Raw genomic sequence first — 222,133 nt, 5'->3', positions numbered from 1 at the left:
ATCATTCTATTATTGTTATAGTGAGACAAAAATAATTATTGTTGTAGTGATAAAAACATGATTGTTTATTTCGCTGCATAAAAGTAAGATAAATTATTTTATCACAAGTTTGGATTGTACTAATAATATGAACTTATTTTCGATAAATTTGTCAACATAAAAATAAATAAACATATTTTTTATTAGTTAAAATAAATATATATATATATATATATATTGATTTTAACTTAGTGGCATGAAAAAAGTTTAATTTATTTGATATTTTCTTTATAAGTACTTTCATTAAGAAATTTTCTAAAAACTTGATATCAGTCAATGACAATTATTGTCATATGACTGATTCTAAATGATAAATTTTATATATTTTGTGCAGGTTTGAAATTTTTTGGCAGAAATAATTTTTTTTATTTGGTAGATGTGCCTATATTTAATTATAGTTTTTTAAAAAATTATCATATTCCTAGGGAATTATTGATTAATTTCATTCAATTGTGAATTTTTAGTTAAATAAGGTGTGTTTTCATTATAAAGAATGTATCAAGCAAAATTGTAACATTAAAATTAACCAATACATGAGATTAAAAATAACTCAATCTTCATTATTAATAAGTTCATTTAAAACATTTTTCAAGTATTTTTTCAACATGATTTTAATATTACTTTAAAGTAATCCTTTGTAAATAAGGTCTAAGAATATTTATTAAGTATGAATTTCTTCTATATTGAATAAATATTTGAACATTAAATATCATATTATAAGTAATATGTTATAGGTATTTAGGGCGCAGAACTGATGTTGGGAACCTTTGGGCTCGTTTTGGGCTACTATAGGAAGTGAAATATTTTTTGGGAGATCCACATGCTACTGAATGATGTGATGAAAAAAAAATATTATATAAATTGTTATATGAGTAGTAAACTTAATTTGAAAATCCCTATGATTTGGATAATTAAAATATTTTTAAACGAAAGCTTATGAAAAAAAAGTGTTTTTGAGTTTTAGTTTTTAGAATTTATAATAGTTTTAAATATTTGTGGACACTCTTCTCCATTTTCCTCCTCTCAAATTTTCATTGTAGTTAGGAAAAATGGGTTTGACTAAATCCCATGAATTGACGAGATGAAATGTTTGGGTCACAAATTATATATAGGATTTTATTTTATTTTTTGAGAATTTGGTATGATAGTTACAATTTGCTTTAACTTATTTATTACTTAAAAAAAATTATTAAATAAAAACTAATTTTAGAGATGAAATAATTAATTACTATTTGATTAAATTAGGGATATTTTATAAATTAAAAAATTATTGATATTTAGATAGTTTTTATAATTAATAAAAATTTATAAAATGATTTTTAAATTGTTATCTAACAATTAATTATCAAAATTTTAACTACTTATTACTTTATATTTTAAATTAATCTCTATTAATTTTTAGCAACTAATTTAGAATCTAAGTTATTAGTTGTTAAAAACTAGGTAATTAATTTAAATACAAATTTAAAAACTATTTTATAATTTTTTATTAATAATAAAAACTATTTTAAATATGAATAATTTTTTAATTTTTAAATTAGTATTTAATTTAATTAATATAGTTAATAATTATTTTTAGTTTCTAAATTTAGTTATTAATACTTATTTAAATGAATACTATGGGTACATGTAGTCTAGAATTATGCTTAGAAAATAATTAAGTGAGCATTGGAAATTATTTGCTCGCCGACACATTGTTTCCTTTGGTATGTTGAAATCTATTTTAATATGGATTCTGCAGTCCAGCAATTAATAGTATTCATTCACCAAAAACGTCTTTTTCTTTTTTCTTAAACACAATTTCTTTATGGACACAGGAAAGATTCTCTGGACCTAACCAAAACAATTGAGTCAGTTTTAAAACCATTGTTGCATGTTTATTTTAAAGCAATATTAGTATCAGTAGCAACAACTTCATAAGGTATTGGAAGAAGATTGTAACTGAAAAGGTTGTCATATGAAACCACTTTTCATCATATTGCTCATCATTCAAGGAAAATAACAAACATTATAACGATAAAGCAGAATTATGAACATTGGTACTTGTATGAAGAATAGAGAATCAGCTTATGATGAGAAAAATACAAGAGAACCAAAGGAAGAATGTGCAGAAAAGCGAGTCCTAATATCCTATACATTAGAATAGTGTAATACAGTTTTGGTAGAAGAAACCTGCGAGTGGACAAGACTGACAAAACAAACAGCCTTTATGAATGAGGGACTACATATAGGGAGGTGCTTGTAGTAAAAAGTAATGACCCCAGAGTATAACCTAAATTTTGTAACCTAAAGCACCACTATATAAGTGATGCTATCTGTGTAAATAAAAGGGTAGAGAACTTTTTATCCTAGTATCTTTTCCCGAGTATTGGTTAATATTGTAGCTATGGTAGTTTACTTTATCATTGGTGCTTTCATTTGTCTTCCTCCATGCCTCCCAAGCTGCAATCCAAGGAACTGGAAGACCTCCTACAGGCCATCCAGGACCGCCTCACATCCATTCAATCTTAATTGAAGTCTAATGAAGCTTGCCAGACCAATCTTGAGGTAAAAAATGATTTCCTCCACTTTTCCCTTACTCTGTTATAGGACCAGGTTGCTACTTTACCTCATATTCAATCATCAACTTTTACTAATTCACATGACCACACAACCATCGTTACCCCACCTCCTCCAACTCTAAGACCACCCAAACTACAACTCACTTTTTTTTTAAGGACCTGAACCTCTAAATTGGTTATTCCAAGCAGAACAATACTTTAACTTTTATCATATTTCCCCAGAAAATAGGTTATCCATGGTTCCTTTTTACATGAAAGGAGAAGCTCTTAGCTGGTTTAAATGGATGCACCAAAATAATCTCATTACTGATAGACCTTCCTTCACCCGTTCCTTGGAATTACCTTTCGGGCGATCTTCCTCATATACCAACCATCAAGTTTCATATCAGGTCTCAACCTTGAGATCAGGAGAGAATTTTCAATTTTGAACCCCTATTCCATCTCACAAGCTATTGGCCTAGCTAAGCTCATTGAAGACAAATTCAAAGATTCCAAACCTAGACCAACCCGACCCCTGCATACACCACTGCTTTTAACCCCACCAACACCTCCACCAGCCGTGCTCAAACCACACCACCTACAACCCATACCCTCCCAATTAAACACCTTACACCAACCCAGATGCAAGAGCGTAGTGCTTTTGGCTTGTGTTATAACTGTGACGAAAAATTTCTTCCAGGCCACAAATGTTCCACCTCACATTTTCTTTTACTTTTAGATGATACAAAACCTGTCTCCGAAATCCTAGACGTCCCTCCTGATCCCACCCACACAACAAACATAGTCCATTTCTATCTATCCCCCCACACATTTACATGAAATTTCCCCCCAAAACACTAAAATTCCAAGGCCTCATCCACAATTTGTCGGTCACTGTTCTCATAAACTCCGACACTTACACCTACCCATTCAGCCCAGTCCACCTTTTAGAGTCATGGTAGGAAACAATGCCTCCATAACATGCCAAAACATTTGTCCTGCTATCCAGATATCTATCCAAACTGCAATTTTCACTATTCCCTTCTATCTCCTCCCTATAGAGGGTGCTGATGTGGTTCTTGGCATTGAATGGCTGCGCAAGTTGGGCCACATTCAAGTAGATTTTTCTATACCCAGTATTTCCTTCACTTACCTCAATACACATATCACCCTCACAACTACAACCTCGCCAACCCCAATTCAAGACACTTACCATCAAGTTTGACATAACATTGCCACTAACACCATTGCTTCCCTGCTTCCCTACATCTATTGTCAGTTGATACCCATTCCCCGCTTTCCATCTCCCTGGAATCTAGCATGCAAACATCCTCCTCCTTGTTGTACCAATTACCCCAATCCATTCAAATGATTTTACATAAACACCAATCAATATTCAAATCACCCCATGGTCTATCCCCACCACGCCCCCATGACCACCATATCCCCCTCTTACCAACACTGACTCGATTAATGTACGCCCATACTGTTACCCTCACTCTCAAAAAAATACCATGCTGCAGGAAGGGTTCATCAAACCCAGTAACAACCCCTTTTCTTCGTCAGTCCTGCTCATTAAAAAGAAAGATGGCACATGGCACTTTTGTGTTGATCACAAAGCCCTCAATGCAGTCACCATACGTGATCGCTTCCCCATACTCACTATTGATGAATTGCTAGATGAACTGGGGTCAACTACAATTTTTACGAAGATAGACTTATACTCAGGGTAGCACCAAGTTAGGCTCAACCCCAATGACACTCACAAGACAACTTTCAGAACCATGGATGGTCATTATGAATTCCTAGTTAAAATCTGTCGTCTCTCCAGGTTGACTTTGCTAGCAATCTTATTTTCAGTCACCCTCCAAGCAGTGACACACTACAAAAAAATCATGAAATAAAAACTAATTTTAGAGACAAAAAATAATTAGTTTCTATAATAACTAAATTAGAGATCATTTTAGAGATTAAAAAAAATGTTGGTTTCTAAATTAGTTTCTATTATTGTTAAATGATTTCTAAATTGGTATCTAATTAGCTAAGTTTTTGCTACCAAATTTAGAATCTAAATAATTGATAGTTAAAACCTTGGTAGCTAATTAAATACCAATTTAGAAACTATTTAACAATAATATAAACTAATTTAAAAAATAATTTTTTTTAATTTCTAAAATATCTCTAATTTAGTCACTATAACAATTAATTATTTTTTTTTCTAAAATTAGTTTTTATTTCATATTTTTTTTTTGACATGAACAAAAAAAAACCTTAATCTTTAAAAAAAACAAAGTTATACATCCTCGAACAATCCTCTCCTTCATAAAATATATGACACTTTTAGACATAATTTTTTTTTGAGAAAATTCTCAATCATATACATAAATGCAAAATCTTGAGCTATCTAAATTTCTTAACCATTTCTTAGCTTCACTCAGATACCCAGATGCAAACCAAAAATTACATGATGCATCAGCACTGTACAAGTATTGGTAGATTTTATGCCCTCTTTCTTCAACTTCCATTTACTTTCTTACAATCAGTTCTGATTTGTCCTTGAGTACCTGTCAAAGGACTGATGTTACCCATGTTGATCATGGACTGAGCAAAAGCTTCAAAGAAGGCAGATTGGTTGTTGGCAAAGTTGTTAACAATGGAGATTGTGGAAGAACCATCAGTGGAAAAGAGTTCTTGATCTGTTTGGAGAAGACCTTGGTTGATGAGAAGATTGGTGAAATATTTGTTGTCAAAAGTATCAGGGGTTGAAGGGTCAAGGTTATTCAGTGTAGCTCCATTTCCATTTTGGGGACAATTTTGTTGCAGAGTGCCCAAATAGGTTGTGTTCAAGGTAGGATCAGGGCTTCCTGTGCCATTGAAGTTCAACAATCTTTGGGAGAAAAATTGGCATTGGGCACGACCAAAAGTGTGTGCACCTGATACAAAACTCCATGAATTAATCATTTTGTAAAATTTGTATGCATGGACAGAAATTATCCAGGTACAAGGGGCCCATGTCAGCAATAATATTTTCGTTAAATTTTACAGAATTCATCAGAAAATCAGTACAAAACTCTTTTTTTATGAATTTTTTATAGAAAATATTGCAGCAAATATGAATATTTTTAGTAACATTAGAAATTAAAAAACTAAACGTGTAATTATGAAAAATATAATTAGTCACGATCATATGTGTTGTAGGATTTGTATTGTAGTAGGGTTTGTATTGTGTGTATTGTTTAGACTAAAAACTGGTTATATGAACCACATAGGGTAGTAGGAGTTTTTTTTTGGTGTGGTTTGTCACTCCTTTCATTTGAGATTTGTTTTGGAGGTCTCTAGAGTCTGAAAAATGTATGTTGGTCAGGTGTTGAGTAGGTTAGCTTTGGTCATTTTGTGTATAAAGGTTTGGACACTCCTGAAGTGTCTGCATAAGGGTTGTGACACCTTTAAAGTATTTATATAAGGGTTGGAACATTTCTGAAATGTTTTATTTTATTTTATTTATATTTTGCTGATAAAAGAAAATATTTCATCTACACTAAGTTACCAGATAATGCAACAAGATCCGTGGTGTCTAGGCCAACATCAGAGAATTTAGATGTGATGTTGGCTAAGCTCTGAAATGGAGATGGAATAGAAGTGTTGGCACCAGCTTGGTTTGCAGTTAAACCATCCTTTCTTCCAAGTAGCACGTTCCATGAAGGTCCTCCAGACTGCAACATTTTACACTCAATTAAATGTCTATAGAAGAAGAAAAACAATGGTTTCTTTTCTATTGCATATGCTTCTCCGAATGTAAGAAGAGAAGTCAAAGAAAGTAGAAAACGTGATAAAATATGTTATATGGAAAAGTTTTCACATTGTTCTTTTAAATTAATTCCTTTCATAGACTTAAAAAATGTTCTCATAGTTTTAGAAAATTTCATCAACAATGATATTGAATTGTATCTCCTTAACTAAAGTTTCAGATCTGAGCACTGTCGATTGAAAAAACTTAATTAAGATAGAAGAACTCATCAAACTATAAAGTTACCAAGGACACAGAAGCTTCAGCTGCAAGTGCAAGGATATCAGCACAAGATACAACAGCAGGACATGAAGCTTCGATGGTGCTCTTTATGCTGTCAACCACATCAAATCCCCGAACCGAATTCTCATTGGGAGCTGCATTTTTCTCACTCTCTGTTATGTTACCATCTACATCCAGCAAAATGGACCCATCACAACCCTAATCCCACAGACAAAACACAACACTTATTAATACTTCACCAATAAACAATATATATATGAATCGTTATACAAAAGACTAATCCAACCATACAACACAACACATTTCAGATACAGTAACACACCTAATCCTATTCAACAACAACCGCAATAAAGACTTTACATCAAAATAAGAATCAAGACATCAATCAAAATAAGAAAAACAATATGAGAAAAACTTATAATTAATCAAAGACTAAAGATTTATTAATCCTATAATGACACCAGAAAAAAAGGTAGAAAGAAAAAGAAATGGAGGATGGAAGCTTACATCGACAAAGCAATCATGAAAGTGGAGACGAATGAGGCTTGCAGCAATGCGTGAATCAGATGTCAAAGCCTGCTGCACAGAATCCCTCACAATAGATGACACATTGGAGCATGTGCTGGAATAGAAGCTTGCACTCAATTGCCCTTCTGAAGGAAACACAAATGTTAGCACTAACAAAATGGTGGCCACAAGGGAATGATAATAAGTATTGTTAGTAGAAAACATGGTTCACAATTTGATGTATATATCTTCTCTCCCTATGATTGATTGGTATATAGGTAATGTGTGTGTGTATATATAGAGAAAGAAAGCGCGTTAATGAGTTTGTTTAAGAGAAAGTTTTGGTTATTACTTGGAAGTCTTAACTAGACACAGTATAAGATTAATGAAAATTTGTGTAGGTAGTGGGGACCTGGGGAAGAAAACTAAAACCTTGATCATTGACCCTTAACCAACATGTAATACCAGGTCATATACTCAGAATATATTGCATGTAATGAAACATGCAAAAGAAGATTTTGTGTGTTTGAATATATGTACAATAAGTTCACAATTAGTAAGAGCGATCAATGGTGATAAAATAAATAATCACTTAGGACGAATCACACCAATACACAATTATATACTATTTAACATACTTAAAAAAGTTATTACAAAAATCTTAGTAGCTAATTAGATATTAATTTAGAAATTATTTATCAATAATAAAACTTAATTTAGAAATCAATAATATTTTTAGTCTCTAAAATAGTATATAATTTAATTAATATAACAACTAATTATTTTTTGTCTTTAAAATTAGTTTCTATTAAATAATTTTCTTGTAGTGTGGTGTGATAAAATAAAAAATAATGCCAAAAATCTTAAATTTATAAAATAGTTTTTAAATTGGTATTTAATTAACTATCAAAGTTTTATCTATCAACTATAGAATAAGTAAAATAATATTTAATTTATAACAACTAATTATTTTTTATTTCTAAATTTTTTTTTTATTTAATAATTTTATAGTATTGTAAATTAAAATTTGATTGGTTATTTCATTTTTATTTCATAATTTATAGTTATCAGAATATGTTTTACCCAAATAATACAACTTTATTTAGACAAACAAATCTAAGCACTTCTAATTAAAAAGAAACAAAATAAAATAGAATGAATCGAATTTTCTTTACAAATTAAAATATAAATTTAAACATTTCAAAATTTATAAAAAACAGAAAATAAAACTTCTTTTAATTTTAAAGTAAAAAAAATATATTTTATCTTCTTCACTTATAAGTATTATATGATTAGTATAAATGAAAAATACTAAACTCTATAAATTTTGTTTAGTCTTAATATCGACAAATTAATTTAAAAAAGACAAATTCTACTTAGTAACTGGTATTTTATACAAGTCAAACTCAAAACTTGATGTATGATACTATTTTTCATTTTGAATACATTAGCAACAAAATCTTTGCAAATGAAATAATCCTTAATTACAGTTTCAACTTATTCTTTAAACAAGTATATTATAGGTACATGCTTAGAAATTAAGTAAGAGAGTAAAAACATGATGAATCATTATTTGTCCACCGACACGGTTTTTTCTTTGTTTGGTCAATTCTATTATCTTATTATTTCAGCAAACAATAGAAATATTCATATTTAGCAGGCCATTCTAGAAACTCTTCTTTTGCTCAATGCAATTTCTTTCTTAAGAGACAAGAAAGATTCTCTCACGACCTGGTGAAAGTACTAACTATAAAACTGCTAAGTTCTTATTTTTTCATATTTTTAATTTATATCACAATTTTATAATATATATATATATATATATATATAAATGAATATAAACCATGTAATATATTTTATAAATAATTTTATGAGGTTAAATATTACAAAAACTTTTAGTAGAATACATCTACCATGAATTTCTATTTAAATTTCTCAGTCACTATCAACATTTCGTAAAATTCACAAATTTATTATTTTAAAATTTTATATTATAAAAAATATCATAGCCTTTTATATAAGTTTACTTATTTAGTTTCTTAATTAGTTTGAATTATTCTTGTCTAACCTAATTGCATTGGACTAGTCGTCCCCAAGTATCACTTTAGTATTATTTTTAGAAAAAAATTATTAAAAAAATTAGATGGGAAAATTAAAAATGATTTTTTTTTTTATATTGAAAATTTAGTTTATAGAGTTTTGAGGAGCCAAGTGGAGAACTATGAAGAACCAAGTTTTTTTATAAAGAAAAAAAGAAGAAACCAAAGCCAATGGCCGTTGTGAGGGCAAAGGGTAGGAAAAAGAAGACAGGGAAGGGGCTGAGTGAATAACAGGAATTGAAAAATAGGTTAAAAAATCATAAAAATATAAAATAACATCTATTATTTTTAATAAAAGCTTATTCAATTATAAAAAAATAATCAATACAAAAGTATATTCCATAATTTCATATTCAATTTAAAATAAATATTAATTTATTACTTTAAATAAAAATAAAACAGTATTTCAAAATTAAGTTTTCTATGGATTATATTCTAATTTGTAATGAAAACTAAATTAAAAAATATAAAATTTATTATAGGATCTGTTATAAAATTAAACATCTATTTTTTGAATGTTCTAATGCATTACATATTTGGAGTTGGGTTCGACAGATTTTTCTTAGTTCTCATTTCTCTAATAAGGATGATCTTCTTTCTTTTATTAAGAGTGATGGTAGTCCTTTGGTTAAATTGATTAAACTTGCTGTGACAACCTTTTCTATATGGATGATATGGCGTATGAGGAATTATGCTAGATTTCAGGATAAGATTGAGGTTTCTAAGGCTATTTCGGTAATTAAAGATTTAACTTGTCTAGTGGGAAATTCCTTCAATAAAGAATGATATGTTGGATTTCAACGTGATTAAGTTTTTTGGTATTAAGACTCGTAGTGGGAAAGTTCTTCATCCTCTTCCAGTTAAATGGGAATTTCCTTCACCAGGCTGGGTTAAAATTAACACTGATGGGGCTGCTAGGGGGTATCCTGGTCTTGCTACTTGTGGAGGTATTTTTCGTGGGAGTATGGAAGAATTTATTGGTGCTTTTTCAGGGTTTCTTGAAGTTCAGACTGCTTTGGTTGCTGAGTTTTATGGAGTTATACATGCTATGGAGGAAGCTCAAAAGATGGGACTTACTAATGTTTGGCTTGAATGTGATTCTGTCTTGGTTTGTGCTGCGTTTGCTGCTAGGACTACTGTTCCGTGGATGCTTCGTAATCGATGGAATACTTGTCTTAATTTCTGTAGGACAATCAGGTTTAGGGTTACTCATATTTTTCGTGAGGGAAATGCATGTGCTGATAAGTTGGCTAATTTAGGGTTCATTCATAGACAATCATTTCATTGGTATAATAGACTTCCATCTAGTCTGTTATTAGAATTCTTTATGAATAGGTATAGTCTACCTATGTATCGTTTTTGTTAACATGTGGGTTTTGGTCTAGTCCCCCCATATTTTTGTATTTTCTTTCTTTTTCCTTTTTTTTTAATAATAATACTTTTTTTCATGTGATGACAGATGATTGTTGTTACTTGAGGTGTCAGCCTAGGTGAGATGTCAAGTTGCATAGTGATGCCTAACATAAAAACTTTCAATAAAAAAAATAAGAACTCATTTTCATTGGACTAAAAATTAGGACAAGTTCTTGAAATCTTAGTCGGCAATTTCTTCCAGCACTTCCATGCTTTATTCATGCACTCTCATAAAGACGATAAATGACAATTTTACCATTTTCATAATTTTTTTATTGACATTATTTTTATCTTTTTTTTGGATTTTAAAATTTCTAACTCTAAAATTAAGAATACGTTTAAAGTATTTAGAATTTATTATACTCAAAAAATATTTTCAAAACTTTAACATTTAAAATATAATTTTATATATCGAATTTTTGAATTCAAAAGATTTATGGATTATATAATTTGAAAATAAATAAATAAATAAATTTTGAATTTTTTTATCTAAAGGTAATTTTGAAATTGAAATATTTGTGGAGATACCTAAAAAGAATATGGAGGTGCCGGAAAAAATTATCGGTTAAAAATTTTCTTTTTACATATTTAAGGATTAATTAAAATAAACTTATAGGTGTGTATTTACAAAAACAGTCAAGTTTTTAAGATCAGTTGAAATAAAATTCAAATTCATTCGTATGGATTTTTAAGTGAGATAAATTTTAGAAATTAATTAAGATAAAGTTAGAGTTTGGATATATGTTTGTAAAAGTGGTAAAATTTAAGGGGGAATTAAATACTATTTACCTGATTAAAATTATATTATAGATTAAATATTATTAATAATTTATATATGAAATTTAAATTTATAAAAAAATATGTTTTTAAGTTTTCTTTTTTAAAAAAGCAGCAGTAAAAAAAGTTTGTCAAAACGTACTCCAATAGAAGTGATTCAAGCATGCTAATTTTTGTTTTTCTCATCAGTACGAGTAAATGGGCCATAAAAAGCCCAAAGAAAAGTATATACAAGTACACCCAAATGTTGAAGGGATATACTATTGGCACCTCCCAATTTTTTCTTTCATATAATTTTGACAAAAAAATGTTTGGTGATAGTGTCGTAAATTTAAAGTAGGTTTTCTTGGATTTAGTTCGTATAAAAATATTTATCAGTTTTTAAATTATGATATTTTTTAAATTGATTCATTAGTTCATAGTTTGTCCAATTCATTCATTACTTTGACAATTTTTCTAGAAAAATGATCATATACATTAACAAAATAAAATCATTGCATATTTTAATAGAAAACAAAAAGAAGCATCTTAGCATTTGCTACGTTAATTAAAAAAGACAAATAATACAGAAAATTCATGTTTTTCACCGTGTTAAAATTTAGTTAAAGAATATAATACATATTAATAATTTATTTTAATTTTTCATTTTTTAATGTCGAAAAGTTAGATCTACAAAATAAACTAACAGTAATAATAAACACGTGTTTTGTTGGTTTAGATTAATAAAATTTTAAACTTAAATTTGAAATATTTTCTTGTTTTTCTTTTAAAGGTAGAATGACCCGACCAATCTGATCTTTGACACGTTGGATTAATTAATAACTAATGGTAAAATTAAATTATATGGATAAATGAATAAGACACCTATGATTATATTTTCGATTTTTCATTTATTGTAAAAAATATTAGATATTAATGCAATATACTAGGATTGGGATTATAAGATAGAAATTGGGCCATAATTTGGTTTCTACGTGCCAGCCAACGAATAATACATTTATAAAAATATTATTTTCATAGCAATAATAATTTAAAATTGTTTTATGTTAAAATATCAAATAATTTTCTAAACAAAATATTTTGGATATTTTGAGAAAAATTATAATAAAAATATGTCAATTTTTTAATACTCGTGAGAGGTCGGAAAATCTCTAAATGACATTTTATAATTGAGTAGGAGTATCTTTTCCTTTTAATTCGACAAATTTAGAAAATTCCCTTAAAGCTTTTAAAGTTATATTTTTTATATTCTAAGAATTTTAATGACTTGAAATGTTTCAAACCTACATGATGTATATTATTATTATTATTATTATTATTATTATTATTATTATTATTATTATTATTATTATTATTATTATTATCTTCTCCAAGTGAGAACTTGGTCACCAAAATTTGCTGCTATATATCACTGCCAAGAATGTTTCAACATTCTTCTAAATTTGCTTACCAAGTCTAAAACCAATATACCAAGATGAAATTATGACCTTGAACTTCATCTTTGAAGCTATCCATGGGAAAAATTCACCCCAGAATGTGTGGAAACTGATATTTACCTAACTGATTTGTGGGTTAAAGTTTTGATATTCACAATGAGTTTGCATGTTATCTTGTAACTGTAATTGCACAGGCCATGTATGTAACTGGAGACTATAAGGTCGTGGTGCAAATCAGCACGTGCAGCAGAGGTGGAAAGGGTGATGATGATATTGCAGACTAAAGCTTGTGTCAAAATCAAGAGGAAGAAGATATGGGGTTTGCAAGTGGGTGATGGTGTCACACCCTTCAGTTATTTTCCTTTTCTAAATTATTAAGATTAATAGTTCATTGACTTTTCTCTCCTCAAATGTTAGGGAAGCTGCCAACAGAAAAGACACATGTCACACCAAAGAAGGTTTTCAAGAAACATTACCCTTTCCTTTTTAATGTTCTGGACACCTGGTCAATAGGGTTGTAGCCATTGAAATAGCATATAAAATCTCCTAAGGGATATTGTTACCCTGCTTGTTAAGTGTGTAGTATTTGGTTTGACATCTCAAGTCTTCTGTTGTGAAAAATTGTGAATCAGTTTAACTTGGTTTGAAACCAAGTCAAACATGTGCTAATTCTCTCAAACCATTAGTCTTCTTTGGGACAGTCTTATTTCTCTACCAACTACTGTTTGAAGGTAGTGCCATCACAGCAGACTTCAATTGAATTGTTCTTTAATCTTGATAATAATAATAAAATTCTCTAGCCAGAGTCTAGGAGTTTTGTCAATTTGCTAGGTAGTACAACTTGGTCCATTGGAACCGTTGGATATAAGTTGACTTGAAATTATAATGTACTATTTTTCAGACATTGCTCTCAAGCTCTTGATAAAGTGCTACCTCACTGTGGCTGCTCAACTTCTTTTTCCCAAAGCTATGGTTGAGAGTTTCTCTAGGTTATCTTAGACCATAGTTCTCATGCTAACTACTATTCTGTGGTATTCAATGAGAATGATAGAAATAAAGGTGTTGTGCCTGACTTTAATGAAGCAAGGGACATGTCTTTTCATTTCAACCAAATTTCTATATACAGTCATGAGAATTAAGGAGCATTGTCTTTAGCCTAGACTGAAGGGTATGCAATGCATATATTATAATCAGTTCATATTCTTTCCTTGATCAGATGACTAGTCCTGACACAGCATCTTGGTGTCTGTTGAGCAGGAGTTAGAATTCGAAAACTGATTTTACACTATTTTGACAACTTGTTCTAGAAATGTGAGAAATAAGATTGAATACAATCCCATACCCTCTCATACTCTAACCATAACTGCTAATTGGAGATATCTCATCAATTCTTTTCACTCTTTGTTCATGGAATGCCATGATGATGATATATTAAAGGATGAGAAATTGGAGTGTTTTCAAGGATTGTTTAGGACCAAGAATATGTTTGTCCACTCTCTTTTAACCCTTTAGATGACAAGCCTGTGGTGATGGTTGTGTTTCTATTTTAGTCATGCCTATCAGTTCTGGCACCCATGATGAACAATGCCCTGAACTCAACCAAATGAAATTCCCTAGCCCAATTGGTCCAAGATACATTGGTCAATGGGTTCTTGAGTCCTCTAATCTGGGAGACATCCAAAGGTGGCAAAAGCACATTATAGAGGTAAATTGTACTTCCTTCAAATTTACTTTATTGCATAGGATCAAGTACTAATAGTTTAAGATAAGTAGGGTCATATAAAATAAGCTAGATTTGTATACTGAGTTTAGCATTTGGCTTTTATATGCAACTACTTTTCTTTAACATGTCTACTCAAAATTTGTTCACAAGCAGAAGCTAATTGAACTTTATCAGATAATGTTGGTTAAGAAAAAGGTTGAGCAAGGTAATCAAAGTAAAAAAAGTTGAGTAAAAAGAAGCTTTACATCATATGCTTTATATTGGTTGACCCAACCATTTTCCTTTTTCCAATCATAAAGTATTCTATCACTGAGATTTATATTACATTAGTGCTAATTACATTATACAAGCTATAAAGTAAACAGTTTTTCTTCCATACTAGCCTCTTCAAGTTGAACACTGTAACAAACACTTACACTCACAACTTGCTACATCAGCTAAGATTATTTCTTGAATTCATTTAGGACAGATTAAACTAAGTGCTTAATTGGTGTGTTGAATTTGCTGTTGGACAAAACACTAAGATGTGGAAATGCTATACACAAAATATTTTCTGCCAAGTACAAGCTTAGAAAGATCATGAGCATTGTTCTGTGAAGTAGAAATGCAACACATTCTAATGCTATTCCTTAGATTTCTTTTCTTTTCATAGGGTTTTTGTTACTTTGAAGCTTTAGAAACTATTTTAAATAGACGCTAGCCATTTAAATGGAAACATGATACTTTTGTCTTGACTTCTGATAGAGACATAAAGGAGGATGCAAGAAGTAACTCTTTGCAGCCATTACTCATAGAAACATAGCCACACTTCTCAATGATTAATTATTGTGCTTTTTTTTTAAATGCTTCATGAATGACTTTTCATGCCTCATATGCCAGATCTAGCTCTTATAGTCCTATAGTCTTTAAATCTTACTCTCTGGCAAAATGAATTTTTTGTCTCTGAAACATTGGTCTTATCCAGCTCTTGCAAGCTTTCACTTCTTTCATAATAGCACATTTCTAAGGAGAGATTATAAATATTTATGTTTACATGTGTGCATTTTTTAGACAGGTTTTTGATGACTTTTTTTTCTCATTGTTAAAAAAAAACCTAGAAACTCAAGTTGGTATGGTAGAAATTAGCTATGCTACCATTTAGTTTATGAATAACCAAGTTTGTCACCTGTGTTTCTTCTCTTTAGAAAATCACATGAGAAATCATACTTCAACTCTTATAAAAATAATATAGACACCGTTGAATTCTCCAAGGTCAAACTTTGAACAAAGACATCTCAATCACTAACTCAATATTAAGTGTTCTTTTTCATTTAAAGGATGTTTCAACCTATACACAAAAAAGTGTTAGTATCATTTTTAACTTACAAAACAAGCAAATCCAAAAAGTATACCATAAAAAAAATACATTCCAAACCTCCTAATACAGCAGTTTCTGTAACTATACTATCTCTTTTGTATGCTGAGTTTTCATAATGTAGTTTTATTGCATTTGGTTTAGAGTATCTTACATGATAAATTGTACAATATCTAATGAGTTTTTGTGTGTATAACATACCATAAAATCTTAAGTTTCAATTTTTTGAAATTGAAAGCTTATACTTATAAAGTATTATTAAAACTGTAAACAGGTGGTCCTAAATATTAATAGTTCCTGTGTTGTCAATGGTCCTTCCAATGCATGTCATTACTTTTAGATGATGTTGACCTAAAAGAGGAGTTTAAGGTGAATCTATGTAGAAGAGAGATTTATTTTTTCTTTTAAATTTTTATTAGTTAACAAATGTCATAAATAATTATGCCACAATACCAAAATTATTCATTCTAAATTCTAAAAGAATGAAAATTAAAGATTATTTTGTAAATATATAAAATAAAAGTTGCTCATTTTCAAGAGCAAAAATAAATTCAAGACATAGTTCAATATATATTATACAATTTAGAGAAAGAATTGAAAAAAATATAAGATACTAAAATGGTGGTTGTCTTTTATTAGGGAACATTGATCAGTCCTTGTAGTGACTAACAGATGCTATGTGGAATGTATTGATTATTACAATTAAACTTGTTAAAATATTAAAATTAAAAAAAAATGATAGAAAGAGATAAGAGGTAGAGAACCAAGCAGAGCAATAGATTGTTGTGATGGTGGAAGAACAGGAAGTGAAAACGTGTGTGAACATGCAAAGACAAATGTCCAATTACTTTTAAAAATAAATAAATAACTTTTTAGCTTACTTTCTTCTTGTAAAAGAGATTTTTAGGGTAGTTTATACAAATTAATCTAGCTTGAAACTATATAGTATGATAATATGAAAAATATCAAAGTTAATTTATAATTATTTGAAAAACTTATAATGCAAACCAAGTGAAAACCATGACATATAGTAATTAGTACTTAGTTTTTTTAAGTTTTTTTTAAGCAAAGAAATATATTAGTGTTTAAAATAATGAAATTAATATTGTCTTTATAATATTAAAAACTTTAAATTTAAACAAAAAAGTTTTGAAAATTATGAAAGTTGTTCCAAAGTCATCGCACTCATGCACGTATCTAATATATGTCATTTTTTCTTTCTTACACGGATATGACATTAATATTGTTTCCAAAACATTAGAAAAGTTAAACATAAACTAAAAGTCTTGAAAACTAGAAAGGTTGTTCTAAGGTCATCATACTCACATACGTGTCTAATATATGTCATTTTTTTTCTTACACGAATATAACATAAATATTGTTTTCAAAACATTAGAAAAGTAAAAAATAAACTAAAAGTCTTGAAAATTATGAAGGTTGTTTCAAGGTCATTACACTCACACACGTGTCTAATATATGTCATTTTCTTTCTTACACGAATATGACATTAATATTGTTTTCAAAACATTAGAAAAGTCAAACATAAACTAGTCTCGAAAATTATGAAAGTAGTTCCAAAGTCATCACACGTGTCTAATATATATCATTTTTTTTCTTACCCGAATATAAAATAAATATTGTTTCCGAAACATTAAAAAAATCAAACATAAATTAAAAGTTTTAAAAATTATAAAGGTTATTCTAAGTTCACCACACTCAAACACATATTTAATATATGTCATTCTTTTTCTTACACGAAATATGACATGCATTAGGTATTAGGGTAGAAGTATTTCTTGAAATTTAACCTCTTAGAAAACATTAGCAATCACTATTAAAATTTAAAATAACAGAGATTAAATAATTCAATACAATCTAGTAACATTTAAAAATATTATAAAAAATCTCTATTGAAAGTGTAAGTAATTAGTGGTAATACTATAACAACTATAATTTTATTAATTTTGTATTACAATTGATTTCTTAAAATTCCAATTTTTTTTAAAATATTGTAAAAATATTTTTTTCAAAATGGTAGTATTTGAATTATTCACTTTTACAATCATATTAATTAATTTTAATATAAAAATTATTCACTTTTATAACAGTTTAATAGTTTTTGTTTGTTGAATATTTTAATTCATCGTTATAATAATTTAATGTAATATATACACATATATTTAAAATTTAAATATTATTTTGAATATAGATTTATAAATTTCATTATATTTATAGTAATAATTTAATTATATTTTCAATATTATATATTCATAACTATTTAGTTAAATAAAATCCAATTAAAAATGAACATTGATAAATGTAAAACATATAATAAAAATTATTATCATTAAATTAATATAAAATACTCTAAACACTTAATACAATCACATATTTTTTCTAATAGGAGTGGTATTTTATACATTTAAGAAGTTGAACTGGAATTATGAACAACTGGTATGAGTGAGTTCTAATTTTTCTATGTGTAGTTGTATATTTTAATAATAAAAAAATAAATATTAATGCTATTAACTCATGTAATTTTTATTATTGTTAAATAGTTTTTAAATTGATATTTAATTAGCCATCAAGGTTTTAATTTCCAATATTTAGTTTCTAAATTTGGTAGAAAAACATTGTTTAATAATTAGATACAAATTTAGAATATTTAACAGTAATAATAATTATATTGATTTTTAAAAATTAATTTTTATTTCATAATTTTTATATTATATTTAAAAAAATTTTGTTATTTCATAATTATTATGAATTGTATATCTTACATCAGACAAGACAAAGAATGATACTATTCTTGTAATAACATTAAATTCTCTGAATAATATTAAATATGTTATATCAAGATGTCATTAATGCACATACTGGCACACTTCAAATTCATCTTACCAATGTTTCCACCACAAAAACAAAAGAATTAATTAATAAGTAATGGATATTTCTAATATGTTTTAACACATTTTAATAATTATTAAAAGTTATTTTCAAGATATGAATATATAAATTACATTTAAAGAACATTAATTTTATTTTTTTAAATTTTTTCATTTTTAATTTATCATCATTTTATTATATTATTTTTAATATCATTATAAACTTTTTCTATAAATAACTTATATCAAAAAAATTATTTTAATCACTATTATAAGAAACATTGTATAACAATATATACTATTATCAGGTTATGGTGGACAGTGACATAAAGGAATTAATTTTCATTTTTTTTATTAAAGACAAACCTGATATTTTTTTTACTATGTATAGTTTAAAAGTTTGAAATGAACTATTAAGTATTAAATTTTTAAAATAATATCAGTTTAATGTTTATACACTAATAATTTAAATAATGCTTATACTATCATTTAATAATTATAGAAAATGATAAATATGTTTTTAAAAAAATATTTCATAAATTTTTTAAACATGGCAATATATTTTACATGGTCGTATAAAAAAATATTATCAATAAGTATATATTATTTTTTTAAAATAAAATGATTTTAAGAAATAAAAGAAAAATATATTTTCATTAAGATCAATTTTATAATTTTTTTGTTAACTTATTAAAAATCATGATGAATTACATATGATAAGAAGAGATGGTTAAAATAGAAAAAAAAATCATAAAAATAAAAGTAATGCTTTTTAAATATAAATCAATATTTTGACATAATAAATATGTAAAACTAATTTGATAAATAAATTATTTTTCAAATCATAGGTAAATAATGTGACATCTATATTTTTACCCATATTTGATAATATATTATGCATGCAATATCTAATTAACATATACTATTTTCTCATATTGCATCTTAAAATATATTCCTCTTGTTAGAAATTTCAATATATAGACAAAATTTAAAAAAAAAACATAAAAAATAAAAGCATCTCATCCTTTGGTTGATTATTGATGAGCTCTATTGCCTACACCTCCATCTGTGTAAATTAACATAATCATCACAGAAAACAAACACAAAACAAAACACATGGTAAACTAACTATTTTTAAAACTTCAAATATAAAACTTTAAATATCAACATAAACCATCAATATTCACACATTTTCACAATTTCATCAAGTTTCTATCACATTCATCATTCACATTACTTCTGTCAAATTTATACTGACTCAGACACTTGACTCTACTTCTGGAAGACTCGTGTATTGAAATTAGCATCAAAGACTTGCATATGTCATATTACTCACTATGAATCCACACATTCAAGCGCATAATTATCTAAATGTCTCATAATCTCACATGACAGGATAAATGCATTTAATTTGATCTGATCAGTTTAGTTCTTTTAGACCTCAGACTCGGTCAAATAAACCTCTTTCGACTCTCACTAACCGAATAACTTCATCTATTTGATTCCATTATACTAGTAGAGTCAGGATTATCTCATTCACAAGACACTTACAAATCAATACACCTTAATAATAATCTCAACACAATATTTTCTTTCCTGAAAATACTGTCTTATCACACTTTCACTCCATTACATACATCATTTAATATCAAACAACCAATTCTCATCAAACATCACATATTAAGTAATTCAACAACTATACCATAGCTTTAATTACAACAATGATACATACTTAATATACTTGTCATCCATGTCATGTAACATACAAGAAAAAAAAAAAAGCCATAAACTGCACACAAAGTCATGGTTCCTGAAAAAAGACGATTAAATAACAATCTACAATGCACTGAAAAACAAAGTGAACAAATTACAAAACCACAAGTCTCCCTTGCATTTACAACAAAACAAAAATAGTTTTTGAATAAGATGGAAAGATGCAAGCTTGATCGATGTTGAACTAAGTTAAACTTTTCAATATATATTAACTCAATCCAATAATATAACTCAAATTATTCCGATATTATGAAATAAATACATGAACAAAAATTTAAAGTGGTATAATGTGATCAAATGACCATAAAATCCACTTAACTGCCACAAGGTTCACTACCCACCAAATAAAACATGATTCTTCCTCAAACTTATATGTAAAGAAAATTCACAACTCTAAGCAAAATTCTTATGCAGCTTTCTTGGGCACAAGATCTGCCTGTAAATGATGTCATAAATGTAAAAGTTCATAAGGAAGCAAAATGTAAACATATTATCACAAGTATTACATAAAGTGGTTCAAGTTCAATCATTTCAGTCAATATATTACTTTACTTTTAAAAAATACAATCCTGTAAGCAAAAATTGGAGTTGGTGACCACATCACCCCACATCCAAATCTTCTAACCTAGAGTTATATTGAAAAGAATAAGAGCTTTAGCAAATGCTTACTAAAAGCTTAAATACTAATAATTTTATAGTTTTTAAAATAATATATAATTTAATCAAAACAGTAACTAATTATTTTTTGTCTCTACAATTATTTTTTATTTAATGATTTTCTTGAAGTGTCAAAATAATTGGATATATTAATGTTTTTTTTATATAATACACAATAAAAAAAAATCATTAAATATAAACTGATTTTAGAAACCAAAATAATTAGTTAATGTTTGACTAAATTAGAGACTATTTTATGAATTAAAAAAATTATTGATATATAAAGTAATTTATATTATTAATAAAAATTTATAAAATATTTTATAAATTAGTCTTTAAAAAGACTAATTTAGAATATAGAATAGTATATAGTTAAAATTTTGGTAATTAATTTAAATATGAATTTATAAATTATTTTAAAAATTACTTTCAATATCAATAAATTTTTAATTTCTAAAATAATATCTAATTTAATTATTATTAATTATTTTTTATCTTTAAATTTGATTATTATTTAATATTTTATTGTAGTTTGCTTTTAAGTTGAATTCATTTATTATTAATTGAGATTAAAGACACCCATCTAATTTAATTTATTTGATGATCAGTTACATATTTTGCAACTTGACTTTATCTGTTACCAATTAAGATAACTGAAGTAACTTAATTAAGCATGTTTTATTTATTTATATATATATATATATATATATATATTACATTATAATCAAAATGTGTTAGTTTTGATAAAAAAAATGTTTTATTGCAACTTAACTGAACTATATATTTATTGTAGTTAACAAATATTGCCAAGTTGAGAAAAAAAAAAAAATTTAAATCTACAGTTAAAAATCTTGTAATCACACTCTATTCATTAAAAAGTTAGGTGAGTTAACTAAATTTATTAAAATAAATATAATAAAAATAAGTTGATTCAACCGACCACTTATTTGCTAAACTTTACAAACGTTGTTGAATTAAATAAAAATGTTTAAAATTCCTAACAAAATTAGCTATAGTTGAAAAAAATTTCAACTTGTTTAAATTAAGTGAACCAATTTCCTTTTGACCCATCCTAAAAAAGTTATTTTTTAGTCCAATCCCAGTCAAAAGTTTATAGAAAAATAAATTATGAATTAAGTGAGTTTGAACCTAATTAAAGGTGAATTAAATGAAATTTTGATTTGATTAAAATATTTAGTTTAGAGTGGAATATAAGTTAAAATTGTGGTGAGTGTAATAATTAAAAATAATGAATTCCTCTTAGAAGATGGAAAAGAGCATGGCTACTACAAAACATATGGGTCCTTATTAAGTAGAGTCCTCATTGTGGGGCCCACAGACCCCCTTCTTAAAAGTATCAACAAAATGCAGTCACAGGCTCCTTCTTACTCTCTCATATTCTCTTATCAATTTTCTTTCTCTCTCTTCCCAATCCTCCCTCCTCCACCCTGGCATCTGCATCCGTACATGTCTCTTTCCTCTTCTCTCTCTTCTTCCACCGGCCACCGTCCCAGCATGTAACCCTCCACACGTGTCCTCCCCTGCCACACGTGCCACCCTTCACCCATACAACACCCTCCTTTCCTTGGTGCAACAAATAAAAAGCAAGTGAGGAACCCAGGGACAAAGAAAGCATATATAGAGAGAGAAAGTGTGTGTAGGGTGGGGGCGTTGTTGAGGTGAGAGTTTCATAGATAAACTCACGTAAAACCATGTCTTTTTTTCTTCTTGGTTGTTGATGCCATGAAGTAGTAGTAGATAGGTGTGTGTGGTGGTGAACCTTTCAACAGTTTTTTCTTCTTCTCTCTCCTTTTGTTTTGTGTTGAATCCTTGTTTTCCCCGAAATCTTGACTAAGATCTCTTCTGGGGTGTGTAGGATTCTGCAAGTGTGTGTTTGAAGAGGTGAATCTGGTGAGACAGCACAGCTCCAACCAATCTTCTTTGCACCTATGAGGATCCGTAAGAGGCAAGTGCCTTTCCCTCTATTGCCGGTCACTCACTCAGATCCCAACCTGATCAACCGGTCACCGCTGGTGGTGCAACTCAAAGATGCCACCACTACCTCACTCCACCCTTCTTGCACTTTTGGTTCGGCTGCTGCACCCTCACCCCTCTTGGATCCCTCCCAGCCGTCTGATCATCAGCCTCTCCCACCGATCGGAAAACCCACCAACGGCTCTGATGAGTCTCCTAAGACACAGAACTTGAGGCAGCAGCGCAGGAAGCAAGGAGACTCTTTGGTTAGTGGAAACACTATTTCACATCGACCCTTTTAATTTTTGGTCGACTTTTGGGGTGGGTTTGTGAATTAGTGCACTTTTGCTTCATCCTTTGACAAGGGGTTGGTGTAATTAAATTAAAATTATCATTTTTTGTGTAGCTGTTTTTAATTTTTATTTTACACTCACAAAGGGGCTTGGCACATTAAGGGTAGCCATTAACCATGAACCAATAACAACCTTTTCTTGTGGATCCCATGTGTGTTTATTTTTTGGTGTGTGTGATTTTGCAGATGGAAGATGAGAGAAGGGAAGAACAAGGAGGGGGACATAAGGGTAATGATACCAGGTAAGAATTATGAATCCAAGCTAGCTAGACATGAATTAAAATAGATAAAGACATGATATTATTTCCTCTTTCTCCTTCATCAAATCTCCTAGTAAAAAAGGTGAAAACATGGAGACCCATAACTCGGTTTTAACCAGCATGGAATTTTTTTTTCTATAATTTTTTTTTATGCACAATAGAAAAAGAAAATACTGTAAGTGGAAATACTGTTGAAAGTGTTTTAAATAAGAGGCTTGTGCAGCCACCATACCCCTCTTATGAAATGCAATCGTTTTTTTTTTCTCCAAATTGGTTAAACTACCGTTTGCCCTTGAGCTGCACAATCGACTTCAACCAAATGCTGGTCCCCAACTGCATCACATCTCTCACTATTTCAACAACATTACATTCTTTTTTTTTTCATATCCTTTCCCTTTTCACAATAAATTTTGTGTGAAGTGTATTATTCATGCCATATTTTGGTCTCACTGGATCTTCTTTTGTTTGTAGGAGAGGAAGAATCTCATGGACTGAGACTGTTTCACCCCCAAGTCCTCCTAAACAAGGTAACAAAAGATGAACAAAGATGCACAAAGAGTTTGATTTGAACAATGCATGCTTTTACCACTCCCTAGTCTTAACTTTGGTTGGAGAGTATATAGATATATATAGTCATGCAACTTTGATTTTTTTTTCTTACACCAGTTCTGCACCCACTTAAAACTTTATTCTCTTTAATACATATCACATGCATTCCTTCATACACCTACATAACATTCTTCATTTATTGTCATTTCTCTTTCCTTATCATTTCATATCACCTTCTATTCTAAGTGTCTAGTGATACATTGGTGTCTATGCATAACCTTCCATTGCTTTATCTCTCATCCTTGACCCTGGAATGTGTCAAAAGATAACTTCTCCGTTTTCATACATGTAGATGGGAGATGGAGCGAGGGAGACAAAGCTTTCCCACCCAAGAAACGAAGAGGGACCTTCGAGAGTGCAACAGAGGATAACAGCGATGAGGAGGAGGAAGATTATGAGGAGGAGAAGAATTCCAAGATGAAGATGAAGAGAATGAAGACAAAGATGAACAGGAAGTGTTCGAGGCGAGGTGAAGGAGGAGAAGAGGAAGAGGAAGAGGAGGAGTACGAAGAAGAGGTAACAAGAGAAACAAAAGCTGAAGTGCACATTGGTAAGAAGAGGGTAAGGGGTGGTGCACTAATGGAAGGTTCAAGGTGCAGTCGTGTGAATGGAAGAGGATGGAGGTGTTGTCAGCAAACCTTGGTGGGTTACTCTCTCTGCGAGCATCACTTGGGGAAGGGAAGGTTGAGAAGCATGACCAGTGTGAGAAACAAGTCCGTTGGCACAACTAGTGGTGCACCAAAGAGCAACATGCCAAAATCTGAGCATTCATCAGAGAAGCAAAACAGTTTCACTGAAGACCCTTTGGAAAAAGATGCTGAACACATTGATGAGAAGAAGCCAGTGATTGTCACAAAGAGGAGGATGAAGCTTGGAATGGTGAAAGCTCGATCCATAAGCAGCTTGCTGGGACAAACAAACACTGAAATTGTTGTCATAGCCGAGGATAGTGATAACAAGTAATTCGGAAACTAAGTGCAGAAACTGCATTATTTCATGTAAAACTTGTGCTTGATAAATACTTTTAATAATGGAGCTTGTTGTCTTATATCTACATGGGTGCAACTTCTTCCTATCAAACTAGCATGGTGCTATTTGATTCCTTATTTTCATGTGTTTTATATGCTATCGTTTACTTCATATAAGCCTAATTTATCTGTGATGCTATTTTTTTTCTGCCTCACTTTTCTGAACGTGAAATTATTATTAAACTATGTTGGACTCCGATGTTGCAGTTGAATGCAATTATATTTTATACACCCACTTGATTAAATTATCCAATGGGGTATATAGTTCTACTGGTGGATCCTTGATCATGGTCAACGGGGTTTCTTTGACCAACCAAACCTCTTGAATCCATCACGTGATGTTCTTAACAAGATTGGTTGAAAATAAAAAATTCATTAACATTTGTGTGATTAATTGAATCGTTCCTTCTCAAGTAGTCCATGCACACTTGGTCTCAACAACTGTGTACACTTTCATTAATATAACACACAATTTACATATATTTATTGATGATAGTTGAACAAAGTAGTTGTAGTTTTTGGCTGTTGGATTTTGCATTAATTTTCAAAATGTTATTCAAAGACAAGTTTTGTAATTGTTTTCTATTTCAATCTTTCTTGCCCCATATGACAATTTTCTCCATAAGAATTAAAAAAATGAAATTTATATATAAACTATTTACAGAATTTTTTTCTTATAATTTATCTAATTTGAATTTATGGAAAAAATAATTTCATTTTTATATATATTTCTTTTCTAGAATTTGTTCAAAAATACATGCAACTCATGCATTTATTCTTAGATATTAGCTGTAATCTATAATTAAATATGGTTAACTTGTACCATTAATAAAGAATCTATAAAAAAAAAAGTAAAGAATTTATAAACTAATTAATAACATATATGATTCATAAAGGGTCTGATCAAGATATTTTATAATTACTTTTGCATTTTTTTTTCATAAGACAATAGAAATTAGAAAATTTTAGATCAAACAATCGAAAACAAAATTCAAAATAGTGCATGATTTTACAATTAATCTAGCAAGGTTTTGTTCATGTAACTTATATTGTAATATTTTGTGTTGGAGAGAAACACTTTATTTCAAGAGTTTCAGTTTTTGATGATGTTGCATCAACTTTTTGTTCTTTTTCTTTCCACAAAATGACATTAATTCGACACAAAATTAATTTTTTACAAGAAGATATTCCTCTTTAACCAACGTGTTTTGAAATTTTTGCAACTGTGTTGTCATATTATAACTTTAGAGAAGCAAAAAATAATTGTTATAGTCAACGATAAAGAAATAGAAAGCCATCGTACGTAACATAATAATATCATTTAAATAATTTCTCTCATGGAACTTTTCAATTCTTTATCATTTTATGCTAAGCCCACACTGTCAAAGAAAAAAAACTAGTTTAATTTTTGTTTAAGTTGGAATAAACTTGATATATAATTTCACTACTTCATTATTAAAATACAATCATCTCAATTTTTTTTTCATCTTTTCCACACATAAGCATATTAAGAATGTGTCATAAAATTATAGTGAACAACTCTTAATAATGTGATTCTTTTGTTCAGCACATTATCTAGTAGTGGAAGTCAATTAGTAAAAAGTATGATGTAGACCCTGTTGAAGCATTGATTAAATAAACTAAAGAAAGTTTAACTCTATATAGTTTTGTTAAGAAAAAACTAGTAGTATGTCACTGTAATTTCTAGAAAATTAAAGAAAAGTTGAGAACGTGATCACTTGAAATGGGTCAAATTCTGAATAATTAAGGTAGACCCCTACAGGGTGCACTTTAGCAGTGGTTCATAGTACATTGTATATAAATTTTTCTTTGTCGTACAAAGACTGTAGAATTTCAGCAAATCTGGCTAGATCAATAAAGCTTTTGTTTGGTCAATGTTTGCACAAGAGGGGAAGAACTATGGAGTTCAATTAATATAACATTCACTCTAAGATTCCTTTTCTATTTTGTACTACAAAATTTAAGACCAATACATATTAGATACCCACATAATGTTCTAATCTTAATTCAACACACTAAACTCAACTAAGCTTTAAATTTAAATTTCATTATTTGATTTTGTTTTTTTTTTCTATTTTTAGATCTTTCGACTAAATATTAAAATATTTCATAGTATGTAAGTGAATACAAACGTCATCTTACAAATTTATATTTTTTAATATGGTATCAAAATCATTTCAAATTTATTCTATCAAGAATTTATTAACCTTATCAAACTACTCAATAAACCACCTATATATGTTTTTTCTCTTGTAAAAGTTCATGCACCTATATATGTTTTTTCTCTTGTAAAAGTTCATGCATTCCTTTGTGAAAACTATGGTGGTTCCATCTCTTTCAAATGGTTGTCTTGGAGTAAGTGGAACCTTTCAAGGATATGGAAGGCCATGAAGTTGATGGGACTTTTATTTTGGTAACAGCTCATGAAAACTTCATTATCATTATTGTTTTTTTTTTTTTTTTTTCTGCAGTTAGTTAGTATGTATAGGTACTCATGTATTTCGTAGTAATAAGAGAAGAACAAAATTCAAAGATCCACCATATATATAGGTATAATATGTCAAGAGATTAGTATAGAGATGTTATATATGTATTCACCCAACCTTTGGTAGGTTTGCTTGGTATGCTTTTCTTTATATAACCTTCTCTCTCTCTTTTTGTTGATTAGTATATAGTCATGCAACTTCTATGATTATACCATAGTAAATATTTGTATGTATATTTTCTTAAAAAAAATGTTACTTTTATAATTCTACAGTAAAAAATATCACTTTGTAATATTTCATGTTTTAGTAAAAGATTATTATTTTTTTCTACTTTTTAGCAGTTATAGTCTTGGAACAATTTAATGTTGGATTGTGAACATAATTCATCTTCTTATTATTTAAAGTTTTGTACTGTTATTGTATACATATATAATTTTTTTTAATAATATTTTTGGAAATATTATGTTAAACAAATAAAATATATGATTGAGTTGTTGAGTTTTATTTTTTATAACAAAAGTAAATTATTTGCTGTAATGTAAAAACATAGTAAGATGACATATGATTAGGTACATCTTTTCATCTTATGTTTTGTGTGGATGGATTGAGCTGTGTTGGGTAATGTGTTTTTGAGGTGGGGTGAAAATATATGCATTGAAACTAATAACGTGTTTAAATAGGAAATTTTGAGAGATTAGTTTATTTTTATACCAAAGTTAAATGCTTTATAAACATTTATTATGTTTATGAAAAAATAAGGTTGCATGGATAAAAAAAAATTAAAATTTTATAAAAATAATTTGATTATGTAAAGTAAAATTTTTTAAATTTAATTAAAAAATAAAAATTTATAATTTTCATATTTTTATATTTATTTGCCTTCTGTTGATATTATTTCTTAAATTCAATTTTGAGTGTGGCAATATGAAAATGTTATTAGGATAATTATACTTGATGTTAATTATTATTTTTATTAAAATTGACATGATATTAAAATAAAATTATTAAATAATAATTAATTTTAAAGATATAAAATAATTAATTTCTATATTATTAAGTTAAATATGATTTTTTAAACTAAAAAAATAATGATATCTAAAATAATTTTTATCATCAATAAAATTTATAAAGTATTTTTAACTTAATTTAAAATTTAAATAATAAGTTACTAAATTTTAGTAATTAATTTTAAACAAATTTATAAACTAGTTTATAAATTTTTATTAATAATAAAAATTACTTATATATTAATAATTTTTTAGTTTATAAAATTATATCTAATTTAATGAATATAGTAATTAATTATTATTTTTTTAAAATTAATTAAAATTTAATATTTTGTTATAATGAGAGTTATTTTTTATTTAAATTATTATAATTAATTTTACTATTCTAATAATTTTTTTTGTTAAGTTTTTTTTATCGACAATAAAAAATAAATTAATATGAACCACTTATGGTTCAACCCTTATACATATTCATAACACAATATTTCCACAAAACCCCTTTCAGCCTATCTAAACCTTAAAGTAAAAAACACCCTAATCAAAGAGATAAACTTTGCATAATCTCACTTAATAGACAATATACAAGTCATAAGATCAATATACCACTCAGTATAAGTAAAACAAGCAGAACCTCATTTAGATGTTATCCAAGACCAAATATTTAATTGAGCCAACGTAAACATTTCTGTTTAGTATTAGCTAAAAATTTATTGTTGGTTGTGATTTGTTTTTAATGAACATTACTTTTTTTATCATCAACATCAATCAATGCTATTATTTATTAATAATTTGTGAACATTTTTTCTAATATTGCGTAGAAAGATTTTCAACAAACATTAACTAGAATTTTTTGTAAAGAACAACTAAGGAATTTTCAGCTGAGATCAATTAAAAAATTGGTAGATAAAATTCTAACCAGCAATTTCATAAAAAAATATCAATATATCAATCTAAATAATTTTACGATATCAATTAAAAACAATATTAGCCAACATCAATAAAAAAATCGTTAATATCAGTAAAAAAATATCAATGTTAATAAGAAGTATCGATTGACTAAAAATGAATTTATATTAATATGTTGGAATTATTAATAATATTTAATATTTAAATATTTTTTTATTTGATAATAGTTAAAACACTTTACTCAACCAAATATGGTAATTGTTTTGATTTATGAGAGTGAGGCTTTAAATGTGAGAGAGATTGTTGGGATGGAGACTACCACCATTCCCATCAACTCCAACCACTTGCTTCGGTAACCTTCATTCTTAAAATATTAAATAGTTTTCTTCAAATATAAATAATTATTAAAAGTCTGTAATTATAAAAATATTAAGATTTGATTTAATACATTTATCACATATTCGTAGTCTAGACAAACTCTTATGAGATAACTTAACCATTAAATAAATAAATAATCTTCGAAGTTCTTTTACTTTACGTGACATGATAATGAAGAATTTTCATATTGAATAAATAGAAAAGAAAGGTAAACTAATATTCTTCTAAAAGCTTAACCTTTCTCATAAAGGCTCGCTTTAATTTAGATTATCACGCAATTAATAAAACATAATTCAGATTAATCCTAATTATGAGTATTTTTAATTGTGCAAGTTGAGTAATGGTTTTTTTTATCGGCAATAAAAAATAAATAAATAAATGTGAATTACTTCCGGGGTGATCCAACTCTTATACAAAATAAAATACCTAAGACATTCCATCTCAACACTCACACCGCCGGACACCTAAAATTACAAAACATCTCTGACTTAACCCAAAAACAAACATCCTAAAAACATACATCTGAGCTAAAAGATAAATCTAGAAACCATCATCATACCAACCAAAGGTTCGAGACACCACTCGGAAAAAGAAAACAAACCAGAGAGAGACTTGAACGTAATCCAAGACCAAGCCTTCACTTGAACCAAGATAACCACTTCTAAATCATCGACAACTTTTCCATTAAAGATTACGTTGTTTCTGTGCTTCCACAACTCACTTACCACTGCAGTCCAAATCACTCACTACAAGAAAATCATGAAATATAAACCAATTTTTAGAGACCAAAATAATTAGTTACAATAGAAACTAAAATAGAGACCATTTTAAAAACTAAAAAAAAAAAATTGGTTTCTAAATTAGTTTATATTATTTTCTATTATTGTTAAATAATTTCTAAATTGGTATCTAATTAGCAACTAAGGTTTTAGATACCAATTATTTAGTTTCTAAATTTAGTCTCTAAAACCTTGGTTGCTAATTAGATACCAATTTAGAAACTATTTAACAATAATAGAAAATAATAGAAACTAATTTAGACACCAATTTTTTTTTAGTTTCTAAAATGGTTTCTAATTTAGTTACTATTGCAACTAATTATTTTGGTTTCTAAAAATTGGTTTCTATTTCATGATTTTCTTGTAATGACTCCCCATATCTCATTTGCTGAAGTAAACGCATTACACACTAGCCAAACAAATCCGCACTAGAAAAATAAATGGCTATTTGATTCCACCTTCACCCTACAAAGACTATATAAAGGACTTTCAACCGCAATTCTATGCTTTTCCAAATTAACCCTAGTAATTAACTTATTTTCCAACACCTCGAGAAAATTGTTACTACATTGTATGATTACTAAAATTCTTAACTCAGCTTAGGTCATCCATCCATACCTCATCAAATTTTAACAAATTTTCTACTAGTACAATCATTTAAGAATTTAAAATGAATTCCACATATTAGTTATCTCACATTTTTTTAATCAATGAAATGGATTACTTTTACAAGAACCCATATTTTGTTACATAAAAAAACCATGTCAATATCCTTGGACGAAAACATAAAAATGGATAAGAAGCCATTCTTAAACTTGAGAAGCATGTAACTTCGTAAGAACTTTCACTGAAGATGTTTTCCAAAAAGTTAATATGTACTTCTAAATTGAAATTCAATGTCTTGTTTTAGTCTTAGTATAAATACTTTTTTTATTAAATAGTACGGTGAAATGCATTGATATAAGAATATATATTTTTTCAAAATTTGTTACTTTTATATTCTTAACAATGTTTTTCTCCAACATATATATTCTGCAAGAGAAGCAATTTTATCAAACACTTGTTTCGTTCATTTACAAGAAACTAATGTATCATAATTAAGAAAAAAAAATTAAGTATGTTTTAATTTTTTTTTGAATCATCCTCATTGTTAATACTTTCTCTTTTCAATTGTTCATTAACAATAACAACTTTTTAATTAAAGATATTTAAATATACAAAATAATTAATAGAAAAACATCATAAATTGATTCTCATAAATAAAGATGTTAGAAGATCTCACATCGAATAAAAACGTTTCATAGTATATAAGTCTCATCTTATGAGTATCATTTATAAAGTTAAATTAGACTTGATGTTCACTTCCTAATATAATATGAGTCACTTAGAATCTTCCAAACCAAGCTTTGTTGAACTATTCAGATTATTCGCTATCGACCCACTCATAACTATATAATTTCATTCACGAAGATCTTTCATTAACTAAAGATATTTTATAGTATATAAGTATTTGCAAACCTCATCTTAACTTTGAATTAGACTAAAAATTCACTACATAATAAAATATACAAATCACTTTTATACGGAATAATTTTTGTAGAAAGATTCAAATTGTGATTTGTCATTTTGCAGGAAATGAAGCACTTTAATAAACCAGCCCCTTTGGCTGATAATGCTCTCCTTTTTTAAATTATATAATATAACATGATGACGAGATCATGGTTTTAAAACAGTCGCCAAATTGTTTGAAGTCTCCACAATTATTATAATTGTAACTGCGTGTATGTATAATATATTAGCCATAACAGCCACAATTTTTGTGCGATTTTCAGTAGTCACAACAAACATTGAAATATTTAAAACAATTGTTCCGGCAATAAGGGATCATCTATCACATTTCAGAAGCAGAAACATGTTTGTTAACTGCTACTGCTACTGGTGTTGGTGAAAATGGTTAAAGGGGTCTTTTCCTTGGTTCATGAAGCTAGGTCATTTGTCAGCAAAGAAAGTGCAAATATGCCTAAAAGTTTTTGGGGGACCCAAACAGCAAAGCAAGTATTGGCAATAGCATCCTTTTCCTTACCCCAGTGAGATAAGATATTCAATGGCATGTGGCCAAGAGGCCCACCAATGCGACACCAATCTATTATATGAATGTTACTTCACACTTCACACCAGAAAGGTCAATGTGTGTTCTACACCAAGCATCGTCTACACATACCACTAATCATATTTTATATTGCTGAATTCAATTTTTTTTTATCAACAAGAAACGATATATACATAAGAATCACTTCAGAATGATTCAATTCATATAAAAAAACCTGAGACGACCTAACAACACAACACCTTTCAGTCGACTACTCAAGACTAACCCTACCAAAAACTACCGCCGCAAACAAACTAAAGTGAAACAAGACAAACAAAAAAAACAAGACACCAATCAGAATAAGAGAAACAAGCAGAATTATCGTACTAAATTCAATCTTGTCAAAAAATCTTTGATTCCAAGAAAGATGGTATTAAAGATGATTAAGCAGATTTCTTGACAGAAATTTATCATCAAAGTCGATAGATAGATATAGATGCTTTCTATCAGTAACATGGTTATGGAAAAGGAATATAATTCTGTGAGAAAGATAAAGAAAAGAAATTGCGTTATTACATTTAAAGGCAAAAGCAAGAGTCCAGCACAAATAGTTACAAACAAACAGTAGAAAATGTACATGAGTGCTCATAGCCAGGCTGGTGCGTATAGCTTAAAGCCACAATGAAAACAATTGGGTATGTGGGATTGAATTCTTGCTCTTTAATTATGGAAATCACAAATGATTTGATAATTGATTCATATTGTGCCACCACTGGACCCGCTGACCCTCAAAAGGTAGTACCATATACAAACAGAATTAGTTGATGAAATCCTTTATGGTTTCAAAGTTAATTGAACAGTATTATGAAGTATTCTCCATCTCCTTGACACATGTTAAGGTTTGGTCTTGAATTTCGTCAAAGATATCTTCAGTGAGTTTTTCATCTTCTGATTGGTGTCTAGAATTCCTGGTATGTATATACTCAATTAATAGTTGCTGATAGGGTAATGAGGTTGGTCTTTAAATTTTAAGTCGTTTTTATCTAATTATGGTAAGGTAAGAAGTCAAAAGTTTCTTCAAAGTGTATGTTTCATTTGTTTTGTAAAAGAGTTGAATCACCCATAAAGTGAATCATATTTATTATATCTTTTCTTGGTGATAAAAAAAAGCTAGTTAAACAGTGAGATGTGGCTGTCCAAGCACTCAGTGCTTCGAATGGGAAAATAGGAAAACTAGAGAAATGGTGCATGGGGGGACTTTGTTGGCTCTTAGTCTTAGCTTGGTCTATCGTGGGACCTATCTCTGATTATAACATTTTTTTATCAGAAAGTGTGCTATAATTGTTTATCTTTTCTATTTTCTAATGCACAACAGAAAGAATATTGATTGTGGTGAATGGTGATAACAATAAGAGGAAATAAGGCTAAGCATGCATGTGAAGCTTTGGATAATCATTAAAAGCTGAGCTGCATTCAAATTATTGGAAGGTTAGATCGCATACTATAATGAGAACAAATCACATAACTGGAGAGGGGACCATAGCATATAGCTTGCTGGACCTTGATGGAGATGCTCCTTATTCAGCTAAATTAAATTACCTTCTTGGCTTCACAGATTCTTACTGAGAATCATGCTCAATTTATATACCTTACATTGTTCTGATTTTTAGCTTGTTTTAAGCACCATTATATTCACTTAATCACCCACGTAGACTTTGCAGTTTTTCAATCATGTGTATCTTCTTGTAGGGTGGATATGAGATTGGTAGACCCTGAAAACTTTGTTGACATATATAAGAATCATACTACATTACTCTTACTATCATACTTGTCAACCTAACTAGATTATGACTTAATTGTATATCACTGATACAATTTGACTATGAACTAAGGTGCCAAACTCTTTGTGTGATGTGTGATATGCGCATTGATGACTCAAAGTGTAGAAGAGGTTTATAATGTGGAGTATATAATTTATGCGCAAACGATATAAAATTATACTTTCAATCAATCACAAACTCTGTTTTGTATGTTAAGTTGGTTATTGTAATAACTAAAATGACAAAGTCCAAATTTAGCAAGAGTACTAAAAGGGTCATTTTAGTAATTAAGATGAAGTTATTTTTGTTGATCCCTTATGCAGAGATTAAACCAAGGTGATGTGATCATTACACCTTCGAAAATGACTTCTTAACCCAGTATGTGTTTGAAAACAAATTCATAAGGCAGTGAACAAGTACAAATTTACTTCCATTGTAGCTAATATAATTTGAAGGTTTTTTCTTTGTATTATAGACAATATAGTTGCAAGTTTAAGTTTTGTTTGAAGGTAGTTATCTATAAGGGGCTCATGTAAGGTCTAACCTAGTTCTTGCACCTCCTTACAAACATCTAAAAGGAAGTGAAGATGCAACATATATACAAGGAGTAGTTGTGAATGTGGAAAGAAGGATATATAGAGTAGAACATTTTGGCTTTTAACATCTTATTATTTCTCTACTTAAAGAAAAACTTTTAAAGCTATCGAGGGAGTCAGGAATTGAGATAAGAGTTGTCTTATGAAGTGATAGAGTAACCTAAGTGCTCTATTTATATACTTTATTTTGTTGATAGAAAACTATGAAGTATACATATGTTTGTTACAAATAAATAATTATAGTGATGAATCACTTATTCTAAAAGATGATTATTAAAATGTTAAGATATTGTAAATTTTAGTGTATTGAATTATTTCTATGATGTAATATTAGATGGTTGAAGATGTCATTTACTAGTAAGAGCATCTAGCAGTTATAGACTTGTTAAAAATGGTTTCTAAAAATGATTTTGGATTCGTCGTTAATGAAGATATCTTTGTAAATTGAATCAATCAACAATGATTGAGAGTGTCGTCATAAAATAGCATTTTAACGAAAAATTATTACAAAATTATTGTTGTAAATTGATTTAATAACCACTACACAAATGAGAGTTGTAAAATTTTTTTTTTTTTAAATAAGGACGACTTTGCATGAACCGTCATTAAAATTCCTCAAAGACTATTCTTCATTATTTTTGTCGTTAAAATTTCTCAAACAATGACAATTCTAAATGAACCGTCATTAAAAGTAGTGTTTTTTTTTTAAATTTTGCTTATTTTCATACAATCTGAACCTACAAACAATATATTTCATCCCAAACATATATATTGACATAATCACTTACAAATCTAGTTGTTATCAATAAATAGTTAATCCTAAATGCACAAGTGCAAAAGATAATTAGTAAATTTAAACAAAGTTTCAAACAACAAAAAGTCCCATAAAAAACTAATTGTACCAAAGTTTATACTAATATGTCATTTTTCCTAAAGTGTTATATATGTTAACAAAACATTTGACATAGGTTGTTCTGACATGTTTCATTGTTATTGAGTCAAGGATTGTGTGTCATTGAAACACTGCAAGATTTAAAATTAAGTTAACACAAATTTATAATTAATAATACAATTTATTATAGTATTTGGTGGGTAATAACATACTACATGATCTCAACCTCTATAAATATCTACCCATCAATAATTCTAAATTATTATTGAATTTTATAAATTGATTATAATATTTATTAGTAATTTAAGGTGAATCCATATTTTTCGATAATTTATCGTTAATAATATTTATTGGTAATTATCCAATTTAATAATATAATAACAAAATATTAATTAAGATAATAATAACAGTAATAATAAAACTAATAATAATACTTAACAATGATAATAATAATAACATTATTATTAATATTAGTGATGTTTTAATATTAATATTTTAATAAAATTATTAATTTTATTTAATAGAGAACAATAAAAATCATGACCGAAATGATTTTCTGATATAGTGATTGTGGATTATACGTGTACTCGTGAAACTCGGTTGAGTCCCTACTGCAGTAAAATGTTAATAATAAAAATACATTAATAATAATAGTAAGTAATAATAATAATAAAAATATAAAAAAAACCATTAAATAAAAACTAAATTTAGAGAATAAAAATAATTAATTAATATATTAACTAAATTAGATACTAATAATTTAAAAACTAAAAATTATTTGTATTTAAAGTAATTTCTATTAATACAAAAAATTATGAAATATTTTTTAAATTGGTATCTAAATCAGTTATCTAAGTTTTTAGTTACTAATATTTTAGATTCTAAATTAATCTTTAAAGGACTAATAAAGATTAATTTAGAATGTAAAGTAATAAGATGATAAAATTTTGATAGCTAATGTTTAAAAACCAATTTAAAAATTATTTTATAAATTTTTATTAATAATAGAAACTAGTTTAAATATAATGATTTTTTTTAGTTTATAGAATGATGTCTAATTTAGTTAAATAGTAAATAATTATTTTTAATTTTTAAAATTAGTTTTTAATTAATGATTTTTTTTATAGTGTAATAAGATGAAATTTTAAACTAACTTACAAATTTTATGTCAAATACATTTTTTTTTTGTGTGTAAGGAGAGCGTGCGAGCTACACTTGGTGATGATTGACGAGCAGTGTTGAATGAATGAGCAGCTATATTAAACCAATGTTATTGTAGTTTTGTATATAGCTATATTAATCAATTTATTTTGGTGATAAAAAGACATATCCTCAAATAATCTCTTTGAATGTCATGTAGTAATCTTTGAACTGAGTGGTGAGTGTTGCCCCAATCAAACACAAATAATAATAAATGTGAACAAGTAGGTAGTGTTGTGCAAAAGGACAATGACAGTGAGTGGTTGTTCTAATCAATAAAAAATTGTATATGTCCATGACTTCTTAATTAACCAAACCACTTGTTACTTAACCAAACTACTTTTTCTATAATACAACCTTTTATTCACACAATTTCTTGTTATTCTTCTGTTCCAACAAATTCCAACCTTTTTCTAACTGGATAATGCAATGCTGCTTCTGGTTTTCCTTGTCATGTAGCATTTTGTTTGTGTCCCATTAAAACGACTCAAGAATTGCTTCATTTCCAGTTCCCACTAGCCATGGCCTTCAATTTCCTAATCTATTTTATGCACTCTTGCCTTCCAATGTGAAATATGTAATGTAATTCTTTTATATCAACATAATAGTTGATTTTTTTTAATAATTCAAAGTTTATATCTTTACTAGTATTTTTTATCCATAACAAACGAATTTTTAATAGATTATATTATAATATTATAACATTTACAGAGTAGTAATGAGTCAATTTAGAAAATTTTAACATCTTAAAAAATTCATTTACCAAGTAAATAAATATGACTATGACACATTTTAATATTTTATTTATTACAAATACTTATAAAGTCTAAGATTTATACTAAAAACAAAAATCAATTGTAATATGAAAATCTTTACTAGTATTTTTTACTCATAACAAACGAATTTTTAATAAATTATATTATCATATTATAACATTCACATCAGTAATTAGTCAACATGAGAAATTTTAACATTTTAATTTATACTGAAAATTTATTTGTCAAATAAAAAAAATCTGAGAATGACACATTTTAATAGTTTAGTTACTAAAAAAAATCAATTTTGCCTTAAAGTATAGAAAAATCACATTTAATCATACTTAATAATTAATGACAAAAACTAATGAGTAAATACTGATATGTAGATTAATTATGTCATAATTTAATATTGATTGATAGTTTTGTATCCAGAGAATTTGTTGTAATATTTTAATGTGTGAAAAAGTTGTATGCATAATTAGATTTACAATCTTTTATTTTTGCAGCAAAGATCTTCAACACTATTTCATATGCAATCTTCTATCAGTGACCAACATATAAAGACAAAACAATTGACTTTGTGCGTTGACATTTTCCTTTTTATGGTAGCAAAGTGGCTGAGAAGATTAATTTCACACATCCATTAATAGCAGTAATTTCACAATTGGTAATTAAGACATCTTAAACCCATTAGAACAATAATCACTTCAATGACTATAAGCAACAACTTAACCCATTTTACTCAGCAGAAAGAGAATTGAGAAAGAGGATGATATATTTATTCATGTAGCATAATTGTTAATTTGTTTTTGGTAAACAATGATTAGGGTGTAAATGAAAGTCTAGTGATTAGCAATCAAGTATTTGTTTTTTTATAGGTAAATAAAAAAATTACTTCCAGTGCATGTGCTAATTAAATATAATTAGTTAATTAAATATCAATTTAAAAATTAATTTAGAAATTATTTTAGATATTAATAATTTGCTAGTCACTAAAATAATATCTAATTTAGTTAATATAGTTATTAAAATTGATTTTTATTTAATATTTTCTAGTAGTTTAAAAATAGTGATAATGATTTTCATGGTTCATATTTAAATTAAACATAAAATTAAAAATTACATGTCATTTGGTTTGAACATAAAATAATACCCAAACTAAAATAATCTTTTATGGGTTGATTGTGGTTTTTAATTCTAATATTAAACTTCTTTTTCATTAATACCTAACATCTTTATCTTTTAAATAAAATTATAATAAAGAAATTAGTAAATTTCACTTAATATATTAAATATAAATATTTCATTTGTTTTTCTCCTTCTAAAATTATGCTTTTACATATTAAAAAAATAATATAAATAATTTAGACAAGTAAGTTTTTACTTGGTAATAACGATTACAACTTAAAACTGGTAAAGTTCTACGTCATTTTCCTGTTAGATGGGAGTTTCCTTCACCAGGTTGAGTTAAAATTAACACTGTTGGGGCTGCTAGGGGATATCCTGATCTTGCTACTTGAGGAGGTATTTTCCGTGAGAGTAAGAAGGAATTTATTTGAGCTTTTTCTGCGTTTCTTGAAGTTCTGATTGCAAAGTTTTATGGGGTTATACATATGCTATGGAGGAAGCTCAAAAGATTGGGCTTACTAATGTCTGACTGGAATGTGATTATGCTTTGGTTTGCTGCATTTACTACTAGGAAAAATGTTCCTTGAATGCTCCGTAATCGATGAAATATTTATCTTAATTACGGTGGGAAAATTAGGTTTAGGGTTACTCATATTTTTTCGTGAAGGGAATGTGTATGCTGCTAAGTTGGCTAATATAGGATTTATTCATAGAATTGATATAATAGACTTTCATCTAGTCTATTCTTAGAATTCTTTATGAATAAGTACAATCTACGTATGTATAGTTTTTGTTAACATATGCATTTTGGTCTAGTCCCCCGTGTTTTTGTATTTTCTTTTTTTTAATAATATTTTTTTCATATAATGACAAATGATGACTTAAAGTGTCAGTTGAGATCTCAAATTACATAATAATGACTAACATGAAAATTTTATTTAAAAACAATTACAACTTAAAAATAAGTTTTTATTATTATCCTCAATCAACAACTCATGATATATATCATGTATTTGTAAGTATCACCTATAAAAAAAAACTTAATAATATATATATTTAGAGTTCATTGTAGTTTTATTGAGAAATCTACAACTAACATTCACTACAAGAAAATCATTAAATAGAAATTAATTTTTAAAATAAAAATAATTAATTGTTATATTAATTAAATTAAATATTATTTTAGAAACTAAAAATATTATTGGTATTTAAATTAATTTTTATTATTAATAAATAATTTTTAAATTAATATTTAATTAGTTATAATTTGTAAAGTTGATACCATTTATTCCAATTTGCTACAAATGTGAGAATGTCCAGAATGAATTTGTTTTTCTTTTTCTTTTGGAATAGCCATGGAAATAGAAGCAGATGAATTGATTCCTAGGAAATTATATTCGTAGGACAATAAGTTAAGGAGTGTAAGTTTGGCATTTTAATTAGGATTTTAAACCACTAAGTTTCTGGCTTTATTCCCCAAAACCACTGTTATGAGTTATGCCCTACTCTCAAAGTTAATTGATTCAGCTTATTCTCTCCACCCACTTTCTTTGTCTATGAATTCTAACATGCCCAATCAACTATACCTTAAGATTCTCTGTCCCTGCCATCCAAATTTGCCTGTCACTTTGGGTGAATTCTTTTCTATACAGAACCTTTTTCTAACCATAAAAATAAATGAAATAAAATGAGATATTTGAAAGGTGTCAACCACTATACATTATACGGAAAATTATACAGAAAAGAAGCAAGATGCATGTTATTACATGTATAAGGAATAGTAAAAGAAAATGATATGTAAGAAGAGGATATATTTCTTATTCTTGTGTCTATTTACATCACTCAATGTATAGTAAATATATACAAGTGTACGAAGACTTTCTCTCTAAATTACAACTTAATCATGAATTCTACAATTATTAAATTAATTACATAATATCGTGTACAATATAACAAAACTTGTTATCTGTGTTCAGTAAAATGCATGTGATTTGCTTTTTCCTTGCACTGTTTATATATGTCCCATTGAGTAAACACAGTCTCAAAATCATCTTGGCCTATGATGTCCCCTCCAATTTCCTGTGCCACCAAACCCATGTTCTCAAACCTCATATATATGGTCCACTCCACTTGGGTCTTGTAGTCCTAATGTAGCTTTTAAAACCCTTTCATTATGAGAAAGGAAATCATTTAGACCCTTCAAAGTTTTCAATACCATAATTTAGAACCACCCATTGCATCTTGTTATGTATCATGTGACATTTCTGCAATATTTCACAGCCTAAAAAGGGTTTAATATTTATCCCGTAGATAAAAACAACAGATAAAATATTATTGGTAAAACAAATTGAACAAATTAAGAAAGAGAAAAAGAAAAAATTAAAATTTTGAGATGTAATGAAATATATAATGAAAAATAGCTACTACAGGAGATATTGTATAGATTGTTCTATGAATATCACATCTGAAAAACTATAAACAACTAGGTTGTAACTCAAAACTTGTCAAGATATATATATAGTAAAACAATACATGTGAACAGTTCTTACGATGGAGATTGAAATCTTGGTTTACTACGACGTTGTAAGGAACTATATAATTCCTTCTATTGGATCCAACTGTCATTGGTGTGGAGCATGAAAACCACCATTGAAGAACAAGTCTCTTCCTCTTCCCTGAGTTAGCACTGAACAACATCTTCTGTGTTGCGATTATAAGGAAGAAGTGCAGCACAAAAGTGTAACAATGGATGCTGCATTTGCATTAGTAAGAAGAGTCCCATGACATGCTGGTAAGGACTCTGGTAAGGACTAAGGAGTGATCCAACCATTATACAAAACAAAAAAAGAAAGTTTTTCTCTGACACTCCAAAACCTTCTACCTACAACTTTGCAAAACACCTCCAAACGTTTAAAAGGCAACTAATGAAACTAAACAACAACCTAAAACATCATTTAACTAGTCTCATACAAATCAAAGGATCAAACACCACTCAGAAATAAGAAGAAATAGAAGAAAGAGTCTTGGAAGTAACCCAAAATTAAATATTTAACTAAACAAAAGTAAACAATTCTACCACATCAACCACACCATCTTTGACATTATTAATGTCTTTTCAAATCTCACTTTTACTATAGCAATCCGAATCGGTCTCCAAACTTCATTCTTGAATGTGGAGGAGGGTGATGTGTGATAATGAGCAACATCATAATCATAGCTCCCACACAGTGAAGAATAAAGTAGCAGATTTCACACCAAACAGAACAGTCCTCATCAGAACACACCAACAGTTAGCTTGAACTCAAAGCAGATGACATTTCCAATGGATGGATAAAGTGAAAAATGATAGGGTTCTTGTGTGTAGATTCCAACTTCTTCTTTTGAGGGTATATAGTATAACATTCACCTTCTCTTTTTCATGTGTATTACTTTCATCCCTTCATTTTATAATTTTCTTTACAACGTTCTCGAGTTATGATTGTAATTGAAAACCTTAACTTGTTGCCACAATAAGTGTTTTCAAACCCAATTAATAATTGAATCCATCAAAATACTAGGTCATGAATGAGAAGTCTAACCGACCGTATAGTGCACCTACAAATTATAATATAAATTAATTTAAATAATATATTTTACAAGGTCATTAATCAGCATTAATTTGTTAATAAGCATAAATGTTTTATATATATATATATAATTTTCTTGAAAAATAATTGAGTTTATATATGAATAATGGGGAAATAGAGGAGAAAGTTTCAAAACTAATATTATGATATGTTATAAATATAAATGTACAAGTAGGAGAATAAGCATTGCATTTTTAAAATTTTGGTAATTAATATTAAATATTAATTTAAAAATTATTTTATAAATTTTTATTAATAATATAAAATTATTTTATATAATTTTTTTTTAATTTATAAAATAATATATAACTTAATTAATATAGTAATTAATTATTTTTTATTTCTAAAATTAGTTGTTATTTAGTGAATTTTTTCTCATTTATATAATATTAACTACAAGAAAATCATTGAATAAAAACTAATTTTAAAAACAAAAAATAATTAGTTGCTATAATGACTAAATTAGAGATATTTTAAAGACTAAAAATATTTTTTATTTTTAAATTACTTTCTATTACTATTAAATAGTTTCTTGTAGTGATTTAACTTGATTATTTTTATACAATGTTAGTTAAACTTTAATTTATTTAAAAATTACAACCCTATTTTCTTTTAAATGTGAAATTCTTTCATATTTGTGTATTTTTTTCCTTTAACTGACAAAATTTCTTAAGCACGAATAGCTTATTAATAACCTTTTGCTTTTAGCATGTACCATGGTTTACAATAACTATATATACAAGCTTGAATTCGTACTATAATTGTAACCTCAAATAATTTATGTCTAATGGTTAAAGTTTAGGAAACCTATGTGATTGTAATATGCTAATTAATGAAAATTGCCTGATAAAGGTTCCTATACATTGAACTTAACACGTATTGTTCTTATGATCGCTTGGTCTAGATTAGTAATATTATTCCTTGTCTCTTTTGAATAAATGGTTACATATCCCAATCAGATACAAGCTTCTGCTTTTATCGATAACATAAAAAATCTGTTTTTTTATTGATGTCCAAACTTTCGCTACACCAAGTCAATTTGCGGCAGCAAGAAACTGTGGAGGTGCAGGAAGAAATAGCCCATCTTTTCACATTTAAGCCGAAATAAGCCCAAACCCATTAAACAAGTTTATGATCCAAACCCAATCAAGTTTGAAAGCCCAATTAATTAACTATTAATGACTTTAGGTCAACCTTACATCAGCTAGGTTAGGGAGATTAGATGTAAACTAGAGTTTAAAGGTTTGTCCACTATTACGTCATTAGGGTGTCCTTAAAAAATAACAACTATAAATGTTTGTCGTTTTGTTGTCCCTAATAATAATCAATCTACCAATAATGAATTAAGGAGTTTGATAGAAAGATGGTTTCCTACTATATACTGTATTAGGTTTAATTTTGTTGTTGAAAATAAAATTATATATAAAAAGTTAAACATAAATATATATATATATAAAATAAATATGGTTCGTAGCAAATTCCATTGCGATAAGGTGCGATAAGGTTCAAATTAATAAGTGTGTTTAAAACGATATTAGGTATAAAAAGAAAAGTTCAAATAGGTTATGATTCCAATAAGAAAACACTATAAATATAACATCAGTCTAAGAGGTATAAGAGGTAAATAGAGTGAATTTTATCTGATAAATATATCAAACTGGTTCTAACTTTATCATCGGAGCGACTTGTAAGTATACACATCCAACCGTGAGAGGAGATCGAGAAAAGAAGTCGAAGTATCTGATTGATCCAGTTCAACTTACAAACCCAACCCAATCCGAAAGCCCAAAGGCCAATCACAAAAGTGAAGAGGAATAGTTTCTATACCTTTTGGAGTAACATAAACTATTTAAGTTCAGGCCTACCTCTGTAGGTATAGGTACGTGTATATGTTATGTATGCATGTATGTAATGTCTTTGTTCTCGTACAACTACATCTTAATTCTTAGATTTAGTTAAATTTGTTGTCCTATTATTTATTTTGATTAAATTTAATTTCTCTCTTAATAAATTGCTTAATAAGTCTTTCAATTTAAAAAAAATACACCAGATGACCTTTTCAAAGTTTAATATATTTTTTTTCTTATTTTAAACGTATCAGTGTGACATTTTAATCTATTGATATTGCCGTTATTAGTTTTATGAATTGGCGTAATATTCTGTTTGTTAAAATAAATTTAACATAATATAATTATTTATTTGACTTAATTAAAATTATTTAATTAGGTTGAGCAAATAAAATACAATTTTTATACAAAAATGAAGTAAAGTTATAGAGGGAGGGAAAAGATTAGTAGTGATTTGTACTTAATCTTTAAAATTTTAACCCTATGTCATCCATGACTCTATAAATAGAGCTCAAAACTTCTTCTTTTGAATTATTATTATACACATGTTTAGTCAGAATGGACAATGTGTTATGAATGAATAACTAGTTTATCCTATAACTTCAAATATTTTTTGTGAGGGCAAACTCTAGGTAGGTTCGGTGTCATATATCTACTTGACTTGGTGCTCTAAGTTAACTCAGGAAAAACATACACTTTATATTTTAATAAATTAATATTTTATTTATCTTAATTTTAAATTTTACTTTAAAATATTATTATAAGCAGTTATTAAATTATTTTTTTCTGTTGACGTGGTCAAAGAAACTTTTCTCGACCATGAAAGGATTAGTACCAATACGCGTAAGCCACTAACAAATCATAATACACCTTTCACTAAACGTTATTAGTCAATCATTTTACTTTTTTTTATGATCGATTAAATGATTCGTCAAAAAAATATTTATTTTTAAGTGGGTAGTTATTAAACTTTCATTATGAATAATACGGAGAAGGAAAAAGTAATAGATTGTTACACGATTAAAGAGTTTATTTGAATTTTCTCTTGGTAAAATAATTGAGAGCTCAAACTTGAAGCTTCATACATTTGAGAGCTGAAAATTGGTGCTCCTTCTTCACCTTGTCTGAAGTTATCAGAAATCCTCCACATCAAGGCCAGTATTGGATTTTTCAGTGATAGAATATGCAGGTCCCTTGGTTAGCCAAACATGAACTAGCAGCAAGCATGTTCATCATCTTATCTCTTACCAAAGTTACCAGCAGCCTTTATTTCAATTTCCCTTCCTTCCAACCACAGGATGAAGCAGATTTATTGCTAAACGGGAACTCAAAAATCTCCTTAGATGCCATTCAAGTGACCCCTGATATTCGTGGTCCTATCACAAACTATTCTGGCAGGGTCTTCTATAAAGAACAACTCAAGTTAAGGGACAGCCAAAGAGGCACGAAAACTTCATTCAATTCAACTTTTGTTTTCAACATTGCTGCTCAAACCTCTCCTGGTGGTGAGGGACTTGCTTTCATATTGACAGACGATACGTCTCTTCAACTTAACAGTGGAGGCCAATGGCTTGGTATTGTCAACTCAACAAGCACAGGGGTCACTAACATAGTTGCAGTGGAGTTCGATACAAGGAAAAGTTTCCTTGAAGATGGTGATGACAACCATGTTGGGGTGGATGTAAAGAACATCTATTCCACCAAACAAGAACCTCTTGGACCACATGGTGTTAATCTCTCTAGTGGCATGGATGTTGTTGCTACTGTTTACTTTGATGCTAATCATAACAAAATGACCATTTTTGTTTCTCCATCAGATTTGATGTCGAGCACACCAGTGCTAGTGGAGGATATTGATCTCTCCGAACATCTTCCAAATGATGTTTTTGTGGGATTTTCAGCTTCCACGGGAGAATATACCCAGCTTAACTCTGTAAGATCATGGTATTTCTCTAGCTGGAGGGATATTGAGAAGAATCCCAAAAAAAATCTGACATGGTTATGGATCTTGATTCCAATAGTTGGGGTTGGAGGAGTATGCGTGCTTGCTAGTGTGTGCTTTTGGAAAAGAAACCATATAAAGGGACAAGGGGTGGAGGAAGATATGAAAATAGAGCTTGAAATTAAAAGCTCTTCCAATGCGCCACACAAATTTCAGCTGAAGGAGCTTTTATCAGCCACAAGGAGTTTCCACTCATCAAACAAGCTTGGGAAAGGAGGATTCGGGATCGTTTATAAAGGCACCTTGAACGGCAAAGATGTTGCTGTGAAGAGGATTTCAAAGAATTCACGTCATGGTAAGCAAGATTTTATAGCAGAAATCACAACCATAGGGAATCTCAATCACAAAAATCTAGTGAAGTTAATAGGATGGTGCTACGAAAAGGGTGAGATCCTCCTTGTGTATGAGCTCATGCACAATAGGAGCTTAGACAGATTCATTTTTCCAACTTCTGGAGGCGATTCAACTCTGAATTGGGAAAAGAGGGTGGCTATTATATGTGGGGTTTCTCGGGCATTAGACTATCTTCACAACGGAAGTGATAAAAGAGTGCTGCATAGAGACATAAAACCAAGCAATGTGATGTTGGATTCAGAATTCAATGCTCGGCTTGGAGACTTTGGCTTGGCTCGCACCATTCATCTTAGTGAAAAATCTCACCACTCAACTAGAGAAATTGCTGGAACACCAGGGTATATGGCGCCAGAAAGCTTACACACCCAAAGGGCTTCAGTTGAAACTGATGTCTATGCATTTGGTATTCTGATGCTGGAAGTTGTGTGTGGGGGCAGAAAGGCTGAACACAAACAGGACCTTAGATGTTGTAACAGCATTGTGGAATGGGTTTGGGAGCTTCATGGCAGAGAAAGCATAACTGATGCTGTGGATTTGAGACTGAATGATGATTTTGATAAGGCTGAAGCCAAGTGTGTGCTTGAGTTAGGGTTAGCATGTTGCCATCCTAATCCACATGAGAGGCCATCAATGAGAACTGTGTTGCTGGTGCTAACAGGGGAAGCATCTCATCCCTTTGTAGCAGTTAAGCAACCTGCATTCACATGGCCAGCCACTGCTTCTGTTCTCAATGAAGGGTTCAATTTCCAAGTAACAGTATCCCAAAGTGAACCGATAACACAACTGAAAAGTGGGAGATGATGAATCATTCTATGTTTTCATGCCTTTTTATGTAAACCAAAAAGATCATTCCAGCAAGAGTTTACAGAGAAATTTATATCATGTTATAAAAGTTGTACAATGTTAAAATTTAGGATATAAGATTTATATCAGTAATGCAATATGCGCAGGATTGCTTAAATTGTTGTGACCTTCTATCCTATCTTTCTTTATTGTGCAGGGGATCTCACACCCATTATTACATGATAATGTTATTATATGATGTAAAGAAAAATAAGTTATAGATCATAAAAAAATAAATTAGTGTTTTAATTTTTTTTTATTGATTATAATAGATCGTTAAGAGAGTTTTTTATAACAATTGATGAGTTAAGGATAAAAAGAATAAAATCACAAGTACATCAATCAAATATAAAAAACTTAAAATAGTAAGAGCAAAACATAAAAACATAATTTTTTTTTTACTTTTGTTCTACCCGAATCTATACATTCAGTTTTAATTACCACAATTTTAGTGAGATTATTTCGTTCTTCTAAAAATTACATTACAATTATAATGTCAAAAAATGCAATTAATCAAGATATAAAGTTTCTTGAAAATTTTATCAAAAATATTTTTTTTTATCAGTAAAAAAGAATAAACTATATATATATATATATAAAGTAACATTTAAATATTATAAGAAGTTGAATAGAACATGAAACTTTTTCAAAACAAACATAAGATCTTCTAATAATAGACTGTCTATACAATAAGAATGATACATCATCATTATAGTGATTCACCCCAACTCTCTAATAATAGATTGTCTATACAATAAGAAGGATACACCCTCATTACAGTGATTTACCCTAATTCTTGATACACAATCATTTTTAACACAATTCTTAACATAAGTATACTAAACCACTTTTTGGTTATCTTGGTTATGTTTTAATCTTTTAATCTTCTTAACTTCCATGTACCATATTGACTTATGAGCAGTAATTGTGGGTGGAGGAAGAAATGTTCAACAATTATATTCTTAATTAATAATACAAGAAAATTATTAAATAAAAACTAATTTTAAAAACACTAAATAATTTTATATTGATCAAATTATATATTATTTTAGACACTAAACAAAATATTGTTGATTAAAGTAGTTTTTATCATTAATAAATATTTTTTTATAAAATTGATATATAATTCGCCACATAGATTTTAGTTGTTATATACTTTATATTTTAACATTAATAGTTAAAATATTGATAATTAATTAAATAATTATTTAGAAATTATTTATTAATATTAAAAAAATTAAATTTCAATATTTTTTATTTTTTAAAATAATATCTAATATAATCAATATAATAATTAATTAGTTTTATTTTTAAAATTATTTTTTATTTAATGATTTTTTAAGTGTAAACTATCAACATATTTTTTCTATGTATTATATATATATATATATAATATGAGAAAACTGGCTTATCATATTTGTCTTTATAACGTTAGAAAACCGTCTATTTTTAGTTTCTTGTTGAGTATGAATACTATTCACCACTAGGCTTCCGAGAAAGAACCTTGTTTTGTTTGTTTGCATGATGCTATTGTTTCCTCCTGTCCAATACATTGACTAGACAAAAAAAAAGTTGCTTCTGGGAAAATAATGAATTGTTTCGTGGGAAATTTCTATTTATGCAGATTTTGACCTTTAAATAATTTTTCTTAGCAAAATTATATTAATATAATATAATATTTTTATAAAGTAAACGGTAACATCATTATGAAAATCTCATACACTTTTTTGGTATAAGAAGATTCATTCCACTCTTTTGAAGTGCTTCAGTGTGGCCTCATTCTTACAACATTCATGTATCTCATTAACATCTTCTCACTTGAAATAGTAATTTTTCCAAACAACTTGTAACTTGTATATAAGACACAGAAAGTTGCAATAAAAAAGTGGGATAAAATAATTTAAGAGAAAACAACTTATAATCAAATTTATGTTTTGCTATACTTGATTAATATTTATATGCAGACTACATTGTAATATATCAACTTTTAAATCATATTCTCAAACAATATATATTGATAATCTATATTATTGATTTTAATTATAACTATACATAATATACTAAAAATGTAGCATACAATCTTTTTATCTATAATAAACTATATGAGATTGAATAACTTTATATTTTAATTATAACAATAAAGATTATTTTTTAGAGGCTTTGATTTTTATTATGCAATGGACACCTCTTGTGTTCACCCTACATGACATTAATAAACAAAAATATTGATTTATTAAAAAATACAACAAAATATAAATTTTTTAATTTTATTAAACAATTATTTCCAATGTCATGTAAGTTTTATTTTGTGAATCATCTATCACTATTGTAGCAAATATTAATGTACTGGTTGTTATGATGGAATGAGTCACAACAGTCGATTTTGGTGATGGCTGACAGTTTGGAAACACATTCAAAGCATTCAAAACATATAATACATAAGAGTAGTTAAGACAGTCGTGGAAATCTCCTAAGAAACAAGGTTTTTTTACGAATTAAAATTGAGTAATGTCATGAAAAATCAGAAACTTCTTTAAAAATCAGTTAATACTTATATTTGATAGATTCGGATTATCACAAAAGATGATCCATGATCAAACATTATAAGTAAACAATTTACAAAGGAGTAAGATACACTTTGAATACCAAACACTTACTTCGTCGGAGTATTTTTTGCAGGAAAACTGTGACAAACGTCAATAAATTGGTGAAAGAGTCTTACTTTTTCTGAATGAGTCTTAAAGTCTAAAGTATTTAAAAAAAAAAAAGTGACCAAACAACCAACCCCAACAAAAATTATTATGATCTTTTTACTATAAAAGTTCATCACTTTATCTGTACAATTAAATTAAAATAAGAATTACAATAAAAAAAATGTAAGAAAACAGCATGGCAGAGTTTAAGGTCCAGAGACAAAATGAAGAAAACGGCGGCAACAAAGAATTTGCAGAGATGATTTTGGTGTCGGCAAACACAAGTTGATGATTGAGTCTTTGAAAATTATCTTTTTGCAATCGAACTTATTATTTTATATATTATTATCATCACTAAGATTGAAGCAAAAGCATAGAAAATGTCATTTATTCTCCAATTATAGTTGATCCTATCACATGAATATTCTATTAAGGCAAACTCTAGGTAGGTTCAGTGGCTCATAACAATTTGACTTGACTTTTATGAACTGAAAGGCTTTGTTTGTAGCATACCATTTGAAAAACCGTTACAGTTTCATCAAGAAATAGGGGATTAACTCTTTCTCCAAAAATTGTTAAATAAAATTAATTTTAAAAATAGAAAAATAGTTACTATATTAACTAAATTATATATTATTTTATAAATTAAAAAATATTGATATCTAAAATAATTTATATTATTAATAAAAATTTATAAACTATTTTTAAATTACTATTTATAATTTTTTATTAATTAAATATTAATATTTTTTAAACTTATAAAATAATATTTAATTTAATCATCTAATAACTAATTATATATTATTTATAAAAATAATTTCTATTTAATAATTTTCTAATACCTCTCTCTCTCTCTCTCCTCAGGTCAAATATCAAAATAATGTATATATTTTTTGGCATTTGGAATCAAGTTCTGTGCATGCATAAATATTTAAAATTATGGTATCACAAGCACTTGTGTAAATTTTGAGAAGTTATACAAAATGTTTATGATACTGTAAAACTATTTTTAACTTTTTCCATTATTTTCCTTAGATGTTAGCAATGTTAACATAAACTAAAAACTCTTTACAATTTCAATGCCTTCTTACTCAATCCATATCCAACTTTTTCTGATGAATATGTTTAAGAAAGAAAAATATACATTTCCTAGTATATAATTCTCTTTCTTTGCTTAAAAAATTATTATTTTTTGTATAAAATAACATAAATATTTTTTTTTATATTATTAATTAGAGGTTGTATAATGTAAGAGATTTTCAATCTATCATTGCTGAGAAAAAATCTACTATTTCGCTCTAAGTGTTATAATATTATTTTAATGGTATAACATCACCATCCATGGTTTTCTTCTTTTTTTTAATCAACAAACCAAAAACAAAGAATTTTCTCCGGAAAAGATAACCTAAAGAGACAATGAGGTTTAGATAATTAAAATAATAAAAATATCCCAAGTAATACATGGTTTATATAACACAAAGGAACTATTCATCAGAAATATTTCAGAACTCAGAATTGGTGACCCTTCTTCACCTTGTCTAAAATTATTGCAAACTGTTCAAAAATCAAGGCACTCTTTGCCGTTTCAAAACAAAAATATGAAACTACCTTGGTTTTTCAAATATCAATATGCAGCAATAGTCTTGGTTACCATTGCCCTTACCAAAGTTAGCTGTTTTCATTTCAATTTCTCTACCTTCCAAGAGGATGAGTCTGATATATGGCTGCACAAGAATTCAAATATATTCTTTGATGCAATCCAAGTAACCCCTGATATTGGTGGTCCTATACATAACTATGCTGGACGTGCTTTCTACACAAAGCCATACCAACTTTGGAACCAAAACCAAATAGCTTCCTTCAACACCACTTTTGTGCTCAGAATCACTCCACGGACTTCCCCTGGTGGTGAAGGTTTAGCCTTCATCTTAACTTCAGATAAGACTCTCCCAGAAAACAGTGATGGAGAATGGCTTGGTATTGTAAATGCTACTTCCAATGGAACTTTACAGGCTGGTATTCTAGCAGTGGAGTTTGACACAAGACACAGTTTCACAGAAGATGGCCCTGACAATCATCTTGGCATCAACATAAACAGCATCAACTCAATCCAAGAGGTTTCGTTAATAGACGCTGGGATCAATCTTTCGTCAGGTAAAGATGTCAAATTTCGCATTCAATACATTAATGACATAATATCGGTTTTTGGTGCCACGAATGGAACTTCTGAAGAATCTATGGAGACCCTCTTGGTAACTCCACCTCTTAATTTATCTTCCTTCCTTCAACAAGAGGTTTACTTTGGTTTCTCTGCCTCAACAAGTAACTACACCCAGCAGAACTGTGTAAGATCGTGGGAATTAAGTGGTGATGATATTAGAGATAATGACAAAAGTCTCTTGTGGGTTTATGTTACTGTTCCAACCGTGATTGTTTTTGTTATCATTGGTGGGTTGGTGATATTTTTCTTGCGCCGGAAAAAGAGTGGCCATGTGGAGGGGCCAGAAGATGCATTTCAAAGGATAGAGGATCAGATTCAATATTCCTCTATGGCTCCAAAGAAGTTTAGGCTAAAGGAAATAACAAAAGCAACTGGTGGATTCAGCCCTCAAAACAAGCTTGGACAAGGAGGGTTTGGAACTGTGTATAAGGGGCTATTGGAAAATAAGGAGGTAGCTGTAAAGAGAGTCTCCAAGAACTCACGCCAGGGGAAGCAAGAGTTTGTGGCAGAGGTGACAACAATTGGAAGCCTTCACCATAGAAATTTGGTGAAACTCACTGGTTGGTGCTATGAGAATAGAGAGTTCCTCCTTGTGTACGAGTTCATGCCTAATGGCAGCCTAGACAAGTACCTCTTTGGTGATTTTTTTTTTGGTAATTGTGGGCTTGAAGGAGGGTATTCTCTGACACTGAATTGGGAAACTAGGCACAGAGTGATACATGGGGTGGCTCAAGCACTTGACTACCTTCACAATGGGTGTGAGAAGAGAGTTCTCCACAGAGACGTCAAGGCCAGCAACATAATGTTGGACTCAGATTACAATGCCAAGTTGGGAGACTTTGGATTGGCTAGAACAATTGAGAAGAGAAATGAAACACATCACTCTACAAAAGAGATTGCAGGCACACCCGGGTACATGGCCCCTGAAACCTTTCTGACTGGAAGAGCAACAGTGGAGACAGATGTGTATGCATTTGGGGTTCTTGTGTTGGAAGTAGTGTGTGGAAAGAGGCCAGGGAATGTGTATGCACAAGATGACTACAAGAACAGCATTGTGTATTGGGTGTGGGATTTGCATGGGAAGGGAAAAGTGGTTCGTGGTGTTGATGGAAGGTTGAAGAAGGAGGAGATTAAGGAGGAGGAGGTGGAGTGTGTTCTTGTTCTTGGCTTGGCTTGTTGCCATCCAAACCCACATCAAAGGCCATCCATGAGAACTGTCCTTCAGGTTCTGAATGGGGAAGCACCACCACCTGAAGTGGCTAAAGAAAGACCAGTTTTTATGTGGCCTGCTATGCCTCCATCCTTCAAAGATGCTAAAGATAGCTCCCTCATCCAGGGAACACTTCTCACTGAGATCATTGGAAGATGATGAAATCGTTTGGGAGACCAAAGCTGGTAACTAATCAAGATTTGTTAAATACCTACACAAGTGATAAATGTGATGTAGCATTCAATTATGTATATAGGTTGAAGGTTGTTTCTACGTGTCATTGGTCTCTACTATTTGCTGCTTAATCTGCACTAATAGTCATTACCAAGCCTATACATATATTAGTCTATGCCGATTTGTAATGTTTTATAGATTGTAAGTTAGGGTAGATGTTTTTTTACTTGTACAGGGTGGTTGAGACACATTTGATATGTTAATTTTTATTTATTTATTTATTAATAAAAGAAAACGTGTAGTTTTTTTTTATTGATTTTAATTTCATTGGATATATTTTTGGAGTATCAAAATAAACATAATGTTTGCCAAATTTCAACTCATCTACTATCTTTTACTCTTTTAAAGTTTGTGTTCTCGAACGAAGTTGTAATCAAGAGAACAATTCAAGTTACTCCTCGGTCGGTCGGTCTGCACCTTGCTCCTTCCTCCTAATTGAACTTACACTCGCTCCTCCGCTCCTCTTTCTTGCTAGTTGCGGGATCAGATTGCACTGTAAAAGGTACTCCAACAACGCTTAAATGAGAATTCGATATTCGAGACTCGGTGTTATTAATATTGTATGATGACGTATCTGATTTTTAGAATTTGTGTCTATTTATATGATTATTATGGACCATTTGTTATTGGGCCAGATTAGGGAGTTAGATCAAGTGTTAGGAGTGTATTACCTAGTGTTTGGTCGTTGATTAGTCTAATTAATCCTTGTTTAGACGTAATGGTTTTGATTGTGTCAGTCGATTTGGATATGATGCAAAGTCAGGCTGTCGATCATGCCGACCCTACCACTAGAGTTTGGTTGCAAATAATTTTTTCTTACTTTAACCTAGACTTTTGTAGTTTACACTCAATATTTATTACATTCAAGTTTATTTGATATTATATATATAACTTTGTTTAGTTTTTTAGTTTCAAAATTTATTTATTTTCTTCACATTTTCTATTTTTTAAAATTATTTTTTCCTCTTTTTCTTTTATGTGTGTTTTTTTTTTCATTCATAAAGAACTAATTCTTGGGATCAATTAACTAATTCTTGGGATCAATTCATAGAATCAAGATCAAACAATCAGGATCAAACAATTTGAATTATATTTTACACCAATCATTTAAGGCTCTGTATCTGTTTTTCTCTCTAATTTTGGATTTGCATTTTATTATTGTAATTTTGTGTTTTTTATTTTAGAAATCAAATTATGAATTGATTGAATCTTGATTTGATAATTAAATACGGATTAGATTAAATGATATTTTGTTTAGATTCATAAGACTAGTTTAATTGGTTAATTGATTGAATTGGTTAATTTTTCAAATTTATATATGAATTGTAATAATTATGATAAGAGAAATTGTTTAGTTATTATGAATTAACCTTTCATCTTGTTGAATTTTTAGATTTTTATTTATGTTTTAAATTCTTTAACTTCCAAATTAATTTGTTAGAAACTAAAAACAACCTAACATGTGTACACTAATAATCGATTTATATTTTGCTCTATATTGTATTTTTTTTTTAAAAAATAGAATATTTGATTTGAATTGATATTTAAAACCATCGAACTAGAAAAGGGAAAAGCAATGTACAAACCATAAAAAAAAAAAAAAAAACATATTTGTCCATTATTATGGTATATTTTTAGGATAAACCAGAGACAAGTTGCTACATTTATAGGATAGTTCGTAACCTCGTTGTTTAAATTTTTAATTAATATATACATTTTAAATAATCTATATATGAAGTTCTTAATTATATTTTACTTCAAATAATGAAAAATATAATTTACACAAGTGTTATGAAATATTGTTTTGATTAGTTTCACAGTATATATATCAAATGGTAATTAATTAATATCAAAGCCTTGGTACAACAGTCACATCTGAGCTTTCATTGAATTAATATCAATTGTCGACCTTGATGGAATGTTTATTGGTAAATGATTTGTTTATTTATTCTTTGAATGCTGAAATTTTGATAACAGTAGTAAAAATAATTTAATCTTTTAATGAATAAAAAATATTTTATTTATTTAATAAAATAAATAGTTAAATAATTTTTTATTTTAAAATAATTAAATAAATTTCTTTTAAATTTTGTTAATAATATTTTAAAAATGTGTATATATATTAAACTGTAATATTTTTCTTTTTTAATTAATTATTCATAAAAATAGTATAATTATAAAAAATATGAATACAGATGTGGAGTGAATGTGTTTTGAGTAGTAAAAGGGAAAAAGAAAGGATTAAAACCAAGGCCCATGAGCCCAGAGACAGCCCAAACTGTAGTTGGGCCTTAATAAAAAAGAGTAAGGGTGAAAAAATCATGAATACGAACCCTATGCATTCCCTCCCCTTTAAATTCCTTCCCTGAATCGTTCTCCACAGTTTTCTCTCTCAATCGAAATCCGAAGGATTGGAACTATGATATGCCGCTCAGGATTCTATTCGGTACTTTAATGTTTGTTGTTGTTTCTTCAATTCAATTTTGATTCTTCTTGTTCTTCTTGAAAACCATGTGATGAATTCGGATTTACAATTTCTCACGACGGTCGTCTGAGATTTCCTGATGCAATGATCCTTTTTTCTGATGGTTTTCCCTTCGTGTTTGAATTTTTCTTTGGTGATAAAGAATTTTTCATTTCGTTTTTTTTTTCTGAAGTGGAGAACGTTTTTGCCTCTCGTTTGAAGGTACGTGAATCATCGATGTTTCTCATTCTTGAAATGACGTTGAAGTTTACATGAAATGTTACACGTTAGCATAAAACGAGTTATTTTGGGCACATTTTTTCAATCCCTCATTTATTGAATCAACGTGTCTTAGCAAAATCAATGTGACATTTCTATTTATACAGATTTTGACCTATAAATAATTTTTCTTAACAAAATTATATTAATATATAATATAATAAAATCTCATACGCTTTTTTTGTATAAGAAGATCTATTCCCTTGTTTTGAAGTGCTTGTGTGCTCGTACATGCTCGCAAGCCAAAATAATTGAAAACTTTATCTTCTATCTCGCCAACTTTTGTTCTTTCCATATCTCATTCCAAAATAAGAGATTCTAAAACATTTCTTACTAAGGGTCAGACTTTGTATATAATTACATAATCAAAACTTCTTTAACTTTTTAATATGCATGAATTAAAGAAATGCATTCAATATATATTGATTAATATACAAGATAATTTCTAAACTTATTCACATAGTATTACAAATTACGATTTCTCATTTCATTTAGGGTTTTAATATGTTTTTATGAAAACTAAAAGTTATAATGTTCGAAATCAACAAATGAACAAAATCCAAATTATCACGAATAAAATATTTAGATTTTAATTCAGATTCTCCAACAAGAATATTAATTTTTTACTTTTAGTTGTAGAACTGTCTCGAATGTGAATGTTTAACAACAATATTTACCAAGTAAAAAATTCAATTTTAGGGATGACAAATTGAATCAGTCCAAATTTGTATAGATTTCAATGTATAGATTGTGAAATCTAGAATATTGTAGAATCCAAAATATAGATTTAACTTTCAGATGAAAACTGTGTCACTGTGATAAATTTGAATATTTTTTTTTAAAATTTAAATATATTTTTTTTATTTAAGGTATGGAGTATCTTTAATCTTCAATTCATAATACTTCACAAAATTTGATAATAATTTTTTAATATCTAATAGTTTTTTTTTTAAAATACATAGATTGTTTAGGTTCAATACTTATCAAATTTTAAATGTACTACTCAAACTTTAAACATTTTGATAACAAAATTTAAATATAATATTATTATATATTATTTATATATATATTATTTTTTAAATTTGAATAGTAATCAAATATATTATTTTTTAAATTTGAATAGTAATCATGAAGTGTATATATTTAATGAAATATTTTATTATTTAATTTATTAGTATGATTGAAATTCAGAATATCTTATTATTAATTCATCTAAATAAGAAAAAAAATAACTTAATAAATAAAAATTAAATTTATTCAAAATTTTATTAAATTTTTTTTTATTAATTTAAAAAATATTTCTTATGTCAACCAAATCCATCCATATTTTTCTATATGAGGTTTTTTTTATATGAGGTGGGTTAACTTGATCCATAAGTATTTTCTGGACTAAATACAAAATAAATCTAGTCCACATTTTCATCATATCCAATTCAAAGTTGCTTTCACCATCATTGCATACTTTCACTAATATAAGATCACGTTAGGGAGAAGATAAGATATTGAGAAAGATATTTAGAATTTGATATCTGATATAGAAAGTATAATTATAATATTCTTCTAAACAAAATATAACCAATGATTATTTTTGACCGGCCAAACAACATCAACACATTTAAGATTATATCTCTTAATATGAAATCAAGTAGCAATATAATTTCCTTCACGGTAAGATGGTAAACGAACAAATAATTTCGTCTACATAATAAAAAGAAAGTACAAATCCAATATATATAACATCAAATGTCTAAACAAATATATAATGAATAAAAGTAATTAGAATTTTAGTATAAATACTCAATTATATATGCAATCTTTTAATCGATAAAAAAATAATGAATAAATAAGAGATATTTTAGGAATATCTCAACCCTTATAAAAAAAAACCTACCTAAGTTTCATACCTTCTAACTTGCTTACAACAACTGAAAAACCTAAAAGCCAATCTGAATACGAAAAACACATTTTAGCCACAATCCATGATCAAGTCTTCATCTGTGCCAAAGTGAAAATTTCCTTGTGACTGAAGCTATCGAAGTGTTTTTTTGGCTCCTTATGCTCCGTCGATGTCACCCCATCCACTCAAAACACTTAGACCACACGAGCCAAGCGACTCCACATGTCATATAATGGTAGTCATACAAATCCCTCATCTAACCAAGTTTGCTTTAGTTGTTATTTTGTCTTCCATAATCCTCCATGTTGTGCATGTGAAGATGATTGTGTAGCTCCCTCGCATTCCCCTAAACCTGTTCTTTAAGTATTTTGTCTGCGGATTTGAACGTGAACGCAACTTATTCTATGCCTTTCCAAATCCAAGAATCCTCCTCATCCATCCTCCTCCTCTATTCTGACGTCTCCCCGGCATGCCCAGTGGATGAATTCTTTGTGGAACAAATAGGATTGGTGCATCCCACAGGATTAAACTCACTTTTGAACTATACAAGCAAATGTTTCATCACGAAGGGAGATCATACAATTATAAAAAAACACTTTCATTTTGAATACATGTTGGAGCCGGGAGCTCAATGACATGCAGCAACCACCTATATACATGATTGAATGACACAGAGATTACACAAGTTTGTGTACAAATATACCTATATATATATATATATATATCAAGATACAACGCATTTATCTTCTATCTACGTATTTACAAAGAAAAGCTAAGATGTGAATCCAAGAGTGGTTCAAAAGCTACAACTAACCAGGATAATCTAGATTAGTTCCTAGCTTTGGTCTCCACGAAGATTTCATCACCTTCCAGTGATTTCAGTGAAAGGAGTGAGTGTTCCCTGGATGAGGGAGCTATCTTCAGCTTCTTTGAAGGATGGAGGCATAGCAGGCCACATAAAAGCTGGTCTTTCCTTAGCCACTTCAGGTGGAGCTGCTTCCCCATTCAGAACCTGAAGGACACTTCTCATGGATGGCCTTTGGTGTGGGTTTGGATGGCAACATGCCAAGCCAAGAACAAGAACACACTCCACCTCTTCCTCCTTAATCTCCTCCTTCTTTAACCTTCCATCAACAGCACCAGCTACTTTTCCCTTCCCATGCAAATCCCACACCCAATACACAATGCTGTTCTTGTAGTCATCTTGTGCATACACATTCCCTGGCCTCTTTCCACACACTACTTCCAACACAAGAACCCCAAATGCATACACATCTGTCTCCACTGTTGCTCTTCCAGTCAGAAAGGTTTCAGGGGCCATGTACCCGGGTGTGCCTGCAATCTCTTTTGTAGAGTGATGTGTTTCATTTCTCTGCTCAATTGTTCTAGCCAATCCAAAGTCTCCCAACTTGGCATTGTAATCTGAGTCCAACATTATGTTGCTGGCCTTGATGTCTCTGTGGAGAACCCTCTTCTCACACCCATTGTGAAGGTAGTCAAGTGCTTGAGCCACCCCATGTATCACTCTGTGCCTAGTTTCCCAATCCAGTGTCAGAGAATACCCTCCTTCAAGCCCACAATTACCAAAAAATATTTCACCAAAGAGGTACTTGTCTAGGCTGCCATTAGGCATGAACTCGTACACAAGGAGGAGCTCTCTATTCTCATAGCACCAACCAGTGAGTTTCACCAAATTTCTATGGTGAAGGCTTCCAATTGTTGTCACTTCTGCCACAAACTCTTGCTTCCCCTGGCGTGAGTTCTTGGAGATTCTCTTTACAGCTACCTCCTTATTTTCCAATAGCCCCTTATACACAGTTCCAAACCCTCCTTGTCCAAGCTTGTTTTGAGGGCTGAATCCAGCAGTTGCTTTTGTTATTTCCTTTAGCCTAAACTTCTTCGGAGCCATAGAGGAATATTGAATCTGATCCTCTATCCTTGGATATGCATCCTCTGGCCCCTCCATATGGCCACTCTTTTTCCGGCGCAAGAAAAATATCACCAACCCACCAATGATAATAAAAACAATCGCTGTTGGAACAGTAACATAAACCCACAAGAGACTTTTGTCATTATCTCTAATATCATCACCACTGAATTCCCACGATCTTACACAATTCAGCTGAGTGTAGTTACTTGTTGAGGCAGAGAAACCAAGGTAAACCTCTTGTTGAAGAAAGGAAGATACATTAAGAGGTGGAGTTACCAAGAGGGTCTCCATAGAATCTTCAGAAGTTCCATTCATGGAACCAAAAACCGATATTATGCCATTGAAGAACTGAATGTGAAATTTGACATCTTGACCTGACGAAAGATTGACCCGAGCGTTTATTAACGAAACCTGTTGGATGGAGTTGATGCTGTTTATGTTGACACCAACATGATTGTCAGGGCCATCTTCTGTGAAACTGTGTCTTGTGTCAAACTCCACTGCTAGAATACCAGCTTGTGAAGTTCCATTGGAAGTAGCATTTACAATACCAAGCCATTCTCCATCACTGTTTTCTGGGAGAGTCGTATCTGAAGTTAGGATGAAGGCCACACCTTCACCACCAGGGGTAGTTTGTGGAGTGATGTTGAGCACAAAAGTGGTGTTGAAGGAAGCTATTTGGTTTTGGTTCTTCTTCTGTTTCCAAAGTTGGTATGGCTTTCTATAGAAAGCACGTCCAGAATAGTTATGTATAGGACCACGAATATCAGGGGTTACTTGGATTGCATCTAAGTATATTTTTGCATTCTTGTGCAGCAATAGATTAGACTCATCCTGTGGTTGGAAGGTAGGGAAATTGAAATGAAAACAGGTAACTTTGGTAAGGGCAATGGTGACCAAGAGTGTTGCTGCATATTGGTATTTGACTAACCAAGGGAGCTGCATATTTCGTTTTGAACTTTGAAATGGCTTGATTTTTGAAGGGTTTGCAATAACTTTAGACAAGATGAAGAAGGGTCAGCAAAAAGGGATTAATTGAAGGCCAATTCTGAGTTCTGAAATGTTTGTGATGCATCATTCCTTAGTTTATATAAACCGTGTATATTTGGGTAGGGTCAACTGATTTATATATATAGTTTTAATTATCTAAACATCACTATCTCTTTTGGTTATCTTTTTCCATGATTGTGCCATTAAACTAATATTATAACAGTTAGAATGCCGGCAAAATAGAAGGCTTTTTAGTGGTGCTAAAGAAAGTTTTATTAGGAAAGGTAAAAGTCTTAATTGGCATAGAATAAAATAATCTTAAGAATACATGTGTAAACAACGTATTAAATTCTATTACAAAAAGTGCAGATTTCACCTCAAAAAAAGAGATACACATAATGAAACACCAGAGAAGTGCTGATGTAAATATTTATGAGTAAGTTATCTTATAGTCAAAGAAATTACAGTGAAAGTATTTTCATTTAACATGCTAACATCTTTGGAAAAGATGAGAAAAAGTTAAAAATAGTTTATACAATACCAAAACTATTTTCATAGCTTCTGAAACATTTGCACTAGTGCTGATATACACGGTTTTGATCTTTGACCTGAAGAGGGAGAAAGAATTTACCCTATTTCTTAATGACTATTCAAAGGCCTATTATCACATGTGATAGGTGTTTCATATGGTTTTCTAAAGATTTTTCAATGGTATGCTACTAACTATTTCAGCTAATGAAAAGTCAAATTGTTATGAACCACTGAACCTACCTACAGTTTGCCTTAAGAGAATATTTCATGTGATACGATCAACTAGTTAGACAATAAAATACCATGATAACTTTTTCTAAGATTTTGCTTCAATCTTACGCATCATAATAATATATAAACTAATAAGTTTGATTGGAAAAGGATAATTTTCAATGATTCAATCATCAACTTGTGTCTGCCAACACCAAAATCACCTTTGCAAGTTTCTTTGTTGCCGTTTTCTGCATTTTGTCTCTGGACCTTAAACTCAGCCATGGTGTTTTCTTATCATTTTTTCTGTCAGTTGTATTGTAATACTTATTGTAATTCAATATTAGCTACAATAGCCATCAATAGTTGACAAAGTAAAAACATGGCATTAGAAATAACTTTTTTTATTAAAATTATAAATGTTACATTTTATTGTTTTTTTTTTAATAAGTCAACATTTTTTTTATTGATGTCGTGTTTGGTGAAACAGTCTCCATTCCGTAATAAAAATCAAAGCCCTAAAAAATATTTTTTATTGTTATAATTAAAATATAAAGTTATGGAAAAATCACTTTGGTATTAATTTATAGTTTATTATAGATAAAATATTGTATACTACATTTTTAGTATATTATGTATGATTAGATTATCAATATATTTTATGAGATTATGATTTAAAAGTTGATATATTAAAGTATATTGGGATATCTATTAAATAGTTTATCGTAGATTACATGTAATCTAATATAATTATTAATCAAGTATAGTCATCCACTACAAGAAAAATTGAAATTACATACAGTCAAAATCCGTATGTAAGACCCAAAATCCGTATATAAAACAGGTTTACATACGGATTTTTATCCGTATGTAATCCGTATGTAATGTAAAAAATTTATTTTAAATTTTTTCATTATTACAAATTATTATTTATCACTATCTATATTTTTTATTAATCCTAGAGGCATTTTGCACTGGCTAGGACTCGAACCCAAGCCCCAAATAATGTTATAATTAATATTAATTTCTTTGATCATATTATCATTTTTATTATACTTATACATATTAATATAATTTATACATATTAATATAATTATTATTAATAATAATAATAATAAAATAAATTATATTTATATTATTAATATTTATTAATGTTATAATTAATATTATTATTAACATTATATTTATATTATTAATATTTATTAATATTATTATTAATATTATTATTAATATTATTATTAATATTATTATTAACATTATTATTAATATTAATATTAACATTATTATTAATATTAATATTATTATTAATATTATTATTAATATTATTATTATTATTATTAATATTATTATTATTAGTATTAATATTCATATTATTATTAATATTTATTAATATTATTATTAATATTATTAATATTAATATTATTAATATTAATATTATTAGTATTAATATTCATATTCATATTATTAATATTATATTCATATTATCAATATTATATTCATATTATTAATATTAATTTTGATATAAATATACATTTAGATATTTATTGTGTGTGTATAGTAGTTTTATTTGACTTGAGTAATATTACTTTTATCCGGATATAGATAGATAGAGAGAAAAAGGAAGAAATTATATAATATTAATATAACTTTAATACTATAAATACATATATATATTGATTAATATATTTCTTTATTTAATCATTAATTTTTTAAAACTCATGGTTAAATTTAAATTTACTTTCATATTATATATATATATATATATATATATATTAATATAAAATTATTTGATATCTTATTTTCAAATATAGGTTATTATAGGTAGTTGTGAAGTTTTTGTTAGATGGCTATATAGGTGCTTGTATCTTACACTTCTTTTCTGATTTGAGATTCTTGTATAAGGATTGAAATATCCTTAAAATGTTTTGTTTAATTTTTTTTATTCTTTGTCGATAAAAAAAATCTTATTTTCAAATATTTACTTACATAGATTAAAATTGATATAATGTATAATTTTTAAAATATTTTAAATTATAAATTATTTAATCACTTTGTCATTATGATTTATATATTAGTAGAAAGGGTTATTTAGTAACAACTTTTTACATAGATTTATGGAATAATTAATATAGTTTAAACTATAATGATATGCTAACTAGTAATCTGTATTAGAGATTTAATTAATAGTTAATGTAAAAGTCATCATTTTATGTTAAAAGATAATATTATTTGTTGACAATATTCTTTACTATAACACACAAGTAAAACCAACTACCTATAATGAACTTAATTAAGTCAATATGATCGTAAAATAATAATTAATATGATAGTTGATTTTAATGTAATAGGTAATATGATGACTATGAGTATGACATATATTAAATTTGATTCATACTAATAGATAATATAATAAATTATGTTTAGATTCAAGTAGATTATAGATAAATTAAATGTGATTCATATGTTAATATTGTTAGTATCATTAATATTGTTAGTATTATTATTATTGTTAGTATTATTAATATTTTTAGTATTATTAATATTGTTAGTATTATTAATATTGTTAGTATTATTAATATTATTAATATTGTTAGAATTATTAATATTATTAATATTGTTAGAATTATTAATATTATTAATATTGTTAGAATTATTAATATTATTAATATTGTTAGAATTATTAATATTATTAATATTGTTAGAATTATTAATATTATTAATATTGTTAGAATTATTAATATTATTAATATTGTTAGAATTATTAATATTATTAATATTGTTAGAATTATTAATATTATTAATATTGTTAGAATTATTAATATTATTAATATTGTTAGTATTATTAATAATAATAAGTATAATAAAAATCATAATAAAACTAAAGAATTTGCTTAGTGTAGTGGTTAAATCTTACTTGGTTGCTTAAGGATTGTTGAAGGAACCTAGCCTCGAATCCCATTCATTGCTAATTTTATTTTATGGTGCTAATATTTGTATATACAGAAAAAATCCGTATGTAAACAGTTTACATACGGATTTTGATTCCCGCTCCATGGCGCCAAAAATTACATACGGAAAAAATCTCGCGTTTTTCTTGTAGTTATCAATAATTTTTTATTATAAGTTGTTTTGTTGACTATGAGAGTTTGTAAGTTTTACTGATCCTTCAATTATGTTATGTTGAATGAGTATAGCTTTTTCTCTTAAATTATTTTATCCCACATTTTTATTACAAGTTACAATTTGTCTGGGAAAAATACTATATATTTTATATTACCAACTAATTAAAAATATGATTTTGTAAATGGTTCCTGATATGGTATGAGAATCTTAAAGACAAGAATATGCAACGAAATAATCAATTTCCTACCTTACATATAATTGTAATATAAATTTCATTAAATTAATATAATAATATATTTCATTATTTTAATAATGACAATAAAATTAATTCTGATATAAATCAGTATCACAATTAATTATTTTTTGTTAAAAAGTGTATTTTTCTGAATCATTAATTTGACTTCTATTGTAAATGATAACTTTAGTCGTCATTTATTTGAGTTAGAAAAATCTAATACAATAATCAAACTAACTAATTTATATTTTTATTAATTTCATCAGTTTAAAAAGTACTTTAAAAATGGAAATAAATATTTGCTGTGTTGAAAACCAACACAAACATAAATTCGATATCATTATACTGGTAACTTCTTCCGGTATACAATTTTACTCTTTATTAATAATAATAAAAATATTTTTATTTAACAAAATAAATTGTTGAATAAAAATTTATATTAATTTTCTTTAATATTATCTGTTAATTGAATAAATTTATTTTTAATAAAAAAATAATTAAAAAACTTTTTTTTTAAATAATTAAATATATTTATTTTTAATTTTTTTTATACTGTTTCGAAAAAATTATATATATATATATATTTTAATTAATTATTTATAAAATTAATAAAATTATAAAAAATATAAATACAGAGTGGAGTGAATGTGTTTTGAGTAGTAAAAGGGAGAAAGAAAGGAGAAAAAATAAGGCCACCGAGCCCAGAAAGCCCAAACTGTAGTTGGGCCTTAATAAAAAAGAGTAAGTGTGAAATCGTCAATTCGAACCCTATGCATTCCTATTTCCCTCCTAACCCTAATCCCTCCCCTTTAAATTGCTTCGGTGGTGAATTGTTCTCTGTACTTTTCTCTTTCAGTCGAAATCCCAAGGATTGGAACTATGATATGCGGCTTAGGTTCTTTAGCGTATGTTGTTGTTTCTTCAAAGGCTTAGGTTTCTGTTCGGTTCTTGCATTTGTTGTTTTTTCTTCAATTCAATTTTGTTTGTTCTTGTTCCTCTTGAAAACCATGTGATGAATTTGGATTTACAATATCTCACGACGGTCGTCTGAGATTTCCTGATGCAATGATCCTCTTTTTCTGATGGTTTTTTTTCATCTTTTTGATTCTTCTTTGGTCAAAAAGAGTTTTCTATTTATTTTTTTCTAATCTGGAGAACGTTTTGCCTCTCTTTTGAAGGTACAGAACCATCTGATTCGTTTATGTATTTTGTTCTTGAAATGAGATTAAAGTTTACCTGTAATGTTGCAACTTAATTTTGTCTTAGAAAACAATTACACTTTTTTTTGTTCTTTATTTTTTATATTTTTGCGTAGTATTCTTCTGTAGAGAAGATTTAATATCCATTGGTTGGAATTGAATTAGTAACGAAGAAATAAGGTATAACTGTGTGTCTGAGAATATTATTATTTACCATGTGCTTTTGTTGGCTTTATTTTTTTATTTTCAAAATCTTCCTAGTATTTCGAATTTGTCTGATAATTGTTTTTATTAAAATTTGCCTTGGTTTTTGGGGTAGAATTTGGATTGTTCTTCGTGGTCTTTAATTCTTTTTTCAAACGTTTTTGGAAAAAATTCTGATACCTTGCTGGAAATCAATTAGATTTTAGATTGTCTAACTCGTAGTTTGTTTTTTCAGGTGCATTTATTTAATATTTTTTAAGATAATGTCTTGTTTATTTTAAATATCTATATTAAAAAGCGAATTTGGTTTTAAAATGATGAAATAGTCATGTTATTTGCTGGAATAATTAACCTTTTTTTTATCGAATTAAATAAACTTTTAAAAAATTGCACATTGAAGATTAACTCGTTAATTCTTGGATTAAAAGTTTATTTTTTTAACTTAAATATTTGTATTAATTATATTTAATAACAATAAATTGAAAATAAATTTATATTTCAGAAATTGACATTTATAATAAAAGTAATTCTTTTCTTAAAAAATAAAAGGAAGCAATACTGGAAAACCTGTCTCCAAATTTGGTTTTCTTATTGGATCAAAGAATACAGAATTCAGTGAATAAATATTCAGAATTAACTAAAATTTGATTCTGGATATGATACAACCAACGGTTTCATCAGTGTCTGAATTTCTCATATGAAATGCCATCCCAGTACTGCGTACAACATTCATATATTTGAATTAGTGTGTGGTGCAAGATATTATTACTTAGTAGAAGTTATTAAGATAAAAAAAAATTATTATTTTGTTTAATTCTATGTACGTGCTTTAGAGAACTCACCAGCTCCTCATGAATCATGACTGCATATGTTGATCCAGTGTGTAGGCATGAATGTCAGAAGCACTAGTACCAGGCCTAACAAAACCCATAAAATCCCACATTTAAACAAATGTGTGACAAATGATAAAACACTTGTAGTAAATTTTTAAGTCAATAACCACAACTGATCACAACAGAACTTGGAAATACCTTTTGTTAATAGTACCATAATGGAATTTAGGCTTTCTTCCTGCCTTCATATCTTCAACATACTACAGCCATGTGAAAACACCATAAGATACATTATTACTGTACAAAACCTAAAGCATAAATAAGTGATTAAGCATTTGAACCATACCAAACTTAAAGTGACCACCATTGATGAAAAGGATAGAGAACTGAAAGGTATTTCATTCAGAGGGAAAAGCTGGCATTCTGATGATTCTGGACCAGGTGAAAAATGGGGGGTTTTCAACCTTGCTAAGAAGATTATATAAGTCTGCCTCAAACATGCCATAATCATGACTAAAAAATTATAGCTACATTTGAAGATCAAGTAAAAAGAGTGGAATAATAAATGAATGTTGATTCTTGGTTACCTGGCCAATTAAAGGAATATCTAGTTGAGCAAAGGGAGAAATCACTTCCACATCCGCATTGGCTTCCTCCCTTGTTTCCCTGATGGCACCTTCCATAGCTGACTCTCCAATTTCCAGATAACCAGCAGGAAGTGTCCTTTTTGACACCAAAATATGAAATCAACATAGTTCGCCAATGATAAGAGAAGTAATCCTCATAACACAAAATTATTACCATTTTTGTTTCTATAAAGATTTCAAAGAAAAGGTACCACCAACATGATATGTTCATGCAGAAAGAGGGTGTGTACTGTAATATTTCACAGTAACCAGCAATATCAATGAGATTCCAGTGCTGATCAAGATGGATTTATAATGAATTTCAAGACTGAACTGAAGGAAGGAGATAAAATAACACAGGGAATTTAGGAGGCCACAATATCTCCTATTCACTCCATAATCACCAAATTCTTCATTACTTCTACTATTCTATCATTTTATATTTTTCTGTTCCATACAACAGAACTTCCTTCTGGTTCACTATAATTCTTCCTCATTTATACGACTTTCTGAGTAGGTTTCCCAAGAATGTAAGTGGAATGAATGAAAATACCGAGTAGAAATAGAAGTGCAATCTTACCATAGGCCATAAGATGGTTCAATCTTCCGCTTGCAAAGGAGGACCTTGTTATCGTGTTCAATGAGGCAACCAACTACCTACTTTGTCATCCAAATGCATGTAATGATCAGAAGAAAAGTAGAGAGCAAAGCCGTCTTAAAAAGTTTACCTTAAAAGTCATAACTCATAAGTACTAACTGTCAAACACTTTCAGTCTAAAGGATCATACTATATCAACTTGAATAGACTGTTAGGTAATCCACAAAACTGTACCACTTTTCATGTAGTTACAACTAAAACAATAGAATCAAACCATCCATCTGAAAATTGCAACGGTATTCTTTAATAACATAAGAAACATTGTGAGATTTGAGGAGAAAACAAGGGTTTCTTTTATATGCCATGAAAGCAAACGTGGTATGATTTTTTAAGCATTTACCATTTTCGGGTTCTGATAGGAAATCTTCCCACAGCTGGTACATATGGCTCTGAATCTTTCTTCTCCTTCAGGTATTCCATGCTTCGTTGGACCACCACACCACTGACAGAACTTAACGTTTTGAACATCTCCCTACATTGTAAAGGAACTTGACAATAAGACCAATAGCTAAAATAAAAGAAACTCTATGGTACCATCAGAAATTTAAGGATTTTGGCACTGTTGAAAAACTTTCTTTTCCTCTCTCCCCATTAGTGTGACTAAAATCATCAAGCTACTGGCCTCAAAAACAATTGTACCAAACCCTTAGATTTCTGTGGGTTAGTAACTCTAATAGGATAGGAAGTGATGGCATTTGCAGAGAGTATAGGGATATGTAACTTCAAGATTTTAACAGAGTTCAAATATCTTTCTGATTGAGTCCATGGAAAATCTGCTGCAGAAAAGGGGCATTCTTATAAAATCACTACCCAATCCATGATGCAACTATATATAATATAAAAGTAGACATACTCATCATCTACCACCACCAACCAGTCAAATCCTTCACACAACACACTCATCAAACTTAATCATAAATGTAAGTGAGATTTGTTAGAGATCTCACAAAAACTATGTGTATAAGTAAACCTTCCCCTTACTAGTCAGCACCAATAAATTTCTGCATAAATTGTATAAACCAGAATGAACTTATGCAAAAATAATAAAAGTTTCAAGAGATAGTTAACCATGCCAAAATTTCAAGATTAAAACACAGATACGAGGTTTGACTTTCCATAGATTTGATATGACTAAAACAATGAAGAGCAATATTCAATGTTTGTTATAAGTCAACAGTTGAAGTAACTCACAGTAGAATGAAGAGATGACGAAGGAGAGTGATCAGAACAAGAATCCATAAGGAGATTGAAACAGAAGAGAAGACCCTTGATTTGTACGAGGTTTTGAAAGACAATGAAACAACAGCAGAGGAAGAAGCCACTTTGTGAATCGAGGAAGGAAGATACTGATTGCACAGAGAAACAAAGAAGAAACTCTATCCTCTACTGTTGTGGCATAACTGTAGGGTGATGGAGTCTCATCTCTCACCGATGACAAACTTGCATTTTGTTTTAGGATTTGACTTGAAATATATTTTGGACGGTGAAGATTTGTGCTGCTCAAATTTCAATAGCAACGAAGCATTTCCGACAGAAAATGATACGTGAGCAACAAATGTGATGGCGAAAGTATTTGAATTAGATTGACTTTTGCTATGTAAGTGAACAGCGAATTAAAAATAAATACAAACTTTGTAAATAATTTAACTGATCTAACATAAATTTGTATAAATAATCTAGCAAAAAATAAATTTTAGAAATAAAAAATTACAATTAAAATACAAATTATTAGAAAATATTATTAGATAACAAATTTATATTTCAAAATAAAATGAATATTTTACAAAATATCAAAAATTAAATTAATTCATTTTAATTTTCTTATTTATCATATTTTAATAAAAATAGAAATATTAATAAAATATTAACAAGAATCAATTGTATTAAAATATAATCAATTATATTTTTAAAATAATTAGTTCTATGCATAAATATAATAAAATATTTAAAAAAGGAATCTCTTATTATATTTAAGTATATAATCCATTCATTTATAATTGATCTTTTATACATATTTATATTTTTTCATGAAAATAAATAAATATGAGCTTGTCTTTTTACTTATTTTGTACTTTATTTATTGATTTGTCTGTTTTCCAACATTTATATACTTACTGTATATCATTTTCAAAAATATTTTAACACACATTAAAATAATTGTATCTAATATAATATATAATCTAATTGTTATAAAAAAATGTCAATATATTCTTTTAATAATAATGCTAAATTTTATTATTAAATATTAATATTTTAAACAAGTAACTAATATATTTATCATTTATAAACTCCTTAAAAAAATTATTACAAATTGAAAAAAGTATTAGCATAGACTAAAACTATTATATATTTTACAAAATTGAAAAACTTTTACAGGAATTAAAATTTCACGTGCACAAACTTATAAAGACGAAAAATAAATTTAAGCCTTATCATTTATTTATTTTAATATTATTATAAATCAAAATTCACCTTTCTAATGGTGTGTCTCATCTTTCATATTGTTTTTTCTCACTTTATTAAAGGGGGAATTTATTCGCTAAATTCAAATTTTCAAAGAAAAATTACTTTTTAAAAATATTTTCAAATTTTATATGCATATTCGAACTTTGCAATGGTCTATATTCAACTTATTCTCTTTTAGCTCTTTCTTGACTAAATTTCAATGCTTTTTTATTTAAAAATGACCAATAGTTAAAATTAATTTTGTACAATAATTTAAATTATTTGTGTAATTTCAAAATATATTCATTTCCTTATTTTAAATTATCATTTGTATATTTCAATAAATTATTCATTAGAACTTGTAATTATACAAAAACATTAATTTATCTTGTAAAATAAGATACAATACTAGTTTGACAATGATGAATAGAACACACATTGAGACAAGTTTATTTTTGTCTCTCTCTTACCCAATTGTTGACTAACTATTTATTCAAATTCAAGTATGATGTAATCAAAATTAAAAATACATGACATGTAAAATACTATCTTTTATGTTTAACCTACTAAATCCCAAGAACTGTAAATGGATTAATTCAAGTGAGAAAAGTCTAATTGAGAATATTTCTCACTTAAACAAAAATATTTTCATACAAAAAAAGATTTATTTCACCAAAGGACACTTTCTAGTCTTGTATCAGTTCTTGTCTATTGCATGAGTAATCAATATTTTCAAATGACTCGACCAATTTGTTGGCTTGTTTTAAGCCACAAGTCACATTTCTCTGCTTTTCTTCTGAAAATGACAGGTTTCTCTCAATAATAAACAACCTGCTTTATTTTGGGGTGGAAGAAAAGGACTATGCTGCCAACTCAACTACAATATAATATCCAACTACATAGTCTATCATATGTAATGTAACTCATTTCAAGTTGATTTTCTAAGAAAACCAAAAACCAACAAAAAAGAATGTTAATTAACTAAGTCAAGTTGACATAATTTCTGCCAACATGTTTCTAGTTTATGAATTTTACTCCTAAATTGTTGACATTTTTTGAAATAGATATTTGCTTAAAAGGGAAAGTTTGCAGCTCCAGAAAGAAGGCAGAGCAAAATTGTCTACATTTTTTGAAAGAAAAACAGAAGACATACATGAATGAAGAATTGAAAATAATCGAATGAAATACTGTATGCATAAATCTGTTGGAGAAAAATATCTCACTTCACTCCTTCAGTAAGCACATAAACAATTGATGAAAAGGAATAGAAGTGGTCTAGTGCTAAATTGGTGATATGAAGCACCATACAATCAATTTTCCCCAAAGATACAAAAGAATTTCTACATGCCAAAAATATAAGGAAATGGGCTTTGTGTACAATAAATTAGCATGAACATCTATTAATTGCTAAGAGTCACAGGCTTGTAGCAAGGGTATCAGTAAACCAGTACCTACTCTAAAACCTAAACAAATATCAAAAGGGTTTAGCTTAGTTGGTTGAACAATGTGTGCAAGTTATTGTAAACTGTTTGATACTGCATTTTGTCTTCTCCCTTTGAATAAAAAAAGAGAAAACAAGTACTTACTCCCTAATACAAGGTCATGTTATCACACAAAGATTGATAGGCAGAACTGCACTGCTTGAACTTTTCCTCTGCTATAACCTATCAACATGCATAATGACTATAATAATTAGTAAGCTCAACTCAACATGCAGACAGAAATTCTTCAAAAGGAAAAGAACAGAAAAGAGATAATTACTCAGCAATTAGAGCTTGGCAATACCTTAGAAGAGCCATGATGACGATCTGGATGCCACTTTAAAGCAGATATCCGGTACCTGTTTTCATAAGGTTGTTTAGAATCACATTGAAGAGAAAGTGCAAAAGAACTCAGAAAACACATTAAAGAGGAAGCAGAAAATAACTCACGCATTTTTCACATCTTCAAGTTTCAGAGGGCCAGAAGCACTCAATCCAAGGGCTAATCTATATGAAACTAAATCTGAATGTGAGCAATCTGACTCTGCTTCAGTTGATTTGCCATATTCATTTTCGCTTTGATGTCTCCACTTCCGAAACTTCGCGTAATTAGAAAAGCCTCCTGACCTCCTCTGAGGATTTTCCTCATTCATAAAGGACCAATAGAAAGATCGATTGCCACCAGAAGCAGAGCGAAAAACAGTTTCAACATCGAAATCATCTTTGCAAAATTCATGATCTCCTGAAAGACATCAAGTTTGTTGAAACATGAATCCAGAACAAGCCCATTAATATCTAGAATCTTCTTTTCACGACAAATTAAAAAACACATCATGGCTTGTTTAAGAAAACTTGTGATGCAAGTTAAACCAAAAAAGCTACATGATCTCTACTAGTTAAGTTCACCCATCCTTCTCAAGCGGGCATACAAATTTTCCACTCAAGATGCAAATATAAGAATTCCCAGAAGAAACCATGAGTGGAAAGAAATAAGTGAAATATATTTCTGAGATATTTTACAAATGTGATTACAGTCTCTATTTATAGACTGTTTTACAACCTAATTAAAGAAAGAAATAATAGGCAATGAAAGCCAGAAATAATGAGTGTTTAAAGCTGTACAAATCAAATCAAATCACTAACAAATCTGTCCTAATAAATATAAAATAGAATCTGCACTTAATTATAACATAATTCTCCTGATTATGCAACACTCCCCCTCAAGTTGGTGAATGTATATCTATCATTCCCAACTTGCAAGTAAGATCTTCGAATTGTTTTGCGGGAAGTCCCTTAGTAAACATATCTGCCAATTGGAGTCTTGAAGGGATGTACTCAGTGGCTATAAGACCATCATCCAACTTTTCTTTAATAAAGTGTCGGTCTATCTCTACGTGCTTTGTTCGATCATGTTGAACCGGATTGTGTGCAATACTGATAGCGGACTTATTATCACATGCCAAACTCATAGGAGCTTCATATTTTATTTTTAGGTCATCAAGTATGATCTTCATCCATAAGAGTTCACACACCCCTTGAGCCATGGCTCTAAATTCTGCCTCTGCACTTGATCTTGCAACTACATTTTGCTTCTTGCTCCTCCATGTCACCAGATTTCCACCCAAGAACATGCAGTAGCCTGTGGTGGATCTCCTATCAACAATCGATCCTGCATAGTCAGCATCAGTATATACTTTCATGGATAAGTTTTCCCCCTTTTTGAATAGCAATCCTTTTCCTGGAGAGGCTTTTAAGTACTGAATAATTTTATCTACTGCTTGCAAGTGTCTTTCTCTTGGATCATGCATAAATTGACTAACCACACTAACTGCATAGGCTATATCTGGCCTAGTGTGTGAAAGATAAATGAGTTTTCCCACAAGTCTTTGATATTGTGTCTTCTCCACTTTTGGGTTTTCCTCATCATTCCCAATCCTATGATTTTGCTCTATTGGCACTCCAGTGGGCTTACAACCCAACTTACCAATCTCTTTGAGAAGATCAAGGATGTATTTCCTTTGAGAAATAAAGATGCCCTGTCTCGAGTAAGCAACCTCTATCCCAAGGAAGTACTTCAGCTTCCCAAGATCCTTCATTTCAAATTGAGCAGCTAGTCTCTCCCTCAAATTTTGTTTTTCAATCTCATCATCACCTGTAATAATCATATCATCTACATAGACCAAAAGTAGAGTGAGTTTACCATTCTGAGAATGTTTTATAAACAGAGTATGGTCACCTTGGCTTTGTCGGTACCCCAAAGATACCATAGCTTGAGTAAACCTTCCAAACCAAGCACGAGGTGATTGTTTAAGACCATATAGGGCCTTCTTAAGTCTGCACGCCTTATTCCCTTCATTAACAATACCATACCCAGGTGGAATCTCCATGTATACTTCTTCCTCCAAGCTTCCATGCAAGAAGGCATTTTTAACATCAAATTGATGCATTGCCCAACCAAAGTGTGCCGCCAGGGAGAGAATAATCCTGACGGTATTCATTTTTGCCACTGGAGCAAAAGTCTCCTCATAATCGATCCCATAGGTTTGAGTGTACCCTTTTGCAACCAACCTTGCTTTATACCGATCCAGTGTGCCATCAGACTTATACTTAACTGTGTATATCCACCTACAACCCACTGCTTTCTTATCTTTTGGTCTCTCTACAATCTCCCAAGTCTCATTCCTTTCTAACGCGCTCATTTCTTCATTCATGGCTCGAATCCAGTTATCATCTTTTAAGGCTTCTTGTACCGATGTAGGGATTTTGATAGAATCAATAGCTGAAAGAAAACTCTGGTGCTGCATAGAAAGTTTTTCTGTAGACACAAATTGGGATATAGGATATTTGGCACAAGATCTTTTTTCTTTTCTCAAGGCAATAGGTAAATCATTTAGGTTAGGTTCAAAAGCAGTATTTAAGGTGTCCTCAAGAGTCTCACTGGTATGAGTTCTTACCTCCGGTTCAGACAATTGAAGTTGCTGTTCGACCAGGACGGGTTCTTGTTGCCTTCGCTGATATTGTTTTCCAAAATATTTGTCTTCATTATTCTTCTCTGGTAATGATGTTGGTGCAGGGTCTTTGTCATCCTTCCTAAGAACGAAATCCTGTAACAAAGGAAAAGGTGGCAACTCAAGGTCCTCAGCTTCTTGAATACTCTCCCCCTGAAGCTGAGAACTAGGAAAGAAAGACTCTGTTTCATGGAAGGTGACATCTTTGGAAATATAAACTTTACGACTTTGAGGATGATAACATTTGTACCCCTTTTTGTAGGGGGCATAACCGATGAAGACACATTTGATGGCACGAGGATCTAACTTACCCCGATTAGGACTATGAACATGGACAAAAGCAGGACAACCAAAGACACGATTCTGAAGACTATTCAACATGGGAATAGAAGGATAGAATGTGGTCATAACCTGAATAGGAGTAACACCCTCTAGAACCCGAGAGGGTAATCTATTAATCAAATAAGTGGCAGTCAGGACTGCTTCCCCCCAGTAAGATCTAGGAACAGATGTTTGGAAAAGTAAAGCTCGAGTAACCTCAAGGAGATGACGATTTTTCCTTTCAGCAACCCCATTTTGTTGAGGAGTGTCCACACAGGTTAATTCATGAACAACTCCATTTTCCTCAAGGAACTTGGAAAGGTTTTGGTTCACATATTCTCTTCCATTATCAGAACGCAATCTCTTAATTGAACTTTCAAATTGTGTTTGAATCATTCTGTAAAACTTTACAAACAAGTGAAAAACTTCAGACTTATCTTTCATGAGAAATAACCAAGTAACCCGAGTACAATCATCAATAAATGAAACAAACCATTTTGTACCCGAGATATTAGGAATAGGTGAAGGTCCCCATACATCTGAATGAATAAGATCAAAAGGTTTAGAACTTTTATTACCATTGGGAGGAAAAGTTGTCCGATGGTGTTTAGCAAACTGACAAACATCACAATGAAATGACTCAGCAGACACTTTTGTAAATAAAACAGGAAATAAGGACTTTAGGGTACTAAATGGAGGATGACCAAGACGTCTGTGTTGAAGCCATATCTGAGAGGATGACCAAGATTCACGACCTTGCTGAAGATTAGAAGTGTGTGCCTGTAGTCTAGCACCCTTTTTACTTTCTTCATGCTGTAAATAATATAACCCGCCCTGCTCTTTAGCAATTCCAATAGTCTTCCCCGTGACAAGATCCTGAAAAACACAATGGGAAGGGAAAAATACCACTGTACAATTTAAATCTTGGGTAATCTTTTGAATAGACAAGAGGTTATTGGATAGTTTGGGAACATGAAGCACATTTTTTAAAGGAAATGAAGGTTGAAGGTGAATGTTACCACGACCATTAATGGGGGTAGTGGAACCATTAGCAATAGTAATATATGGCTTACCGGATAAAGTAGTGTAGGATGAAAAAGAAGAGGAATGAGGTGTCATATGATCAGTAGCACCAGAGTCTATAATCCAGATATTTTCAGTACTAGAAGCATTAAAGGATAAAAAACTAGAACTCTTACCACTCATAGTAAAGGAACAATAGCTAGATGGCTTACTAAGGGAGTCCATGAGAGTTCAAAACCAACTGAGTTTTTCAGATTGGCAAAATTTGATCCTGTTCACACACACAGGAAAAAAAATCTGCCGGAAAAATTTTCCGGTGGCGGTTTCAGGCGGCCAGCGGCGGTTTCCGGCGAGCAGTGGCAGTTCCGGCGAGCGGTGCAGTTTCCGGCGAGCGACGGCAGTGGTGGTCGGTGGTGGTCAATGGTGCAAGGTGGTGGTGGTGGTCAATGGAGAAAGGATAAGGAAAATAGAAAGTTGCAGCAATGAAGGCTGTCCAACAAATAATTGCAGCAATGAAGGCTGTCAAGGAAAATGATTACAGCAATGAAGGCTAAAAAAAAATTTGCGGAAGCAGAGTCTCCTAGATCAGGAGCTCTGATACCAAGTGGAAAGAAATAAGTGAAATATATTTCTGAGATATTTTACAAATGTGATTACAGTCTCTATTTATAGACTGTTTTACAACCTAATTAAAGAAAGAAATAATAGGCAATGAAAGCCAGAAATAATGAGTGTTTAAAGCTGTACAAATCAAATCAAATCACTAACAAATCTGTCCTAATAAATATAAAATAGAATCTGCACTTAATTATAACATAATTCTCCTGATTATGCAACACCATGTAATGAACTCTGACCAATAGAGTCTTGAAATATAAATCCAGAACAAACCCTATAATATCCAGAATCTTCTTTGCACAAAAAATAATAAACATGATGTAGCACATTCGGGAAAGCTTATTAGAACCAAAGCAGCTACATGATCTCAACTAGTTAAGCCCACAAATCCTACTTGAGTAGATAATGAAAGTTTTACAGACAAGATGCATTTAGAAGATTAACCAGAACAAAATAATCTAACAAGCTTAAATGAAGAGAGCCTTGAAATATATGAATCCAGTATCTGAAAATCTTCATTGCACTACAAATAAAAAAAAATACAAAGTGGCATATTTAAGAAAGCTTATGAAACAAGTTAAGACCAAAACAGCTACATAATATCTACTAGTTAATTCCACCCATCCTACACAAGTAGACGTGAGAGTTTTCTAGACAAGATGCAGTTAGAAGATTTCAAGAAAAAATCATTTAACAAACTCTAATCAAGAGAGCCAGTATTGCAAGGTAGGCATACGCTACCATAGCATAACTATGTCAAGTGTCCTTACTTCTGAACCGATGTTGTGATCTTTGATTGCCATTCCTGTGCCTTCCAGAGTGTTTTCTGAACCGTGACGGGCCTTGACAGGGAGAAGGATCATCCTCATCAACATCTTCTTTCCAACTCTAAGACATGGAAGAAAAGAAAGCACAAGCATTAGATGCAACATCTTACAACGAACAAAATCAGGAAAGAACGCATACAAGGGAACCATCTAAAACTAGGGCAAAAAGAGTTCATATTAAAAAGAGCTATACAAATAATGATACTAAGGACTCCTCAACATCACAAACTTTGTCCAAAATTACCAACACTAGAAAACTATATGGATTCCAATATAAAACATAGTGAACAAAAAGTTAATAAATCATATAACTGAAAAGTAAGAAATTAGCCAGTAATAGACAATAAAAGGTTATAGTCCAGATTGGACAAATGATAAAGCAGTTACAGTGGCACAATTAAGTCTGCCATAAATTCTGTTCACAATGGAAATGTTGTCATCTAAAAGTTATAACATAAAACAAAGGATAAAACTTAGAGTTGAAGAGCCCACGTTGAATAGGGATAAGGTCAAATTATAATATATAAGTGGGTGAGGTTGAGTTAAACTAAAGTTCCACTACTTTAATATAGTATCAAAGTCATTTAGAGTCTATCCTAGCAAGTTGTTGGATCTTGTGTCATCTGCTATCGGGTTCTCTCTAATTCCACCTTAGAGAAGTTCTTGGTGTGAGAAGATGTGTTAAAGAGTTCACATTGACTAGATAGGTTGAATTAGACATAAATTCCACTACTTTAAGACTTAGATGCAGTTCTTTAGGTGTTGTTGCTGTTTTCTTTTTCCAATTACAGTTGAAGTTTCACTTCAGAAACCAATTCTGACTTTAACTAGCACAGGTTACAAAGATGACACTCAAATTTTAATCCGAGAACAACACCTAAGACATCTAAGGAACTTTACCTAGGTTGTGTCTTTAAAATAAATGTTTAACAAAAAATTTAGGAAGCCAAGGTGCGGCGATCAAGTTAACTTCTGGCATGATCTTTTCCTGTATTTTATGGTTTCTGAGGATAAAGATACCTCCTTAGATGGAATAGGGGAATGGCAAAATGATAGTTGGTGTTAGAATTTGAAGTGGAGAAGAACTTCTTTTAGTGGGAAAAGGATCAAGAAGAGATGGAAATAATCAATTTCATTAATGGGTATGTTTGGAGGAAACATTCCCCCCAGCACTTAAAGGAAAAAAGAAACCATCTTCTCGTCATGATAAATTATTTTATACATAAGTTAAAATTATATTTTGGAGAAGTCAATAGGAAATAACTTCTACAAATAGCTCATGTGTAGGCTAATGTTAACTTGTGGAGAAATTGATTTCATTTTTTTTCTCTACTAAAATGCTAATGGAGAAATTTCTCTAAACAGACTCTAAGTTGCCCAGCTGATTTATAAGGAGAATAAGGGTGTCTTTAGGTAAACCTCATGTTTTTTCCAATACACCAACCTAGTTACTTCTCTGTTATTACCTTTGAAATGTTGAAAGGAGGTTTAGTGCCCTGCAAAAGCAATCCAAACACACACTAACACCTAGGTTAGGAAGTTAGACTCTACTAACTTTGTTTTCCTGTTAATCTGCCAATCAAAGCATTGTCAAATTGTTTGGTATTTGTGCTCCCTGATGAATATGAGTTAGCTTTTTGGTTCCAATGGAAATGTCTCTTTAAAGGTAGTTAATGGTGAAAAATATAGCTGCCCCTTAATGACTTCTGTTTGAACCTTAACATATACCCAATAAAAATAATTTTTTTTTTCCGTGAATAGTGTTTTGTTGAGAACTTGAAAACCCATCAAAATGTGCTGAGCAACACTAACCTGAAACATGAACTGCGCGTAAGCATTGACATCGCGAAGCAGCGTTTGTTTGGCACGAAGTCTTCCGAATCTTCCCGAGTGATCGTTGCATCTCTGCAAGCAAAAGGGTGTTAGAAAAAAATAATTGTGGAAGAATTCATGCTGAACCAGACAAGGTACAGTTCATGGGACTGACGGATTCCCTAAAGGTGCGAGCTTTGCGTTGCAAGTGATGAGTGGAATGAAAGAGTTTGCTGAAATTGGTCTTGTTCATTTTTCTCAAAATCTTGAAACTAAGAATAAAAAAAATGAAAAGAGAAAACCCCTTCATTCATAATCATATTCAATAAAATTTTATTATAATTATAAAAATAATAATTTTTTTAACTATGTTAATTCATAGTTCGATATTAAAATTAATTTTCATTATTCTTTTTTATGTTTAAATCTTAAACTCTAAACTATTAAAATTGTTACGTGAATATCTCTGTATTCTATAAATATAACATTATTAATTAGGTATTTTTTAATATTATAGATGTATTTTTTAAACCATGTTTTGAAAATAAAAAAGCTCAGATTTTTTTGTTCTTCTTAACATGTTAACATGTGGGTGTGTTGTGTTTCTTCTTAGAACAGTGATGTTGAGCAAAGATGGGTATGTCGCACCCCACACGAGTGCTGCTGCATAGCTGTAAAAATTCCTATAATTTTATCTTTTGTTTATTTCTTTTCTTTTTTCAATGATTTTGCAATATTTTTCCTCCAACCTACAAATATTTGCCCAAAAAGATAAAAATGTGTAGGTGTATGTGTATCTTTACAACAATCAAATTTATCAAAATTTTGAGTTTTCTAACTTCATTTATGATCTTCGCAAAACAACAATACCCGTGTGAGAAATAATTCTGAAAATAAACAAAAACTTACAATTAAGCTAAATTGTGATCAATAATCAACTGAATAATTAATGCATCAATGTTAAGCACAAAAATATGTCAAATATATCCAACAAAATTTAAAGTAAAATGCCTTAAAAATCTCCATCAACCACCCTTTTTTTTGTTTAGAGTATAAGTGATTAGCATCCACTTATGATAATTAATTTTAACAATTAAATATAGCATACAATGAAACGATCATTTCTAAAAGCATTTTCATGTGTAAACACAATATAATTAAAATAATTAATTAATATATTCTAAAAAATATTTTTAAAAGAAGTTTGAAAAATGTTAAAGTTGAGTAAGACAATGGAATGTCTGAAACTACTTCAATGCATTTGAAATTTTTTACAAATTATATTATACTATATGATATTAAATTGAAAGTTTTATTAAAATTTAATCCAAAATACTAAGTTTATATTATATTTATATGGTATTATTCACCTTAAAATACACTATAGAAGACAATTATATTGTTTTAATTCTACTGTCGATTTACCCATAATATTCAAGTTGATATATTTCAAGTAACCTAAACTTATTAAATGTATAAAAGTTTAATAAAGAAGAGAGGAAAATTGAAATGAATAAAATTGATTTTGTTGAAACTTGTAGTGGAATATATACACATAAAAAAAGTGTGAGAGGGTAACCCTAACCCTAACCCTAGATAGTAATGGAATGCACGTCATGGAGAAGGAAGATGGGATGGAACAACCTTTGTGTTTGAATGTGACACATGCTGACTCAATGCTGAGTTGGCATCTTCATAATTCCTCTCCCCACCAAAACAAACTCAATAACCAACCCTTCAAAATAGAGCAAAAAATGAATTTGAGTAGAGATAAAATTAGTTTAATCGAAATAAATTAATTACATTTTAAGTATATAATAAAATTCTATATTTTTAATTGAATGTTTATTAAAAAATATTTTATAAAGTATTCAAAATATATTTTTTTTTGTTGAAATATTTTATCCTTTCATTTGTACGGTTAACAAGATAATTGAATTATGATTTATATTTTTTTCTATCAATTATCTCATTTTTTTTCTTTTGAATGTTTTCCATATTGTCGATCAACTCGTTTTTTTTTTTTAAAAAAAAAGTAAGTTGATTTAGGAAATTAAAAAAAAAAGGTACAACTTGGTTGATGAGTTGAAAACAAAAAAAATGATCACATCGTTCTCTTAATGATAAAATTAAACTACAAAATACTTATACACTGATAAAAAAATTAAATACTTGGAATGAATTTTTTTAATAAAATTTTAATTAAAAATTATCAAATTCATAAAATACTAAAAATTTAACTAAAAAAATAAAATCAAAGTAATCATATTTAATTATATGTTTTTATTTATTTTTCAGCACCATCTTTCTATATTTACACAAATTGATCATAGATTATGTGTCTCTATTTTTCAACACTATAATTTATACTTCTTAATATAATTTATTAGGTTATTAATATAATTCATCATGTTAAATTTCTTCTATAACTTTACAATCTTCTACATATAATTTCTTTGTTTACCCAATTTCAATTTTAAAACATTTCTTTTACTTTAACTCGACAAATTACCAACCTTCCTTCATTTTTTTTTCCATCTCTTCCCCCTTTTTCTTTCATCCAAACTCAATTCAAATTATCCTTTTGTATTATCATTCTACCAAAATATGTAATATGAAAGCAAAGAAAATATTTTATTTTATGTTTTTTTTTTCTATTTACAACACTTAAATTTGAAACTTTGCTTTAGAGAACTGATTTCAATACCACTTACTAGTTTTGATCTCACCGTTTCAAAAAGAAACATTTGCTTTCCTAAAGCATTCAAAATTTTCTCTCAACTTTTTAATTTTAAATGCATATATTTATTTTATTTATTACATTTTAATTAATTAAATAACCTTTTATCATACCTTGTAAACATATGTTAGGTTGTGGTTCAATTGAACTAAAAAGAATCCATATATAAAATTTAAGATCATACCAAAATAATGAATTTTTTAAAAGAGGAGATTAAATGTCTTTATTGAAAATGAAAAGAGAAAAAGTAGAAGAATAAAATTGTATTTTAAATCTTTTTACATAAATCTTTAATAAGACTTGCTTGATCTAGGGTATAATCTATTAGGATTTCAAAATACAATTTTAACTTGTAAAATTTTAAAAGATTTTGTAAGAATGTAAGGACTTTTTAAATTGTGATTTCTATTTTAAAGGATTAATAAAAATATGAAATCACAAATTAAAGTGTATTTTGTGACAGTCAGTGCTAATTTTGTGATAAATAATCTAATATGGATAATATCTAATACAAAGTTACTAGGTCATTATTAAAAATAGTAAACACCTTTTATTTTTAAAATAAAAAATAAAAGAAATAATTGATTTTTTTTTTCTTTATTAGAAGGAATTTATTATCTTCATTACATTTCTAATAGTTATATTTTTTAACGCATTTGCTATAAATGATTTTAGATCATAGCATTATGATTAAAGGAAAATATTTAAAAACCCATTAAACTAAACATTAACATCACATTAAAAGTCAAATTTAAAAATTAAAAAAAAAATCTTATTTTTATTTATTGAACAATCATAAAATTATAATAATAACAACACTGATAACTCAAATATTAGAAGTAATAATTTTCTATTGATGAAGGACTATATTACTTACTTAAATTACACATAAAAAATACAATTAATTTAATTTAAAATATTTGTTAATATCTTAGTTACATTAATTAATATTTTTTATTTTTAGTGTTATACTAAACCTGATATATCGCACAGACTAAAAATAATAAGTTAGAAAATACTAAAAATTTAAATCGAACAAATATTTCCATATAGACTAAAAAGATGGGAAATCATATTTATAATAATTAAAAATATATTTAAAACAATAATACATTATATCTTATATATTTATAAATAAGAGTAAAAAAGAAACTTAATAAATGTTCGTCTAAATTCAAAAACATCTTCCCTTATTAAAAGTATTTTCTAAACATATGATTTAGTTAAAATCATATACCAAACATAAAGAATGTGAAAGAAGTAAAAATAATGATTTTTTTCATAAGGTTTAGTGTCATATTCCTACCGGCATCATCTCTGTTTCTGTTATACCAAGGTATGTATTCTCAGTACAATGTTAAATTCGTCTCTTCCCTTTCCTTAAAAATTCAACTCTCGAAAACACCCAACCTGAATTTTGTACAATTTTTAGTTCATTTTTTGCTAATATTTAAGTCAAATCATTTATAATTCAAACAAAGTAAGTAATTATTCTGTCTATTATTAACTCACTAACAATATCAGGAAAATATATCTAATAGAGTAATCAAACAACCTGAGTTTTGTAGAATTTGATCCTTGATGGCATCGTTTCTGTGTCATACCCCCAACCGACATCGTATCTGTGTCATACCCCAACCGACATCGTCTCTGTCTCTGTCGTACCAAGGTATGTATTCTCACAACAATGTTAAATTTGTGTCTTCCCTTTCCTTAAAAATTCAACTCCCGAAAATACCCAACCTGAATTTTGTACGTAGTTCATTTTTTGGCTAATTTTTAAGTCAAATCATTTATAATTCAAACAAAGTAAGTAATTATTCTGTATATTATTAACTCGCTAACAATATCAGGAAAACATATCTAATAGAGTAATCAAACAACCTGCGTTTTGTAGAATTTGATCCTCGATTGTAGTTCATTTTTGACTAATCTTTAAGTCAAATCATTTATAATTCAAACAAAGTAAGTAATTATTCTGTATATTATTACCTCACTAACAATATCAGGAAAACATATCTAATAAAGTAATCAAACAACCTGAATTTTGTAGAATTTGATCCTCGATTGTAGTTCATTTTTTGCTACTCTTTAAATCAAATCATTTATGATTCAAACAAAATATGTAATTATTCTGTATATTATTACCTCACTAACAATATCATGATATTTCCTGAATATGGAAATTAGGTTGGGTTGAATGATGAAATAGAGCCACCCATACTCTGGGTGTTATGGTCCAAGAGGAGGCAACAGAAAATCACGATGTAGAGACCCTTAAACCAAAAAAATTGAAAAAACCCAAAAACTCATACAAATTGTAGAGACCCTATAAACCCTATAAACCTTAAACCCTAAAGTCCATAAAAGAACCACACAAAAACCTTAAAACCCTATAAATTATAGAAACCCTAAAAATCCTAAAAACCTTGAGTTGTAAAAACCCAAACAACCCTAACAACCATGAAAACACTACCCTATAAACCTTAAACCCTAAAGTCCATAAAAGAACCACACAAAAACCTTAAAACCCTATAAATTATAGAAACCCTAAAAATCCTAAAAACCTTGAGTTATAAAAACCCAAACAACCCTAACAACCATGAAAACACTAAAAAACCTAGAAACCCTATAAACTGTAAAATCCTTATAACCCCTAGAAACAATAAAAACCCTAAAATATGTAAAACCCCCAGTAACTCTAAAAACCATGGAATCCTTAAAAACATTAGAAACCCTAAAACCCCAATAAACCATATGAAACCCTAAAACCCATAGAAACCATAAACCTATAAAGAACTTTAAAATCCTAAGAACCCTAAACAAGTAAAAAGTAGTAGATAACAGGTAACATGTAGCAGGATAAAATGTAAAATGTAGAAATAAGTAATTTCCTTTTAGGGTTTAGGGTCCAGGGTCTAGGATCTAGGGTCTAGGGTATAGAGGGTCTAGGGTCTAGAGGGTTTAGGATCTAGGTGGTCTAAGGTCTAGGGTATAGAGGGTCTAGGTATATAGGGTCTAGGGTATACAGGGTCTAGGGTCTAGAGGGTCTAGGGTCTAGAGGGTATAGGGACTATAGGGTCTAGGGACTAGAGGGTCTAGGGACTAGAGGGTCTAAGGTCTAGAGGGTCTAGGGTCTAGAGGGTCTAGGGTCTAAAGGGTCTAGGGTCTACAGGATCTAGGGACTAGAGGGTCTAGGGTCTTGAGGGTCTAGGGACTAGAGGGTCTAGGGTATAGAGGGTCTAGGGACTAGAGGGTCTAGAGGGTTTAGGGACTAGAGGGTCTAGGGTCTAGAGGGTCTAGGGACTAGAGGGTCTAGGGACTAGAGGGTCTAGGGTCTAGAGGGTATAGGGTCTAGAGGGTCTAGGGACTAGAGGGTCTAGGGTCTAGAGGGTCTAGGGACTAGAGGGTCTAGGGTCTACAGGGTGTAGGGTCTAGAGGGTCTAGGGACTAGAGGGTTTAGGGTCTAGAGGGTCTAGGGTCTAGAGTCTAGGGACTATAGGGTCTAGAGGGTCTAGGGTCTAGAGGGTCTATGGACTAGAGGGTCTAGGGTCTACATGGTCTAGGGTCTAGAGGGTCTAGGGACTAGAGGGTCTAGGGACTAGAGGGTCTAGAGGGTCTAGGGACTAGAGGGTCTAGGGTCTAGGGTCTAGGGACTAGAGGGTCTAGGGTCTAGAGGGTCTAGGGACTAGAGGGTCTAGGGTCTAGAGGGTCTAGGGACTAGTGGGTCTAGGGACTAGAGGGTCTAGAGGGTATAGAGGGTCTAGGGACTAGAGGGTCTAGGGTCTAGAGGGTCTAGGGACTATAGGGTCTAGGGACTAGAGGGTCTAGGGTCTAGAGGGTCTAGGGACTAGAGGGTCTAGGGTCTAGAGGGCCTAGGGACTAGAGGGTCTAGGGACTAGAGGGTCTAGGGTCTATAGGGTCTGGGGACTAGAGGGTCTAGGGTCTATAGGGTATAGGATCTAGGGACTAGAGGGTATAGGGTTTAGGGTTTATGATCTAGAGGGTCTAGGGACTAGAGTGTCTATGGTCTAGAGGGTCTAGGGTCTAGGGATTAGAGGGTCTAGGGTCTAGAGGGTCTAGGGACTAGAGGGTCTAGGGTCTAAAGGGTCTTGGGACTAGAGGGTCTAGGGTCAAGAGGGTCTAGGGTCTAGAGGGTCTGCGGTCAAGAGGGTCTAGGGTCTAGAGGGTCTGGGGACTAGAGGGTCTATGGTCTAGAGGGTTTAGGGTCTAGAGGGTCTAAGGTCTAGAGGGTATAGGGACACAAAATAAGGATAGGATTTATAAGGTATATTATAGAAAAAATAAAAAATAAAGGACGGTTAGTAGTATGATAATGTTTGCACAAAATTCATAAAAAAATTCAATCAATAATTTTTTTTATTAAAATTTGTATGGTTTTAGATACCATATGATTTTTTTTAGTATTTTGAAATCTCAATGGAATAGCATCATATGTCCCTCCGGACAATCTTAATTAAATATTATAAAATTTTCTTAATTTATCTATATAGATATATTAATATATATATATATATATTAAGAAAATTTTATAATATTATTATGATCAATAATTGAATAGAAGGTATTATTTGTTTTTAAATTTATTACGATTTTGTCACTTTTTTTATTCGAAGAGAAAAAAATATACAAATATTTTTGGTCTCGATTCCTTGTGATATTATCAATATATATATATATATATATATATATATATATATATATATATATAAAAAGATGGTTGAGATTCTAACATCCCTACCTTATTCTTTTTAATCAATGAGTACAGTTTCCAGCAGAGCTTATGATAATTTGCAGAGTTGGCACAGAATGAATGACTGCGACCATATATGAGCCTGTCACGTTTAAAGCATACCATTAATGTCTAAATAAAGTTATTAAGGAAAGGGAATTTTTCTTCATTATTTTCAATCATTCATCTGCATCTAAAACATTTTCTAATACTATATTCATTCTTTATATCTGATCTTTTAAAACTTTATTTTTATGTATTCTTGCTACACAAATTCTTATAATATTTATCGTAAAAACTAAGACATTATAGTGCAAAGTAAATTTATGTTGGCGTAACAAAACTTAATCATTGCAAAAAATTCAATAAATGAAGAAAAAATGAAGATTGCTTTTAAAATGAACAGTCAAAGAAATCTCATAAAAGTGAATGGTAGGGAAAAGTAGAAGAAAGGAAGGGAATAGCTCCCAGTTTTTGGGAGAAAATAATTTCAGAAGAATCACTTTACTATTTTCAGACAGATAATGCACAATGTCTTTATTTTTTTTACAATTTTTCATGGTGTAAGTGTAATGAAACTATTAAAATTTTTTAAAAAAAATCTATTTTTTATTTGATTAAAAAGGTAAAATTAGCTTTAAAAAATAAAAACTAATTAAAAAATATCCATTTTCTAATTTAAATTAAATGTTATTTTTCCTTATCTAAATAAACTGTGAATGATTAGATTAGTGGTTAGTTCTGAAAAATCAAAGTCAATAATAATTTGATGTATTTATTGAGAAAAGGTGCCAGCTATTTCCAACAATAAACGTGACGCGCGAGGATGAGATATTCGGAAACGAAACGGACGGTGAAGATCTTCCTAGATCGCATTTGCGGTTCATTTGAGTCGCATTTCATTTGGCACAACTTTCCTTTTTTAAACCACACCACTGCTGATACCTCAGCCACACAAAACCACGTTCCTTAAAAATAGAAAGCGCAACACATAAGTCACGTACACGTAGCTTCCTTCATTTCGGAAATTCTAAGGTACTCATAACAACACATTCTCCACTTTCTTCTATCCTTATTTCACACATTCCATCATCAATTCTTCCAAGGTCACAATTAATCTCGTAACATTCTGCACTCCTTCTACACTCATTACCTTCATACTTTTCATGTGAGACTCTCATCATATTCAAAATGCAGCATTTTTGGATGTGATGATCATGAATTGTTATGTTTTTTGACAAAAAAAATTTCATCATGCGGCACATATAATAACCCCAGATCTTATATTGTAGCTTAGTGAGCGACATGAATTATTGTTGTTTCTGTTTCATTGTTTTATCAGAGTTTTTATAATGTCTTGTGCGTTTTGCAGCAATCAATAAAAGATGGCAGATGGTGAGGATATCCAACCTCTTGTTTGTGATAATGGAACTGGAATGGTCAAGGTAAATATATATGGATCAACTATTGTGTGTTCCTCTTTGAGTTGCACTTTCGTCATTAGAAATTGCAGACCAAAAGTTAGTGCAGCTGTTACTGCATCATGTGAAAAATTGCAGATAGTGCAATTGAAATGTGGTTATAATGATGATAAGAACATTGAAATGGCGATCGCAGACCCTTTTTGAAACTCTGATTACTGGGTTTGGGTTGTTAATGATCTTTCTGTTTTGGTGTTGATTTATATTAAATTTTGCAGGCTGGATTTGCTGGAGATGATGCTCCAAGGGCTGTGTTCCCTAGCATTGTGGGTCGTCCACGTCACACTGGTGTGATGGTTGGAATGGGACAAAAGGATGCTTATGTAGGTGATGAGGCTCAATCCAAGAGAGGTATTTTGACTCTGAAATACCCAATTGAGCATGGCATAGTTAGCAACTGGGATGATATGGAAAAGATCTGGCATCACACTTTCTACAATGAGCTACGTGTGGCCCCAGAAGAGCACCCTGTTCTCCTCACAGAAGCACCACTCAATCCCAAGGCCAATCGAGAGAAAATGACACAGATTATGTTTGAGACCTTCAACACTCCAGCTATGTATGTTGCCATCCAAGCAGTGCTTTCCCTTTATGCTAGTGGCCGTACAACTGGTAAACATTCTTCTGTATCTGTTCTTCCTTTTCTTAGTTTCTGGTAATTGGGGACAAGATGCATGGTATTTGTATGTTTGTTGTCGTCAAACCACTTGTATTTTATTAGAATTACATAATGATTTCAAATGAGTATAGTTTAAATGTTCATAATATATGAATCGTGTGCACTAATAAACTGAGTTTTATTCAGTCAGTTTTTAACAGTTTGTGGGAATAAATAATGTCATACATTCTGTTCATCTCATAATGAAAGCAGATCTCCATAAATGTTTTGTGGAATTAACATGTCATACATTCTGTTCTTGTTTCACTATCAATGCAATTTGTTCTAAATGTCAAATCAGATTGACATCTAAGGGACTTGCAATATATATTTTGTCATCGTAGAGCTAGATATTGAAATAGGCTTTCAGTCATAGATTTGTTCATGTTATGCCACTTGTATCTCTATAGAATTTTCAAGTTGATTTTCTAAAGAACATAGTTCAACTGCCCTTATGAAATTGTATACACCGATCTGATCAATCAAGTTTTATTTTGTGGGAACTGATAATATCATAGGTTTTATGCATTTCATTACTAGTGCAGGTTGACATGAATGCTAGTTGAGAATATGAAATCTGAAGGACTTTGTTGACATTGAAATAGTTTGGAAAAAATGGTTATTAACTTTTGATGCTTTGACACAGGTATTGTTCTGGACTCTGGTGATGGTGTGAGCCACACAGTTCCAATCTATGAAGGGTATTCCCTGCCACATGCAATCCTGCGTTTGGATCTTGCAGGGCGTGATCTGACTGATGCCCTGATGAAAATCTTAACCGAGCGTGGCTACTCTTTCACCACTACTGCTGAGAGAGAAATTGTGAGAGATGTTAAGGAGAAGTTAGCCTATATTGCTCTTGACTATGAGCAAGAGCTAGAAACAGCAAAAACAAGCTCAGCTGTTGAGAAGAGCTATGAGCTACCTGATGGACAGGTGATCACCATCGGTGCTGAAAGGTTCCGTTGCCCTGAAGTTCTCTTCCAGCCATCCATGATTGGTATGGAATCTTCTGGCATTCATGAAACCACATACAACTCCATCATGAAGTGTGATGTTGACATCAGGAAGGACCTCTATGGTAACATTGTGTTGAGTGGTGGTTCAACAATGTTCCCTGGCATTGCTGATAGGATGAGCAAGGAGATCACAGCATTGGCACCAAGCAGCATGAAAATCAAGGTGGTGGCACCACCAGAGAGGAAGTACAGTGTCTGGATTGGAGGTTCCATTTTGGCATCCCTCAGCACCTTCCAACAGGTACACCACTTTTCTTCAATTACATGTTAATGAAATTTCTGTGCCTTTTGTGTAGATGATGCACAAAATTCTATTTGAAATATAGTTTGTAAGGCTTAATATTGTGTATGGTAATGGAACAACTTGTTTTATCTTCCTTGAAAGAAGAAGCTTTTGTGAAAGCCCCTTTTGTTCTTATCATAAGAAATTACTTTGATTCTCTATATTCTTTTCATAATTGTGTTTGGTTCAACTTCTCCACTTTAAGAAAAGAACCAAAAGAAGTTGTGCCAAACACAATCCTAGTACTGATATTGTTCTTTTTTCTGATGGCACTTGTATGTATTCATGATGTCTCTTTCTTTGTTGAGAACAGATGTGGATTGCAAAGACAGAATATGATGAATCAGGCCCCTCGATCGTCCACAGGAAATGCTTCTAAGGATGCAGAGAGAGTCCAGGAAATTTTAATATATATCCGTACTCCAGAATTACCATAAACTGGTTGAGGAAGTTTTATTTTCTATTCTTTACCATTTTTTAACCATGTATTTGTGTTTTCCTTTTTTGATATTTTGGGATAAGAGCATTAAAGCAAAGCATGATAATATATATATAAGATTCGTTTTGTTTTTTTCTTCTTTTCATTGCCAACTTGTTGTAGAAGAGCTGTGTATTGTCATTGATTTGATTTGGTTGAATCAAATGGTCCTAAGTATTTTGATTAGAACAGTAGTATGTACTTGATTTATTGTTCTGTGAACGAAGAAGTCATTGTTGTTCACGGGCCAATCTTTCATCATAATAATTGATATTTTGCCAACTTTGCATGTGATATCATAATAAAAGCTATTGCAGTGTATTTTTCATTATGTTAGTGTTAATTTTTTCCTGCAGTTGAAGAAATTTAAAAATGGATCATATGAGCAGCATGATTTTCCACCATCTCAGTCACACAAAAAAGCTACACAGAAGAATAACAACTTGACACGTATGAGAATTAGAGAAAGAAGATCACCAACCAAAAGGGATAAGAGATTGTGATCTGAGACAACAAAGTCTTAAACAAAAATTGGTATTAGGAAAGATAAAATCGTGAAAAAGAAGTCTAAAATGGTGGATGAGAACCAAGGACTAACACAAAGGAACTTACCAGAAATAGCAAAATCAGAACAAACAACCTCAAAAATTAATAATTACTTACATAAACTTTAGCCTAATCATCTATAAATCCATTGTGACTATGTCTTCTTGGTATTAGTTACATTTTTTTATAAATTTAATTAAGAAACATAGTTAATTGAACCAAGTGTTAAACTTTTGTACTTGAACCACTTAATAAATTTATCAGTGACACATAATCTAATAGCTTTTTTTTCATCATTCCATTGAATTGGACTTGAAATGTGATAATACATGTATTGTTCAAGTCTAATCAGAATCGAACAGAATATGAAATTAAACAATCTGCCATTCAATTGAATGATCTTAAACTTGCAAAAACATAAATAATTCGGCGACTGTGTATTTACATTTTTATTATTTATATAAATAAATAATTATATATATATATATATTAAAAAATTATATAATCATTATTTTTGTTATTTTGAAATAAATAAATAATTTTTTATTGTCCAATTAAAATATAATAACAAAGTTACCAAATAATGTATCATTTTCATATAATGGTATAGATAATTATTAAAATAAAAGATATTGTTAAATTATAAAAAAATTCATAAAAAAATAATTATAAATATAAATATAATTTTTTTAATATGGGTTAAATATGTCTTTTTTTACTATAATGCAAAATTAATTAATTTGTTTCCTTAGTGCAAACTTTAGATCTTGTGAATAATTGTAATAAGGAAACTATATGAATTATCAATGTGTTTTTGCATGTAATAAACAAATTTCAAACGTGAACTTTATTGTAACATTATAACATCCACTACGGATAAGTAGCCTCTATATTAATTGTGAAAAGTCAGTTTTATTCTTTTTAAATTTTAAAAAATGAAGCATAATCTCACATTTTAAATAATCTCAGTTGTACCCCCCATATATCCCTTCGAGTCTTAGCACTTTCATTATATTTTTTTCTTCAGTTGCAATATTTGAGATAACAGTTTCATCATTTAACATGTTTTAATTTACTCCATAAGATAAATCCATACTTATCCGAGGACTTGAGTCTCTTGTAAATAGAAGTTTTTCTTGAGGTAACATCACCAAAATTCTATCAAGAAAACAACTATGGTTGTTTACCAATGGTTCCATGAAGTAGACTCTTGTTACAATCTGAAGCAATTTGTGAACTCTTAATAAAAAATTTCTTCTACCATGTGAAGATATTTTTTTTTAGTTTTGTACTCCACTTTTTGCACCTCCATATTTTTTTTTATTATACAATAAGTGAGCGAAAACACATCCATCACCAATAAAAACACCACAAAACTTACATAAACCACTAACGTTTACCACAAGCAACCACCACGAATTGAAAATAAAGAAGAAGACTCCACACTCTCCACCATATTCAAAAGGGTATTGCTGAAATTAAAAAAAGTATAAAGGTGCAGGAAGAATTTGTCATATTTTAACACCTTAATCTATATGCTTGTCACATAAAAAAAATGGTAAAAATCCTTATAATAATTTTCTTACTACAAGTATCCGGTCTAAAGTTTGAATTAAGAATGAAAAACATATTTAATTTGTAGGTAGTGATTATGCAAGAAATTGCTTAACTCTGATTTGTCAAAAAAAAGTTAACGTAAAAGCAAATGTAACTTACTCTTAATCAAACAATAAAACCATAGTTTGGAAGTGGAGCTGTATGTTAAAACTCAATCCCAAAAGTGCAAAAAGCAATGTCACTTTATAAATTCTTTCAAATCTATTTATCAGATGGGGTTCCAAAGCTGTGGACACAAACAAGTATAATATAGTAGAGAGTTATCAGCATTATTCCAAAATCACATCAAAAAATTGAAAAAAATTGAAACAACCATTTGATGTATTAACTTTCAATGTAAACTTCAATTAATTATAGAAATCTGAATCTAATCCAAACTCGCACTTAAAACTATACTTTAGACTATAGACATTATTCGATCAAACAAGGTATAAGGGCATAAAAACAATCACACTGCGAAGTTAACCACCAACAATCCAGAGAGAAAAAAACATGAGAGAAGCATGGTTTCCCTATTTATCACCAGCAGCAAACATGTTTCCAATAGACAAAGTATAGTTTAAAACGTAGAAGTTAAGTGAGAATAAATGTTCAAGATAAACAACAATTAGATGCTGCAAAAATGTCTAAAGAAGTATTGAATTTCTTTTAGCTTCCTTTTGGACAGTGCAGCAGAAAGGAAGTTTGTGATCATTCCAATCCCCGCAAATTTCTAAAATTTGATGGTCCAACTGTGTCAATAAACCCTTTGATGGACAACTCAGGAACTGTAACCTTCTTGCCACCCAACTCATGGTCAATGAAGACAACAACCACTGTAATATCATCATGGAAGAAACGCCTAATCCCCTTTCCAATCTTCTGAAGGTCTTTATATCTCATTTCCCTTTTCCTTGCTGCCTCATTCAAAGCTGCCATAAGAAGTCTTCTTGCAATCCCCTGGGGGTGTTTAAGAGTGTGTTAGAGAGTGTTGCTAACATTTATCTAAACAGCATACAAAGAAAAAAATTTAATGGCTTTTCATACACAAGGGAAGAGTGGTTGAAGGAAAAAGGGCACATGAGAAAAACATCTTACTGTTCGTGGATTGTTATGAACAATCTCAGCAGCTTCCTGGTTTGTCAAGTGCTCCCAAAGTCCATCCGATGCAAAGATAACGAACTTGTCATTAGGTTTTAAAACTCTTGAACAAACAGATGGTTCTGCGGATAGCACAGGTCGGCGGATAGGTTCCGGCAGATGGAACCGTGGGAATGACGGGTCGAATGAGAACTCTGGCCGCTTCAAATATGCATCTCCTATAGATCTGGATACCTGATCTCAATTGTGGGTGCACAAGAAAACTTAAGTTACAATGAGCAACCACAACCAACACAGTAGGCATCTCATTACACAAGCAAATGCAAGATTAGCAACTGAATCAAAATTTAGTAGCTGCAAAACGCCTGTTTGAGTAAATAGGCTAATTCAGCACTTTGAATAATTGTTTATCATATTATGTAAAATGTGCTTGTGTAGAAGCTGTTTCTATAATCAAATAGAAAATAAGGATAAATAATTTATATATAAGTGGTAAGGTGTTTTAACAACTTAGCCTAGAGGGCTTGTTGAAATAAGCTAAAGGCAGTTTATAGACAGATCATAAATGTTTTCACAAGTTCTACCAAAACACTTGCACAAGTATTTGTCATAAAAGAACTGTAAACAAGTTCTTGCAAAGTATGATTTTGTATAAACGAAGAAAAGGGTATAAAACCAAATATAGAACCATATACTCCTCAATAAGAAAACTAATTCCCATAAAGCCTCAACACTTTAGACACAAGTGAAAAAAATAGTATACATAGAAAGAGAGGCAAAAACATAACATTGGCAGCAGCAACAACATAAACTATTAACAGAAATTCTTTCTAACGAGATAAGAAAACCTGGATGATGCCTTTAATGCGCCAGGTTCCTTGCTTCAAAACTACAATTTGTGAATCTTCTGGATGCAAAGACCTGAGTTCTCGTCTAACCTCCTCTTTGCAAGCATTGTGCTCTATGGTCAACTGTTCAGAGATGATCTTGTTAGATCTACCTATAGAACCAATTACAGCACGAGAGTCTCCGAGATTCGCAATATATAGTGTTCCTTTCCAGATAACACCAACCAGGCAACAGGAACCCATTGCTGCTATCAATGGCTTTATTCCATAACTCCTTCGAACAAGAGTCAGAAACCCATCCTCAGTAGCAGAAACAGCATTCCTGATAATATCTTCAGAGATAGAACCATTTTCTTGAGCAACCCCTGCAATAAGATTCAGCATAAAACTTACACAACTTCCTGAACCAATGCAGTATCAAGCATATTCGCAAAATAAATAAGAATTGGGAAAAAAGTGGAAGGTTAATAAAAATATATGCATCACTGTGAGACTGTAAAAGTATCTACATATTTTAACTAAATGAGCCTGAACCCTATCAATTTATATGTGAAAAGAAAAGGAAGAAATGAGAGAATACAAACTGAGAATATGGAATTTCATAAACCATATCAATACAGAATTAGCATGTAAATCAATAATTTGCATATCATATTACGTCTGCCAAATTTCCAAACGTTTTGAAGAGAAACATCATGTTACCTACTCCTAGCACTCCAAATTACAAAAGATCACACTAATTTCAAACGACACACTATGGCAAGGGTCTACTTGGTCGAGTGAGTGCCTTGATTGTATGAGTAACGTAATATTCATTACAAATTTTCCATCTTCTCCCTTACCAAGTTACTACTCCCACAACAAAGCAAACCATAAATATAAAATTGTATTTACTCAAAGGATAAAACAAAGGCATATGATTGACTGATATAAAAGAGGAAAATTAACACTTACACAAAACCAAGTTAAATTGAGGAAGAACTACAGGATATAAGTAAAAAGGTTCAAACTTTTAAGACAAAAAAAAACTCTATCCACTCTAGGATATGTGCTATATATACACCCAAATTCAATAATGATTTCCTTCTAAAGAATACCACTGAAAACCCAAAAAGAAAAAAAAAGGAACCCCACCTCCTTTTCCTATCTATTCTTCTGAAAGCAATTTGAATTTTGGTAGCCGCAAAAAGCTTACAAACCAACAACTGAACTGGCCAGCCAGAAACACATAAGCCAAACTAAAGGTCCTTCCAAATAACACCAAAAGACCCAAAATCTCAAGCAACCAAAAAGGTCCAAAATATCAACATTGATCAACCCTCCCCCAATCAACGACACATCGCCCCAAAACAAACCCAAAACCTTTTTTTTAAAAATAAAATAAAAAATATCCTCCACGCTAACCCATCCTGCATGAGTGATAATCAACTATCAAACGCTACAAAACTCTCCAATTGAGCATTAAATCACTTGATCTCAACATCACTCATTAAACTAGAATTACATCACCATCCATTAATCTAGTTCCTCAAATTTTAGTCTCCATATTTTTTAATTCAACATAGTTCAAGGTCTTTATTTTCAAGTTGATAAATTTGGAGTTTAGACTTGGAAAAAAAATCAAATTTACTCCTTTAAAGTTTAAAACCTATAAAGAAATTTAAAAGGGTACTAAATCTACGTAATTTATTAGAGTTTAAAAGCTAAATTGATCGATAAGAAGGGTGAACTGAAATTAGAGAACCTAAAACATTTTTTTTGCTCACTGTTACTACTGTAGCTGTTGAATTGAGAAAGGTGGAAAAGGAGACTGACTCATGAGATTATGGAAGAGGTGATCGTTGATGAAGCGCGAGGCTTCGGCTCCGCCGTGTCCGTCGTAGACGCCGACGAAGACGCCGTCGGCGCCTGTCTCCACCTGGCTTTGATCCTCGATGACTTCGTTGGCCTGCACGACGGCGAAGGAGAACTCGCCGCGCGAGTGCTTCTCGAGGTCGCGGTGCCACACGAGCGCGTCGCCGGCAGCGGCGGCGTCGTCGAAGTCATCCTTGCTCATACGCGCATATCGCCTCACCGGTCTCAAGCACGCCGACACTATCCTTGCCAGCCACGAAAACATCCCACATTTCCCTCTCTCACGGATCCCCAGAATAAGAACACGAAGAACCCACAGAGAGAGGGGTGCGGAAATTGAACAATGAGATGTGCCCAGATGGGGCAGAGGGTGATTCTCGAGGTTTTCGGCGATGGGGTGGGGTAAAGATAGGAACTTGGGAAGGAGGAATTGGTGGGCAGCGAAAAAAAGGAAGAGTTAGAAGATTGGGTGTGAATTATGATGTGAAGAGAATCTTTTGAGTATTGTTGGATTAGGAGAGAGGGTGTTGGATAAAGAAAACTTGAAATGGGAGAGGATCTGGTAATTTGAGAGTGAAGAAGAGAAGGAAGAGAAGAAGAGAGTTGTTTTAGTCAGAAATGGTGAAGGAGAACGGTTAAATACATGGTGTTGGCGGGTTGCACATAATGAATGGTGTTTTGTTTGTTTGTGTTGGAGAGAGAGAGAGAGAGAGAAAGGGTTGATTTGAGATAGCAGGATTGTGGGGTAAGTGAAAGTGGGGTAATTGTTATTGATAGAAGGGAGAAAAGAAGGGAACTTTGTCTGAGGAAGAGTGAAGAAGAAGAAAGGGTCTGAAGCAAAAGTTGAATTATGGCTCTGTTTGTGTTTGACTTGGGTTTGAGATGATGAAGATGGAGAAGAAGAAGAAGAAGAAATGGAGAATCAGCTTTCCTTTTGTTGAATTTGTTGTGAAAATTGAAAATGTTTTCTATTTTTATTGTTTCTTTCTTTCTTTTCACATATGAACAGGTTCTATACGGCAGAGAGTAGACACAGGTAGGTAGGTAGAAGGGAAAGAAAATATAATAAATGAAATAGATAATATAATCAAAGAAAAACAAACATAAAAAGGTATAAAATAAGATCTAGAATTTAGAATGTGGACGAATTAGGGGTAAAATTTAAATATGATTTAAATGTCTCAATATTTGGTCAAATAAACCTTGTGAAAGTATATTAGCATGGCCACAATTCATGTGCTTACTTCACTAGGGAAGGATCCAAAGTCTTGTCATATATGCAAACCATTTTACTTATTTATTTTTTCTCTAAAAAAATTCTTTATTATTTGTTTCATACTTAGATTTTAGCATATTAAAAATACTAATTTTGATCTATATATTTTTTAAAATTTCAAAGTTTGGTTGTGAAAATGTTCTCTCTTTTTTTCTTTTGAAATATATCATTTCTAGTCCCCAGACACTACCTAAATTATTTTTCTGTCTATCTATGTAAAGAATTACCTAAATTAATTTTTGTGCACATATTAAGGCGTAATCATTTTGAAAACTCAAAACAGTAAATTCCAAAATTAAGTGAACAATTTTTTTTTACAAAAAACTTAAAAAAGGATCAAGACAATTTCATACTAACTCTATAAAAGTTATTCTTTATCTTCAACGTTCATTTCTTGAAAATCGAATGACTAAGATTATTATTACTCATTACAATCGTTAAATTTTGTGAAAATGATTTAAATAAATCAAGATAAAAAAAATCTCTTGTAAATACCTTACAAACTTAGATCTTATTTTAAAAAATAGATTTCTTTCATTATCCCCTTCCCAGGGGAAGAAATCTATCGCATTTAAAAAGTATGAAAACCACTGAAACTACTCTCGCCATAATTTATCAGTACAAATTATTTAATACTTTATTTATTTAATATTAAAATATTTCAAAAGACGTATCAACTGGGGTTTGACTTTATTCGCGGTAAGAAAATCCTCAAAAAAAAAAAATACTTATACAATTGATATTAATTTCATATTTTTAAGAAACTAAGGTTAGTGAATTACATTTATACTTTTATAAATGAAAAAACTTAAAATTATCATGTCACTATTCAGTTACATAATATGAATTGCTTTTATTTTACTGCAGTGGGAGTATTACTCGTTATTTAATTATTTTTCTTAGATTAAATTATATTTTATTTATTTATTTCTCCTCTTGAAGTTGACAAGAAAAGTATATTTAAGAAATGTGGAGTAATTTGATTAGTTGAATAAATAAATTTGTGGACAGTAACGAGCGTTGAAGAAGTTGAAGTGTGAAGTATATTAGAATTTGTAGTCAACTGAAGAAAAGTTGTTTATGGTTTAAAATTTTGGTGATATTATTTGTTGAAACAGCCCAATTAAAGAACCATAGAGATTTCAAAACCTCACGGCATGTTTGTAAAGACAGAAAGATTTTCCGAATTTTGTATGTTGCTTGTTTCTAGCTATGTTTTTGTTGCTTAGTCAAATGGGTAGGCCGAAAGGGTTTGCCTCATTAAATTTTTTAGTCCAATCATTGCATATTTTGCATAAATTATTTGAGCTCATGGTGTGAGATTGGATCAACATTGGCCACAAGTTTGTGCCATGAAAAGGTTAAGAAAAATAGAATTATAAAAAATACACACATAATTAATGACTATATTAATTAAATTATATACTATTTAATATTTTTTTAAAGTGATAATTAGGGTTATGAGGTTAAAAGAAAAGAAAAAGGGAGTGGTTGTGGGTTATAAATTATGCAACATGTTTGGATGGAAGGGAAAAGTGAGGAAGAGTCATGTGGCATGTGAAGTGAATAAACTCCCTAACTCATAGAATACAGTTGCATTAAAGGTTTATGGTTGGTACCTAGGAGGGAGGAGCCATGGACCATTTCATCTCTCTTTCTTTTTCACTCTCACATGCTTTCTATGCCCTATTTCATAACTCAATCTTTTCTATTTCAACACTCCTACCCCTACCTCTCTAATTCTCTCTATTTCTACCCTCCATAGCCTAAACTTTCTTTACACACTATTCAAACTCAACTTTTTTATCATGTTTTGGGAAACAACACTTTTTTAAAGTATTTTTTTAATTTTCTGACTTTACAAAACTACATTATTATGGATTAAGAGGTGAATTTTCAGTTTAATTCAATTTTGTAAAACTAGTTCATGTATTTATCCACTTATATATTATGAAATATCATGAAATGTACTTATTTATAGTCGATGTGAAATTTTCATCATACTGTGTCACGAGACCTACCGATTTGTACATATATCATGAAATGTACTTTTTTTAGTTGATGTGAAATTTTTAACCTACTCTTTCATGCCAAGATCTACCAATTTATACATTAGACTATATATTTATGGAGGATCCTATAGTTGGGGATTTGATAATTTCAATAAACATTCGTTAGGATAGACTTTAAATGGATTAAATATTTAAGACACACTACTAGACAATCATTAAATAAAAATTAATTTTAGAGACAAATAAATAATTAATAGTTATACTGGTTAAATTATATATTATTTTAGGAAAAAAATAAATTATTGGTATCTAAATTAGTTTCTATTATTGATAAATAGTTTTTAAATTAGTAATAATTATTTTTTTTAAAATTTTGTTTTTATTTGATAATTTTCTTTTACTGTTATTTTTATAGAATATTATTGAATAAATTTAATAGAATTTGATATTTTAAAGAAAATTAATGTTTTTATAATTAAGATTAAGATAATACTATAAATAAAATAAATCATAATAAATACCATATTTACACTTACTTTGCAGTTTACACATGGCATTACACTTGTTAAAGAAAAGATGAAAATCATTAACCAAAAGTTAAAGTATTTAATATAAAATCCAAACTAGTCCTCTTATTTTATAATTAAAACAATGTCAGTATACTATCAGTGTGTCATTCAAAAGCTAATGAAAAATGATATCGAGATATTCTCAATTCACATTCATTAGAGTTTAACCACATATAAAAATATTAATATTAAAAATTATTTTTGAAATATGTTTAATCAAATATTATTTTTAATTGTGAAATAAAATCTTGTACAGTGATTTGAGGAAATGGAGTGTTTGAAGTGAGAAAGTGTTGCTGGTTTCACATTTTGCATTTGAGGATTTTTTTTATGCATCTTTCTTGCACATTGGAATCAAAATTTGGAAGAAGCTTTTATGCATGAGAATCCTTTGATGAAGGGATCACATGGAGATTGGAATCTTAATACAATGAACCCAAAGCTTTATGAGAATAAGCTTTATGGTGGAAAAATTCCCAAAATTCTAGGTTTGGGAGAAATTGCCTTTCTTATTTAAACTACTTATAGTTTATAAAATTTATTAATAATAAAAAATATTTTAAATACTAATAATTTTTAATTTTTATGAAAATATCCAATTTAGTCAATATATAATAATTTATTATTTCTTACTTTGGTTTTTATTTAATAATTTATTTATAATAAAATTAATATATTTTTTTAGTTTTTTTTTCTTCTAAACATCTTCTATGTCATCTAAATACTTAGAAAGAAAAATGAACACGTGATAACATGTTTAATGATAAGAATGCAAAAGCAAGATAAGTTCTCATTGTAATTTATAGATATACAAGTAAAATCTTTATATCATGCAAACAATTTTTTTTTCAAATTAAAACAATTAAAAGTATTAGTTTTAAGGGAAAAAAAACAAATTTATTAATTTCTCAAGTGAGGTTTAAGAAGTTGCAAGTTAACTAACTTTAAATTTCTTATGATTTTAACCAAATAAAAAAAGGGTACCTATAAATTTTAAAAATAAATAACTTTTGTAAATTCAAAATTTACATGATTTGGAAAAACTAAAAAAAAATGACAAACATGGGTCAAAGTTTCAAAACCGTAAAATGGTAACCAAAATTATGGTGACCCGGCCCAATATAAATGTTCGATCTTCAACGTTAGCTAAAGCCTAGAGTTATGTGAAATCACTATAAAAAAAAAATCATATCATATTTAATCTAAATAATAATATATTTTTTCATTGGACTCTAAAGAATACTTATTTTTTGGTATTGGACAATAAAATGTTTTGTTGACACTTTATCAAACACACAAATTTCATAAAAAAAACTTAAAATGTCATTATTTAGTCAAATTATTCAAAAAAAAAAAAAACATGATTAAGATACTATTTGTAATCCTTATAAATTTAATATAAAGTTCATACCAATAAAATTTCAAACCAAAGTATCTTTAGAGTATCTTAAAGTATCTTAAAAATAAATAATTAGATTAATTTATTAAAGTATCTTTATAATTAGAATTTTTTGTCTCTCTCATTTTGTTGGTTTGGGAGATCTGAAATTTGATTCATATTATATAGGTATGTAGAAGGGTTGAACCAGTGGTTCCTGTTATTCAATCCTTATTGTTAATAATAATAAAAAAAAAAATTCAACAAAATCTTATCTCTTGTAATCTAGTAATCCTTTTGTGATTTCTCCACCACAGGAGAGAAATGTAAAAGTATATATATGACTAAAAATGATTGGTTTTCGAAGAAATAATAGCATGAATTTTTTCTTAGGGAAATATACATTGAAAGAAGGTTGTAATGAAGGAATTGACATGTTAACCTTGAAAGAGATTCTAAAGAATATCATTGATCAAACGTTTATGGCGATGATAGTGGCTGTCCATGAAAGCTCTAGAAGCCCCTTCTATGGTTCTACGCCATGTCTGCAAGAACATGCAATGAAAAAGACAAGTTATGGAAAGGTATTAAGACCTCAGACACATCAACTAAATTATGCAACCAAATTCATTCATTCAAACTTTATTGCACTTTTCTTTTCTCATCACCACTTCACTTCTTTATGATTAAGACCCATCAACAATCTTTTTATTCATACACTTTACTTCAAAATCTATCATGCTACTCTTTTTTTCCTACTTAAATTCGTATACTTTAATTGGAAGTTCTTAAAAAAAAACTAAATTCGAATCAATCATCTTTTAAATTTAATCTTAACACTAGGTAGCAATTTTTTATCATAAAATGATTAAATTTACATGATTTTTTAAAATTTAAGGAAATCAAATTTCACGAAAAATACAAAATAAAAAATATACTTCACTTTCAAGGTTTGTGTGTGTATATAAATTTAACACGGATTTTAAAAATAATAAACTCGCATAATTTTTAAAATTTAATAACTAATTAATCAAATTTTAAAATGTAAGGATCAAAATCAAGTTTAACTAAAGTACATAATTAAAAATATATTTAACCGCATACACATTTTAGTTACTATTTGTAGTCAAAATAAATAATTGAAAACTGTTTTTTAATGTCTCGAAAGGAAAGAAAGTGTTGGGAAAAAAATTTCTCAATGCCTTTTAATTTTTTGAATTATTTTTACTTAAAATATATTTTTTAACCAAATAATAATTTTATGTCGAAAGATACAATTCCTTATGTTTTTTTTTTCATTTTTTATCTATTCCTTGTTCCAAAAATAATAAAATTGATGCAAGCAAACCCAATCACAAGAAGAACAACAAAAACTCCCAACCAATGTCACTGAAATTAAGCCAAATAAAACAAACATGCCACATTCTCAATTAATAGTAGCAGTTGCAACAAATCATAAAATATATGTTTAGAAAAAAATGACACAAGAAAAAAAATAGAAAAGATCTTCTATAAATAAGTTTAACTTTTTTACCTAAAATTCTCACCTCTTTGGACAAAACTTTTTAGAATTTTTATTCAAAAAATTAAAATTAGTTTATACAAAAAAATAAAAAATAAAAATCATATAATAAAACTTTAGATAAAATTGATTTACCTTCTCAATGGTTCCCAGCAAAGACTTGTTTCTGAAATTCCTTGTCCTCATGATGTGTGCCCCTCCCATCCCAATCTGCCGGAGCAACGCCGTCTTTCGCGTGGCGGCTGGCGGCGTTAGAAGCGACCTCCGTTCAACGAAGGCGGCGGCGGCGGCAGCCTCTACCCTCTTGGTGATGTTCTTCTTCTTTGGGACGATTTTAGAGTGACCCACTTCAGCAAATTTCCTGAGAAGTTCATCGGAACTTTTCTTTGTGACATGCTGAACCTTTTCAGCAGTGTTCATTGCAATAACGTGTGAAATTAAGTTAGAATTGTAATGACAATGTTGTTTGTTTTACTATGATTGAGTTTTGGGGAGAGGAAATTGGACCGTTGTGGGAAACAAATGATTGTGATTTATGGGAGGGAAGAAAATATAGCCGTTGGGATGTAACATGGTTTATAATGTAAATTGTGTATGCCAACCAAAATATATATTAAAAAATCCCATTCAAAATTTTATCTAAAAAACAGAAGAAGAAAAAACATTTTATCCAAATATTCAGTTTTAATAAATATGTTGAATAAACACTAATTTGTATGTAAAAACAAGTAATTTTCACCCACCAAACATTACTTTAATATTGATTTCAGTTTTAGGCTACGTTTGGATCCAGGGGTGGTACTGTTGTCGACGACGGAAGTCACAACACCACCCCGTTTGGTTCCATGATTTGTTGCGGGTGAGGGTGCAGTGAAAGAGAAAGTTGAGTGAATGTTGTTTCTTCTGAAAGATGAAGAGAAAGTTTCACTGTGCAGTGCAAGTGCCAAATCATCACCACGAATTTCCAATCTTGCCCTTACTTTTTTGCTGGATTCAAGAAGCACAGTGCATCTGCATGCATGCCAAATGAAAAGCAAGAGATTCCTGACTTGATTCAGGAATCTATTGACCATGTGAAAGTTTGAAACCTCATCAATGAAGTGGGTGAGAGGTAGGTGTGTGAGATTCCTGGTTTCTTTATAAACGTTGCTTCCTCCATTTACTATTCAAAATATATTAAAATACTCTCACAACTATCACACCATTCACAATTTCCAATAAACTTTCTTCACACATCCACTTTAACATACCCCAATCCAAACAACCTCAACTTTCTTCACACTTCCACTCTCACTCACCCTCAACTTTTCACTCCCCCACACCCTCTAATCCAAACACACCCTTAAGGTGAAGAAGAGATGATTTGTGTGGAAGCTTTGTGGAGTTCTGTGAGTACAAAGAGAAGATGGAGGTTTAACTGCAAAATACTATATGCTAGAAGTATATGAGAGTAATAGTATAAAATTGAGTGAATACTTTCTAGGGAGGGTATTGTTTATTTATATGTATTTTCTAGGTAAATTGCTGACAAAATATTTAAATATTTTTATTATTATTATGTAGTCGTTTGACTATATAAACTATTTTTATTATTATTATGTAGTCGTTGACTATATAAACTATTTTTATTATTCGATTATAGAAATTAAATATATTATAATGAGTAATAAATGTATTTTTTCTTTATTCTATTAGGTACATAAGTCTTCCATATCAAAATTGTAAAGAGATGTAAGTGGATTCATTTGAATGATGGACGAGTTCAGTTTATCTCGTTTATAAGTCAGCATTTTAATCATGTAATTAAAACACACAATTTAATTTCTTTTTTTTAAGTTGTTTTTAAGACAAGAGAATACATTATGTTAACTATTGTAATTGATTTAGAATTGGATGTTTATGTTCATGGATTAGCCATCCTAGGTAGTGGATATAATTTTGATAATGAGTTATAAATGTTTAACAATTGTTGTTGAGTTGCTAGTTTGATAGAAAAATATTGCAAGTTAACATAAGAATTTGGTGCATGATGTTTTAGAGTTATCCTTTGATTGAGTTGTGAAATTTAAAAAAATGAATTGGATTTTGAGTTTGTGGTATGTTATTGTGGTGAAATTCAATAAAATGTTGAATTGTTGATTGATGGTACTTGTCGGTTAAAATTGAATATTGGACTTAGGTGAAATATTTAACGACAAGGTACTCTTTAAGTTAGAAATCCTAACAACAATTTATTTATTTTTAGTTGTGGAATTTCTCTCAAGAAAAATACTTTCACTCAAGCCAAACTTTTTCACCTTAAATTTGATAATTTATGTAGTCAATAACATATTTATGGATTGTTTGTATTAATTAATAAAACCTATATACAAAAATATCATAACTTCATTAAGTGTTTAAGATTATATATATTAAAACATTAGCTGATGAGACGTTGAATGAAAGTTTATTGTATATATAAAACATCATAAATTATTAATATTAAATACCTTAAATTTATCTTAATTCCATAAATTTAATATTTTCATACTTCAATGAATGATTCAAATGTTAGTTGCTCTAATAAAACTTAGATAATACAAATTTATGAAGGACTTCAATAGATAATTCTTAATGGTATGCATCTTTGGGTTATCAAAATACATTGATGTATTAACAATTATTATATTATATCAACTTGGGGATGTAGCTCAAATGGTAGAGCGCTCGCTTTGCATGCGAGAGGCACGGGGTTCGATCCCCCGCATCTCCACAATGTTAAATTTTTTGAGTTTTATGGATTTTAATTTTTGTGTTGCAATTTTGTTATGATTTTTTCAATTAGTATTTTATGTCTTTTTTGCTGCTTCTGTAATTTTGTTTTCTGAGTTTCAGTGCATTAGGTAATAATTCTATATCATTAATCCATGCATGATGATGATGAATCTTAGTTTAATAATGTTTTAAAGGTTAAGAGTATTAATTAATAAATTAAAAAAATAATAAATGTGATATTCTTTATACATAATCCCAATAAAAAATAGTTATTATTTTATTTAATATTTTAAAGATGCTCATTACTTTATTCAATAAATATTTTTTTGCATTAAATGTTTTAAAATTTAGTTTTAATATATTTAAATTGTTTTGTTCATCAAAGATTTTCTAATTTTAGAATGCACCCGTTTAAAATTTTGAGTCCTCTTTAAATTGCTTTTGTTATCTACAAAGCGTTATTAAATTATTTGAAATTTCAAATGTATTTCAAAACTAAGTAAAGAACGTAAATTTTAAAATTAAAGAAAGACAAAAACATTAATCCATAGAAGCAGTGACCAGACTCTGGAAAAAACAGACATCAACGTGGGGTTGTGTTGGTGTGGTGTTAGGATTTGGAGAAAAAGAAAGTGAAATCGAAAATTATAGTAAAAAAGTTAGGCTCCAAATTGGTGGTTTCTCAGTAGTAGTATTTTTTTCAACTCACAATTGGCGAGTGATGACAAATTGAAGAAGCACTTCCATAAGAGACAAACCATTCCTTCATTCACTCAATTCATTTCAAACAATGTCAATGGCTGCTTCAGCTTCTTTACATGGCTGTATCTCAGCAATCGCCTCGTGCATCCCATGCTCCTCTTCCAAATTCTCTTCTCAATCTTCGTTGACACTGTCTGCACCCCAGAGAGCCTCAACCAGAAGAAGCTTCCGTGTGTGCAGAGCCATGGTTCAGCAAGCCGTTCAGGGTGCCCCTGCAGCGTACGCCAAGGAAATGGAACGCCTTTCCGCCAAAGAATCGCTTCTTCTCGCTGTGAGACTCCTTTGCTTGCGTATATTCCCTATTTGCGTTTCTGGGACCTACCAATTTGCTTTTGGACCTTTGTTTTGCCTTTTTTTTTGTAAAGAAAAGAACTTGTTGCTGTTTTAGATAATGGGTATGGTTCTGTATACCACCCCTTTTTCATGTTTGTGTAGTTTGACTGTTTTTTTTAGGGTACGATGTTTTAAATAGCGGTCGGGGATGCTGTTTGATGCGATTAGTTGAAAATTTGGGTGTGGAGACCCTGAATGTTGTGGCTATAATTGTGGTTGCACATGGTTTTTTATGACATTGGGGGCATGAAATTATCAACATGTATGGATACTGCATAGGTATATATCATGCACTGTGATTGGTTTGAATTGGTGTTAGGGCCTAGGTTTGTGGACAATTTCCATCCTTTTATTTTGATTTCCAAACAAATACTTTTCTTGTTGATATCATTTTCTTATGCTAAAACGGGGGAATTTTGTGGCTGTGCTAACGTGGGATAGTGGAAAATTTTCCTTGGTATCTTTATAAGGGAGGTTGCTGTAAATGTTAAAAAACCAGGATAGATAAGTGCAATCTCAAGAAACTTCAGGGGATTGTGACTGTGAGTTACTCTAGATTCTATTAGTGCGTTGTGTCTGCAGATGAACCTGGTTTCCACGATGATAGACTTGACTTAAATATGAAAGGAGTAATTTGCTTATGTCGTTTTTGCAATCTTTGAATTTGGACTCTAACATTCTTACACTGGAGACATCTTGTCAGTTTAAAGATGCAGGGAGTTTTGAGGCCTTAGTCTCTGGGAAGACTACTGAATGGCAAAAGATTGACGTGAATGAAAGGATAACTGGTCTTGAGCGGCTTAATCCAACCCCTCGCCCCACAACGTAAGTGAATGATATTATCCATGTCTATGCTTCTGTATTAGATGTTAATGCAATTTTATGCTACAGGTCACCCTTCTTGGAGGGGCGTTGGAACTTTGAGTGGTTTGGTTCTGGAAGTCCAGGCTTGTTTGCTGCTAAGTTTATATTTGAGTGAGTTTTCTCTTTGAAGATTTGCTTTTATCTTGTTGATTATGATCTTGGGACTTCATATTTGTCTCTCTTGATTATAAGAATGTAAATTTTTTATATTAGCAATCAAATTTGGATTAATCTCATTGGTGAGTAACAATGCTCTTGTGTGCTTTTGTATCTGTGCAGAAACTTTCCTTCAAGTTTGGCTAATTTGTCAAAAATGGATGTTGTTATTAAGGATGGAAATGCAAAGATTACTGCAAACTTGACATTATTAAACTCGGTACATTTCTGAGTTGCAATTTTTTATGGATGTATAAATCTTAATTTAGCACTCACAAAGTGCTGCTAGCATCGGTTGTAATTTTCTGCATATAATTTAAGCTTTTCACCCTTTCCAATTTTCATGAACCAGTTATCTAGAAAAGCAAGTTTAGGTCTTGACATATGAATGGTTTTATATCACATCCCTAAACACTCACATAACAGCCCTCTCTGGCCTTGAAGTGTGGGCAATGCGTAGGCCTACCTACCTTGTGCTGAAATTTAACTTTTTACAAGAAGAATGTAGAGAGAAAAATATAAAATTCTAGAGCATTTGGATATATACATGTAATGCAGTAACTATCCCTAAAATTAAAGTTGTTAGGTGAAGATACATGAATGATTTTATATTACACTGCTAACACCAGCTTTTGTGGAGATTGCTTCCATCATTCCAATTAAATGGTTTGAAGTAATGTTTTGAGCTGGAATATGTCTGACCATTCAAGGTTTGTCTGTCAGGCATGAACAGCGAATATCTGCATTATATTCTCTGATATGAGTGTTATTCCATTGCCATTGTAGCCATTATTAGTGTCTGCATGATGCTAAACTGTTTAGTTATAACTGTAACCAAGATAGTTTCTCCAATTCTTCTGTCACTATTTTCTCTCTTCCCATAAACAAACAAATTTATCTTTTATACTTTGATGGACAGGCCACTAGTGCATGCCCCACTCTCTAGTATAGGAACAGAAATGAACCGTTTGTTTCTTAATTGATTTTTTTAATAAAATAGAATTACATTAAACTTGTATTAATTTAAATTATTAGAGTGTTTTCGGATTAATGATTGTTTTTGTTGAACGTCAAAGCTACAAAAACTTGCTCTCATGTTTGGTGCCTCAGAATGTGAAATTTTGTGTTGGAAAGTATAAACGAGAGAATCCAACGGATTCCCAAACATTCAATCAAACATGGAAAAGTATTTAATAGTTAGACTTTTTTCCTGTATATTTTCTAGACAAAAATATGTAAAATTACCTCGATTTGACATAATAATGGGTGCACCAATAGAAGAGTATATTGCTTTCTTTATGCTATGTATTCAATAGAACTGTCATTTTCTGTTTACCGTACGCATATTTTAGGTCAGAAGCAAAAATTTAGTTTAGGAATTCATCTATACCACTTCAACTTCAACTTAGTTTTAGTTGGTATTTTTCTTAAAAGCTATGAGAATGCCACACAACATATTATTGTGCAATGTTCACCATTGTCGTATTTAAAATTGTCGATATCATCCCTTTAGTGTATTTTCAATCAACTTTGTGATCAAGTGTAGATTGATAGTAAAATCATCCTCTCAACCAAGTTATCTGTGGAGGGGCCACTTAGAATGAAAGAGGAGTATGTTGAAGGCGGTTTTGTGTCACCAACAATTATTGAAGAGAGAGTACCGGAACAGCTTAAAGGTGCACTTGGGCAGGCAGCTAATGCTTTCCAACAATTTCCAGCCCCTATTCGTGATCCTGTTGCCAATGGGCTGAAAGTTCCTCTAAGTAAGCTACTAATTTTCTATATTCATTCTCATGTCCTTTGACATAAATGTTCTATAGATATGCACTACTTTTGAATTTTTGTTTCATTTCACTTTGCACTCCAATATAATTATGGTTGGAACATGAAATCTGTAGAACCAATATGTTGGGAAATACCTTATCTCTATGAAACTTGAACCTCGTTTATGTTTCTGTCATTTCATTCAGATATTAAAAATTGTGTTATGCCACCCCTACTATCCATTTTTCTGCAGCTATTGCTTGGCATTTTCCAATAATGATAATGCCTTGTGATTAATCTTTTTTTTACTTTTGTCAGTTGTTAAAGATGCCTGTTGCTTATTTCCAGAAGATAAAAAGAATGTACTTATTGTGGCCTGGCTTGAAATGATTAGATATCCGAGAACAATTCTGAAATGTCTTATGTTGGTAGATGTCCACTATAACATTATTTGATTATTTTAATCTCAAAATATATATGCAGAAAGATGGGATGATAGTATGACTGTCATTAATCAAATATATGTTAGAAGGAATTTGGGCTACATCTGGGTGGGCCCATTTAGCGGTTTTTTTTGTTATAAACTGTGATGTAAACCATTTAATAACTATGAAAGGGAAATGATACTCTTAGGGGGAGTAAGAATGTTGTACGATGACTCTGGTGCACATTGCATCAATTGTCCTGTGGTAGAGAATAGCTGAGTCAAGTTATAGTCGAATTGTAACACTTGAGCTGCTACACTTTTTAATAGAAGAGTTGTATTCTGATTATTAACTATTTAGTCTAATGGTAAGCACTTGATCCAACAGGGTAGGACGTAGACCTCTCAAAATATCTAAAATGTGTATCATTCTCACAAGAAATTCTTCCCTTGTTTTTATTCAATAAAGCCTTGACCTTTCTTGCTATTTCTGTCACGATGTGTACACAAATGTATATTCAACTTGCACTATTATTCAGATTTTGATGTGAAAACCCCATTCCGTTTTCTTGTGTACGAAGGTGGCAGCTTTCAAAGGCTCTTCATGATTTCTTATCTCGATGAGGAGATACTTGTAAGTTTGACATACTTATTCTCAGCAGTCAATTTTTTTATAAATTTGATGCATGTGTGGGCCGTTGTAGATAACAATGCTGACAGTGGTAATCTGAAATCTCAAATTTTGATGCATACACTAAGAAGCATAGATTCAAGTACTATTACAACTGACATGAATATGATATGGGTATATGGCCATTTTTTGGAATTAAGAGTTCCAAATATACATTGTTAAAGTTGCAATATATGTGAATAATCTTTCACAACTGAAGTTTTTTTCAATTGGAGTTCTGGATGTATTTTACTTGAATTGCCAAATTGGAGTATGGTGAGGCTTTCTTATAATGTGATTAAGAATAAGAGGCGTTTAAACCTTTGATCATACCATTATGCTATTGTAGTTACACTTTTTTGTTGCATTATATGTTTACTGTCACTAAAATTGTTCTAGATATAGACATTGTCGTAGCATCCTCTTAGTTTTTATAGCTTGATGAAAGTTTCTAAATTATAGAAACAGGAACTAGTGTAAATTGCTTGTTACTTTAGCTGCTCTAGTGTATTTCTGTGCCTATCTCTACTGATTGTGAAAGTGACAGTAGCATGGAAGAAAATAAAAGAAAAAAAGGAGATATGATTCAAATGTTCTTCTTTACTCTTCTCTTTTTGTTTTAACTGGTCGTTGAGTCAATTAAAGGGTAGTCACAGGTTGAATGCATATACTGCCATTTTTACCTATAAATAACTAGATCAAATTGTGGTTAATCTGAATGTTTATGTTGGTTTTGATGGCAGATAATAAGAAACACGGCTGGGATTCCTGAAGTTTTAACGAGGTTGGATGCAGCACCATCTTCCTTGGGAGATTCTAATCCAGAGTATGAAAGCTAGAACTTCTATATATACTTGGGAACTGAATTTTTGTCCCTCCTTACTCATGATGATGAGTCAAATTTCTCTGGAAACTCCTTTTACTTTTTCTACAGAGGGTAGAAATGTGAATATGGGTTGAAGCTGACACAAATTCTTACAAAACCTTGGATTTCATTCTTAGTTTCACAACAAAGTGGCTATTTGATGTATAAATTAAATAATGCTACTCATACAAATGAAATGAAATGAAAAATATCTGCCTTTGATCCAATTCTATAGAAGTTCTGTCATTAGTTTTGTTAATTTTTCAAATTTTCTGGCTGATGCATCCAATTGGGTCAATTCCAATGATTCTAGAAAAGAAAGAAAATAAAACATATGATTTTGGATTGGCATTTATTTTGACATTTCTTCCTGCACCCTTCAAAAAGTCATCTTACCCTCCTTTAAGTTTTCAAAATTCCCAAACAAAATTTTTGCATGCACACTTTTTTTTCCAGATGCTTTTTCGGATTACCAAATTCATATCATCTTAAACATCTAACACCTGCATAACCGTAAGATCATGTTTTTTGGAATTTTTATTTCGTAATACATTCAAGAATAACTATGGAAACAAGAGGGTATTATGAAATATTTCAATAAACATAAAAGGAACTAAAAATCTGCATGCTGCAATGATACTTTTAGTGTCTTATAAAAGAGATATTATGAAACACTTATACATACTTGAAAACACTCTTGTTTCACAAGTAAAATATCTTGTGCAATACATTAAAAAATGTTTCATGCAAAAGGACTTGTACATTGAAGTGAAGTAGCAGAAGTCCATGGTTGTGTTCTATGAGAAAAGAACAAAAAGTCATTGAATGGTGTATGAAAGCTTCAAAGGTGTGAAAGCAAAGACTATATTACTAGGTTTAAGAAATGAAGATTTTGTTAAGAGGGATAAGTTTTTTTTTTGTTTTACCTCACAAACTTCCAAAGAAGACCGTCATCTTTAGGAGAAGGGGCAGGTATGTTGTGAGTAGAAAGTTGAATTCACAAGCTCTACAAATATCATGTAATTTGTTTTATTCTTAATATAATCTTTATCTCCCTTATGTAGTAAAATTATTTAATTTGTATACTAATTAAAAGAATTAGTTAATATAGCTTAATTTTACTATTTTCATTTTAAATATTTTTTTTTATTTTAGTGTAGGATTTATGGTTTAGGGATTTAATATCCATATGTTTCATTACATTATTATTTTATTTTATATATTTCAGTTTCATGCTATAATTAAATATTATGATCATAAAAAAAATATTTAAATGAATTTCTCAACAAACTAAATTTTTTATGAAAGAAAAATAAAATAAAATTCTAGTATATTTTTTTTTACTTTTCATTTATATATAAATTAATTTAAACTTATAAAAGATTTTATTTTATATTTGAACTATTTATAATACTAAAAACTTATCCTAACTTATAAATTTACTAAACTAAATTGATTTTATTTTCTGATAAAAATTTATTTGGACACTAATTTACATCAACAATCTTATGTAAACGCTATTGGTGTTTGAAAAGCATTTGGAGAAGAAAATAGTTGATTATTTAAAAAACAACGACTTTTAAAAGAAAGGTACCATATGTTGTCTGCCATTAATTTCAATTTTGGAACTTAATCTGAAAGTACATTACGATAAACCCTGCAAATATTTAAATAACACAATTGACAATAAATAATTAAATATATTACCTAACCTATTGACTTCGATCACCTCTTTTAGAGGTCAACCTATTATTGATACCATTTTTTCATTTTTTTTCCCAATAAAAGATATCATCGTGCCTTCATGTTGCTGTTAAAATTTTATCAAGAGTTTTTTTTAATCATGATTAGGATGCACTTAATTAACTAGTTATTGTTAAGTCCACGGTTAGACAACTTAAACTAGTCAATCATTAATAAACTTTAAAAAAAAAAGACGTTTTCATAATATTTTTAATATTCTTAATTGTAATATGAAATATCCATCCTTGAATGTGTATTTCATTTGTTAAAAAATGTTAATCAGTGATGAATAATATATATTAATATACTATAGTAAACAAATTAAAAATAAATAAAAATTGTTACATGTTGCTACCAATATCTACAAAAATCTTAACCTAATTAACCAATTTACTTAAGTCACCGTTTTATATTTATAAAAACTGTACTTTTTCTTCTTTCGTAAGAGACATCACTTTCTTTATTTAAAGCTATTATGAGGATTTTTCTGATGAAGATCCTTATTTAGGAGAGCATAGCAATTGTGATGTCCAAAATTTACTTTCAAATTGACTAACATCAACAAGACAAGTTTTTCTATGGCCACCAATGAAATATCTTTAATTCAACATACTTTTTAATATATATAATATATTACCAACTTTAATATTTGTTGTAAGGAAGTAAATTTTTTTCAAAATTAAATTTTAACTATGGACATATTAATGATTCAATTTAGGAGAGAAAATTAGAAGAAAAAAAAAATCAATCTAAACTTACTAGAATTTAGCTTCTATAGACACTCATTTATACAATTTTTTATCCTGTAAAAAATTAACTTAATATTTATATTTTTAAGTTTCTTTTATTGAGTTGTTTAAAAATTTATATGTGTCCAAATAATGAAATGGGATTGATTATAAGCATATAGATATTCTTGACGATTAATATACATGGCAATAATTGACTTCTATAATTTAATAGGGAAATACAGATAGGGAAATTGCATTTATATCTTATTATTATGCGTACATCTGGCCAAATAATACACACATTTACTCTAATTTTAAAATAAATATTTATTTTTGTTATATTTCTAATAAAATAACACTTATTTTTGTTAATATACGTTAACGTATGATAATTAAATCATTTAATTTTTTTTGCGTGTAATAAGTTCTTTAATTTTTATAATTTTAGTTTGTAATTTTTTGACTTAAATATTTGCCAGTATGTTATTTTAAAATTAAATAAGAGTGGTGATTGCCAATTTATTAAAACACAATATTGACAAATGTAATTTATTAAAAGTATAAGGAGATTGAATATTTAATTTAAAATTAGAAATAATATAATTGTCGTATTTTATTGGAAATATAAGAAAAATGAATGTTTATTTCAAAATTAAAGTAAAAAGGAGTATTATTTAAAATTTCTTAAAAAGGTAAACGTAGTTCCCTTTCTTAATTGGAAAACAGGAAAAACTATCATTTACTTATCCCCAGTTATAAAAAAATATTAATGAAATGTAATCATAGGATTTAAAGATAAAGACATAAAATCATTTAAAACCCTTTAATTTGGTTTTGAGACAATGTAATACCTTCATATTTTTATCTTCTCTATGGTGAGAAAATGTAAAAAATAACAAAGTGATGCATTTATTGTTTTAAAATTAAGATACACTTTATTAGCTTGATTCATTATTATAATTTTTTTTATATATTTCTAGAGTTTTTAAATTAATAAAAAATTTGTTTATTATGAATTTTCTAAAAGTTAGTAAAAAAATCTCTTGAAATGGGAAACATTATAGTAAGAAAAATAAAATTCAACCGCCTCCCAATGTGTTATATAATAAATTATGAAGAGGGTTTCTAAAACTAGGTCATTTTAAAATGGTGGATGTGATGTGTTTCAGCCATTTGCACCCCTTTTAAGTTTTAAAACCCTAGTTGCTGTTTCAAAATTCTGATACACTATTCCAACTTGGATGCTTACGAAACTGGAACAGCTTCCTTACACAACCATATATCTACTTTTTTAATTTACAAATCACATTTATATACACAAAAAAATTCACATCATTTTTATATTATTTTTTAGATAATTAAAAATATATATCACACCCAAAAAAAAATGAATTACCACAGAAACTCTATCATTTATTTGAATGATCATATTTGCTTCTCATAATCGACCTCTTTTATCTCTTACACTTGTTATAATATTTTCCCTTCAAACAAGTGGATTGTAATAAAATATATTGCAAGTATTTTTCTCCCTTATATACATGAATAGTGGAAGATAAGGATAGAAAGAAAACCATGCATTTGGACTTTAAATATCATTATTAATTCTAGCAAGGAAAGCAATACTTAATATTTGTTTGCCATGTAATCCAAAAATTTATCCTTTGTTTACTTTTATGAATTTGAATGGAAAAAAGTGAGATGGAGAGAAGTTCAATGAAGATTTAGAAACTCTTCCATTGTAGTATTAAAAATTGTTGTCAATCTCACCTATTGTTTTCTTATCATTATAGGAGATATTTTGAGTATATAAATAAATTAAAATATTATGAATTAATAATAATTTTAATTAAATTATATATTTCACTTTATATATATAAGGATAAGAAAAAGGGGAACATTATCCTTTCTGGCATACGTGCTGGTGGCAATGTTCAAAGCCTGAGTTTTGGTGACAATCGCACTTTAACTCATATTAATATTCTTCTTCTGCTTGAATGTGTTTGACTTTTCTGGTTTCTCCAGAGTGAAACATGACATTTAAGCATGGCAGAAATCAAAATTTGGAGAAGAAGATGGCAATGAAAGTGATGATGAAGCACAAAAAGGATGTATATATGAAGTACCAAATTGAAGAAAAGATGTCTCTCTCTCTCTATATATATATATATGTCTAACAAAATATAAAGATATATGTGTATATACCCTATAGAAGTTGAGGCTCTTCAAAGGCTTGCATCATATGATTAGCATCCAAAGGAAGAAAAGGAAATCCTCCAATTTCAGAAATAAAGCCTTCCAAATCAGTGAAACCCCCCAAGTAGCCACCACAACTTTCATCACTGGAACAAACCCCAACCTCTTCTTTCACTTTCTCCTTTGTCACATCCAACCCCCAACACCCTCCATTACTATTCTTCATTCTCATCACTGTGCCACCAGTGCTGCTGCTGCTCCTTGAGTATTCTTCTGCCTCTGTCTTTTCCCTTGCCTTGTTCTTCTTGCAGCATTTTTCACCACTTGGCTTCCCAGTTAGCTTCTGCACAAGTTCCCTGAAGTTCTCCACATCAGTCTTGATGATCTCTGGTGCAAATATGTGGATTATGCGAATCTTGGGTTTGGTTTTGGACACCATGTGGGAGTCTCTGTGCAGGGCTAGGGAGGGTGTGTGTGAGTTGGCTGTGTTGTGTTTCCTAAGCCTCATGTTTTCCATGGCAAATGTTGAATGAAGTTAGAAGAAGAAGAGGGAAAATTGGAAGTGTTTGTGTGATTGTTAAAAGGGAAGAAGAAAGGGAATGAGATATATATAGGGGACATATAAGGCAAGGATTGATGGAAATATAAAAAGGGAAAAATTGGAAGGGAAGAATATGAAGGTGTCTGTTGGGAGCATGGATTAGATGAATGGTGGTGTGACAAATGCAAAGAGAGAGTCAATAAAGTAATCAGAACTGAATGGTCCCCTGATTTCCCACTTTTCATTATTATACAAGACAAATCATGTTGTTTATGGCTATATATGTCTCTACTTTATTTATTTATTTATGTATCATACCTTCAAGGAGGAAGAATATGAACGTGGACACATTTTCCTTATTCAATTACCTTCCCTCAATTCATCATACCATTCCCCCTAGATGCAACTTGTTCTTCTTTTATTAAGAATTATCTGATAAGTTTACAGCATGCCATACTAAACAATATCTGATAAAACCAGCCACAATTAATTAACACATAAAGTTATTAATAACATGGTGTGACTGATAAATTTGATGAATCATTATTCATCCTTAGCTAGCTAGCTATATTATATATATTATATAGAGTGCATACCCCTCCTTGTTAAATTGTTCTTTCATCTTGGAATCAAGCCAACCACCACCAGTCATTGTGTGGAATCTCTCCTTCAAGCACTTAAATATTTATCAGTTAAAGGGCACATCTCATTATCCATATATTACATGACAAACTCAAGTCCCTTCCATCGTAAAACAGCTCAATGTTGCAAATCAGTAACCCTTTTAAAGGGCACTGTAAAAGATTTATGCAACTGTAGGAGACAATATATTGCGTTTTTCTTTCATATATAAACATCAGTAACCTGCTAAACCAGATATTCTTGCAATTTTTAGCTTATTTAAATCACAGAATCCTAAACTTTCTTTAGGATCTTCTGATATGCATCTGCCATCTATACTCTTTTAAACTTAACAAAAATTTCATATACTAATGGACCTCTTTATGCAAAACGTTTTGAATATTATATATGATACAGATAGGTTTAGCGAGTACATGAATTTGGTTTGAATATTTGGGGTTAGGTATATTGTTACACGAAATCTGTGTGGTTGGAAAATGGAAGGCCACATGTGAATACTTGCATAAATGAACAACAGGTATCAGATATACGTAATCTGAGTTACAGAAGATCAAAATGTACATGCAGCTTTTTACCTATTGCTTCTTTTTGGATCTCTTCCTCACATATACTGCATCTTAACTCTGCTTAGTTTTATTCTATGTTTACATTACGCGTGCCCCTTTTCGCTTTCACTCTCTCTTCGCGTGCAAACTAAAGTATCAAATCATATGTTTCTTTAAAGAATAAAACTTACATACAATTTTAAAGAATTCAGATTTTTTCATTTTGAGATAGAAATATTTTTAAATAATATGTTCAATTCTTAATTAATTTGTTTGTTTATTATTTCTTATATTTAATTCATTCAATTACTTTTTAGGATACCTTAACAATAAGTATTATTAGGTTTATGGTTCAATTGCATCAAAATAAATAAAAAAATCATATAAAATATTAAGCGTTGAATTAAAATTATAAATTTTTAAATGGAAACAATGTTTTATTATGAAATGAGAATAAAAACAATATGAAGTAAATAAAAATATTAAGATTATGTTGAAAATAATAGAAAATAAATAAATTTTAGACTTATATAGTTTTTAATTTGCCTACATAATCTTAAACATTTATAATTTTGGAATGACCAATAAATTGAAAATTCATGTTTTTATTTACACCGAAAAAAATTATTAAATAAAAATATTTTTAGAGATGAAAAGATAATTATTTGTCATATTGACTAAATTATATACTATTTTAGAGATTAAAAAAATTATTGGTATTTAATTTAGTTTCTAAATTGTTGTGTAATTAACTATCAAGATTTTAGTTACTAATTATATTCTAAATCTTGTAATACAATTAGATATCAATTTAGAAACTAATTTAGATACAGATAATTTTTCTAGTATTTAAAATAGTATATAATTTAGTTAATATAACAATTAATTATTTTTTTTCTCCAAAAATTGGTTTCTATTTAATAATTTTCTTTAATGAATAGAAACTAATTTTAAAATAATTTTTTTACTATATTAACTAAATTATATACAATTTTATATATTAAAAAATTATTGATATCTAAATTAATTTCTAATATTAATAAAAATTTATAAACTAATTTTTAGATTGATATCTAATTAGGTATCAAGCTACCAACTTCATAATTTAAACTAACTGATAGTTAATTACATACTAAATTAAAAAAATTATTTTAAATATCATTAATTTTTAGTCTATAAAATAATATCTAATTTAATTAATATGATAATTAATTATTTTTTCTCTTAAACTAATTTTTATTTAATAATTTTTTATTAAGAAAATAAAAGGAAAATATTACATACCATTGTATATATTAGTCCATTCTTTATACAGTTAAGTGGGTGATTTATAATTTTGAAACTATTAGGTTTTAAAATCAGTAATCTCCAAACAATCAATTAAAATATGAATGGATGTATTATAAGTATTTATTTGATATTTTTTTCCTAAACGTGGTGAAGGATATCCACCACAACTGTATCTGTCATTTTGTGTCTCTTATATGTGTCTCAGTCATTCATTGATCATGCATTCATTTCATTCATAAAGATAAAGATCAAAGTTGAAGGTTGCCACTTGTCATAATTTAATGAATTTGAGGGAAGACCCAGATAATTTTGGCGATTCTCTGTGGCTCTGTGATTATTGACCTTTTCGATGTTCATAATCATAATCTCAGAACCTCCAAAGTATACTATGTTTCCACATTTTTTAATTCATTTTAGCCGGAGTTTTGGCCACTTTCTAGTGAACACTCACATCAGATTTCTTGCTAATAAAACAGCTGTATTAATTCATAAAAATATTCTCTTCATTATATATATATATATATATATATATATATATATATATATATATATATATATATATATATATATATATATACTGAAAAAAGTGGTTATACATAGGGAAGCTTAAATACAAAAAGAAACGCCCTAATATATACCTTTTGCTAATCTTTGTGGTTAAGGGTTAAAGAATAATGAGATGTTAAAACTTTTATATAAAATTTGAATTTGAATATCACTATTACATCTTTTTTGTCATGTTTTGAACATTTTCTACATCAAATAAAAAAAATATATGTATATATATTTAAGAGATGAAAATATTGATGAAAAGCATCAAATAACTTGATTTATGAAATATCATTAATAAAATTATATAAGTGTCGAATAGTAAAAAAAAATAAAAAAAATAAATGATGAAAAGCTTACAAGTTTTGTTAATAATTGTTGAAAAGCTGTAGAGATTATACTATAATCAATTTGATGAAATATTATTTTCATTTCTTTATCGTTTCTATACTATTTTATTATTTTTATATGGCGACTTGTAGGGGAAAATTTATGTAGAAGAACTCATAAGTTTTGTTGATTAGGAAATGTTTGTGTGTAAAATGTATAACCTCTTGGACAGCCTTATACAATATAACCAATATTGGTGGGATGATGAGTAAACAAATTTTATAAAAAAAATAATAAATACATTTACAAGTTAGATCACTCCATTTTCTTTCGTCTCTCACCATTACAAAAATATATATTTTGAGATGTGATTATTGATATATTTTTTATTAATAAAAATAAAAATATTTAAAAGATGTTTCAACCTATATACATAGTTCATTACATAAAATAAAAGCAAAATACTTTTCTCCATTCTCACTTACCCACTAAAACCACCCAACACATAAAAACCTCTCCATGTTCTAGAAGGCAACTGCACTTGATTGTTAATTGTTTTGGATTGAAGTAGGTTAATCTAAGTTAGGAGTTGTTATTTCTTTAGAGAAAGACATAATGAAAAAAGCACACCTTCTAGATTCATAATCAATCTTATTCACTTTAATGTAAAGTTTTTATGACCCTAAAAGGATATTGCAAGGAAATAACTTAAGACCATGTAAATTTTGTTAGAATTAGATGTATTATTTTAAAAGTTTTTAACGAAAATAGTCCAAAATCTGAAATAAAATCCCAACTTAATATAAAGAAGAATTGAAAAAAGAGAGAGTTAGGGTTGAAGAATGGGAAACACGAGAAAGTGATGATGATTGGTACGTGGTGGGAAGTGAGAGTGTGGTAGAATGGCAACCGTGTGATCTTAAGATGATTGTGTGATGATGAGAAACAGGAGGGACCACAGCACATCGTATAATTTGTTTGCAGATATGAAATGGTTGGCCACGTGGGCGACGTGTGAGAGTAAGAAGAAGTGCAGCAATGTTATGTGCGTGAGTTGTTATTGATGTTGTTGTTTGACGTGGTTACATGTTCACTGTTCGTGCACCTGCTTCCTATGTCTTAGCTGGATTCTCTCTTTTTTTCTTTTCTAACACCACTCTCCATTCTCACTCTTTCGATATTTTATCTTTTTTTTAACCATCATACCAATTCTATCAAAGTTAAAAGTTTCAAAATAATATTTCAGATAATAATTATAATAATATTTTTTTTAATTTCATTGATTAATAATTAGTTGAATCATAAATTTAACAAATAAAGACTGCATAATTTTTTTAAAGATAAAAATTATGGGTTATGCGATTATCTTTGTAAATACATATATGATTGTGTATTTTATTAAATAATAAAAATATTTTAATTTAATAAAGAATAATTTTTTTGGTAAAAAATAGCATAAAAACCATTATAAAAAAATTGCATATATTCTATACAATGGTCAGATAATTTCTCGCAAAATATCAATCAAAGGGTGGATAAATGTGAAAAAAACAATATATTAAACAGATTTGAATTGATAATTTTGATTTTTATTTACTCTTAAATTTAATATATACACTATAAGAAAATCATGAAATAGAAACGTAGAAACCAAAATAATTAGTTGCAATAGTAACTAAATTAAAGATCATTTTAGAAACTAAAAAGAAATTTGGTTTCTAAATTAGTTTCTATTATTGTTAAATAGTTTCTAAATTGGTATCTAATTAGCAACCAAAGTTTTAGAGACCAAATTTAGAAACTAAATAATTGGTAGTTAAAACCTTAGTTGCTAATTAGATACCAATTTAGAAACTATTTAACAATAATAGAAACTAATTTAGAAACCAATTTTTTTTTTAGTTTTTAAAATGGTCTCTAAAATTTGGTTTCTATTTCATGATTTTCTTGTAGTGATATATATATATATATATATATATATATATATATATATATATATATATATATTAATTTTTTAAAATAAATTATTTTTTTTATTACTTGTGAAAACACATACAAATTCGCGTATGAAGAAGGAAATAAATAAATGTGAAATATTTTAAAAGTATATTAATCCTATTAAGAAAAATTATGATTCATAACCTTTAAAAAACAAAATCAAAATCATAAATCCTTCCAAATAACATCTAACAATCAACTAACATTCAATCAGGTGAATTAACAAACAGAAACACATATATCTTGTGTAATTGTCTATACAATTCTATACCAAAGACATAATTGTTTTGAGTTACAAAACAACCCAACACTCCAAGCCAAATTTAAATTGAACCTAGATTTTGCTTTACTCAATAAGTACTCCATAATTCTCCATTAAAACATCCATACATATACCTTTCATAGACAAAACACATAGAACAAACGAAATACTATCAAAAGATACCAAATGAGAACAACAAAAGCTCATAATTTTATTATATTAAAAATGATAAATTATTTTGAGTTGATTTTTTTTTATCAGCATGAATTATATAACTACAAGAAAATCATCAAATAAAAACCAATTTTTAGAAACTAAAATAATTAGTTGCAATAGTAACTAAATTAGATATCATTTTAAAAACTAAAAAAAATGTTTCTAAATTAGTTTCTTGTTAAATAGTTTATAAATTAGTTTCTATTATTGGTAAATTGTTTCTAAATTGGTATCTAATTAACTATCAAGTACCAATTATTTAGTTTCTAAATTTGGTAGCAAAAACCTTGATTGTTAATTAGATATCAATTTAAAAACCATTTAACAATAATAGAAACTAATTTAGAAACTAAAAATTTATTTAATTCCTAAAATGGTATCTAATTTTGTCACTATATCAACTAATTATTTTTTGTTTCTAAATTTGGTTTCTATTTCATGATTTTATTGTAGTGTATAGTTACTCTTAGAGATTGCATTGTTATTTTAATTTGGCTTTTGAAATTATGAAATTATATTTATTTAACAATATTTTGTATATTATTTATTTATTGATGTAAAAAATTTAGCATGTAAAATAAAATAAAAATACTAAGTTAGAGTGAAAAAAATGATAAAAACAAATAAATGACAGTAGAAATAAATGAGAATAAATTACTACTAATGATTTCTTTCAATCTCATATTAGTTAACTTTATTTTCCTTCACCCAATCTTCACTTTATAGATATATCTCTTGATGCAATTTTCTTCTTAATAACAATTATGTATACCATTTCACTCTCTTTTTCTATTTTTCTACGTGTTCTTCTTCTACCTTATAATAATAAAGATATAAAATAAATGCATTCTCTGTTTTGAAAGTATAAAGCACATTCAATACTTATTATAGGAACAAAAAAATAAGCGGACTTAAAATGATTGTTTGTTTTTAATATTAGGTTATCAATATATATATATATATATATATAAATGGATTATTTCTTTTGGTATACACATCTCATGTTCCTTCTTTTGTGTAATCTATCCACTTTGAAAAGCATGAATACTATCATTATTAATATATATTATTAATATATATTTTTTCTTTTAAAGCATATAGAGGCCACTACTATATATAATATGCATACTGATTTTGTTTACATATTTTATTTTTTTTATTCTTAACTATATTTTAAAATTTCAATTTTCTCAAAACTATTATGGTGTTGCATATACAACAATAAAAATAAATAAATAGTAAATATAAACTATTCATTCACTTAAAATAATTATAAATATCATTATTTCATAGTATAATTGCGTTTTTTTTTTCTTTTTCTTATATGCAAATATATATATATAGTTTCTCCAACATTGTTTTTTATTCAAATTATAATTATACATTAAATATAAAAGCTAATAATAGATATACTATTATTTCAATAAATTTATAAAATAAAAAATAATATAAATATTATATTTTTACTAACTTTATTAAATAATATAATATAGTAATGCATACACTAACAAATGGGCATCGTGACACTCCCCCAATTTACCATTTAAATCTTTCAACTTTTCACTTAGTTTTTTTATGAAAATACCTTTGATGAAGACTAAGTTTTATGTGTTAATTTAAAAAGAAAAAAATTTAATGCAACCAAAATAAGTCATTCTTAATAAGAAAATAAGTTTTATGTGTTAAGTTTTTTATCCTTAATGATTTTGATAAAGTGGATCCAATAAATGAAGAAAAATGTGTGGTGTAGAAAGAAAATCCCTTTTTCAAAACACCAACCTTTCCTAGCTCCTACGTTTGAGAGCCCATAAGCCAATAATGTAGTTAAGCTTCAGACAACTTTTGAGTTTGAATTAGGGTTAAGACTCTTCCATTCATATAACTTTCTAATTTTTATACTTAATTAAATTTTTAATTACACATACTTTTAATTTAATTTTTATAAAAAAAAATTATTCTATAAAATATTTAAAATATTTATTTTTTATTTAAGTCTCATATTGTTTGGTTTTTACTCTCGTTTTTTCTTTTTCAGTTCACTTTATTCACATATTGTTAGCTGACAAACTCTGTTTATATAATATAAATAAAATCTTTGAGTTTAAAATTTGTGGAAGAAAAAATACAATTGATAAATTTTAAAATATAAATTTATAGTTAATTAGATATCAATTTTAAAATTATTTATCAATAATAAAAATTAATTTAATTATTAATAATTTTTTAATTAATATAATAATATGTTATTTTTTGTTTTTAAAATAAATTTATATTTAATAATTTTTTAGTAGCACAATAATAATGATTATCTTAATTAGGCTATTCTAAATCAGGTTTGATTAAGACTTTTTAATAACTTGCCATTTTTTAACGTAATCCAAGTAACACAATAATAATGATTATGTTAATCAGGTTTAATAATTTTTTAGTAGCACAATAATAATGATTATCTTAATTAGGCTATTCTTGTTCCTGCTAGGGAGATGGGACCTAGAGAACTGTTGAAGTCTTCTTCTTCTTCCTTCGGTCGGGCAGGTGGCTGAGTGATGAGCTGGGATCCTTCTCTTCCTTCTGCTTATCTTTCGGCACTCGGGACTCGGTCGTCGGGTGAACACCGGATGGTGGGGGTACCTGCGAAGGCACTCTGACGCTCAAGTCAGTAAAGCGGGTGGTTAGCTCTCAGGTAGGTGAACAGTAATAATGACATACCTTACTCCTTGAAATGCGTGCTATTTATATTATTCTAGTGGGCCTACCTTGTTGGGGCCCGTTTATCGAGGTGGATACCGCTTAGGGTTGCATTACCTAATTCTTGATGATGGATTAGCTTCACTGATCTCGGTCTGAGCGTTAATTGTAATGGGCTTCGGCCATCGGCCAAATTCCCACGGTGCGGGTCAGCCATCGGCCAAATCCCTGTGGTCTTTGACGGTTTCGGCCAAGCCTTCTAAGGTCTCGGCCTCTCAACATAAGTCTTCAAAGGCTTCGGCCTCTCGGCCAAGTCTTCAAAGGTTTCGGCCCCCGGCCGGTTGGCCAAGTCTTCAAAGGTTTCGGCCCCCAGTCGGTCGGCCAAGTCTTCAAAGGTTTTGGCCAGGTTCTCATGGTCTCGGTCAGGCTGACACGGCATCGGGCAGCCGGGTGGGTCCCGATCTCTCCCCGTACCGGTACAATTCTAAATTTTATGTTTTTTTGTCATTTTATGGAATTCAAAATTGTGTTTTATCCCCTTTTAAATAAGACAGGTATTATATTTTAAGATACACAAATCAAAATGATAAAATATGACGTTTACTTAAGCCTCTTATTTTTATTTTAAATTTGATTAAAAAAATTGAGATGTTTCCTAAGATTAATAATAGAATATAGCACATAAAAAGTATTAATTAAAATTAAAAAAATGTTAATTAAAATATTTTATTTATGAATAAAAATTACAATATTTTTATATTAATTAAAATTTTAAATTATAATATCCTAAAACATATTTTTTGTCAATAAACATTTATTTTTATTAAACATATTAAAGAATAACTTTACTAAACACTTGTTTTTTATAGTTAGGTTAACTTACTAACCCATTTTAGTTTCATATTTCATCTAGTTTTTCATTTATTTATTTTTTCAAATATTGTCTAAAATTAAAAATATTTGCCATTAATATACTAATTATTTATTTTTGGTTCAATAGTTTATGTTTGAATTAATTAATTCGTACTTTACATATAGTCTTTAATAAATATATCCGTGTTACTGAGAAATCAAATAACATTTTTAACAATTTAAATAAATTTAACTAAATAATTGTTGTGATAAAGTTAGCAGTTGCATGCAGTGGTCTTTTTTTAAAAAAATTCAATGAAATGTAAAAATGAAGAAAATATATCATTAAACTTAATTGCAAAAACAACTTTTCTCTGTTTCCCCCTTCCTCTGCTCTCTCTCTTTGTTTCTTCTTCATGCTCTCTGTCTCTTGTCCTCTAAACTCATTTTTAAAACTCTTCTTTCAGTCTTTAAATTTAAACTTTATTTTATGCTAAGAACATTCCTTAAATCTGAACATAGTATGATCGCAATTCCTCAGCGATCAATGGTTGTTGGTTGGCATAGCTTATTTGAGAGGTATGAATAAATTATAAACATGACAGACAAAAGGAAAAACAACAAAAGCAAAAAGAAAACTCCACTCTGTTTTCATTACATTATGTATTTATATACTGAAACTGAAACTGAAACCAGCTACAATTAGAGCTTTCGAAGGATTAAGTGAAAGTCATATGAAAAGGGATTTCCACCCACCATGCATGACAGCATAATATATATGTCTACGACCAAGATTACCACTAATCACGAAATGATTCTATAAGACGCATAACCAAGATCAGAGGTAAAACAAAAACCAAAACCTAAACACTCTCAAGTCTCAACTCATTCCACCTTATTGTTGTACCAGTAAACACCATTGTTCTTAGAATCTTCATCAACGTACATGCACTCTCTTGCCTCTCTCCACATTGCCTTATACACAGAAGTCCCATCAAAGTGATAATAGTCTCCCAAAATCGGTTTTATGGCCTTGGTGGCTTCCATTGCATGGTAATGCGGCATTGTGGAGAACAGGTGGTGTGCAATGTGTGTGTCAGTGATGTTATGCAGAACCTTGTTGAGAATCCCGTAATCTCTGTCCACAGTGGCCAATGCCCCTCTGAACCAATCCCACTCGGAGGAGTCGTAGTGTGGAACCGCAGGGTGAGTGTGCTGCAAGAAAGTGATCAACACCAACAACGCATTCACCACCATCAAAGGCACCCCATAAACACAAACCACCCAAAGGAACCCTTTTGCCAAGACAAGCTTGTAGAGGCCATAACACACGGCTAGAACCCCAACATCGGAGACATAAATCTGAAGCCTTTCACGGTCTGAGTAAATGGGACCATAAGGGTCATAGTGGCAGGCGAAACGTTCGTAGTTCCTACCCGAAACGTTGAAGGCCAAGTACAGAGGCCAACCAAGGGTCAGGGTGATAAACAGAGTGAGAACTCTCCCAACAGGGTTGTTGAGGTACTTGGAATACCAACGAATGCTGGCCTTTGTTTTCGGCACAAACACTTCGTCACGTTCAAGAGACCCCGTGTTGGAGTGGTGGCGGCGGTGGCTGTATTTCCACGAAAAATAGGGCACCAGAAGAAACGAATGGAGAACAAGACCAACCGAGTCATCGAGCCACTGGTAATCGCTGAAAGCGTGGTGGCCACACTCGTGCGCTATGACCCAAACGCCGGTGAGGACGGAGCCTTGGATTATCCAGTAGAGGGGCCAGGCGAAGAGGGAGAGGTTGTTGGGAAGGGTAGAGAAGTAGTTCAAGGCCAGGTAGAACAGAGATGAGGCTATGGCGAGGTCGTAGAAGACGTAGGAGAAGGAACGAATGACCGAACGCTGAAAACAGTGCGGCGGAATCGCTTTCTTCACTTGGCTGAGACTGAACGGTGGTTTTGCGTGTGGAACGCGCTTCTTCGAAACCTCATCTTCCCCTGAGTTTCTCTGTTTAGGAGCAGAGCTTCGGCCACCACCTCCCATTTTCACGCCACCTGCAAGAACACACAAGGTTTTGTTGATTGCTGATTGTTAACAAATGACTTGTGATAGTGATATATAAAGGTTAATATTTTTTCATATTATTTAATTATAAATTTATTTTCCATTATATAAATAAAAATTGTATACAACTATCTATTACAAAGTGCATAATTCAACTGAGCCAACTGGCTCATGAGATTGAGATTTACACCTATTTATACAATAAAAAATTCTGATATCTAAGATGTGAGATCTCTAACATTATTATTAACTATCATTGTGAAAGAATATTTTCCAAAGATTTTCGTATGATGGTTCATATAAACAAAACGATAAGAAGTTAAAATTAAAAGGTATCTAAACATTGTCATCTTTACGTAAATATGAGTGCATTTTATAGGAAGAGTTTCATAATCTTTTCTAATCCAAACATTCGCGTGTAAAATTAAAATAGTAATTAATGATGCTTTGAAAACCTCATGCAATATACAACTTAGATTGATCTTGATATAAAAAAAAAGGAAAATGATGATTTAAGAACTCCAAAATTTTACAAAGTTTTCGTTATACCATTTGTGAAATTAAAAAATAGGAGTATATAGTACTCTATATAGTCAAAACATTAATGATATAGTTGAATTGGAAACATAAAGTTTTAGGGTTGTAATGCACGTTTAAGAATGTTTTCACTGTCTAAAGTTTAGGTAGAGTGTGTGAAAAGTGAGAAGAAAAATGATTTTGTGTACACACAAGAATAAGTCATAGGTAACCAAGTCAACGTAAACAAATATGGTTGAGTGGCATGCACACTGAAACACACAACAAAGAAAACAGTAAAATACAGAATCAATGAAAAACGTGAACAAATTGAAGTCGTCAAAAATTAAAACTGCTATTAGAAAATTATTTCCATTTCAACGAAGTTTCACACATAATATCAATGTGTAATTATCTACTTGATTGATTTTGCTCTCGTGGGGTAGGTCCAATAGGATAAGATTCTTTTCTGTATTAAAATAATTTGATGAAATAGTTAAACCCTAAATAATATCATAAAGCATAGTTTATTATAATAACAATCACATTGAAAAAAGAAGAAGAAACAATGATTAGTTAAATCCTTTAGATCTTATAAGCATTCGATGAGAAGAAAAGATGAAAGAAACATAAACAAGGAGAAAAACCTGAATGAGAAGGTGAAAAGTGAAAGGTTTTATCTTTCTCTGCCTTGTGTCTGAAAGAGAGAAAGGGTGGCAGAAGAATATTTGAAAATGCAAGTTACCATTGGAATGAACTATTTATAAACAATTATTTTTCTCTGATGGAAAAAGATTTTTTTGTTCCTGCTATTACTCCCACCCTTTCATTATCCTCCTTTTACTCACTGCAATGTGTGGTCAAAATAATCCATGTCACATACTTTTTAGGATTTTGCCCCAAAATGGTATGATTTTGTTAGTTTATTATCCTAATTCATAGATTTCTTTTAATATTTTGGATAAGTTCTCTCTTATTAAGAAGTTGTGTACAAGACGAAATTAGCTAATATAACAAAATGGCTTTAGTTAGAAAATTGTATAATTGAAGCCACTTAGACTATGTATGACTTTAATTAAAATGTGGATTAAGATTTTATTAGATCCGAGGATTTTAGAGACAAGTCTAAATAATATAAATAGTATGTACAATTTTAATTATTTTTATTTAATATCAAAATCGTGTATAAATTCAGTTGTGGTTTATATGCAGTTAGATATTTGTGTTAATTTAATGGTTGGGTATAAACTTTAAGTGAGGTTATATTTTCTTATAAAGAAAAATAAATAATATATACGTTAGAAAGCCAAAAAAATATAATAAGAATTAAATATATTTTTCAAAATTAAGATGTATTTTTAAAGTAGTTTATGTTCTTGTTAAGATGGAAATATTTGATATTTCTAAAATAAGATGTGATTTTTCTTTGATAATGTCTTTTTTTTATAAATACAAGTATCTCAAGATTTTTATTCTAATTTTCACAAAAGACTGTTGGTGGTTGTGTATGTAAACAAACGGGTGACAAATAGTAGAAACATTGACGTAACATATGGGCCCAGAATATTGGGACATAAAAGAGGGAGTAGCAAATACTAATAGAGTTGGGCCAACCAAATGGTCCAGGCTTTTTAGAAAAAAGTGGTACGGATATAAGATGTACTAGCAAATAGCAATAAATGAGGGTTCAGCCCAATGGACCAAGGCTTTTGAAAAAGAACATGGTGGTGCATTATAGACTGTTTCTTCCTGCACCTCCATATCTTCTTCTGGCACCTCCATACACAACATGAAAATACAATTTTATCCTTCTTCCGCCACCTCCATAAAATAGCTTCCGGATTATATAATCTGGAAACGCATTTGAAAAAAGACTTTCGGATTACATAATCCAGAAGTTAAAAAAAACTTATGGATTATGTAATCCGAAAAGTAATCATGCATATGAAAAAAGACTTCCGGATTATATAATCCGGAAGCTAATTACAAATTTGAAAAATGACTTCCGGATTATGTAATTCGGAATCTTACATAGGGGTATTTTAGGAAATACGAAAATGTATGGAGGTGAGAGAAGAAGGTATGAAGGTGTAGGAAGAAGCAGCCTGCAATATAATACTTTTGCAGCCTTTTTTTTCTTTTTTTTTGTGTTAACACTTGCCTCTCACGTTTTAGGTTAAAGAAAAATGGGTTGATTTTTTATTTTTTATAAAATAAATAAAATAAAAAATAAATGATTAAATCTAAAATATTTTAAGCATTTTAATTAACTTTTTATAAAAATAAAATACTTATTTTTTCAAATTTTTAATATATACTTAAAAAAACAATTTTTATATATATTCTTTCATTTTATCTCGAACTTAAAATCCATTATTTAGTCATCATTTTCATTATTTGAACAAATTATTTTTCTATTACTCGAAGAAATCAAGTGTTAAAAATAGTCACGTTAATTAGTATATAAACGATATGATAAATGCATAACAACAATAAAATTTTCATTAATTTATACTATTTTAATGAAATTTTATTTGTATGAGTGTGGGTCTAAAATCATCTTAATTCTAGGTCATGGCATAATCACCTTGTTATATCTTAATTGTCTTAATTTAGTATGGGAGAGAGATGTACTCAGTTCCTAAATATGTACAATTCCTTTTTGATACAGAGAGATAGTATAATAAAAACTTATAACAGTTTTAAAAAATGCATTTTCAATTGTCCTAAATAATTTGTGCATAGAAAGAATTACAAATTTCACTATTTTGAATCATATGAAAATTCTATTTATAATTTATGATATTTTACATTCTTATTTTCAGCAATATAAAAAGTATTGTGTCCGAATATATATTTATTTAACTTTTTTATTTTCTAGAGAATAATTTATAAATTGTAAATGAAGTGATTAGTGTGGGAATAAAATTATTTTAAAAAAGGAGAGGTGGCTATGAATAGTAACGTGGTAGTTACTTGGTGAAGTTGGTTTCCTACAGAAACGTGGTAGTTACGTGTCGGACGGTTAACTGAATGGAAGTTAAAAGAGTGACACGTGGATGTTACAGGTGTGAGAAAAAGAGAGGATAGTTGAATCTATATAAAGTGTTGGAATTGGAAAGAGAAAAAAGAAGAAAAAAAAGGACTGAAAATGCAGACAGCGAAGAAAGCCGTGGAGAGCGTGAAGGAAACTGCCGCAAACATTGGTGCTTCTGCCAAGTCTGGGTTGGAGAAGACCAAAGCCACAATCCATGAAAAGGTTTATGCATTTCTCTCTTCATGTTCAGTGTTACATATTCAGTCAAACATTGTTTTTTAATGATCATTTATAGTAACTTTGAATTGGATGGAGCAGAGTGAGCGTATAAGTTCACATGATGAAAGGGAAAAAAGCATAGCGACTCAGAAGAAAGAAGAGAAGATAAACCAGGCTGAGATGGAGAAGCGGCAGGCGCGGCAGCACAACGCCGCCGTCAAGCAATCTGCCGTCGCTGGACAGGCCCACAGCCCCCGGATCGACACAACTGGGCCTGAGACTGACAATGCTGCATACACTGCCCAAGTGTCTGAGACTTCGACCTTCACCACAACTGGGCCCGGGTCAGATGACATTCCCCCAAGTACCGATCATGGGCTTGGTCTTGGGCCTGGGTCTGCCATATCAAGTGGTGAATTTGGCCGAATGGGATGTAATCAAACGACAATGACTGGACCTGATAGTGCCCATGTTCTTGATCATGGGCCTAGACCTGATCATGGAGGACTTCCACCGATGGAAACTACTACTGTGGTGGATATATCGGCCCAAACTATTGGGGGAGGAAGTGCTCCTACAAGTGGGCCAAGTGGGCCTACTTTCAGCTGAATAACAATAATTAGTAAAGTTTGAATGTTGATTTCTTTGTTGGTAGTTAAGGTTATGTTATGTTTAGATTATGTAGTTTTGGGTGTTGCAAGTGTTGTATTATGTTATTATTAGAGTCTGTTTATTAATCTTAAATTGTATATTTTGTGTGTCTCTTAATTCATAACCATTTTGGTTATGAGACGAGTGTTGTACGTGGAACATTTGGTTTCTCTAAATTATCATGTCTTGTTGTTTTGATAAATAAAAGTGTATTTGGTTTTTCTAAGTTATCCTATCTGATTGTTTCGATAAATAAGTGTATTTGGTTTCCTAAGTTATCCTATTTGGTTGTTTTGATAAATAAAAGTGTAATCGTCAAGCACTAGTCCTGCTATTTTTTTATTTTTTTTTAATTTCATGGCAAAAAATTAATAAATTATTTATTTCATGACATCCAATTTATGTTATCTTATGACTATATCTTACATATAAATTAATCTTTAGGGCCTCACCGACCTAAAAAGTAAAAAAGACTGAAACAAATTAACAGTTAAGAACTATAATTCTCTTTTTCTTTCCCTTACGAGTTAGTTTATTTAATTACTCTATCCGCTGGTTAGAATTAATACATGTAGGAAAAGTTATATTATCAATTGATTAGAAATTTTCTTTGATATAATTTTATTATAAGAATAATTATTATAGACATACATTATATAAAAAATTAATTCTCAATTAATGCACTGTGCATTATATTTTTATCTTAATCACAATCAAAATCTGACTGGATTTAGAATTAGTCAAGTCAGTGGTCCAACTCAAAGTTGTTAAGAAAAAACCAACCAAAAAATCCAGTCAAATCAATCGAAAAATTGTATAATATTTAAATTTAAGTTGTGCTTGTGAATTTTTCATCTTATTAATTTAAAATTCTATTTAACTTAATTTTTAGAATTTTATATTGAATTTATTGCTTAATAGATTGTGTGAAAAATATATTTCACTATCACATGTGAGCCAATTACAAATAATTAAGTTTTACTGCTTCAATAGTTAATCTGAATTAAAAGATTGTTCCCACCAATTTGAACATGGTCATTGATTACTGACATGCGCTTCACTATGTTTGTGAAGCATGACAATATCAGAAATGTTGGAAACAAGAAAGGAGTGTATACACCTAACACCCCTACTCATTTAATTGTATACCAAATACCCGTAATGAGACACCTATTCATATTTTTGTTTGAGAAGTACTTCCAATTTTAAATAAAATCTCAAATTGACAACCCATCTTTATCAAATTTGTAGTTTGTGTTCAGCTTATGTAATATTTAACCACTTAAAAAGTTAATTTTCTTCAAAACTTCAGATCAATTGCTTGAATAAATTATAATGGTCTACCCAGCTGGATTTCGACCACTTCAAATGCGTTTTTTTGGTTACTGTATAAGTTTCTCGTAAAAACATTTTTTAAAACAGAACAAAACTGTGATTAAGGGAAAAAGAAATGAAATAAAAACATGGCATTTTCTTCCATCAAGCATGCGTTTTAATATTGTGAAATTATCAGGTAAAGAAAAAGAAGAGTACTCATTTTTTGCAACCGCAAAATGATGATTTGAAAATTAACTTAGTACGGCAAAACTATAACAGGAAAAATAATGTGAGTACCACTAAGTAACAATGCACAACAACATCAACTGCAATAATAATAATAATAATAATAATAGACCTGGCTAATACAAGATGGAAAAACAAAATCATACCCCCTGCTTGCGCAATTCGCCAGCTCCATGAGCAAAGTGGCATCGATCTCCAAAGGTGCAAGATCCTTTTGCAAAATTCTCACACAGCTTGGTCTTGAAGTTGCTTCCAGGAGGAGCCGGGGCACCAGGAACACCTGGGTTGGATTTGGGAGGGGCAGACATTGAAACAGTCAAAAGTAAATCTTTTACCATATTACTTGCCTCCTTTATCTGTTCGAAAGTTCCCTCAAGTTCAATGTTTCTAAGGTTTGGATCAGTCTCGTGCTCTCGGATTGAAAGTTTCGCTCCTGTTTGGCGACAGATCTGCTTCGAGTTCACACCACCCTTCCCAATAATAGCTCCAGCCAAAGAAGCTTCTACACTGATCTTGGCAGTAGAAATGGCGCCAAAGCTACCCGCCAAGGGAGGAGGCTCAATTCGACCAGACATACGACCAGCTGCTGGAGGTCCCAAAGGTCGATGATCATCAATTGAGGGAGCAATAGGTTTGCCAAGTTCCCACTCACCATGAGCAAAATGGCACTTGTCACCAAATTTGCACCCTTCAGCAGTATTGAACTTGTTACATATACGTGTTTTAACAGCAGATGGAGCAGAGCCATTAGGGACCGGAGGGGGTGCAGCAACAGCTCTCGGTGGAGGAGCTGCAGGTTTTAAATTCATCATATGGGCAACCGCATTATAACCACCAGGAACATAATGCAAAAAATGGCAGCCCTCACCAAACGGGCAGCCAGCAGTGCTGCAGAAGACAACACAGTACAATCAGATCATCATATCAATACTTGTTACGTAAAATGCAAGCCTCTCTTTTTAGTTCCGGTTTTCTACAGCACAAGAGAAAAAGTAACTCATGGTATAGGAATGTAAAGATCATGGATTATTTAGAAAGACATGTATGCACTATATTCAAATTTTGAAAACCAGCAAAAGTTCAAAACTAAGTTCATGAAAGTGAAACACTTCGTCAAACACAAGAAAGAGATATCAGTGACATGGGGCAGAGATCCTACTTCAAGAGTATCAGCAACCAATGTTGTGAAACTTGTAGCTCGGAAGAGGATCGGAAAGGGAATGAAAACTCGTAACTCGTTTAAGAAGAGTTACTACTATGCAACATAATTAAAAATAGATTCATAATTCATAAAATGGTCATGCATAAAATAAAACAACCAATAAATTCATAAATTTTAAGTTCCTTGCTTTCCCATTACAGAAACACAATGCTTCTACGCAGGATCAATTCTTCCACTTGCCATTCTAATTAGCACCCAATGCAATGAAAATTATCCAGAAATAGATGAACAGTAGTGTACAGCAGCACATATTCGACGGCTGAACAAAAATACTACTTCCAGCAAAAGCTTAGGGAGTGTGCTCTTCCCTTCAAGTTACGATTGAAACCAAAATTTTCACTAGTAATCAAACCAGCTTGTTAGTGTTTGGCCCAACTTTCTTTTTTGCTTTTCTTCTTAAAAGAGAAGCTAAGACACACCACACACATATATAGAAAAGCCCCTAAAGGGAAAAAGTAGCTTAAGAAAAAAAAAAAAAAACAACCAGCGTATAAGAATCAGCTGCAATAACTACCTCTAACTCATCCTAAAATAATCAATGTAAGAAAGTAAAATGAAACTTTTAGCTTAAAATACGCTTTTAAGCTAATCGTGTCAAATGACTTCAACTTTATTTTTAGGCCTCTACTTTTGAGCTTTCAACTTTAAACTAAGTACCTTTTAGACCAAAGAAAAAACCGCAAAACAAAATCATATTTCAGATTGTAGCAAAAGATTACTTATACAGGCAGTTTGAAGACTCTATTTCATACACCCACAACAAAAAAGTAAGCTCCGCAACAGAGCTGTGTTTGCTCAACCCCACCACTATGTACAGCACCCTTCTAATGAGGACCTTGCACACTCCTACTTTGTAATCATTTATTCCCACCCATCTCTTCAGTCAAGTGCTAAAAAACTCAGAAGGGGGGAGGGGGGATAAGGAAAGCAGAACAGAAATTCATCGGAATTACAAAAAAACACAGAACCAAGCACAGTAACAATGTAAGAATGAGCAGTGCTAAGAACCGACAAAATAAACAAACACCACAGAGGTTACACAGATTGGCTTTTCACTGAAAAAAATCAGTTATAGACTGAAAGAAATTGATGATTGGGGTATGGGTTCTTAACAAAATCAGGTTTGGGCCAGTGTTTCTTTTGCAAAGATCACTTAACAAGGTATCCAACACAGAAATTATACAGTAATCCCATTAAAACAAAGTTTAGATGTAGAATTGACTATTGAGGAGGATAACAAAGTTTTAAATGACCACAATTTCAATCACATCGTCAAAATTTTAGGGTTAACGAGTGATCATGAAAACTTAAGATGAAATTCCCCTCCATGAGCACTCTCAATCAAAGGTTCTAAATTGGTTGCAGTTTTGTTCAATCCTTGATGTTGTGGACATATGAAACCACATTGGCCACAATTGTCCACCACCTCAAGGATTGCAACAAGGCTGCAATCATAAAGTGCTCAATAAGTGGAATTTCATCATAATTTCGCACGACCATATGTGCTGGATTACAATCTTGATAACACTAATTTTATTGACATATATATTTACATTATCCAGGATGTATATGTAAAGAAGTCACCAGCCATAAGGCATATCCAGAAAATCCCTAACAAGCAAGAAGGAATAAAAGATTTTAAAAAGAAAAACTATAATGTGAGATTATTGAACAAAGGTTCTATATACTCAGTGTAAGATTGGACAGAATTGACTAGTTAAAGTTTATAGATGTCGAAAATAAAATTAGTCTCTTGAAAAATATAACAAACAACCTTGATGCTAAATTTTAAATGCATCTATACATAATTTAGGCATAAAATACCTGACCCAAGTAACAAAAGTTCTTCATATCAGTCTATTAATAGCTTACCATTCGAAAGGTGTGTTCATAAATGATAGAATGCAATAAAAAAAATTAAAAGCTGTTGTTAAAAATCTGTCCAACATTTATACTAATTAAAACGAGTGGGAAACACAAAAAATGAAAACAATCAATTTATCTTTGGTATAATGTTTGGTTCCCATTGCCAACGGTCGTCCTGCAAATTGTTATCATCTTTATTGTTCTCCATTACAAAACCATTATTCTGTTACAACTTGATTAGACCAAAGAACAGTATGTACCTGTATAAAAGCTTCCAATACCAACCCAGTTAATTCACAGATTAGTTTTATAGCATCATTAAAACAATTAATTCTTACGATACACCGCCATTAAAAATATAAAAAATATGCACTTTCAGATATACGCATTTAGATAGGAAAGATTAGAACCTGAAAAACTTGGTACAGGGCTTCGATTTGCTTCCTACACCACCTGATAAGGACTCCAAGTCTGTTGCAAAACATTAATTACGTTTTCTCAGTTAATGTTCTCTACTGTTACTATTAATCTAGTACACTCCATTTAATTTATTTATTTTTTCTCCAAAAACACATATATCTCACTTACGAGTAATACTTATATCGGAATTACATTAAATTAGGTCAAATTTTGTATAATCAACCACCCCGAGCTAATAATTAACAAACCAATCATAAAAAACATGCAACACCGCGAACATCAAACACTAGACCACTGTTTCGTTCGAACAAAAAAAAAGTGTAATATATGCTTTTACTTTTCGCTTGTCGAATTTTCAAGATTTTCAGCAGTGTTTTAACGAAGCAAGTAACTAAGCTAGAACCGCAAAAACGCAAATACAACTTGAAGCATACGCAAAACGACGAAGCGAAAACTGGACATTACAGAGTGTCGTAAACAGAGAATGCTAGAGAGAGAAAGAGAGACAGAGAGAGAGAGAGGAAGAGAGTGAAAACCTTGCTTGGTCTTCTTAACGGCGCCGTTAAGGCTGACGGCGGGTTCGGGCCTTCCACGCTTGCGAAGGTCCATTGAGACAGATCGAGATCCGGAAAAACCCTAACTAACGGCGGAAAAGAGGTTTTGGAAAAGAGGGTGGCGAGGGAGAGAGAGATAGAGAAGGTGGTGGTGGTGCGAAGAGAATATGAATAAATAAAAAATAAATAATAAGAATTTGTATATTGAAATTGGTGAGTTGTGTAATACTGAGAGGATTTAAAAGGCAAAGGTTTGAAAGTAGTTAAATGTTGGCTTTGGATTCCGCTGAGGTGGGAATCCTAACACACAATCATATGTTTGCTTTTGCCTCTCTCATTTATCGCGTCACATCTATTTTTTTATTTTTATATTTAATGACATATATAATATCAAATTTGCATTTTGCTATTGTGGAAAATAAATTATTACATCATATATTATGGCCGAAATGATAGTTTTAGCAGATAAAATTTGCTTTATTCCATTTTTGGTGCAATAAATTCTATGATCTGTAGTTGAATTACAATGATAGTTGACACTTCATGCATGATATTAGATATTAGATGATAAATTTTCATAATTCCATTTTATGTGCAATAATTTCTTGTAATTACCCTAAACCTTAAATCAACGACTAAATTACACACTATAAAGAAAATTATTAAATAGAATTCAATTTTAGAAACAAAATAATAATTAATTATTCTATTGATTAATTTAGAAACCATTTTATACACTATTTTTTTTAAACTATTTATCAATAATAAAAACTATTTAGAAATCAATAAGTAGAGACTATTTTATAAACTAAAAAAAAATTGATTTGTAAATTAGTTTCTATTATTGATAAGTAGTTTCTAAATTAGCATCTAACTAGTTATCAAGATTTTTGTTATCAAATTTATAATTTAAATAATTGGTAGTTAAAACCTCAGTAACTAATTAGATATCAATTTAAAAATTATTTATCAATAATATAGAGTGGTATGCTTTTAAACTTAATCAATTTCTTCGTGTTATTAATTTTGTTAATGTTTAATATGGTATTGCTTTTGTTTAGGTAAATTTTTTACTTTTTTAAATTGCGTAGATAGAATAATGAAAAAAGTATGTAGTAACTAAATTAATGAATTTATTTTCTATAAAACATTATTAAAATATTTATAATATGAAATTTATCGTCTCTACAGTACATCATCTCTTTTAACAAAAGAGAATATTTTCATTTTTCGATAACATAAAAGTTAATAATAGCTTGTGGTAATAACTTTATTGTTATAAATATATATATATATATATATATATATGTATGTATATATGTATGTATATCGATTTTAAATTTAATATTTTTTACTTTTTATTCTTTATTTACTAGTTTCTTAATTAAGCTTTATTTAAATTTTAGCACTTAAATTTCATTATTTCTTTTTTTAGACACGTTTTTATTAAGATATAAACGGAAATTTTCATAAATAGACTCAAATTTAATTCTTGAAATTTCACTTAATACGAAAAAGGGCTAAACACACAAAATATATGTAATTCTAATAAAGCACAAGCTCGAGAAGAATTAATAAATTCTAACAAAATATAGGATGTAGGTTAAAAAAGATTCGATAAAGTTTAATGATATATTAGATCGAAACGATAAGACACTCACTATGCATGTTGAGTATAGTAATAGTGAAAATAGTTAATGTATTTGAATTTGCATTTTGTTATCTACTTCCACAAAATATTACATTTAAATCATATAAGCGTAAAAGTATGTTTCAAATCTTCCCTTGTTTCTAACGTGTATTCCTCATTCAAAACTTTTAAAATTATGCTTGCACATCCAATCTTTCCTCCTTCTTTGTGACTTTAATGTTTTTCTACAAATATAGTATAGATCCAAAAGAAAAAGTGGTAAATGTATGTGTTTGTATTTATTGATTGACGAAAAAAACGACGACAAAAATACAGTGAGATATGATTTTCATTTTCCCTTAATTATAAGATGAAAGATGAAGAAAGTTACATTAAATATATCAAATTACGTATTTAACATATTTATGTTACATTGCATATCATGGTATGTTATGTTATCTAAGTGCTGATATAAAAAATAAAAAATAAAATGTTATGTTATATAAGTAGTATAATTAATTATATTACATAATATAATAAACATAAAATTAATAATAATAATAAATTACTAAATTATAATAGTAATAATAAAATAGGAATAAATAATAATAATAAAATTAAATAATAATAAAAATATATAATTATATAATAATAATTTTATATTTAATTAAAATTAATTTATAAAAAAAAAATCATTCAAGAAATATATCATGTTATAATTTTTTAAATCTATTATATCAATCAAATTACTCACAAATTTATAAATTTTCTCAAATCCATCCTCACTTTTGACTGTCTTCCTTTTATCCAAAGAATTCACTCACTTTTTTCCTATTAATATCGAGATTCCTACCTATTAATGCAACCATTTGTTGATACAGTTGCAAATATAGTGCTTTCACATACAAGAATTTGCAAGAAAAATGTGATTCCATCAATTTCCTTGATAAATAAACTCTTTTACCAACGTTTGATGCAGTTGAATCAATCAGTGTAATTATTTTCTGGTAAATATAAAGTATATGTTAGTTGACAGTTTTGATAGAAAAAAATTGACACTGGAGAATGAGTTTACAAGTTGGAATTGATGTTGATTGACCTAGAATTATTTTTTAAATAGTATAAGCTGTTTTAGCATTTATTTTATCAAGAAATTAGTTCTTTAAAATGGTATGCATGCCATGTTGATGATAAATCTTGATATTCCATGCAATATATTATATATTTTGATTTTGAGCGGAGAGCTTTTGATGAATTATAGAGTTTTTCTTTTAAAAAAAGTTATTTTGTAAAATAACTAATCACTCCTGAAATACTTCATATTTATTTATTTCTTAATCATAAATACAATATAACAATTCTTACTGATAAATACAATATAACAATGCTAACAGTCAAGAAATTGGGTGTAAAATTGTTGAGAATGGGATCCCTGTTGGAAAAGAGTTGTATCTCTCAAGTGAATTCAATACCGTATGATCATTTAACTTAACTTGAAATTTCAGCATTGTCACTTCCAGTGGTTATACTACTTGCGGTGCCAATTAAATAAATGCCAAATCAAACAAAACCAAAACCAAAAGGGTTGAAGATTTTAATGTGATGACCATGATTCTCATTGTACAACGCAATAAAATTGTTTATAAAGAAATCTTCCAAAAGATACGATTGATAACAATGTTATTTATTAATTTTGCATCTACGTTAAATTTAAGTTGTAAATAACTACGAATTCAACAAATTCGTTTATCACAATTATATTTCGTGCCAATGTTCTGTTCTGCTAGTTTAGATGTGCAACACAAACAAAATGTATTGCATCTCAAAGTTACATAAACTAAAAATCGTATACAATCTCATCAAACCTGCAATCAACAAAGCTATATTTCGAGGGAACAAGAAACTGTGAAACAAACAGTGAAGTTATAAAAAATCAAGATACCAATCACGAATTGATGAAAATAATCAAGCAATGAAAAAATAAGCCAGGTTTCTCTCTTGATTTCAAGAGTATCGTACATTCCACGAGCTTAATATTTCGCGGCTAACGGACTTTTTCATGACACTCGGACAAGGAATCGTTGCATACAATGGAAAAACAAATCAAGATCATAGAAAATTTAAAAATAAAAACAAAGATTGATGAGAAATAAATGTGGTGACCTGTGGGGCCTATTTGATGAGACTTTTTTTGTTACAGCAAAAGGAGTTGCTTAAATTATAAACTGTAAAGCACTAAGGTATCATAAGACTGGTATTAAACTAACTTTGTTGCTATGATATAAAACAATCAGATTGCTCCAGTGCGGACAATGAAATTACATAAACCCTCGACTGGTCTGCTGTTCAAAAAATACTGTTTGCATTGGGGAATGGTTCCAACAAATTCAGGTCGTCATGTGGGTCATCACATAAAAAGCGAAACATTTCGTTTGAAACTGGTTAACTTGGCTTGCATATTGGGATCTTAGAATCACATAACATCGTTCCTTGAACCAAGAAAGAATAAACACCATTCTAAAATATGTATTAGACTCCAAGCATGTAGACTTGTAGATGGTGTAAACCTAATGTTAAATAATTTAAAGTAGTGTTATAAATGAATGGGACTGATGAACTAGCCACTAAAAAACTACTTCGTTCTGCTTCCATAACAAAATATTGTCAGGTAAAGCACTAAACCCCATGCATGCCCCAGCTAAGAACATATGTACGTGTGCATGCAAAACATCTCAGGAAAATCCGTGTGACCATTAGAGGGGAGAAAAAATGAAGGCTTTCTTACCAATGAGTACCGATCTATGGGAGAATGACGCTGTCAAATTTGAGCTGAACTCCCAAGCCAATACATAATTCCGAGTAAGAAATTAAATTATTGACATCATTCTACATCTCTATATTTTTTCATTTGGAAACCTTCAGCATGCTTGCCTCTGAACTGTTTGTCTTGTCTGTATACCCAAAATGGTATGCCTACGAGAGAACCGTGAGAACGTATCGTTCCAATTCAATTGTAAGCCAACGGCAATTCATTAACTCATCAAGACTAACCTGACAGTATTATGCCACTGTCCGCCAAAGGTCATTCAAAACTGCATTTAAGGCTTCATTTGATCCTCTCATCTAATGTCAGTATATTCAGGAAATGAAGTACAAATCATCAAGGTCTGAGATTAAACCAGTAACATAATCATGTGGGATCATTCCAACACCCTCCATTTCCCATGAACTTTCCCCATTCAAGTCAAAAGGGAAACATCTATCCACAGCATTAAGTCCAACTTCATCTGTAGTGAACGATGCAAGATCAAATCTCAGATCCTTAAGTGATGGCACTGACTGGAATATTGAGTCAGCCTGATGGTGAGGCATTTCGCTAGGATCAATTGAAGCTCTTTTGGACTTCGACCTAGAAGGCTTAGCAGAGTCAGATATGGAAGACTTCTGCTTTCCAGATGATTGTATCCTGGATCCAGGTCGAGATCTTGCATCGCTGGTTGGGAACGCAGATGATGCCCATCCAGAGATGTCTTCTTCACAAATTCTTGTTGCCTCCCTGAGGGTAGGAATAAAGGAGAAAACACCATTAGCAGCTTTCCAACAATAACCAAAAAAAAGAATGATCATAGACTAAGGACTTGGGTAAAGAAACTTAATTGACATTACAGCTTGATCAAAACAGTTACACACTACACCAATTGTTTAAAATGATACTTTTGTTGTGTGAAAAGAGCAATGGCCAACAAAACGCAATGACGGATTTATTTGATGCAAACATAGTTACCAAGAGGAAACTACGACTAAAATTCAACCATGCATAGTGTGACAGCAAAAGAGCAAATATTTTACAGGTTAAATCATAAGTTGAACATGTAATAATGAATTCTCAAATTAGAAGTTTAGTTTCAGCGTAACATGAATATAATAAGTAGACCAAGAAGAAAAGGACAACATGAGCAGATCTCACCTCATCAAGCAAAGACTATTCACAAGACTGCTAATTATATAAGAAAACAGATTACTGCACAGTTAAAAGCACAAGCCAACACTCAATTAATTCTTCTAAGGATCAATACAACGGAATTTGCATATAATAAACTTATAGTAACTGACAGGCATAATAATTCCCAATCCCTAACATCAGTCCGGCGGTTGCTACCTAAATCCAGGAAAATTTCTACTTCGCCACTGATTTGTGCCTCACAATGAAGGAGCCAAAAAGAATAATGACAACAATATAAACTTACCACAAGGGATGCAATTAGATATCAAAATTTATGAAAAATAGATTCCTACTGAAATTAGGACATCCTATAAACTACTGAACCAAATGCCTGCAATGAAATGAACTAATTCTCTCTACCAGTACTCAGTTTTGTTTCTTGTTCTTGCCTTTTGGCCCCTTATTTCAAGACTCGATGTTGTTTCCTGTTCTGGGCTCTAGGTCTCTTACATCAGCACCAAAAATAAAAGTACTATTCACTACCATTATCATCACAAGTCAAACCATAAAACTAAAATCCATATTCAGCCATACCTGAAACGATTCTCAGCAATGAACAGACCAACTTTAAAGTCATCTTCTCCTGTTTGCTTACTTAAAGATGCTGCTGGTTCAGTCCCATGTATCGATAAATTTATAACAGAAGGAAACAAAGCTAAGACATCACTCTCCTCTTTTGGGAATTCCAGAGTTATATCCAGCTGATCTGCACTCATTGGCATGCCGTCTCCTTGGTTAGAGAGGATGACTCTGTCATTCACTTGCCCAGATGTGGTATCATCAAGTGCAGCTGCTACTAACTTCTTACTCTGGGCCAAATTTGCAAATGGCATCCTTTCAGAGGATTTCTTCAAGGAATTTTGCGAAGGCTGGCATATGGAAGTAAAATGACTCTGATCGAAATAGAGACCATTACAGGTGGGTGATGGATTTTGCCTGCGGTCAACATGTGATGCCACCTTCCAGGCAGATGAAAGCAATGCAAAAAAATGCTTCTGCAGCAGCAACTCCCTATTTACCTGCTCAGAAGCAACATCTAACAGCATCCGTATGTTATCCTGCCAAAAGAGACTAGATGTGAGAAAAAAATGGTTTTTCGTTTGCAATTATCAATTTTGGGATGATTAATGCATAATAGGAATGGTCAAAAACTTTTTATATCATAAATAGTAAATAAAAGTTGTAATCTACTCCAAATGAAATGAAGCCATGTAGATAAGGTCACCACCACGTGCAAAGAAAAAAATATCGTGGACATGAAATAGATGTGCTAAAACCTAGCATTGCTCGTCTAACCTCTGTAACTTTAAGAAGAGCCTTTCCAGAACCAGGAGTGATGATCTTCTCATTATTTGCATTGTCCATCAACAAGACATTCTTCTGGAATAGTTCTCTAAACCGCTCACAGCAATGGACAGGATGTCGATATCTCCCCCTGTATGACCCACCAGCAGTCATGCTATTAAGAATATCACTAACCAAACTCCAGTTAGGGCCATATTCATGAACAACAGCACATAGTATTGCATCCTCCTGAGCCAGCCAAAAATCAGCTGATGGAATACAATCTTTGGACCAATGATTTCCCTTTCTCATTTTTTCTGGCTTTATCGTCCAGATCCGTTTTACAGGCATCGGAGTGATGGATATTTTTCCTCCCATCTTACCCCTGCCTGCTGTTTTCTGTTCCAAATCAACCAGACTATCACAAGTCTTTGATTCTGAATGTTCATATTGGACAACTAAAGCGTTGGATTCTAAATCGGACGCATAAATGTCATGATGATCCCTCTTGAACTTTTTGGACTTCTTAAGTCTCTTTTCTTCACCGTCAGTTCTTACTTTAGACTTACGTTTTTTCTGCATGGTTGAATTTGGAGACACAAAATCCAGAGCAGTGACATCCTCATCATCTATGTTCATTGGCTCTGCTTGTGACTCTTCTTTCACAGGTTTCAAGCCAGATGTTAAAGATCCTTTCTTTAGAGATTTGAACTTTGCCTTCTTAGGTTTCTTTTTAGGTTTGGGCTTCAAATCCCCTGGTGTTGTCCTGTGGAAAGAAAGGAACAATATAGCATTCTCAGGTATTTTCTTATTTAGGGTTTTACCTTGTTACAATAGAAAAGTTTTCATGTATTTCAAACTCTTACAAGTAAAACTGCAGAAGAAACATTCAAAAGAGACTTTCTAAAGAAAGTATTATGTAAAAATCCCATCCCCCACCAAAACTTAGTTTGTATGTATAACAATATTACAGTTACAAAGTGCAAATAGCTGTTTTCATATGAATGTTAGATACTCTATTTTGAAAGCAAGTGATGGGAAGGAGATTATCAAAGTTCAGAGCTGGCCTACTTTTTAGAATCACAAGCTTCTTCCTCGGCTTCTTTCAGTCTAGCTTCATATTCGAGTTCCTCCATCAACTATAAAATCACAAAAAGGAAGATATTAATACTCATTCCAAATCGTAGAGCAGGAAAAAATAATCAAAGTTCACTCAACACACCTGATGTTGAGCCAAGGCCTCTACTTGCTGCCGGTAGGCCATTGTTGCAAAATCAGCATCCCAGCCTATTACGTAGACAAAAATAGTGTTCAATCTCACAAGTCACAACTATTTCACTCATACAAGCTAAAGACCTTTAAGAAAACATTTGTAACAAACCACCCCTGAATGAGTCAATAAATATACCAAACACTTAAAGCACTGGAAACCAACCATAAATAAAATTTTATAATTCAATGTAGAAGGATAACAACGCACCAGGATAATTATTACACAGTAATATAAGGTTTCAGGTGTAATGAACGCATGGAGGAAAACGAACTACAAGTTACTTATAGCATGTTTTATAGTTTCACTTTCACAGACCTACTAAACTATGCTAGAGTCAGTTATTTGGATACTATCATGGTTAATCACTCTTTCATGAGATCTAATATAATGACATCAACTTTAACATTTATAAACACTAACAATAATTTCAAATGTTATGAAGCAAAGAGAGCAATGTGGAGCATACTTTCATAAACAAGAGGTTCCTCATCTTCATCGATTTCAGCCTCCATCTCTTCCTTGTACTTTTCGATACGATCCAACTCCCATTCTGTGTCCTCAATTCTGACTTCAGATTCCAAGGCTGTTTTATCTATAATTGGATCCCACAGTTCCAGAAAGCGAATGGCATATCGATCAATAGGGCGTAGCTCATTTTCAAATGCTGAGATAGCTTGTCCAGCTGCAGCAGCAGCTGCAGCTATCTGTTTGACATCAGCCAGAACATCAGCATCATCTTCTTTGACAGCAACAGAGTTTGGTGGTCTATCTTCCTTATGATCACTTCCATTTAACAGTAATGCATTCTCTTTATTTAAGTTCGAAACAGAATCACCTAATTCTGCAGTTTCATCATCTTCATTTACATATTCATCCTCTTCAAGTCTCCCAATGGCTTCTTCGGTAAACTCCTGGTTGTCCACAGCTTCTTCCAGTTCAACTTTCTTCAAAGCCATGTAATCTGCCTCATCTTCAACACATTTCAATGCAGCCTCTACATCTGCATTCGTTACAGAAACTTCCCCATTGTTCTGGTTTTTCTCCTTCGGCATATTTTTTATTGAAAGTGTTCTATGACCTGAAAATATTTCCATAGGATCGAGCTTCTTGAAGAACTCAGTATTATAAGCCCCACTTTGTATAACTAAATTATCAAGTGCACGCTTCTGATTTGCTTTCTTCAAAATATTCTCCTCAATGGTGCTGTCACTAATCAATCTATAAATATGAACTTCCCGTGTCTGACCAATTCTGTGGCATCGATCTTGTGCCTGTTGATCCATAGCAGGATTCCAGTCACTATCATAAAAAATAACTGTGTCAGCTCCAACTAGATTGATACCAACACCCCCACTACGGGTTGACAAGATGAAAAGAAAATATTTGGGGTTTGTGTTAAAGCGCTGCATTAAGGTCTGTCTCTCCTCCGGTTGGGTTGATCCATCTAAGCGCATGTATGTATAGCCATACAAATTAATGAATGCCTCTAATATGTCAAGCATCTTTGTCATCTGGGTGAATATCAAAGCTCGGTGACCTTCAGATTTTAATTTTCTCAACAAATTTGCCAGTTCCTGCAGTTTCCCACAGTCAAATTGTATAAGACGCCTATCAGGGAAATACACTTGTCGGCGAACAATTGCAAGTCGGATTGGTGACAGTAGCGGTAACAAAACTTCAGAGCATTGCTGCTTGTAAGATGGCTGCAGAAACACATTTGTCTCACTTGTACTGCACCAACAAACAGGAGAGGGTGCCCGTGCAGCTGGAATTGCAAACATGAAGCTTTCAACCACGTCAGTTATCTTTTGAAATCGTTCAATGGGGGAGAGAACAATGTCAGCTAGCTTTGTTGAGTACATGTACGAAGCAGGGTTTGCTTTCACCTGATGAATATCATATACAGGATGTCTTAAGGTAACAAGATCCCTCAGAGTTGTTGAATACATAGGTCTTTTTTTACATCTCAAGGAGTTCCACCATGCAATAGCTGCTGCACGTTCCTTTGCTTGGTTTAGCCTCTCTTCCCAGATTTTCTTTTGGATGTCTTCAAAAATGTTTGTTCCTTGCAACTTGTTTTGATATTTCAGTGGCCTAATTACTTCTAGCTCATCTATATCAGTACGTTCCATGATTGAGGTTGCAGGGGTCTCAATAGCTTGTACTTCATCACTTTCCCAAGCAGCCATGCTATAGTCAAGATCAGTGAATAAAAGACCCAATCCTCTAAGGTCCACCACTGAAAAGGGGCTAGGCAAAAGCATAGTGCAAACAGAAGAACTTAATTGAATATCAATACCACAAATATCAAAAGAACTGACAATCGGACGACCCTCAAATAGGTCAGGATGATTGCAAACTTTACGAAGTTGCATGATAATACTAATCATCCCAAAAAAATTGGCACTTGCAAGAGTTGCTTGAGTCTCTGAGCTAGCAATGAAATCCTCATACAAATTCCGCTGCCTCTTTGATAATCTACAATATATGACATGTTCATGCTTCATTGGAAGTTGCTTTTCCACATCTCTCTTTAGTCGACGGAGTAAAAAGGGACGAAGGACATTGTGCAGGCGGTCAACAACCTCCTTATTAATTTTTTCTTCTCCCTCTACCATCCCTGATATAGGATTACTAAACCAATCCTTAAACTCTTGATGCGACTGGAAAACATGGGGCATTAAGAAATGCATGAGAGACCACAGTTCCATGAGATCATTTTGTAGTGGCGTACCAGTCAAGAGAATCCTCCGTTTTGAATTGAAATTCAAGAGTGTCTGCCACCTTTGTGATTTCCAGTTTTTAATGAGATGAGCTTCATCTAAGATCAAGTATTTCCACTTTTTGCGCTTGAAAACTTTGGAGTCCTGAATAACTAATCTATAAGTTGTTATGCATACATGAAATGAGTTTGGTTTTAACCATCCTTGCCTTTTAAGTTTTCGCTCCTTCGCACTTCCAAAATAAGTCAAAATTTTAAAGGCAGGACACCATTTCAGAAATTCGGTCTCCCAGTTAAGCATTACACTAGTTGGTACCACAATTAAATGTGGACCCCAAATCCCTTTTTCACAAGCAAGATGTGCAAGCAAAGATATAGTCATAATTGTTTTACCTAGACCCATTTCATCCGCCAAAATTCCATTCAGTCTTTTTTCATACATCGTGACAAGCCAATCCAATCCAATATGTTGATACTCGCGAAGAGAGTACTTGAGTAGAAAAGGGAACTTTGTACGCACATTAGTTGTGGAGAAAGTGTTTCCAGTAGGTTGTGCTGATCTTGCAGCAGCAGCTGCATCAGCAATTATATGCTCGCTTTCTCTCTGATCCAAATTTTCATGAGGTGATTCCCAATGTTCATCTGCCTGGGACTGTATGGTAGCCAGGTGCTCACCAGACTTGATATCTTCATCCATAGGAATGGAAGAATCCTTTTGCCCAGCATCTTCATGAACAGGAGAATCTGAATGGTCTTCGGATAAAGCAGAAGCATAGTCAGATTCATATCCCCCATCTTTGTTGTCACTCAGGTCCTAACAAGGGGTGAAGGGGGAAATAAAAATCAATGTACTAAGGAATCAAGCCATCAATAACAATTAGAGGTGAATTCCGCTTACCCTTTTATACCTTGCAAGCAATTCCTCAACAGGCATGTCACTCTCTTTTTGTAATAATGCAATCTACAAATAACAGTTGTCATGAAGAGTAACATTGGAATATATACATATATATAAACCAAGCAGACTGGATACAACGTATATGGGAGGAAATTCTATATTAGTAGTAGTATTCAGAAATAACATTGTAGAAGGACAGGCGGGTTAGCTTTTAACCTCATCATTGGGATCTATTGCATCAACTCTTTCCAGTTTTTCCTCCTCCGATAAGGTTGTTTCATCATCCTGAACATTTTTTAAATAGGTTAAGACATAAAATTGACAACCAAGAATTGAAAAATGGTAAATAGGCAAAACCTTCAAAAAAGTTGAACTATTGATTAACAGTGCCAAAAATTTCTTTAATATAAAATCCAAACTAACACAGTAATATTCAACAAAAATTGACTTCAAATTAGTATGGAACGATACTAAAATTTGACTACCTTTCATAATGCATTTGGATTTGAAATATATAAAGGAAAGGCTTGGTCTAGCGGCAGATCACATCATATTGAGTCATTTAACTACTAGCTAAACCTCACCTCTCTCCATGAGCAGAGGCTTGATACATGCACATGCTAACAGAAACTATAACACACATAAGGAAAAAAATCCCTCCATAGAGATTTACCCACGCCACAGCACTCAACTGAAAATACCATACTTGATGTCTAACTATGTTATCATGCGGCTGAAAAATACAACAAAGCTAAGCTGGGTATTTGTACAGACACCACACTTGAGAATAAGAAAAATGCATCAGAACAAATAATAGTTAGGATAAGGGCAAAGATAAATCAGCTATCTGCCTTGGGAATAGGACTTGAATCCTATCCCAGAGACCTTGCAGAGGTAGTAAGGTCCACAACAACTAGAAGGCATCTCCAAGATTATCAGTCAACCAATAGAAATTAATTGATAATTTATAAGCACCAAAGGGCCAAGTGTGTGCAACTGTATTAAAATGCGCCCTTTTAATTTATGTCTGTAACACACAATTCACAACTTCATACATTATGCCAATGTCACTATTAAAACAGAGTACATGTCTGAAAGAACAAAGATGCAGCCATCACTTTGCGAACTCTTTGAACATTTTAGACATGCAACATCTGCAACAGAAATAATATAGGGGCCAACAACACACAACTGACACAGTGAAAACAGCAAACATAAAACTACCAACCACGCCTTCATTGATGATCAAAACTAATTGAAACAAACTCAACTGGTCTGAAAATGATAGCAATTCTATCCTCAAATATATTATTACCTTTTCTTCTGTGCCAAGCAAAAAGTCACCATCTTCCTGACAAATATTCAGAGTAGATGTAAGGAACAAGGCCAAAGGAATTAAAAATAGAACATTTGCCCGAAAAAAAAGGTGCAAGGAAAAGGCATAAAGAGTGCTTGTCACCAAAACCATAACAGTTGAACATGTGTTGGAACTTTCCACAGCTCATGTGTCAAGTCACCCCTTATTAATGTCCCAAGAATTTTATGCCATAAGTTCCCCCTGGTTCAATAATATTTTCCTACTAGCTAACTTAATTAGCGAGAATGACAGAATACTTTGATGAGACCCTTACATTGTACCATAATTAGTTACAAAGAACAACCCTGATGAGTTGATGTGGGTGGAAAAAATATATCCAACTGATTAAACCATAGTTATAAATCTTGGATATCTGGCATAGCACCTAACTCTGAAAATGCCCAAGTGCAGTAGCAGGAAGCATGATGATCACAATTCTAAACATTCTAATACAAAATAAAATTATTTCAAACATAAAAACTTAAAAACAAAATTAAAGAAACTCATGATAAATAATAAAACATGGTTTACACACAATCACTATCAGTCTAGGAGCAATAGGAACATAGCAATGAAGTAAAAAAATGAACAATTATGGTTAAATTAATAGAAAAAAGAACATAACAAATTAGATGAAAAATTAAGCATAATGTAAACTGGGTGGGAAGACAGAAGAAGAAAAATCGGAACATAGATAGCCTTATAATTTGTGAAGGACTAGTGGTGAAAACAGAGACAGATAACATTTTTATGGAATATTTTACCCAAATAAGCCCTAAACAATGGTCTTCCAAGGGTAAAATAGGGTTTTTAAGCCTGTATGTTCCAGCATTACAATTGCTTGCAAAAAGGCACTAATTTGGTCACTGTTACAACCGCTATTGAAAACTGCTCCACTATTTCAATCCCACAGCAGTCTTGGACTGCTCAGCTCTACTCTACTATAATTAGAACAACCCTATTTTGTTTAAAACCCAAAGGCCAACCTATGATGATGTTCAATCTCTCCCCACTGCAACTTAACACACAGAATTTTAGATAACTACTGCCAACACCATTTGCTTTATGCACCCGTCTCCCGCATGGATGCTAATTGTCCACCAAAACTACCCAATTCATTACTTAAGAGAACACCAATTCTACAATCTTACACTAATTAAGATGAACCATACAAATTACGGTGAAGATGAACCGCAACTTGTTCATAGGAGTCAGCCATTACCAACGGGGTCACCTGATCAAGCTGATTCTCCAGTGATTTGTATTATTACATGCTATAGCTTTCAACATGTATTAATATATTATATCATTTATTTTCCTTGCAAGCAAAACCACAGATCACTACGACATCTTCACCACTATGGGCGTGGTTGTGATCGTAGCCCTCCCAACCATTTTAAAGTCATTCATATTGCTAATGATGAATCATTACGGGCACAGAGTCTGCTAGCTTCTAAAATCTAGATAAAAACCCAGTACATAGACTTGTTATTTCTAAATGGCTACAGATCCACTAGCTAGAAGGTCCACCAATTTCCAAAGATGACCGAATTGTAGATTCATTGTATGAGAATTTAGCATTTGCAATAAACAATTTTCAGACTTTCTAACAGCAGTGAAAAACTTATCTACATGTTACGTCCAACAGAGCCCAAAGGACTAAAGAGGAGTATCTTATATTTAGATAAACATCTTCACTTTGGAGTCATTTTTCCAAAATTTGTGAGTTGTGGGGGAGAGAGAGAGTGAAGGAAGAAGATAGAGAGCAAGGGAGAGATGATGTGAACATATACCATGTTATCAAACAAGTGCCCACTTACATTGTCTGGTGGATTATTCTAGAACATAATGGCTCCATCAATTATGAAGATGTTGTGCCATATAGGAGTCAGATCTATAGATCCATAAATGATGGGAAATTAATTATAATGGATACATGTTTGGCTTAAAATAAAATTAAGTTAATTATCACCTCTTCATCAGTAAAATCATATGCAAAATCTTCATTGGCTGTCTCACTGGGAACCCCTTTTAGATTTTCAGATTGACCATCCTCACATTGAGATAGATTGTTTGTCGGTGTAGCAACATCACCATTACTTTCATCCTGTTATTAAAAAATTAGCATTACACTAAGTCTTTAACTCACCTCTGATATTCAAAGTGGTAAAACTAAACACATACAACTTACACAACGTCGACCAGAGACCATGCTGGAGTTGTTTGGATCAATTTTGCTAACAGATAAATGATCATCACCATTTTCTGTAATATATTAACCATGATCTATGTCAGAAACAAGTATAACTAGTGCAAAGAAAATGGGGGCTCATACCTGATGCTAATCCTTTCTTACCATCACCAGTTGTTCTAACTATTTTCTCAACATCTTCACTATGCTCTGGACTACTTTCTTTCATCACAGATTCACCTAATAGTGAAATAAACAATGGCATAAATGCTCCAATGGTTCATAAGGTAATCACAATATATGTATAAGGTAAAGCTTACGGTACATGTCGCACTATCCTAGCTACCACCTATAACCATCTTCCCTTTCCTGTTCTATATTTGCTTCCTTAGATGAGAAACTGAGAATAACTCAGAATCCCAGAAAACAAAAAAGGGGATGGTTCATACAACAAATTGGCCTTTCCCCTCTCTCTTTTATTCTAAAGAATTTTAAAAATAAATAAATCTAACCTTTCTCCCCTGCATAACGTTTGAGTAACTCCTCAATTGGAAGATCCATTTCATTATGCAAAGCTTCCAATTCCTCTTGTCTCTCTTCTTTAGTAATAAAAGCCTCATCTTGCTCAATTGTTCGCTCATCGTCCTCCTGCAAACAGTACGATAATTATCATAAGTCCATAAATGGATTTGGTCCAATCTTCACCCATTAAAACACCAGAAGAAATAATCAGGTAAAAAACACAGAGATGTTCAGCTTTCAAATGAAACACATTATTGAGAAAACTTCAGCAATCTACACGGAAAAATTAACAGTGTTGCATCTAGGAAATGCATAAAGTATATTAAAGATATATCTAGTATGCACATGACTAAGTCAACAATGCAACAATTAGAAAGTGAAGAAAGAACACACTGTGTTGCCTTTTTTAAACAAATAAAGTACAAAACATAAAGGGCATTTGTTTCAAGTTAAAATGTTGCATTCCCAAGAATACTGTAACCAGAAAGTTATTCTTGACATATCTAAAAAATACATTTGGTTAACTTTTAATATTCCTAACATACCTTTTAAATTTCAAAATAATTAAAATAAAACAATTAAAATTGGTATAGTGGGGTTAGAAAATAACTTCTCACATTCCCATGGGAATATAACTTTCCCACCTACTTAGCATGGGGAAAAACTGTATGGACATGACAATGTAACTTTCCTAGAAATAAAAGATACCCAAGAATATTTTTTTGATAACCTTCTAATAATCATAGCAATAAATATTCTGACTTACATATTATCGAGAATGCAAAAAAGATTCTGCAAAATAAATTACTCCATAATAATACAGGAATACAACACACTCTACTATAGGTGATTTTACGAAGAAAATGAAACAGTATCTGTGGTAGTGGAACTTCACATATCCACACTATCCCAAAGTTGTTACATTTTTTCAGTAAAACAACTAGATAGCAGATTATTTCTTCGATTAATTTCCCAAAAAAAACCTATCTAATTCTCCTTTTCATGCAACAGAATTCTTGAATTGTTTTTTTCAAAAATAAGGACTTCAGTCAAAAACACAATGAGCAGATTAACAAAACCATATTTTACTTATTCCATACTAATATAAACTTGATATGATAATGAAATAAATATTAAAAAAAGTAAATTGAACCTTTATCTAGGTTTTTGTAAATAAAAGTTGCCTTCACAAACAACATGCCCAAAAAGTCTTGTTTTATGACAGTGTGGCAATAATAAAAAGAACATTATTTGAAAAAGAATTACCGATTCATCATCAGATTGTACATCATATTCATCATCATTGTCAGCGGCATCTGATTGATACTCCACTACAATTGAATTAAGTTAGAAAAAGGTGGTTCCAATTATAACTTCAAAGATATGTCTCTCTACCTACCAACATCAGCTTCCTTAGGTTCATTAATAACATCTCCATGTACATCCTTGTGTTGAATACTCATGTGATGCTCTGCAGAATTATTCTCTCCTGATTTATGAGTATCCACAAGATTTTCTGCCAGCATTGTTGAGTACCTGAAAACAATATATACTTAAAAGATAAGAACAACAAAGTCGAGCGGGCTGCCAGTTTCCATAAAACATAAGTGAAAAAAATTAAAGGGAACCAACCTCTCGGTTTGCCCTAATAAAAACTCAAGCTGTTTGTCAAGAGCCTTTTTCTTCTTCTCATCGAGTTCCATTTGATGTTTGTAAAGAACCTGGTATAATAATAGATGATGAAATGAAGATCATCAAATAGAAATTCCAAAAACTATGCCAGCAAACAAATCAATTGAGAAAAAAAATATTACCAGCTTTTCTATTTTTGTCCAGAATTTCTTAACATCCTTAGAAATATTTAGTGCAACCTTTCTTAGCCGATGTTCTTCTTCCTGTACAAGATGCAGCTTTCATCACAACAAAACAGTGGAGAATAAAAGAAGCATGCAATCACCGAATTATGCTTTCTGTAGCTTATAATAATACAAATACGGCATCAATAACTGATGCAGGATATCAGTGCTTTCATTTATAGAAGAGAGATCGGCACCTTCATCTTCTTTTCACCTCTTGTAGCCTGATCTATCATGCCTTTGCTGGCTCTGAGAGCTACTTTCTTTGCCTGAGCTAATTTCCATTTCCTCTCTGATTCAAAATCCTGCAAAACAAAGAACAGCATGTAAAATCATACAAAATAAAATATAGAACACTGCACATTATAGATTTTGAAGGTGAAACTAGTGGGTGGGTACCTTTGATAACCACACCATTTCTTCTAAGACATGGTCCCAGTGAGTTTTGGGTCGCCGAGGCTCCCTAGGAGCTTCAAGAGCCTAACACAACAAACAGTCAAACTTAGACAGAAATTGGAAAAGAAAAATATTTTCTTTGCAAAATAAGCAATTAAAACAAATCTCGTTGAACAATTTCCCATTTCATCTTTCAGGTTGTTCTAAGATTCATTGTCCACTTTCTTTGCATCTCTACTTTCTCTGAACGAATTAGAGGGTTAACAACTAAAAATATAAATATTCCTTCCAGTATTAAAAACACAGATTTGGTGAGGCTTCCCATTTAGGACTGAAGAAAAGACAGAAAAATAAAATTCTATCTTAAACGCACAAAAATTAAAAGGAGGGAAATAAACAAGTCAACAGCCAAACATTTAGCCCCCGAATTTAACCAAAATTTCAAATAATTTGAGGATTGATGACAACATGAATTTACAATCTTGATTTAAAAAAAAAATCCACTTCTAAAATGCAAATGCATTCACAAAAATATTAATAATGTCATTCTAGTTTGGCTTATTTTAACATTTATCATTCCTGTACTTAATTGCGTGATTTTAGTTGATTAAGCTTGATATTTTTTTGTTTTCTTTTTCTCTTTTTGGAAGATTTTTAATCCTCCCAAGTTGTACACTATCTTTCCTTTTGAGTTAGCAATCTTTTGGAGGTGAAATTAGTTGCATAGTTTAAAGTACATTGAAATCGGATCCTTCTTACAAGGAGACAGGGAAGATTGATGAGGATGTCACACCAACAATTTGAGTTGGTGTAGTAACAAAGAAACACTTCAAACATAATTTGGTAAGTTCCTATCAATCTCAAATTAAAACTTTATCAAATTGCGACATTTACATGTAGAATTCAGGTGGGGAGAATTTATCGTAAAAGAGAGAGCTCAAGAGAATGAAAATGCTTTGTTATTCAAGAGAATGTAGTATGCACAGGTTCTGTATATACCGACCATATATATGATCTCTTAGTAGACTTAGTGGAGACTATTTCCTAGGCTACTATTAATTAAGTGCAACTTCCTAGAAGCTGATCTACATTAAGTGCATGTTATTATGTGAATGTGATACATCATACATGAACATACTGTTTTTAAGTACATTCACTGATATTATTTCCAACAGTATAAAACCAACAGTGCTCCATAATAGTGTGTTGAGTTGAAAAAGAAAGTGTTAAAAAAAAGCAAGAAAGAAGTGTTGAGGTGTATGAGGGGGCATAGAAAAAAATATAAAAAATGAGTATATGCCCAAAACAAATTATGTGCTACCAAGCGAGGGAAAGATAATGCACTTGGCTTACATAATTAAGCCATTCGAGAAGACTGCGAGATTCCAAATAAAATTGAATCAAATCGAAGACATCCGAATTAAAAGAAGGAGTACTAGGAACCTAAGTTAGTTTTAGGACAAACCATTAAAGGCATTACTCAAACGATTTTATTTAAACTTTGTTTCAGATAGATCTCAATATTGCTGATTAATCCATGTATGTAGTTTATACCCAACAAGACAACTGATACACAAATTAGTTTAACCTTTTGTTACAATTTGACATGGAAACTCATGCTCGCTAGTATAAGAGAAAAATAACATATGCAGTCAAGGTTATCAATAGCAGTATATCGTAGAAGACCAAAATTCCACCAATGACACCGCCATTGCAAAGCCTATGGCACTACCATTGTGTTCCTCCCTTCACAAATTGCCTAAGGCAGAGGGGTTGAAAATCACCATGTTGAGCATTATGGGAGCACTATAACAGTTATTTAACAACATCGTCATAACAGAACAACATCCTGAAAAGGCTCATGCTACAATTGATTTCATTGCTCAATTTGCTTGATAAAAAGAGCTGTTTCACATTCACAAGTGACAAAAAAGTTTCAATGTCAAATGAACTTAGTGTTGCCTTACATTTTTTTTCTGGAGAGTTATGAAATAGGAAAGAAATGATTATGGGGCCAACTGAATAGTAAGAAGGACCAACATCAGCATTTCACTTCCAAGGTTTTTCTCATGCAGTGCAGTAACAAACATATGGATTTGCACTCCTCATCTAAATCACGATATCAAATTCCCTTACTAACTTCAACTTCGCCCATCAAACCCAGGTGCAGTGTATATCTGTGACATGCAACCAACTTTTACCCAGCCACAATCAAATTTTCTAAAAGGACTACTCTTTAAGCAAATTCATTTCCAGACTAATTCAACAAGAAAAAAAATCAAAAAACCCCTTTTTTACTTTAATAGTCTCAAACATCAATTAAAAAAAGTGTATTGATTCTAAAACTCTAAGCTGACATAAGTGTGTAAGAGGCCTGTCAAGTACGAGCATGAGAGCTAAGAGGAGCTAATTTTAACCATACAAACATGGATGATTGAGATTTTAAAAGGTCTGCTTCCGAGTATTTAACACAGTTGCTTACCCAGGATTTGAGCTCCGAACACTATGATAGAAATTGGTTCACTTAAAACTAATCTTAACCATGCATGTAATATCAAACAGCCAAGATTAATTCTCTCTTGATACACTCTACATGACCCTAATAGGGATTGTCTTTCCATACCATAGCATGGTTTGTTATCCCTCCATAAAGCCAAGGACAAATCTCCAGCAACTTATGTTAACAAATTAAAGCATAGCTAACGTATTAATCAGCTCCAATTCACTATCACCACAAGCGTTATTTCAGTAGCTTTACTCTATTGAACTTCTAAGTTTCCCGAATCTGAATTTCTTCTTTATTTTCTATACACCAAAAACAAAGCAAACCGTTCAAAGGAACAAAACCTAGCACAGCAAGAAATCGTAACCAGCAACTAAAGTTTCATCGAACACCAAAACTACCACACAAAACCAAGAAAAATAAATAAATAAATAAATAAATAGTTTTGAACATGCATGTGGAAATTTTGCTTTCAAGAGGAACTAGGTAGATTTTCAATTTTCATAATTATTAATAAGTTAATTTTTTTTTAATTTATCAGCAAGTAACTACAGTTTTATTCAACGCCGAAATTAACACACGAAAATAAACCAAAAAAAAAGTGTAAAACGTCTAGAAACGACAACGGAGAAGACGAAAACGCGAACTAACCTTTTGCCTTTTGGCTCTGCTCTCGTGATCAATCTTAGACCTGGGACCTTTGGAGGCCATCGCGGAAACCAAAACGCAAGCAAGAAAAGTATCTATTTCGCAGCGCAACAAAAGCGTTAAATCTCGAGACGATAACCAGAGGCAATGCATGAAGAAACGAGAAACTCATCGAGAATAGCATAGCGGAGAAGAGACTGTACCTTATCGCGCGAGGAATTGAAGAAATCGCTAATGGATGAGAGGAATAGAGGCCGAGGAGAAGAGAGTGACGGTGGAGAAGAAGAATGAGAAGAGGAAAAAAACGATGTGAAGTGTGGGAATGGAAAAACCTAAAGCAGAGAAGAAGAAGGAGGAGGAAGAAGAAGAAGAAGCATAAAAGAAGAAGAAGAAAAAGAAGAGGGAGAAGAAGAAGAAGAAGAAGAAGAAGAAGACGAGAGGAGAAATTAGAAGAAGCCACGCACGCGAGGCGAGGTAGACAGCATAGCTTCTTCACATGACTTGGCCAAAACGCAGCGTTTCCTTCCGCACTATTCATATGCTTTCTCGGCCCGGAACCCCGAGGGCATCCTCTTTTCCACTTTCCTTTTTTCCTTTTTTATTGTTTTACTTTTTTTTTCCAGTTTATATATTAAATTTGGTATATAAACTTGGTTATTAGTTATGAACTATGAAGCTCAAACACTTCTCTTAAATAGTGTGTCATGTCAGTACTTATATTGAACATCGACACTCTCGTATGATATTTGAATGACATGTATCCGTAAGGTGTCCTATTCCAAAAGTATTTGTTGAATTTCTGACAATTCTAGTACGGTTCTAACACAATTTAGAAAATGAAAAATACATTAATTTTTTAAAAATTCTAACTTCTGAAACATACTTATGCACATAAATCTTTATTGTCAATTTATATAATTTGTAATTATATAAAATATAGATTTGTGTCTCCGTGTCCTACATTTTAGATATTATACGTATTTTCATGTCCGTGTCCGTATCATATCAGTGTCTGTGCTACATAGGTTATGAGTCTCGGACAATCTTTTAAATGACTTGTTTGTATTACGTATCACATTTTGAACATCGATATTCGTATGATATATATTGATGAAATGTTTAATTTAAAAACTATTTATTAATAAAATTTCTAATACGATTTTATCACACTTTTTAAAAAACTACATTAATTTTTTTTAAAATCAATTTTTTTTCTATAAATTTTTATTAAAATTACAAAAATAAGAAACAAATTTTTTTAACCACACATAAAAATTATCTTTTTATTAAGAATATTCAAAACATATATACAGATAAATTTGTATTACCAATTTATATAATAAATTATAATTATGTAATATATAAATTTCTATCGTATCTTATATTTTATAGATTATTATGTGTTATATAGTTTATAAATCTAATCAAGAGGAACATGCCATTTGCATAACAACTAAAATATTATATTGAACTACCTGTCACGTCTATTTGCATTTCAATCATAATATCTACTGAGATAAGTTATACTTTAATATTAATTTGTATTTTAATAATTAACTACTTTCAAAATATATTTTTAGCATTTATAAAGTGTTGAAATAATATTGTTATTTTTATTTAATTTTTTAAATAAAACTAAAAAATTGTTTATTGTAATTTCAGAAGAAAAATGAATACACCAATTAAAGGCCTTTAATATTGTAATTGATTATATCTAGATGATTAATAGACACTAAATTGCTTCAATTCTAAACAACTTTCTATTAAAACTTTGAATCAGTTAATCACAAGTTTTCATCACGGCCCTTGCAAGGTTCCTTAGGTCTCATTCCATATAATAATAATAAAATATATATATATATATATCATATAAAAAAATTATCCTTTTCTTTCTTTGTGTATTCTTTTAAATATTACCATACAATGTTATAATTATTCAGTGTTTTTATTTTCTTTATTTTCTAAAACGTATTTTGTTAGTAATTTTATTGCCGTGCTTTGTTTGTTCAAAGTAATAGAAAATTTAAAATACAACAAGGTTTGAATTTAATTTTACAAAAATAAAGAAAAAATTAAAGTTAAAAATTAAAGTAATTTCAGTTTAATGATCTTGATAAATTTATTATTGTTTGTAAAAAAAGGATAAAAAAACAACTTCCACTGAAAAGTAATTAATTACCTATAAATGAGCATGTAGAAACAGTAATAGTTATAGTTTCATTTAAGAATAAATATAAAACAAACCATTTAATTATATTTATGATATGGAAAATAATATTAAGCATGATAACATGTTGAGTCTAATTTTTAAAATATTTATGATTTATAATAATTGAAAATTATGCATTAAAATTAGACATTTAATGATAGAAAAAATTAATTAGGCATGACAATATATAATATCTAAAATAATCAATAGTATAGCTTTAAAACTAAAAAAAAAGTTTAAATTTGATATAATAAATCATTTTTGTAATGTTATTTTTAAAATAAGGCCCTGAATTTCCTGAAAACAGCCTGTTTTATTAAAATGGTAATTGAGTTTGTTTGAGCATGATGTGTAAAAAATATGGAATAAAATAATTAATTACATTTTATTCTTGTAACAATAAATAATTTAATAGGTTCAGTTTATTTTATGTTTACTTTTAACTAATCAAAATTATGGTAGTCTTAACAGGTTTTTAGAGAGGAAATTGACTGTGATGATTAACTTTTCAAAAAAATATAAAAATCTAATATTTTTTAATAACAAAGTTATAATCATATTCAATATTTAGTAGCAAAAGTAAGTTATAAAAAAATTATCATTTAAAACATAATTTAATGTTAGCTAACAAATCAAATAGAACAAAAAATACACAAATATTTATGATTTAATTAATTTTTAAGTTTTTCAATAAATTTGAGTATTTTCAATTATTGAGATTTGAGTATTTTTAATTGATTTCTTATTAAAAAACCGTATCTATTAAATACTCATCAAATTTATATTTTTCAATTGAATTTTTATTGTTTAATTTTTTCATTAATTGAATAACGTGATTGTTGTCTTATCTCGTTATATTATTTACTTATCTACATGTTTCAAGAAATGTGAGATTGTATGAGTAATAAAACTATATTTTGAGTAATACAAGATAACAAGTGACTTTTATTATTTTTATTGAAAATGTATCAAGGAATTGTGGTTGTCACTTATGTCTAAGAATGACATTCTTTTAATCGTTGAAAGTGATAACATGGAAGTCATCGAAAAAACGTGACAATCTTGTTATCCAATATATTTGTAATGAAAACAATAAAAATCATTTGTCTAACATGTTTGCAACGAAAACAATAAAAATTATTTATCATTTTACATTAACGGTAATATTATTACATTGCTTAACACGTGAAGACAAGTAAGTAAGATGATGGGAAAAGATGACAATCATGTCACCCAATTAACAAAAAATTTAAAACGGCATGGATTTAAATAAAAAAAATTAAGTACTTAATTAAATGACATGGACAAAATAAATTAATAACGTTCGATTGAAAATATTCAAAATTTATAATGGACTTGAAATTTAATTAAACCATATTTTGACTATCAAATCTCATTTATATAAGTTTTTTTTCTCAGTGTCATCATTGACTTGTAATGTGAGTGTTTTAACTTATTCTTTCCAAGTTAATCATACAAGTATGATTTAAAAGTTTCTCCAAACTTTATAATAGGAGTATTTTTTAACGTGATTTCGGATAGTCACTTCTGACTTTGCACTCAAAAAAAGGTTGAAAATTGAAGGTGAACACAAAGGTTCTAAGTTGAAACTTATGATTTAACATCTTAAAGATTAACACAATAGTACAACCAACATTTGCAATTTTAGATATTCAATAAAAAAATTCACACAAAACATGTAAATAACATTGATAGTCTAGCAAGTGTATAATATAAACATAAAAGAAAATAATTAAATACATAATGTGATAAGAAAATATATATATCTATAAACTTGTTTTTGGTACACATATAAAAACATAATACATTGTTTACACTAAGTTTACAAGCACACACGCTTAACATGGGAAAAGGGAAAAAAATAATTATAAAGATGATCAATACAAATTACACAACCACATATCAACCCAACTCTGCTAACTTAATTAAGTATTTATAAACTAATTGTTATGTAATTAACTAGACGTAGTCCATTAGACGCTCTAACAAGACATGTGTCATTAGAGAATCCATCATAAGAAAACAATATATATAAGGTATTCTCAACAAACTCCATCTTACCACGAGTCTTCTTCAAGATCACTATTGTTAGACAATTGCTACCGATAATCGAGATTTAACAAATTCAAACATTTTATGAACTTGTTTATATGATTAGGCTTAGCGGACATGTTAGTTGGATTCTCCTTTGTAGCAATCTTTCACACCCCCAGCTTATTATTCTATGCAGAGAAAGTGATATCTAATGTGAATATGTTTGATTCGTTCATGAAGAACTTGATCTTTAATCAAGTAGATTTTATTAAAATTGTCATAACAAATAATAACATTTTCTTGTGAAAAATTCATATAAGAATTAAGACCCTTCAACTAGGTTTCCTCCTTTGTTGCCTCCACAAAACCCATGTATTCTACTTGAATGGTAGATAACATTACCATTGGTTGCAAAATTATTTTCCAACTTACCAATGTGTTGCCAGTTGTAAAAGTATAATTAACTACATACAATCTTGCATCTAGGTCACCAATATAGTTCATATATCTAAGTATCTAACAAAAGTACGCATTATGCCACCCTTGTAGATGAGTAATGAGTGCATCGATTAAAGACTAATATTGAGGCTTGAAGCTAGAATAAGAATACTATATGTATTGTGCCTTTATATTTGTTTCTATATTTTTGTAATTAGATATTTTCATGAACATTAGTTTCTATTATTGGTTTGCATTGAATTTTATTTGATTATGAAACTTGTGAATAGTCAATTAATTTTGGTATTTTATATGGGTTGACATTTGATCACGGGAGAAAGGTCTACAACCCATTGATAATAGGAGACTTGTCTCTCAGGAGATTCAAATATCAATTTAGATATATATTTTATTTCATTTTAGATTAATTTAAATTTTCACACATCCAACTCTTATCTTTAAGCAAAATATGACTAATATCATATATGAAGGTTCGTGGTTTAGGGTAAGATATGATACCTTTTAAAGTAAATGAGTTAGAAACCCTTATCATAATATTAACCATTAACATCTCACTATTTATACAAATTAACTATTATATTTTTTTTTATATCAAAGACAATATGCTCAAGGTCTTGTCCATAAAAAAATTTAAAATAAATTTAGAAGCCTAAATAAAATATTATTAAATATGAAACATAATTCAAAGTATATTTTTTAAAATTATTTACATCCAATCACATCCGAAATAAATTTTATAGAGTTGATCTCTGCGGCATAAATTAACACAGTGCTTTATAATATGAAATTATCCAAAAACTTAAAAACATTTTCTCTAAGTTATAAACTTTATTTCTCTCTATCTACAATGTAATATTCTCACCGTGTAATTTATCTACAATACCATTTCAGTCATTACCAACAATAAAAATAAGGTTAAGTACAAAATCAAGCACAATATAAATATTTATAAAAAAAATTACCATACACATAATTTTTCAATCAAGATATAACTCTCTTGAATAACAATTTTTTCATACTTAAAATACACATCCAAAATTTCATATACAATAATTAAGATTTATATTAACAACAACAATGATTTACACTAACAACAATAATAATTGCACATTAAAAGCAACAATAATAAAATATGGGCACTGGAAAATTAAAATGCAATAAATAACATATAATTTTACTTTTAAAATACAAAACAAATACAACATAACCAAATATATAATATAATTAATTATTTATTTAAAATCAATTATAATTATTTTCTTATTTCAGAATACAACATAAATAATTTACCATGTAAAAAAACCTGCAAATAATAACTAAAACATATAATAATCTAATTTGTTGCATATTCTAGAAATATTTCCTTCTAAAAATACACCATTAACATATTTCTTTTTATATTTTGTACTCCGTTTTTTCTATTATCAAACCATATAATAATCTTACTCAAAATATATCAAATGGTTTCATACATAATTAAAATCAACTCATGCTAAAATCAAATACAATATATATAATTTAGCATATTAAAATAGAAATATATTTACTCCATTTAAGATTTTTCTACACCATAAAATTAAAGCAATAAATAATTTTAAGACATCATTATTAAATAACTATCAACCTCAATAACCAAATATTTATTTTTATCAAAATTGTATTTCTTTTCTTAATTTATCGAACATCATTATATTTTATTCTTCTAAAGATGTATATCATATCTTTCTCAAGACTATAAAACCTCAATCCATTTTTTTCCCTAGGTTAACTTTTCTTATATTTTGTCAAAATGCAATTTCTCCTTCAAAACAATAAAAAAAATATGGATCCTTACAAGAATAAGACTTTTGAAGACCAAGGTGACCCCTTCAAGAAGATGATGTTTGCGTAAAACTAGTTTAGAAGTTTAGGTGGGTGCTATAAGTCTACCTTTATCTAAATTAACAAAATATGATAAAGGAATAATTTAAAAAAAAATCATATGTAATTTAGATATTTCTAATTATTTTTCACAATTATATTAACAATAATATATAAAACAAAATATTAAAACACTTTGTTAATATATATAATTTAAGAAACTATAATATATATTAAATCTAAAACAAAAATGTAGTAAAGAATGTGGCAATAGTGAAAGAAGTTAAATTATTCTCCCGTGTAATTATTCCCTGTAATAACATATTTTGTTATTCTATTCTATCAAATAATAATTCAATAAATAAAAAATAAACAGATATATAAAAATTGATAATATAAATCCAAATGGCTAATTATCCACTACGGACAGTCTCCGTGCAACCTATGAAATGAAATTTACAAATCCCATAAGAAACAACAGTGTAGAAGGAGAATCAGAGCAAAGTATAAAAATTTGATTGCAATCTTCTTCACCGATTTGGTCTATAAGAGAATAAAGAACCCTAAACCACCGGAAAATCAAGTGTAGGGTTCCAACCAAGGATGAAAGCTTCCCTAAAGTTCCGTGAGGAACAGCAGAAGCCCCTCTTTAGGGCGAAGGTGCCCTTAAGCGTTCTGGGCATGCCCTTCCAATCCGGCATCGTCGCCGGCGAACCGAAAGAACTCACACTGAACCTTTCTAGTTTCTTCGAATCAGGTCCTTCGCTTAAAGTGGCGTATCGACCTAACGATTCCAAGAACCCTTTCTCGCTCATAGTGAAAACGGGAACCGGACCCTTCGGTTCCCCTCTCAAGAGCTCCATGCTCATGAGCTGCGAGTTCAACCTTCCCGGCCGAACCGGTTCCCCGCTCTTCATGCTCCATTTCAAACCCCGCTTTGGCGACTTCACTTTCAAGAAGACGCAGACCTCTATCTTCGATGGAAAAGCTTTTTCTGACGCGCAGAACGACGTCGTCGTCGACGAGACCGTTCAAGTCGAAACGCCGTCGTTCGCTGGCGCCAAGATTCCTATGCTGGACACGAATTCCCGCGCCGCTGGCGCCGTCGCGGGGATGTTCTCCGGTGTGGAGGTGTCCGCCCGGACGACGCTCCCCGTGCGGGGTCGCGCCGCCGTGAAGTTCCGCTGGGGGGTTAGGGTTCCGGCGGAGTTCAAGGGCGACAGCGCGTTCCAGCGGATTCCGTTTCTCGTGATGGACAAGATCGGCGTGGAGCACATGATGGAGTGCGGCGAGAAGAAGGGGAGGGCGAAGGCCACGACTGGGGCTCCTGCGAGCGCTGACGTGGCGGAGGCGTGCTTCGCGGTGAAACGGCAGATGGAGGTCCTCCAGGCGGAGAACGGGTTGCTGAGGAACGCCGTGGAGGATCTCCGGCGGGAAATTGTTGGTGTCCGAGGCGGAGGTTCGGAGTTTAGTAAGTGGAAAACCCCTAAAAAGAATGACAAGAAAGCAACATCGGATTATGGCAGTTTTTCGGGGAAATCGACGGAGGTTGAAGCGAGTGAGGAATTGAAGAAGGCGTTGTTGGGAGGTGCTCCTTCTGGTGCTTGAGTTTGAATCTGTTGAATCAAAATATTGTTTCTTTTATGGTGTATTGTCTATACTCTTTTTGGGATGGGTAGAATTGTGTTTTTCTCTTTCGAAATTTATAGTTTCAGTTTTGAAGATGCGAAATTTTCTTCTGTAGTATTATGTATGTTATGAATAGGTTGGTTCGTCAAGGCTTGTTCTTGTGTTCAATTTTGAAGCTATGAATGAAGGACCATGAAGTTAAGCAGATTCACATTATGAATTGGTGTCACTTGTCACTGGCACGCATGATATTTGAATGTTAGATCAGACAATGAACTTGGTTTGGTGTGAATTGGGTGGGTAATTAAGTTTCGACTGTGAAGAGAATTCTTTCAATTTGGTTAATTATTTGCATTATTGTGATTAGAATTCATTCGTGTTAGTGAGTTCAACATTGCAAGATAATTACAGAACAAGAGACATATGTGGGGGCAGTGGTTCTTGAACAGTTGAATAAGTGGAAATGGCACTTTATATTGTGCTTTGCTTTCAGGGAATTGACACTGGGAACTGGGTTTCTGGTGTGTTTTGTTTATAACTTTCAGCTGGTTTTGCTCATTGTCAGATATTCATTGAATAGATAGAGATTCTTCTTGTTGCTTGGTGATTTTGGTTTTAGGTGGAAATTCAATTTTCCCCTTTCAGCATTTGGTTAATGCTCTATGTCAGATATTTGAAGCAATTAAGTTTCTTCATGTTTCTCTGAGATTTTTGGTTTGGGAGGGAATTGAATTTTCAACTTTCAGTAGTTGATACTCAACGAGTCAATGTCACATTCGTTGAAGAGATTGAGTTTTCGTTTTGTTGTTTAGAGCTTTTTGATTTGGGAGGGAATTGGTGTTACAGTCAGATTTGTAATTTGAAAATTGAATTTTGCACAATTATTGCCAGCTATTGCTTCAGGGGATGCAGATTTGTCGGAAGAAATTGGCCAATCATTGACTATAGATTATTACAGAGAAGAGGGAAGTGAATTGGCTGAAATTTGAAAAAACTTAAATCTTTAATCAGAAAGATATTTTATTACAGGATAAAGTATGAACATTGCCAATTTTTATGGTTATATATATTCTTGTGGAGATTGATGCTATCTTAGTTTAGGTTAAAATAAGAGAGGAATAAAAAAGACAGATGGACTATAAAATTTTCTTGGAGTGAGGACTGTAAAAATGTATTATCTTTACATGACATTTGTAAAATACATTATGTGATAAGAGAAAAGAAAATTTTGTAATAATGATGAATAAAACTTTACCATTTTAATACACCTAGGAGTTAATGGTGGAGTTGTCATTCTTCTAATTCGATTCAAAATTCTATGGAACTATCTAATTTAATTCTTAATTCGGCCTAATCAAAACTCATAATATGCAAAACAGAAGTTGGGTCAACATGACTTTGTAACAGAATATATTAATTTTCCCATTATGTATTCTTAAACTAAAGAATAAAAGAAATGTAAAATTTAAATTAAGCTATATTTTATAAACAGACATTTTAAAATACTATAAATAAAATACGATGTTATACAATTATTATTATTAATAATATAAAGTAGTTTAAAAACTTATATTTTTAATAAAATATTAAAATAAAACTAGATTGGGATCACCCGACCACAACTTGATTTTAAAAAAAAGATTACATTAGATATATTAAAATTAAAATTCGTCAAAACCAACTTCAGACAAACCAAACCCAAACATCCACTTAAGCCTTGCCAATCTTAAAGTTGGGTAAACATTATACTTATTTTGTTTTAATTCAGGAAGCAAACAGTTTATTGAAAGATTAAATGGATTAATAATTTACAATTTTAAAGATCATTATACAACTATATTTATAAGATTTTCTATTACAATTACAAAAACTTAACTAAATGTTAATATGTAATTTTAAAATTTATTATATTCTTTGAGTCTTGAAAACGGTTCACACAAACATGCGTTACAGTAAGACATTCCTAAGATTTCAAACAAACAGACATTTGTAAGTGGAAAGTGTTTAATTCAAAATATTTATTTGAATTTTTGATAATTTTATCATGATTTTAACACAATTTTTTTAAAAAAATACATTAATTTTCTAAAAAATTAAACTTATTATATAAATATAAATTTTATTATGATTATAAAAATGAGAAACAAACTTTTTGAACCAGTCATAACACAACAAACATCTTTCTACTAAAAAAACTGAAATATAATTATGTAAATAAATATTATCAATTTATAATTCATAATTAATATATATATATATATATATATATATATTTTGGTGTTCCCGTGTCTTATATTCTAAAAGTTATATTATACGTATTTATGTGTCCGTGTATTCGTATAAGTGTTTGCGTTACATATATTTTATTATTTATTAATTTTAAGGACTAATTTAATCAATCATTACAATTTTAAAAAATAAATTAATTTATTTCCTATTTTATTTTAGTTGAAATGCGAGTAGGAAAGTCCCTAATTATTCTTAATAGATGACATTAAACTTAAGGGAAATACATTAACTATTTTTCAATAGAGGTAGGATAGTTATCTAGCAAGTAGAGTATGGATTATTACACTCAAATTTCTTATTTTTTAATAAATGTATATATAACATAATTTATAAAACTCTCTTAAATGATTTTAATTTTTTAAAATTTTCTAATTTACACAAACTAATTTGAATTTATATATATTTTTAATTTGATGAATCCTTAATAATAGGTCCCGCATTCCAAATAGCGTCGCGAATGGTAACTGTGTGTGGGGCCTACGCGAATGCGCGCTGTTTCGGCATTTCGCTTTCTCATCTTCAACCTCACAACACGTTGCGCAGAACGGCACCGTTTTTGGCTCGACATAATCCATCATACAACCTGAATCGCTTCAGCAAAGGGTCTTCGAAGTCCGAACGAAACGAACGTATGGAGCATCGGATTGACGTCGTTTCGAGACGATTTCCGAGGACACAGATCTCTTCAAACTGCTCAATTTCTTCAGGTACATTCAAATCCTCTTCATAGCCTGTCGGTTGTTCTGTTTTTCGCTTGAACCTGTCGTTTCGATTGTAGTCAAATGTCGTGGACTTTGATGATGGTTACGAGGATTTCGGTTGTTCGTGTTCTGATGCATTCTCACACTGCACTGAATCGTAAGTTGAAGCTGAAGGATTTAATTTCTTGAGATTTGTTCTGTTTCTGTTCCGTGGTTTTTGGTTGGGCATAACATCCATATGTTCATGACTTTAGGCACATGTTCTACTTGAAAACATTTTTCTTTATGATTTTCTTTTTGCTTTGTTCGTTAAATCACGCACCTTCGGAAGCACTAACATTTCATTGGTGCAAGTTATACTGAATTTAGATTTTTTAAACAACATATTGGCTTCGAATTTTTTGAATGAAAAAAAAAAAAAATGTATTGAAAAGGAAGACTTCACTGAAAACCTGTCAAATTTCGTCAATTTTGTTGTTCTCCAGTCATTTCACGGTTCAAGTGACAATAAGCTGGGTTTAGTCTAAGTAATATTCATTCCATCTAATTCGATTTGGTTTATACTGAAGAAACAATAAAAAAAAATTATGGTTTCAGTTTGATAATTTGTATCGAGTTGATTCTATATCCTTATTATTTGGGTTACTCAGGTGAAAATCAAATTTTATGGAAAGAATAGCATTAGAAACCCATGACATTGCATGTAAATTTAACGTATAATAATATCCTTCAGGTTCTGAATCAACTTCATAATCTGAGCATAGTAATTTTAGCGGTTGCTACGAGTTTGAAGCGTGTACTTTTTGTATCTTACAACCAAGATCAGATTTCTAGAGATTCCAATCCATCATATCTGTTTGTACTTCTTCCTGTAGCAATGACGAGGTAGTCGGTCGATTACTAATTTGCGCTCTTGTTCTTTTGTCATGGATGAGAGATAAAACTATTCAGGTAATGTTTTTCTTTGAGAATTCTTAGGTGCTTTTGGAGCAAACGGAATTTGACAGTGCTTTGTTGACATACTTAAGGAGTACATATTCTAAGTTTTTTACCTTAGGAGTAACTAAATTTTCGTCTTTCTTTTACGTACATATGATCCCAGCCTATAGTTTTAAACCTCAGTTAAGAGTTACGAGGAAATTAGGGATCTTGTCGCTGTGGTGTGGGAGGCTTCATTCTTAATGCAGGAAAAGGGCCGATTCTTGTGTTCCGGTGGCCATAGTTATCTTTCATTACTATGTTGGTATTTATAAATAGGATGAAAAGATTAGAAAAGTATTTACCTTTAGAAGGACTTATCTCTTGTATAGAATGATGAAGGATCTTAACTATGGTATATGGAGACGGCTTTTTTTACGACACCGTCCTTCTGTAAATTGATGGAATCCAATGATTCTTTGTGGTTTACGAGTCCGACACCGTCTTTCTTTGGTTATTAGATTTGCTAATTTGAGTCAGTGATAGTGTCCATGTTATCAAGTGATATATATATTCAGATTGCTATTATGTGAATTTGCATTGTCATGTTTCTTTTAATTTGCATCTGATGGGTTAAGGCACACAATCTTTGACTACAGGCCTTAGCTAATCAGATCCTGGATATTATTGGATGCGTTGAGGAATACCCATATTCACCTTAGATGCTTTTTGCTGCAAATGCAATTTGTCTACTGTTTCTTTTACTTATGGTTTCATGCTGTGTTGCAGGAAGAAAGCCAAACGAAATGCATGGCAAATTAATTTAGGATTTTACTAATAGTATTTTACACTTGCATGCAGACTGAAAAATTGATATTGATGTGCCTGACAATTGATAAGTTGGGGGGCTCTCTATTCAAAACCGTCACTGAGTTACAAAACTCGCACATGTGGCAACTTTCAGGGAGGGCAATAAATGAATGACAGAAAAAGCATCAGTAAGAAGTAAACCGTATTGGCCATTTGCTGCTGTTGGATCCTACAAGTGTGCATGCATAAGCTGACCACGCATTCATCTCTCCAAAATTAGAGTTTCACGAGAATTCATCAGAGCTTAAAGATAATGTTTCCTGTGCAACAGATTACATCCAACATGCAGTATTTCCTGTGCTCTTATCCCCTTTCCATTAATTGTCCATGCTGCAAAAACGGCTGTTCTTCATCTGTAAGCAAGGCACAGTGAAAAGTTACACAATATTTGTAATAGTGATATGCATACAACACATTTCTGCTTAATCTTTAAAACATTAGTTTGGTGACCGTGATCACCAATTGTGCAAACAATCCTCACACTGAAAGACAATGTTACAACAGTTTTATTAAATATGCACACAGAACTTGTTTTGTTTGCTTTTTTTCTTTCAAAAGTCCTCTTAATGAGCACAGAAAAAAAAAACAATTTTCTCAATAAGCGTAAGACAAACATTCGCTATAAAATAAGAGGCCCCTAATTACTCACTAGTACATCTCTCCTGTTCTGATCCAAAATGAAGAAAAGCATAAATGTTTTGCCCCAGTTAGATAAAAGTATAATAAAAATGTTGGATTTATTAAGTTACAAAAAGCTTATTTGTCTGACCTGAGCAAAAAGAGAAAAATATATAAGGGGTTTCAAATACAACAGTAAGCAGCATGATTATGTAGACGGCTAATTATTACCACTTTCACCATCAGATGCATCTGCAATCCTTGCAATGGCGTCAACAAGTGCTTGCTCATGCTCCTGTACAACAATTCAAGCAAGTGTGTGAACAATAATCATGGGCATAAACGTTTGATGATAGGAAAATCATGATGATGGATGGTTGACTTACTTTCAGCATTTGCTTTGCCTTCTCAAGCTCCATTGAATCTGGAGCACTTGTAGCAAAAATCCTTTCAACCTGTTATAATAACATCAATGTTTTTTTTTTAAAAAAAAAAACCTTCCCTGTTTATTCTTTTGATTTTAAAAAGGTTGCTAAGGCATATATCACACTACCTCCTTAACTAGAGAATCTGTGTTCAGTAATTCGATGTCATCCAAAACTCTCTTCCCAATACCATTTTGGGGTGGGTGAAACTCTTGTCTGGTATGAAGCCTGGGATGACCTCTCCCTCTTCCTGCACCTAAAGAATCACCACCATGGCCAAAGAATCTCTTAACGCCACGACCGTGCCCACTATGCCCACCTCTATGGAGTATGCCTGGATCTTCACCTTCCCATCTTATATCCTCTGGTGAGATCTGTAATTGATAAGGTATATTTATATGTCTGTAAAATATGACAGATAATTTTGCCCAACTTATATCATCTTGGTTATTGCAACATAATTTCTCAGTGTAGAAATAGTCAAATCATTTGCAATTATTTTACCTTGTACTATTCAGGATCTACATGATTTTGTACAAACAGCTTACACATTCAGAATGCATGAGGGTAGCAAAAATTATCCCTCAAAGAGTTAGGGACACCTTATTTTAATCTTATACCCCCCACACAATATTGTAGTCGTGTGAAACCATGAATCAGTCAACAAACAAATAGGCTCCCACATCAACCAAAAATATTAAAAGATATCCAGACATGGCTTCAACTTGATTATGATCAATTGAAAATTGTAAGTTATAAGTCATAAGCACTGAATATCCCAATGAACATTGCAATTTGCATGCTGGAATTTAACACAAATTAGGGTTCAACTGCTCCTAAACACTTTTAGTCCAAAAAACATGTTAAGAAAGATTACAAACAACACAACCAAAAAAGTTTATAATTATAAAATCCTAAATACCCCGCATATTTTCCCAAATAAAGAATTCAAATATTTTACAATATTTCTGATGGAGTCCTCAGACTACTCCAACAAGATTACAGACAACATAACCACAGAAAGTTTTATAATAAAAATCCTAAATCTTATCTTATGTTACATAATGATTTTTTCATTAATGTTTGAAACCTTTTCAAATAATAATAAAAAATCAATACCCCCATATTTTCTCAAATAAAGTATTCAAATATTTTACAGTATGCTAATCTGATGTTTAGTCAGCATGTTTGCTTGAGGTTTTTTGTTCAAATATAGTGGAAATCTGGTATCTTGTTAGAAAAAATAAAGGATTTCTCCCCTCAATACAGTGCCTACTTACAGAAATCGAGGGTCTTCACCTTGCAACGCTGAAAGGTTCCCATTCTCTCTTAAATGACAAGTCAAATCCCTCACAACCTTTCTATTTATATACAGCTACAGCATTGCTAACGTAAGCCCACCTTAATGGGCCCATTTCCCTACTTTCTAATAAATTCTTCGTATTTCTTTGACTAACTAACCTAACTTACATAACTATTATCTGATCTATCAAATTCATCAATGGTTGAAGTTGTAAAGTTCACCCATCCACAGTCTATGTTCAAACAGTGTTTTCCTGATACGTGAAATAATATTGCAAACAAGTGTAGAATGAGTTTGCACTGAAGAGATAATAAATGTGGCACAAATGAGGAAGGAAAATGGCCCATTTGACTCTAAATTGGATTAAACTTACAGAAGATAAGAGATGGATTCTACAATGCACCCTTCAAGGGCCAGAGTATAGATTCACCAGCTATCATAAAAAATGATTATATACCCTTTCTGTACTTAATTTAAATATCACCCTGTTAGGTTACACATAGATCTATGTGTAACCTAACACACCCCCTTTTAAAAGTTGAGATAAAACATTGAAAGTACATGCAAAATAAGCTATTGGAGTATGATGTTTCAGCCAGGGTACCAACTACCAAGACAAGATAAAAGGAGCTAAAGGCCAAAAAGAAGGACAATGGATTGAATAGCTTTAGTTTTAGGCCATAATAACAGATAAGCTGATAGGAGGATTCAAACTGCTTTTTGTGGAGGATGGATGCTGCAAATTCTGCTATCCCTTAATATGTTCTCAGTGTCCCATTGGTACTAAGACACATAAGACTTGCCTTCTAGATTTTTTTTTAAAGGAAGGTTATGCTACAGGCAAAAAAAATCATTTGCTTACTTATCTAGTCTTGTCATCTTTAAAAATATTTTATTTTTTAGTCATTTCATATTATTAGATGTTAATCTTTCTATTAACATTTTTTGCAAATGCTAAACTCAAAGTAACTATTGAAATTTTAAAACCTAATTAACTATTGCTGTTATATATGCAGCACAGCATACGAAATATATACCTCTTTGAGATCAACCCATTCCCAAGTCTCATGTACTTTATTAATATCATAAACCAAAGCATGCCGACCCTGCGAGAAAGAAAAGTCCAAAAGTTCGATAAAAAATTACTGAAAAAAGTTATTAAAAAAAGCCTATCATGCTGCCATGAACTTTCAGGATTGGGCCCTAATCACTTTTCAGCTTTTTTTATTTCCATCACGATTAAAGGACCAATATTTCATTATATATCCTACAAGAGTTTAGAAACGATAGAGAGACACATTTATCCTAAATGAAATAAATACAAAATGTTTGCATACTGTTCATTCTTTAATTGGTGCATGGGGAAACCAAACCAAAAGGCATCCTACATGTGGGCAAAACAATTCAACTACATAAATCACCCTAAAGGGCCTAAACATAAAATTCAAATGAGAATCAGACCAGTGACCATTCAAATGTGTTCACCAGGTAAAATATAAATGCAATAATCAAGAATTTTTAGAACTAATTTAAGATCTAAACATACATCTGCAGGGTTGTAATCAGTTACAACAGCTTCATAAAAGTGGTTATCTTCAGGCCACCTAGTCCAAACTTTCTTCCCAATCAATGGATCAAAGGCTGCTGCTTCAGCAGGTGCATTGGATGCAAGAGCACTAGCATTGCGATTTGAAAAATGCCTACCTCCAGTAGGTCCAGCAGAAGTATATTGTGCAGACTTCACTGAAGATAAAGCAGGCAAGGACTGACCCTGGTGCCAATATTGGTGGAAAATTAAAACCAAATGGGCAATAATATATCTCTTCTGTAAGAATTTAAGTGCGGTAAAATTATGGATTTTGGCCTCTGGATCCTAAAACACCCGTAACAAATGCAGGCAATGAATATGAACATACAAAAATGTGCTATCAAAGCCCACATCACATCATATATTATAAATAGAAGATGGTACCGAATGGGATGTCTTCTGCTTTTTTCGGGAAACTGAAACAGTTGGACTAGGTAAGATGTCATGAACAGGCTGAGATGTGCTGCGCCTTGCAGGTTGGTAACAACCAGTTTGTCTCCACTCCCTGAATTGAATTTTCAATCACATAACATTATAAAAGTAGCAGAAAATGGCCAAAAAAACTTTTTTCTACACTATTGCCACTACTCAAATAATTTCCAAACCTAATGCGATGAATTATTTCATCAGAGTTAACCCTGGTAAGAAGCTCTCTGTGTTCATCATCCGAAACCCTTAACTCTTTTCTAAGCTCAGTTATCAAACCTTCCTTCTCCTGATGAATACATAAAATAAAATGAGATAAATCTTTAACACAGGAAAATACAAAGATGATACAAAAAATACATGGGGGGAACCAATGCTATATACCCATGTAAGAGCATCAGACTGAGCTTTGAAAGCACGCAAGACAGCAGAGTAAGCTTCCTGTTCAAGTTGATGAATTTGAGCCTCCATGTCACAATGCAATTAAAAGTATGTAACAGAACCTATAGAAGATTTTTCATTGCCAGTAACACTGCTAGATCTCAGAACTCTATTCTGATTTGAGGAACAAAGATCATCAGCAGTACCTGAAATTGTTTAACAAAAAAAGTACTTAATATAAGAAATAACAATGACACGTTTCAAAGATTCAAAGTTCAAGTCTATTGTTAAGGATATTGATTCATGCATTGGAAGAGAAATTTCGTTATAAGTGAATGCTGGTTACACAAATTATTTCTTTAAGGACATTAAAAGTTCAAGTTTATTTTGTTAAGGATCTTGATTCATGCATTGGAAGAGAAATTTCTTTACAAGTGAATGCTGGTTACACAAATTATTTCTTTGTTCTAGAAACAGAGGGCTGGTTACACAAATTATTTCTTTAAGGATATTCAAAGTTCAAGTTTATTTTGTTAAGGATCTTGATTCATCCATTGGAAGGAAAATTTCTTTTTAAGTGAATGCTAGTTACTCAAATTATTTCTTTGTTCTAGAAACAGAGGAGTCTTGACTCTTTAAATGTTCTTTTCCAATTTTATCATTGATCATACACACAATCAATTATCTTTACTTCCCTACCTCTATTAATCTATTTCAATTTTCATTTTCAAGTTTATTCAAAAATTTGAGTAACTCAAATGATTGATTCCGCAGGATTTTCATATTAACAAAGAATAATGTCTAAAAATATAATTCAATTTACAAGCATATGAAAGGCACTGGCAGAAAATGTGACAAGGCTTCTACGCATTCAAATTTTAATGCGCACACACAACACCCACTTTACAATGAAACAATTTTGATATTAAAAGGATAAAATATAATCCAAGTTCAAGGTTCTGAAGAGCATCTTTAGAGATTTCATGCATTAGGGTTGTAGTTTCATTCTATAATTTCTTCTACCCTGCAGAACTCAAATGAAACAGATATTTGGTTCCTTCAAACACCTACAAAACCAACTTTTGCTCCTTATCAACCTTCTTGATCATAACACACTGCATGTCATATATACACACACAAACAAAATAAAAAATCCATCCCAGTGAGAATTTCCCTCTTATAACGTGTAGTAGCAAATTCCAATTTCATGCATTCAAACATAGGTGCTGCAAGCACAAATACCAAACAAATCATTTCTATCTGATTGCTCACTGGATTCAAGTTCAAGTTTTGTCCCCTTACCAACTTAAACAGTCTCCATACCCCACACCACCAAAAACTAACCTCAGTAACCATTTGTCCACAGTAACATGTGCCACCAATCATGCTCAATCTTCACACACGTTTACAAATTACTAAGCACATGCGCAATACCAACAGAAGGGTATCTATTTGCATTATATCATCACAAATCTATATACAAAATTGATATTAACACTGTATAACCAAGCCAGAAAAATTCACACGCCCTAAATTAAAAATATTCTTTTCGCCTCCATTTCATTTGATATTCTGAAAGTTCAAATCCAGCTAAACAAGGGGTTAAACTTAAACCCTAGCTGAACATTGTGCACATCAATGTCACAGTGCCCAATTTCAGGAAAGTTCCTAAAACAAATAATCTTCAACATAATAGCAGCCAATTAAAAAACTATCGACCCCACGTCCAGGAATTTCGAAAATCGCTAAAACAAATTAAAAATCATTTTTTTTCTCACGACAGGTTGAGGTAATAAGAAAAAAGAAAACCCTAGAACGTTGTTTGGACGGAGTGGGAGGAAAGGGGCAATGGAGCTCACCGGGTGTGTCGGAATTTGACAGTACGAGGAGGTTAGAACAATGGGTGAGAGAGCGAAGAAAATGTGCTCGGAAGCGCGTTTCGGTTGGAGAAAGTCAAGGTTTTGGAGAAGAAAATGGGTTTTAGTTTTCAGTTTGGGAGAGAGAAAACGACAGAGTCAGAGGTGTTGGATGTGTTCCTCGTACGAGTTATATAGTAGAGTCGAGTGGACACAAAAAGCAAATGAATAGAAAAATAGATTTCGTTTTGGTTTGGTTCAAAGAAACCATATCAATGACAGGGTATGTATTATATATTATATATTATATATAGGAACAAGAAAAATAAATTATAATTCAGTTAATTAAATTAGGAAAATAGAGTATAATTCATTAAATATTGATTTAATTCACAAAAGTTTTTTATTTGGTGATATTTCAATGTTTCTTGGAATAGTTATTCTATTAACAAAAATATTATTTTAATATGAATCAGATAATTATGGTTTATTAGGAATTAAAGGCATATGCTTAAATGCCATACCAAATTTGTATTGATAATAATCTTAAATTTAAAATATTTTTATTATAACAATTTTTTATTGTAGTACACAGATTTAAGGTATAATAGAATTTTAAAATTAAGACTTGGTATTGCACAGTATCTAAGATTTTAGGAATAGAAAAAATTCAATATAAACTATATTAAATTATAGTAACTAAATTAATTTTTAAACTGTAAAAAATATAAAAAATGTAGATTTTATAAAACTTAGAACAGTTACTTAAAGGTGATAAAGTCTAAAGGAACTCACTTAAAATACAATAAGATTCATTGTAGTTTTTCTTTTGTCTACAGGATTTGTCAAACTCAAGCTACAATATAAGATTAGCAACAAATAAGGTTCCCTGCATTGAGATTTATGGTAGTTAGTTAATAAGACTCATAATAGTAAGTTCCTTGTAAGGAACTAAGGACTTTTCATAAATTACACTCCTATAATTAAACATTAATTTAATATCGATAAATTTAATTACAATTTTGTTCATAATATATAATTTATCTCTTAGTCGTCTTATCTTATATTAATGTTTCATGGATACTCTTATATTTTATATAAGTTTGTTATTTATCTTATTTTCAATAATTGTTTCAATGTAATGTCTTTGTTTTACATTACTTTTTCACATTATCTGGGTTTTTTTTTACAAGATACTTTTAAAACTTTTTTTTTTTCTAATTGGCAGCATACGACAATGATATTCATGATTATAATCTTCACAATCAATTGAAGAACTATGTTAGAATACATCATCTAATACGTTATGAATTTAAAAACCTTCATTCACTTTGAAAAGTTTTTTATAATTTATATTTCCATTTCAGTTACTCTCTCCAAAACCACCATGTATGCAGGAAATTGAATTTGTCACTCACATTTTGTGAATAGATCTTATCTGCATTTATCATAATGTCTTTCTCATTGCATCCATCTTTTTCTCTATGATTATGAATTTATTTGTGTTAGTTAACAAACTATTCAACTGTTTTGTTGATTCAAAGTAATCAAATTTTCAGTTGAGTTGGTTCCTTTTTTAAAAATTGATTTCGGTATTAGTTGTAATTGTCTCTAATTCTAATAAAAAAATTCATTTTCAGTTTGATCAACTTATTAGGTCTTTTGAAATGTTGAGTCATGATTGAGTAAGGAATTAGTCATCTTCTATTAAGAGTATAACGCATGATTTTTTTACTTGCTAATTTTCTCTCTGTGTTACCTCCATATTGATTATTGTATTAGTCGAACTTGTTCGGATCTTCACCCAAACACTTAAGTGTAGTAGCTCCATTAGACAGGTCAGTTTGAGAGATACCTAGCTCGATCTGAGGTGAATAACGGGTCCAGTGGTTTGTCATGAGGTCGGCCCAAATGATTGACAGTCCATATTGAAAAAATAATTAAAAACAAAATCACATGGTGAATAATTGAGGTGGTTAAGCTATTAGGAATAATGTTGCATGGCACCCGAAAAATAAAGGAACACATTAATGAAATATTTTTGTTGTTGAAATTGTTGAAGGAGTGTCTATAAAAGGGTTTAAGACCTTGAGTAAAGAAAAGTTTTTTTGAGAAGTCTAGACTAATATAGATTTTATAGTTTGAATGTTTTCACTGACTTGATCAACAGGTGGAACCCCCTGTATTAAAACGACATCTCAATTCAGCAGCATCAAGCAGAGATAAGACAACGCAGAGTCCACCACGAAGCCCGACCGAAGTCAACAGACAAGAACAATTACGATATCATCCAAACCAATTGGAGACTCATACATCAATTGAGATTCAATTTAGTATGTAATTGTTAAGAACTATTTTTAAAATCATTGGAGACCTATACCACGTAGTGAGATTTGTTGTTGTTGGTGGATACATATAAAAAGAAAACTTTGTGAATTATGACTAGTAAAAAGCAGTGGTACATAAAAAATGAAGATTTGAGAATTATCATTGAAAATGGGGGCAAGTGGTGATTGATTTTGCAAAAAAATTGATATACCTTTTATAACAATACTAATTGGGATCCACTTGGTAAAACACAAATAAGATTGGAGTTTGATAGCAATACAAGAGTGGAATTTGTGGTTGATAAATTATAAGCAAGATTGCGTGAAACAATTTATAAGACAATTCTATACACACTTCAACATTAAATTTAAGTTGTAATGGAACATTTATGCTTCAAATTGGTTTCACAACAATAAAAAAAATGTATAATCTTATATTAGAAAGGTCATAAAAAATGTACAATTTTTCAGTGGTAAAAAAAGAAAAAGACTTATATCATAGTTCATATCAAAATCTAATTTTTAAAGGCTATTAAAATCAAGAAAAAAATCTTAAAGAAAAAACTTTTGTTTCCTCCACGGTGAGTCCTTGTAAGAAAGCTTTTCACCTATTTGTCTTATTTCTTTTCAAACCCATTTGAAGATGCAATGCATCAAAGTCATGTAAGGTTAAGGATCCTCATAATTTCTTATTGCACCTCCATAACTTTTAAAATGACCAATTTATTATTCCAGAACAAGCTTATTTTTTTCTTCCTCTCAAAAAGTGAGGCAGTCATGGAGAACACATTTCCAGTAAAGAGAAAGTATTTTAGTCTTTGTTGTTAATACGAGAGTACATGTAATAATCATGGGGTGCAGGTAGAAAAATCCTCAAGAGAGGTGGGTCAAGGCCCATGAATGTAGCACTAGTGACACATGGACATTGTCTTCATCCTCATATCTAGAAGTTGCACTCCTATAAAAAATATATTCAATTTTAACTTTTTAAAAAATTATATTTTAAACTATACAATTTAAAATTCATATTTTGTATTTCAGATAACCAATGCAAAAAGGAAGTAAGGTTCCCTTCTTTTTAGTGTCATCCTTCCACATCGAAAAGTGAAGTGCCGCAATCCCATTCATAATATTTTATTCACATAGACAAAGCATAGCACCCAAAGTGTATATTAAAATGTATTCAAGAATGTATACAAAACTTAAAATAGTTTTTGAATTGTATAATCTATTTTTTTTTATTATCTAATCTATAACAAACTAACAAAAACGATAATGAATATAAAACAAAAAATCATGGAGGGTACTTTTGACATTTAATCCCAATAAGGGTGCAGATTCAAATCATAGGGGTGCAGAATGTAATGTTCATAACACACAGGCTAAGTGGAAAGTAGTACGTGGGCTTCGGTACTCAGATTTCATAGCCCAAAATCGCATATTCACAGGCAAATTCTTTCTACACCAAATATTTTTGAACCTGCACTCAACATAATTTTAAAATTTTAAAAATATCATTTATTCTGAAAATGAAAATTCAGGATTGAAAATAATATATTTCAGAAAAATAGATCAGGAAGAGATTTTTGTGTTCCGAAAATAAAAATTCAGAAAAAAAATCAAAAGTCCATTTCGAATAAGAAAATTCATAATAAAAAAATAGAGAATTTTCGTCTTTTTCACTGAAATTGGGAATAGCGAGATGGTGCAGAAAGCAATTGCCCAACATCTAATGTTTGGAGTTTTTTTTTTCTCTTTGGAGGAAATTATATTTACCTTATTTCTAGTTTGAAAATAGATATTTGTATATATTTTTTTATTTTTAATAAAACGATATTTATCTTTTTACAGTTTGTAAACAACACTTTCATGTTTTTAATAAATTAACTCACATGTTTTATGTTTTAACAACGTAATTCACCTTTTATTTTGTATTTATAATTTTTTAAACTTTCTATTTTTTTAAAAATATCTATCCTTTTAATATTTAATTTTATTCAATTTTTAGCCAATATACATTTTTTAAAAAAATCTGCAGGGAAAATATTTCTTTCATTTACATTTTGGGTATTAATTAAATTAAAGATATTAATGAAAAAAAATAGAAATTTAAATATGATGGATAAAAAAGAACACATTTTATTAAAAATGGTATCCACACAAATGGTACTGAACTCTTGAAGATTAATCACAATTGATATTAGTATCGTAGTTTGTTAAAACAATGAAAAAGTAATGTGAATGCATCTGATGTGAGATTCTTCCATTTTGATTGTATAAATTATTAATTAAGTAAACTTTAACATTAATTAAACCTAGACAGCACAGGGATCACATGGCTTAACAGTAACAGACAAATACTTCCATTATTACGTGCCTATCTCCCAAATTGTTTCTCATCTTTAATCATCAAATCCTAAAATTGTTCAATTATTAATCCTACAAGTCTAACCTAATCATAAATTTAATTACTTGTTTGCAGAATTGATTAGAAATCAAAATTTGTTTTTTGTTTTGTTTATTAAGAGCAGATGGTATTTGTGATAAGATATAAACAAGGTGTTGAATCAAAGAACGTATCTATGCAATGTATTTCTCACTTTTGAATCACTCACCATGCTCTTGTCTCCTTCTTACATAGTCAAGTGAGACATAAATAAATCATCCATTAGAGTATTTAATTATTAAAAAGGAACCTAATTTAATTTTATAAAATTGGTTTGTACACAATATATTATAAATGGTATGAATGATTTGATAAGTTTAACAAACACTCGTTACAATAGGTTAAAAAATGATTTTGATGTTAAGAATTAAACTTTAAGTCTAACTCAACCTCATAAAACAAACTTATGAGATGATGTTTGCATACACTAATATACTATAAAATGCTATGTGAGACACAAACGACGTTTAGTTCAGGATGAGCTTGTCTTCTGAGACTGTTAACGACGTGTGGAGAACTATCTGGGTAGGGGTGGTGGGAGAAATTTGGATTCACAGGAACAATATCATTTTCAACAAGGTTGTGACTGATGCGTCTGAAGTGTGTGTTTTGATGCAAGTAAATGTTTGGTCTTGGATTTCTACAAAATTGCGTTATGCTTCGTTTTCTTTTTCCGATTGGTGTCTGGACCCTTTGGTATGTATGAGTCTGGTCGCTTGAAGCGATTCTTAGACTTCTAGTTCGGTTAGCGTTTTGGTTTAATTAGTTTGTTAGTCTTAGTTAGTTGTTGGTTTTTGCTTTCTTTGTATATGAGTTGAACCACCCTGAAGTGGTTTACATTTATTTATTTAATTGCTATTCTCGATAAAAAAAAAATCTTTACTCGGTGTAGAATTTTCAACGTTAACAAATAAGATGGTTAAAGAGAAAGATTTGGTGGAATCTGAAAAATGAAAATGATTAAAGATTGATACAGTTTTCCAATAAGAACAATAAATCTTTATCCAGCAATCCTTTTCAACAGGGGACAATGTCAAAAAAAGTAATAAGGTGAATGTCCTCTCTCAGAAGTGAGGGGAGCACATAGCATCAGAGAGAGACCACTGTAGCATGATCTACCTGTCTGCTAATGGGACAGGGTGTGTGCATCTTCATCACTCTAATTTACTAACCTAAGGGGGACCAACATTTTAATATTTTTTTTTATCTGGGTCAATGTTAAGATTCTTGATCTTTACTACTAATGCATCTTCTCCTTTCATTATGATTTTCTTGTTGAATTTTCAACTAAAGATTTTGAAAAATATTCAAATACAGACACTGAAACAGAGGAGGATTGGAGCAGGTGGGTTGGGTAATTTGTTACTAATCTTATCACGTTATCTTTGGATGACACACTATTTCAACTGTTTTTTTTAACTCTTGGAAGAGTTTGTGTAAGTGTTGATTATCAGCCATAGTTTTTTCAGCTAATTTTATTAACTTTTTATTAACAAATGTTACACAATGAAGAATCTTGCTAACCAGTACCTAAAAACACTAGTTAAGGAATTAATACATGAACACTTAACAAAAACTATAGACACAAATTTAAGCATCCTATTTAAAAATATCTTTTAAATTTTTAAAATGATTGATATTCACAAATAAAATTTATTCTAAGAAGTGAACTTTAAATTTAATTCAATTTTACAAAATCACTCTCATAAATCGAATTTTGCACCATATCTCGTGAATTCCATTTGACCAACAAATTTTCGTTAAAATAAATTATTTCAATCTATAAAATTTACACTAATTTATATATTATTATATATTATAAAATCTCTTTATCTTTTATCCACCTAACATTAAAAAAAATGTTACTAAAACCCATAAATAAGTCTTGGAAAAGACCAACATATGCATGCTCTAATCTGAATTCATCTTTTCCCAAAATAAACTTGGACAATGGAGAATTTTCCAAAACAAGGTTATTGTAAAATGTAAAATGAGTTGGGGAAAACTATGGTCTACATGTTTTTTAGTATAGGTTCAATTTGAAGTCAAATTAGGTTAAACATGGATTCATGATTTACCTTTAAACCAAAAGCTCTTCTGTTAATATTCGGAATGTTAAAATGGATTTTTTTTTGAAGTGTTTGAATGGTGCTCCCTCGACAAGAAGGGTCCTTCGTGCACACAGAGGAGGGGCAACCTAGTAAAATGAATGTGTTAACACATTGATTGGTACGGTTATGATCCTTTCTCATTCATACATATTTTGGCCACAACCCACATAAACAAACAATAGCAGACAAGTGAGTGAGGCCAAAAAATGCTTTAACAAGGGATAAGATATATGTTGTTCTCCACTAATCTAGGACGATACTTAGGTCCCAGAAGACATGGCGCCGTATCATTTCTTATACTTTTAAAACTAAAATCCAACACCATGCATTCTCATAATACACACTCTTAGCAACTTCAATTTCAGTCTAAATCACATCTTAAACAGAATTTGATAAAATTTAAGAAAACATTTACTGTCTTAATACAATTTTACATTCGATAATCATGATTCTGAGATTTCAAATAATGCAGATTAATGTTATGCACATCACACATGGTTCTGGTCACAGCTAGCTGCACTCCCTGCCATTGCATGCATTAATTGCAGTTTTTGTGATGCAAACTGTGGCATGAGATTTTTGTTTGCATATTATTTTATCGTTTTGTAACTGTCAATGTATCTTCTATTCATTGGACTCTGTGTATGTGTTCTGGTTTACTCATTTTATGCAGTGAAACTTCCATGATCTCAATCAACAATACTTAATTGGGTTTATTGAGAATCGTATAATTATTGTTGCAATATTATAGGCTTCTGAAATATTATTGCCTAGGTACCCTAGATCAGAAAAATATTTGGTGGTTCAGAATTCTACTGTTCAGGTTCCTCTTCACATAGTACTTTGTTCCTTACTATATGATATAAAATATACTGTGAAAATAATTAAGTCCTGCCACAACATTGGTTACAACTTTTCTTTAATTATTTTCATTATCCATAATTAAAGTTAATTATTTCATTAATCACAAACTTCTATGCATTGTTTTCTTTCTACAAAACTTTTTCATGAACTAAGCCCGTGACTCACTTTTCTTTTTTAAATTTTTCCTTATGTTTGGTTGGATATGGATGCAAGTAGAGTTAATGAAATTAAACAAGTTGATGGTATATTTTTATTTTTTCTACTTTTTTTTTTAATTTGTGTTTCAATATAGTCAACATAGTCTCACATTTTCAGGAGTTGAGGTTAATAATAGTTATATACTTCTTTTTTCTCTAATCCATCGATGTGCCATTTAAAGACAAAATTGTAACGAAACACTGACATCCAAAGTGAACAATACCTTGAATGCAGTGATTGACTCTAATGATCCTATTTATCAAACTTGAGGTTTTATACTTTTTTTTTCTCCTCTCACCCACCGAAACACATTTTAAGAACAAAATCGTGATAAAATAATGACTTCCAAAACAAATAATATCTCAAATACATGATTTACTTATTATCTTTGGGATTTGAAGTCAAAATAATTTTTATTTTATTTCTTATACAGTGTTATTTACTCATTTTTTTTATCTGCTTTATTTATTTTCTTTCAATAAAAAAGATGTCTTGCACTGCACATGCAAAAGTTAGGCCCACTTTGTTTCCATTGAAAATCACCTTTATAGCTATAATGACAAGCCATGACCTAATGTGACCATGGATTCTTCCTCTCTCTTTATGGTGGATTAGGATCCTCCCATGGAGTCCCATCCCACCATAAGTGTTATCATAATCTATTCCTATATATTATAAATTAATTTCTCTTTTCTTTATTAATAAATACTTTATTTAATTACTGACAATTTACCATATTCAATCACAAACTTTATATAAGATAAATTTATTTATTTTTACAATAATAACTTAAAAACACATGTAAACAATCATTTTAAATAATTCTTCACATAATTTTTTTTTTATAAAAGTAGTGAATTAAAATTAATATTTTGTTTTTAATTAAACATCTTCAGTATTTTCTTTTTTCTCCTTCTTATAATTTGCTGATTTTTTTTTTATCCCTTAATCTATCCTTCTACCTACATTCTTTTAAAATATGTAAGCAATGTACCTCATCTTATATATTAGATACTCAAATTGAAAAGGATGAGACTCTCACTTTTCACATTTAACTAAAAAAAATATCTCAATCATCTCAAAGTCTTTCCATTTTATCATTATTTGTGTGTACATACTTAATCTTTTACTATTTTTAACTATTTATGTCTTTCCATTTACCATTTTTATTTTGTTTCTAAACTAAATACCATATTAAAATTAAGATAAGATGCGCAGTTAAATATAATTGCAAATAAGCATATACTAATTTATAATACCTAATTATAAATATAATTACAAAATCTAAAATATAATTTACAAATAAAAATTTTACATAAGTACTTACTAAAGAACCCATAACAATTTATTTACGAGGCCTACTAGTATATTTGAAAATAAAAATATTTATGTCACTCATGATGAGTGAATCTTCTCCCATTTGAATGATAAATACTCTTGTTAATATTATGGTTAAAAAAGAGAAAAGGGAGAATTTAATTCCATTTTTAAGAAATTAATCTGTGATCTTTAACAGCAACTCGTGTATAATCCTGATTATAATATTTATTTATGTAATACATTATTAATTATTTTATATTATATTTAAATATTTAGTTACATATCAGATTCATGGAAATTATAAAATTGTTATCGTAAAATATAATAATTCTTCACATTTCCACACCGAACATTTGGAAGCCTATTTTAAGTCTTCATTTTATGTTGACATTTAAATTTATTGCCCTGAAACTGTTCTTTACGTCATTTTAAATCAAACAATACATTTTTATATCGACGAATAATTTATTCCGAATTTTATTATAAATTAATTTAATTTTTTTGCCAAATTAACTATATTTTTATAATTTAAAATTAATATAAAAAAATAATTTTCACTTTCCAATGTTTTGTAAATTAACATGATTATTTGATAGATAATTATTATTATTTTTTGTATAGAGAGAAATCAAATTAAAGCCAAACTTCACCATTCGTTATAATCTAATACTTTTGAATTAACAGCTGAAAAAGCTCTTTCCCCCAAAAACCACTGTTACACTGATTTTCATATATAATATATATAATGCAGGTCAATGGTTATTTTCGTAAGAATTGTATTTTATCCAAAGTTGTGTTGAAGAAGAAAACCGATTCCTCCTCGTGTATAAATACAATTCCATCTACCTAATTAACTATAATTTATTTCATTTTCAGTGGGAATTTAAATTTCATTTTTGTTCAAGTTTTTTAACATGCAAATTACTGCAGATCACATTGTTTTTGTCAACGAAAATAAGAAGAAAGAGTGAGAACTTTTGCTGCAGTTCATTCTAATTAACAAAGTTTCCATGACTACGAACACAAGCATTGTTCAAATTAACCCCATCTCATAGAATTGTTCAGCAACCCAGTTCACGTGTTTCACTAAACCAACCACACACCCTTCCAGAGAAATTGTTACATGAAAACATAGGACCACCACATACGTATGGTAGTAGCCGGTTTTCATGTAACTGTAATGATTTCTGTAATTGGTCGGGACTGTGACAGTTGTTTTATAACATGTAATGATCTGAGAGAAGTTTGAGAAAAAGAGTAAGAATTTGAAGATATGCTTTATCTCATAGTCTCCTTCTTATGCAAAACGATTTGATGTAAAAAAGTGACTATACCAAATAACCATTTAGTTTAAATGATAGTGCTATCATAAAAGTGCCTTAAATATAATGTCAAAATAAGTTTTTTTACACTAGTACTTTCTGATTTTCTGATGAACAAGCCAAAGGCAAAATAAAACTTCCATGACTATGAACATATATATCAAGCATTCCACGAATCCCCATCTTCCATTAATCTCTTTTTCTCACTCCCTTCACCCTTTTTCCATCTTATGAAAAGTTACAATTAAGAAAGGCAAATAGACCATAACATTGAATCTTGCCCTCTAGCTAATCAACAAGTTATCTGAACTTTTACATGCTAACCAACATGTTCCACCAAATTTCACATGCCTCTAGCCAACATTTCATGGAACATTCTATCAGACTCTTGCTTCTCCAACCGAAACTTCTCATGGCAATCCGCAATGAACAATTCCGCCAGCATATCAATTTCATTAGTCTCACTCTCACAGCTCTTTTTGTAACTGTTATCATCTTCACAAATCTTCTCTTCCAGCCACCTCAAGTAGCCGGCGAGCTGCGAGCTGCCGTGGCAATCCTCGAACAAGTGGTCGGCATCAGCAGGGTTGGACAAACCCTGAAAGACCCTTGAGGGGACTGTGATGACTTGAGAGGATTTGGAGGAGCACCAGTTGTAGTGAAGCCTGAAGGAGCCGGAGATGATCTTCTTGGTCATCTTGTGCTTTCTGTGGTGGAGGAAGTGAATGTTGTTGGAGTGGTTTCCCTTGAGCGTTTGGAGGATTGCAGCTTTGAGCTTAGAGAGTGCACGAATGATGCGGCACATGTGGGAGACTATGAGGGTGTGGATGAGACTCTTGAGCTTCATGGAGCTCAAGGCTGAAGAAGATGGTGATGGAGTGTGTGGTGATGGTTTAATGGCAGAGAAAACTTGAACTGGGTGCGAGCTTTTGAAATGGGAAGAAGATGGAGTAGACATGTTTGTTTGTATGTTGTGTTCTGTGTGAGAGAGATTTGGGTGATGATGGTGTGGTGTGGTGAGGTCAGAATTCAGAACACAATACTCTATTTATTCCATGTCAGAGTTAACCTCATACTCCAAATCTAATTTGCTTCCAATTTTGCCCTTCAATTTTTCCAACCTACAACAATAGTTTATTCTTTTTTTTAGTATTTTTGTAAAATATTTTTAGTTTTTTAAAATTCTTAATACTATTTTTAAATTTAAAATCTCTAAATTAATTCGTTTAATTGTAATGTTAATTAATTAGTTAATAATATTGATTGAAACCACATGTACGATCCCAAAAATAAGACACCATATGGGACCTTGGTTCAAGTAAATTGAATTTGCATTATTTATGATTAGGTTCAAATTTCATAGATAAAATGATCTATTATAAGCTGTGAATTAGGTTACTCTATGTAAATTAATTATATGTAAAATTGGTATAATATAATATCTACAACATGATGTAGCCACTAGGAAGAGGTTTTGTAATGGTTGAAGATCGATTTTGATGTATATAGAATTTATGTATACATGTTTTTGACGATTTTTAGGTATTTTTGGGTTATGCATATATATAATTATTTATGTTAATAGTATTGAAAAATCTTAAATTTTTTTATTGATAAAAAAATATAATACTTATAACATTTTTATTTTTTTATTTTGATCGGCTTTTATAACGTAGTTATAAAAAATTAAATAAAATAAACTAATGAATATAGTAAATGGTGCTAAAAAATAGAGATACACAAATGGAAAATAACTAAATAATTTTGTTAACAAGTATTGTATTTCTATCTTTATATTTGATGTATTTTTTTCTCTATATATATCTTTTAGTGCGTCACGTCATCTATATCTTTGTATCTCTCACATTACCTATTATTTTTCTATTTTTTTCTTACCTATTGCATCTTTTTAAAATAGTGTAATTGAATAATTTCAGATTTTTTACAAGTCAAGAGATTATTATTAATGAAGTAAACGGGTGTAGATTTTATATACGATAAAAGAAGCATCATGCACATTGACCAAGAAAATTGTACACCTATGATTTTCGTGGAAAATTCAAACCATTTTCGTGGATACATGCTCCCGAGTTTAAAATATTTTGGATTTTTTGACGTCTTCACATACACCACACTAATTATAATTAAGGAAATATTTAAATGAGTTTTTTAATGAATTCTTCCACAAAAAATTAAAATTAAAATGAATTTGTAAATTGTATATAAGTTAATTTTAATTTATATAAAAGTTTATTAGCTTTTTTAGAATTTGTGATTTAAAATTTTGGTTACAAGGGTGTGGGAGGAAAACGAAGGCTCTTAATTATTTTTTCTCTTCCATTTGATATTTGGAAAAAAATTGAAAATGAAAGAAAATGATTTATAGTTTTTGAAACGGGACAAAGTTATTCTAAGATTTATTTAATCCTTATTTTTTATTTGTAAAAATATATAATTAACAAGGTACTGCTCATACTTCTCCACGCATATTAAACAAAATACAAATGGAGCAAAGGAACTTCTCTTTCCGTCAATTCTATTAAAATTCTTCCATCTCCTTCTTTGCTTTGAATTCAACACACTGTTGTTGACTTCAGTAACTTTTTTTTAATATATTATTTTAAATTTTGTTAGCATGTTATATTAGAGTTAGGTGTTCGCATAAAATAATTCATATTTAAATATATACAATTACGTACATATACTCCACATTTATATTTTTCATATATTTTAAAAAAATATTTATGACCACAAAAGTTATTAAATATTTTGAAATCACGTCTTCATAAAAACTAATAATTTTTTTTAATATAACATATTTCTAACTTCTGAAAATATAAAGAACTACTAAATCTTTAAGAAGATATGTATTGTGTGAGCAAGTTTCACTCTATACTAATATATGACTCACATTAAAGTTAATTAGTCAATAATAGTCTTACTCGTCTATTAATGGTAATTCGTTGTATTCAAGATATTTCATTATATCTACTTCATAATGATAATTAATCTTTTTTAGCTTATCATTATGTAATATCTTAGTTTACACATTTTTGATAATCATTAAAATGAAAAATCTTCTTTTAATAATAAATTAAAATACTAAGCATGTAAACCATATTATCCTCATCATCATTATTATGTATAACTTTTCAATCAAATCACACGTATTTCTATTCAATCAAATCACATAAACGATATACAGATATTGTCCCATATTTATAAAACATTCACGAACATATGACTATTGAGATGTGGAAAATCCAATGGTAGTGAGCCTAAGTTATATGAGGTTGTGGCATGAGCTTAATCAAATAAATGAACTAAGATTGAGGACGAGACTTGATAAAAATCATGTTATTATGGTTAATAATATGATGTGTGATCAAATTAATCAATTTACTTACGGATTATTTGGTAGGGGTTAAAACTCACACTTTACATTTATTTGTTTAAAAATAATTGAAAATATCCAAACATAAACCAATTCATAAATATATATATATATATATATATATTTATTATTTTTTATATTTTTGTTATCAAACTTACAACCACCCACCTAAAGACAAAATTGGCATAATAGTGACATTTATATTGTTGAAAAATAAATAATTAACTTATTATACATTTAACTCTCTTTTTTGCTTGAGAATATTTTTTTATTTATTAAAATATTAGCTTATTTTCAATTTATTTGTTATTTTAAAAAATTAAATTGAAGGGAAAGAGTGAAAACAGTTATTTGTCTTCCTCTTGAATCATGCCAACATAACTCTATATGAAGGAAACAATGAAAACAAAAAGAAACAAATTTTAATTAAAAATAGGACAGTTTTTCTTAATCAAACAATCAATTTAGCTCTTCTTTCTTACTACCAGAAGATATAGTTGACATAATAATTAAAATAATTGATATTTAAGATGAATAATGAAATTGATAGTTAGTGTTTAATTTATTTAAACTTTAAAAATAGTAGTGAGTAGTAGAGACTAGAGAGCCTACACATTATTACTTATGAAAACAAGAAATAACATAGTAATCAATCCATTTGAATGTTTCCTTCTTATAAAAAGGTATCTTATTCATTCACCTATGATTTTTTTTTTCAGTCAAATAAACGTTAAATGCTCAACTAGCCATAAAATATATATATGAATTGAAAATATTTATTTTTTATTATTGATCTTTTATCTTACGAAACCGTTGTGTCATTCAATATAATTATTTTATATTAGTTTAAAATTTAAAAAGCATTCCTCTACGTTTACTTTTTATAATTACATTCACTTATCATATTTATAATTATTTTCTTTTTTTATCTTCACTGAAATGGACCAGCTGGTAAGTATTTATTTCTAAAGAATATATCCACCACATAAATTATATATATATATATATATATATATATTATAAAACTTATATTTTTAGAAACGCTAAACTTTACTGCAAAACGAAAAAGGAAGTTATAATAGTTTCATTTTTATTTATATAAAATTCATTTTTTCTGAAACAAATTCTCTATATTATTTTTATAAGTTATCTGTTTTTATAATAAATAATATTCCTAAGGAAGTAATAAGGAGATGATAGAGACAAACTAATTATAGGTAAGATTACTTACATAAATTGCTTCGATCTCTTTTTTTTTTTATTATTGAGAATTTGAAAATAATATTGGTTCAAGTAAGTAAGAAATGTTGGTTGCATAAGTGATAATTGGATTTCTATATACGAGAAAAGTGTTGAATTATGAAGGTGTATTGCTAATGGTCATATATATTTGGGGTAAGGGAAATTAATTATAATAGTTATTTAATTGGAATTTTTTATATATATAAATTGTATGGTTGTGAAATTATGTGCATGTTAAAATAGTAATAAATCATTTATTTATATATATATATATTGTTTATTTTGTTGCGAAAATTATACGAAAATTTGTTAGATCCATTAGACATTATAGTTTTAGTAATATGAGCAATATTAATGTCACATGTAATAAATTTGAAGAAACTAGGGACAGTAAAGAGATTAAATTTTAAGATTTACTAAATCCAAAAGGTTATTATAAAAAAGATATTATTAAATTGACATAATAATTATTCCGAAGTTTCCTATAGCATATTGTAATAATAAAATAAATGTAGAACGTAGACTATTTTTTATTCCACAGAACTTTCGGTGTTTCTTTTTGTAAACGACAGCGTCCCTATGACTCCTATTCTGACCCTTTCTTTACGCATACCTTTTTTTATTTTATTTTAAGAGGAAACTGCGTGCAAACGACAGGGCATGGTATTAAATTCATGCGTATACTTAATTTATTTTATTTCCAATTATAAAACTGTCACAATATTTTTATTTTTCTTTTATAAATTTGTAGAATTAACAGAAACTTCTCTTTCTCTATTTCTTATATAGATATTAAAAAGTATAAAGCATTTTAATATCAAATTTTGCTAATTTTATTACAAAATGGACTTTAAATTTAATCTAATCTCATAAAATCAGTTTATGGAATGAAGTTTGCACCCACTTATATATAATGAAATGTTTTAATCTCTAGTCGATACGGGATTTTCAACACACTTTCACGCTGAGAGTGAGAGCTCATGCGTGAAATAACATATTATGGGTGGTCTAATAACGGTCCAGTAACCTGATAAGCCCAACAAACATTTGTTAGAATATGATTAAAATGACTCTGATGGTTGAATTTAAGATTAAGTTAAACTCATTGTGTAATTGCTCTTTCTCTATATATGTATACTTGGTAATTGATGTATCCACGTACACTACTATTACAAACTATAATATCAAATTTAATGTAATAAGAAAAGCTTTATTTAATAAAGAGCTTCCAAAACATAACTATTTTAGTAAATAAATGCATTTGATTTTATATATATGTATACAATTCAATAAAAAGAGATTATATAAACACTCTAAATCTATCTACGATTGTTTATAGAACATGTTTATATATTAAGTATAATTATAATAAAAGTTGAATAATTACAAAAAAAAAAATGAGGACTATTTAACATTAAATTAGTAATGAATAATTTACATTACAAATTTGTTAGTTAAAAAAATACTTAAAAATGAGAATTACGTTACATGACACACTTGTTCCTACAAGACCTAATACCCTGCAAAAACACTTTCTCTTGTTGCAATCTTCTCGTCCTTCCGGTCTTTCGGTTAGGCTTTTTCGGCTGGATCTCCTTTGATCTGGACACGATTGGGAGAGTACTTGTGAAGACACTTCGACGATCAAGTCAGTCTGAGAGCTAGGTACCAGAAGAGTAGGGAGTGAATAGTTACCTTGGGTGTTGTGCCTCTTTTGCTATTTATACTGCTCTAGATGGGCTATGGCTGCTATGGGTCTGCTTTAGGGTCCAAACGAAGACCCAATTGTACCTTAATCGTGCTTATCACTTAAGTTGACCTATTTATACCTAATTACGTGTTTAACTTTGCATCTTGTCGTCTAGTCGACTTTATTGTCTGGTCAGTCTTTTGACCATTCGATAGTACAACACCAAAATCATATAACATTCTTGATATTGAACTTCAAATAAAACAACCTTGTATAGTACTATTCACTAATAGTAAAAACTACTTAATGTCCTAGGGTCACTATTCATTACTCATTGCTTTAATGTTTCTAAATATCTAAAGCATATTTGTTAAGATAAAATATGTGTACAATCCTGTATCTAAATCATTTCATGAAAGTCTATGACTCATTTTGATTTTATGTTTCACAAATTCAATTGTTATTAACTAGATTCATCTTACAATATTTATTTTGATCTGGAAAACAAATTTTCACGGCCACCAAATTTCATGTCAATTTTTTCTTATAATTTTTTTAACCAATATTTTGTTTTATTAAAAAATAAATTTTAAATCCAAGTTGGTGGTGTGATAACTAAAAACATTTAAGATATTTCAAGCGTATATAAAAAATAAGAAGATATGTATTATTTAAGTCCAACACACAATAATCAAAAGCTAAATTGTGCCAAAACAAAAACCCCAACCAATTATTATTAATGATCCCACATAAATACAACATATTTCATACAATATCTCTATACCTAATTTCCTTACATAAAAAAATGTTGCTACACAAATCTGTGACTTGCTTCAAGAACAACCACCTCCATATGAATTGCCACAAAACCTCTATGAAAAGAATAAATTGAATGATTTTTATTTTTTTTGTGAAAATCAAATATACCACATATATATAATATTTTTTTTTATAAGTAGAAGTGAACATGTAGTAATGTTTGATTGCGTAATTTGCATTTAATTACATTTGGATAGAGGTTAATAATGAGTTGACCTTTATTTTCTTTAATAATAAAGAAGTGGAGACAATTTGCAAGCAACCCACGTAAAACAATAAAAATAAAACCCTAAATTACACTATCAACATCTTGATGTCATTTGAGACACTGCTAAGGTTGGTAAGAGTGGTAATCATTTGGTAACCTCAAAGTTTGGAGTAACCACTGATTTGCGTTTGCTTAATTTTGGAGAATAAAAATATAAGAAAAATTTCATGTTCTTTTCATCTATGGATTTTCTAATTTATAGAAAATGAAAAAGCCAAAGAAGAGTGGTCATAAATTTGCGTCAACTTGTACTATTTAATTTTAACGTAGATATCGCGATAAACTAGGGCAATAGGTATACGTTACACTAAAATAAATTGGTATAGCTCAATTTTGTTATTCAATATATTCCAGGATTGTAGCATTGTGGTATGAAATTCCACCCAAATCATTGGAATGGTTGGGAAGAATCTCACCTATAGTTTTATTTCTTATTTTTTTAACTATAAATTCATTTTTTAAATTTATTTTCTGTTTAAAATATTTTATACACTTTATTTCTTATGTTTCAAGTTAGGATTTAATAGTGTTGGAGATCCCACATCGATTAAATATGAGCACAATTCATTGTATATAAGTGGGTGTAAACCTCACCTCGCCGGTTTTATGAGGTTAAGTTAGATTTAAAGTCCATTTTGTAATATGGTATCAAAACCATTTAAAGTCTATCATAACGAGTGTTTGTTGGACATATCCTATCTCCTTAGAGAATTTTCAATCTAATGGATGTTAAAAATCGTTTCAGTTGTCACATATAAAAAAATTATGATGATTTAGATCACAGTTGTCATATATAAAAAAAAATTATGATGATTTAGATCACAATCTAATAATAGCATAAATTTCTTTCTCTCTAACTCAAAAACTTAATATATATATATATATATATATATATATATATGGATCTCGTATAAATTATAAAATAACCACTTCATATAATTATATTTTGTAACTTTTAGTTTTATTTTATATATATATATATATATATATATATAATCAATAAAAAATTGTTATGATGTTTTTTTATTGGAGAATATACAAAGTTAACATGGAAACAATAAATAATATTAATTTTTTATAAACTTTTGAAATAAGAGTAAGATTTCATTCTTTCAAATTAGAGTAACATGTTTTCGTTTATAACATTGAATCTGTATTTTTTTTATCAATAAAAACTAAAATAATACAAATATCTCTTCCTGCATTAGAGATTATGGAAGACTTGGTCCTTCTTCCACAACTCAAGCTCCTTCTTCCGGAACTCCAGCTTTAACAGTCTTGTCTGTAGCTTTTTGTAGTATCCTGATTTTTTTTTATAGAAAAAAAAAGTAAACATATATTTTTAATATTTTTCAATCTTATTTGATTTAATTTTTTTATTATTCAGAAAAAAATAATTTAATAATTGTTAACTTATATTTTTATACATAAATTAGTTCAAATAACTTAATACTATTCTTACCTTTTCTTAGTATTTAAAAATAAATAACATCAATCATTTTTTTAAAATAAAAAATAATAATTTAAATGTGACATTTTACTAACTTCCTTATATGATAAGAAATTTTATTGAAGATATATTGAATTTTTAATTTTTTAATTTATATAATTTTTTATTAAAAATAATAATTTTAGTTTGTGTTTCAATTAAAAAAATATTGTTGAAAAAATATATAAAGATCCATGAGAAGACATGGTGGTGCAGGAAGAATTTTCTATAAATAGTCTTTATAAGCCCCACCTGTTTTTTGTACCCCATACCAATACCACAACTATTATAGTATAACAGTACTGTGACAACTATGATATAATGTGATATGGGTACATTATTATTAATTCACCAAATACAATAGATTGTGTTTTTTTTTTATGTAAATATTATATTTTGCTATATTTTAAAAATCACTTTTAAACTTGTGTTTGAATTGAAAAGTGGAAATGATGGAGGAAGAAAAAATGGTAGAAATTTCTTTCCAAATCACTTAGTATTAACAGAAAAAACACCATAATAAATAAGAACTAAGTGTTAGTGTTGATTGGAAGATACTAATGTAATTTCAAATATTACTTATAAGTATTTTTTTTTAAAATTCGAAACAATTAAAACACACTCGATTTATTATATATACATCTAACTAGATATAGTGTTGATTTTTTTTTCTATATTTGCATTTTTACTCCAATATTATCGTAATTGTCATGAATTTCACTGTCTATGGTGATTTTAAAAAAATAAGATAATGGAAATTGGATCGAGATCCATTTATTTAATTGCAGGAGATTATAAATTGTGAAGAACGTCAAGACATGACAACGTATAATATAGTTTTTGTCATGTGTTCCCACTGCACATGTGAACATGTTTCTTGTTTCTAAGCTGAGTAGGTGAAAAATTGTAATTTTGAAGTCAATTCTAGAGCTAACAACAAAACATCACATATCAAATAGGTGTTTGGATGTTAACCATTGGTGTGAAGTCTCATTCCTCCATGGTTTTACCTCCAATGAAGCTTATAACTATTTTCTCACTTTTCATTTACAGTCATGAACATTGTAAACCTACTCTACACATCTCTTTCTAACCACAACCTAACATAATACCATAAAATACTTCTTATTATGCAACATACGATAGAAGTAACTAAAATAATTTATTCTTGTTAGTTGTGTCTATATATTATGGGTGATCTGATAGCGGGTGACACGATAGATTCAACACAAACACTCGTTAGGATAGACTCGAAATGACTCTGATACCATATTAGAAGTGAACTTTAAGTCTAACCCAACCCCATAAAACCGGCTCATGGAGTGAGGTTTGCATCACTTGTATACTATGAAAGACTTTAATTTCTAGGAGTGCTTTCTTTGATCGGCGTTCCCCAGACCAGAACTGAAAGGACATACCAGCCCCCGATTATCGGGCATTCCTTCATGTCAGGAGGAGGTACCGGTTGGAGGAGAAGATAAGGACAGCTTTCTTCCATTCCACTCTTGCTCCAATCCCAATAGTCTGAGATTGAAGATGATGTCAACAGTTAGCCAAGAAGGTTTATGGCAAACTGGAAGGAGTTTTTAGAGATAAATGATCTACCTTAGGTAATGCTTTGCTTTTACTGGGAACCGGTGGAAAGACTTTAATTTCTAATCTATGTGGGATCTCCAACAAGTTGCATTATGAATATAAATTTTATTTCAAAATATTTATGTCATTAAATGGTTTAAGTGATGATTACGTTTAGCTGTAATAAAAATTATTTTAGAAACTATTATTATTATTTTTAAAAAAAATCTTCTAATGAAATTGATCCTCACACTAGCTTTAGTTTAAGATAAAGATGCCACCTCTGCATGTTTGAAGTGATTTATTTAGAATAGAGATTAATTGAATGATTAGTTTTAAGCATGATGTTTGACTTGGTAGGGAACATCCTTGTGCTAACAAAGTCAAGGACAAAGATGTGTATTTATGATGAATGCTTAACGTTGATGGCTGCAATTCTATGTAAACTAACCATCAACTAACAATTTCCTCCCAAACTTCTCTATGTCACAACTTTCAATTTCCATTGAGTATACATCATGATTAAAATAATTAGTTATTATCTTAAATTAAATATTATTTTAAATTTCTTTAAAAAATATTAATATTTAAAATATTTTTTATTATTAATAAAATTTATAAATTATTTTTTCAACTGACACATCTAATTAACTGTCAAAATTTTAATTATGTATCAAGATTTTAACTATTAAGATTATACTATTAACAAACTTTTATGAATTACTCACTATCATTGATTAATGTTTCCACTCCAATTTGTAAATGATCAAAAGTTTCTTATAAATATCATAGATATAGAACACAAGAAAATAAATAATAAGATTATAAGAATTAAAATTAAATGACATAAAATAAAAAATACAAATTAAATAGATACACCGAATTTTGTAATATTATTTAATTTTAAAATATTATTTGTACAATTTAAAAACTAATTATCATTAAAAGTAATAAAGTTGCTTTTATTATGAATAAGTTACTACCAATCAATTTTTCTAAATTATATTTTTTAGTTTATAAAACTCAATTTATATTATACTTAATAAAATTAAATTCTTTTTCGCTTGAGTTAATTTACTTATTATATTTTGCTTATTAAATAATTAAAATATTTTCTGGATTAAATTATTATTTGACACAGAGAGAGAGAGAGTAAAAACATATCTAATTGTGTTCCATAATTGTGACGGAAAATTTTCCTTTTTGTAGTCTTTTTTCAAACTTTTTATTGTCTGATTATTTTAACTTAAGAAAGTTTTATCGTTTTTCAGTCCTAAAACAAAATGAATATCACCATATGTATTATGTCCATGTTTATTTTTTTTATATAATGACTTACTATTTTATGAAGTTGTCTATTTTTTAATATTTGTCTGTAGAAAAAAAAATTATATAATGAATACAAACAATTCACCTTTTTAGGCTTCCAAAATAAAGCACAATTTTAGAATTTCAAAAATTGATAGGATACAGATTGCAATTGATCGGTGCAGGAAGCAAAAGGCTCTAAATTTTGGCACTTGGGCCACATTTTTGGGCCAACACATCTTGAGATAAATAAAGGTAGATCAAAAGGGATTTGGACCAACATAATTTAACTTAATCATTCTGAATTTTAGTGTACAGAATAAAAGTTTTATCCCTTTTTTTCTGAGTCATTATTGGATGATAAAGTGTATTATATCCCACAGGTATTTGTAAAAATAGGGTAAATATTAACTTAATTGAAGATGAAAATATAATGGATTATTTATGCACAAATTTTAATATAAAGAGCTACAGGTACTATAGACCTAACCTAGTTACATATTTATTGTTAAAAAAAATAGTAAAAAGGTTGATTGCACATATTTATACCTTTTTTCACAGTAGAGATACCTCTTTAGCAATAATTCAAAATTCAAACTTTAAATATAAATGTATTGAAATTAAAAAATAGTTTATAACAAATATCTTCATAATTATATTGTATAATTTAGATGTAAGAATATTGTTTTAATATTGTTTAATTACGACTTATATGTTGGAATAACCTTATGTTTGGTTGTTTTTAGTTTTATGTTTTAATGTTATGTTTGTAATTTCTAATGTTACTTTAGATCATTTAAAAGTTATATTTCATTTTTTTTTAAATAAATTAAAATTCTATTGAAATAAGATATCAAATTTAAACATAAGATATTGTCAAATTTGAAGAAAAATGCCACTACTATTATATCAGTAAACATTTAAAAAAAAAAAAACTATTGGTTTAAATTTTAAGAACCACAATTTAAATTTCACAAACCAACTTCAAGGCTAAAGTGATGCAGCAATTGGATCAAGTGGCAAGGATATATGAAGTCTACATTAAGTTCATTAATTAAAACTGTTTTCATCAATTTGATTCCTCAAGTCATTTCAACAAAAATTACCCAAATTTCATGTTTATTACCACAATAACATAAAACTTAAGTTCATTTAGTTAAACCTATCTTCTTCCACCTTTTTTTTCTTTCTAAAAAAGTAATTCAACAAAAATTAACCAAATTTCATATTTATTATTATAATAAACAAATCTATTATCTTTATCTATCTATTATTTAATGAAATTGTAATGAAAAAACTCACCAAATTCATTATTTATTATCACAGCCATATTAAACAAAAAATCTTAAATAAATGGATATTAATACAAAACAATGTCTAAGGGAATACAAAAAGCAGGTTTGCCCGAGTGGTTAAGGGGGAAGACTTAAGATCTTCTGCACATAAGTGCGCGTGGGTTCGAACCCCACAGCCTGCAAATTTTATTTGTTTTTATGCTCTACTTTAATTTTTTTTTGTTATTTTTTAAAATTAGGTTTGTTTAATTTGAGAAGTAAGATCTTAACATTTTTTTATAAATATTTTTCTTACAGGTTTTTATCCTCTCCTTATTATAGTATTTCGTGTGATTAGTAACAATAATGTACTATTTTTAATGTTTTATCTTCTTTGTTTCTAGTTACATAATATTATGAATGAAGTATAATAATTAAGAATTATAAATAAATTTTTTCAATATAATATTCTTTTTTACTTTATTATATTTTGAATACCTAAAGATCATGAAACAAAATTATTTTATAACATTGAATAATTGAATTTTTGGATGTTTACAATTATGATAAATCACCTTTTTAAAATTTCTGGTCCATTCTGAGTGAGAGATATGAATTCTAAATGATTAATTGATATCGATTAATCTTTAGTCTTCAAAGTTAACTCTTCAAGTTTATTCTCGCCACCTTAAATATTTTTATTTTTTCTTTTTATTGATGAAATTATATTTAAATTGTCTTTGGCCTCTACTCCTAAGTGATGTGGGACTACTGAATGTATTGGAACAACCCCGCATTTGTGTGTTAATGGAGGAAATTATATTTAAATTATCCTTGACATCTACTCCTAAGCGATGTGAGATTATTAAATGTATTGGAATAACCCCACATTTGTGTGTTAATAGAGAAAATTATATTTAAATTGTCCTTGGCCTCTACTCCTAAGCAATGTGGAACTATTGGATCTATTGGAACAAAGAATATTTAAATATAATTCAAATAACAGGTAACATGTTGCAGGTAACAGATTGCATGTAGTAGGTAGCAGGTTGCAGTACAATGTAGCAGGTACTAGGTACCAGGTACCAGGTACCAGGTAGAAGGTTGTAGGTAGTAGGTTGCACGTAACAGGTTGTTGGTAGCAGGTAGCAGGTACCAGGTAGAAGGTTGTAGGTAGCAGGTTGCACGTAACAAGTTGTAGGTAACAGGTTGTTGATAGCAGGTTGAAAATAGTAGGTAACAGGTAGCACGTACCATGTAACAAGTAGTATATAAGGTAGTAGGTTGCAGGTTGTAGGTTGTAGATAGTAGGTAACAGGTTGCAGGTAGCAGGTAACAGGTAGTAGGTAGCAGGTAGCAGGTAGCAGATTGCAGGTAACAGGTAGCAGGTAGTAGGTAGCAGGTAGCAGATAGCAGGTAACAGGTTGCAGGTAGCAGGTAGCAGGTAGCAGGTTGCAGGTAGCAGGTAGCAGATTGCAGGTAGCAGGTAGCAGGTTGCTGGTAGCAGGTAGTAGGTTGCAGGTACCAGGTACCAGGTACCAGGTAGAAGGTTGTAGGTAACAGGTACCAGGTACCAAGTAGAATGTTGTAGGTAACAAGTTGCATGTAACAGGTTGCTGGTAGCAGGTACCAGGTAGAAGGTTGTAGGTAGCAGGTTGCACGTAACAAGTTGCAAGTAACAGGTTGAAAATAGTAGGTAACAAGTAACATGTAGGTAGCAGGTACCATGTAACAAGTAGTATATAAGGTAGTAGGTTGCAGGTTGCAAGTAGTAGGTAATCGGGTGCAAGTAGCAGGTAACAAGTAGTAGGTAGCAGGTAGCAGGTTGTAGGTAGCAGGTTGTAGGTAGCAGGTTGTAGGTAGCAGGTTGTAGGTAGCAGGTTGTAAGTAACATGTAGCAGGTAACAGGTTACAGGTAGCAGGTTGTAGGTAGCAGGTTTTAGGTTGCTGGTAGCATGTAGTAGGTTGCAAGTAGCAGGTAGTAGGTTTCAGGTAACAGGTAGCAGGTTGCAGGTACCAGGTACCAGGTAGAAGGTTGTAGGTAGCATGTACCAGGTAGAAGGTTGTAGGTAGCAGGTTGCACGTAACAAGTAGCAGGTAACAAGTTGCTGATAGCAGGTTGAAAATAGTAGGTAACAGATAGCACGTAGGTAGCAGGTACCACGTAACAAGTAGTATATAAGGTAGTAGGTTGCAGGTAACAGGTTGCAGGTAGTAGGTAACAGGTAATAGGTAGCAGGTAGCAGGTTGCAGGTAGCAGGTAGCAACTTGTAGGTAGCAGGTTGTAGGTAGCAGGTTGCTGATAGCAGGTAGTAGGTTGCGGGTAACAGATAGTAGGTTACGGGTAGCAGGTAGCAGGTACCAGGTACCAAGTAGAAGGTTGTAGGTAGCAGGTATCAGGTACCAGGTAGAAGGTTGTAGGTAGCAGGTTGCACGTAATAGATTGCAGGTAACAGGTTGCTGGTAGCAGGATGAAAATAGTATATAACAGGTAGCACGTACCAGGTTGCAAGTAGCAGGTACCACGTAACAAGTAGTATATAGTAGGTAGAACGTAGCTGGTTACAGGTAGCAAGTTGTAGGTAGCAAGTTGTAGGTAGCAGATAATAGGTTGCATGTTACAAATAACAGGTTGTTGGTAGTAGGTTGCAGGTAGCGATTGTAGGTAGAAGCTTGTATGTTGCAGGTAACAAGTAGCAGGTACAAGGTAGAAGGTAGCAGGTTAAAGGTAGCAAGTAACAGGTTGTAGGTTGCAGGTATCAGATACTAGGTACCAGGATGCAAGTTGTAGGTAACAGGTTACAAGCGGCAAGTTGCAAGTAGCATGTTACAGATAGCAGATTGCAAGTAGTTCATTGCAGGTAGCTGATTGCAAGTAGTAGGTTGTAAGTAGTAGGTTGCAGGTAGCAGTTTGTAGGTTGCATGTAGTAGGTAGCAGGTTGCAGGTAGCTGGTAACAGGTTGTAGGTAGCAGGTTGCAGGTAGCAGGTAACAGATAGTAGGTTGTAGGTAGCAGGTTACATGTAGTAGGTAATAGGTTACAGGTAATAGGTAGCAGGTTACAGGTAACAGGTAGCAGGTTACAGGTAATAGGTTGCAGGTAACAGATAACAAGTAACAAGTTGCAGGTAGTAGGTAACAGATAGCATGTAGCAGGTTGCAGGTAGTAGGTTGTAAGTAGCAAGTATCAATTAGCAGGTAACAAGTAACAAGTAACAAGTAACAAGTAGTAATTAACAAGTAGTAATTATCATAGTTTTGAGCAACTTTCATTTTTTACATGTCTCCATGTGACTTATTTGTAAAAAATTATGACCTTTTGAAATTTTTTCATGCTTAAACCCCCCCTCCTCCCCACCCCCAAAAAAAATTGTAAAAACCCTATCAACCCTAAAAACCATAAAAAAGCCTAAAAATCCTATAAATCATCAAAATCCAGAAACCCTAAAAACACTAACAACCCTAAAATATTTGAAAACTTTAAAACCCTAAAAGGCCAAAAAAACTTTATAAACTCTAGAAACCCTAAAAAGCACTAGAAACCCTCTAAAACCAAAAAAACCCTAAAACACTAGAAATTTTAGAAACCCCTAAAAACCATAAAAACAATGATAACCCTAAGAACTTTTAAAAAACCATAAAAAAAACCCAAAACTCTAAAAATCCTAGAAACCTTAAACATATCTAAGCCTAAAATTAATTTTACATTTTTAATTAGATTAAACATAAATCTACTGTATTAAAATCATAATCAAATTTATTACTCTTATATTGTAGAAATATTCATTTGTAACATGAAAAAATATATTTAAACATTGATCTCAATTAGAAGTGAAGTTAAATTAAAGTATATAAATAGTATCTATTTGTACTCAATTAAATTGACTTAAAGGATAAATTATGTTAATGGTTTCAATCAAATTGACTTAAAAGATAAAGTCAACTTAATTATAGATGTTTGTTGAATCGACTTTAAGTGTAGCTGAAATCTCATATTTCATAATAATAATTAACATAAAGTTTATTAAATAAAAAAATAAAAAATAAAAAATAAAAAAACCCACCTAGGATCCACATGTGGAGAAAATGTTATTTCAAGGGTTCATAAATATTATGCCCCCACACTACAAAGTACTATTCAGCAATAATTCATCATTGACTTGATAAAGAGACTCATCACTGCACTTACATTCACAAACCTTCACTACTTTTCAAACTTTTTCTCTCTTCTCTCTGCTTCTTCTCCAGATGTAGTTGGTAATTTCAGAGTAAAACAAGTAACCATGCTGCAGGCTAAGCATGAAAAATTGGAAAAACCCTCAACATTTTTCTTCTAAGGTAATCAAATCTTACTCCTCACTCTTTTTCTGTATTTGTGTTTCTTTCTGTTCCTACCTGTTTTGCTATGACCATGGCATAAGATTATAAAACAAAATTTGAAGAATTAGAAAGAAAAATCTCTTATGAAGACACCTTCATGAGGGTTTAATGCTGCTTCTGCTCTGTTGCTTTCTTCACTAACAAAATGATATATAAGAAAATGGTAAGAAAAATGGTAATCTCCATTGTTAGGATTATTGTCTGTCATATTACAGATACCAGAGGTCACTTTAATTGTTTAAAGGTATAATCTTTAAAACTTATTTCAATTAAGACTCTTATTTACTCTGTTATCTACCTCTCTGGGACCATTAGGCACTCCAAATTGTGTTAAAAAATGATTGTTGACCATAAATGATATGACCATGTCAAAATGAGTGTGTGCAATTTTTTAGTGGAACCAATCACAATCTGTTGATAACAATTATGTAATACTGTAAGAGATTTTGTGCAAAGTGTGATTATATACCATGTTTTAACATGTTGGTTTCACTGTTATTTCAATTTTATATAACCAAGTGTGTAAATTAATTTATACAGAACTGTTAAATTCAGCAAAAGATCATTTTACAGTAGAAATGGTTGTAATTAGGCTTAAATTTGAAGTAGAGTGTAATTATATTAGTTTGAGTTATGATTGGAACTCTGATGCATGTTGTTGTTCTTGAGTAGATGGTGAAGAATCGTATATGATGCATGTTTTCTTGACAGAGAAATGGCTACAACAGACTCTGCAGCTTTCCCAGAAGAAGTACTTCAGAGGGTTGCTTCAGCACAGTTTAGGAGACCTCTCCTTCATCTAGTGTCCACTCGTAAGCTCTTTCTCCCTTCTTCAATTTTTTTTTTCATTCACAAAAATGTTTAACATACACACACACACTCATACTATAAATAGAAACATGCATTCACATTTATCTTTCACTGCTTTCCATTTCCCATGACTGATTTTATATTCTTTATTTTAATATAATAAAATTTATGTTATTTAGTATATTAATAAATACTATCTCATTAATTCCAATATTATTTAATATAGTATAAGTAATGTAATGAAAAAAAAAATAGAAAGATGGGAAGGAAAATATAATTTGTTCTCGTACAATAAATATGACCATATAGATTATTTTAATATATATATTTACAGTCACTTTTCTCTTTCATTTTTCTACTCTCTTATACAATAATAATAGAATAGTACTGTAATAAAAATAATATGAAGCATGAAATAGTATTTACTTGAGGTCATCACCTATTAACGGTGTTAACATCAAATTAAGGAAAGAGACCATATTAACTTTTTTTTTAAAAATAAGATTAAGATTAAATTGAGAAATCACATTGAATAAACTCCACAAATATTGAAAAAAAAAACCTATTAAACCTAAAATAAATAATATAATGTCAGTGTGCTGAAAAAGATGACAGCATGATGAGATGAAACAAAGTGATTGTATATAAAATATATTACATAATAAATTATTTAACTTTTTTTATATAATTTATTTATTAAAAATTATATTTAATTTTGTTATAAAAATTTATTATTAATTATTTTAAAACAATTATTGAATAAGCATTTGAAAAAAACATAGTTATTTTTATTTGTATATAAGGACAGATAAAATATATCGGTACACCAAATATTATCGCGTTAATAATTTTATATATAAAATATTTTTTATCATTAATCCCTTAAATTATACTTTTGTATCTTTATTTTTTTAAAATTAAACAATAATATATGATTAAATTATTTATATTTATACATATTTAAAAATTATACATTATTTCAATTTTAATTTATATAACATATATAAACTAATTTTTAGTTAATATAAATTTAATATACGTAATTAATGTGATATCATATCAACTTTCAAACGATTAGTTTAAAAAAAAAAATTAACATAAAATATTAAACAATATAAAATTTAGTATAACTTAGTGTAATTTGAATATATATATATATATATATATATATATATATTAAAACATTTGTTATAACTTTAATAATATTTGGCTTAGTGATTTAAGTAGTGAAAGAAAAAAGAGAATCATGAATTCAGATCTCTTTAATGACTTTTAATATTTCCTAAATCAAAAATTTTGTTGAGGACTAAAATAGAATATTTAAAAGAAGGGATAAAATTGCAGATTGAATATTATAATAAAAGGATTCAAATTGTTCAGCTTAATTATTAATTGCTACCTCATGTACTTAATCTACATTTAATAGTTGGACTAGAATTACTGTTAGATTATATATATATATATATATATATATATATAATCTTGTTATTCTTCCTTCTAATTTTTATTTTCTTATGATTATACTGGTTTTACTAAGTAACTTTTCATTCACAAATTAACCTTAACTATTAGATTTAAAATAAAGAAATATAACTGATGCAAAATTATATCTGATTGAAATATGACAAGATCCCCTCACTTTAGTCACAGCCTCAGAACAAGTATAGTTCTCTTGTAAACAAGAGAGTACACTGTGAGAGAACTTCACAAGAGAATCTATTTTTTTCTTTAAAATTTTGCCCCTCTTCACAAATCTGTTAGTCAGAGTGAGAGGTGCTTCAATTGCATTGAAAAGCCTACTAAGTGAAACTCCTTCAGTTCACTGCAATTTTCAACTCCTCAAAAGTCAAGAAATTTATCTTTTTCCACAAATTCGTTGATCAGTAAGCATTCCAAGAACAACATTACTCAGTACTCCAACATTTAAATCACTCAATGTCAAATGTTGAGACCCTAAAGAGATTTCCACAAATTAACTTCTTGCAGAAGAGGCAAAGGGAAGATACCTCAGCCAATGTGTTCCCCTTCACAAAGCAGCATTGAAAGGTGACTGGAAAGAAGCTAGGAAAATCTTGGACCAAGATTGGGAGCTGCTTACATCTGCCATAACAAAGGGTTGGGCAACAGTTCTCCACATAGCAGTGGGAGCAAACCATGTTCACTTTGTAGAGGAGCTGCTAAATTTAATGCAGCCTGATGAATTGGAATTGCTAGACTTCAAGGGTAACACTGCATTCTGCTTTGCTGCAGCAGTAGGGAATGTGCAGATTGCTGAGATGATGGAGAAAAAAAATGGATCCTTGCCAACAATCAGGGGTGGAGGAGTACTCACTCCTCTTCACTTGGCTGTTTTACAGGGAAGAAGTGAAATGGCATGGCATCTGTTTCCTAAAACCAAAGAAATATTTGAAGAGGTGGATTGGACTTCAATTTTCTTTCTTTCTATAAACTGTGGCCTCTACGGTAAGCATTTGTTGTTGATAAAAAATCTTGCATGCACACATTAACAGTTACAATTGCAGTTGCAAACCGTTTTTCAAAACCTTGCATGCCATTTATTCATATTGGAGAGGAAAGTTAAAAGACTATCCAATAGTTAGATTGATACAAGTTAACTTGGATGATAAACGAGGAATGAAGCAAAAATAATGGAAGGTAAGGTTTTACAAGTAAACCTCTTCATCCTTATAAGGAGTTTTGTCATGCAAGATTCTTGTAACTTAGTTTTTACTAAAAAAGAGCTTTTTGACAAAACAAGAGATTCTTTTTGGTACAGATATAGGTGTTAACCCTTTATAAAATATGCACTCATTTACATAAGATACCATCCATTAGAATTTTTAGGATATGTCAATCTCCCACTTGATCACGATGAATATATAATGTTAATTTGATGGCATCATTAGAATTTGCAATCCACAGAAGTTGGAATATGTTGCAGATTTGGCCCTGGAAATGCTAAAGGAGAAGGACACGCTAGCCTATGCTAGAGGTGAGGACAACTTGACAGGTTTGCATGTCTTGGCTCGAACTCCAGGTTGTGGTTGCCAAAGTCCACGATGTAGAAAACACCTCCTACCTTTCTGTAAGTCACATACTATTAACTTCCATTCATTGTCAGTATCATTGGGTATAACATAATTTTTTTCTCATTCTTGCTTTGGCCAACACTTTATGTTGAAGAGTTAAGAGCTAAACATAATTCAGTGATCTACAAGTAAGTAACTAGATATCTCAGATCGAATAACCTCGAAATGATGTTGTTTTTTTTTTCTATAATTCTCAGATAAGGACACTCCTATTCTGAAACTTGTAAAGCGAATGTGGGATATAGTTGTTTCCCTGGATGAGCAAATGATGATGAATATCCTCACGGAACCGTCTAAAGTAATATTTATTGCTGCAGAAGTTGGAAATTTTGAATTTCTATCCGTAATCTTGAGCACTTACCCTGATTTGATATGGGAACTAGATGCCAAGGATCGAAGTATAATCCACATTGCAGTTTTGCATCGTCATGCCAGTATCTTCAATTTGATACATGAAATAGGCCCTATCAAAGAGTTCATTCTAACCTTTAAAGATGATCAAGGGAACAATTTACTTCATTATGCTGCAAAACAAGCACCCCCAGAACAGCTTAATATGGTTTCTGGAGCAGCTCTTCAAATGATGCTTGAGTTGTCATGGTTTGAGGTATAATTTATGGTTATAACTGAAATCTAATTAAAATACTAACATTTGGCATCATGAGTTTACGAGTGAATTATGAGTATCTTGATGTGACAGGAGGTGAAGAAGATGATGCCACTATCATCCATAGAGGAACCAAATTGTATCGGCATTACTCCTCGGCAGGTATTCACGGTGGAGCATGAAGAACTGGTGGAGAAAGAAGAGTCTTGGATGAAGAGAACTGCGAAGTCATGCATGGTTGTTTCAACTCTCATTACTACAGGAGTTTTCACTGCTGCATTCAGTGTTCCAGGTGGTACCAATGATGATAAGGGTGGAAGTCCCAATTACTTGCAGAAACCAGCATTCTTGGTATTTGCATTATCAGATTCCATTGCATTGATCTCATCATCAACTTCGATCCTAATTTTCTTGTCTATCCTTATCTCTCGATATGCTGAAGATGATTTTCTGACATCACTGCCCTTAAAGCTTATGTCTGGACTTCTGGCACTGTTTATCTCAATAGTTAGCATGATGGTAGCATTCAGTAGTGCCTTCTTTATAACATATTGGGAGGGTGTAAAGTGGGTTCCTAACCTCATTTCTGCCATTGCTTTTGTCCCAATACCTGTATTTATATTTCTGCAGTTTTCCCTTTGGTCTGACATTGTGTATTCAGCTTACATTTGTAGTTTTCTATTTAGACCAACTAAACGTATGATTCTTTAGGAAGGTTGGGTTATACTACACCACCAGTTTACACTTCAATTTTTTTCTCTTTAGTTCACACTTCCATTAGAAGTTAAACTCTATTATAATATTATAACAACCTTATTAATGTGTTACTTAAACTGTATTATAATATTTATGTAAACATAAAATATTTTAACATTTTAATGGATGTACTGCATCTTAAAAATTTGTGTGTTCATAAAAAAATTTGATAATAACTTATTCTAATAATTTTCTTATTATAAGTATTTAATATATTTAAAATTTAAATTATAATAAAAACTAATTTTGCAAAATACATAAAAAAAATTATATTTAATCCAATAAAAAATTATGAGAAGGACTATTATATAATGTTCTCTTTCATTCATATATAAATATATATATATATATATATAAAATAAAATGATTCCATAATAAAATTGACAATTGAAAAGTAGTATGACTCTAATCATTTCCTACTAATCAATTTACTACCCCATACACACCCATGCATGATATTACAATCCAAATTATTTTGGCCACAAAAAATGTTTGGCTTTTACTATTGTTGCATAAAATTGGTTAAAATTAGAAAAATATAAACTTGTGTGTCATATTCATATGAGGATTGGTAATTAATTAGTATTCGTTTTGGGTGCAGACGAATAATTTTAGTTTTGGATAATGTTATTCTTTCTCATCACTTCATGGAAGGAAAAACCTAAGTATAAAGGGTATGTATGGTAAGGGAACTCTAAAAACGCCCCTTGGAGGTTGTAGGGGGTCAATTCAATTTTATGTTGCTGATTCAACTGTCTAGATTATGCACCTACCAAGATCTTCTATTATTCAACTTCATCTTAATTTGCGTGTCAGACAAAACTTATCTTCCTTTTTTTTTTATTGGAACACACTTTTGTTTTCTTCATTCATGTACATGTTTAGAAAACACACATAAAAAGTTGTCATTAAAATTAAAATATGTGATCATGATCATGTAACTAGTTTATCTTAGAGTTTATTATGTTTTTTAATTATTAATCTATAAAATAGGTTGACTCTTACTTTGTATATTTCAGATTTGATTATTACTTCACGTGATAAGATTAATCAACTCTCGTTAGAATAAATCTAATTAATAACTCTGATATCATATTAATGAGTAGATTGTAAGTTTAATTTAACCTTATAAAACTGACTATAAAATGAGGTTTGCACTCACTTATATGCTATTAAATATTATTATCTTGAGTTGAGTATGAGCAACCTAATTGCATAACAACTTTCAAACATCTAAGAAACAAAGTAGCTCCTGACATAATCTGACAGAAACTTTTTCCGACATCCCACTAAAGCGAGCAAATACAGACAAATTAAAGATTTGCACTTCTTTATAAAACTGACTATAAAATGAAATTTGCATTCACTTATATACTATTAAATAATTTTATCTTGAGTTGAAGTCGATTCTCAACATCCTTTACTCTTATTTTTCCTCTTAAAAAAATATGTATGAATTAAAATTGATGGTGAGAAGTGGGAGTGTAAAATATGTGTTTCCAGATATGGAAAAGTTGAAGAAGGAAGAAGGAAGAGGAAGTTGAATGAGATAATGTGGTCGTTTGTTTGAATGTGGTTACGCATTGGTGCAGCGTGCACGTATAGTCTCACCAACATTTTCTTGGATTAAAATAAAGCACAGAGAGGAATCCAAACATATCGAACCTCCATATCTCCATCCTTCAACTCTTCTTCTTTTTCTCTTTAAATAACATCACTCAATTCTTTATTCTTTTCTACTCCTTTCTTTCTTTTAATTATTTTATAAGTTTACATATTTTCAATTAAATTTATATTAAAACTTTTCTTTATACAGTATGTTTAAAATATTTATTATCTACATTTAAATATTTTACTATTTAATATTATCATCAACACGATAATATAATTACTATTTCTATTTTTTTCTTTATTTAATTGGAGATCTAACATCACTATAAATAAAGACATTTCATAGTATAAAAGTGAGTACAAATCTCACTTAATCTTTCTTAAGGTTGAGTTAGGTTTAAAGTTCACATCTTAATATGGTATTAAGAGTCATTTAGAATTGTATGTGTTAAAAATCCCACATCGACCAGAAATAAAGATATGTTTTAGTATATAACTGCATATAAACCTCAACTCATCTCATGAACCAATTTTATAAAGTTGAATTAGACTTTCACTTCTTAATAAATTTCAATTTCAATTCATTCTCTAGTCAAATTACTATTACAAAAAAAAAAGTTTTAATCAATAAATAAAAAATAGAAAGATAAAAAATAAAAATAAAAAGAATTTAAACACTCCATAAAGCACATTTTTTTTAATAAAACTGAATTAAAAATCTCTAAATTTATAAAATATTGAAAGTTTAATTAAACCTAAAATTAAAAATGATTTTTTTATGTTAGGTCTTTTTATCTAATATGGAACTTTAAGTTCATCTTAATTTCTAAACACTTTTTTTTTTTAATAAGTAAGAAAGAATAAATAGATATGAACCTTTAAGGGTGGTCCAACCCTATTATAAATCAAACTGAAAACAATCGATTGTTCCGCTCAACTAAATTTAAGCTACTAAATAAAGAAACATAATAATACCACACAAGCGTCCTACTCAAACTAAAAGTTTATAAAGTCAAGGGCTTTTAATAACAAACAATCATGTCAACGAGTATAAACACCAATCCGATTAGAAAAAACAAGCATGCACAACTTTATGTAATCTAAGACTAGACCTTTAGTTGGACCAAAGAAAAAATTTCAGAATGATTTATCACTCCACCTTTAAAATTTAAAGATGAATTTATTCTTATGCCTCCAGATATCACCAATAACTTCAATCTAGACACTTCTCCAAAAGACATTAATATAAGTTGGAACATTACACAGTTTAAAATGCAGAAAATATGAAACAAGATTGATATGATCTATCGATGTCACTCCAAATCAAACATAACGTTGATTTCAAACTAACCAAACAATTCAACCTTCCAAACACTTTCTTATTCTTATGTGAAAGAATTGTCCTTTGAAGGCTTTATTAAAGTTAAGTTATATAAAAGCTGTTAGACTTTGGGAAAAGAAGTGATGAGAAAATAATAATAAGGAAATTAGAAAATGGAAGCAAGGGATCATAAGATTCATTAGAGATTGACTAAAAGAAGGGTATAAAAAAATTAAAAAGAATAGAGGGGATAGGTGATTTGTATCTAGGAAACAAAAATGACTAATATTAATAAAGGTATATGTTATAACATGTGAAGTCAAAATGTCAAATAATTAATTCACAACCCACTTGTACAAGTTCATGCTATACGTCCACTTGCCAAACATCAATTACTCGTTTATTGGATTTTTATTCACATTGAAAAATATTTTACGAGAATAACACCTAATTGGAGTTAATATCAGGAATTATAAAATTGATTATTTGTTTGAATGGTCAAGAAAATGAAATTAGGAAAAATTTATTTAAGTTTATTCGCTTAAAGAATTAAGCACACATCTCATAATCCCTAACAACTTTCTGACATTATTATTGTCGAGGACCAACACATTTTTAAAGGGTGCACTATGCATTCATAGGTGGTTCGATAGGAGGTGAGGTGAAAATAACACGATAAATCCAACAAACTCTCGTTAAGATAAATTTAAAATGATTATGATATTATATTAAGATGTGGACTTTAAGTCTAATTCAATCTTATAAAATCGACTTATAATGTAGAATTTGCATCCATTTATATATAATGAAATGCTTTAATCTAATCTATAGTGAAATGGGATAAAAAAAAGTTGTGATTATTATTGAATGAAACATTTTTCAGTTTTATTCTTGGACCTTTGATGTGGGATTTGTTGATCGATTAAGATTTGTGCCCATGAATGATGTATTAGGTAGAATGTTTGAAGGGTAAAGTTGGGGCACTTTTTTGACTGAATTTCAGGTCTTAAATCCACGTAAAATGTTATTCGTTTCTGAGGTTGAATCTTGCTTTCCACCCTTTAATTGCAATGCTTAAACCATTAATTTGATTCCCCACTTCCGATAATGACATTTACAATCTATCATCAATTCCTCATAACAAAAACAAATATACATATCTATACTATATATATATATTAACAATTATTATTATTATATATAGTATTTTTATATAATATATTAAAACCTTATGTCTCCAAAGTACATAAATAATATGAAAAAGACTAAATATGAAAAATGACTAGTCCCCTTCAACGTCACTTCAAATACAATTATAACACAATATAATGTACGAATTTTAAATAATAAAATAATAATAATTTTGTGTAATTATAATTTGAATAACATGATATATGGTTTGAGCAATAATAATTCTAAAAGATAGATAATTGATATAATCTTTCTCTTGTTTGAACGTTCACTTGTACTTGAATAATCAAACCATTAAAGGAGAGACAGTTAACAATAACTCTCTCCCTCAAGTGCTACATCATAATTTGAGTAATTCTATTTGTTCCATAAGTTACAAACTTTTAGAATACTTTTCGAAACTCTAATAATTCATCATTCACCACGATCACTTATTGTTTGATCAATGAGAAATATAAAAGAGATAAATTTGTTTTGACATCTCTTTTGTTCAAACATCAAATAATAATTTAAGAAAAAAATAATGTTGCTTGAGTGACCATGATGAAATTTAAGTGAGAGTATTCATTCTAACAAATGATTATCATCGTTAGAATATTGTTCACGTAACAACTTGACAATAAAGCAAAATATGCAAAATTTTATTTTCAAGATCTCTAACAAATTTAAAACGTTACACTAAACTAATATTCCACATCAATTAGCTTGAAAAACATCTAAACCACAACTATTCCAAACTCTCAATTTATTTTAAATTAACATGATAGAAGTGAATGGCTTTCTAATATAACCTTTAATATTTCAATCTCAAGCAATATCAAATTAACTCATCAACATATAACATATATCTAACACATCAGAACTAAAATAATTGAATAAATATAAATGATTAACTTTCCTAACTTGAAGGTAGTTTCTAAATTAACAATTTCTATCATCTTTCAATATAAATAGATAGAATCACCAAATCTTCAACATAGATTAAGATTTTATATTAGTCCATCTTAGTCTAGTCAAATCTTACATCCTCCCTGATGATTATAGAAGAAAATAACTAATCACCAATTTTTTTTTAAGAAAATACATAATATTTTAGGAATGTAAAGAAATCAAATTTAAAATAAATGAAAAATAAATTTTTTTGAATATATTTATAAATATTTTTTAAAACATATTTTTTATTTACTTTAAAATATGTACTAATGGTATTTTATAAAATAAAACCACTTGTGTACTTCATACTCTTATAGTTATGATCAAATTTAAATATTATTTCTTAGTTCTTAATCATTCTTTCAATTGGGTTGATATAGTGGTGTACACAGTAGGTGATTACTCCTATATTATTTATTATATGATAAATATATTTAACACATAGTTTCGTATTTAATATTGTACACTTTTTTGAATCAACTACATGGGAAATTATTTTTTATTAGAATTAAATTTTCATATTAATAACTCATTTCATAATTAGAATTGATTTGTGTGCGTGAATACACTAAACAGTCAAGAATTTATGTTAGAAGTAATCATAATTATCTCTATAATATAAGTTCATTTTTCATGTAATAATTAATTTGAATATGAAACTTTACATAAGAAAAATCAAAGAACCAACCATCAATACCAGTACTATTGTTTTTTATATTTAATTGGTTTTCATAATCCACATCCACTAGGGTGATTAATTCATTCGGGTTATCCAAAGCAGAACCAATGACTTGTTATGAGGGTTCCTAATGTTTTGCAACATAGAATTTGATCCCTATGAAAATGCTGTTTATCCAACTTATTTTGTCTTTATTAATTTGTTTGGTCTTTCGCAATTGTTTTTTCTTTACATTCCTAAAATATTCTGTTTTTTCTTAATTAGGTCACAGTTATTTAAAAAAAAACCTTAACTAGGTTACAATTATTTATTTTTTCTTGTCCATAAAAAAAACCTTACATTTTTATTTATAGTTTTTGTAACTTTAGGAGCATTCTCATCTAAATATTATTTGAATTTAGTTACTCATCTACAACCTAGAATACAGGTGAACTGATTGATATGTAATTATAATTAAGAATTTAATTGATAAGTAATATTTGTGTATTCTACCATCAATATGAAATCATACTACATATTACATTATACTTTGGTTACTTTGATGGATTGAGGAAAGATGAAACAAGAAAGAAAGGAAAAAAAAAATAATCTTTATATTTTTTTTATTAGCATGATTCACTTTTCATAATATTTATTTAAATTGTCTTTAGTTTCGATTTCTAGGTGATATTGGATTTATTATATTTTTTTTTATGTTTAATATTTCAACCTCAAGTTTATTGAAATAAAATTGTTAAAGTCAATCATCATATTTAATATATTATTAACTTTGAAAGTGATTAATCAAATTTTATTTTTAAAAGATGCTTTAACACAAAAATGTATTTAAATTGTCATTGACCTTGACTCAACTCCTAAACTATGTGAGACTATTATCAGTAAGAAAATTTTTTCTCTAACAATGTTACAAAAATATTATAGTTTATATGATATATTATTTTTTATTAAAGATATTTATGTCATTATATATATATACTTTTTCCCCATTTCAAATTACCAAACAAGTGGATATTTTTTTTTCTTTTTTTATTAATAAACAACCTAAAAAGTAATCTCATTTTATACTTTTCTTTCCTAAACCAAACATTCTATTAAACTAAACAATGATATAAAATTGTTTACAACATCACTGCATGCACTATTTTCTCTACAAGTATTAATTAAAATATTAACAATTAAGATTAATATAAAATTATGAAGTAATTAGAATCTCCACCATTAATTTTTAATGAATGGCTATAATTCTCTTTATATTTTTCCCTGTATTATTTTCTTCATTATAAGAGTAAAGTTGAGCCATTAAAAAATTGACAACTCAACTCGTTATAAATCATCCTATGAATCAAATTGACAACTCAACTCGTTATAAATCATCCTATGAATCAAATTGACTTACAGTGAAAAGGTACTTCATGCATTTTGACCAAACTAAATCAATGGAAAGAAGGAAGTGATAGAACTGATGAATACACTGAATATTGTTTTACCTTTTGATAATGGAAAGACCATCAAGGTTACTCATCAATGTTGGGAATTCTCCAGTTGAAATTCTGTTCTGCTTTTAAGATTATAAGAAGTTAGTTAC

The 222,133-nt window shown here is 30.0% G+C and overlaps 20 protein-coding genes, 1 long non-coding RNA gene and 4 other non-coding genes across 34 annotated transcripts; 13 read left to right on the top strand and 12 right to left on the bottom strand.

The window, feature by feature from the left end:
* Nucleotides 1–4,872: 4,872 nt before the first annotated feature.
* LOC137830652 (peroxidase A2-like) lies at nt 4,873–7,385 on the bottom strand. Its single transcript, XM_068638112.1, has 4 exons — nt 7,117–7,385; nt 6,613–6,807; nt 6,127–6,292; nt 4,873–5,512 (listed from the first exon to the last, which is right to left on the bottom strand). Exons 1-4 carry the CDS (start codon nt 7,339–7,341, stop codon nt 5,094–5,096), a joined length of 1,005 nt encoding a protein of 334 aa, XP_068494213.1. The 5' UTR covers nt 7,342–7,385; the 3' UTR covers nt 4,873–5,093.
* A 15,235-nt stretch (nt 7,386–22,620) lies between these two features.
* On the top strand, nt 22,621–25,482 carry LOC137830651 (uncharacterized). 2 transcript variants are annotated; one of them, XM_068638110.1, is made up of 5 exons: nt 22,621–22,995; nt 23,110–23,473; nt 23,746–23,801; nt 24,291–24,346; nt 24,721–25,482. In XM_068638110.1, exons 2-5 carry the CDS (start codon nt 23,183–23,185, stop codon nt 25,389–25,391), a joined length of 1,074 nt encoding a protein of 357 aa, XP_068494211.1. In that variant the 5' UTR covers nt 22,621–22,995; nt 23,110–23,182; the 3' UTR covers nt 25,392–25,482. The 2 variants fall into 2 exon arrangements, with proteins under 2 accessions (XP_068494211.1, XP_068494212.1); XM_068638111.1 differs by having other exon boundaries at nt 22,627–22,912.
* A 20,505-nt stretch (nt 25,483–45,987) lies between these two features.
* On the top strand, nt 45,988–48,306 carry LOC137830650 (probable L-type lectin-domain containing receptor kinase S.5). Its single transcript, XM_068638109.1, has one exon. It carries the CDS (start codon nt 46,173–46,175, stop codon nt 48,144–48,146), a length of 1,974 nt encoding a protein of 657 aa, XP_068494210.1. The 5' UTR covers nt 45,988–46,172; the 3' UTR covers nt 48,147–48,306.
* Nucleotides 48,307–52,397: 4,091 nt separating this feature from the next.
* LOC137830649 (probable L-type lectin-domain containing receptor kinase S.5) lies at nt 52,398–54,798 on the top strand. The gene has a single exon (XM_068638108.1). It carries the CDS (start codon nt 52,480–52,482, stop codon nt 54,469–54,471), a length of 1,992 nt encoding a protein of 663 aa, XP_068494209.1. The 5' UTR covers nt 52,398–52,479; the 3' UTR covers nt 54,472–54,798.
* Nucleotides 54,799–57,052: 2,254 nt separating this feature from the next.
* On the top strand, nt 57,053–57,137 carry LOC137830798 (small nucleolar RNA Z161/Z228). Its single transcript, XR_011084271.1, has one exon. It is a non-coding gene; the product is annotated as a small nucleolar RNA Z161/Z228 (small nucleolar RNA).
* A 2,631-nt stretch (nt 57,138–59,768) lies between these two features.
* Nucleotides 59,769–62,193, bottom strand: LOC137830647 (probable L-type lectin-domain containing receptor kinase S.5). Its single transcript, XM_068638106.1, has 2 exons — nt 60,001–62,193; nt 59,769–59,835 (listed from the first exon to the last, which is right to left on the bottom strand). The coding sequence occupies exon 1, from the start codon at nt 62,059–62,061 to the stop codon at nt 60,049–60,051; it is 2,013 nt and encodes a 670-aa protein (XP_068494207.1). The 5' UTR covers nt 62,062–62,193; the 3' UTR covers nt 59,769–59,835; nt 60,001–60,048.
* A 5,014-nt stretch (nt 62,194–67,207) lies between these two features.
* Nucleotides 67,208–67,293, top strand: LOC137830799 (small nucleolar RNA Z161/Z228). Its single transcript, XR_011084272.1, has one exon. It is a non-coding gene; the product is annotated as a small nucleolar RNA Z161/Z228 (small nucleolar RNA).
* Nucleotides 67,294–68,084: 791 nt separating this feature from the next.
* Nucleotides 68,085–71,233, bottom strand: LOC137830648 (nudix hydrolase 23, chloroplastic-like). Its single transcript, XM_068638107.1, has 8 exons — nt 70,917–71,233; nt 70,066–70,197; nt 69,648–69,724; nt 69,029–69,164; nt 68,788–68,928; nt 68,640–68,701; nt 68,451–68,525; nt 68,085–68,324 (listed from the first exon to the last, which is right to left on the bottom strand). Exons 1-7 carry the CDS (start codon nt 70,962–70,964, stop codon nt 68,465–68,467), a joined length of 657 nt encoding a protein of 218 aa, XP_068494208.1. The 5' UTR covers nt 70,965–71,233; the 3' UTR covers nt 68,085–68,324; nt 68,451–68,464.
* A 2,213-nt stretch (nt 71,234–73,446) lies between these two features.
* On the bottom strand, nt 73,447–81,556 carry LOC137830646 (uncharacterized). The gene is made up of 6 exons (XM_068638104.1): nt 81,436–81,556; nt 81,261–81,353; nt 79,392–79,509; nt 74,102–74,393; nt 73,956–74,010; nt 73,447–73,834 (listed from the first exon to the last, which is right to left on the bottom strand). Exons 1-6 carry the CDS (start codon nt 81,511–81,513, stop codon nt 73,760–73,762), a joined length of 711 nt encoding a protein of 236 aa, XP_068494205.1. The 5' UTR covers nt 81,514–81,556; the 3' UTR covers nt 73,447–73,759.
* An 8,116-nt stretch (nt 81,557–89,672) lies between these two features.
* On the top strand, nt 89,673–92,954 carry LOC137830641 (actin-like). Of its 4 annotated transcripts, none has more exons than XM_068638096.1 (5): nt 89,673–89,788; nt 90,126–90,198; nt 90,453–90,846; nt 91,539–92,152; nt 92,508–92,954. In XM_068638096.1, exons 2-5 carry the CDS (start codon nt 90,139–90,141, stop codon nt 92,571–92,573), a joined length of 1,134 nt encoding a protein of 377 aa, XP_068494197.1. In that variant the 5' UTR covers nt 89,673–89,788; nt 90,126–90,138; the 3' UTR covers nt 92,574–92,954. The 4 variants fall into 4 exon arrangements, with proteins under 4 accessions (XP_068494197.1, XP_068494201.1, XP_068494199.1 ...); XM_068638100.1 differs by having other exon boundaries at nt 89,749–89,859; XM_068638098.1 differs by having other exon boundaries at nt 89,754–89,921.
* A 2,374-nt stretch (nt 92,955–95,328) lies between these two features.
* On the bottom strand, nt 95,329–99,702 carry LOC137830640 (probable protein phosphatase 2C 68). The gene is made up of 4 exons (XM_068638095.1): nt 98,579–99,702; nt 96,764–97,128; nt 95,913–96,149; nt 95,329–95,774 (listed from the first exon to the last, which is right to left on the bottom strand). Exons 1-4 carry the CDS (start codon nt 98,880–98,882, stop codon nt 95,526–95,528), a joined length of 1,155 nt encoding a protein of 384 aa, XP_068494196.1. The 5' UTR covers nt 98,883–99,702; the 3' UTR covers nt 95,329–95,525.
* A 4,504-nt stretch (nt 99,703–104,206) lies between these two features.
* LOC137830639 (uncharacterized) lies at nt 104,207–105,896 on the bottom strand. Its single transcript, XM_068638094.1, has 2 exons — nt 105,510–105,896; nt 104,207–104,397 (listed from the first exon to the last, which is right to left on the bottom strand). The coding sequence occupies exons 1-2, from the start codon at nt 105,792–105,794 to the stop codon at nt 104,308–104,310; spliced, it is 375 nt and encodes a 124-aa protein (XP_068494195.1). The 5' UTR covers nt 105,795–105,896; the 3' UTR covers nt 104,207–104,307.
* A 2,157-nt stretch (nt 105,897–108,053) lies between these two features.
* Nucleotides 108,054–108,126, top strand: TRNAA-UGC (transfer RNA alanine (anticodon UGC)). The gene has a single exon. It is a non-coding gene; the product is annotated as a tRNA-Ala (tRNA).
* Nucleotides 108,127–108,706: 580 nt separating this feature from the next.
* On the top strand, nt 108,707–114,193 carry LOC137830638 (probable plastid-lipid-associated protein 13, chloroplastic). 2 transcript variants are annotated; one of them, XM_068638093.1, is made up of 8 exons: nt 108,707–109,161; nt 109,927–110,048; nt 110,115–110,198; nt 110,367–110,463; nt 111,790–112,006; nt 113,013–113,065; nt 113,845–113,927; nt 114,036–114,193. In XM_068638093.1, exons 1-8 carry the CDS (start codon nt 108,919–108,921, stop codon nt 114,040–114,042), a joined length of 906 nt encoding a protein of 301 aa, XP_068494194.1. In that variant the 5' UTR covers nt 108,707–108,918; the 3' UTR covers nt 114,043–114,193. The 2 variants fall into 2 exon arrangements, with proteins under 2 accessions (XP_068494194.1, XP_068494193.1); XM_068638092.1 differs by having other exon boundaries at nt 113,845–114,193.
* A 4,335-nt stretch (nt 114,194–118,528) lies between these two features.
* On the bottom strand, nt 118,529–119,536 carry LOC137830645 (VQ motif-containing protein 17-like). The gene has a single exon (XM_068638103.1). It carries the CDS (start codon nt 119,151–119,153, stop codon nt 118,647–118,649), a length of 507 nt encoding a protein of 168 aa, XP_068494204.1. The 5' UTR covers nt 119,154–119,536; the 3' UTR covers nt 118,529–118,646.
* A 9,641-nt stretch (nt 119,537–129,177) lies between these two features.
* On the bottom strand, nt 129,178–131,853 carry LOC137830634 (delta(12)-fatty-acid desaturase FAD2-like). The gene is made up of 2 exons (XM_068638088.1): nt 131,771–131,853; nt 129,178–130,597 (listed from the first exon to the last, which is right to left on the bottom strand). Exon 2 carries the CDS (start codon nt 130,584–130,586, stop codon nt 129,435–129,437), a length of 1,152 nt encoding a protein of 383 aa, XP_068494189.1. The 5' UTR covers nt 130,587–130,597; nt 131,771–131,853; the 3' UTR covers nt 129,178–129,434.
* Nucleotides 131,854–134,223: 2,370 nt separating this feature from the next.
* Nucleotides 134,224–135,256, top strand: LOC137830633 (18 kDa seed maturation protein-like). The gene is made up of 2 exons (XM_068638087.1): nt 134,224–134,382; nt 134,479–135,256. Exons 1-2 carry the CDS (start codon nt 134,275–134,277, stop codon nt 134,986–134,988), a joined length of 618 nt encoding a protein of 205 aa, XP_068494188.1. The 5' UTR covers nt 134,224–134,274; the 3' UTR covers nt 134,989–135,256.
* Nucleotides 135,257–136,499: 1,243 nt separating this feature from the next.
* LOC137830632 (zinc finger CCCH domain-containing protein 14-like) lies at nt 136,500–140,962 on the bottom strand. Its single transcript, XM_068638086.1, has 3 exons — nt 140,638–140,962; nt 140,092–140,152; nt 136,500–137,481 (listed from the first exon to the last, which is right to left on the bottom strand). The coding sequence occupies exons 1-3, from the start codon at nt 140,708–140,710 to the stop codon at nt 136,734–136,736; spliced, it is 882 nt and encodes a 293-aa protein (XP_068494187.1). The 5' UTR covers nt 140,711–140,962; the 3' UTR covers nt 136,500–136,733.
* Nucleotides 140,963–144,424: 3,462 nt separating this feature from the next.
* Nucleotides 144,425–162,450, bottom strand: LOC137830637 (protein PHOTOPERIOD-INDEPENDENT EARLY FLOWERING 1). Of its 3 annotated transcripts, XR_011084249.1 has the most exons (22): nt 162,142–162,432; nt 161,942–162,033; nt 158,791–158,871; nt 158,589–158,696; nt 158,350–158,430; nt 158,168–158,256; nt 157,935–158,071; nt 157,802–157,866; nt 156,526–156,661; nt 156,158–156,253; nt 156,014–156,087; nt 155,795–155,929; nt 153,781–153,816; nt 152,682–152,750; nt 152,466–152,528; nt 149,312–152,381; nt 148,795–148,859; nt 148,644–148,711; nt 147,585–148,338; nt 146,823–147,346; nt 145,337–145,841; nt 145,018–145,258 (listed from the first exon to the last, which is right to left on the bottom strand). XR_011084249.1 is itself a non-coding variant. In XM_068638091.1 (21 exons), the coding sequence occupies exons 2-21, from the start codon at nt 161,999–162,001 to the stop codon at nt 145,424–145,426; spliced, it is 6,108 nt and encodes a 2,035-aa protein (XP_068494192.1). In that variant the 5' UTR covers nt 162,002–162,033; nt 162,142–162,450; the 3' UTR covers nt 144,425–145,423. The 3 variants fall into 3 exon arrangements, 2 of the variants coding, with proteins under 2 accessions (XP_068494192.1, XP_068494191.1); XM_068638091.1 differs by having other exon boundaries at nt 144,425–145,841; nt 156,179–156,253; nt 162,142–162,450; XM_068638090.1 differs by having other exon boundaries at nt 144,425–145,841.
* A 6,498-nt stretch (nt 162,451–168,948) lies between these two features.
* On the top strand, nt 168,949–170,366 carry LOC137830631 (uncharacterized). The gene has a single exon (XM_068638085.1). The coding sequence runs from the start codon at nt 169,125–169,127 to the stop codon at nt 170,127–170,129; it is 1,005 nt and encodes a 334-aa protein (XP_068494186.1). The 5' UTR covers nt 168,949–169,124; the 3' UTR covers nt 170,130–170,366.
* Nucleotides 170,367–172,870: 2,504 nt separating this feature from the next.
* LOC137830630 (uncharacterized) lies at nt 172,871–175,442 on the top strand. The gene is made up of 3 exons (XR_011084248.1): nt 172,871–173,146; nt 173,218–173,297; nt 174,920–175,442. It is a non-coding gene; the product is annotated as an uncharacterized lncRNA (long non-coding RNA).
* Nucleotides 174,866–181,730, bottom strand: LOC137830629 (protein EMSY-LIKE 1-like). Of its 2 annotated transcripts, XM_068638083.1 has the most exons (10): nt 181,529–181,730; nt 179,673–179,875; nt 179,468–179,577; nt 179,247–179,367; nt 178,821–179,045; nt 178,312–178,380; nt 176,100–176,345; nt 175,933–176,001; nt 175,778–175,841; nt 174,866–175,281 (listed from the first exon to the last, which is right to left on the bottom strand). In XM_068638083.1, the coding sequence occupies exons 2-10, from the start codon at nt 179,757–179,759 to the stop codon at nt 175,232–175,234; spliced, it is 1,041 nt and encodes a 346-aa protein (XP_068494184.1). In that variant the 5' UTR covers nt 179,760–179,875; nt 181,529–181,730; the 3' UTR covers nt 174,866–175,231. The 2 variants fall into 2 exon arrangements, with proteins under 2 accessions (XP_068494184.1, XP_068494185.1); XM_068638084.1 differs by lacking the exon at nt 178,312–178,380 and having other exon boundaries at nt 181,529–181,690.
* Nucleotides 181,731–192,135: 10,405 nt separating this feature from the next.
* Nucleotides 192,136–193,148, bottom strand: LOC137830628 (uncharacterized). Its single transcript, XM_068638081.1, has one exon. It carries the CDS (start codon nt 193,069–193,071, stop codon nt 192,457–192,459), a length of 615 nt encoding a protein of 204 aa, XP_068494182.1. The 5' UTR covers nt 193,072–193,148; the 3' UTR covers nt 192,136–192,456.
* Nucleotides 193,149–205,292: 12,144 nt separating this feature from the next.
* TRNAL-UAA (transfer RNA leucine (anticodon UAA)) lies at nt 205,293–205,375 on the top strand. The gene has a single exon. It is a non-coding gene; the product is annotated as a tRNA-Leu (tRNA).
* A 3,910-nt stretch (nt 205,376–209,285) lies between these two features.
* On the top strand, nt 209,286–214,807 carry LOC137830627 (ankyrin repeat-containing protein At5g02620-like). Of its 2 annotated transcripts, none has more exons than XM_068638080.1 (6): nt 209,286–209,509; nt 210,263–210,363; nt 212,348–212,824; nt 213,303–213,446; nt 213,648–214,057; nt 214,151–214,807. In XM_068638080.1, exons 2-6 carry the CDS (start codon nt 210,267–210,269, stop codon nt 214,766–214,768), a joined length of 1,746 nt encoding a protein of 581 aa, XP_068494181.1. In that variant the 5' UTR covers nt 209,286–209,509; nt 210,263–210,266; the 3' UTR covers nt 214,769–214,807. The 2 variants fall into 2 exon arrangements, with proteins under 2 accessions (XP_068494181.1, XP_068494180.1); XM_068638079.1 differs by having other exon boundaries at nt 209,308–209,509; nt 210,224–210,363.
* Nucleotides 214,808–222,133: the final 7,326 nt, after the last annotated feature.

Source organism: Phaseolus vulgaris, chromosome 7, assembly GCF_000499845.2.
Source record: "Phaseolus vulgaris cultivar G19833 chromosome 7, P. vulgaris v2.0, whole genome shotgun sequence".
Classification (NCBI taxonomy): Eukaryota; Viridiplantae; Streptophyta; class Magnoliopsida; order Fabales; family Fabaceae; genus Phaseolus; species Phaseolus vulgaris.
This window is presented reverse-complemented; position numbering and strand designations above follow the sequence as displayed.

Excerpts from the sequence above, each read along its gene's own strand:
- LOC137830628 (XM_068638081.1), bottom strand. The coding sequence starts at position 193,071 with ATGTCTACTCCATCTTCTTCCCATTTCAAAAGCTCGCACCCAGTTCAA.
- LOC137830633 (XM_068638087.1), top strand. The coding sequence starts at position 134,275 with ATGCAGACAGCGAAGAAAGCCGTGGAGAGCGTGAAGGAAACTGCCGCA. Across the intron at positions 134,383-134,478 it reads AAGCCACAATCCATGAAAAG|AGTGAGCGTATAAGTTCACA; the intron begins GTTTATGCATTT and ends TGGATGGAGCAG.
- LOC137830651 (XM_068638110.1), top strand. The coding sequence starts at position 23,183 with ATGAGGATCCGTAAGAGGCAAGTGCCTTTCCCTCTATTGCCGGTCACT. Across the intron at positions 23,474-23,745 it reads GGAAGCAAGGAGACTCTTTG|ATGGAAGATGAGAGAAGGGA; the intron begins GTTAGTGGAAAC and ends GTGATTTTGCAG. Across the intron at positions 24,347-24,720 it reads CCCAAGTCCTCCTAAACAAG|ATGGGAGATGGAGCGAGGGA; the intron begins GTAACAAAAGAT and ends TCATACATGTAG.
- LOC137830645 (XM_068638103.1), bottom strand. The coding sequence starts at position 119,153 with ATGGAAAACATGAGGCTTAGGAAACACAACACAGCCAACTCACACACA.
- LOC137830627 (XM_068638080.1), top strand. The coding sequence starts at position 210,267 with ATGGCTACAACAGACTCTGCAGCTTTCCCAGAAGAAGTACTTCAGAGG. Across the intron at positions 212,825-213,302 it reads TATAAACTGTGGCCTCTACG|ATTTGGCCCTGGAAATGCTA; the intron begins GTAAGCATTTGT and ends AATATGTTGCAG. Across the intron at positions 213,447-213,647 it reads AAAACACCTCCTACCTTTCT|ATAAGGACACTCCTATTCTG; the intron begins GTAAGTCACATA and ends TATAATTCTCAG.
- LOC137830641 (XM_068638096.1), top strand. The coding sequence starts at position 90,139 with ATGGCAGATGGTGAGGATATCCAACCTCTTGTTTGTGATAATGGAACT. Across the intron at positions 90,847-91,538 it reads TGCTAGTGGCCGTACAACTG|GTATTGTTCTGGACTCTGGT; the intron begins GTAAACATTCTT and ends GCTTTGACACAG. Across the intron at positions 92,153-92,507 it reads CCCTCAGCACCTTCCAACAG|ATGTGGATTGCAAAGACAGA; the intron begins GTACACCACTTT and ends TGTTGAGAACAG.
- LOC137830637 (XM_068638090.1), bottom strand. The coding sequence starts at position 162,001 with ATGGCCTCCAAAGGTCCCAGGTCTAAGATTGATCACGAGAGCAGAGCC. Across the intron at positions 158,072-158,167 it reads TTATTAGGGCAAACCGAGAG|GTACTCAACAATGCTGGCAG; the intron begins GTTGGTTCCCTT and ends TATTGTTTTCAG. Across the intron at positions 152,751-153,780 it reads TGCTTGGCACAGAAGAAAAG|GATGATGAAACAACCTTATC; the intron begins GTAATAATATAT and ends AAAAATGTTCAG.
- LOC137830648 (XM_068638107.1), bottom strand. The coding sequence starts at position 70,964 with ATGGATTCTTGTTCTGATCACTCTCCTTCGTCATCTCTTCATTCTACT. Across the intron at positions 69,165-69,647 it reads GAACCATCTTATGGCCTATG|GACACTTCCTGCTGGTTATC; the intron begins GTAAGATTGCAC and ends GGTGTCAAAAAG. Across the intron at positions 68,526-68,639 it reads TATGGTACTATTAACAAAAG|GCCTGGTACTAGTGCTTCTG; the intron begins GTATTTCCAAGT and ends GGGTTTTGTTAG.
- LOC137830634 (XM_068638088.1), bottom strand. The coding sequence starts at position 130,586 with ATGGGAGGTGGTGGCCGAAGCTCTGCTCCTAAACAGAGAAACTCAGGG.
- LOC137830638 (XM_068638092.1), top strand. The coding sequence starts at position 108,919 with ATGTCAATGGCTGCTTCAGCTTCTTTACATGGCTGTATCTCAGCAATC. Across the intron at positions 112,007-113,012 it reads TGGGCTGAAAGTTCCTCTAA|GTGGCAGCTTTCAAAGGCTC; the intron begins GTAAGCTACTAA and ends TTGTGTACGAAG. Across the intron at positions 113,066-113,844 it reads ATCTCGATGAGGAGATACTT|ATAATAAGAAACACGGCTGG; the intron begins GTAAGTTTGACA and ends TTTTGATGGCAG.
- LOC137830649 (XM_068638108.1), top strand. The coding sequence starts at position 52,480 with ATGAAACTACCTTGGTTTTTCAAATATCAATATGCAGCAATAGTCTTG.
- LOC137830640 (XM_068638095.1), bottom strand. The coding sequence starts at position 98,882 with ATGTTTTCGTGGCTGGCAAGGATAGTGTCGGCGTGCTTGAGACCGGTG. Across the intron at positions 97,129-98,578 it reads CCTCTTCCATAATCTCATGA|GGGTTGCTCAAGAAAATGGT; the intron begins GTCAGTCTCCTT and ends ATCTTATTGCAG. Across the intron at positions 95,775-95,912 it reads TTCATAACAATCCACGAACA|GGGATTGCAAGAAGACTTCT; the intron begins GTAAGATGTTTT and ends AAACACCCCCAG.
- LOC137830650 (XM_068638109.1), top strand. The coding sequence starts at position 46,173 with ATGCAGGTCCCTTGGTTAGCCAAACATGAACTAGCAGCAAGCATGTTC.
- LOC137830639 (XM_068638094.1), bottom strand. The coding sequence starts at position 105,794 with ATGAACACTGCTGAAAAGGTTCAGCATGTCACAAAGAAAAGTTCCGAT. Across the intron at positions 104,398-105,509 it reads TGCTGGGAACCATTGAGAAG|ACATGGCGTAGAACCATAGA; the intron begins GTAAATCAATTT and ends ATGTTCTTGCAG.
- LOC137830646 (XM_068638104.1), bottom strand. The coding sequence starts at position 81,513 with ATGAACAAGACCAATTTCAGCAAACTCTTTCATTCCACTCATCACTTG. Across the intron at positions 81,354-81,435 it reads CTCGCACCTTTAGGGAATCC|AGATGCAACGATCACTCGGG; the intron begins GTCAGTCCCATG and ends TTTTGCTTGCAG. Across the intron at positions 79,510-81,260 it reads ACGCGCAGTTCATGTTTCAG|AGTTGGAAAGAAGATGTTGA; the intron begins GTTAGTGTTGCT and ends TCCATGTCTTAG.
- LOC137830632 (XM_068638086.1), bottom strand. The coding sequence starts at position 140,710 with ATGGACCTTCGCAAGCGTGGAAGGCCCGAACCCGCCGTCAGCCTTAAC. Across the intron at positions 140,153-140,637 it reads CGTTAAGAAGACCAAGCAAG|ACTTGGAGTCCTTATCAGGT; the intron begins GTTTTCACTCTC and ends GTTTTGCAACAG. Across the intron at positions 137,482-140,091 it reads CCCTGTACCAAGTTTTTCAG|CACTGCTGGCTGCCCGTTTG; the intron begins GTTCTAATCTTT and ends TGTCTTCTGCAG.
- LOC137830629 (XM_068638083.1), bottom strand. The coding sequence starts at position 179,759 with ATGGAGGCTCAAATTCATCAACTTGAACAGGAAGCTTACTCTGCTGTC. Across the intron at positions 179,578-179,672 it reads AGTCTGATGCTCTTACATGG|GAGAAGGAAGGTTTGATAAC; the intron begins GTATATAGCATT and ends TGTATTCATCAG. Across the intron at positions 175,282-175,777 it reads TGCATCTGATGGTGAAAGTG|ATGAAGAACAGCCGTTTTTG; the intron begins GTAATAATTAGC and ends CCTTGCTTACAG.
- LOC137830631 (XM_068638085.1), top strand. The coding sequence starts at position 169,125 with ATGAAAGCTTCCCTAAAGTTCCGTGAGGAACAGCAGAAGCCCCTCTTT.
- LOC137830647 (XM_068638106.1), bottom strand. The coding sequence starts at position 62,061 with ATGCAGCTCCCTTGGTTAGTCAAATACCAATATGCAGCAACACTCTTG.
- LOC137830652 (XM_068638112.1), bottom strand. The coding sequence starts at position 7,341 with ATGTTTTCTACTAACAATACTTATTATCATTCCCTTGTGGCCACCATT. Across the intron at positions 6,293-6,612 it reads CTGAAGCTTCTGTGTCCTTG|TCTGGAGGACCTTCATGGAA; the intron begins GTAACTTTATAG and ends AAAATGTTGCAG. Across the intron at positions 5,513-6,126 it reads GGATCTTGTTGCATTATCTG|GTGCACACACTTTTGGTCGT; the intron begins GTAACTTAGTGT and ends GTTTTGTATCAG.